The 288,358-nt window shown below is 42.0% G+C and overlaps 1 protein-coding gene across 4 annotated transcripts; it reads left to right on the forward strand.

The window, feature by feature from the left end:
- The first annotated feature begins 6,023 nt into the window (after positions 1-6,023).
- Positions 6,024-153,493, forward strand: Ak9 (adenylate kinase 9). 4 transcript variants are annotated; one of them, XM_063232018.1, is made up of 41 exons: positions 6,024-6,726; positions 8,819-8,846; positions 10,818-10,945; positions 14,901-14,964; positions 20,896-20,948; positions 21,043-21,139; positions 26,230-26,342; positions 28,298-28,483; positions 32,511-32,639; positions 44,069-44,143; positions 47,088-47,186; positions 55,055-55,194; positions 55,276-55,456; positions 61,041-61,185; positions 62,526-62,639; positions 62,727-62,834; positions 77,084-77,232; positions 80,704-80,860; positions 81,453-81,564; positions 82,287-82,363; positions 84,927-85,085; positions 86,986-87,075; positions 87,545-87,745; positions 88,169-88,284; positions 91,433-91,645; positions 104,814-105,074; positions 105,777-105,901; positions 107,233-107,452; positions 108,740-108,805; positions 114,129-114,332; positions 114,689-114,907; positions 116,250-116,463; positions 118,967-119,168; positions 131,487-131,633; positions 131,737-131,957; positions 136,581-136,777; positions 141,390-141,559; positions 142,278-142,376; positions 145,633-145,735; positions 147,327-147,441; positions 148,155-153,493. In XM_063232018.1, the coding sequence occupies exons 2-41, from the start codon at positions 8,831-8,833 to the stop codon at positions 148,355-148,357; spliced, it is 5,688 nt and encodes a 1,895-aa protein (XP_063088088.1). In that variant the 5' UTR covers positions 6,024-6,726; positions 8,819-8,830; the 3' UTR covers positions 148,358-153,493. The 4 variants fall into 4 exon arrangements, with proteins under 4 accessions (XP_063088088.1, XP_063088090.1, XP_063088089.1 ...); XM_063232020.1 differs by lacking the exon at positions 86,986-87,075; XM_063232019.1 differs by lacking the exon at positions 8,819-8,846.
- Positions 153,494-288,358: the final 134,865 nt, after the last annotated feature.

Raw genomic sequence — 288,358 nt, forward strand, 5'->3', positions numbered from 1 at the left:
TTTGTTCTGTTTAATCTTACCCTCTTTAAAATAAAAAAAGACTCACGCATGCATACAACCTATAAAACAGTTTATAAGAACTGATCTTACAGCACATGATGAAATGAACAAATACTTTGAAGAAAAAGAGACACTACAGTACCCAGTGCTTATCCTATAGTGTCATGATGTGAAATCCAGCAATACTATTATTCTTTGTTCAGAGTGATTTTAGTCTACTATGGTTTGTTTAATCTCAATATAAATGAAGATATGGATAACTGCATATATGTTCAAGTGTATAGGATTGACAACCATATTACTAAGTTTTTGTTGGTTAGTCGAACAGAACCATTTGCAATCTCACTGTTTGAATCCCTACTTTGTATGCTTCACTTTTATATCTTGAGCAACTATTTGTAAAAGGATAATATGTAATCATCAACTAGTGATTTCTTGTTTATTTTTTTCTTTGAAAGTATGTATTATTTCTACCCATTTTCTGTTTTGTTTAGTCTTTCTTTAAATAAAATTAAAAAAAGAAAAGATAAATACCAATAAGCCCTTAGCATCTAAACAAAGAGAGGAGATCCATATTAATAAAAAATAGAGATTAAAGAGGGGATATTAAATAGATACCACTGAAATTCACAGGATCATTGGAGAATATTTTGAAAAATTATATACCAAAAAATTAGAAAATGTAGAAAAACTGGAAAATTTCTTAGACACATATTATCAAGCAAAATTGAACCAAGAGGACATTGAACACTGAGCAGGTAAATAAAAAGCAATATTAAAGTAGTAATTCAAGTCTTCCAGTGAAGAAAATTTGAGGACCATACAGGTACTGCTGAATTCTACCAGAACTTTAAAGAATACCAATTCTCCTCAAACTATTCCATAAAATAGAAAGAGAAGGATTTCTTTGAAAGTCAATCTATGAAGCCAGTATTATCCTGTTACATAAAATGTGTAAACCAGTATCTTTGGGAAATACAGATGTAAAAATCTTCAATAAAATATTTGCAAGTTGAATTCAAAAACACATTGAAAAGATATTATACCATGATCAAGTTGGTTTAACACACACATACTTATAAATATAATAAACCATATAAATAGAATCAAGGATAAACAGCATGTGATCATCTAAAAAGTGAAAAGCTTTTAATAAAATTCAAATCCCATTTGTGATAAAATCTCTGAACAAAGTAGGTGTGAATTATCATAGCTCAACATAATAAAGACTGTATATAACAAATTCATATCCAAAATTCTACATAATGGGAAAAACTGAAAGTATTTCTTCTAAAATCAGAAATAAGATAAAGATTTTCACTCTCTTCATTCTTACTCAATGTAGTATTTGAGATTTTAGATAGAAAAATCAGGCAATGAGGGACATAAATAGAAAAAAAGTAGCAAAGTTGCTCTTGTTTATAGATGATATAGTACTTTATTCATAGCTCTAAGGTTTTCATTATAAGATCTTTATGATTGGGGCTGGGGATTTAGCTCAGCCACATAAGCACCTGCCTTGGAAGCACACGGTTGTGAGTTTGACCCCTGGTACAAAAAAAAATCTTTATAACTAATAAGCAAATTTAGCAAAGTATCAGAATATAAAACCAACACACAAAAATCAGTAAATTTTCTGTCTACCAATAATGAACTTACTGAGAAAGAAGTCAGGGAAACAATACATTCCCAGGAGCTATTAGAGGAATTCTGAATATAGACTTTTCTCAGATTTGTTCCTAGCTGCTCTGTTCACGTCTAAACACACTTAGGAAGCTGAGAAATTAGCGGAAAATATCCTTACCTTCAGCTCTGAAGTAGGAACTCTCTGGCCCAGATGACTGAAAATGGATACGCTTTGAAAAAAAGCAAGCATGTGGACCTTGGGCTAGAAAGGACCGGAACAAATCCATCACTAGGGGAGACAGTGAGTTGTTAGCATAACCTTGAGCAAATGTCATGTGAAATGAACTGCATATTTCTGTTATGTGAAGTAGAGAAGCAGAAAGGAATACTTTCCTGTGTTCAGTCCATCAAGGTTGCTTCTGCTGTTTCTGACAGTGGTTACAGCAAATTGAAGGATCGTAGTTTTGCTCTTTTAAAATTAATTTCAGAGTTGCATTGAGCTTTAGAACTGAGGAATTAAATAAACTGGGGTTTTGAGGAAATAATTCTGGAAGAATTTGTTTTTAAATGGACAGCAAATTTCTCAAGACATCTTGGGAACATTTGGCCCATTAATCTCATTCAGAAGAGGGAAATAGCTCTATTGTCCATATTTCTCAAGACTCAGAAGTCAGTCAGAGAGCAGTGTGCTGAAATCAACCCCAAACTTTCGTGTTCTGCCAATTCTCTATCCAAAGGTCCACAAAACAACACCACTGCCAACAGTTCCACTATTCACAGAAGAAGCTTTTAGTTTTGGAGTGCAATGCTGCTTGTTTTCTGTTGTCAGGCCTTGCAGAGAAGGGCATAAGTAAGTCTAAAACCAAGTTGGGATGGCCCAGAGCTCTGGGTGTTTTCTGGGAGTGCTGAGGTGTGGTAGTGCAGGACATAGCAGTTTTTGCTGTCACCATCTGAGTCAGGGGGAGATGATCTAATGAGAGATGTGGGGACAGTGTCTCATGGCAGTTAGGCAGATAATTCCCCCTCCCACTACACATAGGCTTTGGCTGCACTACATGTGAATTTAGGGATCTTGGAAAATGCTACCAAGGTGTTTCTGTCCCTTCAGGCTCAAGGTTTTCAGGAATGGTAATGGGCACACTGATAAAATATCTGAAAGGCCCACTCAGTAGCAGGTTGTCTTTTATTATCTAGAACACAAAGCCTTGTCTACATGTCAGCCAGATCATTTTTATACATTCAAGTATAAAACTGATGTTATACTCATTCCTTTTTGTTCGACTATAACTATTAGCAGTCCTCAATCATTTTGGCACCAGGGACTAGTTGCCTGGAAGACAGTTTTTGCATGGACGGGGAGAGGAGTGGTTTTAGGATGATTCAAGTGCAAAACATGGATGGATTTTTTACACTTTTCTTTTTGTATTTAACTCTGGGTAACCATCACAATATAATAACTTCTGTGTCCTGATTGTAATTGTTCTTCTCACAACCCCTGACTACAACAGCAGGAAAACACTGTAGATAAAAGGAATGGAAAGCAACACAATTTCCTGTAGAACAAGGCACCAAAAAGTTTATTAATTAATCTTCAATGGTGGCTGAATTGATATTAAATTAGATATAAGACTAGACAGACAGATAAGTGCCTCCCTCAGGCATGAGCCAGGAGGAGACCTGATCAGTAGCTTCCAAGATCCGGCCATGGTGGCACCTAGGTGGCTGCACAAGAGGCAATTTGCCTGCCCTCTTGGTAAGTGTCTCCCTCAGGCATGGGCCAAGAGGAGACCCAGTCAGCGGCTCCCATGAACCTACCAGTGCTCAGGCTGGGAATTAAATATCTCAACCTCCCCCTGTTAGCAACTGAGGACAGAGGTCTGAGCACCTCTTAGGAGGATAACTGTATGCAATATAACAAATATGGGGGATTTTCTTCCATCTTCTGTTTGAAAACAAATGTTTACTGTTTTTGTTTCATTACAATTAATCATTTTTATTCTATTCAATATTCTCTTTCAAATGGTTTATAATGCTGTTTTTCATTTGATTTCACTTTACCTAACTGACTGGACAACTATTGTGACTATAACAAGATATACTATGGTACTTATTACTGTTATGCTAATATCCTGCTGTGAAGTTCTGAACCAATTTCACTGCACTGTCTCAATTGGCTGTGTTCTGTCTTGTTCTGTTGTATTTTTACTACCTTCAAAATAAAAAACAAAACAAAACAAAACTAGACTGACAAGTTGAGGGCAAATTAACCTTGAATGCCAAAATAAGTTTGTGGCTACTCTTCTCAGCATGAGGAGGATTTCTGAGCAGAAAAGTCTTATACGATGGTTTGTGCTTTAGGAAAAAACACTATCAGCTCAGCTAGTCCTCAGCTTATTAGTGAATTGTCTGTGCTTTAACTTAGTTTCTAACTAGGGACATTTACTAGCACATTTTACAAGAACAAAGTTCTATTTTAATGTCAAAATACTTTTTGATTGACTCTTTAGAGAACCAAAAATACTTGCAAATATGATATTTTGTATAATTTCATCCTTGTATTGGATTTAATCAAGGAAGGTGTCAGCAAAATTAATTTAGAGTCAATGGTTGACTCTAAATTTGACTTTGAAGCAGACATTTTATTAGGCTGGTATTATTGTAATTAGTGTCAGGGCTGACCTGAAAGAGACTTTCATGCTGTTCTCTGCAAACAGCAGGCATTTAGGGTGCCCTCAGCAAAGAATTAAGGGCCATAAATAAATTTAGGACTTCACCCCTCCAGTGTCCACACACCTGTATTGAAGTCCTTGTAGTTTTGATCTCAAACATTCAATCTTGGTTCTTTAGGATTACAACCACCAACCTCAAACCCTACATAAAATGTAGCCTTCCCTTCAGATCCTTGCTGATACCACTCCAATGTCAGACTGCCTGCATGTAGGTAGAATAAAATCTAGTTTTTACCAGTCTTGGTCTCTAGTTGTCTCCTCAAGCACCATTATTTAACAACTGGTTAGTGAAAAATAGAACTTTAAAAGTTAGGTGTTTTTCTCTCAAAGGTAAACAACTTACTCAAACTTCCTCCAGTTGAGCCCATAGCCAAGTTCCCCTTCTATCTCAGCCCCAAAGGAGAGACAGAATACTGGAAGTTAGCTCCAGGAGTCCAGAGGAGTTGAAAGTGGCTGGAAGTGTATAAACAAGTGTGGAGAACTGCACTGTCTCTCTGTGCTGCCCTCCCTCCTGTTTCTCCCTGTAAAAGACCACTGCCTACTTGTAAATGGGGAAATGGTCAATTTGAGGCAAACTGGCCCCTCCATTTCCCCAGAGCCAGCTTTGAGTAAATCATTTTTCCTTTTTACCCAAATATATGGTCTCCTTTGATTTGGTCAGTGGCTAGCAGATGAACCTGAAAATATGAGCCTAAACACCTGCTTTCAGAACTAACAGTTTTGTATTCCTTTAATGTAGATAACCCAAGTTTCACTAAATGTGCTTTGTAAGACATTTTACACAGCACAGCAGAGCATTGCATCAGTGTTCAGTATATGCAGTACTGCATGAAGTAACAGCACTGTGGTATCCCAATATAGAGAAGCTACCCATATCAACTTTGCTTTCCCACCAAAGTATGGGGGCTGGGGATTTAGCTCAGCGGCATAAGCACCTGCCTTGCAAGCAGGCGGTCCTGAGTTCGATCCCTGGTACCGGTAAAAATGAAAAAGACAAAAAAAAAAAAAAAAAGTTGAGAAAGTATGAAGATCTACAGAGCTCTTTGCTAAACGAGGGAACTAGTATCCTAATCATAATAGCCAATCTACCCATTCATTACTTACGTGGCCATTTAAAGTAATAAGTTAAAAAGTTTTAGTTAACTGCTGTGTTGAAAAGAGAAAAGTGGTATTATCAAGAATAAACTGGCAGACAAAATAAATTTTTCTTTAATTTGAATAAGAGAACCAAAAAAAAAAAATCGTAATTAACATCAGTACTGAGGACGGTATATCATGGACTAGAAAAAAAAAAGTTGCAAGTCATAGGTCAACTTTTTTTCATATCTTCCTCTAATCAACAAACCTTAGAACTTGAACAGCCTTTGTGGAAGCTACAAAGAACCCTTAAGGTGGGTCGCAGGCATCTATGCACAGGTGCTGCGGCCTGGACACAGAGACTAAGGGAACCCCGCGCGAAAAACTGCGTTACCTCGACCCATGGTGGCGCCCTCTCAACCCTGGGCTCGCAGCTATAAGTCCCTATAAAACCAAGTCTGGACCAAGGGGGCCACAGGGCAGCGGTCTTCGACACGTAGAAGCAGGCGGCAGCCGAGAAAAGGAACTGCGAGAAGACTGCCAGAACTAAAATCCTAGAGACATAAGACTTCGCCTCCCCCGGCGCCCCCGCCAAGCCCCGCTGCAGGGCAAGGGGGCGGAGCTGGAGGACTACCAGCGAGAAGGTGTGCAGAAGTTCCGTGCACCTGCGCACTGTTGACACAGGAAGCAAAGAGCGCCATCTTTGGTGAGGGAACCAGGCAAAGTAGCAGAAGTCATCGATTCTGTTGCAGTTCTCGTTCCTTTAGAAAAACAGGAGGGTTCAGTTTGGATTGCTTCTTTTGAAGCAGTTTCTCTAAATTGAAGGCATGATCCATTCCCAAGTTGATGCATTTTTTTTCCCGCTTCCTTTTGTTCGAGACCAAGTGTCGGTATTTCCCCCCCTCTTTTGTTGTGTATTTATCCTTTATGACAGTCAACAAAATCCATGTCGTTCAGTGGCTCTAAGGTCCACAAAAAGATTTTTTTAGATCGGGTAAATGTGGAAATCTTGCGGTTTGCTACATTTCATGCCTAAAACTGAACATTTGTGGATTCGTTCTGGCTTACACAGGCTTCTTCGGTTTGTTGGGGTGGACGTGAACAAAGACGCGCTCTCTCCGACCATACCTTCCTAAGCCTGTGAAAAGGAAGGCACCATAAAGATGAATACAATGTTACACACCAACGCCAACCCGTAGGCCCCGCCCCTACGTTCAGCGCAGCCGCTCGTTGCCCTGGCAACCGCTTGGGCTTTTGGTCTGAGGCAACCTCAGGCGGGGGTCGTGGTGGTCAGGTAGGTGACTTTTCCCGGGCAGCCGTCCAGGGTCCAGAGGCTTTCGGTTGCGGTTTACAGGAGTTTCGCTCCTTAAGGGGACGCCCGAATAAATCTACCTTGTAAGACCAGTTCTTTCAAGAAGGGCGAATGTATTTGTTCCGGAAATACGTACTTATACAAGAATATAAAAAAAAAAATAAAATACTTGTACTTATGTACTTGCACAAGAGTATGCAAGGAATCGGGGTGGAATAGTTTGATACTTGTATACCAGAGTAGCAGAATTTAAATACTTACATACATATACTTAAATACTTCTACCCGTGTTCAAGAGTGTAAGAAGTAATATTTAAGAGTGTAGCAGCTCACCTAACCTAGGAGGAATTTCTGGGTTTCCCAAGAGATGAGACCAATCCAAACCTCAAAATCTATCAATTGAGGGGTTCCCGGGTTGAACATGTAAGTAAACTTAAAAATTTTTTTTTAGTATACACATAAGAAAATGTGCCATTAAAAAAACGTGCCATTGAGGGGCCAGGGATTTAGTTCAGTGACATAAGCACATGCCTGGTGAGCACGAAGTCGTGTGTTTGATCCCCTGTACCAAAAAAAAAAAAAAAAGTGTGCCATTAAAGGTTATGTTTTAAGTTCAAAATTGGTAAATATAAAATTTCTAAAACATATATACTTAAATGTTAATTTTCTTTCATAGTTCGATATTTTATTAAAATCTACAATGATGGCCACACAGTTGTGACATTTTACATTTTTATCTTTTAACTGGTAAAGATACTTAGCAGTATTCCACTTTATAATGGGAAACAGTTATGAATGTGAGTTAAATATTTGCATGATAATTTTAGGAGCAACTTATAAAATATCTGTAGAATTCTAGTTTTCAAATGTTTGTTTTCCAGGTATTATGCTGTAATTAAGCACTTCAATTGAATTTTTTTGAGTACATTGCACCTTCCAGTTTGTGCTAAGCTCAGAGTCTTGCAGCTGCAACAAGCCAGTAAAAGAAGAGTCACACAATGAGTAGACAGAGACACCTTTAAAGTCTGACTGGCTGTAATGAATACCTGTAGTGCATTTGGGCAGGGCACTAGAAGTACCTACTACATTCTACCCTTTGAACTCTTCCCCACCCCCACTTTAAATTCAAACTATCTCATTACTGACTCTTTAAGGTAATGTCCCAATTTCTAAAAGTAGAGACATACAGAAAGCAAATTAGTGGGATAAGCTACAGAATCCACTACTACAATTAATCATTGGTCAGTAGTTAATATCATCTTCCTTTTCTACCACCCAATCTAGATTTTCCTTACCCTTGATCACACTTGATTCAACTTGTTTTCACAGTCAGTTAACTAGCTTTCATTCTTGAGGAGTATAAACCTCTCGTTATTGTGTCCTCGACAAGTTGTGATTGCTGCAATTACTGTTCACTGGGCATGAATGCTTCAAAATGTAGCTCAGATTGTTCCCTGAATACAAGACATACATACCCCAGCAAAGCTATCTCCACCTACAAGTACAGTAACTTCTTTCAGGTATGTGGAGCCAAACATGACCAATTGGCATTGTAATTTTACAGTTAGTGAAGCCTTTACTAAGTGCTCTGATAGAACTTCTACCAACAAAACCACTCCTTCAAAGCATAAAGTTATGTGAAAGGGAGACACAGATTGCTCATATCAGTCCCAGAGTGAGGATGGTAAGAGAGGTCACACCTGCTTTCAACATTTGGCTTAAACTGTATAACTCATCTTGAAATACACTGCTGTAATCCCACACAATCCCAAACTAGTTACCTTAGAAAAATCCATTTGACATTGTCAGATCAGCATCTTCTAGGTAAAGTAGAATGTGGTAGAATCAATGGACCTCATGTTCACATAGTTCTTACTGTGTCTGCATTACTGTATTGGGGTCCTTTGATCAAAGGCAATTATGAGATTTCATGATGGTAAGTGAAACATACAAATTAGTGACACTGTGGTTAGAGAAGAGAAACTCACAGTAAAAATATAGTTTACTTGCCCCTTACAAGGTGAAGGGTCCTGTGTAATCAGTTTGTCAATTCATGGTGTTCTGTCTTCTCCAGGGATTATAGCACATGAGAGTTTCAACAGGTGAGTGGTTAAATAAACTGATACTTCCATACCATGGAATGTGATATAATAAAAATGAATAAATGGTGTTATGGATGCCTCCCCCCTCAAGCCTCATGCAGACATGGAAGCGGCAGAATCTAGTGTTTGTGATTGGTTTGTTGTCCAGCACTGCAATTGCAGTTTGAGTGCTGCACCCACCCATGGGTGGGTAGCTGGCAAACAATATACAGGAGGAAAGAAATCCTGCTCTCCTTTTTTGACCTTTTCACTCTTGTTGTTTGTGGCCACAATGAATGGCTGCCCCTTAGCCAAGCCACTCTGCCTTGGAGCCAGCGAAGTATGGACTGAAACCTTCAAAAACTGTGAGCTAAATAAATGTTTGCTTCTGTCATTTTTGGGCAATTAGGTATTTTGTCTCAACAATGAGAGAAAAGTAACTAAGACAATGATATATATTTTACTTGGATCAATCTCTAGAGAACTTGCAGAAAAATCAGTTCCAAAGGTTTCATATTGTCTGACTTTATATAATAATGTTCTTGACAAAAAATATAGTAATGGAGAGTTCTTCATGAATGGCCAGTAATAGTAAACAACCTATCCTTTATCCATCAATTTGAAGTATCTCCTTTATTATGTTTTAGCTTTGTGTGTATGTGGTAGATCTGAGATACCATGTGTCACCTTTCATGAAGGCGTGCACACTCTCCCTTCAGAGTCAGATCACAATAATAATTTCATTGTTTTTGGAAATAATTGATAGCTTTACAAAGCTAAGTCTTGCCATCCAGAAATATATTGTGCTTCTTCATTTACGTATTTGAATCTTCTTTATTATCTTTTAACAGAATATTATAGTCAATACATGTTTATTACTAAATTTATTTGTATCACTAAGGTTTTGTGCAATTTTGATTTTTTTTAGTATTGCTGGTCTAAAATAAATAATTAATTTAAAAAAGTGTTTTCACTGTATAATACTAAATATATATATTATTTAATAGTTTAATATCATTTTGTTAATATTTTAAAATTTCTACTTTAAATTTTTCTTTGATGTAATAATATTTAAACATACACTGTACTTTATTTCTTTTTAATTTTCAAGAATTAAGAACTTTAAAATGCTTCTAAAATTATTGTAACTATTGTGATCAAGAAAAATATTCTGTTATTTTTACTATTTATATATCACATTTTATGGGTACAGGTATATAATCTATAAAAACTTGAAAACAAGGCATATTTTTATAGAAAACAAACAAATCAAAAAGTTATTAACCTGATTTGTTTCTGACTCACTCTAAAAAAAACAGAATAAGCCTAGTTCATATAGGTTTTAATTTGTGACTCTGCCTAGAAATCTACTTGATAGCTCTAAATTGCAAAAGATTTTTAAAAATAATTTTAAAATGAAGATATAAGACAGTTTACTTATAAGTTTACTTATAAGACAGTTTACTTATAAGACAGTTATAAGTAATGCAAAGTGAAAAAGTATAGAAATCACATTAGTTTTGGAAATATTTTCTACATCACCAAGACTGCCTAAAATATGAAAATGTGAGTATAATAAATTTAGTCAGTGTTACTTTTTCCATTTCTGGTAAAATTTACACTGACATATGTGTATATAACACATTTAATTTGTTATTTAATATAATACATCTTGATATATGTATGTGTTTCACATACATGTGTATATTTTTTCCTTAATTTAGTCTCTTAGAAGTATTTTATTTGAGCTTTTACATAGCCTATGGTTAGAGTTTATTTTGCACTTGAAATTGAGTCTGTGATCACATTAATGGATGAATTTAACTTACTTGGAATTACCAAGAAAATCTGTGGATTTTTGTGGTATAGTACAGCTTTGGGGGTAAGTAAATTCACTATTTGGGGATAAGTAAATTCACTATTTCAGTGCTCCCTCTCTTACCTTTTCAACCAAATTAGACACTGCAACAGTTTTACTTTTTCTTCCTGTAGTGTTTTGTATTATGACTTCTCAAGAGAAAACAGAAGAACATCCCTTTGTGGATATATTTAATGAAGATGAAACTGAACAATGTTTTTTGTTGTCCCGACCTCTTCACTTTGTTGTACTTGGGAAACCAGTAAGTTATCTTTTTAAACTTTCTATTTATTATAACTTTTAAAAATTTTAAAATAATAAGAATAGAAACTACGTAGTGTGGTTAACCTTCTGACTATCAGATTTTCATTGTATCATTTAAAATCTGGATATAATGTTGGTATTAAATTCATAACTTTCAGCTAGGTGTGGTGATGCATGCCTGTAATCCCAACACTTGGGAGGCTGAAGCAGGATGACTACTGTGAACCCAAGGCTAACCTGAGCTACATAGTGAGTTCAAGACCAGCCTGGGCTGCATGGCAAAACCCTATCTTAAAAAGCCAAAACAAAAGAAACTCAACTTTATTTTTACATGTGGTAATTAAAAAGGAATTTAGATTTGTTTTATGTTGAAGTTAACTTATCAAAGCACTGAACCATATGATTGTTAGTATTATGCAGTCTAAAATTGTCTCAGACTTACTTGCATGTAAGGCTTACTTTGAAACTGTTGTGAGACTCCCTGGATCTGTGAAGATCTGAGATGCTGCTGCTGGAACCCGATGGGAGGTTCTCCCATTAGTACAAAAGACACTGAGAGGTGGTGTGCTTTAGCCTTTCTCTTCACTGCGGGAGTGGACCTAAGTACAGTCTTCCAACAAAAATGAAGAAACCCCAAGTGCAACTGTAAGGTTGTTCATCTCTCCAAGTAATTCTTGTGAGGATCTTTAGACAAGAGGTGTTGGAAATTTTCAGCCTCTGAACTGGTTGGTTGTCAGCCATTGAGGACTGAGCTGGTTAGCCAGAGCCTTTCCAGAGCTGCAGAGATGAAGAGCTGAAGTCCATTTACAGCTTAATTTTATAGGAACCCTGAGACAGGTATTTCTAGTAACCTTTGTTATGCTTTTAAAAACAACACACTTTTAAGTCAACACTGACAGAAACAGATGCAAATGACATTTCTTGCAAGTGACCCTTTACATTATATTCCGGAGGGCAGGCTGGCTAGAAGACAGTGGGTTCACACTCTGTGTCCCTCCATTACATCCTGGATGGCAGGGTTGGCTGGAAGACAGTGAGTCTGTGCTCTTGACCTCCTCCATTATCCCACCTCTCCAATGGCGGGGCTGGCTGGAAGAGTGTAAAATCAACAGGAACTCCAAGACTCAGGACAATAGTCTGGTGCACAGATGCACACACCTTTGGAGGGTGAATTAATTGGCAAGGCCAGTAACATGGAAGCATCTGAAGTAGCAGTGAGGAGGTAACAGTTGGGTTCTGGAGAACTCTCTCGACAAAAGACCAGTTCTAGTGCCCACATCCAGAGACCAAGAACAGCTCCCTACCTAGCACATCTCTGGGATGTAACATGAACATTATCATGGAACTGTAAGCACAAGAAGAAGGTTATTGAGATAGCTGTATGTCGCTGCGTGGACGTGAGTCTGTAGGAAGTGGTGCAGAGTCACAGCGGGAATAAATCACACTGGAGACCAGACTGATGGTACCGATCCCCCTTTTAATATGTCTCCTGCCCTCTTATATAGGCAGGGCTGAGACCCTGATGGGGGCAGAGCCGAAATGGCATCCCTGGAAGGAGGAGGGGGTTTTCTGGGGGCGGGACCAGAGTAGGTCAGTGTCTGGCAGGGCGACTCACTCAATCTGCCAAGGACATTCCGGGTCCGGGTCTGCTCAGACCCTCTCCTCTGCCAGGGCCGTCAACCAGACCTCCAGACCTTTACTCCCCATTAGCTGTAAAGAACCAGCTATATCTAGAGGACATCCCTGAGGAAGAGACATCTCCTTTCCTCCTAGAGAGAAGCCTCAGTGCTAGTGGTAGAGCTGTATATCTTGGGAGGTTGGCAGGCATCAACACAGAAGACAAAAGAAAAAAGAGAAAATAGAAAATGATGAGATACAGAAGCAGGATGCAACCCTAGCCCCAGCCCACCTAGGATACTCAGTGAGATGGATAAAGTTGGAAGTCAAACACTGGAACTTTCTGAAATGATAACAACAAGGAAAAAAACAAGTGGGAAAGATTATAGAGAAAATGATCTCTCAGGTACAAAAAGAAATGATGCTACAATCAAAGATATTAGAGAAGACATAAATAAAAGAACAGATGAACTTAGAAAAAGATGGAAACAAAAAATGCCAAACATAGGAGAGAAATGGTGTGAAACAGATCCAGACAAAGATCCAGATTAAAACCTCCATTGAAAGTATGTGCAACAGATTGAATAAAGGAAAGGATAGAATTTCAGATCTTGAAGACAGAATTGCAACCAGTGATCATGAAAAGGAAGAAAAAGTAAAGAGTAGCACAAGATTGATTGGAGTCAATGAGAAAGCTGGAGACAACACAAATGCTGTAACAATCATAAACATACATACACTTAATACAGGAGCACCCCAACTATATCAGACAGTGTTGGTAGACATGAAAAATCAAATGAGCAATAACACAGTTGTACTGAGAGACCTCAATGCCCTATTGTCACAGAGGGACAGATCAACTAGACATAAAATGAGCATAGAAGTATCAGAACTGAACCATACTGTGAACAAATGGTGTCAATAGGAAGAAGCCATTCTCTGAGGCCATATGCCAACAGCCTGGAGAGGTCCAGTGAGCCCAGTGCCAACCTGGAAAATACACTGCGCCTTGGGGCTCAGCCACTACCAAAGGAAGCATTGATGAACCACTGCCCTATGCCTCTCCACCTCTCTAGGAAACCTGGAAACCAGGTAGGTATCTAGTCCAATCCACTACACTGAGGGACTGCCAGACAGTACAGGAAGCACCTGGGATGCAGCAGTGGGCTGATTTGGAGGAACACAGGAAAACGTCAAGATGAAGGAGCAAAATACAATCTCAGACCTCCAGCCCACACAGAACAAGTTCAGGAGACATAGACACAGTATAAATTAAGTTGCACACCTGAAATTTCTGTAAAGATACCAACTGAAGTAAAGAAGCAACTTAGTTCTTATATTGTTTGGTTAATTTTACATGCCTATGTCTGATGGTCTGTACAGTTATTTTTAAGATAATAAGAGGCATTATAGTAGTCATTGTTAATTTCCTATTATCTTGTTTTGAAGTCCTATATTATTTTCATTGTTTCCTTTTGTTTAGTTTTATTCTGCTTTGTTTGGTTTGATTTTATTATGTCTGGTGGTATGGACAGCTATTTTGAAGATAACAAAAAGGTAGTCATTGTTGATTTCCTATTATCTTGTTTTGAAATCCTGTATCATTTTCATTGTTTTGTTTTGATTGGATTTATTCTGTTTCATTTTGTTTGGTTTATTCTGTTTAAAAATAAAACAAAGAAGATCATCTTATATTTTTAAAGTATCTTCCTGATACTTTCAAAAGGATGTTAGTTGGGAAGAAGTCTTTGCTCTTGAAAATAACTAAATGGAAGTCTGTTAAAATTTCATTTTTTTCATCCCTGGTACCAAAAAAATCATTTTTCCATAAGAAGGAAATAGAATACTGGATCTGAATATAATCATATCACAATGATATAATCAAAATTACAAAATTTGATAATCAAAAGAATGCAGTATTTCAATAGGATAGCTTTCTGAATTAAAGTTTATTTTCTTAATTTAAAAATTTTGATTTAAGTTACATCAGGAGATAAGGGATATGAAAAAATTTTAGAGACAAATGAAGCTATAAATATATCAGATGTACTATTCTTTTTTCATGTTGTTTTGTTTTTTGAGATCGTGTCTTGCTCTATAATTCAGACTGGCATTGAACTCACTATGTAGCCTAGGCTGGCCTCTTGGCAGTCTTCCTGCCTCAGCCTCCTGAGTGCTGGGACTATAGATGTGTGCCACTATAACCAGCTTTCTCTTAACTTTTAATGGTAAAATTTAATATAATAGTAGTCATCAATAGAATTATCAAAACTTGGTATATCTTTCTGCTAGCAAATGACTTCTGTTGGGTTTTAAATAACATTTTTTCTTTTCAGGGTGTTGGGAAGACAACATTAGCCAGCAAATTAGCACATGCATGGAAATGTATTTGTGTTGAAGGTATATTTTATCTCTCTACTTCCTCTATTTTATTGTGAAAGCTTTCAAATATGCACAAACACCCATCCACCTACCATCTATATTTCATAATTAACATTTTGTGATATTTTCCTTATCAGGTGTCTGTCCATCTGCCAGATCAGTGGATATTAGCTTTATAAAGGCATCAACCCAATCATGTTTTGCTCTTCTAAGTTCTAACTCTGTTAACAAAATTTAGAAGGGCTTACGAAGTATCCTTGACTCCATTCTTGAAGACTTCAATTCTCTAGTTCCATAATTTAGAGCTATTTGTGTTATGTGTATTTTGAGTGTATCTTCTTGTGAAAGATGAGAAGGAAGGAACTCTAAACTTTTGGGGGGGGGTTGGTCCCTGAGCTGCCGGTGGCAACAAGTTGGAGTTGGCACCTCCCTATGGACTGACCCACTGCAATGCACCCAAAACCTTGCGAGTCAGGGGTGGCCAGGCTGGCTCTGTCCAGCTACTGTTTGCCAGCTTTAACTGGGTTAACACATGCTATGGGTTGAACCCAGGGCCTCAAGCACTCTCCCTTGAGCCCCCACCTCCAGCTACATCCCTAAAGATATTTTTATAAAAAGACTACAGTCTAGGGGGTTCCAGTATCCACCAGTAAAGATGGTGGATAGATAAGCAGCAGAATACAGAGGCTCACTGAGACAGACAACTCAGATGCCAAAATAAAACACCGTGGGAAGGCCCAGACAGAGAGAGATGGATCCTCTCGACCCAGGAAGAAACTAAAGCAAAAAGAACCAGTCAAACATGCAGTTCCAGGACTATTATTGAGGCAGCTAAGATTTCATGCTCTCGTCCACCCGAATTCCTACAGTTTCAACTCACTGGAACCACAGTCACACTGAAGTGCAGTCGCATTTAATTGGAGGTTGGCAAGCTCAATGGAAATCAGAGCCAGCAAGGGATCTGTATTGGCCTGTGGTGAGTGCCAGGAATAAAACCCTTTCACAGGAAAGGGTGACCAATGGGACGAATTTTGGAATCAGGCAGGACTGGCAAGAACAAGGAATAGCAGTGACTTCAGTCAGTTGTTCCCTTCCCAGATGAGATTGGTGGGGAATTCTTGGCCTGGGTTACGCCCCTGGCCGAGACCCAGTAAGTTGTTCCAAACCATTCTCTACACATGGCACACACGAACACAGTGAAGGCCCCTGCAGGTTGACTGACCCAGTGACCCAGCCTGCAGGTTAAGTCCATGGAGACCCTAGAGGGGGAGTGGGGATGAAGAGGAAACAAGAGACACAAAGAGCGGAGACAAGATGAGGAATTCCAATCAAGCCTCCTTTATTCAAGGAATGAGTTTCATATATAGGGTATTGGGGAGGAGGGATTTGGGTTCTGAGACATCAGCAGATAATTTAGCAATAGTGGCAAGCTCGAAGGTTATAGGTCAATTCAGATTTCCCACATGCAGGTTCATAAGCATAATCCCTGAGTAATGGGCCAGGCTATACAAGTTATGCAAGGTGCTGCTTAATTACCAAACTTAACTCCTCGAGGGAATTAAGGTGGTGTGGCCTGCAGATAAAAGGTGGCAGCCAATTACAGGGCTTCCCACAACCCAGAGGGGAGGAGCCAGCATATGCCGCCCCTGTTTGCACCTCAATAACACACTGGGGTAGGCAGAAATACCTAGCCAGTGTGCTTCAGAAGGACCATAACTGACAAGGAAAGGGACTGGGACCTCCTCTACACACCTGTTTGGAAGAAACCAAAAATATGACAAGAGGAAGCAACAAGAAAAAGTCCCCAACCCCCAACCCTGAGAACATTGATCCAGAAGAGGTAAATACAAAAGATATTGAGGACAGCAAACATGCAATACCAGACACAGCATCAGTGGACATAAAGAGATATCTTCAGGACCTCATAGACAAGCTCAAAAGTGTAATATTTAATCAAGTAAAGCAAGATATAAGTAAATTAATAAAAGAAATGTTAAGCGCCTCTCAAGAAGGCACAGACAGAAGAATGGAGCAACACAAAAAAAGGAGAGAAATGTTCAATGAAGAATATAAAGAAAGCATAGAATACATGAAGCAGGTTCAAAGAGATTACCAGGAAATAAAAAACTCCATTGAAAGCTGGCAAAACTGCTTGAAAGAAACTAAGGATAGATTATCCAAACTGGAAGACAGGTTTGCAGTGTGTGATCATGAACGGAAAAATTTCTTAAAAATAACAAGGAAGTGAGCAGTAACAATACAAAGGCTAGAAGATGGCAAGAGGATCTATAACTTAAGAATAAAGAATGTGAATCAATAAGCAGGGGTACAAACAAAGGAACTACAAAGGCTATTCACAGAAATAATTAAGGAAAACTTCCCAAGCGTAGGAAAAGGAAATGATATTCAGATGTATGAGGCATACAGAATTCCAGCCACCTACAACCAAAACAGAGTTACACTCAGGCATATAATAATCAAGATCCCAGAAATTCAGTATAAGAACAGAATATTAAGAGCCATCAGAGAAAAGAAACAGATCACCTATAAAGGAAAACCCATCAAAATCATGGTAGACTTCTCGACACAGACCACCAAATCTAGAAGACCTTTGAGTGAAGTATTCCAAGCTCTGAAACAAAATCACCTCCAGCCCAGATTGATGTACCCAGAAAAACTGTCTCTAGAAATTAATGGAGAAACAAGATGCTTCCAAGACAAAGAGGAACTGGGGGAATTTGTGACCACCAATACAACTCTACAGAGAATACTGAAGGACATTCTAGAGAGAGAAAAAAGTACTAGGGTTCCAGGAACAGAGGCAGAGAGGCCTCAATGAATGGAGCAGAAAGTGGAATGAAGAAGAAAAGCAGAGAACTAATGGCAGAAAAAGAGCACAACAGAAGTGAGGCTGAGAAGGATGGCTATAATCTCTTATATAGATGGCCTTGCTATACTAAAAAAAAAAAGAAAAATGAAAAGAAACACAGGCAGAGTAGATCAGGAGGTACCACCACAGGAGCACCACCAAGATGCTCTTTATAGGAAATATAATTAACCTGAAAAAGTGTTTGTGGGCCGAAAAATCAGTTATGAGAAAACAATCCTCTATGTGACTGAGAACCAGAGAGTAATAGCAACTCAACCAGTATGTAAATAGGTTGGAAACACAGGATTTAGTAGGTAAAGGAATACAACTTGGTATCAAGTCCAGGAGGGAGAAGGTACCGAACCACTTAGGTAAAGTGGTAAACCACTTAGGTTGCCCCCCCCATCTGAAAACTGAGGGTGTTGGTGAGACCCAAAAATGCACAGTGCACCCTGGGAGAGTGAAAGGGGAGGAATATTCTTAAAAAAGAAGGCGGAAGATATTGTTAATAGTGTATCAGGATTTAAAACCCACATTACTTGCATTGCTCTGCTTAGATAGATTTTATTCTGTCCCAGTTTGTCTACTTGCACTAGATCTGAGGGCACAGACAGCTATCCCAAAAATAACAGGATATAATATAGTAATCATCTTTAATTTCCTATTAACTTAATCTGGAGCCCTATATAATTTTTTATATAAAGAAAAAAACAAAACAGTAAAAGCGTACAAGTAATACAGAATTTTTTAAAAAAGTAAGAAATCACTAGTTAATAGATTACATATTGTCATCTTAGAAATAGTTGATCAAGTTAACAAAATTAAGCATATAAAGTGGACATTCAAACAGTGAGACTGCAAACAGTTCTGTCCAATGATCCAACAAAAACTTAATAATATGGAGCCCTGTATAATTTATACTGTTTTATCATGACTGATTTTAGTTCAATCTAGTTTGTCTGATTGCTGTTTGGTATCAACAGATTTTACTCAAAACTGTTATGATTGATAGTATCAAGTCTGAAAGTATAGGCAACTACACTGAAGATGACAAGATTCACTACGATACCCATTCTGGTTTGATTATTACCGGTTTTTGAAGTTTTACACTATCTACAAGGTTTTGTTTTTATTAATATTCTTATATACTGCTATATTCAATTATACTATGTCTGATGATATAGACAATTCTATTGAAGATAACAAGAGACAACACAGTAACCACTGCAGAATTCCTTGTACAGTGGTTTTATATGTCTTTTTCATTTCATGTGTTATAGAAATATGATTTGTTTTGTCTTGCTTTGTTTTGTTTCTCCCTCTAATATAAAAAGGATAGAAATACATGTCAAGACTCATGAATGAGTAGAACCTATAAACAGTTTACAGAACTGATCTTATAACACATGATGAAATGAATAACTACTTTGAAGAAAAAGAGACACTACAATACCCAGTGCTGGTCCTATAGTGTTAAGATGTGAAATCCAGCAATACTATTATTCTTAGTTCAGAGTGATATTAGCCTGCCTTGGTCTGTTTAATCTTAACATAATTGAAGGTATGGCTAACTGCATGTATGTTTAAGTGTATAGGATTGATAACCATATTACTAAGTTTTTGTTGGATAGTTGAACAGAACTGTTTGCAGTTTTGCCATTTGAATCCCCACTTTGTATGTTTCACTTTTGTAACTTGAACAACTATTTGTAAGAGAACAATATGTAATCATCAACTAGTGATTTTTTACTGTTTATTTTTTCCTTGAAAGTAAGTGTTATTTCTACCTGGTTTCTGTTTTGTTTGGTCTTTCTTTAAATAAGATTTTAAAAAAAGCTTTATTTGGGATCATTTTCTAGAACTTAATTATCTTCAATGATAAATTTTATTTTTACTTAGAGTTTTTTTGCATTTTTGCAAGATATAAGACAATTGGTTGATAGATACTAGTGTATATATACATGTGTATTCTTTGAATAAGTATTTATGCCCTAATATAAAAATAAAGAATAATGAATAAAAGATTCATAAAAATTAGAAATAAAAAATAGACAATGTGGAAAAAAGGAATTTATTCACTGTTATTCAAAAAAGGTTAGTTAAAATAACATTGATTCATATTTGCCTATCAAATTGGCAGCAGGTCTTTAAAGTTATTTCACTCACTCTTGACATGGTTATTGCCTAATAGATATTCTACATCAGTCAGTAAAACTAAGATCTATGCCACTTTTTGATCAGTAATTTGGTAATGTAATAGAGATAAGTCTGAAATTTTCCTTCTTTTTAGAATGAATTTCACTTTTAGGGACTCTAAGACAGCCAAAGATTGCACAGATTCTTAACAGTGAGCTGCATAGTTGAGCCTCTGACTTCTCCCCTAAGTCATGGCATTATCTCCATCAAGCGAGGCCATATTTCCTGTAACAGAGGAAACAAAGCCTTGAAACTTAGCCTCAGGTTTCCTCTTTTGAATGAGTGTTGTATCATTTAAACATTTTTTTCTTTTTTTGAGGCAGGTTCTCACTATGTAGTTCAGGCTAGCCCTGAACTTGCTTATATAGCCCAGGCTGGATTTTAACGAATGGTGATCCTCCTGCCTCAGCCTCTCAAGTGCTAGGATTACAGGTGTACACCACCACACCCAGCACTTTTAACATTTCTTGATGTGCTGTTTTCTTTTATACAACGTGGCTTAAATTAAAGGATTCTGAACACGCATGTATATTTACAAAAAGATTTGGACTGATAACACTAGTGTATACTGTTTTTCTGTGTGATATGCTATAATGTGCAGATCACTGTCAAGTACACCCTTGATATCATTTTCACATTCTTTGCTACCAGGCACATACATCCAAGGTGCATGGTTGATCAGGGAGCAGACTAAGTTCTGTATGGAATACCTTTGTTGCCCCTACTTTGACTAGGCTTAAATGACATAGTGTCAAATATTCTTTGTAAATTCTGAAGTGATGTATAAATGTTCATCTTTGCCTTTAGTTATGAGATTCTCAAATGTGTTTCTTATTTTTCATCATGATATCATTTTATGCTAATATTGTGAATTCATGTTTTAGGTTTATCAGTTTTAGAAGAACGGATTGCCACCGGGACAGAATCAGGAAATATGGTAAATCTAAATGTCAAAGTTTGATGATTATCAAAACAGCTCTGAAACATGGGAGTATTATACAGTAATGTATGACAAATGTGCTTCTCCTCAGTTGCAGTCAATACTAATCAGTGGTCACAGCATTCCAGATGAAGTTGTTACAAAGCTGATGATAGAGAAGCTCAGCTCCTCAGAAGTCTCTCATTTTGGTATGTCCATTCCCATGTATGGACAGTGGGACATAAATAGCTTCTTGGGTTGCTCTTCCTTTTGCCTGAGCATAGGAATCTCAGTGTCCATGTTCTGTTGTTTGGCTTAGTTTATTTATTTTTTATTCTCCAGATTCTGCATTAAAAACATTTAAGCTGATGTAAATGAGTGTTGTTTGGCCTTGTATTAACCAACAAAATCATCAAAAATGTGCTCTGGACAGTCTTGCGGTGCTGCTAGCTTGTACTGACTACTTCTTCCTTCACCTCAAGTTTTCTCCAAGGGTTTGTTTTGTCTCCATTACCCAGAAATGCAGAAATGCACTCTGGAATGGCTGTAAAGTTTTTTTTTGAGACAGAGTCTCTCTATGTAGTTTAGCCTGGCCTTGAACTCATTGTATAGCCCAGGCTGGTCTCAAACTCACAGTGATCCTCCTGCCTCAGCCTCCCGAGTGCTGGGATTACAGATGTAATCTGTAATCATGCCTGTCTATGGCTCAAAATGTTGATGTGCTTCCCCTCTTTATCTATTCTTCTCTTTAACTCTGAACCCAAAAGTTTCCCTGTAGTCCTGGGAATCTGTAATTTTTCAAGACCACTGGAGCTCAGAATGACTAAAAAGAAAAGATCAAACTCTAAGTCATCTGTAAAAGAAGAAAAGTATAAAGAATGGGAGAAAATCATTCACCTGAAGTAGATTTATTAAACTGAAGAGGGAAAATTTAGAAACCTGTTTTATATTAGTAAGAGGACATTGGAACTGTTAAGAATAGAGATAAATGCAAAATGCAGTAAAATGAAAACTATGACTGCCAAAGCAAATCAGTAATGAGAGCAGCAAAAACCAACTTGTAAAGGCAAATGACATCTTATGTTTTATATCTGTAGACGAAGTCTTCACATAGATTATATGTATGTGTAGATGATATAAACCATGAACTATAAGTATACATAGGTTACCTGTACATATATTGTATATAGATTTCTTGTAATACCTAGATTATATAATGTAGGTATTATAAATATATTTGTGTTATAAATATAAACTCATTATATTAGAAATACATACAGTTGATATTTACTTATTTATGGAAAAAATTTCAAAACAAAATAATAGAATAATAATAGTTAATACATTGTATATTGTTATCTTCAACTTGTAGAGTACAAAATATAAGCATGAAAAATTGTCTAAATGATATTAGCACATTTTTCTTTTCAATGAACTAAGAAAAACTAGTAGTGTAACTATCTTAACTATTGTGTATTCTTTTTTCCCTTTTCCTTCCTTCCTTTCCTCCTTCCTCCACCCCAGTTCCTCTTTCTTTCTGAGTAGTGTCTTCCCATTTCACAATATCTATTGTACGTTGTAGACCTTATATACTCTTTTAGTTTATCATACTGAGGAGACAATACAGTGTTTATACATGTGAGTCAGGTTTATTTCACTTGTGAGTATGGCCTCAAGTTGCATCCATTTACCTATAAAAGTCTCAAGTTTATCTTTATGGCTGAGTAAATAGAAACAATCTAATAGGTAAACATGCAAAGGATATAATTAGGCAGTTAACAAAGACGGATATCAGAATTCTGAACCTCATTAGGAAAATAAAATGTAAAACAAACCAATTGCATTTTTCAACTTAGTTTGGCAGAAGTGTAAAAGCTAAAATAGACAGTGGTGGCTGGAAGAAACGAACATTCTTATTTATTGTGTATAATGGTTATGTATGTGAGTCTGATTTATTTCACTTATGAGTATGGTCTCTAGTTGCATCCATTTACCTATAAAAGTCTCAAGTTTATCCTTCTTTGTAGCTGAGTAATGCTCTATTGTATAAAAGTGTCACATCTTTTTTATCAATCCCTCAGTTGATTTGGGTTGTTTATAAGATTTAAATATTACAAATTGTGCTGCTATAAACATGGATGCATGTATATCACTGGTGGTACGATGTTTTTAATTCTTCTGAGAAGATACCTAGAAGGGGAATAAGTGGGTTAAATGGGACCTACATTCCTAGTTTTTTCAGGATTCACCGTACTGATTTCCTTAGTCTTTGCCCCAGTCTACACTCCCACCAAAGGTCGAGAAGGGTTCCTTTATTTCCACAGTGCTTCCAACATTTTTTATTGGTTGATTTCTTGATGATAGAAATTTTTTCTGGGGTGAGATATCAGGGTTAACCTGCATCTCTGAAATGACCAATGATAAACATTTTTTCATATGTTTATTTGTATTTCCTCATCTGAGAAGTATATATCCATCTCAGATGCTCATTGTTTGGATTGGGTCTTTACATTTGGGGCATCTTATTTTTTTCAATTCTTTATATATTCTAGATATAAGTCCTTTGTCTGAGGGACAGCTGGCTATATTTTTTTCCACTCTGGGTTGTCTTTTCAACTGTTGATTTTTTTTTTTCGGTACCAGGGATCGAACTCACGACTGCCTGCTTGCAGGGCAGGCACTTATGCCGCTGAGCTAAATCCCCAGCCCTTAACTGTTGATATTTAAACTATGTGTCTGTTTATCTATCTGTTCACCAGTGATGAAGAGGATGAGTTTGGGAAAAAGATTCAGATCATAAGAGGTTAGCCAAGTAAAATGGCAAAAAGAAAAATCACAGAATTCTAATTTTGGTTCATAAATTACCTCAAAAAGTAAAGTAATTGAAACTGAAGGATGTATATAGGTACATAAGTAAATATTTATACTTATTTACAAATTTATAGTGACTTGAAGGCTACAGAAACAGGTATAAATAATAAAAATTGACAAAAGAAGGGAAAATTATGAAAAAAGAAACTTAATTGTACCACTCAAAGTTCATAAACTTTAAGATTCTTCCTAGGGAGGGGTTAAGACAAAATTATCCATCAGGATTAATGTAAAGATCACACACAGACATACACACACATATAGACACACAGACATATACAGATATACACACACAAAGGAATCTTTCACACAACTTTAACAATGACAGCTTTTATCTGATCTTGTATCTATATCTCTAACAACTTTCCTCTCCCAATCTATTTCATTTTGAAGCTAATCCATATCATATTAGTTTATTTGAAAAATTTTTAGTATGTATCTCTTAAAGGTAAGGACACTAAACCTATTGTCACATTACCATTATCACATAAAACTTGTTGTTTCTGGATTCTAGTAAAACTCATTTTCCTTAGTTACAATGGACAGCCCCAGACTTGGCATTCCCACCTCAGATGTAGCAGCATATTGTGGAAGGTCTTGTGACATCAGTCACTGATGTGTCCACCCATGTCAGTTTGGCCTAGGTGGATTGGACACAAAGTTACCTGATTTCTCTAAATCTCTAACCTCAATCTGAAATCAGTAGCCTCTCCCCTTCAGTTTTATGGAAATAGTAAATGCCTCCTCTTTCCCACTGTGCCAAGATTGGCAGTTGATGTTCTCTAGGAAGTGATCTGGAGTGTGTGTCAGTTTTCTGTTTATTGGAATGATGCTTGCTGGATGGTTACCTAAACAAAGTGTCTATTGACCCTCCTGTTGAGAAGTGGTATGGAAGCTGCCATTATTTGCTTTTAGCCTGGGAGGGAAGGGTGCTAGTGTTCGTCTCCAGGAGTTATGGTGGTGCCGGGGAGTTCCTTATCTATGCTTCCTTTTTCCATGTGTCTCTGGGCTTGGAGAAGTTGGCTTATCATCTCTGATAGTTTGCTAAGCACCAGAATTGGACCTAGAGGACCTAGAGATGCCACTCTATATATGCACTGGTAATATAAACCCAAATCTCACACTTCCTGCAACCACATGGTTTTCAGTGAAGTACATGAAGAAATCCATGTTCACTTTGATATGTTTAGTTAGAGGAGAGAGAAGTGTTTTAATAGACTTTAAATAACTGTGAATATTCTTAATTATGCATGAAAATTTAGTAAGTGGAAGGTTTTTTTAAGGTTAGTTGCATTGTACCATTTGAAATCATATCAGCTAACTTTTCAGAATCTGTCAGAAGAAAATCCATTGGCTATCTTGTGCTTGGAATGAGTCTCTTTCACACGCATGTGACACACTGTGTTGCTCATTTAGGAAATACTTGTTCACTGCATTATGCAGCTCCTCAAATTGTAATATTCATTATGCAGTATCAAAAATTACACTTGTTAATACCATCACCAATCATAACAAGAAAAGGTTTAAGAATTTGGAAGCTGTCAAATTTATGGTAATGGATTCAGGTTTTCCAAAATTCAAATTTTCACTTGAATCTACTTGGCAGAATGCATATCAACTATTGTTCTTGAAGTGACAAGCTCATTTCATTTATTTTTTACAAAATTTTTTATAAATTATACAAATATATAACATAGTTTGTCAGTAGTTTCTGTCCCCAAAAATATTCTATAAAAATAGGAGAAAACTAGATGGAATGTTTTTAATTCTTATCAAAGGAACTGAGACTTTATTAATAAAAGTTTCTCAAGAAAGTTAGTGACATGATTAAAGAAATATGTTAAGAAAGTTAATGCAGTGATGATAGGCACAGTGAATTTCAGAAAGAAGATTCAGGAATCTAGATGAAAATATAAACAGTAAATGTTAAGCTCAAATCATATTCTTTTCTGTTTATTAAATGGTGCATGGGCTATATGGGTGTTTTCTTACTCTATAACTTACAAAAGTTTTATGTGCATATATTATATCGTAAAATACTAATTTAAGAAATAAAATGTCACACAACTCTTCCAATACACCTTAGCCATTCATCATATGAGCATTTCTAGCATGAATTAAAGAGTTGCTAGCTTGGAAATTTCCTTACCTATCGATCTTATCTGTCTAAAATTAAACTGACTTGGAATTTCTTAGAGCTGTCCTGAAAGATCTCTTCCAAGATGAGTCTTTTAAATCAGAAAATCATTATTCATAGTTATACATCATGTAACAATAACTGTAATTTGTTAATTTAAACTTTTTACAGGTAAAATTTATGACCTGTGTCAATATTCATTAAAAATTAGATGATATTTTATAAAATAATAAACCCATGTTCTCATGTATTGATATTTCATAAATTTTTAAATTATATTTTACTTGACAGGTTATATTATCACTGAGATACCATCACTTTCACAGGATGCCATGACTACTTTGCAGCAAATAGAATTCATTAGAAATGTAAATTTGAATCCTGATATTATAATCAATATTAAGGTAAAGATATCTTTCTAGCATAGCAAACTTTTCTTTTTATAGTTCTTAAATTCAAAGAATGTGTTCAAGCTTTTAAAGTAGCTATCAAAATATTAATTTATGTATCAAAGAGACTGAGTTATGCTTTCCCATATATCTATGCTTGTGCACCTGAGGCCCCATCCATGGGAAACACTTCTGCTATATTACCAGCTGTGATCCTAGACACCCCAGAAAAGTTAGTTCATCATCCTCTCCTCAGAGTTTTTCCTGCCCTTCCCCCACATTGCTCACCTTAGAAGAGTTAAATACTGTACTTCTGTGATGTCCATTCATACTACTCTACTCTCATATTACTCACCTCCTTATATTACAGTTGTGTACTTTCTTCCTAGGCTCTCTTAATAATTTTGGTTGACTTAAATGTAAATACTACAAGGGCTAATGTCTACCATATTGGACAGTAAAGCCCTAACCTGCCCTAAATGCTCAGTCTTCTCATTTATATCCTTAGTTGACATCACCAATTGACAGAACCCATCTAGGCCTGAAACTAAGTGAACAGTGATCCCAGTGAGGTAGAAATGGTTTCTTACTCATATAAGCATTAGCTAGTTCACTCTGTATAGCTGATGAGTCCTAAGAAGTTTATCAAATAAGATAAAACATATTCTTTGCTTCTTTTTGTTCTCAAAATGAGGGCAGCATAAGTTACTTGAAGTGTCTCAGTCTTTCCTCAATCTTAGTAAATTACAAGGTGAAGCAGAAATCTCTGTTTAGCAAGCTGTCTAGTTGAGTCATGTACGGCCATGCCCTAATGTTTAAGAATCATTGACATAGAATATCATCCAGGTTTTTTTGGTGGTACTGGAGGTTGAACCCCAGACCTTTATATTGAGTTACACCCTTACTCTTTTAAAAATTTTTGTGACAGGATTTTTCCTATGTCTCTGAAGTGCCCAGTCTGGTTTTAAACTTGTTATTCTTTTTCCTTGGCCTCCTGGCATGCTAGGATTACATGCATATATCGCCATGTCCAGCTCTACAAGATTTCTTTTTTTTTGTCTTAGAAAATATTCAGAGCAGGATTTACAGTTCCAAATTATCATTATTATTAATAAAGCATTCACAGAGCGTGGACTATGGGTTAGAAGGCCTCCAAGTGACATTGTAGTCAGAGACAAATCTCATAACCTGCCTACATTTCTACAGTTTGCATGGTGGCTTTAATATTTATGTGGATTTACTTATTTTATGATGTTAGAGAATTTAGTAAGATTGCACACATGGAAGCACCTTGAAACAAGAAAAATCACTTATAGACTTTGGTTTTGGCTGTTATTTCCCATGTGGGACTTGTTTTTCCCAATTACAAAATTTGAAGTTTAAACTAGAATAAATAATCTCCCAAGTCCCACTCATAACTGGCATTTTATTTATTAATGTAGTATTTTGGTACTGGGGATTGAACTCACAACCTCATGTTTGCCAAGCAGGTACTTATGCCACTGAGCTAAATCCCTGGCCCATGACTGGCATTTTATAAACTCCTTTTCCCATAAAGCTGTAAATGATAGTAAATATTGAGAATGTGTAACATTAATGTATTTGTTGCAAGTATGTGAATATTTCCCCCTTTTCCTCCGTTCTTAGCATTTTCAACAATCCAATAGGATCCTGCCTACATTGTTTGCAGGAAAGTGATCTTATATTCCATTTTTCTACTCTTTCTACCATTCTTCTAGTCCTGTTTCTTCATCTTAATGCTGATGATTTTTCATATTTAGTAATTATGGACAAATAAAAATGTTGGCATACCATAAAGCTTATGTTTTATGGTCATGCTTTTTACTCAAGCTTTAAAGAAAGTTTTTGGTTTATGCATTTCATAATATCAGAATGCATAAGAATCAGAATAATACTGGAAGCATATCGAGACTATTTTTGGTGGTTTAATAATATTGTCCCTTACTTAGTGTCCTGACTATGATTTATGCCAACGAGTATCTGGGCAGAGACAGCACAGTACCACGGGGTACATTTACAGTAGAGATCAGTGGGATCCTGAAGTCATTGAGAGTCGTAGGAAGAAGAAGAAAGATGCCCAAAAAGAAAGGAATATTGAAGTGGAAGGAGAAGAGGAAGAAGAGCAAGAAGAAGAGGTAATATCTCAATAGGTCATTACCATACACTGTACTGTTAAATTTTGCTATTAAAACTGAATTATAGTATGAATAATAGAAAACAGCAGATACTAGAAAAATTACATTTCCTTCCTGTTACTGAGTCTGGAGGACATAAACAAAAAGTTTCATATTTTTCAATAATTATTAGATCGTAATCTCAAAGTCAAATTTAACTTTCTATGACATTTAACTTTCCCTTTACATTCTGATGATCAGTTTGCAACCGTTGTTACCTGCATGTGCCAGCCACCCTTCTAGTTTAATTAAGCAGTCAAAAGTATAAAAGGTAAATGGTGGTTGGAGAGCAAAGTAATACAGACATGATTTAACTTATGAAGCTAACATAACTCTTATTTCAAGCTCTGACAAGGAGAGCACCTGAAATCCGTAGCCTAGTTTCACATATACATGTTGTTGTAGCAATCCTAAAGTAAGCACTAGTAAACATAATGCAACAGGATGAGGAACGATTCTCCTAAGACCTAAAGAGGAAAGTTTGGTAGTAAGAAATTTGTTGACAGATGATAGACTGGTTTTGGCCCATGGAGGTGGGATATGACATAGTTTGCCAATTCTTGCTCTAGTGAAATCTGCTTTTTATTTACAATTCCTGTAGACTCTAGACTTTGAAGTCAGATATTAACTTATAGATGGATACATTGAAAATTATTTGTCCAGAAGAAAAGATAGCCCCCAAAAGTCACAGTTTTATGGCCATATAGGATGTTAAACAGTCTTGGGGTCTAACTTTCCAATTTTATTCCAGTAATTATACTTTTGCTTTGTCATCCTGCTGGTTTCCTTACTAATGAGTTAAATAAATCTTTGATATTATTCTTTCATTTAAAAATATTAGCATAATAAAATCCAAATAAAATCATAAAGTAGAGCTGGATATATAACTCAGTGGTACAGCACTTGACTAGCATGTGCATAAGCCTCTGGGTTCCATCTTAGCACTTCAAAAACATGAACAAAAAATCTATAATGTCATCTGTGAAAGTAAGTCATTAAATAATATCTATTCTAGATTTTTTTAAAAAGGAAAACTTCCTACCTAAAAGGAATAACAGTGCTTCATTTTAGTATGAATGAAGCAGTATACACTTGCATGCTGATTTGTAGAGGTTACTACTCACATAGTTGAAGGCCTTGGTATTAACTAGGTGTTTAACTGGGGAGACTGAGGACCTAGGGCAGACTAGGGCTTCACTATCCAGTATGGTAGCCACTAGACTGTTAAGATTTAAATCAAATAAAATGTATAAACTTTAAAATTTATTTCCTTAATAAAGTAGTACTAGCCACATTTCAAATGCCTGGTCAAATATGCCTTTGACTTCCTAATTGAACAGCACAGATATAGATGTTTCCATCACTACAGGGAGCTTCATTGGACAGGAAGTGGCCCTCATCCCCCACAGAAGCCAGCTGTGACTAATCTCTGGTCCAGCCAGCTCTTACCATGAGTGATTACTAGCCCACTTTTCTCAGACATTCCAGTTTTCGCAGAGAGGCAAAAATCAATGTTTTAAAATAAAAGTTGTTGGCAATGAATTCAAAATGTTTCAAATACAGTGTAAGCCAATTACCTTATATAATTGGATAGATTCAGCCTCTTGTGTGATACAACCAAGCCCGGAAGTTAAATGAATCAACCTGCTGCCCACTCAGGTCAGTGGCCAGTAATTGCATGAATTGTTTTCATCCTGAGGTACACACCAATCTGAAAAATCTCCCTGAATGGCTGTGATGGTATTCTCAATTTTACGTTGATTTCTACTCTCTTCATTTCATTCTTTACAGAAACCAGACCCATCAAAAATTATATGACCTCAGTAACTTTCTATTCCCTTTTGGTTAAAACCCAGACACCTTCAGAGGTCTCATGAGGTCATGGCCCAGCCCCTGTAATCTCAACCCTGACTTCTAATCTGCTTACTGTCTGGCCATGTTAACCATTTTGTAGCTCTTCTCCCACGGTGGTGAGCTCATTACAGCTTTAAGCCTTGCACTTGCTGTTTGCTGTTTCCTCTTCCCTCTGCCTACAGCCTTGTTCTCCAGGCCTTCTTCACATGACTGCTCCTTTTCACCCTTATCCCCTCCCTTATCACATGCTCAGAGGCTATCCAGCAAGTGACTCGAGGCACCATGAAATAGAAATACAATGTGAGACATGTGTGATTCTAGGTTTCCTAGAAGCCATGCTTTCCAAAGTAAAAAGAAACAAGGGAAAGTGACTTAGTGACATATTTTATTTAATCCAATATAACCCAAATTTTATTTGAACACATAATCAGTACAAAAATGTTAGGAATGAAACATTTTTGTTTTCAGGCTAGGTTTTAAAAATCTAGTGTGCATTTCCCACTTTGAGCACATTTTGGTTTGCACTTGCCAAATACTCAGTACTAAATAGTAAATGTGACTAATAGCTACCATGCTGGACAGCGGTAATCTAAACTCTTATCTTGCTTTATTTTGCTGACAGCACTTATGGTGAGAATTAGTGTTACTTTCTGAAGTTATACTATGTCCTTGTTTATAAATTGTCAATCTCACTAAATATATTTCTATGCTTTTACACTTCTTGCCAGATAGTACATGCTTAATATGAAGTTATGTGATGACTGAACCAGGGAACTCGAGCGTGTTTGCAATGCCCTCTTCTGGGAAGGGAATGGTAATACTATTGGGAAAAGTTAATTCATATTGAGCCACCTTGAAATGTATAAAATTTGATCTACTAATTCCAATTTTAGGAACTATTCTAGGGAAATGTTACCATTTGAAGATTTGTTTACAAAACTGTTCATTATGGCATTATAATTGTAAAACCTGAAACATTCTTCTTGACTGGCTATATTGATTGATTAATTGTGTCTAGTGTATATTTTAAAATTTTAATTTAATTTAATTTTTTGGTACTGGGGATTGAACTCATGACCTTGCACGTTCCAGGCGGGCATTTATGCCACTGAGCTAAGTCTCCGGCCCAAAAATTTTATTTTAAAGGAAAAGATAAAACAAAATTTCGAAACAAGGTAATGGAAGAGTAACAATAATGCATTGTGTTTTATCTTTAAATTAGGTAGTCAGAGTACAAGATTTAATTATCCAAACAATACTAGCACAAACTTTTCATTTTAAAAAACAAAAAAAATTTCAAAACAAGAAAATAGGAAGGTAATGTAATTATGATATTAAATTTGATACAGAACACTCACTTTTACAGGTGCAGTTTTACAGGTGCACTTTTACAGGTGCAGTGATACCTCAGTTCAAAAAGCTTAGTTCCACATATTGTTGCTACTAGAATTGTGAAAAGGATTAATTTCATGAACCGAGGCACCAGTGTACTATACTCTCTGCTAGTTTGGCTCTGTCCCTTTCTTCTAGGTTGAGCTCAAATGTCACTCCTTCAGAGAGCCCTTTCATGACTACCTGATATAAAGTAGCACCTCCCATCACTCTTGGCTTTATTTCTTAGTACTTATCCCCACTATCTTATATGTTGTATATTTGTATTCTTGTTTATGCTGCCTTTCCCAAATGCAGCATGAGTTCTGTGAGCCCAGAGTATTAAATGGTTCTGTTTACTGTTGTATCTCAAGCTTCCAGAATAGTACTTCAATTATAGAGTGAGTAGTCAGTAAATATTTACTGAATGAAGGAAGAAATGAATGATGACCTATACACTCAGATATTAAGAATAACTCTAGTTTTTCTATTTGGTCTTTGAAAATCTGAATTCTTCCCATACTGTTTCCTACTTATTGGGGCACAGAAAAGATATTAGCATCCAAGTCAATTTAAAATGTTGTTTCATCTAATAAATGCCTTAAGAGTGGTTAGTCTCTCTTCAATAAAATCATAAGACTCTAATCTTTCCTTCCCCCTTTCTCATCCTAAAATGTATCTAGGCAAAGGAGGATGGATGTGGCTTATAAACTGAAAAATCGTTGCTGTAATGATAGTAAAAAATTTATTCTTTTTCATTTAGGCATATATTGCTGAAATGCAGATGATAGCTGAAAGTCTTCAACATCTAGTTCAGAGGCCTGAGGATTATTTGGAAAATGTTCAGAACATTATTAAGCTTTATAAGGAAACAGCTCTTCCTGCTTTAGAAGTAAGCACAAAATATGTTGCTAAAAATGGGGACATTGATGTACATGTTTTGGCTCTGGTTAAATAGTTTTTATATCTTTATCTCCCTTTTGATTCTCCTCTTTAACTTGGTAGAAAGCCATTAGAAATTCTTCCATCCCAAATGGTATGATTGTAGCCATATTCTTACAAAGTGACTCTGTTGCTGAGAAGTGACAAATGGACTACATTTTTCAAGTCACTAGAGGAAATCATTAATGGGGCTAGACCAGCTGTATACCAAAGATGTACTTTTTGTTTTAAAGGGAATTGTTATTTTAGTTAAATTGCAAACTAAGAAATTGGTTTCTTTGGTTACTTCATGCAAAGTTGGCTATGTATAAATATGATAAGACCATTATATATTATAATAGAAATGTTTTAATTAAAAGAGTTAGTATTTTGAAAATATGATTACTGAGCAATTATGTAGAAACATGTTTTATATGTTCAAAATTCAAGGAAGACTCTGCCAAATATAGTCACTTGTATTGGATAGTTAGCATTTCTTGAACTTGGATATTTGAGCAGATATTATGCTAAGCAATAGAACTGTGGAGACAAACAAAAAACAGTCCTAGGATTTTCTCTTTTCATCTGACAGAGAAGCTAAAAGAGTTTGTTTCCTACCTTTTTATAATATTTTAAAGACAAATTGAATAGATCATTTTCATTCTCATGTATCCTCCAAAATGTGAACTAGATTTAATCATCTTCTTAGACATGGCTTTTATTTGTCCCTACTTCTTCTGTTATTGGCCTTTGTATGTGACTTCTTAAGAGTAAATTGAATGACTACCAGTTCTTCTTTTTTATCCTTGATACTGCTTAACTGGCTGGCACTGAATAAGAAATAAAGCACACATGGAATCAGGCTCAGAATATTAGAAAATGGTATTCATAGGTGAAAAAGCAGAGATGGTCTCTTCAAGAACAGCATCCAGGTCTTGCATCCTGACATCACCGATACCAGTGCACAGTGCAATTTGCAAAGTTTGAATGTGGTGTGTACCTAACAGAGGTTCAGCTGGACAAATGAGAAGACCTCTGATGTAGTCAGGGGTTGTGCAGAGAACAATTAAAATCAGGACATGGAATTTAGCTCTTTTATGATTCTCCTGCATGGAAAATGCAAGAAACCTGTCCACAACACCAAAGACATACAATATTCAGCCAAGGCCTGAATCCCACAGCAATGTCCTACATGAGTCCAGATGAAAATCCAGAGCCCATGACAATGCCTTACATGAGTCCAACTGGAGATCTAGAGCCACGAAAAGGACTCACACCAGTCTGTTATATGGATCTGTGCTGGGAAGGCCCAAAGGTCAACAGTGGAAGCTAGAAAATCTATGCCATTGGGGCGAAGGAGCTGTGCTGATGGGTTGAGGGTTCTATTCTGGAGCCAAGAAGTCATGCTCAAAACAAAGACCAGGGCTCCCCTGAAAAGTACCACAGTCATCCTTAGTGACATGGAGGTCCCAAGCTCCTCCAATGATAAGCACAGTTGAGTACATGCCAGGCAGCCCATCCAGGAGATTAAGTGGCACATGCCTTCCTCTCCAGAAGCAATGCTTGATGTGAGGACCAGAGCTTCTCCAAGAGAACCAGTGGCTCAAACAGCAACACAGAGGAGAACCCACAATGCCTCAACGCCTCAATGCCTACCTTCTTCTCCACGTCTCTATTTATGCTGGCAACTTTCCTCAGGTGAAACATCTACACTCAGCACCATGGTGATTTAATTCTGCTGGTGTTAAGTTGACCACTAGTTTTTAATTTATAATGTCGTCTATGGAAAAAGCCTCCATTTCATTAAGTGTAAAACTTCTGAAAGATAAATATATGCAATTAAACCTCTACTGAAAGATTTAAAAGTTTGATATACAAAAATAATGTAAATAATTTTTAAATAAGTTATACCCTCTTGAAATAAATGAACCATAAATATGAGCAGACAATTGACACAAAGGAAAGACAAAAAGGCAGTCAGCCTCTAGAAACATGTTTAGCCTCATTGATAATAAAGACATCCTAATCTAAATAATGAAATACCATTTCCAAAATCAAATTTTCAAAGATTACCAAGTAGTAAGAATTTCTAATGCTAGCAAGTATATGATAAATTACTCTTATACCCCATTAAAAGGAATATAAACTAATATGACCATTGTGTGATAGCTTGTCTACAAAAAGTCCAAAAGTGGAAAACTTCTAGGTGGTGAATCAAAACCTAGATAAAGATTAATTATCCTAACACCAACAGTGAAAGAATTCAAAGCCAAGAATTTAGATACTAAGCCTAGGTGACACCTACAGAGTACATTAGTCAAAGGATTGCCTTGTTTATATTCTGTTCTGTTCTTCAGGGTAAAGTAATGTCAGGCTCCCTGGCCCATCTTGAAATCCCATGTTGATATCTGGCACTTGTATTCATTTCCTTAGGAGGGTCACACCTTTTACTTTAGTAAATCCACTCTTAGTTTGAGGAAAGACTTGTTCTGTCGAAGGCATTATATACAGTTTTGTTCAGATCATGGTTATGTATGGTTAAATAATGTCATTATAATCTGCTATCTGTCTAGAAAAAAACCTCACTGGAGTCCAACCATGAACAATACAGTGAAAACCATAATGGACTGGGGAACTAAGGCAGTGACTTTGTGCAGACAGTTGTAATATGAAGAATATTCTCTGATAAAGAACTTCTAAAGGATAAAGAAGTGGAATGCAGAGAGCAGTTGAAGCTGTAAATTGACCACATCTGTGGGGCTGGCCAGCTGGGTCTGAGAACAAAGACTTCCTGGAGCGAGCCACAGAAACAAATGTCTCCTGACCCCAAAATCATGCCGATTACTAGCCCATGGGGTGTCATGTGACATTAAGTTGCTAAATGTTAAATAAATGCCCCTACAGTGACAGGACAGTTTCTTTCCTCCCATTTGAACCCAGCTTTCATCTTTTCTTTAGTTTTCTCATCCTCTTGCTGTCCTTTACCCTGGGAACCTCAAAAGCTATGCCAGATGTGGTAGTGGACCTGGGATTTATGGAAGTAAGTAAATGAGGGAAGCATCACTGAGTCTCATGGTATCACAAGGAAGGATGGAGACAATTTTTATTTTTATCTGAATCTGTGGAGTTATTTCTTGGTCATCCCTACTTGTGTGAGGAAACACAGAGGTCAGATTGAATTCATCATACTTGTACAAAAATAAAACACAAAACACAGTTGATTTTAGACATTAATATTAAAAAGTAGCAGAAGAAAATTTAAAAGACTGTTGGTGTATTTTTTTTTTTACAGTACTGGGGATCAAACCCAGGGCTTCATACATACTACACAAGTGGTTCCCTGCTGGGCTACATCCCTAACCCCTAGTATAATCTTGAAAGAGAAGAAAATCTAAAGAAGAAAGGAAGTCTAGAAACAACAGAAATGGATATATATTGATAAAAATAATTTAGACTGTAGGAGAAGACATAAAGAAGCCAAAAGATAAAATATAAACAATAAAAATACTTGCAATCCAAGTGACAGATAAAGGTTATGGAATTTCCATGACTATTAGAGAAAATAAACAATCTAATAGGAAAATGCATAAGGGATATGATTAGGCAGTTAACAAAGATGGATATCTGGATTCTGAACCTTAATAGGAAAACAAAATGTAAAACAAATGAATTGCATTTTTCAATTTAGTTTGAGAGAAGTGTAAAAGCTAAAATATCCAGTAGTGATAAGAAGAAATGAACAATCATATATATTGTTGCTGAGAGCTTTGGAGGGTTATCATCTTTTGGAAAATCAATGGGCAGTACCTTTAACTTTAAAGCTTACTTTTATAAACCTAGCCTATATATTCAGTGTATCAGGATATAGGAAATGATGCTTACTCAGTATTATTGAACATATATATGCAGTATTTACATCAATGAGAAGAGTGAGAAGAAACAGTTGGTGAGAGCACAAGGGGCCAGGAAGGGTACTGTTCACTGCTTTTGTGTACTTACTCTCACTCCTTCACTGGATGTTCTTAGTATAAGTTACTTTTGTAACTATTGCAGAACATTAAATAATTTTATGCATGTTTGAGATTATAATATATACATAATTGGCTCTTACTTTTTCACTTAACATTGTAATTAATTTTCCCCTATACTTTTGCAAGGTCACTGTTAATATCACAATTTAATTATTTTACAAATCTATACACAATAGATATAGTATAAGTTTTTTAGTGTTCCTCTGTTCTTTGACAAGTAGGCTAAACTATTTAAATGGTGGTTTTTAACCATTTTTTGTTTCAAAAATATGTTATTAGTCAATAATTATAAAAGTAATTTAGGTCTGAAGGACTGAATATTTCTGCAAGCAGGGAGGGATCGCAGGTTCCTGAGGCACCTTGGCCTGTGGTGAGTGCCCAGCACACTCTGCCCAAATCTCAGACTGTTCCGGACCCCCCAGGCTTCTGGGTGCAGTGAAGTGGAGCAGTGGATTAGAGGCCACTACATCCGCCTCCCCATCCCGGCTACACTTGGAGGTCTGCTGAGCTCCCGACGGGTGGGCAGGCCTACACTATCCCCCAGGCCCAGCCGCGCCTAGCCATCGGTGTGCAGAGGAGGAGCTGGGCAGATCTGGAGTGCCTGCAGAAGTCCCTTCCTTTGTCTGGAGGACTGAATATCTCTGCAAGCAGGGAGGGATTGCAGGTTCCTGAGGCACCTCAGCCTGTGGTGAGTGCCCAGCACACTCTGCCCAAATCTCAGACTGTTCCGGACCCCCCAGGCTTCTGGGTGCAGTGAAGTGGAGCAGTAGGTTAGAGGCCACTATATCCTCCTCCCCATCCCGGCTACAGTTGGAGGTCTGCTGAGCTCCCGATGGGTGGGCGGGCCTACACTATCCCCCAAGCCCAGCCGCGCCTAGCCATCAGTGTGCAGAGGAGGAGCTAGGCGGATCTGGAGTGCCTGCAGAAGCCCCTTCCTTTGTCTGGAGGACGGTGGATATCTCTGCAAGCAGGGAGGGATCACAGGCTCCTGAGGCACTGCGGCCTATGGTGAGTACCCTAACCCGGCTGCGATTGAAGAGCTGTGGAGCTTCCAAGGGGCAGGTGGGCGCACAGTGTCCCTGAGGCCCAGCTTGTCTGCAACTGTGGAGTTCTGAACAAGCAGAGGAGGGCCATTGGTTCTGCAGGCCCAATGGCTTGGGGTAGCATGGTGCCAGAGTCTCAGTAGCTGCAAACATAGAAGGGGATTTTCAACACATCCTGAGGAAGCTTTCAAATAACACTTGAAACACAGAAATATAGGAAAATGACAAAACGAAAGACCAAATTACAACCTCAAACCTCCAGCCCATCTCAGGAAACCCTAGGAGGAATGTATTTAGAAGAAAATATACCCCATCCACCTCATATATCAGACACAATAGCTACTGAAGTTGACAAGCAACTCCAGGAAGCTTTAAAGAAATTCAAACTCGAAATAATTTCCCAGATAAAAGAAGAAATGATAAAAGAAATGAAAGAGATTGTAAATATATCTAAAGAAAACACAGATAAAAAATTGGAGCAACTAAACAAAAAGATAGAATCCCTAGATGAGCAATATAAGAAACAAACAGAATACATAATGCAGATGCACAGAGATATACAGGAAATAAAAAACTCCACTGAAAGTTGTAAAAACCGCCTTAATGAAAGTGAAGATAGAATTTCAGACCTTGAAGACAGGATTGCAGCTAGTGAACAGGAAAGGAAAGATCTTTGGAAAATAACAAGGAATCAGGAAACAACAATTCAACAACTGCAAGATGATGCAAAGAAGAATAACATAAGAATGATAGGGATTAATGAAAAAGAAGGAGACAACATAAAGGATATCAAGAGGATATTTAGAGAAGTAATAGCTGAAAATTTCCCAAGCATGAGATCAGAAACTGACATCAGGATCAGTGAAGCATATAGAACTCCAAATAGTCATAACCAAAATAAAACTACACCCAGACATATAATAATCACCATCCCAGAAATCCAACACAAGAATAGATTATTAAAAGCTGTCAGAGAGAAAAGACAGATCACTTATAAAGGAAAACCTATCAGAATCACAGCAGACTTCTCATCACAAACAATAAAGTCAAGAAGAGCATGGAGTGAAGTATTCCAGATCCTAAAGCAAAACGATTTCCAACCTAGACTGGTATATCCTACAAAACTATCATTCAAAATAGATGGTGAAATACGATACTTCCATGACAAAGAACAGCTGAAGAACTTCATGAACACCAAACCAACCCTGCAAAAAATATTGAAAGACAGTTTAGATACACAAAGGAAAAAACCACTAAGCAAAGCAAATAATTAAACAGAACAGAAAGATAAAGATGCAACAGCAGAGAGATAAGATTCCTTCAATTAACCAACATTTAACAGTAATAACCATTAATGTAAATGGTCTCAATGCACCAATCAAAAGAAACAGACTAGCAGAATGGATCAAGAAACAAAATCCAACCATATGCTGTTTACAGGAAACCCATCTAACCCAGAAGGATACTCACAGACTGAAAGTCAAAGGATGGAAAACAATTCTTCATGCAGCAGGAATCCAAAAAAAGGCAGGAGTGGCCATTCTGTATGCAGACAACGTGAACTTTAAACCAACAATGACCATAAAGGATAAAGAAGGTCACTACATACGCGTAAGGGGAAAACTGCAAGAGGAAGAGATAACTATCTTAAATATATATGCACCAAACTCCAGAGCACCCAGTTATATAAAACAATTATTAACAGAAATGAAAACTCAAATTATCAGTAACACAATTGTAACAGGAGACCTTAATATGCCATTGACACCAAGGGACAGATCAACCAGACAGAAAATGAGCAAAGAAATAACAGAACTGAATCATACCTGTGAACAAATGGATTTGATAGACATATACAGAATGTTCCACCCAACAACATCAGAATACAAATTCTTCTCAGCAGTACATGGATCATTTTCTAAAATACACCATATATTAGCTCACAGAACATATTTAAACAAGTGCAAAAGAGCTGAAATCATCCCTTGCATGTTATCGGATCATAGCGCTCTGAAATAAGAAATTAATGATAAAAGATACTGCAAAAATCCCACAAACACATTGAAACTGAATAACACACTCTTGAGTAATCAGTGGAAGAAATTAAAGAAGAAATTAAAGAAGAAATCAAACAATACCTACAAGAAAATGAAAATGCAGATACAACTTAACGGAATCTGTGGGATGCAATGAAAGCCGTCCTGAGAGGAAAATTTATTGCACTGAGTTCCCACATCAGGAAAACAGAAGGAATACAAATAAATAACTTGATGCTACACCTCAAACAGCTGGAAAAAGAAGAGCAAGTCAAGCCCAAAGCCAAAAGAAGAGAGGAAATTATAAAAATCAGAGCAGAAATCAATGCAATAGAGACTAAGAAAACAATCCAAAGAATCAACGAATCAAAGAGTTGGTTCTTTGAAAGAATAAATAAAATCGATAAGCCCCTAGCCAACCTTTTTTAAAAAGGGAAGAAAAAGCTCAAATTCATGCAATAAGAAATGAAAAAGGAGAAATCACTACAGACCCAATAGAAATACAGAAGATCATCAACACCTATTTCAAAAACCTCTACTCTCAAAAGTTTGATAACACAGAAGAAATAGACAGATTCTTAGAAGCATATGAAGTGCCAAAGCTAGATCAAGAGGATGTAAAACTGTTGAATAACCCAATCTCTGTTACTGAAATTGAAAATGTAATTAAGTCCTTACCCACCAAGAAGAGCAAAGGCCCAGATGGATTCACTGCAGAATTCTACAAGAAATACAAAGAAGACCTAATGCTGACACTCCTCAAACTATTCAATGAAATTGAAAGGGAAGCAATGCTTCCTAAGTCATTCCTGGAAGCAAATATCACTCTAGTACCAAAACCTGAGAAAGACCCAACTAAAAAAGAGAACTATAGACCGATCTCCCTAATGAACACAGATGCAAAAATCCTCAATAAAATATTGGCAAATCGGATCCAGCAAATCATCAAGAACATTATACACCATGACCAAGTGGGATTCATCCCAGGAATGCAAGGATGGTTCAACATACGCAAATCAATAAATGTAATCCACCATATCAATAAAGCCAAAAATAAGAATCACATGATCATTTCTATAGATGCAGAAAAAGCCTTTGATAAGGTCCAACATTTATTCATGATAAAAACTCTACAGAAAATTGGAATAGATGGTCTTTACCTCAATATAATAAAGGCCATTTATGACAAACCAACAGCCACCATCATACTAAATGGCCAAAAATTGAAAGCCTTTACTTTAAAATCGGGCACAAGACAAGGATGTCCTTTATCACCACTCCTATTTAATATAGTACTGGAAGTACTAGCCAGAGCAATTAGGCAAGAAAGAGAAATAAAAGGGGTAAAGATAGGAAAAGAATAAGTTAAGTTGTCATTGTTTGCGGATAACATGATACTCTACATAGAAGACCCCCTAAGCTCCATTGAAAGACTCTTAGATACAATAAATAAATTCAGTAATGTGGCTGGATATAAAATCAATACTCAGAAATCAATAGCATTCCTATACTCAAACAACAAAATCACAGAGAGGGAAATAAGAGAAACTGGACTATTCACATTAGCAAGCAAAAAATGAAATATTTAGGAATTACTCTTATGAAAGAAGTGAAAGACTTATACAGTGAAAACTATAATACACTGAAAAAGGAAATTGAAGATGATCTCAGAAAATGGAAAGACATCCCTTGCTCATGGATAGGAAGAACAAACATTGTGAAGATGGCTATTCTCCCAAAACTCTTATACAGATTCAATGCAATCCCAATAGAAATACCATCAACATACCTTATAGATCTAGAGAAATCACTCCTAAATTTCATCTGGAACCAGAAGAGACCTAGAATCGCAAAGGCAATTCTAAGCATCAAAGACAAAGCAGGAGGCATCACAATCCCTGACTTGAAATTATACTACAAAGCAACAGTAGTAAAATCAACATGGTATTGGAATCAAAACAGAGCTGAAGATCAATGGAATAGATTAGAAGATACAACCACAACTACAAACACACTCAACCACCTTATCTTTGATAAGGAGCCAAGCAGGTTCACTGGAAGAACGACAGTCTCTTTAATAAATGGTGCTAGAAAAACTGGCTCTCCATTTGCCGAAAACTAAAGCTAGACCCATGTCTATCACCATGTACTAAATTAAAATCTAAATGGGTCAAAGATCTGAATATTAAAACAGAAACACTAAATCTATTGGAAGACAAATTGGGTAGAAACCTTGGAGACATAGGAGTAGGTAGAGAATTCATGAACAGGACTCAAACAGCACGGGAAATACTTCCCAGAATCAATAAATGGGACCACTTCTTTTTAAAAAGTTTCTGCATGTCAAAAGAAATCTCCAGCATAGTGAAAAGAAAACCCACAAACTGGGAAAAGATTTTAGTGAACTCTCTCTCAGACAAGGGACTCTTGTCTAAAACATATAAAGAATTAAAAAAACTCAGACCTCCAAAATTCAAAGATCCAATCCAAAAATGGGCATCTGAGATGAACACGCAATTCTCAGGTGAAGAAATGCAAATGGCAAATAAATACATGAAAAAATGCTCATCATCATTGGTCATTAGAGAAATGCAAATTAAAACCACACTGAGATACCATCTCACTCCTGAAAGAATGGCCAGGATCAAGAAAACCAACAACAACAAATGCTGGAGAGGCTGTGGGGAAAAAGGAACTCTCCTGTACTGTTGGTGGGAGTGTAGACTGGTACAGCCTTTGTGGAGGTCTGTCTGGAGGTTTCTCAAAAAGTTGGGATTGGAAATCCCATTTATTCCAGCTATTCCACTTCTAGGCATATTCCCAGAAGAACTGAAAGCATCATACCACAGTGATTTATGTGCACCTATGTTTATAGCAGCACAATTTGTAATCGCCAGATCTTGGAAACAACCCAAGTGTCCATCAACTGAGGAATGGATAAAAAAGTTGTGGTATTTCTATACAATGGAATATTATTCAGCTATAAAGAACGATCACATTGAGATATTTATCAATAAATGGGCGCAGCTTGAGACCATACTCATAAGTGAAATAAATCAATCTCGCATGTATGAATACCGAATAGTTTCCCTAATGTAAGTTATGATTCAAATATATAAACATATGTGGTAATAATGATTCCCCATTATGTGGCCTTGAAGCCTTATGAAATTTTCACTTATTAATTAGAAAGGCTTTATTCTGGGCTTCTTGATATGGAAATATTTGAAGCTATAGTATATGAAGTTTTATCCAAATATTTCAAGGAAAAAGACAGACACTATGGTAACTACTATTCTTTAAAAAAATTATTTAGTTATTTCTTATGTTTATTTTAATTAAGGGAAAAATTAAAAAAATTACGATATATGATAGTAACTCTTTTCGATTTCCTATTAACTTGTTTTGAAGTCCTGTAATACTCCCACGATCTTGTTTTGACTATTAGACTCTGTTCCATTCTGTGCGATAGTATCAAGTCTGAGGGTATAGGCAACTACTTTGAAGGCAATAAGATTCACAAAGATGCCCATTCTGGTTTGACTATTGTCTCCTTTGGAAGTCCTGTAATGTTTACAATGCCTGAGTTTTATTGGTCTTGTTGTCTACTGTTTTGTCCAACTTTATAATATCTAATGAGATAGACAAATCTTTTTAAGGAAACAAGAGACAACGTTGATAACCATTGTTAATAACCTTGAACTCTGTTCTACATCATGTGCTATGTCTATCCTTGGTTTTGACTGACAGCTTTGTTTTGCCATATTTGACTTTATTCTCTCCCCCCCCCAAAAGTAATAAGAACTAAGGAGTAATAAAATCCAAAATGTGTAAATTTTGTTGTAAAAAAGAGAGGGAGGAAAAAAAAAGAGCTCTAACGGACATAACAGCAAGTGTGTTTAGAGGTGTTAAATAGCTGACTATATTAATGGTTTTGGATCATTGAACACAGCTGTTTGCAGTCTCTCTGTTTGAATGTCTACTTTGTATTCTTTGATACTGTGATTTGAGCAACTATCTCCAAGATGATAATATGTAATCTATTAACAGGTGATTTCTTACTGTTATTTTTTTTTTGTAGTTCTGTATTATGTGTAACCTTACACTGCTTTGTTTTGTTTTGTGTTTTTCTCTTTTTCCTCTTAAATAAAAAAAAGTAATTTATACTAAAAGCTAGCCTGAAACTCATTGCAATCTTCCCATCACAGCCTCCCAAGTGCTGGGTTTAGAGGTGTGTGCCCCACGTCCAGCTAATCCTACTAGATGAAGTTTCTTTTCTGTTGTCTGCAGAAAGTAATGGCTGAACATGATCCCCAGTACCTCATTGAGCTGGATGGAAATAAGTCTCCCGAAGAGCTCTTCATGGTGAGTTCAGTGTTTAGTAAGAATATCTTAGCTGTAAAAATTTAAAGCTTTTGATAATATTGTATCTATCTCAATAAACAGTAATATATTTACATTTTAACACCATTAATTTTGAAAAATTTCTTTTGACTTTAAGATTTAATGTTATATTTATTTATCTATTCCTACTTAAACCAAACCTACATTTGAATTTAAAACTCCTGCCTCAAAGAAAAATAAAAGCAAATAGAAACCAGGAAACACATGGTAAGATGCTTAACATCATTAGTCATAAGGGAAATGTAAATCAAAACCAGAATGGGATATCATGTGACACTCACTAAGATGGCTGAAACTAAGACAATAAGAAGTGTTGATAAAGATAGAGAAAAATTGGAGCCTAAAAATATTTTATAAAAATACAGTAAGTCTTCTTTAAGCACCTAAGTATCTGGCATTCAGTATGATAAATTCTTAGGATATAGATGGAAAAGAGGCTATGAGTCCTTATCCTTGTAATACTCAATGTATTAGGGAAAAATCAGTACTTAAATGGAGGTCTAAGCTAAAGTAGACAAGTACAAGGTATTATAGGATCTCATGACAGATGAAGCAGTCTGGCAAGGAGGACCAGATGTCTGAAATTTCACTTAGAGAAATAGTAAGAATTAGGCCTTGAAGTTTAGGGCAGGCATGGGTGAGTCAGAGTTCTGTCCTGAGCACAGAATCCATGCAAAGGCCCAGGATAAAAAAGTGGGAGAAATGGGACTAGAAGAGTGGAATCATGTCAAGACTCTGGACAATGGTTAACAGCTGTGAAAGGTTTTAAACCAGAGTGTGAAAATGATACTCTTTCCCTTTAAAAACAAACTCAGACTTTAATGTTAAAAAAAAGTGAATAAAATTGTGGTGGGAAGATTATTTCTGGCTTTTGCAGTCATCCAGGTAAAAGATGGTGGTCTAACATAGAGTAGGGATCCTAGAAATGGACAGAACAGGTCTGAGAGAGATTTTAAAAGCCAACATGATAAGACTTGGAGAGTAATATAATCTAGAAATTAGGAAGAGAAAAGTCAAAGATAAGATTTCTGGCTGGTGATGAATTGTTAACAGTGTTAATGATGGAGCTACTTTTAAGGAAAACCTCCTCCCTGGAGATGTGCTCTTGCCAAGATTACCAGTGATCACCTTGTGACCAAAGCCACTGCTCAGTTTCAGTCTTCATCTTAATCTAGAAGCAGCATTTTATGTCTTCTTCCTGCTCTCTCCTTCCCTTGGCTTCTGAGACCTGTGCCACAGTAGTTCCATTGTGCCTTAACTAGACATGCTAAGTCTCTAACCTGTACTGTTGGAGGGCCCCAGAGCTCAGTTCTTGTGAGCTCTTCTCTGTTACCCTCATACCTGAGGAGGCATCATCCACTTTGATGGTTTTAAATACCCTCTCAGTGCTGTAATATTACTCTTAGATTCTTTTTACCAGACTTTCCCCTTCAGTTCTGTGGTCATCTTGGATTCAAATGTGCAAGGCAGTACTCTGCCACCACTCACCCCAATTAGTTTCTTTCAGTTTTCTGCTTTTTATAAATATTAGCACCATCCTTGTAACTGCTCTTCTACCTGCTAACCCTCATATTCACATCTAGTCCATCAACATATACCATATGCTACTTCAAAATGTATCCTCTCTTTAACATCTGGAGCACATTTTAAGGCGATGGGGCATACTGAGAGGCTTGACTGAAACTTGTTGAGCTTATGAAGGCTGTATCTTGGAACAGGTACTCATGTAGATACTATTACTGCCACATTGCCACTACTACTGCCACATTTATCAAAGTAAGTTACAGTGAAGCTCAACACTGAGCAGTAAGTAAGTGAGCCAAACTCTAAATAGGAATTAACAAGCCAAGAGAGGGAAGGTTAAACTGTGAACAAATAACATAGTTCCTCTACAGACTACTATACATGGCTAGCATTTGTCCATTTTACCAGCTTTTATTTCAGATCCTGTGCACTAACCTCTTTTTTCCTTTTTCCACCTGCTTCTTATATCTAATGTCTATATTCTTTTCTTAGTGCTGCCATTATATAGTATCACCAATCAGGTAGGTTAAAGTGACAAAACTTTAAGTTTCACAGTTCTGAAGGCTAGAAGTCCAAAGTCAAAATCCATTAAGGACCATGCTCCTTCCAGATACTCCAGAATCCATCCTTGCCTCTTCTTCTTTTGGTAGCCTGATGCATTTCATGGCTAACTGCAGCATAACTCCAGTACCTACCTCCATCTGATCACCTTATTTGATCACCTTACTTTGGCCAAAGAGGTCATATGGACCTACATCTCAAGATGTGAACATTTGGGGCTCAGAGGGGTGACTATTAAAGTTATAAATGTGTCCCTCAAGAATGGTGAGTCAGGAGGATCACAAGTTTGAACTCAGCCTGGACAACTTAGTGAGACCCTGTCAAGAGAGACAGAGAGACAGAGAGATAGATAGATAGATAGATAGATAGATAGATAGATAGATAGATACAGAGACAGAGGAGGGAGACTGAGAAGAAGGAAAGAAGGGAAGAAAGAAGGAATGAAGGAAGGGATGAAGGACTGGGGACGTAGCTCAGTGTCAAAGTCCTGAGTTCAGTCCCTATTTAAAAATGGTAAAGTCCTAAGTTTAATACCTATGAGTGCGACCTTACTTGGAATTAGATAATCAAGTTAAGATGGAGTCATACTTTATCAGGTAGATCCTCATCCAATATGAGAGGAGATGAGACAGCAGAGGCAGAGACAGGAGTGATGTAATCCAAGCCAAGAAGCCAGCAGACCATAGACACCAGGAGGAAGCAAGAAAGGGTTCTAGCCTGATACTTGGAGCATGAGTTTGAGACATGAGCTGATCACATTTTTCAGAATGTTTAGATAGTCAAGTGACAATGTAGTCAAATATTTATTCTTTAAATTTAGATGGTAATGGAACGACTTAGATATCTGAATCTAAAAAGAGCGGCTGTGTTAACCAAACTTCAAACTGCAGAGGAAGAAGTTAATGACATTATGGAAACTGTAAGTTTCATTTAACTGTTTGAAAGTTAAACTGTTCAGTATCTGTTGTGAGCTTATTTTATATCATTTCAAGGTCTAAAAGGAATTTCAGGGATGTCTTTTATAAAAATGGGTTTGTCTTCTGGAAAATATCTATAATGTTAGCGTAGATGTTCTTTTGGACAACAAATACAACAAAACAAATTTCCAAATGGAAAAAACCCAATAAAATCAGAACATTAACCATAGGGACGATGAAAAATAAACAGAAGTTCACTTGGAAAATTTCATAACACTGAAGAAAGGAAAGACATAAAAACCCTCAACTATGTACTCATTTATTCATTCAGTCAACCAAATGTTTGGGTGTTCTCGGCACTATTGGACTGTGGATATGAAAGTAATCAAATTACAACTGCTATGTGCTAGAAAGGCTACAAAGACTTTTAATTGGAGTATGCTGGGAAGTTTAATTTTACTCTAGAAAGAATTTTTGTAGGAATAGAAACTGTTAAAAAATCAAGATCATAAATAGATATCATAATTCAAATAAACTAATTATTGAAGAAAGGTCACTTTTTATCCATTACCATATAATCTTCAGTAGGTCAATGCAGTGGAATATGATCCTCAGTATCATGAACTAGTGCTAAATAAGGAAGATAGGTGGGTACAGAGACTAGGAAAAATAAGTATATGCTGAACTTCCAGTGATTATGGAAGGAAAAATAAAAACCATCTATAAAACCTGTGGGATATTTCCCAGCCAGAAAATTTGCCTTTAGGATTTTCTGTATGTGAATATGTAGTGTGTTATAATTCCCTAAGTGTGTACCACTAATTGTACCTGGCCTTTTTCAGAAAAGGACAGAGATTGCCTTTGTGTTTGCTATGGTTATGTTCATTATTTATCTTTCCCAGGCATTCTTTCTCTCTGGCAGTCCACATGGGCAACATACTGCACATGGTGGAGGCATGTGTAGCAATCCAGAATGTTTAGAACTAAGACCTGTAAATGTCTTTTTATAGGATCCAGACAGATTCCTCTACCCAATTAAATTTAGGAATCTTTAATATTTGTTGCATTATAGGAACCTGGTTGATTAAAGTTGATTGATTTCCAAGTTTGTTCTGACTTGTAACTAGATGTCACCTCAAAACTTCATATGCTCATTAGATAGGCTTTGCAGAAGTGGCTGGATTGAGAGATTGCAATACTGTAATTCAGAGTGTGTGGTAACTAAATTTTTGTAGCATAATTGTGGGTGTGTGTAATGGAAGTTCCACTTTGGATGTAAGTGACTCCAATCAATAGGTGTATAGTGTGGATGGACACAAGGAAGGAAGATTTTTTCATTTGCTGTTGCTGCTGTCTTCTGCCTATCATTCCATCAGCTGTCTGTCCTCTGCAATATTCCTCTGTCAGGCCACCTATCTTGGAAGCAACTGATTTATGGACTGAAACCTCTACAAACTGTGAACCAAAATAAACCTTTTCTCTTTTAACTTTGGGTGTTGAGTATTTCTTTTTTCTCTTTTAAAGAGAAAAAACCCCACAATTTCAAAACATAATAATTAGAGGATAACAATAGTTAATATATTGTGTATTGTTATTTTTAAATTAATTATTTCAGAGTATAGGATATCTTCATTTAATTATCTAAGCAATATTAGCACAAGCCTTTCTTTTCAGTGACCTAAGAGAAATTAGTGAAATAACTATCTTAACTATCTTTTGGATATATATATATAATTTCTTTCAGCTGCTCACACTAGGGAGACAATGTGATGCTTACATATCTTGAGTGTGATTTATTTCACTTAATTTTATATATAAATGGATTATGTAATTTCTTTCAGGCAATTTTGTCAGCTTTCAATGGAGTTTTTAATTTCCTGGTAATCTCTTTGAATCTGTTTCAAGTATTCTAGGTTTTTTTTTTAATATTCTTCATCAAAGGTTTTCCTCCTTTTTAAAATGTTCCTTCATTCTTCCAGATGTGTCTTTTAAAGAAGTGCTTAGCATTTCTTTTATTAATCTTGTATCTTGCTTTAGTTGTATTAATATTTCAGTTTTGAGTTCATCTATAATGTCAGAAAGATATTTCTTTATGTCAGCTAATGCTGTGTCCAATATTGCATGTTTGCCGCCCTTAATCTCTTCTGTATTTACCTCTCCTGGACTGATATTCCCTGGGTTGGGGCTGGAGGCTTTTTCTTATTTCTTTCTTTTGTCATGTTTCTGGTTTCTTCTGCACAGGTTTATGGTGGAGGTTCCAGCCCTTTTCCTTATTGGTTATGGTTCTTCTATTGGATCCCATCCAGGGGCATGACCCAGCCAAAGCATATCCTACCCATCTGCTCTGGGCAGGGAGCAACCATCTGAAGTCACTACCATTCCTTGTTCAGGCCCATCCTGCCCAATACCAATATGTCATCCAGTTGGTCACTCCTCTCCCACAGGAGGACCAAATTCCGAGCACTCACCATGGTTGAGTGCAGGTCTTATGTCGGTGTTGTTCTTTGTTGGGCTCACCAACTCCTGACTTCAGCACAACTGTGGCTCTGGTGGTGAAAGCACCATGATTGTAAGCTCTCACCACCAGAGTCTGACCAGCTCCAGTGAGAGTGCTGTGACCACAAGTCTTACTGGCTCCTTTTTCTTTAGTTTCTTCCTGGTTCAAGAGGATCCATCTCCCTGTGTCTGATCTTCTCCAGGATGTTTTATTCTGGCATCTGAGCTGTTTCAGAGAGGCTCCTTATTTTGCTGTTTACTGATCTGCCATCTTCCAAAACTCCCCTAGTTTTTGATTCTTTGTGATAGTTCCTGTGCAGTTGGGTTTTTTTTTTCTTAAAGTCTTTGCCTACATCAATGTCTTTAAGGGTTTTATTTATTCTATCTTGTAGCAGACTTAATATTTCTTTCCAATATTTAAATCTTTGGTTCATTCCAAATTCAATTTAGTGTATAGTGAAAGATAAATTTTCAGTTTTAATCTTTGGCATGTGTGAGTGTCGGGTATTTTGTCTCAGTGATGGGAAAACCAACTTTTTTATTTTAAGGAGAATAAAACCAACCAAAGTAAAACAAAATAAAGAAATCAAAACAAAACAGTGTAAGTGATACAGGATTTCAAAACAAGATGATAGAAATCAACAATGGCTACCATAATGCCTTTTGTTGTCTTCAAAATAGCTGCCCATATCATCAGACATAGTAAAATCAAACAAAGCAGAATAGAATAGAGTCAATAAAAACAAAACAATGAATGCAATACAGGACTTCAAAACAAGATAATAATAAATCCAAAATAGAATATATCTGTTTATCTTTGAAATAGATGCCCATTCCATCAGATATAGTAAAATAAAAAAGACAAAACAATAAAAGTAAACAAAGCAAAACAATGGACATGATGCAGGACTTTAAAACAAGATAATAGGGAAAATGGCTACCACCTTCAGAATAGATCCTCCATAGATACTATACTGTGTATAGTTACTCTCTGAATAGATGATCAGAATACTGGCTTTAAGTCTGCAAAGTCAGTGAAACACTAAACACTACAAGCATTAAGTAGCTATCATCTCAGCCTGTACTTTTCCAGATCAGCCAATTGGCTCTTCTTGTCTTCCAGCCCACATGCTGGAAGGGGCTGTCCTCTTATTCTACTTCCCATACCCCAGACATGGCACTAGCCCACACGAAGGGACTGGATTCTTGTTCTCCTTCCCACAGCCTGTGAATGGCATTGACTCACAGTAAGGGGGTGGCATCTGGTTCTCCTCTCCACAGCCTTCACATAGTGCCAACTCACAAGAAGGAGTTGGATTCTGCAGCCTGCAAATGGTGCCAGCTGACAGGGAGGGGCTGACATCTGGTTCTCCTCCCCATGGTCTGTGCGTGATGCCAACTCACAGGAAGGGGCTGGATTCTTGTTCTCCTCCACAGCTAGCGCATGGCACTGTTTCACATGAAGGAGCTGGCTCCTTGTTCTTTCCGTGGCCTGCAAATGGAACCAACTCACAAGAAGGGGCTGGTTTTCCTCCCCACAGCCCATGCATGGCACTGACTTACAGGAAGCATCTGACTTCTCCTCTCTGCAGCCCACAAATAGCACCAACTCACAGGAAGGAGCTGGCATCTGGTTCTTCTCCCCGCAGCTCAAGCATGTTTTTGACTCAGAGAGAGGGGCTGGATTCTTGTTTTCCCTGTGGTCTATGCATGGCACCAACTCTGGGAAAAGTAACTGAAACAAAATTTTTCTGTGTTTTGAAGGATCTTAAATGTATGTTCTTCAGCTAAACCCAAGTGATTTTTAGAGACACAGTATAAACAGAATGTTTAAAGCAGTAATTTTTACTACATGGTAGGGTAATCCAGGAAATTTTAAAAAATATATCAATACCAACACCAGTTAAAACAGAATTTCTAGGATTGAGATAACACATTAACTAAAACAAAATAAAATAGTTTATGACATCAAAGGCAAGGTCAACAAAAGAAAAAATAGGTAAATTGAATGTTGAACAAATTAAAAGCTTTGGGCATAAAAGTACATAGTCAATAGAGTCAAAAGATAATCAATAGGATGGAGGAGAATATTTGTACATCATGTAGCTGATAAGTGACCAAGGTTCAGAGTATATAAAGAAGTACTACAGTTCCACCACAATAAAAGTTCTTAATTCATAAATGGACAAAGGACTAGCATAAGCAATTCTCCAAAGAAGATATACATATAAATGGCCAATAAATACATAAAAAGATGTTCAATGTCTCTAATCATAGAGAAATACTAATTATTACTGCAGTGAGAACTACCTCCTATCCATCAGGGTAGTTGTTATCCAAAAATCAGAAAATAAGTGTTGGTGCAGATGGGGAGAAATTGGAGTCTTCTTGCATTGCTGATGGCAGGTACTGTCTAAAATAGTTTAGTAGTTTCTCAAAAACTTAAGCACAGAATGTACTATATGATCCAGGAATTCCACTTTTAAGTCTGTCCCCTGAAGAACTGAAAGCAAGAACAGGAACAGATATTGAACTCCAGTGTCTATAGCAGCCAGCAGTCAGATGGCGGGGAAATCCCAATGTCTGCTAGTGAGTGAGTGGATAAACCAAAAATGATATGTACATATAATGGAATATTATTTGGCCTTAAAAATGAATACATGATATGTATTCTTTAAAAAGGAACACAAGGATACAGGATATAATATGGATGATAATTGAAATAAGCCAGATACACAAGATACTATAATTTCTGTTTTATGAAATATTTAGAAAAAGCAAATTTGTGGGAACAGAAAGTAGGATAGAAGTTACTAGGGGATTAGGGTGGGAAAACTGATTATGGGTAGAGTTTCTGTTTGGGATGATGGAAAAGCTCTAGAATGGGTAACAGTGGTAGTTGGGGGACCTTGTGAATATACTTGATAACACCAAATTGTACACTTAAGATAGTTAAAACAGTAATTTTAATCTATGTATATTTTATGACATTTAATAAACTAGAAAGCCTCCTTAGAACGTTTTGTTACACAGCGAGAGAAAAGACTCACTGATTTAAGGAGGCAAGAGAGGAACAAAGACCTTAGAGATTTTAGTTCTGGTGAGCAGTGTGAAAGCCATACCACTTGTCTAGTAGAGAGAAGGAAGTATGGATGGTGGGGATGGCATGCATGAAACTACAGCATTGGTTTCCAGTCAGACTGGCCTGGGCCTAAATTCTAGCTCCATAGTTACCAGGTCTGAGTGTAACTTGCATTTTGAGACCATAATGCTGAGATAAATCAGACACACAAGCTTAAGTATTGCATGGTTTCTTTTATATAAGAAACCCAAAGTATAAATAATTTAAAGTGCAAAACAAAAGATGACTAGGAAATCAAAAGGTAATCCTTTCTTAGATGTGAAGGGGATCTGGAGTGGAGGGAAAGAGTAGATAGGAGAGGGAAAGAATAACAAGGATTAAAGTGATGTGTATATACACTAGTTCCAAGAGATGAATACAATTATTATGTATCACTTACACTAATAAATAATCTAAGTGCTGTATGATGGGAAGTCCAGAGGTTATTCTGAGAGGCTCAGGTAGGTATGGTACTTGAAGACAGTGGCATCTGTACCAGCTTTCTGTTGCTACACTCAACTCCACCCAGCTGTGGCTGTGCCTAAGACCATCTCAAATGATTCTTTGGTTCAGTATACTTCAGTCTTTTGATGGAGACAGAAATATGGTGGGAGGTGGAGGAGAGGTAATGTGGACCGAGTGATTGGAGTAACCCCAGCCACCAGTACCCCCTTGAGATTTCCAGCTTTCCATTTCTGCTCTGTATTCAGCCCCCTTAGCAGTACTTGACCCCAGGTCTTTTCAGGATTTTTCAGAATGAATCAACTGGCTTCTTTCTGGTTCCACACCTGTCACATACATCTTTGCCATCACAGATACTTAGTTTTCATCTTTCTAAGTCAGGCACCACTCTTAACTGCTGTCTGGCTTGCAAAACTGTATCCATAGCTGGTAAGCTGTGAGCTATGACCAACATCTTTGGTCTCTTCTCCATTCTCTATGTACTTATAAGCTTATTATTTTCTTAAAAAAATTCTTTAATGATCATTTTACCAAAGTTTCAAAAAAGGATAAATACATGTGATCAATCTGTCTTGTTTAACTAGCAGACAGTCCTGCGAACCTTTATGACTATAATTTCAGTGTCATTGAGAAGCTGCTCTTGTCTTCCCCCAGCTATCAGAAATGTGGCTTGAAAGGGTGGGAACTTGAGGGTGGAATGTGGTCTGCTATTTCATCACTTTCTCTGTGTTTGAAGAAGTAGGGAAGAGAATAGAATGATGCCTCCTGACTTCTCTGGGGTGTTTCTGTCCTAGCTTATTGTTTAGGACTCTAGAGAAGACTGATTGCATCCACAGATGAGGTTCTCAGTCTTTTATAGCTGTTCTAGGCTTTGGTGGCTTCCTGACCATTGAGCTCTCCTTCCTGTCCTCTACCCTGTAGGCATCATCCTGCAGCATGTACCTCTGTGATTTCAGATACTGAAAGGGTACAGGCAAGATGATGGTGCCCATCTTATTCGATATACATGACCAACCGTCGAGCCAGCCGATGCATGTTCCACTCACATCTGAAGGGAGTTAGCCTTTCCTCTTGACAGTTTCCTACTGTGCCCTCTCTAGGGTTCTCTCCTCCCTTGCTGGGGTGGCATACGAACATGTGTGTAGTCTGCAGTCTGTAGACAGCAGTCTTTTTTTTTTTGTCTTTTTCTTTTTTATTGGTACCAGGGATCGAACTCATGACCACCTGCTTGCAAGGCAGGTGCTTATGCCGCTGAGCTAAATCCCTAGCCCCTGTAGACAGCAGTCTTTAGGGACAAATTGCTCAACATCTTCTCCAGGTTACTGATATGAAGGATTGTTGAGAGAATCTTCAAATTTTAAGAATGAAAGAAAGACTTATAGAATGAATAAATGCAAAAACTATTTTGTATATAGTATCTCACTATTTAAATGTGTATATATTAACGAATTGACTAAGAATCTGGCACATTTTAAACCTTTTCAATAAGAGTTTTTCAAACTCTTGATTTTTTAAACAGTGATAGAAAATGGTCTATTTTATGCTTTTTCTACCATATGATGGCAAATGGTTAGAAAATTTTAAGTAAGGTTTTCTTACAGAAATAAGTATTAGTCTTACTAAGTCTAGGACTAGTGCAAAATGTGGTACATTAGGAAAAAAGCCAAACATTGCATTGTAAACTATTTCTTAAATAGAAAAGCTCTATCAAATAAGAAATGTAATATTTAATACTCTCATTTCAGCAAAATTTACATAACATTTTTAAGTTTAGCATTTGTGTGTTCACAGGAAGAGCTGTTCCGTACTCTTGCATCTTGTAAACTTATTGCAGCAAGATACAAATGGCAGAGGAGCCGATGGGGGCGTATATGTCCTGTGGCTTTAAAGGAAGGTAACATTATTTCAGGATTACCTGATTTTTCTGTGAGGTAAGTAAGATTTTTCAGAGCTTAATTTTAAAACTTGTCCATATATGTTTTCAGTTGTTTATTATTATGGGATTTTTAAAGTTTTCTAGGTAAAATATACTGTCTGTCATCAGAAGAAGCATTAAAAACATTTTTATTGAACCCACGTCCCTATCTTCTTCCACCTATGCCAGCACCACCATGTAAAGTATTCATATTTGGACCTCAGTATTCAGGGAAAACAACACTCAGCAATTTGATTGCAGAATATTATAAAGGAAAGGTAACTATCATCTCTTCCTATCTAGATTATAATTTGTAGAATTTTATTTGTTCTCAATTTTCTTAATTTTATGCTGCCAGCTGGGTGATTTTTCCAATCGACTTTAGTGTCACTTGCAAATCATCATCTCTTTCTGCTTCCCTCATGTGTTTAATGAATTTTAAATGTGCTGGTTCTAAGAAAAGTCATATTACTACATGCTAAAGAACTGATAACAATCATATTATTGTTAGCAGTTACATAATGATCTTTTAACCATTTTACATTCAAGTATCATAATTTATTGCTTATATTTACAAATTGATTGTATTTTGGTTACATGATAGAATTTGGGTTAATATTTAGAGCATTTATAATTTTCCCATTTAAAGACATGAAAATTTATTTCTGATCTTCAGAAATTATGAAAAAATAAATGTTTATTTTTCTAAGCCACCAGGTTTTGAATTGCTATGTTATGCAGAAATTGGACAATGAATATTTCCAAAACTAAAGGTGAATTATATTTCATTAAAATATAAAATATCTCCCTGATAAAAGGCTTCAATTTTTTAAAAATGATATAATTTGAGAAAAGATTTTTGAAACAAGTATAAATTAAAAGTGTTTCTCGCACTGTGTACAATAGACCTTTGAGTTAAGACTGTCTCACATACAGACAACTTGGGTTATGACCAGAATTTTAGGTTTAACTTATGACCAAAGCTTTGAGTTATGACCCAAATGTTGGCCACTTGTGTAGTTGTAAACAGATTTGCAATGCCACAAAACCCATGCAAGCTTGTGTAAGCATCTGTCTGAGCCCAGATGCACATGTTTGTAGACATGGTTTTGGTTAGTACTTTATATAGTCACTATAATTACTGCTATCAAAAGCTAGAAAAGAAGCTAAAGGAGGAGGGAAGGTAAAGAAAACAGTAACAATCAAAAAGAAGGAAGAAATTGTGGAGAAATATGAGAGTGACATTCATGTGACCAATCTTGCTAACATGTACAGCATGTCAAAACCCACCATCTTGACAATCTTACAGAAAAGACTTAAGGAAGCTAGTATTGCTGAAAATGTTATTCAGATTAGTAAGTCACAATCAACAATAGAGGTAGGCGAGGTAAGCAAGGTAGAAAAGCTATTATTAGTATAGTTAAACAAAAGACAGATGGCAGATTATAGCCTATCTGTCTATGATTTACTTTTAAAAAGCTAAGGCTATAAATGAAAATCTTGTAAAGGATATAATACATCAATGAGTGATAATGGTGAAACATTTTGTGCCAGTAAGGCAGGGGGGTGTAACGAGGCAGTGCTAAGCAGCCAGTGCTAATAAAAGGGCTGCTGAAAATTACACTACTTTGACTTTTGCTCTAAAGTTTTTAAGCTGTGATGAAAATTCCCAAGAGAGTATACATTATCCAGGAAGAGAAGAAAATGCCAGGTGACAAGACTATGAAGGAGAGATTAACCTTACTGCTATGTACCAATCAAATAGTGATTGGATTTATCTCTCTGAGACCCCCAGAGTATTCAGAAAATGTAAAGTCATAATGAATAGGCTAGAGATCATGTGGAGATCTAATGAAAAAGCCTGGGTAACTAGGTACTTTTTCTTGAGTGGATCAGGGAGGCTGTTAAATTTCTAGAGGACAAAAGTTAGTTTACCATTCAAGGCTCTCCTCATCGTGGGTAATATTCCTGCTCACACTCAGGATTTGGAAGAAAAATTGTCTAAATTCCCATGGCTCTCAGTTGAGTGCTTCTCACCTACTACAACTCCTCTACTGCAGCCTATGGACCAACAGGTTATACCTAATTTGGTATATACCAAGGAGCTATAGCCCAAGCTATATACTAAAGAGCTGTTCCTGAAGTGCTTCTGGATAGTCTCAGATACATATTTAACACTTAAAAAATTCTGGAAGGAACATTACAGCATCCTTTCTTGTGTGGAGTTAATTGAGAAATCCTGAGCTAATGTCTAAGGACACTGAGACCTTTCTGGAAGAAAGTGTGGCCTAACATTATACAGGAGAGAGACTTTGAAAGTTGCATAGAGGAGCCTCAGCCTTCAATTGACTCTGTGATGGTTGATTTTGTCACTATAGCAAAGTCTGTAGGCTTAGAGTTAGATAATAGTGATCTGAGGAGCTTGCAGAGGAATTGTCTACAGAGAAACTTAAGCAAATGCTGGTTGAGCAGCAGAGAATGGCAGTTGAGGTGCTTTTCAAAGGGGTGGCGGGGAGTGTCAACAATCAGTGCAACAAATTCTTCTGAAACAAAGGAAATCCTGAAAAAATGAACAGAACTACAAAAAGTTGTAAAGAAGACAAGAAGAAGCCAATGATTGCATTTACTTACTAAATGACAATGCCATGTCATACAACAGAATTCTGATAAAGAAAAGACAGAAACAGTATTTAGTTCTGGAAAGGATGAGACCTAGTGAGCCAGAAGCAGGTCCTAGTGAGTTACAGACTGTCCCAACAGGAGAAAGGATACCAGAGAGCCATATTCTTGATATTCTTATGAAAGGGGACTCTTCTTCCAAACAATAACCAGCTTCCAGTTTATCCTCCCTTCCTGCAGGCCAAAGAATGCGTGCAGTATGAAATCGTTTCTTCTGGTAAACTAGGCACATTTTATAACTTTTTGGTGCATACACTAAGAAAATTATTGGCATTTCTGGTAAATTAGGTGCATTATACAAGCCTTTTTTTATTATGAAAAGATTATGTAAGGGATGCTTTGGGAAGTTTGAAATGCATTATGGGCATTTCCATTACTTATTATGGGAAAAATAGTCTTGATGTACTCTGGTTTCTTTTTAGATTATAAAAACAACTTGAGTTATAACCAGCCCTCATGAATTGAGTTCATAAGTCACGGGTCCACTATACATAGTATTCCTACAAATGACAAAGAAAAAGACAAAAAAATAGGCAACAGATAGCTAGAGAAAATCACAGAAGATAAGTTTCCAGTGGAAAAAGATTATGAGAAGATGCTAACCCTTCTTGGATGATAAGAAAACATGAAATAATAAAAAGATACAATTATTTACCCTTAAAAATGACTTTTGTTGCCAACGAGAGCATGAAAGAATGGCAAGTTTATAAAACTATTAGTAAAACTATAAATTGTTACCATCTTTCCAAAATAATCTTTAAATTCCATCCATGATGTGATCCATTGTGTGATCCTTGAGAGAAGGGAAGTTCAGGAGTTGAGCCCCATGATTAATGCCTACACCAGCAGGGAATGGTGTTTCTTCTGAGCTAAGGAGTCTGAGGCTGGAGTTCTGAAGCAATCGTAATTACGAAGGAGAGCTCTAGAAGAGAGGCAGCTGCTTGGGTCAGGATGGTGAGAAGCCTGCATGTCCAGAGGTTGGGCTGCACATGTGCTTCATAAGGCTTCTCAAGGCTCACTAGAGGATGTATCCTACAGGGTTACAAATGAAGTAGGGATCCTGGGGTTTGAGCAGGGTTAGGTCATGGGACAGTTGTGGTCCAGTGAGAAAGGAGAGAATTTATTAATAGCCAGGACCTCACACTGATGCACAATATTAGGATTAAAGATACCTGCCTAGTCCAAGGAATATTCCATACCCACCCTAATGGAGCCTAAAATGTCCTCAGTAAGATCCAGAGAATGAGTTTGGAGACTGAGTCCTGTCAAACTTAGAAACAGTTTAGGTTTTCCAAAGAACTTTGGATTTAACAAAGCATCAAATGCAACTTCTAATGTGATAAAGCAATAATTGAACTGTCTACTGGAACAAAACTCAATACTGACACTCTTTAAAAGAAAGTAATAGTCCCTAATAGTGAGACTCTAGTACTGTGTCACATTATCCAACAAATAATGAAAAATTATGAGACATGCAAAGAAATAGAAAAATATGACCCATATCAAGAAAAAAGAAAGTAGTAGAAACTGACCCTGAAATGAACCAGATTTTAGAGTTAGCAGAGACAGTCTTTATGGCAGCTTTTTAAATATGTTTGTGATCTTAACAAGAGAACATATTAGGAATATCATGAAATAAATTTAAATTATATTTTAGAAAAGAACAAAATGGAAATCTTGTAACTAGAAATAAAAAAAACTGAACTGAAAATTTACTGAATTAGTTTAATTGCTGATCTGAGTTTGCAGAAGAACTTCAGGAATGATCAAAAAATTTCATTCTGAAGCACAAATGGCCAATCAAGTATATGGAAAAATTAAAGTATATGTTCAAAATCTTTAACTCTTAGGGAAATGCAGATGAAAACAACTTTCAGATTCCATCTTACCTTAGCCAGAATGACTTTCATCAAGAACACAAAAATAAATGCTGGCAAAGGTATGGGAAAAAATGAACCCTCACAGATTATTGGCAGGAACGTTAATTAGTATAACCACTATGGAAATCAGTATGGAGATTCCTCAAAAAACTAAACATAGACATATTTGATCTAGTTAAAGCTCTTCTGGGTAATTTTCAGAAAGAAGTAAAGACATCATACTACTATAGTGTTGCATGCATGCTCATGTTTATAGTGATACAATTCATGAAAGCAAAACTCTGGAAACAGCTTAGATGCCCTGATGGGAAAAATGGATAAAGAGAATGTGGTATATGCACACATCACAATATTATTCAGCCAAAAAGAAGAAGGGATTCATGTAATTTACATTAAAATGGATGAACCTAGAGAACATCATGTTGTGAAATAATTCATAGTCAGATGTCACATACTTTATCTTGCATGAGAACCCTAAAATCTAAATAGATAAAATAATAAAATGAAGGAGAAATGATAGAAAATCGGAAGGTAGATCTCTGGAGATGAAGAAGAGAATTGGGGAAAGAGGAAGAAGGTGAGAGGGCATTAAGGAATTGAAAACGATCAAAATGTGTTATAGGTACGTACCAGTTCCCTCCAGATGAACATCACTAAAAAAAATCATCAGTAAAAAAAATAAAATAAATTCTAGAAGACGATATGGTGACAAAAAAACCCCAAAAACAAACAAACAAAAAAAAAGAAAGCATTTGCAAAGGACCAGGAATTAAAAACTAAAAAAAGAGGAAGAGAAAGTAAGGGATTAACTACAATGGAGCAAAATGGAAAGTTTTTAGGGTAATAAAGAAGTTCAGAATGTTGATTTTGGTTGTGGCTATATGTAAATATTTGTAATAAGTCATCAAGTTGCACATATAAATGCCTACCTTTTTGTTTGTAAAGTTGATTTAATTTGCATAGTTTTAAGTTTTGTGGTTTAAACCAGAAGATCTATATCTATATATAGAGAGATGGAGAGACAGACAGAGACAGAGAGACAGACAAAGACAGAGATATCCTGAATATAAATTTAATTTGTATATGTAGCATCTTACATAAAAAATAGCTGAATTTTTTATTGAAGAAAAAAACTAAACAATTAATGGACTTTGAATATAACTCTAAAGATACTTCAAGTAGTATCAATATATCTGACATATAGAAATATAGATAAGTAGATGACTAGACAGGCCAATAGATGATATATTTAGTATTCATAGTACATTTTGCTTATGTTGATTTTATCACATATTTTTTTCAGGTAGTTGACTATGCCACACTTGTTCAACCACGTTTTGATGAGGCTCGTGAAGCATTAATAAGAAATACTATAGCTCGGGCCACTGAAGCAGCTATTAATGTTGTGGAAGAAAAGCTTCTCACAGAACTACGAGCTAAAAGACAAGGTGAAACAGTTTTAAAAATATGTGTTCTAAATTTTGGTAAACTATTAAGCCTGGCTAGTTAAGGGTACAAACTTTATTTTGCTTATGTGGTAGCCTTGGCACCTTGTAAGTATCCAGTCTCTTAAAATAAATGGTCAAAGGAGTGGATATACATAAATTGATTCATAAGTAAAAGCTTTCAATTGTAGATCTTTAGGGAAAGGAATCAGAAGGAGCTTCTAAATTTGGATTTTTAAAAATTTTTTGAGCCTATGTACTGTACTGGTGATAGTGTTTATACTTTAATAAGAATCTTCCCAAATCTTGGGGAATTTGTTTTAGGTTTATATGTTACTCCTGTTTATAATTAAGTCTTTGCATTTGGGAAATACTAATTTCAAATCCAGAAAGTAATAATGCAATGAAAATGGAAGAAACTTTGTGCATTATCTTTACTGTTCTTGATAAGTTTATTCCTGCATGTTTTGTCTTTTTGTTGCTCTTAAAGGGAATCATTTTCCATAATATGTTCCAAACAGTTATTTCCAGTGCAGTATAAAGTAATTTTTTTATATAATCACATTCACTGAGTGATTTACTTAAATTCCCCTTTATTTTATATGCTATTTTTTAGATTTTCCTAACAGGAAATATGATATTTAGCTTTATACCTAAACTAGGAAGATGAAACTATTTAAATAGCAAGGAAATAACACTTTCCTATGTGGTAATACTGAGGTTTTTTTTTGTTGTTGTGAAAGAACATTATTTGTCTAAAAATTATGCCTGTCTTTTTAGCCTCAAACAGGTAAAAAAACCCAACATGGTGTTCAACAGATGTCAAAATGCAAAACAAAAGACTAGCACTGAAATTGTATGAAGATTAGATGAACTAAAATGAAATTATAGTTTCAGTATAGTATCTTCAAAATGAACATCAAAATTTTAAAAATACAATTTACAAACTGAAGCTGGAGAACTTTTGACCCAGAATACTCAGAGAGCTTTCTAGAACTATTAACCAAATGAAGTCATTAATTAATTCAGCAAATACTTGACCTACTTTGTATTAGACTTGGCTGTGGATACTATGAGACAGAGGTGGACAAGATCCTTGAAGCTCCCATCCTTTGGATACTTCATGTTCAGAGAGGGTATGGGAGTTTAAAAAAAAGCCCCATGAACAGATAGAAAAAGATAATACAGTAACAAAGGGGACAGTGACCAAAGCAGGGATTCTAGAATATTGGAATAAACTCTTCAAAGAGGAGACATTAGACTGAGACCTGGATCCAAAAGAATCATACTTGCCTCCCTATCCCAACTACCTGTTGTTAACACAGCCAATTATTATCTTTCAGCTGAGAAAACTTTAAGAGAACTTCAAAATCAATTTGGAGAGAAGGCATTTGAAGAGTTTCCAGAGTATGTGTCTAAAGGCTTAGGAGAATTGCACTCTTCAGTTGATGAAGGAGGTAAAGAAAAATATTGATGATATTGTTGGCTGAAGCTTTCCTAATACAAGTAGGTTCTTGACAAAGTGTGTTACCTTTTTACTGCAGCACATTCTCAAGAATCTCATAGAGACAGTGCTCTAGAGGACACATTAGAAAGCAGAACAAAGTCAGAAGATGCTCTTGATGATCAAACTGCTAATGCTGATAAAGACGGTAATGAATGCTGATGCCATGAATATGGATGTTATTTTTAAATTATTTTACACTTGATTATGTTTTTATTGAATATTAAAATTACCACAAAATGAAAAATTCAGAAGAAAACTAGCTGTCCTCTTATGTATTTAAGTAGAATAGCTATAGAACAAAAGTAGACTTACTTGAATAAAGAAGAAACCAGAAAATGGGGAGTCAAATACAAGGACAGCCCATAGGAAGAAAGTTTTGAGTGTTTCTAAAGTTATAAAATAGTTATTGTATAATTATAGATATTTTCTTAAAAACTCTCTGTTTCCTTTAATGTATTAGAATAAGAGCATTATAAATCCATCATTGTGATTGGTTTTTATCATTTATCCATTATTTGGTTTACTATTTTAAAATTTTCTTTTCATATTTTAACATAACTGAGAGAACATTGCATTATGTTACTTAAATTATGTAATGATGTATAGTATATCATTACATAATAGGTATAAAGTACTCTGCCTTTTTTACATGCAGCATACCATTTAATTATATTTTTTAATAAGGAAATATTTAACTCATTTTAAATTATTACATAGTTTGCCTATGAATATATAGTAATTTTAACCAGTTCTTTTATGTTAAAAATTTACGTTACTTTTTTTCCATATTTATAAACATTATTTTGGTGAATTTTTGATATAAAATTTTGTTTGCATGTCAATATAAGGTTAGGGTGTGAAGTTACTGACAAATTGCTGCATATAAGGCTGGGGAGTTAGATCTATGGCTCAAGTGTTTGCCTGGTAAGCACAATGTTATGAGTTCGAACCCAATATCAAAAATAAAACAAAAATTGCTTTGCATAAAAGTTGTTTCAATTTATGTCTTTCTAATTAATATACAAAGTACATGTCAGGTTTTCCTAGCATTTCTCTCATGTTAGTTTTTACTTTTTACATTTATTATTTTAATATTTGTTAACCTTTTCTTTTTTAAATTTTATTTAAAGAAAGACTAAACAAAACAGAAAATAGGTAGAAATAATACATACATTCAGAGAAAAAAACAAACAGTAAGAAATCACTAATTGATGTTTACATACTGTTTTACAAGTAGTTGTTCAAGATACAAAAATGGAACATGTAAAGTGGAAATTCAAATAGTGAAACTGCAAACAGTTCTGTTCAACTGTCCAACAAAAACTTAGTAACATGGTTGTCAATCCTATACACTTAAACATACATGGAGTCATCCATACCTTCATTTATGTTTAGATTAAACGAACTAAAGCAGGTTAAAATCATTCTGAACAAAGAATAATAGTATTGCTGGATTTCACATCATGACACTCCATGATCAGCACTGGGTACTGTATCTTTTTTAAAAATTTAATTTAAAGAAAGACTAAACAAAACAGAAAACAGGTAGAAATAATATATAATTTCAAAGAAAAAAATAAACAGTGAGAAATCACTAGTTGATGATTACAGATTGTCATCTTACAACTAGTTATTCAAGATATGAAAGTGGAGCTTATGAAGTGGAGATTCAAACAGTGAGACTGCAACCAGTTCTGTTCAACAATCCAACAAAAACTTAGAAATATGGTTATCAACCCTATACACTTAAACATACATGCAGTTATTAATCTCTTCAATTAATGTTGAGATTTAATAAACCCAAGCAGGCTAATATCACTCTGAACAAAGAATAATACTATTGCTAGGTTTCATTTTATGACACTCCAGGATCAGCCCTGGGTATTTTAGTGTCTCTTTTTCTTCAAAGTATCTGTTCATTTCATCATGTATCATATGTTCAGTTCTCATAAACTGTTTATAGATTCTACACATGCACGCGTCTTAACATGTATTTCTATTCTTTCTATATTAGAGGGAGAAAGAAAACAAAGCAAGGCAAAAGAAAACATATTCCTATAAACACATGAAATGAAATAAACATATAAGACTGCTGTTGCACAAATCATTCTTCCTGTGTTGTCTCTTGTTATCTCCAATAGAATTGGCTATATCATCAGACATAGTATAATTGAATATGTTGGTATATAACAGTATTAATAAAAACACAACTTTGTATATATATAGAACTTCAAGAACTGGCAGTTATCATAGAGTCTTGTCATCTTCAGTGTAGTTGCCTATACTCTCAGACTTGATACTATCAATCATATCAGTTTTGAATAAAATCTTCTCTGCCTCATTTCTGTTATGCTCTTTTTTTGCCATCAGTTGTCTGCTTATCTTCATTCTGTTTTCTGCTCCATTGAGGATTCTCTGCCACTGTTCCTGGAGATCTAGGACTTTTTTCTCTCTCTATAATGCCATGGAGTATTCTCTTTTTTTTTTTTATTTAAGAGGAAAAAGAGAAAAACACAAAACAAACCAAAGCCATGGAGTATTCTCTGTAGAGTTGGATTGGTGGTTGTAAATTTCCCAAATTCCTCTTTGTCTTGGAAGTATCTTGTTTCTCCCTTTATTTCTTTTCTTTAAAATTTTATTTAAAAGGAAAAAGAGAAAAAACAAAACAAAACAAAGCGGTGTAAGGGTACAAGTAATACAGAACTACAAAAAAAAAACCATTAAGAAATCACCAGTTAATAGATTACACATTATCGTCCTAGAGATAGTTGCTCAAGTCACAGTATCAAAGCATACAAAGTGAATATTCAGAGAGAGAGACTGCAAATAGTTGTGTTCAGTGGTCCAACCAAAAACATTAATATGGTCATCTGTTTAACACCCCTAAACACACTTGCAGTTGTAGCCTTTAGAGCACTTTTTTCCCTCTCTTTTTTACAACAAAATTTACACATTTGGGGTTTAATTACTCCTTAGTTCTTATTACTTTTTCTTTGGAAGAGAATAAAGTCAAATATGGCAAAACAAAGCTGTCAGTCAAAACCAAGGATAGACATAGTACATGATGTAAGAACAGAGAACAAGGTTATCAACAATGGTTACCATAAGGTCTCTTGTTTCATTAAAAAGAATTGTCTATCTCATTAGGTATTATAAAGTTGAACAAAACAGTAGAGAACACGACCAATAAAACTTAAACATTGTAAACATTACAGGACTTCCAAAGGAGATAATAGTCAAACCAGAATGGGCATCATAGTGAATCTTATTGCCTCCAAAGTAGTGGCCTATACTCACAAACTATCATACAGAATGGAACAGAGTCTAATCAGTCAAAACAAGATAGTGGGAGTATTACAGGACTTCAAAACAAGTTAATAGGAACTCAAAAAAAGTTACTATAATATATGCTAATTTTTAAAATTTTTCCCCTTAATTAAAAAAACCATAAAAAATAACTAAATAATTTTTTAATGAATAAAGGAGAGATTGAGATAAAAAAGGACATAACAACATAACTATACAGGTCAAAGCATGACTGTTTCAGCAACATAGTGCTTCACCACCAAATAACCCAATTTAATAGTAGTTACCTTAGTGTCTTTTTCCTTGAAATATTTGAATATAACTTCATATACTATAGCTTCAAATATTTCCATATCAAGAAGCCCAGAATAAAGACTTTCCAATTAATAAGTGAAAACTATATAAGGCTTCAGGGCCACATAATGGGGACTCATGATTACCACATACTTTTATATATTTGAATCATTACTTACATTAGGGAAACTACTCGGTATTCACACATGTGAGATTGATTTATTTCACTTATGAGTATGGTCTCAAGCTGCGCCTATTTATGGATAAATATCTCAATGTGGTCCTTCTTTATAGCTGAATAATACTCCATTGTATAGAAATACCACAACTTTTTTATCCATTCCTCAGTTGATGGACACTTGGGTTGTTTCCAAGATCTGGCGATTACAACTTGTGCTGCTATAAACATAGGTGCACATATATCACTGTGGTGTAATGCTTTCAGTTCTTCTGGGAATATGCCTAGAAGTGGAATAGCTGGAATAATTGGGACTTCCAATCCCAGGTTTTTGAGGAATTCTCCAGACTGACCTCCACAAAGGTTGTACCAGTCTACACTCCCACCAACAGTGCAGGAGAGTTCCTTTTTCCCCACAGCCTCTCCAGCATTTGTTGTTGTTGGTTTTCTTTATCCTGGTCATTCATTCAGGAGTGAGATAGTATCTCAGTGTGGTTTTAATTTGCATTTCTCTAATGACCAATCATCATGAACATTTTTTCATGTATTTATTTGCCATTTGTATTTCTTCATCTGAGAAGTGCGTATTCATCTCAGACGCCCATTTTTGGATTGGATCTTTGAATTTTGGGGGTCTGAGTTTTTTTAATTCTTTATATGTTTTAGACAAGAGTCCCTTGTCTGACAGAGAGTTCACTAAAATCTTTTCCCAGTTTGTGGGTTTTCTTTTTACTATGCTGGGGATTTCTTTTGACATGCAGAAACTTTTTAATAAGAAGTGGTCCCAGTTATTGATTCTGGGAAGTATTTCCTGTGCGGTTGGAGTCCTGTTCATGAATTCTTTACCTACTCCTATGTCTCCAAGGCTTCTACCCAATTTGTCTTCCAATAGATTTAGTGTTTCTGTTTTAATATTCAGATCTTTGACCCATTTAGATTTTAATTTAGTACATGGTGATAGACATGGGTCTAGCTTTAGTTTTTGGCAAATGCAGAGGCAGTTTTTCCAGCACCATTTATTAAAGAGACTGTCGTTCTTCCAGTGAACCTGCTTGGCTCCTTATCAAAGATAAGGTGGTTGAGTGTCTTTGTAGTTGTGGTTGTATCTTCTAATCTATTCCACTGATCTTCGGCTCTGTTTTGATTCCAGTACCATGTTGATTTTACTACTGTTGCTTTGTAGTATAACTTCAAGTCAGGGATTGTGATGCCTCCTGCCTTGCCTTTGCTGCTTAGAATTGCCTTTGCTATTCTAGGTCTCTTCTGGTTCCAGATGAATTTTAGGAGTGATTTCTCTAGATCTATAAGGTATGTTGACGGTATTTTTATTGGGATTGCATTGAATCTGTGTAACAGTTTTGGGAGAATGGCCATTTTCACAATGTTTGTTCTTTCTATCCCTGAGCAAGGGATGTCTTTCCAATTTCTGAGACCATCTTCAATTTCTTTTTTCAGTGTATTATAATTTTCCCTGTATAGGTCTTTCACTTTTTTCGTAAGAGTAATTCCTAAATATTTTATTTTTTTGCTTGCTAAATGTGAAGAGTGTGGTTTCTCTTATTTCCCTCTCTGTGATTTTGTTGTTCGTGTATAGGAATGCTATTGATTTCTGAGTATTGATTTTGTATCCAGTTACATTACTTAATTCATGTATTATATCTAAGAGTCTTTCAATGGAGTTTAGGGGGTCTTCTATGTAGAGTATCATGTAATCTGCAAACAATGATAATTTAACTTCTTCTTTTCCTATCTTTACCCCTTTTATTTCTCTCTCTTGCCTAATTGCTCTGGCTAGTACTTCCAGTACTATATTAAATAGGAGTGGTGATAAAGGACATCCTTGTCTTGTGCCTGATTTTAAAGTAAAATTCAATTTTTGGCCATTTAGTGTGATGCTGGCTGTTGGTTTGTTATAAATGGCCTTTATTATATTGAGGTAAAGACCATCTATTCCAATTTTCTGTAAAGTACTTATCATGAATGAATATTGGACCTTATCGAAGGCTTTTTGTGCATCTATAGAAATGATCCTGTGATTCTTCCTTTTGACTTTATTGATATGGTGGATTACATTTATTGATTTACGTATGTTGAACCATCCCTGCATGCCTGGGATGAATCCCACTTGGTCATGGTGGATAATCTTCTTGATTTGCTGGATCATATTTGCCAATATTTTATTGAGGATTTTTGCATGTTTGTTCATTAGGGAGATCAGTCTATAGTTCTCTTTTTTAGTTGGGTCTTTCTCAGGTTTTGGTACTAGAGTAATATTTGCTTCTAGGAATGATTTAGGAAGGATTGCTTCCCTTTCAATTTCACTGAATAGTTTGAGGAGTGTTGACATTAGGTCTTCTTTGTATTTCTTGTACAATTCTGCAGTGAATCCATCTGGGCCTGGGCTCTTCTTTGTAGGTAAGGACTTAATTACATTTTCAAGTTCATTAACAGAGATTGGGTTATTCAACAGTTTTACATCTTCTTGGTCTAGCTTTGGTACTTCATATGTTTCTATAATCTGTCTATTTCTTCTGTGTTATCAAACCTTTGAGAGTAGAGGTTTTCAAAATAGGTGTTGATGATCTTCTGTATTTCTGTGGAGTCTGTAGTGATTTCACCTTTTTCATTTCTTACTGCATGAATTTGAGCTTTTTCTTCCTTTTTTAAAATAAGGTTGGCTAGGGGCTTATCGATTTTATTTATTCTTTCAAAGAACCACCTCTTTGATTCATTGGATTGTTTTCTTGGTCTCTACTGCATTGATTTCTGCTCTGAGTTTTATAATTTTCTCTCTTCTTTCGGCTTTGGGCTTCTCTTGCTCTTCTTTTTCTAGCTATTTGAGGTGTAGCATAAAGTTATTTGTATTCGTTCTGTTTTCCTGATGTGGGAACTCAGTGCAGTGAATTTTCCTCTCAGGACAGCTTTCATTGCATCCCACAGATTCCGGTAAGTTGTATCTGCATTTTCATTTTCTTGTAGGTATTTTTTAATTTCTTCGTTAATTTCTTCTGTGACCCACTGATTACTCAAGAGTGTGTTATTAAGTTTCCTTGTTTTTGTGGAATTTTTGCAGTATCTTTTATCATTAATTTCTAATTTCAGAGCGCTATGATCCGATAACATGCAAGGGATGATTTCAAATCTTTTGCATTTGTTTAAATAAGTTCTTTGAGCTAATATATGGTCTATTTTAGAGAATGATCCATGTACTGCTGAGAAGAATGTGTATTCTGATGTTGTTGGGTGGAACATTCTGTATATGTCTATCAAATCCATTTGTTCGCAGGTGTGATTCAGTTCTGTTATTTCTTTGCTCATTTTCTGTCTGGTTGATCTGTCCCTTGGTGTCAATGGCATATTAAGGTCTCCTGTTATAATTGTGTTACTGATAATTTGAGTTTTCATTTCTGTTAATGGTTGTTTTATATAACTGGGTGCTCTGGAGTTTGGTGCATATATATTTAAGATAGTTATCTCTTCCTCTTGGAGTGTTCCCCTAGTGAGTATGTAGTGACCTTCTTTGTCCTTTATGGTCATTGTTGGTTTTAAGTTCACGTTGTCTGCAAACAGAATGGCTACTCCTCCTTTTCTTTGGATTCCTGCTGCATGAAATATTGTTTTGCATCCTTTGACTTTCAGTCTGTGAGTATCCTTCTGGGTTAGATGGGTTTCCTGTAAACAGCATATGGTTGGATTTTGTTTCTTGATCCATTCTGCTAGTCTGTTTCTTTTGATTGGTGCATTGAGACCATTTACATTAATGGTTATTACTGTTAAATGCTGGTTAACTGTAGGAATGTTATCTCTCTGCTCTTGCATCTTTATCCTTCTGTTCTGTTTAATTATTTGCTTTGCTTAGTGGTTTTTTCCTTTGTGTATCTAAACTGTCTTTCAATATTTCTTGCAGGGTTGGTTTGGTGTTCATGAAGTTCTTCAGCTGTTCTTTGACATGGAAGTATCGTATTTCACCATCTATTTTGAATGATAGTTTTGCAGGATATATCAGTCTTGGTTGGAAATCATTTTGCTTTAGGATCTGGAATACTTCACTCCATGCTCTTCTTGACTTTATCGTTTGTGCTGAGAAGTCTGCTGTGATTCTGGTAGGTTTTCCTTTATAAGTGATCTGTCTTTTCTCTCTGACAGCTTTTAATAATCTATTCTTGTGTTGGATTTCTGGGATGGTGATTATTATATGTCTGGGTGTAGTTTTATTTTGGTTATCACTATTTGGAGTTCTATATGCTTCACTGATCCTGATGTCAGTTTCTGATCTCATGCTTGGGAAATTTTCAGCTATTACTTCTCTAAATATCCTCCTGACATCCTTCATGTTGTCTCCCTCTCTTTCATTAATCCCTATCATTCTTATGTTATTCTTCTTTGCATCGTCTTGCAGTTGTTGAATTGTTGTTTCTTGATTCCTTATTATTTTCCAAAGATCTTTCCTTTCCTGTTCACTAGCTGCAATCCTGTCCTCAAGGTCTGAAATTCTATCTTCACTTTCATTAAGGCGGTTTTTACAACTTTCAGTGGAGTTTTTTTTTTCCTGTATATCTCTGTGCATCTGCATTATGTATTCTGTTTGTTTCTTATATTTCTCGTCTAGGGATTCTATCTTTTTGTTTAGTTGCTCCAATTTTTTATCTGTGTTTTCTTTAGATATATTTACAATCTCTTTCATTTCTTTTATCATTTCTTCTTTTATCTGGGAGATTATGTCGAGTTTGAATTTCTTTAAAGCTTCCTGGAGTTGCTTGTCAATTTCAGTAGCTATTGTGTCTGATATATGAGGTGGATCGGATATATTTTCTTCTATATACATTGCTCCTAGGGTTTCCTGAGATGGGCTGGAGGTTTGAGGTTGCAATTTGGTCTTTTGTTTTGTCATTTTCCTATAATTCTGTGTTTCAAGTGTTATTTGAAAGCTTCCTCAGGATGTGTTGAAAATCCCCTTCTATGTTTGTAGCTACTGAGACTCTGGCACCACGCTACCACAAGCCATTGGGCTGCAGAACCAGTGGCCCTCCTCTGCCTGCTCAGAACTCCGCAGTTCCAAACAAGCTGGGCCTCAGGGACACTGTGCGCCCACCTGTCCCTTGGAAGCTCCACAGCTCTTCCATTGCAGCCCGGTTAGGGTACTCCCCACAGGCCGCGGTGCCTCAGGAACCTGTGATCCCTTCCTGCTTGCAGAGATATCCACAGTCCTCCAGACACACGGAGAGGCCGATGCAGGCACCCCAGATCCACCCAGCTCCTCCTCTGTACACTGATGGCTAGGCGTGGCAGCAAAAAGCCTGGGCTCTGGGGATAGTGTGGGCCCGCCCACCCGTTGGGAGCTCAGCAGTTCTCCATGTGCAACTGGGATGTGGAGGTGGATGTAGAGGCCTCAAACCCACCTCTCCCCTTCACTGCACCTGGAAGCCTGGAGGGACTCCAACAGTCTGGGCGGAGATATCCACAGTCCTCCAGACACACAGAGAGGCTTATGAAGGCACTCCAGTTCTACCCAGCTCCTCCTCTGCACACTGATGGCCAGGGGCGGCAGCAAAACAGGCTGGGTTTGGGTGATAGTGTGGGCCCGCCCACCCGTCGGGAGCTCAGCAGTTCTCCAAGTGCAACTGGGATGGGGAGGCGGATGTAGAGGCCTCAAACCCACCTCTCCCCTTCACTGCACCTGGGATCCTGGAGGGACTCCAACAGTCTGGGCGGAGATATCCACAGTCCTCCAGACACACAAAGAGGCCGATGAAGGCACCCCAGATCTGCCTAGCTCCTCCTCTGCACACCCCCTCTTTCATTTCTTTTATCATTTCCTATTTTACCTGGGAGCTTGTTTCGAGTTTGAATTCCTTTAAAGCTTCCTGGAGTTACTTGTTAATGTCAGTAGCTATTATGTCCAATATTTGAGGTGAATGGCATATATTTTCTTCTATATACATCACTCCTAGGGTTTCTTGAGATGGGCTGGAGGTTTGAGGTTGTAATTTGGTCTTTTGTTTTGTCATTTTCCTATATTTCTGTGTTTCAAGTGTTATTTGAAAGCTTCCTCAGGGTCTGTTGGAAATCCCCTTCTATGTTCGCAGCTCCTGAGATTCTGGCACCCAGTTACACCAAGCCACTGGGCCTGTAGAACCAATGGCCCTCTTCTGCCTGTTTAGAACTCCGTAGTTCCAGATAAGCTGGGCTTCAGGGACACTGTGCGCCCACCTGCTTGTTGGAAGCTCCACAGTTCTCCAAGCACAGCAGGAATGGGGAGGCGGATGTAGATGACTCAAACCCACTTATCCACTTCACTGCACCCGGAAGCCTGGAGGGTCCTGAACAGTCTGCGCTTTGGGCAGAGTGCACTGAGTACTTACCGCAGGCCATCGGGCCTCTGGAACCTGCGATGCTCCCCTGCTTGCTGAGATATCCAAAATCCTCCAGACCCACGGGGAGGCAGATGCAGGCGCCCCTGATCTGCTCAGCCCTTCCTCTGCCCCTTCCCCATTAATTTCTAGAGACAGCTTAGCAGGGTATATCAATGTGGGATGGAGGTTATTTTCTTTTAGGGCTTGGAATATTTCACTCCAGGCTCTTCTTAACTTGATGGTTTGTGTCGAGAAGTCTGCCATTATTCTGATGGTCCTTCCTCTGTATGTTATCTGATTCTTGTCTCTAACAGCTTTTAATATTCTGTCTTATATTGAATTTCTGGGATCTTGATTATTATATGCCTGGGTGTAGCTCCGTTTTGGTTGTAGGTGGCTGGAGTTCTGTATGCCTCATACATCAGAATATCATTTCCTTTTACTATGTTTGGGACGTTTTCCTTAATTATTTCTGTGAATAACCTTTGCAGTTCCTTTGTTTGTATCCCAGCTTCTTCATTCACATTCTTTATTCTCAAGTTATAGATCCTTTTTTTCATCTTCTAGCCTTTGTATTGTTACTGCTTATTTCCTTGTTATTTTTAAACAGTTTCCCCTTTCATACTCCCACATTGCAAAATTGCCCACCAGTTTGGATAATCTTTCCTTAGTTTCTTTCAAGCAGATTTGCCATCTTTCCATAGAGTTTTAAATTTCCTGGTGATCTCTTTGAATCTGCTTCATGTATTGTATATTTTTTTATATTCTTCACCAAATGGTTCTCTCCTGTGTTTGAGTTCCTCCCTTCTTCCATCTGTGTCTGCTTGAGGAGTGCTTAGTATCTCTTTTATTGATCTTCTTATATCTTGCTTTATTTGGCTAAATATTTCACTTTTGAACTCGTCTGTGAGGTCCTGAATATATCTCTTTATGTCCTCTTGTGCTGTGTCTGAAATTGCATGTTTGTTGTTCTCATTTTCCTTTGTATTTACCTGTCCTGGGTCAGTGTTCTCAGAATTGGAGTCTGGGAACTTTTTGTTGTTGCTTCCTCTTCCCATCTTTTTTGCTTCTTCTAGAAAGCCCCAGTTTCTTTGTTTGTTGGTTACAATTCTTCTGCAGTGTGCTGGCTAGATGACCCTTCACACTGCAATGTGCTAGTGAGTGCAGACAGGGACAGCGTATGCCGGCCCCTCCCCTCCAGATCAGTCAAGTTGCTGTGGCCTGCACTACTGTATTACTTTGCACTACCACCCTTCCGGAGCAGCCAAACCTCGGAGGCCCCACTCAGCCAGTGTGATTAGAGTGTGACACTGCTGCAGGGACTTGACCTCAGATAACCTCTTGGGTCTCCAGCCAGGTCATGTGACCCAGGCCTAGCTCACTCCTCCAATCTCATTTGGGAAGGGAACAATTGACTGAAGTCACTGCTGCCCCTTGGACTTGCCAGTCTTGCTCAGTCCCAGAATGTCGTCCACTGGAGCCCCCCTATTTATGGAATGGCTCCACTCCCATCACTCACTACAGGTCAATGTAGGCTCCCCGCCAACTCAGCTTTCCAGCTTGCTGACCCTTGAACTCAATGTAACTGCGCCTCCAGTGAATCCAAGCGGTGGGACCTCGGACGGCTCAACAAATCACAGGGTGACCCTGGCCAGTTGTGGCAGGATTCCAGCAAGGTACAGCGGGACCCCAGTAAGGCGTGGCAGGACTCAGCAAGTCATGGCAGGACCCCAGCAAGTCATGACGGGATCCCAGCAATGTGCGGTGAGACCCTGGCAAGTCATCGCGGGACCCCGGCCAGTCATCACGTGACCCTGGCAAGGCACAGTGGGACCCGGCAAGTCACAGTGGGACCCCAGCAGGGCATGACGGAACTTTGGCAAGTCGCGGCGGGACCCTGGCAAGTCACGGCATCGGCCAGTCATGGCAGGACCTGGGATGGTCGGCAAGCCGCCTTAATTTCTTCTTGGGTCCAGTGAATTCATCTCCCTCTGTTTGGAGCTCCCCACTCTGTATTATGTTGAATTGTAAGTTGACTATCTCAGGGAGCTTCTGTAGCCAGTTGTTATCTACCTGCCATCTTTCGTTAACCTTTTCTGAAGTGACGATATTTCAGTTTGGCCCATCTTTATAAATCATGTCAATCTCTGTATATTAGTCTCCTATTTTTATCAGTTTTCCAACTGAGTAATTTGTCTTCTAAATCACCTTGGTCTTTTTGAATTATGTAGAGGCATTTTTTATAGTTTTTGTGATAAATTTATGGCCTTAATCCAGCATTGATTTCTTTACAGGCTTAAAAACTCTTCCTCTGTATCAGAAATTTGCCATGTGAACTTCTGCATGTGTGTATGTGTGTTCTTACACTTTTTTCTTTAATAGGCCGACCTTTCTGTGTTCAGTGTTTAAAGGCATCTGTAACTTGGTGTGTTACAGAATGTAGAGCCGGTCATTTCATTTGGTTTCTCCTGAATCAGGCACATGTTCTTTTTCTGCTGTGTATTTTAAGCCTAGTGGGAATTTAGCTAGCCAGTGTCAGAAGCTTGTGATTGTCATCCTGCTTCCCCTAACATGCACATGCCAATGCACATGTTCACATGTGCAACCTTCACAGAGTGCAGCCCCATGCATTCACATGCTGGCCTTCAAGTGGCAGCTGAGAGCTGGTCTCTGCTGTTTCTGTAGAATTCCCAGTGTGGCCTACAGAGAGAAGCACTCCCATTAAGTCCATCCCAGCCAGAAGCAGGCACAGTACCCCACCTGCCTAGGACAGTAGGTTGTGGCTAGTAACATCAGACCTGATCTGCCCCTGAGCTCTGAGGTAAATACACATGGTTAGTTACCTCAGAAAGAGAAGCACTTTTGGTTTTTCTTTTAATTTAGATCTACTGGCATTATATTAAACTAGCTTTGTTACAGTTTAGGTTGTTATCTTTATTTTCCCTGCTAGCAGACAAAATACTCATTTGAATTAAAAATTGGGGTTGTGAGTCTTGCATCCCTGAGCCCATCTAACAATCTTCCTTGGAAATCCATCTACATTTTCCTTTGGTTGTTAGCATTAATAAAAAAGTTGTATGCATTAATAAAAAAAGAAATCTGTGAAACATTCACATTTAAAGGGAGTTCTCAAGATCCTGGTTAAGATCTAAAATTGTCTTCAGATAAAGGTAAATTAATATTTGAGCTCTTTGATTCTCTTAAACTGTGACTTTAGAAAACCACGTTTCTCTCTGAGTGTTTAGAAGGAGAAATGTGAGAATTATTTTAAGTCATTATTAACCAACATAGTCCATTGTAAGAATACTGTGTTATGGACCTATAGGAACATAGGTTAAATAACACATCTTGTTTTGGCAGAAAGTGTCTTGAGAAGACAGTTTCTTTCTTTGACCTGCTACCCTTGGTAGGTGGCCACACACTCACAGGGTGGCTGCTATAGCTCTAGGCATCATGTCAGTGTACTTAGTGAGAAGAGAGTTAAAAGCAAGAGACATAACTAACTCAAAGATTTGACAGAAGATTTGTCTTAAAATGGTTTTCCTTTCATCTTATTGACCATCCAAGCTTATAAGGAATGTTGGGAGATGTAATTTTTCAACTGGGAACATTTCTGACCTTGACAAAATCAAGATTCTGTCATAACCAGGAGATAATGGATATTGAGTGAAGATCTAGCAGCTGGTAATTCAGAGTCAAGGCCATGGGGCTACTGAGTTCCCGTCTCACTGGAAGAGTAATAAACCTTCAAGTTACAGCACAGCTGGAGCACCAATTTGACTGTGCAAGAATTCAGAGCGAGAACCAAATGTGCCCACCGCCCTCTAACCTGCCTGCCTCCTGTCCACCTGCCTCCTGCCTTGTCCTGTGCCATCTAGTCTCATGTCCTAGCAGGAAGTACCATTGCTGCCTGACTCACTCCTTGAATGTGTGTGATTCATTTGATCCTGGAATCCTCTGGTCTCTGTGTCGATCTCTCCCCGGCTTCCTTTGTTTTGACTCTGTCTGATGTGACTTTGGTGTTACCTCAAGCACATTCATTCTGATGCACTGGCTTTAGCCACTGCTCTGCTAGTCTGTGACTCTGATTCCTGGCTTTATCTTTCTTGTCCCTAGTCTTACTCTTTGCTTCTTTTAGCATGTGCTTCAGGATCACAAAGATAATGCTTTTTTGGGTCAGGTATCAACAATCATGTTTTATTGCAAATAGCATTACACCTAAATATATTAGTGCTGTTGACTTATTAACTTATTTTACTTTAGCCTCAATAGAAGACTCAATAGAGGAGGTAACTTCAGATCACCCAGAAGTTATTTCCATGCTTGAGGAAACTCTAAAAATGACAAAGGATATGAACTTTGAACAACCTTATGAAAAGCATGCCGAAATCTTAGAGGAAGTCCTCAGAGAGGTAGGAAAAAAAGTACAGCTGGTTAATTTTTGTCCTTTACTTAGCTATAGTTAATACAGTGTTATTCTGGAATATGTATAATTCTTTGAGTCTTATTTTACAGTACTGAAATGCATAGTCTTCAAATTCATGTACATTTTTAGTTCACATTGTTATATATAAAAACATCCCAGTGAAAAGTTGCTGATGCTGTTAAATAAGTTTTAAATGCTAAACAAAACTGTGAGGTAGAATTTCATAGCTTTGAAATACATTCATTCATTGTTCTATGGGAATAAATATTATGTGCACATATAGAACCACTGTGTAATATGTTGGGTGGTTTCCTTGAGTCTCAGCTTTCATAGCCCTGTTTTAGACTCTTTGCTCCTTAGCTCTCTTAGAGCGTCCCATAGACCCTTGATGTATTCTATATCTTTTCAGGTTGTTCTAGCATCAGATATTTCTTTCAGTAGCTTTCTGAGCATCCAGCCTACTATCCATCCCTGTTCTGGGTTAGATACTAAGCAGAGGGAGAAAGGAGAAGGGAAGGAGCCATGGTCCCATGTCCCATTTGAGACAAGAACCCAGTGAATTAAGCACAACTCTGGCCTGTAAGGAGTTACCATCCAGACTCAGTAAACCAGTGACTGAGTTTTCATGGGCTAAGTGGAAAACATGAGCACAAGGTGCAAGAACCCCATCACCGTCAGAATTGCCATGTTTGCTCAGAGCTGAAACAAAATACGGTGGGGGTTGTGGGGCATGTAAGTAGGGACATTGGGATCTGGAAGTACAGTCCTTGCCACTGACTGAAAAATTTCTCCATTCCTCTTAGTTTTTTCTGAGGATGCACATCTCCAGGTAGCGCTACTAAATACTTCCAATATAGGAATATACATAGTATAGTTGGGCAGTAAACTGGGATTTGGGACAATATAAAATACAGCAGACTTTAACATCAAAATGTGTATCACATGGTCATTTCTCAAGAGACCAGGGACCTATGTAGGAAACTTATTTTTCCTTTTCATCTTTTTTTTGGTACCATGGATCGAACTCACGACCTTGCGCTTGCCAGGCAGGTGCTTATGTTGTTGAGATGAATCTCTGGCCCTAGTTTTCCTTTTTTTATTTTAAATATAGAAAAAAGTAAAAACAACAATAAAATGGAGTTTCAAAACACAAGCCTATAGTAATCCCTTTCTGTCTTATTCCATTGTTTTTTAATATGTGACATTTTCCTATCTTCAGCAAAATCACTTGGAACAAATTAAAATCAGGAACATGACCTCTGCATTCAGTCCTGCCACACAAACCTCTCCAAAAAGAAGAAGCTTAGATAACCTGGTTCTTTTCTTAGAATGAGGATGGCAGAAATGCAGCAAGAACAACATAATATCTCAGTGATTATTTCACTGCATCAAAAATAGCAGAACACCTTTATAACACTGTAATGAAGTTTAGCTTAGGACTACAGATTATTTTACATTAAATTCAAGAACAAGTTAATTGTATTCCTACCACATTTATTTTTAATGTTTGATGGAAATTTTAAATATACAAAATGCATTGCAACATATGAGAAATAATGATTAGAGCAGAGGAAAAACAATCATTTTTAAAACTGACAGTTTATTCCAAAAAATCCAAGAGAGTAATCTAAAAAATATTGAGCTAATAATCACATTCACAAACTAGGCAGCCAAATAAGCTAAGAAATTCATATATGAAAGGAACATAAATGTAAAATAACTAATAATAACCCTGAAATAAGAGATTAACATTACCAGAAACACTAAACTTCACATACGTAGATATCAGCACATAGAGATATTACAATTTATTTGTAGAGATAAAATTTTGTTGAAACTTTTTATTTATAAGAAAATAACTCATAACTCATACATCTGTGTCTTCCTCAAGTTAATATACAGATTTGATGCAGTTCTAATAAAAATCTCTAATGTGTTTTGGAAAATGAGAACATGACTCTTAAGTTTATTTGGAAGAACTAATAGTTAAGTCTAGCTAAGAACAGTTTGTCAGAGAGGTACAATAGAGGGAGACTTACTTTAGCAGCTAGTGAAATGGGTCATACAAGGATCAAGGAACTTTAGGAGAGGCACAGGCACAAATCTCAGAACAGGTATAATTTTAGTACCTGCCTAAGATTACATTACACTGTAATATGAAGTAATTATTTAACAATATTGACTGATTAACTATTGAGGGAAAAAAACATTTAGATTCTTACCTTACATCAAGATAAAAATAAATAATTCCATGTAAATTAAAAAGCTAACTGTTACAGTGGTATTTTTCTTTAAATAGACTATAATGTAGTAACATTGGAATAATTTTAGTCAAGGACTACATCACTACAACAAATACTACTGATGATCAACTGATAAAGAACTGCTTTTGGCTCACAGTTTTGGAGGTTCCAGTCCAAAATGTGCTAGGCCTACTGTTCTTGGGCCTGTGGTGAGGTAGTGCAGCCTGGAAGAACAGCTGTGGGAGACTAGGAACACTACTCCACTGGCTGGAAAGCAAAGGGAGAAGGGAAGGAGCCATGGTCCCACGTCCCATTCAAGACCAGGACCCAGTGACCCAAGACCTGCACTAGGCCCACCTCACCTCCCTGTAACACTGAGCTGGCCAAGCTATTAGCATCTGGGCCTGTGGCAGGGATCCCAGTTCCAAAAGACAGCAGGGGTTCTGGGAACAGCTGCAATGGAAAATCTCCTAAGAGAAATTTTAATAGAGAGATGACTTAATAATGACTCTGCAAAAAATTACAGAAGTCAAGATTTTAAGGCAAAGGTCTACCTGGGGAAAGAATTTATAATAAATATAACATTAATTTTTTTTAAATTAGAAGGAAATCTAATACCCAGATATAAAAACAAGCCAGGAATATAAGCATATTTTATCTAAGTAGAAATATGCATGGTTAGTTAAAAGTTTGTAACATTTAAGTTTTCAATAAGAATATGAAATTAAAACAATCCTAAGTACCTGCGAGATTTGCTTTGACCCAAACTCTACCTGCTGCTATAGTACCCATCTTAGTATCGCTCCCTCTCAACTGAATGGTAAGAGCAAAGGCAAGTGGAGGATGTTGGCACTAAAACACAAGCTTGTTTGAACCTTGCTATGCATGAGGTGAACCTGTGGCATCATCCTGGAAGTGAGCCCTGTCCCAGCTTCCTAATCAGGATTTGCATTCAGTGATGCTGAATAATAGGTGGCAAAATGTGTTACTATTTTATTTAACAAAGGCTTCCCTTCCTGTTAACTTTTAAAACAGAATTTTGCCATTTCAAATTCATTTTTCTTTTAAAATTAACTTTTTTTTTTGCTGTTCTCAAGATCCAAAGTCAAAAGATATTTGAGATCTACAAAAATGACATATTAAGGTAAATTGCCTAACTTGTCAAGCTGGGATAGTGTAATCTTGTCAATAACATGATGTAATTTTATTCACAGGTAGTAGAAGAAAACAAGAAGAGATTTGCTGGTGCTCCAAAATTTGGAGGCTGGATTGTGGAAAATTGCCCTGTTATAAAAGAACTGTGGATGGTCTTAACTGAGAAAGGAATTGTACCAGATTTGGTAATCTGTTTATCAGACACAGAAAACAATGGTTGGTAAATACCATGTAAATTTATCAAGTAAATTTGAAACTGAAAAATTTATTGCTGATAATATTTTTAGTTAAAATATAGAGTGGAAAACTCTGTACTATCCTTAGGTACAAATACTACCCTAGCAACTTCTGGTGGGCAGAGGGAGAAGTCTGGAGCTGTGCTGGTTGGCTGAGCATTCTCCCAGGCCCACATATTATTTCCCGGAGCTGAGAATTTTACCCTCCAGAAGCAGTAACTTCTAAAAGAACAATGTGTAAAACAGGAAAATTAAATATATAAAAGTGTAAAACTTTAATTATTCTGTCAGTTTTCCTCTTAAGGAAATTTATTTGACACTAGAGTTTCCTGGGGGAAAATATAATGTACTGTCTCTTCATGTTGTAATTTTACCATATTAATATATACCTTTTAAAAAAAGATTTAAGGAAGTCTATTAAATTTTTAAGTGATTTAGACTCTGTTTTGATAAATCCTTTAATGAGAATATATTTAAATATAGGCAGAAATAATTTTTGTTCTTAATTTCAAAAATATATCTCACTCTATACAACTTTAAAAATAATATTATTCTCTATATCTGTATTTCAGGAAAATGTTTATTTAATAGGATATATTTACAAAATAAGTCTGAAATTGACTCTAAGATTTTAGAAAGATTGTTAAATGAGCTACAAGACAAAAAGGAAGAAGCAGCAGCAAGGTAAAGGTAAAATCTGCCTAGAATGATAAAAGCACATTAATATATATTTTAGAGCTATTAAATATCTTCTAATTATACTTGTGAAATACCTTTATCAAAAGATGATCTGCTGTTTTAAAATTTCATCACTACTCTGTTAAAAGTTAAAAATCAAGTGGTTTTCTAATCAGACAAAAAAATCAAAACTTTTATGTAATCTAAAAAAGTTTTAAATGCAAAACTGCTAAAATTTAAAACACCTATAATATCATGTAGAGACAATTACTGTTTATTAATTTGTTCAGTTAGTTTTCTCCTAGTCTTTTAACATATGCGTTTTAAATACAAATTAAAGTTGTATTACACATAGTTTTATATTCTGCTGTTTTCACTTAACAGATTGTGAATAATTACCATTTAATCAGAGAAAAAAATGTTGCCAATTCTTTTGCCCGTCAACTTAGAGTTAGCTAATTCTTTTACTACTTTTGAAAGATTTTCTAGTTAATAGCTAAGGTTTTTCAAAGTGTAACATTACGATTTTTCTTATCAAAGCCCACAACAATAGCAAATGTAAATTAATTGGCCTTAGCATGATTAGTTTAAAATTGTACATGGTAAAGTAAAAATGGATATATAAGCAATTTACTGTTCTTTTTACTACCATAAACATTTAATACTATAATATTGTGAATGTATCTGATTTTGCAAAGATAATTACATTTTGAGTCATTTCATTTCAGAAAGGCTAAAGAAGAGGCATTGAGAATAGAAGAAGAAAAACAAAGACTACTGGACACTATGCACGAAGGAGCAAAAGGTCAACAAAGATTGATAAGATAAATAATGTGTCATTTATTCTTGTATTCTGCAAACAGCTGCCTTATTTCAAGCAAATTATATGCAGGGTGATCCTATTCCTTAGGAGTCCAGATTTATGCCTATGGTTCCAACTTAACTTATAGTATGCCCTTTAATTCTCAAATATGTCAATTTGGATAATGCATCATATCATCACTGTAGTAATAGATTCATAGGAAAGACATTTCTAATAAAGATCCCTAACTCTGTACTTTCCAGGAAGGATCCACAGCAGAATAGTATGTGCAGCATGTTTGTAAATGACACTGTTGTTGTGGGTGACACATGGCTGATATTATTCCTATTAGAAGGATATTCAGAAAAACATCTAAACTCTGCAGAGATACAAGGTCCTTACATTTAAACATCAATCTCCCTTGTGGAGGAGCTTTTTTGTTAAATTTTAAGTTTCTTTAGATACTAGAGTTCTCAGTCTGGGATAACATTTAGGGATCTGAGAACTTAAATGGGAAAATAATTTCAACTGTATTTTCACTAACATGTAACTGAAATTTAGTAATCTCTTCAACTGTTAATACAGAGTAAACCAAAAGAGTACCTTGTCTTTGAAGTTAAAAGAAATGAAGGTATTTTCTCTTCATTATAGGTTTATATATCTTTCTTGTACAGTTCCAAACTTCTAGTAGTTATTAATACATCTGTTCATTGTCCTTCTTAATACATTAGTAAAGGTGTACAGATTTCCTACAGCAGAGTTCTTTTTATTCTGACAATCATATTTCAATATAATTGGCCTCTTATGTATTTTATTTATTGATTTTGCTAGCATTATTCAGAAAAAAGGTCCATAAGTTTCACCACACTGCCAGAGGAATCCATGGCTGAAAGAGTGAAGGGTAGAGTTCAGTTTTCTACTGCTGTCTGACAGGCTACTCCAAAACTTAGTTGTGTATGAAAACCTTCATTTTTATCACAGAATCCATCCTGTGGGTCATGACTTGAGTAAGGCCCCATTGGTGACATCTTTTCATTACCTGAGCACAGGAGTTCCTGTTTGAGTGGTCTACCTTGGAAGTGGGTGTTCTAGCCTCAGTAATCCTTCAGAACCTCCTAAAACACCCTAAGTCAGAACCCTACAGGTAGGCCACTCCCAATTACTGTCCACAGAAACTATAAGGAAGTATGTAAAGATTGTTATTTTTACCACTAGTTTTGGTGTCATTTATTTTGAACCAATAGATAATATAACACAGATTAACAGTAAAAATCACAAATAATTGAAGGATTTTAGACCACTTTACCTTTCATTTCATCCCTGATTTATGTAGAACACAGATTATTCACTGGGGTTTTAGGAAAAAGGATTTTCACTTTAAAACGTTCTGCAACATTATATAAATTATTTTTATAATTTATCCAATATAGATTAAAAATACAACCTAGAAATAAATTTTTATACACACATTGGGGGTATATATTTTTTACTATTAGAGATATGTAGTTGAAATTTTAAGTTTCTTGGGTAGACTATGTAACTTCATTTCCAGGTGCAGTAGAAGTCACTAAGTACTCTTTTGTACTTGGGTATATTATCATAAAATTTTCCATTTAACAAAAAGATTTGCCGCTTTTCAAGTTACATACTTGAAAGCTACACAAACTATAATCTTAGTTCATACTGAGATATTAGGATACTTTGGAATGCCTTTCGCTGGGGTGTAATCATCTAGCATTAGATAAGATTTGGATGTCAGAGACGTTTCACACCACAAGAATGTGATACTTGAAGAATTCACTGGGGAGTGAATTTCACGTGAGTACAAAAAGCAAGTTCATGTATTTTTTCAAATCATCTTTGTATGAAAAATACCTCATATTCCATTTCATGAGTGTATCATCTTAGTTTCATAAGTATATGAAAGCAAAGTGAGTTTTCTGATACCATATTTTTCCTAAAAAATTTTCATGCATTTAATTTTTTTAGCAGCTACCCCAAACTTGTAATTGTTTTATAAATTTAAAATTAGCATATTAATCAATATATGACTACTCACTGTTTTCAACTTAACTTTAGAGAGGCTATCATTGTATATATATAGTCCAGCCTGGTGCTGCCCAATATAAACTACATATGTAACTAAATTTTCTAGTAGCCACACATTTCGCATTCAGTGTTTCCATTCTAACTCTTTGGATCCTTTTGTATGTTTAATATTTAACATATGCTCCAATTTGGACTGGCCTCATTTTGGGTGCTCAGTAGCCACATGTGACGAGTGGCTACCATACTGGATGATACATATCTAGACAGTCTGTAACTGAATGGGCTTTGTGCTGTCTCTAGTTTTTCACTGTTAGAATATTTTGAATTGCTATAAATACTTCTTCTTTTGAATAAACTGTTGTTCTGGTTCTCTCATAAGACTATGAAAAAATGACTGTCCTTCTTTACCCATTTTAATAGATAAAATTACTCTTTGTTCTGGACTAAGCATTTAGTATCCAATAAATGTTTGTTGACTTAAATGGAGTGCTAATTTTTTCCTCCTCTTGCTTTCTAGAAGCTGAAGAAGCTGATAATGAAGCTGAAGAAGAAATTGATGGTGAGGAGTCTGAATTCAGAGGAGAGTCTGAAGCACCTGAAGTATCTGAAAATCGAGAGTCATTATTACATGAAGAGTCTGAAATGTCTCAAACCCACAAAACAGAGCATGAATCAGGTTTTCCTCTCCTCTGTTCTATTCTGATCAATTACGTGTGTGTGTGTGTGTGTGTGTGTGTGTAAATGGAAACTGGCTAAAAAGATGGAAAGGTGAGTCTTCCCAACTGCCAAGAAGGTCCAGATTGTATAATGTGTAATATGGTAGGAAAGGCAAGGCTGCTTAGTCAGAGCACTAGTGTTAGAAACAAGACAGTTGCCCAGAAAGCAGGACCATTAAAATTACCAAACTGTAAAACCTTTTCTTTTCTTCTGACCTTTTAAATCCTACCTTGTCATTGTGTTTTTCATTTGTTTTTAATACTAAGAGAAGAACTCTTCAAGAGCCTCTATAAAACCCCTCATGTCATGCATCCATGAGCTAGCCCCATCTCAAGACCTACTTTGGTGGACTGGGTCAGATGAGGAGTCTGTGGGTGATGGAAGTCACCCTAAAGAAGGAAAGGCAGCATACTCCATTATGGCAATGAGGTTGGCAGAGCTAGCGCTGGATTAGAAACTAACTTTACAGACGAATCTTGAGATATTTTCAGCTAGATGCCAGACTAGATCATTAAAGGCTGGAAACTTGGTGTTAGTTGGTGAAAGAAAAGGAAAAATGTAGCAACAAGAACCCTCAAGTTCAACATAGATCATTTTACTACATTAGCCCATTGTCTTGGCCCATTTAGGTTGCTGTAATAGAATACTGTAATCTGGAGGCTTAAACAGCCAAAATTAATTTTCTTCCAGTATTAGGGAGTGAAAATCCCAAAATCAAGTTGCCTGATAGATAATTAATTCTGTCTTCCCTCTTTCCTGACCCATTCATACTGCATCTTTATATGAAACATGTCTTATATCATTGAAGAAAAACCCTAAACTTAGTCTTTTCCTTCACAGTAAAGTTAGCTTCTCCTCAGTTTCTCCATGCCTTTACTCAATGCTTGGAGTTGTAATATCATCATCTCTCATTGCCACTTTTGGATCTTGGTGTGTCTTCATCGGTGTTTTAATGAGAAATTAGAAGGAATATCAGGCACTACAAGTATGATGCCATATTAACAGAAGTTTTAAATATATTTAACAGCAGTTTTAAACTAGAGATATGTGTGCCATATGTCAGTTAGTTGGGGAGCCCATGGCGATTTTTTTAAATTTAAATTTTTTTTTATTATTTTGAAGGTAGTAAAATACAACAGAACAAGATAGAACAAAGCCAATTTAGACAGTAGAGTGAAATTTGTACAGAACTTCACAGCAGGTTACCAGGAAAACAGTGATAGGTACCAGAGTATATCTTGTTATCTTCCTAATAGTTATTCTTATAGACAGGCGTAGCAAAATAAAATGAAATACAGAGCATTATAGAACTTATCAAAACGTTATTTAATAGAGCAATACCATTAATCAGTATAAAGCAAAACAGTGGTAAAAATATTTGCCTTCAAAGAGATGGTAGAAGGAAATCCCTTTATTTGCTGTATTGCATGTGGTCAACCTCCAAAGAGATGCTAGGTCTCTGGCTCCCTTTTGCTAACAGGGGTGAGGGGAGGTGGCATGTTTGATTCTCATCCCGTGCGCCAGTAGTCTCACTACTGCTTAGCAGGGAGGTGAGCTGGTTGCTTGGTTTCCTAGTGCCCTAAGTTCCAACATGGCATGGATCTCAGGAGATGCTGGTGGGTCTCCCCCTGGGGGGGCCACAGCTGCCACACCACAGCATCTTAACAGGGAGGCAAACTGGTTGCTTTGCCTCATACTATCATATTTTATGCCATTCTTTACCTAACAAGAACTGTGTTTTTAATTAGATATGTTGTAGACAATTTAAGCCATGTTTTGAAATTTTTCTTGTGCCAACACATTCTTGAACAAATAACCTTTTAAAATCCAAACATTAACTGTTAGTTTTCTTTCTTAAGCCATAGAGCCTAGTGAGGAAACTGCAATGGAAGCAGAAATTCTGAAGGGATCTAAAGAGGGTCTGGAAACTGAAGAATTATTTGAAACAGGTTAGGCTGTAAAATAGAAGTAGTATATAAAAGTGCTTTTCATCTTTCTCATATAGCATAATTCTTTATTTTGGGCATAGTATTTTTGCCTATTTACTTCTGTGTTGTCTGCCACCTATAGTCATTCTATTTGTTCAGCTCATTCAGTTAAAAGTGTGTCTATTCAGTTTATGAGACAGATTTTCATCAAAATTTATTTTATACATTGTATTAACAGTTAAAATTGTCATATGAAACATTAACTGTCCATATAACTTGAGTCTTATTCATAGGTAATAATTCATCTATGGCATATAAAGAAAAAGAACATAAAGTTTGAGTGTATGAAAGTATATTGTTGATTAGAATATTAAGTTTGCTTCTGTCCAATGTTTTAAAAATATTATAAAATGCAACTTATTTTGGCAACATGGCTAGTTAGGATATTTAAAGCTTTTCTTTATTCTTTCTTTTAACCTTTACTCAAAAGTTGTACTACCCAAGTTTCCAGAAGATGCTTATCCTGATACTCCTGAAATGGAGCCTTTTAAAGAGAAGATTGCTTCTTTCAAGAGCACGTGGAAACAGCTGGAACCCCTCATTAGCGAATCTTTCATTCCAATTTTAAAGTTGGAAGTTGCCAACAAAACACCAAAGGAACTACTTCAAAAAGTGGTTGAGACTATGGAAAGTAAGGGCTACAATGATAACATTTATGATGAAGAGCGGGTACTAGTATTAAAACCAGCTTGGCATTTAAGGGCCTTTCTGGATAGTTTATAAAGTACAGCATCCTATGTTTGCAAGGATGACATATGAAATTCTTGACTACAGTCATACTACAGGCTCTGTTTGTTCAGAATGGCCTATGGTGGCACATAGGACTGGCCGTCATGGCCACTAGTCACAGAAAGCATTTGTAAAGGCCAGTTGGTATCCATATTAAAACTGAGAGATTGCTAATAATAATTTTCTTAATCTTTGACCACTGTAATATGCTAGTATTTTTGTTCTAAAATTATTTTCCTAAGTGTCTGCCTGGCAAGCACAAGGTTCTGTGTTCCATTCCCCATACCAAAAAATAAAATAATAAAACTATCTTCTTTTTTAATAGAACCATTTCAATATCGTGCATTTGAGTTAACCGTAGAAGATTATGACGAAGAAGCAGAGGACTATCCAGCTGAAGCAGAAGATGAAGTAATAGAAGAAGAGGAAGAAGAGGAAGAGGCATGATTGTTTTATTACTACTCATTCTTATATGGAAAGCCAATGAAAATGTGTATATTCAAAGTGGTAACTATTCATGTTGGACTACAGTTGAACAAAGAGGCATCCTTGATGTTAGAAATAAATATTTTTGTTCATACTCTCCCCTCCTCATCCCAGGTTCATTTGACTCCCTAAAATGTCAGAGCTACTTAGTAAAAAAATGAGTCATGAAAAGGAAAATCTTTTAAATTTTTTCAAATGGAAAAATTATGTGGTTATTAAGGGTATGTATATTTTATAAATTTGACAGAAGTGGGATTTTTGTGTCAAACTCAGAAGTGGGATCTTTGTTAGGCTGCTTGGATGATACTATACTCCCAAATAAGCACAGCCCATGTACAGACCCAGTCTCTCTTCTTGGCATAAGAACAGTGACAACCATTTTTATTTGATAGCTGCCTAGTGCAGGCATCTAACAATAATAAAACAAGAAATAGTCCTTTTAATTTGTGTCTTTATAATTAAAAAAAATTTATTAAGCCAGATAAACAGACAGTTGTAATTAACTTGTTTCCTAACTGAAATCCAAATATATAGGTGTATGTGTGTGTGTGCACACGTGTGTGTGCGCATGCATGTGTGTAGTAACAAATGACATACAGGGTGATTCCAGTAACAGTTTTCAGTGTTTTATCACTGCGGAGCTGAGGGCCCTGTTACGTGGAGTGCTAACAAATGTAGGCTTCGTTCTGTCTATATTCAATTCTTTTCTCATCAGTCTTCTGCCAGGGCTGCTGCTTTCTTCTGCGTCCCACTCTGGCCTGCAATAGAACAGTCTTTTACTTGTATCTGCAGATAATTTTCAGGCTTTGCATATGGTTCATTAATAATACAGTAGAAAGCTCCATAATTCATAAGTCATTAGATAGGGTACAAAAAAAGTTCTAGCCCTCTGGAGTGGGGAATAATTAAACTTAAGAGTATCAATTTTCCTTGGCCTTGCTTAATGTAAAAGCAAGATATAAGCAAAAATGTCATGTTTCTTTCAAATAACATGTGTAAAAGAACAAAACTCAAGAATATGTATAGGCATACAAGGTAAAATTCTGTCATCCATTCAGATTCCTGGACCTGCAAATAGGAAAATATTACTCATAATAAGAATAGTTAGTCAATTGAAACTGATCCAAAACAGACAGAGCTGTCACAGTTAGCTGATAAAGACTTTAAAAGTTGTTATAATGTGTTGCACAAATTTTGTAAGTTAAGCAGTGATACAATATAAACACATAACTTGAACTTTTTTGCCAAAAAATCCTTTTTAATGCCCATATGATAATTCAAAGAAAAGTTAGAATAAGTTATAAAAATAGACACCTAACAGATCATATTCTCTGACAATAGTACAATAAAACAAACAAAACTAACCACAGGATAGTAATTCCCTCAATGTAAATACTTGAAAAATTTAAATATATGTTTTTCTAAATGCTAAATTAAATAAGAAATAAATAATGAAAATATGTACTAGACATGAATGACCATTTTAATGTTACACATTAAATCTTTGTGGCACAGCAGAAGTAGAAACTTGGAGTCATCAAATGTATCTAATTCACAGTTAATTTGAATTTAACATACATTAATAATTTTATATATGTTATATACTAAAAACTATTGCACTAAAACTTTTTTTGAAATTAGAGTACAATTGAGGAGCCTACTTTTTTATACACTAAGTCTAGTAACTCTACTTTAAGTCTATTTATTGAAAAACTAGAAAGATTTTTTAAAGCATTCAACCCAAGTACATAGAAAAAGTACAACAAAATAAACCAAAAGAAAGTAATAAGGAGGGAAATAAAGGCAAAAACTGATGGAGGAGGAAAATAAAATAGTGATCCATAATGAAAAGTTGATTCACTAACAAAAGCAATACAGTGGATGAACTTACAGCAAGCTGACTTAGATGAAAAGGAGCAATAACACAATTACATTAGAAACAAATGGTCATATAATCTGATCCTATAGGAATTGTTTTAACTTATAGGGATTTTATACTAACAGTTTTGAAAGTCAAAATAAAGAGGGTTAGTAAAAAGAGTCATTTACTAAAATTTGCTTACGAAGATGTATATAGATATATAGATATCCATTAGTGGATACATATGTACTCATATCCCTATGTTCTTTTTTTGTTTCCTATGTTCTTTAAGCTTTTCTACATCATAAAAAATAAAACTAGTACTTCTCATTTTGAAGCTGGAATGCCCAAATAGGAAAATTGAACAACAATGATGCAAGAAGAGTGTCAATTTTTTGCACCTTTATAAATAATGTTCATTTTTTCTTATAAAAAGAAATATGTTGTAGAATAATTATGTTAAGTATTTTATTTGTATTTTTAAAAGTATCATCTTTGTGCCTGAGTATATGTCTATTTGGTATGTGTATTGGTAGCATTACTTAGAAAGCAGACTCTCAACAGAGTCTAGAAAGAACTCAAAACTGTTAAGAGTGTGCGTAGCATTGGAAGAAAAAGGTGAAAGGAGGTTTTCACTATACATTATGATGTGTTTGATATTTCTGGAGTGAGCATTTTATTACAAACATTTTCATGTATTTCTATTCTTTAAATAAGTTTTAAATATTCTTAAAGTACTTTATACATTTGTATCACAAATAAAAAGCATGTGTTTTTCATTTGAACTAAATATTTTCAAATTATTATTTGGTCATATATCTATTTAAAAGGAATAAAAGCAATCCTGAGGTATTGCTTAATTTGCAATAGCTAAGAAGTTGTGAGCCTGACTCAGTTTTTAGTAATAGGAAATAATTTTATTTTAGAAACTGACTTCACATTGACCCTGCCCCAACACAGGCTGGAGTTTCTCATCAGCCTTGTGTTTGCAGAAGGCTGGGCACCTTAATTCTCAGCGTTGCTTAATTTTTTAAATGAAAATAAAACCCTTAGAATGTGAAGTTAGATGAATATGATAAACTGAGTTTCAATTTATTAAAATAGTATAAGGTAATCTTTCATGGGTTGCTTTAAGTTGATTGTTATAGGTTTGATATTAGTCAAGGTGAATTTTAAAAAATTTCTCTATAGCATTGCTGCAAAGTGGTTTTTAATATTCTCTGAACTAAATAATATTTCTAGAATGAAGAAGGAGCTAAAGAGAAACGCAGGCATTTGGGAGACACAAAGCATTTTTGTCCAGTGGTTCTCAAAGAAAACTTCATCCTACAGCCAGGTAACACAGAAGAAGCAGCTAAATATCGAGAAAAAATTTACTACTTTTCAAGTACTGAGGCTAAAGAAAAGTTTTTGGAGCATCCTGAGGATTATGTGGCTCATAAAGAACCATTAAAGGTAAAAACAGCATTGCTATCCTACTGATTGCTCCCAAGTCCTTTGTTTGTTTGTTTTGAGACAGGGTCTCACTAAGTAGCCCAAAATGGCCTTGAATTTGTGGTGATCTCCTGCCTCAGCTTCCCAAATCCTGGAATTACAGGCATGCACCACCATGCTTGGCACCCAGGAACTTCTTAAAAGACTGATTTCCATCATGTACTTTACAGTGAAGTACTCAATCTTATAGGCCAATACGGTAAAAAATATTTTAAGTTCAGGAACAGTTTTTGTAATATAACTTACATAATCATCTATATTGATTTCTACAGTTGTATTTTATTTCAAGTCAGCAGTTAGCATCAGTTTGGTTTTTTAAAAACTGAAGTAAAAAGGCACCACTGAATTTATTGTTTACTGCATTAAGGGTTACCTCAGCTGGTTAGTCACTTCAAGAAGAGCAGGCCAGGGATGTTGGAAAGGACTTAAGGTAAAGCAGTTCAGGGATTGGTGAACAGCACCTATGGCATTGTGATTACTAAAGTGATATTGTTTCTGGTGGTTCTGAACCTATTTTTGGAATAAGCCATCTCCAGTTGGCCAGTTTTTAAGGAGTGAGGACTAAAAGTGATTGGTTAGATTGAAAAACACTTTATTTTCCTTGATGTGAGCTAGTCTTGGTCAATTTAACCAGATTAAAATGGACTGAATAGCTAATGTTACCCCATATAGAATAATCAGTTTTTCTTCATTTATGATAAATTTTAAATTCTTATTTATCATTGTTGAAGTTTTCCACCTTTTTTCTAAAAGATGTAAAAGGCAAATACTATATGACTCCACTAATATGAAGTAACTCAAATAGGCAAATATGTTGAAGGAAGAGAGAATGGAATTTAACTGTTTAAAGAGCATATAAGTAGGTTCCAGTTTGGAGTCATGAAAAAATTGGAAGCCAGGAATAGTGCACATGCTTAGAATCCCAGGTACTTGGGAGACTGAACCAAAAGGACATCCTGGGCAATATATTGAGAACCTGTCTCAATATACAATAAAGAGGACTGGATTGTGACTCAATGCTCTCTGGCTTCAATATCCTGTACTGTAGGGTAAGAAAAAGGTTCTGGAGATGAATAATGGTGCACAACACCATGCGTACACTTAATGTCACTGAATTATACACTTGAAAATGGCACAAGTGGTAAATTTAATTTATATGTGCATATATATGCAGAATTTTAAAAGTACACATTTATGGCAAGTTTTTTCATTTCTTTTTAAAAATTGTATTTAAAGGAGAAAAAAACAGTAAAAGGGCACAAGTAATACAGAATTTCAAAAAAAAAACCAGTAAGAAATCACTAGTTAATAGATTACATATTGTCATCTTAGAAATAGTTGTTCAAGTTACAGGATTAAAGCATACAAAGTGGACATTCAAACAGTGAGACTGCAAACAGTTGTGTTCAATGATCCAGCGAAAACTTAGTAATATGGTCATCTATCTTAACGTACCTAAACATACTTGCAGTTGTATCCTTTAGAGTACTTTTTTTCCTCACTTTTTTTACAAAAACATTTACACATTTTGGGTTTTATTATTCCCATAGTTCTTATTACTTTTTTTGGAAGAGAATAAAACCAAATATAAAAAAAAGAAAGCAGTCAATCAAAACAAAGGATGGACATTGTACATGATGTAAAAACAGTATACAAGGTAATCAACAATGGTTACCACAATGCCTCTTGCTACCTTAAAAAGAATTGCCTATATTATTAGGTATAATAAAATTGAACAAAACAGTACAGAACAAGACCAATGAAACCTAACATTGGAGACATTACAGGACTTCAAAAGAAGATAATAGTTAAACCAGGATGGGCGTCATAGTGAATCTTATTGCCTTCAAAGTAGTTACCTATACCCTCAAACTTGACACTATCAAACAGAACAGAACATAATAAAATCAGTCAAAACCAGATGGTGGGAGCAATACAGAGCTTCAAATCAAGTTAATAGGAAATCAAAAAAGTTACTATCATATATCCTGCTAATTTTTTTCCTTAATTAAAAATAATAATAAACAATAAAATTTTTTAAAAGGGGGGAGATTGAGATAAAAGAGGACATAACAACATAACAGTACAGGTCAAAGCATAACATTTTAAGCAACCTAGTGCTTCATCACAAGATAACCTGACTTAATAGTAGTTACCACAGTGTCTCTTTCTTGAAATATTTGAGTATAACTTCATATACTATGGTATCAAACATAAAAAAGCAATGTGAAACCATTCAAGAGGATGAAAGTATTACAGGATATTTAGAACCAGCTAACGGAAAACGAGCAATGGTTTCCCATATTATCTCTTAGCCTATAAAAAGTTTTGTTTATACAATCACATGTAATAAAATCCAGTAAGATACAACATGATAAAACCAATGGAGACAGAAGAACAACAGTTTGGTGGGACCTCAAAACAAGATGATATTAAATCAGCACTAGTTATTATGTTGTCTTGTTTTCTTCAAAATAGCTGTTCATATCATCACAGGAAATAACATCAAACAGCCCAGAATAAAGCCATTCCAATTAATGAGTGAAAACTTTATAAGGCTTCAAAGCCATATAACGGGGAATCATTATTACTACATGCTTTTATATATTTGAATCATTTCTTACAATAGGGAAACTATTCGATATTCATACATGTGAGTTTGATTTATTTCACTTATGAGTATGGTCTCAAGCTGCATCCATTTATTTATAAATATCTCAATGTGATCATTCTTTATAGCTGAGTAGTACTCCATTGTATAAAAATATCACATCTTTTTTATCCATTCCTCAGTTGATGGACACTTAGGTTGTTTCCAAGATCCGGCAATTACAAATTGTGCTGCTATAGACATGGGTGCACATATGTCACTGTGGTATGATGTTTTCAGTTCTTCTGGGAATATGCCTACAAGTGGGATAGCTGGAGCAAATGGGACTTCCAATTCCAGCTTTTTGAGAAATCTCCAGACGGACCTTCACAATGGTTGCACCAGTCTACACTCCCACCAACAGTTCAGAAGAGTTCCTTTTTCCCCACAGCCTCTCTTAGCATCTTTTGTTGGTGGCTTTCTTGATCCTGGCCATTCTTTCAGGAGTGAGATGGTGTCTCAGTGTGGTTTTAATTTGCATTTCTCTAATGACTAATGATGATGAACATTTTTTCATGTATCTGTTAGCCATTTGTATTTCTTCATGTGAGAAGTGTGTATTCATCTCAGATACCCATTCTTGGATTGCATTTTGGGGGTCTGATATTTTAAAATTCTTTATATGTTTTAGACAGAAGTCCTTTGTCTGAGGGAGAGTTCACTAAGATTTTTTCCCAGTTTGTGGGTTTTCTTTTCACTATGCTGGAGATTTCTTTTGACGTGCAGAAACTTTTTAATAAGAGGTGATCCCAGTTATTGATTCTGGGAAGTATTTCCAGTGTGGTTTGAGTCCTGTTCATGAATTCTTTACTTACCCCTATGTCTTCAAGGTTTATACCCAATTTGTCTTCCAATAGATTTAGTGTTTCTGTTTTAATATTGAGATCTTTGATCCATTTTATTTTGTTTAAAGAGAAAAAAGAAAAAACAAATCAGTAAAAGGGTACAAGTAATACAGAATTTCAAAAAATATATACAGTAAGAAATCACTAGTAAATAGATTACATATTGTCATCTTAGAAACAGTAGTCCAAATTACAAAATTAAAGCATACAAAGTGGACATTCATGCAGTGAGATTGCAGACAGTTCTACTTAATGATCCAACCAAAAATCAGTAATACGGTTTTCTATCCTACACACTTAAATATACATGCAGTTATATCCTTTAGACCACTTTCTTTTCCTCTCTTTTTTACAATAACAATTACACTTTTTTGGTTTTATTACTCCCAGAGTTCTTATTACTTTTTTTTGAAGAGAATAAAACCAAATGTGACAAAACAAAACAGAGTCAGAACACAAGGATGGACATAGTACATGATGCAAAAATAGAATACCAGGTGATCAAAAATGGTTATTATTATGCCTCTTGCTATCTTAAAAAGAGTTGCCTATATCATCAGGTATAATAGAATTGAACAAGACAGTACATTTAGATTTTAATTTAGTACATGGTGATAGGCATGGGTCTAGTTTTAGTTTTTGGCATATGGAGAGCCAGTTTTTCCAACACCATTTATTAAAGAGACTGTCCTTCCAGTGAACCTACCTGTTAGGCTCCTTTATCAAAGATAAGGTGGTTGAGTGTGTTTGTGGTTGTGATTGTATCTTCTAATCTATTCCATTGATCTTCGGCTCTGTTTTGATTCCAGTACCATGTTGATTTTACTACGGTTGCTTTGTAGTATAACTTCAAGTCAGGGATTGTGATGCCTCCTGCCTTGCCTTTGTTGATTAGAAGTATCTTTGCTATTCTAGGTCTCTTCTCGCTCCAGATGAATTTTAGGAGTGATTTCTCTAGATCTATGAGATATGTTGATAGTGTTTTTATTGGGATTGCATTGAATCTGTGTAACAGTTTTGGGAGAATGTCCATTTTCACAATATTCTTCCTATCCATGAGCAAGGGATGTCTTTCCATTTTCTGAGATCGTCTTCAGTTTCTTTTTTCAGTGTATTATAATTTTCCCTGTATAGGTCTTTCACTTCTTTCATACGAGTAATTCCTACATATTTCATTTATTTGGTTGCTAGTGTGAAGGGTGTGGCTTCTCATTTCTCTCCGTAATTTTGTTGTTAGTGTATAGAAATGCTATTGATTTTTGAGTATTGATTTTGTATCCAGCTACATTACTGAATTTATTTATTATATCTAAGAGTTTTTCAATGGAGTTTTGGGGGTCTTCTATGTAGAGTATCATGTCATCTGCAAACAATGATAATTTAACTTCATCTTTTCCTATCTTTACCCCTTTTATTTCTCTCTTGTCTAATTGCGCTAGCCAGTATTTCCAGTACTATATTAAATAGGAGTGGTGATAAAGGACATCCTTGTCTTGTGCCTGATTTTAAAGTAAAGGCCTTCAATTTTTGGCCATTTGGTATGATATGGGCTGTTGGTTTGTCATAGATGACCTTTATTATATTGAGGTAAAGACCATCTATTCCAATTTTCTGTAAAGTTCTTATCATGAATGAATGTTGGACCTTATTAAAACTTTTTCTGCATCTGTAAAATGATGATGTGATTCTTACTTTTGGCTTCATTGATATGGTGGATTACATTTATTGATGTATATATGTTGCACCATCCCTGCATTCCTGGGATGAATCCCACTTGGTCAGGGGGTATAATCTTCTTGCTGATTGGCTTCATCCTATTTGTCAATATTTTATTGAGGATGTTTGCATCTGTATTCATTAGGGAGATTAGTCTATAATTCTCTTTTTTAGTTGGGTCTTTCTCAGGTTTTGGTACTAGAGTAATATTTGCTTCCAGGAATGACTTAGGAAGGATTGCTTCCCTTTCAATTTCATTGAAGAGTTTGATGAGTGTCGACATTAAGTCTTCTTTGTATTTTTTGTAGAATTCTGCAGTGAATCCATCTGGGCCTGGGCTCTTCTTTGTAGGTAAGGACGTAATTACATTTTCAATTCATTAGTAGAAATTGGGTTATTGAGCAGTTTTACATCCTCTTGACCTAGCTTTGGTACTTCATATGTTTCCAGGTATCTGTCTATTTCTTCTGTGTTATCAAACCTTTGAGAGTAGAGATTTTTGAAATAGGTATTGATGATCTTCTGTATTTCTATAGAGTCTGTAGTGATTTCACCTTTTTCATTTCTTATTGCATGAATTTGAGATTTTTCTTCCCTTTCTAAATAAGGTTGGCTAGGGGCTTATCCACTTTATTTATTCTTTCAAAGAACCAACTCTTATTTGGATTGTTTTCTTAGTCTCTATTGCATTGATTTCTGCTCTGATTTTTATAATTTCCTCTCTTCTTTTGGCTTTGAGCTTGACTTGCTCTTCTTTTTCTAGATGTTTGAGGTGTAGAATCATGTTACTTATTTGTATTCGTTCTGTTTTCCTATGTGGGAACTCAGTGCAATAAATTTTCCTCTGAGGAAGGCTTTCATTGCATCCCACAGATTCCGGTAAGTTGTGTTTGTATTTCCGTTTGTTTGTAGGTATTTTCTTATTTCTTCTTTAATTTCCCTGTGACTCACTGATTACTCAAGAGTGTGTTATTCAGTTTCCATGTGTTTGTGGGACTTTTGCAGTATCTTTTATCATTAATTTCTAATTTCAAAGTGCTATGATCCGATAACATCAAAGGGATAGTTTCAACTCTTTTGCATTTATTTAAATATCTTCTGTGAGCTAGTATGTGGTCTATTTTAGAGAATGACCCATATACTGCTGAGAAGAATGTGCATTCTGATGTTGTTGGATGGAACACTCTGTATATGTCTATCAAGTCCGTTTCTTCATATGTGTGATTCAGTTCTGTTATTTCTTTGCTGATTTTATATCTGGTTGATCTGTCCCTTGGTGTCAGTGGTGTGTTAAGGTCTCCTGTTATAATTGTGTTACTGCCAATTTGGTTTTTCACTTCTGTTAATACTTGTTTTATATAACTGAGTGTTCTGGAATGTGGTGCATATATATTTAAGGTAGTTATCTTTTCCTCTTGAAGTTTTCCCCTAAAATGTATATAGTGACCTTCTTTATCTCTTCTGATAGTTATTGATTTAAAGTTCACATTGTTTGCAAATAGAATGGCTACTTCTGCTTTTTTGGGGGTTCCTGTTGCGTGAAGTATTGTTTCCCATCCTTTGACTTTCAGTCTGTGAGTATCCTTTGGGGTTAGATGGGTTTCTTGTAGACAGCCTATGGTTGGATTTTGTTTATTGATCCATTCTGACAATTTGTTTCTCTTAATTGGTGCATTGATAGCATTTACATTAAAGGTTATAACTTTTATATGTTGGTTTATTGTTGACATGTTATCTTTCTGCTGTTGCATCTTTATCTTTCTGTTCTGTTTGTGTGCTTTGCTTAGTGGTTTTTTCCTAAGTGTGTCTAAACTGTCTTTCAATATTTTTTGCAGGGTTGGCTTGGTGATCATGAAGTTCTTCAGATGTTCTTTGTCATGGAAGTATCTTATTTCTCTATCAATTTTTAAGGACAGTTTTGAAGGGTACATCAGTCCAGGTTGGAAATTATTTTCCTTTAGGATCTGGAATACTTCACACCGTGCTCTTCTTGACTTTATTGTTTGTGCTGAGAAGTCTGCTGTGATTTTGATAGGTTTTCCTTTATAAGTGATCTGTCTTTTCTCTCTGACAGCTTTTAATATTCTATTCTTATGTTGGATTTATGGGAGGGTGATTATCATATGTCTGGGTATAGTTTTATTTTGGTTATGACTATTTGGAGTTCTATATGCCTCACTGATCCTGGTGTTGGTTTCCAATCTCATGTTTAGGAATTTTTCAGCTATTACTTCTCTAAATATCCTCTTGACATCCTTTATATTGTCCCCTTGTTTTTCATTAATCCCTATTAATCTTATGTTGTTTTTCTTTGTGTCATATTGCAGTTGTTGAATTGTTATTTCCCAATTCCTTGTTATTTTTAAAAGAGCTTTCCTTTCCTGTTCACTAGCTGCAATCTTGTCTTCGAGGTCTGAAATTCTATCTTCATTTTCGTTGAGGTAGTTTTTACAGCGCTCATTGGAATTTTTGATTTCCTGTATATCTCTATGCATCTGCTTTATGTGTTCTGTTTGTTTCTTATATTGCTCATCCAGGGATTATATCTTTTTGTTTAGTTCCTCCAATTTTTTAACTGTGTCTTCTTTAGATATATTCAGCATCCCTTTCATTTCATTTATCATTTCTTCTTTTACTTGTGAGATTAATTCTAGTTTGAATTCCTTTAAAGCTTCCCAGAGTTGCTTGTTTATTTCAGTTGCTATTATGTCCGATATTTGAGGTGTGTGGCATATATTTTCTTCTATGTACATCACTCCTAAGGTTTCTTTGCATGAGCTGGAGGTGTGAGATTATAGTTTGGTCTTTTGTTTTGTCATTTTGCTATATTTCTGTGTTTCAAGTGTTTCGAGTGTTGCCCTAACCTCAGGGTCTGTTGGAAATCCTCTTCTATGCCTTCAGCTCCTGGGACTCTGGTACCCAGTTCCCTGGATTGAGAGAGGATCACTGGTGGTGGAGCAGGCCGGGTGAAGCCCAGCCTCTGGAACCAATGGTGTCCACCTGCTTGCTTAGTACTCCACAGTCTGCCAAGCCCAGCTGGGAGAGGGGAGGCTGATGTAGGCTCTCCTGACCTGCAGCCCTGCTCCAGTGCACCCAGAAGCCGTGAGGTTCCCTGGTTGGGGAGGGTCCCAAACAAGCTGGACTTGGGGGAAGTGCATAGGGCACTTATGCCAAGCCGCTGGGCCTCTGGAACTGGTGGGGCCCTCCTGCTTGCTTAGAACTCCACAGTTCACCAAGCACAGCTGGGAACGGGGAGGCTGATGCCAGTTCCCTGGACCTGCCAAGCTGCTCCAGTGCACCCAGAAAACGTGAGGATCCCAAACCAAGTTTTTTCATTTCTGAAAATACACAAGTCTAATTTTTATGTTTCCTTCCTTTTCCACATGGATGTATATACTTTCTAATGTATATAATATTTCAGTGTTTCCTCAATAAATTTTATGAATAAAATTTATATTCCTACATAGATCCCCTAATGTTTAATCACTGATATACCATTTTAACATTTAATTCATTGTCAGACACTTCTTCACAGTGTTTTTCAAAAATTATTTTCCATGTGTGTATTAAATGGAACTTAGCATATGCCATTCCTCACTTAAATTTTTTATTATGATAATTCCCTGGAATGGGATAACTAGATCAAGATGCATAAATCACAATGGATTGTACTATTATTTTTGATAACACATTTACCTTTTTTCCTCTTCCTGGGAATTGAACACAAAATCTCTGCACTGAGCCACATCACCAGCCTATTTTTATTTTTTATTTTGAGACATAATCTGGCTTAAATTGTTAAACCACCAAGGCTGGGCTTAAATTTGTCCTCCTGCCTCAGCCTCCCAGAGCTCTAGGATCATAGGCATGTATATCTCCATCTAGATTCCTTTACCTTTCTTTTAGAGATAGTAAAATACAAAAAAAAAACCTAATACAGAACAAAACCACTCAAGACAATGCAGCAAAACTGGTACAGAACTTCAGAGCAGGATACCAGGTAAACAATAACAGTTACCATAGTATATCTTGTTATCTTCACAACAGTTGCCCATTCCATTAGGCATAGCAAATGCAGACCAAAACAAAACACTACAAAACCAATCAAAACAGAATATTGAATACAGTGAAACAATCAGAACAAAACAAAATGATGAAAACAATATTGGACTTCAAAGACAAGATAGAAGGAAATCCCCCATATTTGATCTGTTGCATACTGTCATTCTCCTAAGAGATGCTTAGACCATTGGTCCCAGGTCAGCATAATCAACCAAACAATATAAGCATTTAGTTGTTTTATGTACCATAGTTGTTATCAACTCAGGCTGACCTCGAAACCATCCAGTTGCTAGTGGGGGAGGGGGATAGGAAATTTGATTCTCAGTCCAAAAACCAGGCTCACAAGAGATGCTGATTTTTCTCTCCTTGGCCTGTGATGGGCTTTCACTGCTTACCAGAAAGGCTGGGCTGGTTGTTTTCCTGATTGGACCCCAAGTCCCATCATGGTGGATTCTCCGACTCTTAGGAGATGCTGACTTTTCTCTCCTTGGAGCATGCATGGCTTGTGATGCTTAGTGGGAAGGCTAGCTGATTGCTTTGTTGATTGGTCCCCCAAGTCCCAGCATTGCAGATTCTCAGATTCTCAGGAGACACTGGTTTTTTTCCTCCCTGGTGTGGGCGTGGCTCATGCCACTTGCCAGGAAGGCTGGCTAGTTGTTTTTCTGACTGGTTCCCCAAGTCGCAGCATGGCAGATTCTTGGATTCTCAGGAGACTCTGACTTTTCTCTTCCTGGCACCTGTGTGGCTCACACCACTTACCAGGAAGGCTGGCTGGTTGCTTTCTTGGTTGGTCCTCTATGTCCCAGCATGGCAGATTCTTGGATTCTTGGATTCTTGGGAGACACTGACTTTTTTCTCCCTAGCACGCAAACTGTCTGATGGGTTCTTGGGAGATGCTGACTTTTCTCTCCAACTTTACCTTTTAAAACTGTACATATATTGGGGCACACTGGTAAATGTTGTGGATAATTTGGACCATTTTTGTGAACTTTGATTTATGGTGCCCTTGGGGACTATTGGAGTATGTGGATGGTTCACTAAGAAACCCTAACCTATTGGTGTAGACTTAAGGATTTATTTACACACTGTGGTTATTTGTCCTCTTCTGTTGCTTTCAAAAGTTTGGTTTACTGGTTTGATTTATTCCCTTGCTTTACATAAATACTTGTGGGTAGGTCCTCAGAGTACTAATGGCAATTCCATAATTGTTCTGCACAGCATAACATGCATTGGGCTTAACAGAAACAATGCCTTTGATACTTCAATCACCTTTACATCAGCACCCTACCTCAGTGCACTGTACTTCAGTACCCTCTACCCAATATCCTCTGCTTCAGTTCCATCTACCTCAAATCCTCTACCTTAATACCCCCAGCCACCTACTCTTTGCTTCAACATGGTCTTACTCAACACTATTTTCCTCAGCACCTTCTACTTCAATACCCTTTGAGTGGCAAGCAGCACTAATTGCCAGAGTTGAATCTGTAGGTGAAAAAGGTGTTACTCTAGCAATTTTTTCACTGTGGGATTTATACAAAAGTATTATGAGGCTATAGTTATATAATTTCATATCATTCTCTTTTATGTTTTTTTTTTTATTTTTCTCAAATGGTGCATCAGTGGACCTAAGTCTTGTCAGAACTTCAGTCTTTTAATTCATGATGGAATCAAATCCACTAGAAGTACGTAAGTGATGAAGGATGTCCCCAACTCCAGAGAGTTCAGATTTGGTTAACATAAAATATGTTGCTGAAACACATCTTAACAACTTTATTCATATTTGAAATGTTATTATTTGGTTCTCATATATCTTCTTTTCCTGAAAATGAAACCTAGCTACCGTCACTACTCTCTCACTTGATGGTTACTCTTACTTGATGGTTACTCTTACTCTTACTTGATGGTAAGTCAGGTAAAGCAAGGATAGGCTGAATGGAGCAGGATGTTTGATCTCTAATTTTCAAGACTGGTAATTTTCCATCTTACTTTTTGGGGAAACATGGTATATGAGACAGTTTAGAGGATGCTGCATGCAGCATAGCTCTCAAAATTCCTGGGGTGAAGGACAGCAGAGGATGAAGAAATGAAGATGAGTCAGAATGCAGAAAGCTTAGGTCAGATGGTGCCTCCTCTCTGGATGGGAGAAAAGGAACTGTTCAACAACTGTAGAATGTTTATTTGTGCCTGTTGTTAGTTGAAACCCCTCTGCCTAGCAATTTAATTGCCTAGCTGGCCTTGGGGCACCTTGCATACTCAGAGCTGGAATAGCTTGTTCATGTGACTCACCTTGGGCACTCCACACTTCTGATTCATCTCTAGCTTCAGCTGCTCCCCACAGAAAGACATAGATTTTTGTAGGTTGTGAATCATTTTGCTTTCTGAATATTAAAGGTAGTGCTTGCTTATTTCCTGGCATTCACTGTTACTATGCTGATCATCACTTTTATGTAGATAATCTCTCTCTTTTTTTAATGCCTGGAAGCTCAGAAGGTCTTTCTTCACTCTTGGGATTCTTAAAACTGTCCAGAGTTCTTTATTTATTGTACTGGGCACACAGAACATGTTTACCCTGAAGTCACCCATTTTTTTCACATTTCACAGTACAATTTAACTGTACTTTGGCATGATACTTTTAATCTCTAAGAGTTCTTTCTTTTCTCTGGTATTCCCCCTCCCCCCCATATCATCACATTGTCTTTTGTTATCTTGCTGTCTTCTTAGACTTAAAAAAAATCCTTCCCTATTCCTCGAGACACCTACTCTCTTTCTTATGTGTTTGTCTGGTATACTTTTCCCCTGCATCTCTGAGCTCTTCTTGGATCATTTCCTTCACAAGGACAAAAGATGATGAGGCTGTACACCTTACTGCTTCTGTTGCTTGAAATCCATCTGTTCCCCTAACACTTAAGGTGATGTGAATATTCTAGCTCATTCTACTCAGAGACATCACCTCTTCCCACTTCTTGTTACTGTCATCTACAAGTTTCATAGTCATTTCCCTATATATATATATATATATATATATATATATGGAAGACTACCTGCTACTTCATTTTAGCTCTCACTTGACAACTTCAGCATCTCATGGATGGTCCATATAGCCATCAGTTCTCTGGCTTCAGGCTACCTTATCTCTAGTATGGAGAACAAATAAATTCTCCAAAGTTTTCACTATTAATTTTTTTCTTGGTAGAACAATCTTAGAAAGTGTCTTTCTGCTCTTTATTAATAGTAAAACTTTTTTAAAAGTTAATTTTATTTTAGTAAATGCTTTTGACCTATGATAACAAGATGACCTTATGGTTGTTAATATTCCCCAAGGACCACTGCTGATGCAGTGAGTTACGTTAATTGATACCCTGTGTTGGTTAATCTTGATTTCCTACTTGGTTGGATTAAAAGACAACTGGATTGTGAAGTCACTAGACTCACTGGTGAATTCAGGGCTATTAAGTGGAGCCTAGTTAGAAGTAGTAGATAACTTGGGCCATGACTTTTAAGGTTATACCTTTTCTCAGTCTTTTTTCCTCTCATTTTGCTTCCTGGATGCTATGAAGTAAGCAGCTCTCTTCCATTATGTCCTTCTGCCATGTTGTTTCTGCCTTGGAATCAGCCAATCATAGGCTGAAACCTCTGAGACTGTAAGCCAAAGTACATCTTTCTTCTCTTTATTTATATCAAAAATTTTGTCCTAGCAATAGAAAACTAACATGTATCCTGATATCCAATGCCATAAGTTTGTGAAGCAATCATTCCTATCATTTTAGGACATGCAGTTAATAAGCCTCACTGTTTTATAAATTATTCCATATTTTTCTTCATTCTTCATGTCACCCTGGTCCACCCCCTGTGACAGGCACCTCCACTGAGAATATGTCTTCTGGGACCTCGTGGATCTGGCAAAACAGTATGTGGAAGACAGCTGGCAGAATATTTTGGCATTTTTCATATTCAGTTTGAAGAATTTCTTCAGGAAAAACTATTGCTCAAAACTGGAAAGAAATTTGGACCTGAATTTGTGGAAGAGTCTGAGGAAGAGCAAGCTGTAAAACAAGAACTTGAAGAATTAGCAACTCAGGCTAATATTAAACTTGAGGAAGAAAACACAAAGAAGCAGGTAATCCTATTACTCTCCTTGCAGATAATTATACTTGTTGGAGTTACTTTTGGGAATTAATATTAAACTCTATAAAGTTCCTAAGAAGGGTGAAAAAACTAGCCCATAAAAGTCATTCACAGAACTAGGGATGTGGCACAATAGTAAAGCTCTTGCCTGCATGTACAAGACTCTGGATTTGAGTGCTAGCACCATGAAAAATTTCATTTAAGAGTCACCATGCCCAAGATTAAATACAGATCTTACTGCTCTTCTAGAATATAAAATTCTGAGATTTACTTTGGACTCCAGTAGAAATAGAGAAGCTTGCCTATCACTACTAATTCCTCTTAGCTCCAGTAGATAGTACTTGCTATTTATAATCATATTGAATATTGATACAAATAGAAGTGCTCAAATTTTAGAATGTTGATACACAACAATGTGAAAAGTGAACTCATAGAGGGGGAAAAGATCTATCTTAGTCAGTAATGTAATGCACTATTTATTCATATGGTGATGTTTTGCTTCTGTTTTGTTACTGGTTTTTTTTGGTCTTTTGAGATAGTCTCACTGTGTTTCCCTGGCTGGTCCCCAATTCCTGCCTTAAGTCTCACCTCACTGTCCCATGTCAGCCTCCTGTGTGCTGAAACTACAATTGTGTATATCCCACACCTGGCTAGTGTTTTAGAACTTGTTTTATGTTCTGATTTTTGTCTTTAGCCTTCAGAAGTACAACTTACAGAAGAAGAAGAAACAACAAAATCAAGTCTAATAGATAATGAACCATTGCCTTCTGAAATTCTTGAAGTAATTCTTTCTGAATGGTGGCATAAAGAACCAATATGGTATCTTTGTTTATATAGAACTATATATTTATTGATTTTATATGTATAGTCTTAAATATAGAAATGTAGGGCAACATGCATTTAAGAATTGTCAGGCTGGGGATTTAGCTCAGCAGCATAGCAGGTGCCTGCCTGGCAAGCTTAAGGTCATGAGTTTGAGCCCCGGTACCAAAAAAAATTAATAATTGTCTCCTTTGCATTTATGTAACCTTGTGATTCACTTAAACTGCATATTAAATACATGAGACTAGGACCCAGGCATTAGTATGCTGGAAGAAAGGGAGAGAAGAAGGAAGGAATGAAACTTTAAATTAAAATGAAAAATGTAAATGAGTTCAGATGTAAAAGGAGAGATTTAGACTGGAACAAAGAAGTGGCAGCTGAACACTGGTAATAAAAGTCTACCTTCCGAAGGAGACTAGACTGAAGGTATCTCTGAAGAAGAGAACACACATATTATTATGGCAAGTATATAGAAATTTACCCACTTATAAGAAAGGAAAATTAGCAATTTAGAATTAACAACATTGAAGGCTGAAGCTGTCATGTTCATAAAACTCCTATTAAGAAGAAAATTTATTTAAATGTAAATAGTTAAACCAAATTTTAGTTAAGTAGGATAAACACTCACTCAAAAGGGGACCAATATAGACCCAATTAAGTAAAGGTAAGTCCTTAAAGCCTGATTGTTTTATAAGTATTCCCTAATGAAAATGTGTTAGCATTGTAGGTATTTTCATGATCCTTAAGTTTCATTATACTTGGCAAGTTTGACAACCTCATTTGAATATAATCATCTTACATACATCAAAGACCCAAACTATATATGTCAAGAATTGTTATTGGTTATAGGGAGATCCAGGGAGGAGGGCATGAATTTGTACAAAGAATCACTAGAAGAAAAACTACCAAAAGTGAGAAACCCACTAAGGGTGGCCAGCTAAGTGTGTTCTTCATGCAGAGCATGTAACCTTCACTCCAAGCAGAAAACTTATTTTCTTTTAAAATCTAGTCATTTAACAAGTTTTAGTAAGCTCCTCATTAATAGCAATTATCTGTAAATTGACTTCAATTTTATATATTTAAGCATAAACTATTAAAACTTTAATCTATTTTTATATATTTTTGTAAGAAAAATACTCTGTATATAGCTTTTTTACTAAAAAGAAGTAAAACACACTGCAGTAAACTTTTAATTCATTACACAGCTGATGTATTTATCAAAACATTTAAAAACTAATATAGAAATATAATAATATATAATATAGATGTACATGTCTATAGCATGATATTTTAAGCAAATAAAATAAGTTGTGAAAATTTCCATCCAGTTCCACAGGCTTTATCTTAGATGGTTTCCCACGGTTCCCAGAAGAGGCTCAGTTTCTGGGAGAGCACGGATTTTTCCCGGATGCTGCTGTTTTTATACAAGTTGATGATCAAGATGTTCTTGATCGTCTCCTTCCTTTCCAAATTGAAAAGTGGAAGCTGAAACAACAGAAGAAATCAGAAAGGAAAAAACTCATTAAAGCCCTGAAGGCAAAAATCAAGGTAGGTATCCTATACAAATACATGGGAATAAATCTGTTTAATATCTATTTAAATTATAAATAGTGTAGTTTTCTGATTTTAATACCACACTATGAAAATATTTTTCTTCAGTTATTGAATTCTTATAATGAACATTACTTGAAGCTTTTTATTAATCAGCATATGAACAGAATATGCCCAGGAGTCCCTCTGCCAAACCCTGCCAAACAGAGGAGGAGGAGGCAGCCTCCTCATGGCTGTCCTGAATAGTCTGGGTACCCTGAGCAGCCCAGCAGCTCCCAGGAGCCAGTTCAAAGCATGATGAGTAGCAGTAGCTCTGTCCTGCCTCACATCCTTCTTGGTTCACTACTGGCACTCTTAAGCATTTTTCCTGGCTTCCTCTCTGCATCTCTCAGGCCAGCCTTCCAAATAATTCCAGATTATTTTCCCAAAAATATGTTTTGACCAAGTCACCCCATTAGGGTCCTAACTTCCTAAGAGAGTTTCAAGTTCTCTTGCTCATTGTTTTTTTTCAATAGGAACAAATGTACACCCTGCTTCTGAGAAGCCGCCACACCACAAGCCTCCCTGTCCCTCACCCGGGAGTTTCTTTACCCTCCCAAGCACACTGTGCACTGTGACATGCAGTAAACCCTCTGAGTTTCTGCTAACTCATCTTTGGAGTGGAGTAATATTCACAACTTGAGTAGAATGAAAGCAGATAGATGATATTGTTCACCATGTCTGTCAACATCTCCACACTAAATTTGCTTTCCTCTTATGAATAATTGTATAAATTTTTTAGAAAATTATATTTAATAGTGAAAGATCACCAAACACTTTAAACAAATGTCCAAGTATATCTCTATTTTTCATGTCTGAAATCCACTGATGTGAAGTCCACAAATGCATAGTGAATTTTGAAAAGAAGTTCTGATATTTGTGGAAAGAGTGACTGACCCCAAGTGCTGTTTCAGGGGAAATAACTGGTCCAGAAGAATCAAAATGAAACAATATAAATACCACCAACATGCTCTCCTGGAAAGCTTCTCACCCTTGCATCCAAACATTATTTCTAGAAAAATAGATTAATATATAGAAAGTAATTTTTTGGCCAGGAATGGTAGCACATGCTTGAGTCCCAGCACTCAGGAGGCTGAGGGAGGAGGATCACTATGAGTTCAAGATAGCTTGGTCTACACGGTACATTCAAGACCATCCTGTACTTCATAGCAAGACCCTGTCTCAAAAAAAAACCTAAGCAACTTTTTATCATTTTTATGCAAATTTTAAATATTTCTTTAATAGGAGGATATGATTGCTAAAAGAAGAGCTGAACTTATTTTAGAGAGAGAAAGAAAAAAGAAAGAGATGGTAAGTAAATAAAATTGGTTAAGAAAAAGCAAAGCACTCATTTTTTGTGATCTCAATGGTGTAAAATCAGAAGATACATCTTAAAATCTTAAAGAAACGGCACAGATTTACATAGGATTAGTGAAATTACACATCATTTCTATTTTCTTTATTCTTTTTGACATACCACAGCTATTTACACTGTTTATTGTATTTATCATCAGAAAAAATCAACATTCCTTAAAGAAAAATTCCCACTTTTCATATTTAAATCATGTAATGGAAAATATAACATTACATAGAATGGAACTTTTTTGAGATTTTCATCTTTTATTTTCACATTTCCAGCCAGTGCTGCAGGGAGTAGACCAGACAGAGCCCCTAGAGTTTGAAGGAGATAGACCATTGACTGTCTTAGGACAAGGCCTGGAGTAGGGGAGAGCCTGCAGAGCCTCATATAGACACCTATATAGGATGCTCAGTATAGCTTCATTTATCTACCTGCTATTGTCTTTTAGAGATGAACCTTGAAGATTATTGGCTTCTGTTTATGGAGAGAACAGATATTTCAAATATAAGGGAAAAGTGGTTGAGGACTAACTGGTTTCAAAATTCTCCAAAGAAGATCCAGAATTGAGTATCCATATCCTATAGCTAAGCCTCCTTTGGAGAGAAGAGTACTTGGGTTTCCATCCTCCTCCTGCACCTCTACAAGCCCAAACCCAAGCTCCAGGTGTCTGTTAAAGGAACAAAGGTCTGATCATCTGGTAATATTAGGAAAGAGAACATGAAAAGGCCAACAATGGCAAGGAGCTGGAAAAGAGAGAATGTAGAACATTATTTAGGATTGGAGCCCTTTGATAGGTGGACAAGGAGAGATAGAAAGTGAGATGCCAAGATAACTAAAAATTCAAGGTAACTTCCAAGTTTCTGACCATAGGGCAAGCTCCAGTTGAGACAAAGAATACTATAGAGAGAATAGTGTTGATGCAGGGCAGGAGGAAACAAACAATAAACTTCATTTTTTGTGTGTGCAAAAGGAACAATAGCAGTTAGTCTATGCATATGACTTATTATCAAATTCTTGCCATGTTTTTAATAATCATTCATGAAATAATCTTGTTTCTTGGGACTTCCTGGAAGGTGGTGGAACAGTAAGCAGCAGAGTAAATAGCCTCTCTGAGAGACACAGTCCAGACACAGGAATATAGCATCATGGGAAAGATAAGAAGGAAGCAAGTGGGTCCTTCTGGACTCAGGAAGAATCTAAAGTGAGAATTGAAGCCCACAGAAGGAGTAAAAAGAAAAACTTAAATGAGAGAAGGCAGTATCTGGTAGCACCTTTACCCAGAGCTGGACACACTGCAGAGGAGCTGTTGGAATCTTGGGATGAAAAGTCATGGTGACTATGGTGGTTGGTGGCCCCAGAGCCCTCTGTGAAGAGACAGGGTGGTGGAGGGGAGCAGCAGACACAGAGGACTATGGTGGAGGCTCCCTGCCAGTGACCAGCTAGGAGGCAGCAGCCAGCCCTGCCCCCATGCACACTCCACCAGCCACTGGGGAACCAGCACAGGCTGGCTCTATACTGTGCACCAGTGACCAGCATCAGATACCTGTAGCCAGCACTGGCTAGAAGAACCAAACAATCTCACTTCAGAGAAATTGTAGCCAATGCAGGAAGTGCCGGGAGCCCCACTATCCACCTGTCTGGAAGAACCCATGAATATGTCAAGATGAAAAAGCAAAAGGCACACTCTGGCCTCTAACCCAAACAGAGCAAGTCCAGGAGATATAAACATGGAAGAGACTGGAAGTCACACACCTGAATTTTCTGAAGTGATGGCAACTTAAGTAAAGAAACAATTTCAGGAATCTATAAAAGAAATTAGAACAGAGATGCTATCTCAGGTAAAAGAAGAAATGAAAAATGTAATAAAAGAATTGCTAAGCATCTCTAAGAAGACATAAATTAAAAATAGAGGAGCACAGGAAAATGAGGGAAATCTTGAATGAGTAAGATAAACAAGATTTATACTGCATGAAATAGATTCAAAGAGATCCAGGAAATTAAAAACTCCATTGAAAGCTGAGAAAACCACTTTCAAACCTTGTGATCCTGAAAGGAAAGATCTCTTAAAAATAACAAGGAACCAGGAAGTAACTAGTCAATGACTGCAAGACAACCCAAAGAAATGTAACTTAAGAATAATAGGTGTCAGTGAAAAAGGAGAGGTCAACACAAATGACATTAAAAGTCTATTTACAGAAATAAAGAAAATTCCAAGCATAGGAAAAGGAAATAATATTCAGATATACAAGGCATGCAGAACTCTACCCAGCTATAACCAAAATAGATCTATACTGAGACATATAATAATCAAGATACCAGAAATTTAACACAAGAACAGAATATTAAAATCCATCAGAGAAAAGAAACAGATCACCTATAAAGGAAAACCCATCAAAATCACAGCAGACTTCTCAACACAAACCATCAAATCAAGAAGAGCTTGGACTGAACTATTCCAAGCCAGGAAAGAAAATAACCTCCAACTCAGACTGATATAATTGCAAAACTGTCTCTCAAAATTAATGGAGAAACAAGATACTCCCATGACAAAAAGGAGCAGGGGGAGTTCTTGACCACCAATTCAATCATACAAAAATATTGAAGGACATTCTAGAGAAAGAGGAAAAAGGACCATGGCTTCAGGAACAGTGGAAGAAGGGTCTCACTGAATGGGGCAGGCATTGGAATGAAGGGGAAAAGTAAACAACCAATGACAGAAAAATAGCATGGAAGAGATGAGGCAGAGAAGGTGGGCCAACATTGCTAAACATGGATCACCTCAATACACTAATAAAAAGAAAAGCAGGAGAGTGGATCAGAAGATAGGGTCCATTAAGATGCTCTATATAAGAAATATAGTTAACCTGAAAGAGGGTTTATGGACTGAAAGTCAAAGATGAGAAAATAATTTTCTAGGTGACAGGGAACGAGGAAAAAGTGGGGTAGCGCGCCCTTCAGCTGCAGATTGGTTGGAAAGACATAACACTTATACAATGGAGAATTACTTAGCTATAAGGAAGGAAAACCTTGAGGCTCTTGTAGGTAAATGGATACAACTTGAGATCAAGCTCAGGGATAAAAAGGTTCAGAACTACTTAGGTAAATAGCAGGTTGCCTCCCTAATCTAAAAACTAAAGGAGTTAGTGGATACAAAATGTACAATGTACTCTGTGAAAGTGAAAGGGGAGGAATTGTCTAAAAAGGGAAGGCAGAAGACTTTGTTAATCTTGTATCATAACTTGAAACCCATCTTGTTTTCATCACTGCTTAGTTTGGTTATATTCTGTTCCAGTTTGTCTACTTGTGCTAACTTTGAGGGCATGGACAGCTATTCCAAAGATAGCAGGATATACTATGGTAACCATTTTTAATTTCCTATTAATTTAATCTGAAGTCCATATTGCTTTCACTGTGTTGTTTTGACTGATTTTATTTGAATCTGTTTTTTAGATTTCTGTCTTTTATCTTGACTGATTTTATTCAAACCTGTTATGTTTGATAGTATCAAGTCTGAGAGTATAGGCAACTACTGTGAAGACAAGAAGATTCACAATGATACCCTTTCTGGTTTGACTATTACCCTCTTTTGAAGCCCTATAATGTCTTCAATGTTTCGTTTTTATTGATTTTGCTCTGTACTGCTATGTTTAATTTTATTGTGCCTGATGATATGGGCAATTCTATTGAAGATAACAAGAGACATCATGGTAACCACTGTAGATCACCTTGTATTGTGGTTCTAAAGTCATGTACTATGTCCAACCTTTTGTTTTGAATGACCCCATTTTGTTTTTTTATCATTTGGTTTTAGTCTTTAAAAAAAACTAAAGGAGTTAGTGGAATCCAAAATGCACAATACATATTGTGAAAATCAAAGGGAAGGTGGTATCTAAAAAGGGAAGGCAGTGGCCATTGTTAATCTACTACCATAATTTGAAACCCATATTGTTTTTATTGTTCTGTTTAGTTTGGTTTTATTCTGTTTCAGTTTGTCTAATTTTGTTATATTTGATGGCCTGGACAACTATTTCAAAGATAACAAAACATTATGGTAGCCATTATTGATTTCCTATTATGTTGTTTTGAAGCCCTGTATTGCTTTCATTGTTTTGTTTACATTCATTTTATTCCATTTTGTTTTGTTTGACTATATTCTATCTGATGGCATAGGCAACTACTTTGAAGACAACAAGCGGCATAGTGATAGACACTGTTGTTTTACCATTATCTTTCTTTGAAGTCTTGTGTTGCTTCCATTGTTTTGTTTTTATTGGTTTTATTCTGTACTATTTTGTTTCATTTTTATTATGCCTGATGGTATGGGAAGTTATTTTGAAGATAACAGTAGGCATTATGATAGCCATTATTGATTTCCTTTTATTTTGTCTTGAAGTCATGTACCATGTTAATTATTTTGTTTTGATTGACTCTATTCTGTTTTATTTTGCTTGGCTTTATTATCTTCAAAAAAGAAAAGAAAAGAAAAAAAGAATTTTGTTTCTCTGATGGGTTATAGTCTCCTAAAAGATTAGGGCAGTGACATTATCAGTACAGTGCTTTATACCAAGTGACTGTAGTAGCATAATCATGTACTACAGACTTTTCTAGCAGTTTTCTGTGTGTGAGTATATGTGTGTGTGTGTCTTTTCTGGTACTGTGGATTGAATCCAAGTGCACTCTGCTACTGAGATGCATCCACAGACCTTTTTTACTTCATATTTTGAGATGAGAATCTCACTAAGTCACAAAATTACCCAGGATGGGCTTGAATTTGCAGTCCTCTTGCCTCAGTCTTCCAAGGTCTGGGACTGCAGGCACATGCCATTGTAACTGGCTTGGGTTTATAATTTATTAAATCAATTAATGCTTCCCCAAACCTTGTAAGTTGTCTTGCTTTTGTTACTCCTATTTTACAGATAAAGGAACTTCTCTTACTCTAATTAATATAGCTAATATATTTTCTACAGTCTTTATGCTGCGTTAAGTATTATTTCAGAAGATCATCAAAAATATGTAACATTCTGACAACTATAGACATTTAATAGCAGTTAATACCTTGTCCATTTACTTATGGGGTTGGTATGGTGTCAGAAGCTTGAAAGTCATAAATTTCTGAATGCTAGATACTTAAAATTTTACTGTGTTACCAAATGACTGTTATTGTAGGGTACCAACTAATACCAAGTTATTTCAAAATATTCTTGATGATTTGCTAACAATGTCATTTGGTATATATTCTGTATATATAGTGAAAGGGAATGCTTTCTTCCTTAGGTTGGTGTTAGAGAAGATGATGAAATTAGTGAGGAAGAGCCTGATGAGGATGATGATGATATTGAGAATATCCTTGAAGTGTTTACAAAAGATGAAGAAGAGATGAGTGAGGAAGATGAGCAAGAAATTGATGCAGTTGAGCACCTGAGAAGTGAACTGGGAGAAAAATTTGACACAGATATGACTAATTTACAAATGATACAGGTTATGATTTATCCTTCATTTTCCATAATTCAAAATATAACATTTGAGCATAAAACCAAAGCAATTTGGATGATGCCTATTTCAAGATTATATTTCAAACAATTCTATAAATCAGGGACAGAGTATGGTTAGCTGCCAGCACTTAGCCACTAGTGAGATGAGAATCTCACTAAGTCACCAAATTACCTAGGATGGGCTTGAATTTGCAGTCCTCTTGCCTCAGTCTTCCAAGGTCTGGGACTGCAGACCCAGAAACAGTCTTATTTTTTACACTGAAGTAATCATCAGAAGTTCTGTGTAGTGTGATTGACCTTTTTCCCACCAAATATATTAGGTTTTATGATTTCTTTCATTAGGAAGAATTTGAGAAGTTTTTGATACCAATATTTTCTGTTAATGGAGCTCGAAAAATCCATATTGTACAATATACATTGACTATGAAACTGAAGCCACTGGTGGAAAATCGTGCAAGCATTTTTGAAACATGTAATGCAATATCAGCACACCTTGCCCAGAAAATGGTTGCCTTGACCTACAAATATATAAGCTCATTTGGCTATTGGGACCCTGTAAAGGTAATGTCAGCAAATGTATCTGAATGCCATCTTCTTTCTATATTCCTTTAAAAAATAAAGCTTTATCTGGGAAGAACACTGAATAATTCAAAAAATTGTAAGCCTTCTATTGTATGCTTAAATAAATATAAAAATATTTGGGAATTTCAAGTGGAATCATTCAACTTTCAACTTTTTCTCTTGTTACCAAGTATATAATGTGAAGCAGACACATCACTGCTCTTTGAGTTTCTTCTTAACCCTAGCATATGTGACTGCCTATTAACTTCCCTCCAATTTAAGAATAATGATACTAACAAATTATTCACTAATAGCAACTGTAAAGGGGACAGATGTCAAGGAGAATCAATATGAACAATACTATGTTACACCTATTCTTTTGAGTATAGGGTTATCTGATGCTTGGCCATTTGATGCTATAAAAAGATTCAAACTGAAACATGAATAGTTTAACTTAACATATTGAAGGTGAATTAGTGGTCCCTTATGCACCAAAGTGAAGATTTAGGACCATTGTTTTCTCTTATTCCATTCACAAGCTTAAGCTGCCCTTTGTAGGCATTTTCCCCTGTTGTTACTACTGTTAGTATTTATGTGAGTAGGAGCTGATCTGTACAAACTATAGAAGAGAATCCAGGATAATTTGCCTATCAGGATCCTGCAAAAGACATCTCAAGAACTCATTTGTAGCAGTCTTCTCTGATTACTTTAACAAAGTATGAGAGGCATGAAAATTTAAACAATAAGAATTTATTTGTTGTCATATCTGGAGGCTAGGAGACCAAGATCAGGTGTTAGCAGGAGTAGGTTCCATGAAACTTCCGTCTTTGCCTTGGACTAGCCACCTTCTTATAACATGCATGCATGGAGATTTTTCTAGGTATGCCTCTAGTGTCTCTTCTTCTTAAAAAAACATAGGCTTATGGGATTAGCACTTGATCTGCGTGACCTCGTTTAATTGTAGTTACTTCATTCAAAGCTATATTTCTAAATAAAGTCACTTTGAGAATTAGGACTTGAACATATGAATTGTAGGGGAGAGGAGACAATTCAGCCCCTAACAGTACCTTAGGAAAGGATCTGTTTGTGGGGATAAATTAGCCTGTGAAAACATGCCACAACCTATACTCTTTGATATGTACATTCAATATAGAGAAAGGACATTAATTGTTATAAACAAAACAATTTATGTATTGCTATGAAATATTAACTAATATTAATATTTAATTATAATTTTATCTTTCTGTAATTGGTATTTATCATTTTACAGATTTTCAATGTATTTGGAGGAAATGTACTATGTGTAAATTAAAACTAACTTACAGATTCAATTGTGTTGCAGCTAAGTGAAGGAGAAACATTTCAGCCAATTGGGAATACAGAGAATCCAATTTATCCTGTAATCCACCGCCAGTATATTTATTTTTTATCTAGTAAGGAAACTAAAGAAAAATTCATGAAGAACCCCATAAAATATATCCGCCAACCCAAACCTAAGCCTACTATGCCTGTTAGGATTATAATTGTGGGGCCTCCAAAATCTGGGAAAACTACAGGTGAGTATTTTTGTTTTCTTCCAGCATGCAAAGATCCACTGAACACCAGTGCCACCTCCTTCAGAAATCAGATATCAAAATTAACTCAAAAAGAGATGGAAAACCTAAGTAGACCAATAACCATCAAAGAAACATGTAACCATCTTTTAATTGCTGTAACAAATACCTGAGATATGAACTTATAAGGAAAAAAAGGTCTATTGCACAATTTGGTGATATCAGTTTATGGTTAGTGAGGCAGCACATTGTGATGAGTAGCAAACCACAGAGAAAAGCTGCTGCCTTCCTTCATGGCTGGGCCAAGAGAAAGGAGAGAGAGAGAGAGAGAGAGAGAGAGACAGAGAGAGAGAGAGAGAGAGAGAGAGAGAGAGACAGAGAGAGAGACAGAGAGACAGAGAGACAGAGAGAGACAGAGAGACAGAGAGAGAGACAGAGATGAGTAGAGGCAGAGAGACAGAGACAGACAGAATAAGAAACAAAAGCAAAAGCAGGCAAACAAGCAGGTCTTACAACCTACTTCAGCAGTACTGCCTTGAAGTAGAACTCTCCATAGACTGCTTCTTAACAATGCCAACCTTTATAGAGCACCACAATCTGAAGCCAAGCCTGTAACACAAGTCCCATGGCATTCTAGAACCAAGCAATGGTAGGAAGACAAGAATAAGAAATATGGCCTTATTCAGAACAGCCCAGGATCAGATAGGCTTAAAGAAAAGATACCAATTCTTCATTCAGACAATTAAAAGTCAAAGAACAAATTTACATAGTTTAAAAAACTTTTTCATAAACAAAAGGCAATAAGCTTTCCAATGTATTTTTATTTTCTTTTTTATTGAAGAATACAGTGCATATAATCAAAAAAAGGATATAAAATCAATTTTAAATCTACTGCTCTGATATCAAAACAGAAAAAATATATTTGAGAAGAAGTTAAAATTATTATCATTTATAAATATAGTAAAATATCCTAAATAACATAATATAAAATTTACCATGAACAGTATATTAAAAGATTATATTAGGTTAAAATGTATTAAAATGGTGTATAAATGTATACTCATTAATATAGTGATATACTCAGTGACATTTCTGTCAATGACAGACCATGTACACAGCGGTGGTTATTCTAGAGAATCATATTATCTAATTGAATCATAGCCATCCTATTCTGTGCAAGTGCACTCTATGATATTTGCAAAATGACAGCAGTGCTTAGTGATGGATTTCTCAGAACATACACTACTGTTGAAAGGTATATGACTTCAGTTGAAGAAGTACAAATCAGCTGAATGTGGTGGAATACATTTGTAATCCCAGTGTCTCAAGAGACTGACACAGAAGGATTACAAGTTTGGGACCATCCTAGGCAACTTAGTGAAACCCTGCCTTAAAAATAAAGAAAAAAATGTGGAGTGTTAATCAGTAGTAAAGCACTTCACTAGCATGCACAAGTTCCTGGATTCAATCCTCAGTACTAGTAAAAAATGTTAAAGCACAAATTAGTAATCTTAATCATTTTTGAAAAGACATTTGATAAACTTTACTCCTGTAATGTTTACATTTTGTATATCTTGAACTGTAGTTTTTGTTGTTAAGACAATTTGCCCAAAAATTGGCGGTAGTATTTCAAGATGACAGTAGGAAAACATGAACAGTGGTTTGTCACATCAAAAATAAAGTAAAAAGAAGAGATACAGGCTATATTTCAGAGAAAAATAATAGACTTTAATGACTACATAGAGACTAAAGGAGAAAGACAGAGTCAAAGATTAATTTTTTTCTCACAAATAATAAAGGGTAGTTTTGTATCCCACTCTTCAGATGAAAAATCTGAGAACTTGAATCTTTTAATATAAGAATCATTTTCATGTTGAGAGACGATATTTCTACACAACTCTACAACATTGATAACAAAGAAGTTGTAGACACAATCTGATTTCTCATTTCTTAGTTGAAAATATAAAGTTACAGAAGAAAAATTATCTATAAATTATTGCTACAGTATTAGGTATGCCATTATGATTTTAAAAATTGTTTTCTAAATGATTAATCATATAGGGTATACATCCTGACTGTAATGTGGAATCCATAAAGACAGGTAGGTGTGGTATCCAGTGAAACAGATTATTTCATTGTTATTTTTCATATAGTGCCAAATACACGACACACATATTTGAGAGAACATGTTATATTATTGCAACACTGTAAAAAATTTTGCCACCTTGTGTTAGGAAAGGCAGTTTAACATTGGTTTAGTTATTAAAACACACACACACACACACACACACACACACACACACACACACACACCCCAACCATAAATCCAAAGAAGTAATAAGTGATCTTTGACAACGATTAAGTAAAATGTGGCAATTTTATTTGTAAAATTTCTTCGAAAGTTATGGAGATTAGCTTGCTGTTGATGTATTAACCAGAATCTAAAAGTAAGATTTACTGATGAAAATGTGAAATTAAAACAAATTTAATGTTTTATGTGTTGTAGTTGCTAAAAAGCTTGCAAGTGAATATGGCTTAAAACATTTGTCAGTAGGCGAAGCTTTGAGAACCGTACTGAGCCACCACCCAGAAACACAGCTAGCACTCATGTTGAACTGGCATCTTTATAAGGGAATGACAGTGCCAGATGAGCTAAGTGTTCAAGCCTTGGACCTTTCTCTGATGGACAGTGCATGTAATACTGCAGGGTAAGTGAATGGGGTGAGGGAGATGCATTTTTCAAGAAATGGCTCAGTAGAAATCTAAGATACTTACATTAAACAGGGTTTAAGGCTCTCGTGAAAGGTAAAACTGCTTCTCAAACACTGAGGAGGTTTGGTCTGAGACACAGAATGCCTTGTCCGTGCTCTCTAGTGAAGTCTCTATGTTCCAGTTGAAGTCTCAATGTGGGGATAGGGATGTGGGTAAATAGCTACAGAATGTGAGCCACGTGTGTATAGATACTTACTTTAATTTTTTGCCATTGTGAAACTTGGTTTGAATACCCAAAGCCGCATTAACAGGCAGGCCATGCTTGCAGTGACTGGCTATAGCTCCAGATGTTCCTGGAGGGGGGGAAGGATGGTGAAAAAATAAAGAAGAGACAAAAGCTGGGATCAGGTAGAGCCCTTACTCTCCTGATGGGAAAGAAGAAACTGCTCAACCATTGTGGCATGTTTATTTATACACTCGAAAGAAGAACATCAATTTCAGCCCTACTGCATAGCAACCTGTTGCCTGGCTGGCCTGGGCCCCTTGCCTTCTTGGTGCTGGAACAGCTTGTGTACATGATTTGTTTTGGGCTCTCTGTGTTTTCAGGGCTGGCCTTGCTTTAGCCCACACATGTGATCAATCTCCAGGTTTAACAGCTCCCTACGTATCCCTCTTTTTTGTTTCATTGTAGCACAGGATGGATTGTTGGTTGAAGCTGGAGGAGCTGTGTTTGAAGAACTCTGTGGAAGACCTTTTCCTTCTTGAACTTTTTTCATTTTAAGTGAAGTTCAAGGATTTTAAGTCCCTGAATTCCACAATTGAAACCCTGTGCAGCCCATTAATCCATAACGTAGTTGGCAAATATCAGAAGGTGTTAGTGATTTGCATTTGTTTTATAGCTAACATTTGCTATGGCATTGTATTATACATTGTGTGGTTACACTTTTCTGTTGGATGCCAAAGACCAATTTAAAGTAAGACCTTTATTAATTACACTTAATCTCTTGCTATTTATCAAAGTCAGTTAAGTCTCGTCAGGAATTGGAACCATGCATAGCACCTCTTAGCTCTTCTGTCAGTATCAGCCATCTGGATGAGTCATGGCCATTGCTTGACCAAGTTTCTTTTTGTGAAAGTTTGGGAGACCCTTTCTCCTCGTGACTTTACTTAGGCATATCACACATTGATGATTACGCTCCTCTATGATCTCATAAAATTCTTGATCAGAAGATCAGGGATTTACTGAGTATAGGATGATGCAGCAGAGGTTCTCTTTTATGTCTTGGGTCCTCATTGACCTCAGAGGACTAGGGCAAAAGTATTGGCTATCCCTTTAGCCTATCTTTTTAGTTTTGGTCTCCAACCCTCAGTTGTTGAGCGTTCAGAAGAAATGATTGATAACAGTACAGTATTAGAAGCAGTAAGCTTAATATTACTATCTTATCTAAATATCAAGCATCTTAGAGTATTAAACGAAACCATTGTTTCCTATTAACCATGGTTATTTTAACATTTGAATCCCTATAGAATGTTAACAAAGCTACATATTTTACACAGAAAATTAGAAATCAAAACCATACCAAGTATGACAATCATGTTGGCATTTTGTAATACACTTGAATTTGCATTTTGACATAAGATACTCACTTTTTGGTCAGTCATTCGTATCTAATACATAAGAAACTTTTAACTTGATTACTTTTGTGGGATATACATCTCATAAACATTTGTTGAAGGCAGAGGTCTGAATCTGAATCAAAATTCTGTCACCATAAACAATCCCTGTTTTAAAAACCTGTAATATGCCATGATGTAAATACACTATGAGGTTCATAAATGCTGTGAGGTAAATACACCATGGGGTTCATAACAATCATTTTTGATAGCCATATAAAATCTTTGTATGGGCATCTTTAAATCAAAAACCTCATTGCATTATTTCTTTTGACAATGAGAGTGTGAGCATATTACAATTTTTTTTATAACTTTAGTAGCAGTGTCTCCCATAAGGCTATGGAGATCACTGAAGGCTAACATCAGTGAACAAAAACTGGTTAAATGTTACCAAGCAGCTGCTTTCTTATTCATCAATTGGAGTCCTTTTCAATAATAGTAAGCCAAATAAATTTTTGTTTAATTATCTTAATAATGTTTTGATGACTTATGAAAAACCAATCACAATATTTAATATATTAGTTTTGAATAATGAGAGACTCTCAAGTTAATAATAAACAGAAATATACATTATATTTACACAATCAATTTCAGCAACATTTTGACTAGCTGGCAACACAGATGGAAGCATGCTTTTTAAATCTATAACCCAAATAAACCTTGGTTAAATGTTCCAAAAAAAAAAAAAGAAAAAATTGTTGAGCTCAAATAGAAAAGAACAGCTGTTTACAGAATGGACAAATGGACAAACATGAACAGACAATTTGTACAGATTTGAACAGACATAGATACAAGTACACAGCTTTTTGGTGTCCACAAGAGCTCTCCAAGTTCCTAGGGGCTGTTTTACACCTCTTTGCTGAACTAGCTCACTTCTTACACCCAAACATTCTTGGAGCTAGCGAACTAGTTCACCTCCAGAACTCCATGCCCTCAGGGCATTTTTTTAGGTGCTCTATGCCCCTGGGCACTCCTGTATGGGAACTTGTGCTTTCATCTCTGTATGTGTGAACTATCATTAGCTCAGTGTCTTGGTTACTTTTCTCGCATTGCTGGGATGAAACACCCAACACCCAAAATGAAGGAATGAAAGTTTTATTTAGCCTATAGTTTCTGGAGGTTTTTAGTCCACAATCAGCTGGCTCCAAAGCAGGGAGGTGTGGCACTGGGGCAACACTTCAAGGCAGGAGATAGCAAGCCAGAGCAAAAGGAGGAAACAAGGCTCTTCTCCTCCCTTATACTGTGCACAGGCCACACACCCCCTCCAGGGTGAATATAGTACTCACAAAATCTCTGTGCCCTCCTCTTGCACAGGATGAGGATATTTGCAAATTAAGGATCCTGTCTCTCTGCTGAGTCTCTCAGTTAAACTTCTAAAATTGACACAATGTATCAACCATAACACTCAGTGACTCCCAAGAACAACTTAACAGACTAGACAAACAGACAAATAGATATACAGGCAGACTGACAAACATCTTACATAATCAGAGTACACTCAAGTGTATTTTAGCCAAATTGAATTACACTAACTTTTCATAGTTGTAGAACTTGTAACTATAAATAGACTAGTCAGATTTGTTGTAGATCAATTAGCAGAGACCTCATGTAACAGGATTTGGAAAAGAAAAAAATCTTATTATAATCAACATACATCTTTGTATTTTATCTTAAGAATATTAGTAACTTTTTGTGTCATCTATTTAGACCTTTGCTTTTTTTTGTTACTATCTCCTGGGCATCCTGCATCAACTCCTTTAATTGGCTCTAGGTCTGGTCTAATCTCATCCTTGTCTATTAGTTGTGATGTGGTTTCTGAGACATCACTATCCTAGGCCTGATAATCAGCTTCTTGAGAGGTGGAATCAACTCCTTCTCTGGGTTTGGGTCCATGATACAGCTGGGCAACATGTTTTGGTATCCAGATAGACCATTCAGCATTCTTTGGAAAGACACAACCCAAATTAGCACTGAGCTTCCATTGTCTAGTATGGAAATCTTTCTGAAGGACTCTTCCTAGCTTGTTTCTTTTACTTGATTGAATTGAGATGCTGTTGCTGCTGCTACTGCTGTAGTTCCATCCTTAGCAAAATTTAAAACTTAAACAGTATATATTTCCTGATGAAGTCAAGGTAAAATTCTCCCTTTTTTGAAGGGGAGGTCAGGTGGAGCCCTGATGGGAGAGAAGGAACTGCTTAACCACTATAGCATTTTATTTATACATTTCAAAGAAGAACATCAATTTCAACCCCACTGACTATCAACTTGTTTGCCTGGCTGGCCTTGCTTTAGCCCATCCATGTGATCATTCTCCAGCTTCAATAGCTCCCTACACATGCTACTCACTGTAGCAACATGACTTGTGTGAGAACCTCTAAGCCAGTGGTGGTTAACCTATGACACACATGCCACAGTGGGCATGCAGAGCCCTTTCTGTTGCCATGTGAGTCAAGTTACACCAGCAGTTGAGCATCAGAAAGCAGTTTTTTTCTAAAATTAACACTTCAATATTTAGGTTTAGTTACAGTGTTTGAATTTTGCAATAAATAATTGGGTTTTAGATTGCTGTTTGGGAACTCAGTCTCAAAAATGTTCATCACTGGGGCTGGGGATTTAGCTCAGCGGCATAAGCACCTGCCTTTCAAGCAGGCGGTCGTGAGTTCGATTGCCGGTACCGATAAAAATGAAAAAGACAAAAAAAAAAAAAGATAAAAAAAATGTTCATCACTGCTCTAACCTTTTGCAAAGAGGCACTATAAGTTCCATACCCCATAGCACTTCACCCTGACCAATGGAATTTTGGAAGAGTGACCCTCTCTGCTCACCAGACAGTGTTGGTACCAGGAATATGATCATTCTGGCCCAGATCCCCACACAGGTAGCAGAGACCCTCCTTTAATGCCACAGCTGCTTATATTGCCGCTATAGATTATCCTCCTCTGCTAGATGTTGCCCCAGAGAAGGCCTTTTGGCATAAGAGGATGAATCCATATTGAGTTACCTGCTCTGTGCTGTTAACTTTGTATAGCAGGGACTTCAGTAGAGAGCTTAGTGAGCAGACTGTGTGACCTGGTTGACTCACAAAGGCTTTATTTCACTTTAATTCCAGAATAATGGCTTCTAACCCACCCTGAATTTCCCTAGTGCTGAGAGCCATATAAATGACCCTTTATGGGACAATATTGTTAAGCTACTAAGAATAAAATGAAAACAATGGCAGCTCCATCCATTCTCCTTGGCAGTAATCTAGTAGTATTCAATTGTAGCCCTCTCTGCCATGAGACTGTGCTGGGGGTGTCTACTATGGCTTACATCCTGCTGCTAAAGACTATCAACAAGCTTCCTTTGACTTGCTTGACTTCTTATACACTCCTCCTGGAATTTCTGAGCAGCCTTGTTTCTTAGTGCCTCTCAGACTGATAGTGACCATGTGATTATCTCAGACTGGAGGACTGACTTAAATTCTCTTTACCCTTTCTGCTCAGGGTAGATGGTGAGTCCAGAAGGAATGCTTTCTACCCAGGTATCATCAGGTTTCTCTCACCAGCTTTGCCTCTCCTTTTCTGCATCTCAACCTCCTCACAGAATAGCTGCAACAAAATCTCTCCTCATAGAATACCTATGACTACTTACTGAATATGTATCATATGCCAGGCCTGTTCTAGTGGCCTTATATACAGTTCTTGTTCTCCAGTTCTTCAAACAAGTCTGAGGCTTAGATATCATTTTCCTTATTTTACTAGAAATTGATGCTCAGGGAGTTTAAACTAGATTTTAAGTCTAGGTCTATCTTTATGCTTACTACTGTTCATGCTTATTTAATAGAATCAATAAAATATGTGGTCAAGATATTACATGTTTTCTCCCAAGTTCTGCCAAAACTAAGTTCTGTGATTTTAAAGTATATAAATTCCAGCCTTTCCTACCTTTGCCTTTGGAAATATGCATACTGCTCACCTTAAGGCCCTTGGGGTTGATGAGGTGTAAGATGTAGAAATGAAAAAATGGAAATATGTTCTGGGACTGCTGCCACTGGGCCTGCCCCTCTGTGGGAACACACGGGCTGGCCTGGCAGTCCTGGGTCACCTGAAACTGCCACCACTGGGCCTGCCCCTTGGCCATGAACACCTGAGAATCCCTGGCAAGACCTAGCCACCTGGGACTGCTGCTCCTGGGCCTGCCCCTCCATGGGAAGACATGGGCTGGCCTGGCAGGCCTGGGTGATCTGGAACTGCGACTACAGGCCCATCCCTTGGGGAACCCGCCCACCTTCTGGACCTAGTACTGCAGAGGAGCTTTGGATCCAACCCCTTTTCCCAGAACCTTGGACTACAGTGAATTACAGTACTGGCTCAATGGGAATCTCAGGAACCCCTCACCCAAACAGAAGACCTTTTAGCAGGCTCTAGTCAATGTGGTGAGTATGCCCCTAAAATAGAGGTCTGCAGTGGGTAAATAGGAGTGGAAGTGAACCCCCCCCCAACTATAAGACCTTGAAGAACTTGAAAAGAGCATGGGTAATCCCCTTCTCCATATAGAGAACATCAGAGAGATTGAGGAGTGTGCCAATAAAGCCTCCACCAACTCAGAGAAAATTAAAAGAGCTTATGAGGCCCCCAGTGACACAGTAGGGCCTCAGCTGACACAAAAATAGACAGGAAGAGCTGGTGACCTGCAACAACCTGAAGACATAGCAATAGCAGGAACTACGAGTTGACCTACATCAATACTTCTAGGTTAGTTGTCCCAGAAAGAATATAGGACTTACCCAACAGGCCCTATAGGAGGAATTCAGATGACTGGTTCTCCTTTACATTGTGGTACCCAGCACCTGGACAAACAGCAACCACACAGTAGGATCCTAAAACTTACACTATGGACAGTTGAGACTGTTGGGATTGAAAGACCAAATATTTACCCAAAAGGTGAAAATGACAAAACAAAAAGGCAAAATGCAATCTCAAACATCTAGTCCATCAGGAGCAAGTACGGGTGACATTGAATTAGAGGACTATAAAAACCATACACCAGGAATCTCTGAAAAGATAGCAAATGAAGTAAAGAAACAAATCCATGAGGCTACAGAGAAAATCAAATTAGAAATAATGTCTTATGTAAAAAGAGAAATAACAACCTTAGTAAATAAGTTGCTCAACATAGCTAGAGAAGAGATACTTAAAAAATACAGGAGCATGGGAAATTGATTGAAACTTTGAATGAACAATGCAGAAAACAAGCAGAATCCATGAAATAAATTCAAAGAGGTATGCAAGAAGCAAAAAAATGTATTGAAAGCTGGCAAAACCATTTAAATGAAGCTGAGGATAGAATTTCAGACCTTGAAGACTGGATCATAGATAGTGATCATGAAAGGGTAGAACTTATAAAAACAACAAAGCATCATGAAATGACAATCCAGCAGCTTCAAGATGATGCCAAGAGAAACAATATAAGACACCAGAGAAATAATAATAGGCATCAGTGAAGATGCAGGAGTCAATGTAAACGACATAACTAAAGTATTCACAGAAGTAATAACAGAAAATTTCCTATACAGAGGGAAAAAATCTGATATACAAATGAGGCATACAGAATGCCAAACAGTAACAACCAACATAAATCTACACCCAGACATATAATAATTAAGATCTCAGACATACAGCATAGAAACAGAATACTAAAAGCTGTTAGAGAAAAGACACAGCTCACTTATCAAGGAGAGCCTATTAGAATCATGGCAGACTTTTCAGCACAAACCTTCAAGTTAAGATGAGTTTGGAGTGAGGTATTTCAAGCCCTGAAAGAAAATAACTTTCAATCCAGACTGACATACCCAGAAAAACCATCTTTCAAATTTAATGGAGAAACAAGATACTTCCATGACAAAGAACATCTAAAGGAATTCATCTCCACCAAACCAACCCTAGAAAAAGTACTGAAAAACATGCTAGATACAGATAAAAATGACTGCAATCTCCAGAAGAACAACAGAAAGAAACCACCAGGCTGGACAAGGAAATAAACAAGGGAGAAAATCCAGAAACCAGCAATAGGAACACAACATGGCAAAGTCAAGCCAGTACATATCAGTGATATCTATAAATGTAAATGGGCTCACTTCCCCTATCAAAAGAAACAGGTTGACAGAATGGATCAAGAAACATGATCCCACAATATGCTGTATACAAGAAACACATCTTATCCAAAAGGAAACTCATAGATTAAAAGTCAAAGGATGGAAAACAGTATTCCATGCAACAGGAACCCAGAAAAAAGCTGGGGTAACTATTATATTTGCAGACAATGTGAACTTCAAACCTAAAATGATTAAAAGAGATAAAGAAAGTTACTACATTCTCATTAGTGGAAAAATTCAAGAGAAAGAACTAACAATTATAAATATATATGCACCAAATACAGGAGCACCTAAATATATAAGACAGATAGTAATGGACATGAAAAACCAAATACACAAAAACACAATTATGACAGGTGTCTTGGTTACTTTTTACTCGTCGCTGAGACAAAATACCTGAAGCCCAAGTTGGGAAAGGAAAGGTTTATTTCTTACAGTTTTTGGAGGTTTCAGTCCATACTCAGTTGGCTCCAAGGCAGGGGGGCATGGCTGGGCTGCCTTTCATGGAGGCTGCAAATAGCAAGCTGGAACCGGCAAAGAGCAAGACATACCTTCTTCTGCCATTACATCACATCCCGGCTCCACCCCTATGTGGGTGGAGCACTGACACATCAATCCAAGTACTATACAATGAACCATCACAAATGAACAATGCAAACTCATGAGGTCTGGGGGACACAGACATAAACCATGACAACAGGGGACCTTGACACCCCATTTTTGCAAAAAGATAGATCAACTAGACAAAAAGTTTGCAAAGAAATAATAGAACGTAATCATACCCATGAACAGTTGGACTTAGTAGATGTTTACAGAGTGTTCCATCCAACCACATTAGAATACACATTCTTCTCAGCTGTGCATGGCACATTCTTCAAAATAGACTATATATTATCCCATAAAACATTCTTAAGTAACTGCAAAGGTATTGAAATTATCCCATGTGTAATATCTGATCATAGTGCACAGAAATTGGAAATTGATAGCAAAGGAAATCACAAAACCTGGATAAATACATGGAAATTAAATAACCTTTTGAACAACCAGTGGGCAACAGATGAAATTAAAGAAGAAATAAAGCAATATGTACAATTCAATAAAAATGCAGAAACAACATACTGTAATCTGTGGGATGCAATGAAAGTGGTCTTAAGAGGGAATATATATAGCAATAAATTGTCATATCAAGAAAACAGAATGAGCACAAATAACCTAATGCTTCATCTCAAGCTTCTAGAAAAAGAAAAGCAAGTTAAACCCAAAGCTCATAGAAGAGAGGAAACTGTAAAGATTAGAGCAGAAATCATTGCAATTGAAACTAAAAAAACAATACAAATAAGTAATGAATCAAAAAGCTGGATTTTTGAGAGAATAAACAAAATTGACAAACCTCTAGCTAACCTTATAAAGAAAAAGAAAGAAAAAACCAAAATTCACACAATAAGGATTGAAAAGGAGGAAATTACTACAGATCCCATGGAAATTCAAAAGATCATGAATACCTGTTTTGAAAATCTCTACTCACATTGAGTGGAAAACACAGAGGCAATGGGCAGATTTCTAGAAACATATGAGCTACCAAAGCTCAACTAAGAAGATACAGGAATTTTGAATAACACAATATCAGCTATTGACATTGAAAATGTAATTAAAAACTTTCCTACAAAGAAAAGCCCAGGTCCTGATGGATTCACAGCTGAATTCTACAAGAAATTTAGAGACGATTTCATGCCAATACTCCTTAAACTCTTCAATGAAATTGAAAAGGAAGCAATCCTCCCTAAATCATTCCTGGAGGCAAGTATTACTCATACCAAAACCAGAGAAAGATCCAACCAAAAAGGAGAACTATAGGACAGTATCACTAATGAACATTGATGCAAAGATTCTCAATAAAATACTGGCAAATAGAATGCAGCAAATCATCAGGAAGATTATACAGCATGATCAAGTGGAATTCATCAAAGGAATGCAGAGATGGGTCAACATACACAAATCAATAAATGTAATACACCATACTAAGAGAGTCAAAAACAAAAACCACATGGTCATCTCAATAGATACAGGAAAAGCTATCAATAAAGTCCAACACATGTTCATGATAAAAACCCTTCAGAAACTCGGAATACACAGTGTCTACCTCAATCTTATAAAGGCCATCTATGATAAACCAACAGCCAACATTATACTAAAAACTGAAAAGATTTTCGCTTTAAAATCAGGAACAAGACAAAGACTATCACCACTCCTATTCAATATAGTTCTGGAAACACTAGCCAGAGCAATCAGAGAATAGAGAGAAATAAGAGGAATAAAGATAGGAGAGAAAGAAGTTAAATTATCACTATTTGCAGATGACATGATGCTCTATATAGAAGGCCCAAAAACTCCATTGGAAGATTACTAGAAGTAATAAACAAATTCAGAAGTGTAGCTGGATACAAAGTCAGTGCTCAAAAATCAATAGCATTCCTGTACACAAAAAACTCAGAGAGAAATTATGGAAATATTGCCCTTCATAGTAGCATCTAAAAAATGAAATACTTACAAATCAACCCAATTAAGAATGTAAAAGACCTACATGCTGAAAATTATGCTATGCTAAAAAAGGAGATTGAGGAAGATATTAGAAAATGGAAGAATATTCTTTACTCTTGGCTGGGAAGAACCAACATTGTGAAAATGGCCATACTCCCAAAACTCTTATACAGATTTAATGCAATCCCAATCAAAATACCATTTAAAATACCTCACAGATCTAGAGAAAACACTCCTAAAATTCATTTGGAAGCAGAAGAAACCCAGAATAGCAAAGGCAATTTTGGGCAACACAGGCAAGGCAGGAAGCATCTCAATTCCTGACTTGAAACTATACTACAAAGCCACAGTGAAAAAATCAGCATGGTACTGGCAAATAAATAGACCTGAGGATCAATAGAACAGATTAGAAGATGCAAACACAGCTACAGAGACACTCAGCCACCTGATATTTGACAAAGGGGCTAAACAAGTTCAGTGGAAGAAAGGTAACCTCTTAAATTAAAGGTGTTGGAAAAATTGGCTCTCCACATGCTGAAGACTGAAACTGGATCCATGCCTATCACCATGCACAGAACTAAAGTCTAAATGGATAAATATTAAAACAGAAACACTAAATCTACTGGAAGATTACGTAGGTAGAAGTCTTGGAGACATAGGTGTAGGCAGAGAATTCATGAACAAAATGCAAACTGCACAAGAAACACTTCAAAGAATCAACAACTGGGATCTCATATTATTGAAAAGTTTCTGCACTTCAAAAGAAATCACCAACAGAGTGAAAAGAAAACCCACAGAATGGGAAAGAATTTTCGCTAGAAATCCCTCAGACAGAGGACTTATATCCAGAATATATAAAGAATTGAAAAACATCAAGCCCCCAAATTCAAAGACCCTTTCCAAAAATGGGCATGTGGGATGAACACACAGTTCTCAATGAAATATACAAATGGCAAATAAATACATGAAGAAATATTCACTACCACTGGCCATTCAAGAAATGCAAATTAAAATAGCACTGAGATTTCATCTCATTCCAGAAAAAATAGCTTCCATCAAGAAATCAACTGATAACAAATGTTGGTGAGGCTGTGGGGAAAAAGGAACACTGTTCCACTGTTGGTAGGAGTGTAGATTGGTGCAACCACTTTGGAAATTAGTATGGAAAATTCTCAAAAGAGTAGGATTTGAAGTTCCATTCAAGCCAGCTATTCCCCTACTGGGTATGTTTGCAGAAAAACTGAAAAGGTCATATCACAGTGATATATGTGCACCCATATTCATAGCAGCACTATTTTTAATAGCTAAATCTTGGAAACAACCAAGATGCCCATCAACCACAGAGTGGGTGAAAAGGATGTGGTATTTTTATACAATGGAATATTGCTCAGCTATAAAAAGGATGATCTTGAGGCTTCATAGGGAAATGGAGACAACTTGAGGCTATTGTCATTAGTGAAATAAATAAGAATCATATTTATAAATATCACATTGTGTCTCTAGTGTAAAAAGTAATAAGAAATGTAGGAGTAATAAAACCCAGAATGTGTAATTGCTGTTGTAAAATAAGAGGCAAAGTAAATGCTCTAAAGGATATAACTGCATGTATGTTTAAGTGTGTAGGATTGATAACCGTATTACTAAGTTTTTGTTGGATGGTTGAACAGAACTGTTTGCAGTCTTGCTATTTGAATGTCCACTTTGTATGCTTTACCTTCATAACTTGAACAACTATTTCTAAGAAGACAATTTGTAATTATCAATTAGTGATTTCTTACTGTTTATTTTTTGAAATTATGTATTATCTCTACCCTTTTTCTGTTTCGCTTTTTTTTCTTTAAAAAAAAAACAGAAAAGGGGAAATACAAAGATAATTTGAGTTACATAAGGAAAAACTTGAGACCACTACTATAGACAGGAGTATGAAATAAAAGAAATGAATACTTTTCATTTTTCTCTTTATTAGTGTTGTTATTGATGGATACCCTGTAACCACACACCAAATGGATCTCTTGGAAAAGAGGTCAATCATTCCCATGATTGTCTTTGAGTTGGATATACCTTCTGAGGAGATTTTCAGAAGATTGATACTGGAAAAAAAATATGAATCAAGGTAACATACATGATGAAAACAATGATAAAAAATGAACTTTAATTATCCATGGAAGAAAATATGTTTTAAACAGCTCTTTCCATTCTTCTTGTTTCTCTATTAGTTTGCCTTATCCATTACACAATAGTGCACAGATTATAGCTATCAAGAATGCAGTGTGCCATAAAAATATTGGTGCAATTAAGCAATATTATCAAGAACAGCATCAGAACTGGTATGTGATTGATGGATTTCACAGTAAGTGGTGGGTATGGAATGAAGTCATTAAGACCATTCAAATGGTGAATAAGCATATGCAGAAATACCTGGAAAGAATAAAAGAAGGTAAGAAGATACTTCAAAAAGTAAAATAAAATATGAATTTAAAGCTTTTATATCCTTAATTTATATTACTATAACTCACTAAGTTTGAGCATCTATTTTCACAATCTTAATATATATTTTAATATAGAGTACTATCCAGTTGTTATGGTGCTCTGGCCTGCATGCTTGGCTCCCCCATTCACATGTTGAAGCCTAATCCACAATGTTATAGTAGGAAGAGGTCATGTCTTTAGCAACTGAATAGCTCAGATTTCTGCCCTGGTGAGTGGGGTTAGTTCCATTCATGAAAGAGGCTTGGGGGAGCCTCTTTTCTCTGTGCCACATTTCAGCAAGAAATCTCCATCTCTTAGGAACAGACTCTTCTCAAATTCCAAATTTGCTGGCACCTTGAACTTAGAATTCCCAGCTTCCAGAAGGATGTACAATAAACTCCAGGTCTTTATTAATTACTAGGTGTAACATATTTGGTAGAGCAGTCCAAAAGACTAAGGTATGTGCATTTGTATATTTGTTCTAATAAATGACTGCTGCTACTTAAGCTATCATTTTCTATTAGTACATGTTTGCAGTACACAATGCTTACATTTCTAACATTTTTTCTTTTTAACTGATATAATAATCATACATATATGTGGAATGTAATGTGATATTTCAATACAGGTATGTAAAGGAGGGATGGTGGATATTTAGATGTAGACCTACCTAGGTTACATAGTAAATTCAAGGCCAGTCTGAAATACATAATGAGAACTTTTCTCCAAAAAAGGAAAAAAAGTATTACATGCATATCATGCACAATGATCAAATCAGGATAATCAACATTTTCATTTCATCATATCACTTATGTGTTTTGAGCTTTTGAATTCCTGTCTTTTAGTTTTTCATGAATTATTAAAGTTGCAAACTATATTCACACTATTGTGCTATAGAACAGTAAGATCCACTCTATGTAGCTGAGCTAAATCCCCAGCTACTGCAATCACTATTTTACTGTATTCTTTTTTTTGACAGTTATCTCTGTCCAAATCCTCACCAGCATGTTTTGTTTTCTTGGTTATAGGCATTCTGAGATGAGAGGAGACTTCACTGTTGTTCTGATTTACAGTTCCCTAATAGATAGTGATTTTGATCATTTTCTTATATACTCATTGGCCATATGTAAACCTCCTTTTGATAAAATTGGATCATTTGGGGTGGGTTTTTTCCCACTGTATTTTTACATTACTCTCGTCAGATGGATAGTAGCCAAATATTTTCTGCCAGTCTATAAATTGTCTCTTCCTTCTCTTTGTTGTTTTCTGTGTAAGTATCTTAGTTGTATGTAATCCTACTTCTCACTTTTTCCTTTTATTTCATGTGCTTTTGTGGTCTGCTCCTATAAAAACCATTGCTGCTTATACTAAATATGTTGAAATGCTTCCCCTATATTTCTTCTAAAAGTTTCATAGTTTCAGGTCTTATATTTAGGTCTTTGATTCACTTTGATTTGTAGGTGGTGATTTTGTATGGTTTTAGATACAGTGTGAGAGCCCTCCAGTGCCTCATGTGTTGAAATTTAACCCCACTGTGAGATATTAAAATGATGTAGAAACTTAGTCTATTTATGGCATTCAGAAATGGAACTTTTGGTAGGTGATTAGGGTTAGATAAAGCCAGTAGGGTAGAGTGATTGATGGCTTGTAGAAGGGAGAGAGACCAGAGAGGCATTCAGATATATACATGCTCCCTGTCTTACTACATGACACTTCTCTGTGACCTTGTGACTCTGCCAGCAAGAAGGCCATTAGTGGCCCCTAGACCTTGCACCTCAGAATAATGAACCATTGTAGACTCTTTTGCATTATTGTGTCTGGATTTGCTTTATTATTTGAGTATAACCGTATCTCTGTTTCCTATTTGTCTGCAGACTAGGAATTTATTTTTATTTAAGTAATTATAGGGCATGAACACAAATGTACAAGGGAAGGGAGAACTAAGATTTTTGAAGCCTTTTCCCAGTAAGCACTGGATAGCATTGTACCAGAAAACTCCCTGTGGCAGACTTCAGAAGCAGGAATTGTACCTCTTTCACTTTACTTTTAATGTATTTCACCTTTCCTGTCTTAGGTGTTAGAGTTGGTTCCTTTAAATCAGACGATATGAAAATTCATATGCAAAAGCTTTGTTAGGAAGTACTCTCTGGAGTAGAGTAGGCCAGATTTAGAAAATAAAAATACAGGACAGAACAATTGTGACAGTACAGGCTTGTAATCCCAGCCACTCAAGAGGCTGACACAGGAGGACTGTTTGAAGGCAACCTAGGCAATATAGTGAGACCCTGTCTCAAAGTAAAAAAAAAAAAAGTAATAAGAGATGGATAGTCTTTGAGTTCAATTCCCAGTAACCCCCCCAAACCCAGTTAAATTTTAATTTCACAAAAATACTTAATGACAAAAAAATAGTGAATGACTTACAATATAAGTATGTCTTTTGAGACTAGTTCATGAGATTCTAAATTACTCTGTTACTAAATCTTTCAGGAATTGTGAGGCCAGGGCATCTGCGCTAGAGAGCAGCTGGGAATACACAATATTATAACATGATAGTATTATAGAGTACAACACTGTATCATCATATATTGTATTAGTTGTTAATCACTGGCATAAAATACCTGACAAACTAAACTTAAAGGAGAAATGGTTTATTTTGAAATCTATGATTTCAGAGCTATCAGTGCTTGGTTAGCTGGCTTTTGCTTACTCCACTCTCAGCCTCTGTCATCATGTGTGAGTCTCTGTACTTATCTGTCTCTGCATCTCCATCTGCAGTTCTCCTCTTTGTGCCTACCTGCATATATATATCCATTTCCAAAAAGGTCACATTCACAAGTATTTGTGAAACATCCTTTTTGAGAAGGCACAACTCAGTTCAAACCAGTAAGAAAATTTTGTAATGTCCTATCACTTTTCTGTTTATTAGAAGCAAATTAGTAGATCCAACCCACATACACAAATTCCCAAGTATGTGGACACTAAAATGTAGGAACCCAAGAGGACACTGGAGCCTTGTCAGTTCAATCCACCCAAAGATATCCTTGATACAGTGAAAGCATATGCAATCAGAATTCTGTCCAAATTAATATAGTTGAGAATGTTAGATGGCAAAGATTTCATGTGATGAGATTTAGTGAGTTTCAAAGCTATTTTTTTCTTGAGGCAGTAATACTATCCTAGAAAGCTTCTCCTAATACTTTGAAAAATGTACAGACATTCAGATAATTCTATCCAACTGACACTCTGAACTCTTCAGATCCTAGACATCTGCAGAACATAATATGGCCAGCATTTATGGATGGCACCCTTTCTTGTCCAATTTACCTTTCTCTACTTTGTTGTCATAGATTTTACACTTTGGAAAGTATACTGTACCCCATCAGTTTATATCCTGAATAGCTTGTTGGTAATAGTGCTGAACCACACTGATGATTCATTGCTTTCAGGAGGTGAAACAGCTCCAGAGGTGGCAGATAAAAGAGTTTAGCCTGCATCAGGGTATCTCAGATAAGATCATGTTTATCTTACTAAACGAAGAGATCAGACCATGATTTATGTTTCATACATACAAAGTCAATCTAAAACTTTTCTAGACACAATCCAAAGCAAAAAGGTAGCATTTTCCTTGGTGAAAGGACTCTATAAAATATATTGGCATCAAAATCTAATCATTATAACAGAAGTGTATGGAAAAGTAATTTCGTTTTATATAACATATCATATTGCTTTGGAGTCCCTATGCCAATGTACTCCATGAAAGGAATTTGAGCTCTTATTTCTGAACTAGACTCTTCTGCATAAACACAGTCACTTTTGGACAAATGTTTCTTCCCTTCCTTTGGGTCACATCAGGGTATAGGGAGAAGTTTATGTCAGTAAAATCATATCAATAATTTTTGTATTTCCTGAAGTGTATCCCATAGGAAATTATAAAGTATTAACAATATATATGTTTATGTATATGTGTACAAATTTATACTTACATGCTCATTTACAAACACAAAATTCACATATGTATACATACCCATTCACACATATATATATATATATATATATATATATAAATGATGTATGTAATATTATTTATACTATATAATATATGGTAGTTAAGAATTAAAACTACAAAAATATCCATCAATAGATAAATGGTTAAGTAAATTATATATGTATATTTTTGTACAGTGGAATACTATGCATCAATTTTAAAGAATTAGATAAATCATATAAATATATATGGAAAGATATCAAAGACCATAACTAACTGGTAAAATTCAGCTGCAGAATAATATTTATAATACACTGTCATAAGCACACTATATGCAAAAAGATGTGTGTATGTGCACATGGGTAGAAAAAAGACTGAAGTGGTTATGAACCCAACTTTACCTCTGAGGAGAGTACACTTGGCTAAAAGGATGGAGATATGAAAAGTTTCACTTCTTACTCTATTGTTTAGAATTTTAGACTATGTGGTAGCATTTGTGTAAAATCCATAGTGCTGTGTAATTGAAATTATTTTAAGTTTTATTGTTTCCTGTAATAACAGTTTTATTGTGTTTCCATATAATAACAGTTAATGTGTTAATAATAGGAAAAGCTGCCTGCATTGACAAGTTATGTATCACACCTCAAGAGCTGATTTCTCGCCTGGGAGAATTTGGACAGTTCTGCCCTGTGAGCTTGGCAGAATCATATGAATTATTTGATTGCTCTGAAATCACCTCCTTGGAATTTGCAGCAGAATTTAGGGGGCATTATTATAAAATGAATTCGCAGGAAAAACTAAATGTAAGTTTGTGCCTAATGCAAATCTTCATTCGGGAAGGAAAAAGTTTTATCTTTAAATTTGTCAAATAGCAATGTGGTGCAGGTACCTCTAGAAGACTCAGAAAACTAGGCCTTTAACTGTGAGCCCAGTGAGGAGTTCAAAGGCAGTGGTGAGCCATATCTGAGGACATATTCTTAAACATATCAAAAGTCCATTCAGCAGAACCAGTGGGAGCCTTGTGATGAAGGGGAGGCTGAGCTCTGAGCTCTCAGTTCTCAGGTTGGCATCCAGTATGCTCTGGTCTAAAGGATGAATGAAAGTCAGAGTCAGTAGAAATGAAGCAACAGCTGATGTTGACTTCCTGTGTTTTGACACTTATTGAAAGCACATTAAAAATTCCCCCAGAGACTTAGACAGTTGCCTCTCAATTTCCAAGGAGATTGGCTCTAGGACAACTGTCTTTGTTACTTTTCTCTTATTGCTGAGCCAAAATACCTGACACTCAAAATGAAGTAAAGAAAGGTTTATTTAGCTCACTGTCTGTGAAGGTTTTGGTACATAATTAGCTGGCTCCAAGACAGGGTAGCATGGCACCAGGACAACACTTCAAATGGTGACTGCAAGCAAGAGTGAAAATGGCAAAAGGGGAAAAGCGCACCTTTCTTCCTCCCTTGTATTGTATGCCAGATAGCCACATCTGGGCAGGTGCAGCACTCATGCTGCCAATTCCAGTGCTAGACAGTGAACCAATCAGAAATGCTAGATTCAGTCACCTCCATGATTGTATGAGACTTTGAGGGGACACCCAGACACAAACCATGACAAAAACCTTGCTTCCCCTGACAAGAACACCAAACTCATGGATGGCCAAGTCTCTCATATAAAGCAGCATAGTTTGCATATTACTTCCTTACACTTCAAATCACCTCTTGCTTACTTATGGAGCCTAATACAATATAAATGTCATGTTTGGAAAATAATGAAAAAATCATGCATGATCAGTACAAAATCAGTTTTCCTTTTTTTGTTTTTTTTTTGGTATTTTCACTGTGTGCTTGGTCAAATCTTTAGATGTATACCCACATATTTAGAGAGCCAGCTCATCATGTCTGTTTTAGATTGTTTTCTCATCACTGAGACAAAATACCAAAACTCAAAGTTAAAGGAGAAAAAGTTTATTTGGGTCACACTCTGTAGAGGATTCAAGTTCATAAATCAGCTGGCTCTAAGGTAGGGTGACATGGCAAAAAGGCATTGTAGAAGAGAAGCAGCTCATAGCAGGCAGAAGGTAGAAAAGCAACCAATGCACAGAGTAAGTCTTTTTCTGTCCCTTATATTGTATTTTGGCTACCAGGATTAGGACAGTGCCAAGTCAACCAGTGAACTGCTTTAATAATTACTCACCCTTTATCCTAGCACCCTTAATCCTAGCATTATATATGAATCAGTCATGCACTGTAGATTCAGCTACCTCTGAAAAAGCCCTACATATAACTGCATAATGCTTTGGGAGGACATCTAAACATAAGCTGTAACAATGGCCATGGATATGGAAGACTAATTGCATTTCTGCTTAATGGAAAGAAAAAGTTTCATTTTGTTCATATTTAAGAATATAAAATGGTTAGTATTTGAAGGCAATGAAAACTAATCAGATGCCTCTGAGCATTTTATTTTCCTCCAAAGAATTGAATGTTTTGATTTTTAAAAATTAGAGAGATACATCTTCCTGCTTATTTAATGTTCATTAGAGAATCTTTTTTATTTTTTAAAATTTTATTTAAAGAAAGACTAAACAAAACAGAAAATAGGTAGAAATAATACATATGTTCAGAGGAAAAAATAAACAGTAACAAATCACTAGTTGATGTTTACATATTGTTGTTTTACAAATAGTTGTTCAAGATACAAAAATGGAACATGTAAAGTGGGAATTCAAACAGCAAGACCGCAAACAGTTCTATTCAATTGTCGAAAAAAAATTAGTAGCATGATTGTCAATCCTATACACTTAAACATACATGCAGTTATCCATATCTTCATTTATGTTTAGATTAAACAAACTAAAGCAGGTTAACATCATTCTGAACAAAGAATAATAGTATTGCTGGATTTCACATCATGACACTCCATGATCAGCACTGGGTACTGTAGTGTCTTTATTTTTTTAAATTTAATTTAAAGAAAGACTAAACAAAAACAGAAAATGGGTAGAAATAATACATAATTTCAAAGAAAAATAAAGAGTAAGAAATCACTAGTTGATGATTACAAATTGTCTTCTTACAAATAGTTATTCAGGATACTAAAGTGGAGCACATAAAGTTGGGATTCAAACAGACTGAAACCAGTTCTGTTCAACTATCCAACAAAATCTTAGAAATATAGTTATCAATCCTATACACTTAAACATACATGCAACTGCATGTATCCATCTCTTAATTATGTTGTGATTGAATAAAACCAAGTAGGCTAATACCACTCTGAACAAAGAATAATACTATTGCTGGGTTTCACATTATGACACTCCAGGATCAGCCCTGGGTATTTTAGTGTCTCATTTTCTTCAAAGTATCTGTTCATTTCATCGTGTGTATAAGATCAGTTCTCATAAACTGTTTATAGATTCTACACATGCATGAGTATTAATAGGTATTTCTATCCTTTTATATTAGAGGGAGAAGCAAGACAAAGCAAAACATATCCTATAAACGCATGAAATGAAAAAAACATATAAGACCATTGTACAAAGAGTTCTACCATGGTTCTTGTGTTGTCTCTTGTTATTTCCAATAGAATTGGCTATATCATCAGACATAGTATAATTGAATATATCAGTACATAACAGTATTAATAAAAACACAACTTTGTATATAGTATAGAACTTCAAGAACCAGCAGTTATTAAACCAGAATGTGTATCATAGAGTCTTGTCATCTTCAGTGTAGTTGCCTATACTCTCAGACTTGGTACTATCAATCATATCAGTTTTGAGTAAAATCTTCTCTGCCTCATTTCTGTTATGCTCCTTTTTTTGCAGTTGTCGGCTTATCTCCTTCATTCTGTTTTGTGCTCCATTCATTGAGGCCTCTCTGGCACTGTTCCTGGAATCCTAGTACTTTTCTCTCTGTCTAGAATGCCATGGAGTATTCTCTGTAGAGTTGGATTGGTGGTTGCAAATTTCCCAAGCTCCTCTTTGTCTTGGAAGTATCTTGTTTCTCCATTAATTTCTAGAGACAGTTTAGCAGGCTATATCAATGTGGGATGGAGGTTATTTTCTTTCAGGGCTTGGAATATTTCACTCCAGGCTCTTCTTGACTTGATGGTTTGTGTCGAGAAGTCTGCCATTATTCTGATGGGCCTTCCTCTGTAGGTTATCTGATTCCTGTCTCTAACAGCTTTTAATATTCTGTTCTTATATTGAGTTTCTGGGATCTTGATTATTATATGCCTGGTTGTTGCTCTGTTTTGGTTGTAGGTGGCTGGAGTTCTGTATGCCTCATATATCAGAATATCATTTCCTTTTCCTATGTTTGGGAAGTTTTCCTTAATTATTTCTGTGAATAACTTTTGTAGTTCCTTTGTTAGTACCCCTGCTTATTCATTCACATTCTTTGTTCTCAAGTTATAGATTCTCTTGTCATCTGCTAGCCTTTGTATTGTTACTGCTTGTTTCCTTGTTATTTTTAAAAAGTTTTCCCTTTTGTACTCCCACATTGCAAAACTTTCCTCCAGTTTGCATAATATTTCTTTAGTTTCTTTCAAGCTGATTTGCCATCTTTTCATAGAGTTTTTAATTTCCTGGTAATCTCTTTGAATCAGTTTCATGTATTCTATATTTTTTGTATTCTTCATCAAATTGTTCTCTCCTTTGTTCTCTCTTCTTCCATCTGTGTCTGCTTACGGGATGCTTAGTATCTCTTTTTATTAATCTTCTTATATCTTGCTTTACTTGGCTAAATATTTCACTTTTGAACTCATATATGAGGTCCTGAATATATCTCTTTATGTCCACTAGCACCGTGTCTCAGGCGTACTTGCTGTTCTCATTCTCCTTTGTATTTACCTGTCCTGGGTCAATGTTCTCAGGGTTGGAGTCTGGGGACTTTTTGTTGTTGCTTTCTCTTCCCATCTTTTTTGCTTCTTCCAGGAGGTCCCAGTTTCTTTCTTTGTTAGTTACAATTCTTCTGAAGCACACTGGCTAGATGACCCTTCCCACTCATTAGAGAATCTTAAACTAGGAGTAGCATTAGAGATCATAGATCTGTCCACCCCTTGCATTTCACAGTGTGATAACAGACCCTAGAAAATTGAATCACCTGTCAAAGGGCACTGCTTAACTAGTTAGTTATAGTTTGGTGCAGAAAGACAAGCCAGCAGGTACACCCTAGTGCTGATCACAGAGTAGGAGCTCAACAATTTTTTTGTATCAGTGAATGAGATAAAGAGAGACCTTAGATTACTTAGAAGGATTATCACAGGGACTTCCTGTGAGAGAGCAACTCACATGAATGGAAAGGCAGAGCATTGCTCCTGAAAATGGGAAAAAGATTGAACAGCCTCTGTGGATTTTTAACCTGCATATTATTGCTACTTTAAATGATCTTTCTCCTGAACTCTCTTTTTTAATAGAAATTTTTGGAGAACCCGGAATTGTATGTGCCTCCCTTAGCACCTCACCCACTACCATCTGCTGACATGATCCCCAAAAAGCTAACACTGTCAGAACTGAAGAGTCGATTTCCAAAGTGTGCTGAGCTCCAGGGCTACTGCCCAGTGACCTATGAAGAGGGAGCACACAGGCAAGTCCTTGTCCTTGGGGAAGTGCAGAAATGATGCCCTTCTCAGAACAAGTGGTTCATGTAACAATCTTAACATTTGTATCAGATAAATGGAGACAGAAAATGTGGTGTTTATACATAGTACCTTAAAGAAAGATAAGTTATTTGTAGGAAAATAGATGCTCCTAGAGACCATAAAGTTAGGAGAAATAAATCAAACATGCAAGCTTAACTATCACACAGTTTCTTTTTATATGAGAAATGTGAAGTATAAATAAAGAGCAAAATATAAGATGTCCTAACAGGAAGAAGGGGGAATAAATCTTTCTCAAAGGGAAAGGTGATCAAGAGATATGAGGGTCAAGAAGAGAAGGACAGAGGGTTAAAAAGAATTAAGATTTGTTATGTACTTGTACAGACTCCACACAAAGAATGTAAACAATATGTGTTGCAAAACCACACCAAAAAAAAAAAATCAAGAATGGATGTATGTTGGAGGGAGAAAAGAAAGGGATGAAAAGGAAGGATTAAGATGTATTACTTGTGTATACAAATTCTGCATAAGAAAAGTAAACATTAGGTATTGCATACATGTACAATTTAAAAAGTTCACTTTTTAAACTGAGGAAATGTTCTGTTTCTTAATCAGCATAGGTTAAAAAAGAAAACCATTTTTGACATTTTATTTACACAGAACTGTATATTAATGACATCATAGGCTATTGTTTTTATCTTTCAGATATGAAGCTCTAGTACCTGGTAACAGTAACTTTGCTGTTGAGTATCGTGATCATCTATATATTTGTGAGAATAAAGAAAAACTCCAGAAATTTTTGAGGTGAGACTATTCATTACATCACAAATACTTAGTAGACAGGCCTTTCCTGTCCCCAAACCTGTGGCTCCAGGGTAAAATAGACTTTAAATGCCTGATAACAAGTGGGCACAGTGGGATATCCTGTAATCCTATCACTGATGCAGGAAGATCACTGCTGGTTTGGGGCCTCGATAGGAAACAAAATGTGATGGGACTCTAAGAGTGGTAAAGTTAAATGGACTTCTGGTGAAATGTCTGAATAAGAATGGAGAGTGGGCTGATCAGTGGTGGCAAACATATGACTCATGTGCTACAGTGGGCTGTTTGTTATCATTGAAAATGTTAAAGTCACCATCATTGAACTAGATGAAAGAAGGACTGATTCTAAGGGAAAGAAGGACTGATTCTAAGCAGAGGGGCCTCCAACCTACTTAGTTTTGGGGGTCCTAGAACTGGGAAACTTCAACATGGTTGAGGAAAGAGAGAAAGGTGACCTGGAGGTGGTGAACAGGGCCGAAGTGGAAGAGCAAATAAAACTACCATCAAGAGTCCAACTTAACTCTGAGAGCAGTGCTGAAACACTGCCTGGCTTGAAGCTTTGGGCAAGTGTTAGAATCAGTTTTGCTTTGGAGTGAGATGATCGTGGGTTGGGGCAGGAATGTAGTTTCAGTATGATAGATGGTGGTCAAAATACTGGGGTGTGTTCAAGCTTCATTAACACAGTGGATTTAGGGCCATGCCTTTAGAAGTGCTACGCACCAAGGTCAGAAGTTTCCAATGGAGGCTGAGAAACAAGAACCCAGAGAAGAAGAAGGGGAGCTTGACAGTAAGTGGAAAGCCTGTGGGAGGAGTGCCTGTGGGAGGAGCACCTGTGGGAGTCTGTAGTCAACAGGGCTGAATGCTGCTTCAGGCCAAGCCACTCCAGGGCCAAAATGTGTGTGACATTGACACTGTGCAGGATACTGGTGACTTTGGGCAGCATGTTTAGGAGACTAAGGTGAGCTAGGAGGGATGCATGAGAGATGATGAGATGAAGACTTGGTCTGTAGCCCAGAAATTGAATGCAGCAGCCAGAAGGATGAATAGCTGAGGGAGGCAAGTTGGGTGTGAACCTGAGACCTGGGGACCCCACAACTGGATCCCATACACCTAGATGAAGAAGACAGCAGGTCCTCACCCACTGCAGACATTTCTGATTTCAAAAAAAGTTGAAAACAAAATTTCTTTGTAACTTTTATGATATTTAGCCACTTAGCAATTTACTCTGATCATCACTTGGGTAGTGCATTTGCTTATATGGTGACTGTCTGAAGTGTAGTTTGGACAGGTGTCCATTGTTTCTTGTTTGCACAAGATACACTCATATGTCTGTTTATTTGATGTACATTGACTGTTTTTACATACTTTTTCATTTAGAATATTGTATTTTCCTTTAATGTTTATTTCTGATGAAATCTAATAAATTGTAGTTATTTTCTTTTACTGATTCATTTACTGATTTATTTGTGCAAAATAATATAATCTTGTGCTATAATCTATAAAAACTCTTACCATAAGGACATGGTTTTTATACTTCTCCAAAATTCAGTGATATTCTTTTACAGTACAAAACAGACACTGAGACTGAATAGGAAGGATCAAAAGATCTGCAAAAAAAAACACTGAAAAAAGAAATGTTAGCAGATCAGAGAAAAAGTCTGTGTTATGAAATGGAAATATAAAAAAGACATCTTCTGGTTAACTGTCTATAATACAGAAGTGATAAAGCTTAAAAGAAGAAATGTAAGCTGGGAATATAGCTTTGCAGCATAGTGCCTGCCTGTAAAGCTTGAAGTCATGAGTTCAATTACAGTACAAAAGGGAGAGAGAGAGAGAGAGAGAGAGAGAGAGAGAGAGAGAGAGAGAGAGAGAGAGATTAAAAAATGGAAGAAATGCAACTTAAAAATTTCAATAGTGATCAATGATTATATTTCTATGTGTAGTGTTGACAGAGTTAACCAACATCTAACAAGCTATCTTATAATAAAAAAGCAAGAAAAAATGTTTTATCAGGTATTCATGCACCTTCTGGACCAAGCATTATGGGACTTGTCTGTTATTTATTCAAAACAAGGGAATTCAAAAGGTCATTTATAATTTAGATTAAGTCTAAAAGACCAAATAATTTAAAAATACAGGATAGTGAGACATCAACAAGGACTTCCATCAACAGTATCTTCACTATCATGTTTAGTGGGTTAAACACTTTATCAGAGAGATATCACTCACAGAAAGACCAACTTGAGATGTAAAGTGTGTTATTCAAAGAAAGACAGTAACACAGAAAAAAATTCAGAAAGAGACCAAATAATACTGTCCACATTCTAAGTCTGAATTGTGTATTGGATCTTTTAGGATATACCCTACACAGAAAGATTATTAAATAATTTTATAAAATAACAATTGATAAAATTGTTATTTGTATCTTTCTTGTTATATTAAAAATCAGTGAAAATACTAATTTATGTCATCTTGTATTTAAATAATTGACTAGTAAGTGGTTAAACACTTAAGACTGCTTCAGAATTTCCTATAAGATGCCATGTAGACTGAATCACACTTGCAGAGCAGGTATCTGGGCACTATGACATCTGTAATAAGGCTTGCTGGTTCTAAATGTTTGAGCATAGAGAGAGGAAGATATATGAGTGAAGGAGAAAGAGTAAGTTTTATTTTATTTTTTTCTCCATTTGGACTTTCTTCTTGTTGTGGGGGAAGGTGGTTTCAACATGTTTAAATGCAGATGCATAGGAAGGATCCCAAAAGGAAAGAAAGAACACAGATCCGAGGAGAGAGAGATAGAATGCGGCAGTGACCTACATTATGGTGGGGAGAGAGAGGTAGCTCTGTGGGGAAGGAACACCATGTATATGGTTCTGTGGATAGTGAGCCATTGAGGAAAGAAACTCCAGCCTAACTCTTCCATTCTGGACCTAGTGTGGCATCTGCCTCAGGGATGAAGAGGTACTTGGATAATAGTATTTTGAGGAAAATAAAATTTTATCTGTTGTTTTGAAAAATAAAGAACTATCATAGTAGGTAAGTAGATCTGGGAACTCAAGTAAAGGGATGACAGTAAACTTCCAGGAGCCCCAGACTTCCCATTTCTGTGATTTTATCCTGTGGAAAAAAACAAGCACCAAACTCTACATTTCAAATGCCTCATATAATTTATGTTCCTACATGTGGAGAAAGAGTCTGTTCATTATCATCTGTCTAATGAACTTTGTGTCCCTAGGTCGCCACTGAAGTACTGGGATCAGAGGCTTCCACACAAACTTCCCCCATTAAAGGAACCAATGATACTTACTAGTCTTCCTTTACCTGGATATCTTGAACAGGTTAGTGGAATAAAGAGTATGTTCTTTTTAACAGTTATTTTCATTTTTGTAGCAATAAATTTCAAGAAAGAGTTTTCTAATTTTTTTTGCCTGCTTTTGTTGCTGTTGTTGTTAGTTTGTTGTCTTTGTTTTTGAAACAGAATCTTGATATATAGTTTAGGCTGGCCTTGAACTCACAGTGAAACTCCTGCCTCCGGCTTCCAAATGCTGAGATTATAGGCATGTGCCACCACCACATGCAGCCAAAGTTTTCTGATTTTAAATTGAAAATCTCTTAACCTACTTGTTCATAGGTGGATGTTGAAATGTGTGAACGGTACCCTACTTTCATAGATAATTATTAAGTATCTACACCCAATGGAAGAGAGCAGATGATTTTAAAATTATTTATATTTGACTCAGATGTGTAGCTTGGATCCTATTTTTCTTTTCTTTTCTTTTTTTTTTTTTTTTTGTCTTTTTCCTTTTTACCGGTACCGGGGATTGAACTCACGACTGCCTGCTTGCAAGGCAGGTGCTTATGCCGCTGAGCTAAATCTCCAGCCCCTGGATCCTATTTTTGATTTTGAATGATTGTAACATTTTTTTCATAACTTAAAATGTGCAGATTCAGTATCTAACAGTTTGAAACACTGCCCAAAAAGAGTTGAGTTGCAGGACTAGGACAAGTTCACCTTAAATCTCACATTTTGCCCAAATTCAGCTGAAGCTGTCTATTAAAGTCACATTTTGTTCAAATATGACTATATTAAAATAACAGATCCAAGAGTGCTGGCATATACCTGTAATTCCAGCACTTGGGAGGCTAAGGCAGGAGCCTCACTGAAAGTTCAAGATTAGCTTGGGCTACAAAGTGAGTTCAAGGCCAGTCTGAACTGCACAATAAACTGTCTCAAAAAGAAAAAAAAACAGAACTTATCAATTACTAAATGCTATTTTAAAAGCTGTTCTTAAAATTTGTACAGCACAAATATCTAGGGTACAATGTCATGCTTTTGTTGCAAATTCTTAACCACATTGTGTTTTCAACTTGCCAGAAAGTTAGACTTCAGTCTAGTTCAATATCAGAATGCCAGGTGACATTCACTCAGACAGGAACATTTTTATGAAGGCCAAATTTTATCAGAAGGAATTGTTATTTTCTTCAGAGCTCCAGGAATGGTACTGCAGTGATATTGTGGTCTCTGGATTTCTGTGTCCAGTGGCCAAGGATTTTCATAGTGGAAAGCTCACTGGTCCTTTCTGAGGATGAAAGCAGAGATGAGCCAAGAAAACTCAAAGTCTCTTTTTTTTGTTTTAATTTTTTGTTATATAAAATGTAAAATGTCACACATATGCAAATAGAACTGCATAATGAAGCTGAAGAGAGGGTCCATCACTCAGCTTTCACTAAGCCAATTTGCACTTCATTTTTCCTGATCAAATGTGTATTGTGTTTTTTTCTTGTCTAAATTAGTCATGTAATCATTTTATAAACCATATCACCAACCTCAGGGAGGCTATTTGAGGCAAGGAATGCACCTGTTTATCTAGCCACACTAAGAAACTGACTCCAGTATTCACATGGTTTTAATTTGTTCACTGCATGCAGGGTATTGCAACTTCTCTAATTAAAGCAATGAATGCAGCAGGGTGCATGAAGCCCAAATTTCCCTTCTTAAGTATACGGAGATCTGCACTGCTCTACATAGCATTTCACCTAAAAGGTATGCATGTATTAATGACATACTGCTTAGAATTAATTTACCTAAAATGTAGTATATGTGTTAAAAGTAGGATTGTTACTCTGAGTTGGTTGCTTAGTGTGTGTGTGTGTGTGTGTGTGTGTGTGTGTGTGTGTGTGTTTTCCTGTAAAATGCAATGCAGGCAAATCTTTAAAAATACCAACACTGAAATGCTACTTTTAAGAGTAGAGACTGTAATTAATATTATTCAGCATTCCATAATCCCTGTCATACAGAAGGTGAATATAGGCAATTACGATCTAAATAGAATAACACTCCAAAAAGGAAAAAAGAGAAAAGAAAGATAAAATGGAAACAAAGCTTTGTGAATCAGCAGGGAAAAGGAGGCTGAAGGGGGAGGAGGGGAATGAGAAAAAAGAGATATCAAGATATATCATATACAGTACAAATTCCCTATGGTGAATGTGATCAATATGTGTATCTAAATGGTACCAATAAATTTAATTTAAAAATAGAATAGGGGCTGGAGGTTTAGCTCAGCAGCACAAGCACCTGCCTGGCAAGTTTCAGGTCAAGAATTCAATCCTTGGTGCAAAAAATACATATAACCCTCCACTCTTATCTGGGATTAGCTATCTGCAACTCAGCCACATATTCTAATTCTTCTTCTCTGTTTAATTTAATGATTTACTAACCTTTAAGAAAATATTCAAATTTTATTAAATTTTTGACAGCATTTAATCCCAGAAGTTCTGAATATACAAGAAAGAAGTATAAGAAGAAGATGGAACAGTTTATGGAGAGATGTGAACTCATAACATACCTCAGTGCCAATATGACCAGAAAATACAAGGAACCTCAGTTTAGAGCCATTGACTTTGATCACAAACTATGGACTTTTCTTTCTCTAAGGAATTTAGACCCAATTAGTATATAGTCTGTTTACTACAAACTGAATCTCGTGTTACCTCCAAGTGATAGAGGGAAACTTAAACAATCAGATTGAAGACTGACCTTCTCTGCAACACAGCTCCCCGATAAGTGATGTTCTAGGGTTGTCTGCTTCAGACAGACTTAGCCTGGCCAACCAAGGCAAGGTTCTCTTTTATAAGCATAAATTTTAATGTAGTTTTAAAGTTTATTGCTCTTTGCTTGAATTTTGTTGCTTAAAAATAGACATTCAGAATTCCATTAAGGATATTTAAATAATATCTAATAAATTTATTATTTATTTTCTGTTTTAACACTTTAGTAGAATAATCAACTCTGGTAAGGAAAACTTTTATTCCTTAAATTTCATAGTTTCAAGAAACAAAATTAACATTGATATAAATAAAACAGAAATATTCTTTATACTTTTTACCTAAGAAATTATAAACTTTTTAAACATAAGGCACTATCATTTTCCCAACATAATAAATAGATTTTCTAATACCTATTTTTATTTAAAAATTCACCAAAGCATGTTTTGTACTTTATTTTATGTCTAGAAATTACCTGATGTTTAAAAGTTAAAATTGGAGGAACATTATTGTATGGCATCTATAAAATCTATAAGCTAATGATCAGGTATGGTGGCACACACTTGTAATCCCAGATACTTGGGAGGCTTAGGATCACATGTATGAGATCAGCATGGGTAACTTAGACCTTATCTCAAAATATAATAGAAATGGGTAGGAATGTAACCCAGTGGTAGAGTGTTTGCCTAGGTTTTCTTGGTACTTCAAGAAAAAATGTAAAAATGAAGTTTGCTCTAGAGAAAAACAATTGAATTTGAGATTTTACAAGTAAGATTAAATTTTGCAGCAGCAATGTAAAAAATCCAGACAGCTAAAATATGAAATTGACTCTAAAAAATTAAAATGACCATGAATTGTATAACCTTCTTTGAACCTGTTTTCTTTTTTATTTTAAAGAGGATAAAATGTAATAAAACCAATCAAAACAAACCAATGTAAGGGATACAGGACTTCAAAACATTACAAAATCAATGACAGTTACCATAATGCCTCTTGATGTCTTCAAAACAGCTGCAGATAACTTCAGATATAGTAAAAATCAAACAGAAGAGAACAGAATAGAAACAATAAAAGCAAAACAATGAATGCAATAAAGGATTTCAAAATAAGCCAATAATCTAAAATTTCTACCATAATATATCTTTCTATCTTTGAAATAGCTGCTCCGACCATCAGATTAACATAATCAATCAAAAAAGGATGAAACCCAACCCAACAAAACAATGGAAATGATATAGGACCTCAAAATAAGACCATAATTAATTCACACTGGCCAAAACTCTCAGGAGATCTCCCGGAAGCCATATTGCTTACCACTATCATCTGAACCTAGAGTTAGGGTTAGGGTTAGGGTTTTAAGGTTCAGGGTTGCATTTCAGGACTCCAAGTGAAGGTCAGGCAGGCTGAGACGATGGATGGGCCATGGGCCATCCTTCAAATGTGGGCTGATCTGCCCAGAAATGCCCTGGGAAGGAGGGAGCCAGGCTTTGGGCCTTCTTTGGCTGGGCTCCCTCATTTCATCTCACCTCTCCTCACCTCAAGGCCTCAGGTGAGTGGGAGTGTCCTTCCTTCCATATCTATTCTCTTTCACCAGGCACTTTGCCATTTTCCCTTTTGTTCTCTGCTCTGGTCCTCACCACTGTGACTTGGCCTCACCAATGCCATCTCTCTTGAGCCCCACACTGAACCAACCCCTGTGCCTTATCTGGACCCCACCACGGAGGAGGGAGGGAATAATGGAAAATCACTCTGGATCTGTGTAAGTCCTGTGAGTAAAGCAGCATGAGTTTGATGACCCGCCATACCCCCCAGGAGAGAGAAAAATCAACGCTCACTCGACCAAAGGATCAGAGGGAGAGGGCTGTGGTGTCTGTGTCTCTGTTGACCCAAAGTCAATGTCAGATCCTAACTAAAATCTCATTTCCTATGGGATGTCTTTCTTTTTTGGGTTAGGGTTAGGGTTAGAGGGTTAGGGAGATACACACAGAGAGATGAATAGAGGCAAAGAGACAGAGACAGAATGAGAAACAAAAGCAAAAACAAGCAAACAAGCAGGTCTTACAACCTACTTCAGCAGTACTGCCTTGAAGTAGAACTCTCCATAGATTGCTTCTTAACAATGCCAACCTTTATAGAGCACCACAATCTGAGGCCAAGTCTGTATCACAAGACCCATGACATTCTAGAACCAAGCAATGGTAGGAAGACAAGAATAAAAATATGGCCTTATTCTGAACAGCCCAGGATCAGATGGGCTTAAAGGAATCAAGTCTTTAGTCAGATAAAAGTCGAAGAACAAATTAACATATTTTAAAAAACTTTTTCATAAACAAAAGGCAATAAACTTTCCAATGTATTTTCATTTTCTTTTTTATTGATGAATACAGTGCATATACTCAAAAAATAAAGGATATAAAATCCATTTTAAATCAACTGCTCTGATATCAAAACAACAAATATATTTCAAAAGAAGTTAAAATTATTATCATTTATAAATATAGTAAAATATCCTAAATAACTTAAAATTTACCATGAACAGTGATAGAACTGTGCGTGCAGCGGCTGGAAAGATAAGAAGTATGAAATATAAATGACCTTTAAGAATGCGGGGAGAGACCCCCGATCCCCTTGGGTGCGGCATCTCCCCCCAGGGTCAGCAATCTCTCTGTGGGACATGTGGAGTGAAGACATACATGTAGCTTAGGTTTGGGGTGGAGCCTGAGGGGGCATTAGGGATGCATAGGTAGTCCATTGGCACTTGTTTGGCTCCAGGGGCAAATTCCTAGGGGTGGGGAAGATAGGGCCACAGGTAAATTCCTAGGGGTGGGGGAAATGGAGCCCCTTGGTTTCCCCTGAGGTTTTACCAGCTACAGAGTCTTGTCTGGGCCAAAACTCTTTCAAACAGTATATTAAAAGATTATATTAGGTTAAAATGTATTAAAATAGTGTATAAATGTATACTCATATTAATATAGTGATACACTCAGTGACATTTCTGTCAATGACAGACCATGTACATAGCGGTGGTTATTCCAGATGATCATATTATCTAATTGAGTCATAGTCATCCTATTCTGTGCAAGTGCACTCTATGATATTTGCAAAATGACAGCAGTGCTTAGTGATGGATTTCTAAGAACATACACCACTGTTAAAAGGTACATGACTTTAGTTGGAAAAAGTACAAATCAGCTGAGTGTGGTAGAAGACATTTGTAATCCCAGTGTCTCAAGAGACTGACACAGAAGGATTGCAAGTTTGGAGTAAATGATTTCTCTTGTGTAGTTACAATAAAAAAAAATCTGACAACCATCTACAAATAACACTGATAGTGTTAAGATAATTCTAACTGTATGTATTGCTATTTAAGTAGTATGAGGTTTTGGGAAAAATCACTCATTAATCTAGTGTATTCATTTTACAAGTATACTTTGAATTCCTTATGCCTCTTGTTCAGAGAGTAGTAATATTAATGCATGAGTATAGAATCATTTTGAAGTAAATTAGATGATAATTATGTGACTACAAATAATTGGCTTGTATAAATTCTTTGGACACAAACTATTTCATAAATACTGGCAACTAATGAATGAAAGGATATCCCAGGAAACAAATTAAATACTTGTACATAGTCTCACTAATGAAAATGAATCAAAGGTTTCATTTTCAGTTTTCAGTTGAATTATTCTGAGGGTTTCTGATAAAAGCTGCACTTGATTAGCATAATGACAAAGTATTTCAAAACCAAAAAAGACAATTTCCTTCACATTATCAAAAAAAATATGTCTGAATAATCTAGGAAACATTTCATCAACAGATGAAATTAAACTTCTACCAACAGTTGTTTCTTCCAAAAAAAGCAGTAAACAGTAACAATACAAAGCCTTTATCAGTACATTAAACAGGAGACTGTAGAAACTGTACTGAGCTATTTCTTGGAAACTGGAAAAAGTCTCAGCTAAACTTTGACTTGGTCAGAGTTCCAAGAATGCTGTAGACTAAATTAGCTCTATAAACTTTGATGTTCAATTCATCATTCACACAAAATTGCAAGACTATGTCAAGTTCTTTTAACTGTTACCTGGTACAATTTTCTTCTCTTTTCTTTAACCCATCCATGCAAAATTGCCCTTCCCTCAGAGTGAATCAAAATTAAGCACACACAGATGTGCCACTCAGTACTTTCTACTTGACAATATTTAGAGGAAGGAGAATTTACACCTTTGTTGAATCAGAAAAGAGAAGAATCATCTGGCACTAACTGAAACAAAGTCCACACTACAGAGAAAATAAAGATGAACTTGTCTTTCCTATGCAAGTTCAGTGTTTGCACTTTCATTAGCTAAGACAAACAACTCCTACCTGTGGTGTTTTCTTATTCTATTGAACCCCTTTCTAATTAACAACCATTAAGATTCACCCCTGTGGTGGCTTTAGCCTTTGCCTACTTAAAAGTAGTTGAAATGTTCCCTTTCATTAGAAGCAGCATAGAAAGAGAAAAAGGGCCATGGCCTTTTGGTTACTAATGGCCTTATTACAGACATTCCTTACTTCATAATTGCTGGCACATCAAAATAAATGGGTATACGGCTTTCTAGACTGGGTGGGGAAGAAATAAAGCAAACAAATTGCAACAGCCTGTCTACTTTCTTTGCACATTAAAGAAGATTTAGCCAATCAAACTGAGTGACTTATTTTCCTCTTAGAAAAGTTTGGAAAGTTCTTTGAAGGCATCTAGTGAAAACATTTCAGGGAAGACAAGTTTTTGCTGTGATTAGTTTTCACTGTTATTCCTTTTACCGAAGAAAACAGTTAGCCACAATCTAATTTGGTTAGTATTTGTTCTGTACTCTTGGTTTACTTATGGTTTTGTTATTCCTTGTCTAGAAGAGTAGTGAAAATTATTTCCAAATGCTAGTGTCATTTTAGTTGGAAGCTTTTCTTCATAATCTTTTTTACTAATTTTTAATTTTTATTAGATATGCTTGCAGTAATAGTGATTATCTTCAGTTTGGTGAACGAGTACCTGTATATCATACATCTTAATTATTTTTCTCCCTTTCCATGTGCTTTTATTTTATCAACATTAGGTTTATTTACTTGTTTAAGAAATTATAAAATTAATTATCATATGTTACAGAATAAAACCAAAATAATAAGCCAAAATATGTAAAACATGTCAGACAGTTATACTTAATGAAGGTACAATTTGTCTGGGCTGAAATATTTTTTCCTATTGTATGTCTTTTATTTTGTACTGTATTTTTCTATTGGTATTTTTCACATGGGAGAAATTTTGTGATATTTAAGGTTGTGTCTGATTTCATTTGCTTACCATAATTGGTTCAAGCTACATTCCTTTCCTACGAATGATTCAAATTTGTGTATCTTTATATTGGAGAAGTATGTGATTGTGAAGTATGTGAAGTTTCTGAAAAACATCGCGGGGTGGTGCGCATTGTAAGGGTTTCTAACAGGCCATTCACTAGTAGGAGTGAGAAAAATATCACGTGGTATTGTGAATCGGAGGGTCTGAATTAGGACAGGCACTGAGTGGCAATGTAGGGTGGAGAAAACCACCACGGGGTGGTCGGCATGGCGAGGTCAGGAAACATGCAGTGGCAATGTAGGATTGCTTTCTGAAAAAAAAAACGGGGTGGTGGGCTTTGCGAGGGTCTCTAACAGGCCATTCACATGTAGCAGTGAGAGAAACATCACGGGGTTGTGTGAGCCAGGAGGGTCTGAATTAGGATAGGCAGTGAGTGGCAATGTAGGATGGAGAAAAGCACTACGGGGTGGTGAGCATGGGGAGGTCCGGAAACATGCAGTGGCAATGGAGGATAGGCTTCTGAAAAACATCGCGGGGTGGTGTGCATTTCTAACAGGCCATTCACTAGTAGGAGTGAGAAAAACATCACAGGGGGGTGTGATTCGGAGGGTCTGAAGTAGGATAGGCAATGAGTGGCAATGTAGGATGGAGAAAAGCACCACGGGGTGGTCAGCATGGGGAGGTCAGGAAACATGCAGTGGCAATGTAGGATAGGCTTCTGAAAAACATCGCGGGGTAGTGCGCATTGTAAGGGATTCTAACAGGCCATTCACTAGTAGGAGTGAGAAAAAAATCACGGGGTGGTGTGATTCGGAGAGTCTGAAATAGGATAGGCAGTGAGTGGCAATGTAGGATGGAGAAAAGCCCCACGGGGTGGTCAGCATGGGGAGGTCAGGAAACATGCAGTGGCAATGCAGAACACCTTTCTGAAAAACATCACGTGGTGGTGTGCATTTCTAACAGGCCACTCACTAGAATGAGTGAGAAAAACATCACGGCGTGGTGTGCTTCTGAGGGTCTCAATTAAGAGAGGCAGTGAGTGGCAATGTACCATGGAGAAAAGAAACACTGTTTGATCACCATGGGGAGATCAGGAAACATGCAGTGGCAATGTAGGATCCTTTTCTGAAAAACAAGGCGGGGTGTTGCGCATTGTAAGGGTTTCTTACAGGACATTCACTAGTAGGAGTGAGAGAAACATCACGGAGTGGTGTGAATCGGAGGGTCTAAATTAGGATAGGCAGTGAGTGGCAATGTAGGGTGGAGAAAAGCACCACGGGGTGGTCAGCATGGGCAGGTCAGGAAACATGCAGTGGCAATGTAGGATAGGTTTCTAAAAAACATCCCGGGGTGGTGCACATTGAGAGGGTTTCTAACAGGCCATTCACTACTAGGAGTGAGAAAAATGTCACGGGGTGGTGTGAATCGAAGAGTCTAAAATAGGATAGACAGTGAGTGGCAATGTAGGATGGAGAGAAGTCCCACGGGGTGGGAAGCTTGGGGAGGTCAGGAAACATGCAGTAGCAATGCAGGATACATTTGTGAAAAACATCGTGGTGTGGTGCACATTTCTAACATGCCATTCACTAGTAGGAGTGAGAAAAACATCATGGGGTGGTGTGATTTGGAGGGTCTGAATTAGGATAGGCAGTGAGTGGCAATGTGAGATGGAGAAAAGCCCCACGGGGTGGTCAGCATGGGGAGGTCAGGAAACATGCAGTGGCAATGTAGGATAGGTTTCTGAAAAGCATGGCGGGGTGGTGCGCATCGTAAGGGTTTCTAACAGGCCATTCACTAGTAGCAGTGAGAAAAACATCACGGGGTGGTGTGATTCGGAGAGTCTGAAATAGGATAGGCAGTGAGTGGCAATGTAGGATGGAGACAGGCCCCACGGGGTGGTCAACATGGGGAGGTCAGGAATCATGCAGTGGCAGTGTAGGATAGGTTTCTGAAAATCATCGCGGGGTGGTACACATTGTAAGGGTTTCTAAGAGGCCATTCACTAGTAGGAGTGAGAAAAACATCACAGAGTGGTGATAATCGGAGAGTCTGAAATAGGATAGACAGTGAGTGGCAAGGTAGGATGGTGAGAAGCCCCACGGGGTGGGAAGCATGGGGCGGTGAGGAAACATGCAGTGGCAATGCAGGATAGGTTTCTGAAAAACATTGCGGGTTGGTGTGCATTTCTAACAGGCCATTCACTAGTAGGAGTGAGAAAACATCATGGAGTGGTGTGATTCAGAGGGTCAGAATTAGCATAGGCAGTGAGTGGAAATGTAGGATGGAGAAAAGCACCACGGGGTGGTCAACATGGGGAGGTCAGGAAACATGCAGTGGCAATGTAGGATAGGCTTCTGAAAAACATCGCGCGGTGGTGCGCATTGTAAGGGTTTCTAACAGGCCATTCACTAATAGGAGTGAGAAAAACATCACGGGGTGGTGTGATTCAGAGGGTCTGAATTAGGATCGGCAGTGAGTGGCAGTGTTGGATGGAGAAAAGCCCCACGAGGTGGTCAACATGGGGAGGTCAGGAAACATGCAGTGGCAATGCAGGATAAGTTTCTGAAAAACATCGCAGGGTGGTGCGCATTTCTAACAGGCGATTCACTAGTAGCAGTGAGAAAAACATCACGGGGTGGTGTGATTCGGAGGGTCTGAATTAGGATACGCAGTGAGTGGCAATGTAGGATGGAGAAAAGCACCACGGGGTGGTCAGCATGTGCAGGTCGAGAAACATGCAGTGGCAATGTTGGATCGTTTTCTGAAAAACAAGGCGGGGTCTTGCGCATTGTAAAGGTTTCTTACAGGCCATACACTAGTAGGAGTGAAAGAAACTTCACGGGGTGGTGTGAAATGGAGGGACTGAATTAGGATAGGCAGTGAGTGGCAATGTAGGATGGAGAAAAGCCCCACGGGGTGGTCATCATGGGGAGGTCAGGAAACATGCAGTGGCAACGCAGGAGAGGTTTCTGAAAAGCATGGCGGGGTGGTGCGCATTGTAGTGTTTCTAAAAGGCCATTCACTAGTAGGAGTGAGAAAAACATCATGGGGTGGTGTGAATCGGAGGGCCTGAATTAGGATAGGCAGTGAGTGGCAATGTAGGATGGAGAGAAGCCCCACAGGGTGGTCAGCATGGGGAGGTCAGGAAACATGCAGTGGCAATGTAGGATAGGTTTCTGAAAAGTATCGTGGGGTGGTACACATTGTAATGGTTTCTAACAGTCCATTCACTAGTAGGAGTGAGAAAAACATCACGGAGTGGTGAGAATCGGAGAGTCTGAAATAGGATAGACAGTGAGTGGCAATGTAGGATGGAGAAAAGCCCCACGGGGTGGTCAGCATGGGGAGGTCAGGAAACATGCAGTGTCAATGCAGGATAGGTTTCTGAAAAACATCGCGGGGGGGGGGGGTGCGCATTTCTATCAGGCCATTCACTAGTAGGAGTGAGAAAAACATCACGGGGTGGTGTGATTCTGAGGGTCTGAATTAAGATAGGCAGTGAGTTGCAATGTAGGATGGAGAAAAGAACCACGGGGCGTTCAGCATGGGGAGTTCAGGGAACATGCAGTGGCAATGTAGGATAGGTTTCTGAAAAACATTGAGGGGTGGTGCGCATTTCTAACAGGCCATTCACTAGTAGGAGTGAGAGAAACATCAAGGGGGGGTGTGATTCGGAGGGTCTGAAATAGGATAGGCAGTGAGTGGCAATGTAGGATGGAAAAAGCACCACGTGGTGTTCAGCATGAGAGGTCAGGAAACATGCAGTGGCAATATAGGATACGTTTGAAAAGCATGGCGGGGTGGTGCGCATTGTAAGGGTTTTGAGCAGGCCATTTACGAGTAGGAGTGAGAAAAACATCACGAGGTGGTTTGAATCGGAGGTTCTAAATTAGGATAGGCAATGAGTGGCAATGTAGGATGGAGAAAAGCACCAAGGGCGGTCAGCATGGGGAGGTCAGGAAACATGCAGTGGCAATGTAGGATAGGTTTCTGAAAAGCATCGCGGGGTGGAGCGCATTGTAAGGGTTTCTAACAGGCCATTCACTACTAGGAGGGAGAAACTCATCACGGGGTGGTGTGATTCGGAGAGTCTGAAATAGTATAGGCAGTGAGTGGCAATGTAGGATAGAGAAAAGCCCCACAGGGTGGTCCCCAAGAGGAGGTCAGGAAACATGCAGTGGCAATGCAGGATAAGTTTCTGAAAAACATCGCGTGGTGGTGCGCATTTCTAACAGGCCATTCACTAGAATGAGTGAGAAAAACATCACGGGGTGGTGTGATTCTTAGGGTCTGCATTAGGAGAGGCAGTGAGTGGCAGGGTACGATGGAGAAAAGCACCACTGGGTGGTCACCATGGGGAGGTCAGGAAACATGCAGTGGCAATGTAGGATAGGTTTCTGAAAAGCATTGCGGGGTGGTGCGAATTGTAAGGGTTTCTAACAGGCCATTCACTAGTAGCAGTGAGAAAAACATCACGGGGTGGTGTGAATCAGAGGGTCTAAATTAGGATAGGCAGTGAGTGGCAATGTAGGATGGAGAAAAGCACCACGGGGCGGTCAGCATGGGGAGGTCAGGAAACACGCAGTGACAATGTAGGATTCTTGTCTGAAAAACAAGGTGTGTGGGGCGCATTGTAAGGGTTTCTTACAGGCCATTCACCAGTAGGAGTGAGAAAAAGATCACGGGGTGGTGTGATTCAGAGAGTCTGAAATAGGATAGGCAGAGAGTGGCAATGTAGGATAGAGAAAAGCTCCACGGGGTGGTCAGTATGAGGAGGTCAGGAAACATGCAGTGGCAATGTAGGATCCTTTTCTGAAAAACAAGGCGGGGTGTTGCGCATTGTAAGGGTTTCTTACAGGCCATTCACTAGTAGGACTGAGAGAAACATCACGAGGTGGTGTGAATCAGAGGGTCTAAATTAGGATAGGCAATGAGTGGCAATTTAGGGTGGAGAAAAGCAACACGGGGCGGTCAGCATGGGGAGGTCAGGAAACATGCAGTGGCAATGGAGGATAGGTTTCTGAAAAGCATCGTGGTGTGGTACACATTGTAAGGGTTTCTAACAGTTCATTCACTAGTAGGAGTGAGAAAAACATCACGGAGTGGTGAGAATCGGAGAGTCTGAAATATGATAGACAGTGAGTGGCAATGTAGGATGGAGAGAAGCCCCACAGGGTGGTCAGCATGGGGAGGTCAGGAAACATGCAGTGTCAATGCAGGATACATTTCTGAAAACCATTGCAGGGTGGTGCGCATTTCTATCAGGCCATTCACTAGTAGGAGTGAGAAAAACATCACGGGGTGGTGTAATTCTGAGGGTCTGAATTAAGATAGGCAGTGAGTTGCAATGTAGGATGGAGAAAAGCACCACGGGGCGTTCAGCATGGGGAGTTCAGGAAACATGCAGTGGCAATGTAGGATAGGTTTCTGAAAAACATCGCGGGGTAGTGCGCATTTCGAACAGGGCATTCACTAGTAGGAGTGAGAAAAACCTCACGGGTTGGTGTGAATCTTAGGGTCTAAATTAGGTTAGGCAGTGAGTGGCAATGTAGGATGGAGAAAAGCACCACGGGGTGGTCAGCATGGGGAGGTCAGGCAACATGCAGTGACAATGGAGGATAGGTTTCTGAAAAACATTGGGGGGTGGTGCGCATTTCTAACAGGCCATTCACTAGTAGGAGTGAGAAAAACATCAAGGGGGGGGTGTGATTCAGAGGGTCTGAAATAGGATAGGCAGTGAGTGGCAATGTAGGATGGAAAAAGCACCACGGGGTGTTCAGCAAGGGAGGTCAGGAGACAAGCAATGGCAATGTAGGGTACGTTTCTGAAAAGCATGGCGGGGTAGTGAGCATTGTAAGGGTTTTCAACAGGCCGTTTAGGAGTAGGAGTGAGAAAAACATCATGAGGTGGTGTGAATCAGAGGGTCTAAATTAGGATAGGCAATGAATGGCAATGTAGGATGGAGAAAAGCAACATGGGGCGGTCAGCATGGGGAGGTCCGGAAACATGCAGTGGCAATGTAGGATAGGTTTCTGAAAAGCATCGCGAGGTGGTGTGCATTGTAAGGGTTTCTAACAGGCCATTCACTAGTAGCAGTGAGAAAAACATCATGTGGTGGTGTGAATCAGACGGTCTAAATTAGCATAGGCAGTGAGTGTCAATGTAGGATGGAGAAAAGCACCACGGGGTGGTGAGCATGGGCAGATCAGGATACATGCCATGGCAATGTAGGATAGGTTTCTGAAAAACATTCCGGGGTGGTGCGCATTGAGAGGTTTTCTAACAGGGCATTCACTACTAGGAGTAAGAAAAACATCACGCGGTGGTGTGAATCTGAGAGTCTGAAATAGGATAGACAATGAGTGGGAATGTAGGAGGGAGAGAAGTCCCACGGTGTGGGGAGCCTGGCAAGGTCAGGAAACATGCAGTGGCAATGCAGGATACATTTCTGAAAAACATCGCGGGCTGGTGTGCATTTCTAACATGCCATTCACTAGTAGGAGTGAGAAAAGCATCATGGAGTGGTGTCATTCGGAGGGTCTGAATTAGGATCAGCAGTGAGTGGCAATGTGGGATGGAGAAAAGCCCCACGGAGCGGTCAGCATGGGAGGTCAGGAAACATGAAGTGTCAATACAGGATAGGTTTCTGAAAAGCATCCCGGTGTGGTGCGCATTGAGAGGGTTTCTAATAGGCCTTTCACTAGTAGGAGTGAGAAAACATCACGGGGTTGTGGGAATCCGAGAGTCTGAAATAGGATAGACAGTGAGTGGCAATGTAGGATGGAGAGAAGCCCCACGGGATGGGAAGCATGGGGAGGTCAGGAAACATGCAGTGGCAATTCAGAATATGTTTCTGAAAAACATCGGGGGGTGGTGCGCATTTCTAACAGGCCATTCACTAGTAGGAGTGAGAAAACCATCACGGGGTGGTGTGATTGGAAGGGTCTGAATTAGGATAGGCAGTGAGTTTCAATGTAGGACGGAGAAAAGCCCAATGGGGTGGTCAGCATGGGAAGGTCAGGAAACATGAAGTGGCAATTCAGGATAGGTTTCTGAAAAACATCCCTGTGTGGTGCGCATTGAGAGGGTTTCTAATAGGCCTTTCACTAGTAGGAGGGAGAAAACATCACGGGGTTGTGGGAATCCGAGAGTCTGAAATAGGATAGACAGTGAGTGGCAATGTAGGATGGAGAGAAGCCCCACGGGATGGGAAGCACGGGGAGGTCAGGAAACATGAAGTGGCAATTCAGGATACGTTGCACAAAACGTCGCGGGGTGGTGCACATTTCTAATAGGCCATTCACTTGTAGGAATGAGAAAAACCTCACGGGGTGGTGTGAATCTTAGGGTCTAAATTAGGTTAGGCAGTGAGTGGCAATGTAGGATGGAGAAAAGCACCGCGGGTTGGTCACAATTGTTAGGTCCGGAAACATGCAGTGGCAATGTAGGATAGGTTTCTGAAAATCATCGGGGGTGGTGCGCATTGTAAGGGTGTCTAGCAGGCCATTCACTAGTAGGAGTGAGAAAAATATCACGGGTTGGTGTGATTCGGAGAGTCTCAAATAGGATAGACAGTGAGTGTCAATGTAGGACGGAGAGATGCCCCCACGGGGTGGGAAGCATGGGGAGGTCAGGAAACATGCAGTGACAAAGCAGGATACGTTTCTGAAAAACATTGCAGGATGGTGCGCATTTCTAACAGACCATTGAGTAGTAGTAGTGAGAAAACATCACGGGGTGGTGTGATTCAGAGGGTCTGAATTAGGATAGGCAGTGAGTGGCAATGTAGGATGGAGAAAAGCACCACGGGGTGGTCAGCATGGGGAGGTCAGAAAACATGCAGTGGCAATGTAGGATCCTTTTCTGAAAAACAAGGCGGGGTGGGGCGCCTTGTATGGGTTTCTTACAGGCCATTCACTAGTAGGAGTGAGAAAAACATCAAGGGGTGGTGTGATTCGGAGAGGTTGAAATAGGATAGGCAGTGAGTGTCAATGTAGGATAGAGAAAAGCCCCACGGGGTGGTCAGCATGAGGAGGTCAGGAAACATGCAGTGGCAATGCAGGATACATTTCTGAAAAACATCGCATGGTGGTGCGCATTTCTAACAGGCCATTCACGAGAATGAGTGAGAAAAACATCACGGGGTGGTGTGATTCTGAGGGTCTGAATTAGGATAGGCAGTGAGTGGCAATGTAGGTTGGAGAAAAGCACGACAGTGTGGTCAGCATTGGGAGGTCAGGAAACATGCAGTGATAATGTAGGATTCTTTTCTGAAAAACAAGGCGGGGTGGGGCGCATTGTAAGGGTTTCTTACAGGCCATTCACTAGTAGGAGTGAGAGAAACATCACGAGGTGGTGTGAATCAGAGGGTCTAAATTAGGATAGGCAATAAGTGTCAATGTAGGATGGAGAAAAGCACCGCGGGGTGGTCAGCATGGGCATGTCAGGAAACATGCAGTGGCAATGTAGGATAGGTTTCTGAAAAGCATCACGGGGTGGTGCACATTGAGAGGGTTTCTAAAAGGCCTTTCACTACAAGGAGTGAGAAAATCATCACGGGGTGGTGTTAATCGGAGGGTCTAAATTAGGATAGGCAGTAAGTGGCAATGTAGGATGGAGAGAAATCCCACGGTGTGGGAGGCATGGGGATGTAGGAAACATGCAGTGGCAATGCAGTATACGTTTCTGAAAAACATCCCGGGGTGGTGCTCATGGAGAGGGTTTCTAACAGGCCATTCACTAGTAGGAGTGAGAAAAACATCCCGGGTGGTGTGATTCAGAGTGTCTGAAATAGGATAGACAGTGAGTGGCAATTTAGGTTGGAGAGAAGCCCCACGGGGTGTTCAGCATGAGGAGGTCAGGAAACATGCAGTGGCAATGCAGGATACGTTTCTGAAAATCATCGCATGGTGGTGCACATTTGTAACAGGCCATTCACTAGAATGAGTGAGAAAAACATCACGGGGTGTTGTGATTCTGAGGGGATGAATTAGGAGAGGCAGTGAGTGGCAGTGTACGATGGAGAAAAGCACCACGGGGTGGTCAGCATGGGGAGGTCTGGAAACATGCAGTGGCAATGTAGGATAGGTTTCTGAAAAGCATCGCGTGGTGGTGTGCATTGTAAGGGTTTCTAACAGGCCATTCACTAGTAGCAGTGAGAAAAACATCCCGTGGTGGTGTGAATCAGACGGTCTAAATTAGCATAGGCAGTGAGTGTCAATGTAGGATGGAGAAAAGCACCACGGGGTGGTTAGCATGGGCAGGTCAGGATACATGTCGTGGCAATGTAGGATAGGTTTCTGAAAAACATCCCGGGGTGGTGCGCATTGAGTGGGTTTCTAACAGGCCATTCACTAGTAGGAGTGAGAAAATCATCACGGGGTGGTGTGAGTCGGAGGGTTTAAATTAGATTAGGCAGTGACTGGCAATGTAGGATGGAGAGAAGTCCCACGGGGTGGGAAGCATGGGGAGGTCAGGAAACATGCAGTGGCAATGCAGGATAGGTTTCTGAAAAACATCGCGGGGTTGTGCGCATTTCTAACATGCCATTCACTAGTAGGAGTGAGAAAAACATCACAGGGTGGTGTGATTCGGAGAGTCTGAATTAGGATAGGTAGTGAGTGACAATGTGGGATGGAGAAAAGCCCCACGGGGTGGTCAGCATGGGGAGGTCAGGAAACATGCAGTGGCAATGTAGGATAGGTTTCTAAAAACATCCCGGGGTGGTGCACATTGAGAGGTTTCTAACAGGACATTCACTAGTAGGAGTGAGAAAAACATCACGCGGTGGTGTGAATCTGAGAGTCTGAAATAGGATAGGCAGTGAGTGGGAATGTAGGAGGGAGAGAAGTCCCACGGGGTGGGGAGCTTGGCAAGGTCAGGAAACATGCAGTGACAATGCAGGATACGTTTCTGAAAAACATCGCGGGCTGGTGCGCATTTCTAACGTGCCATTCACTAGTACGAGTGAGAAAAACATCACGGAGTGGTGTCATTCGGAGGGTCTGAATTAGGATCGGCAGTGAGTGGCAATGTGGCATGGAGAAAAGCCCCACGGAGTGGTCAGCATGGGTAAGTCAGAAAACATGCAGTGGTAATGTAATATAGGTTTCTGACAATCATCCCGGTGTGGTGTGCATTGAAAGGGTTTCTAACCAGCCACTCACTAGTACGAGTGAGAAAAATATGACGGGGTGGTGTGATTCGAAGAGTCTGAAATAGGATAGACATTGAGTGGTAATGCAGGATGGAGAAAAGCCCCACGGGGTGCGAAGCATGGGGCGTTCAGGAAACATGCAGGTGCAATGTAGGATAGGTTTCTGAAAAATATTGCGGGGTGGTGCACATTGCTAACAGGCCTTTCACTAGTAGGAGTCAGAAAAACATCACGGGGTGGTGTGATTCGGAGGGTCTGAATTACGATAGGCAGTGAGTGGCAATGTAGGATGAAGGAAAGCACCATGGGTGGTGAACATGGGGAGGTCCGGAAACATGAAGTGGCAATGTAGGATAGGTTTATGTAAAACATGGCGCCATGGTGCGCATTCTAAGGGTTTCTAACAGGCCATTCACACTCGTAGGAGTGAGAAAAACATCACCCGGTGGTGTGAATTGGAGAGTCTGGAGTAGGATAGACAGTGAGTGGCAATGTAGGATGGAGAGAAGCCCCACAGGGTGGGAAGCATTGGGATGTCAGGGAACATGCAGTGGCAATGCAGAATATGTTTCTGAAAAACATCGTGGGGTGGTGCGCATTTCTAACAGGCCATTCACTAGTAGGAGTGAGAAAAACATCACGGGGTGGTGTGATTGGAAGGGTCTGAATTAGGATAGGCAGTGAGTTTCAATGTAGGACGGAGAAAAGCCCAACGGGGTGGTCAGCATGGGGAGGTCAGGAAACATGAAGTGGCAATTCAGGATAGGTTTCTGAAAATCATTCCGGTGTGGTGCGCATTGAGAGGGTTTCTAATAGGCCTTTCACTAGTAGGAGTGAGAAAACATCACGGGGTTGTGGGAATCCGAGAGTCTGAAATAGGATAGACAGTGAGTGGCAATGTAGGATGGAGAGAAGCCCCACGGGATGGGAAGCATGGGGAGGTCAGGAAACATGAAGTGGCAATTCAGGATACGTTGCAAAAAACATCGCGGGGTGGTGCACATTTCTAATAGGCCATTCACTTGTAGGAGTGAGAAAAACCTCACGGGGTGGTGTGAATCTTAGGGTCTAAATTAGGTTAGGCAGTGAGTGGCAATGTAGGATGGAGAAAAGCACCGCGGGTTGGTCACAATTGTTAGGTCCGGAAACATGCAGTGGCAATGTAGGATAGGTTTCTGAAAATCATCGGGGGTGGTGCGCATTGTAAGGGTGTCTAACAGGCCACTCACTAGTAGGAGTGAGAAAAATATCACGGGTTGGTGTGATTCGGAGAGTCTCACATAGGATAGACAGTGAGTGCAATGTAGAACGGAGAGATGCCCCACGGGATGGGAAGCATGGGGAGGTCAGGAAACATGCAGTGACAAAGCAGGATACGTTTCTGAAAAACATCGCAGGATGGTGCGCATTTCTAACAGACCATTGAGTAGTAGTAGTGAGAAAAACATCACGGGGTGGTGTGATTTAGAGGGTCTGAATTAGGTTAGGCAGTGAGTGGCAATGCAGGTTGGAGAAAAGCACCACAGTGTGGTCAGCATGGGGAGGTCAGGAAACATGCAGTGATAATGTAGGATTCTTTTCTGAAAAACAAGGTGTGGTGGGGCGCATTGTAAGGGATTCTTACAGGCCATTCACTAGTAGGAGTGAGAGAAACATCACGAGGTGGTGTGAATCAGAGGGTCTAAATTAGGATAGGCAATAACTGTCAATGTAGGATGGAGAAAAGCAGCGCGGGGTGGTCAGCATGGGCAGGTCAGGAAACATGCAGTGGCAATGTAGGATAGGTTTCTGAAAAGAATCCCGGGGTGGTGCGCATTGAGAGGGTTTCTAACAGGCCTTTCACTACAAGGAGTGAGAAAATCATCACGGGGTGGTGTTAATCGGAGGGTCTAAATTAGGATAGGCAGTAAGTGGCAATGTAGGATGGAGAGAAATCCCACGGTGTGGGAGGCATGGGGAGGTAGGAAACATGCAGTGGCAATGCAGTATACGTTTCTGAAAAACATCGCGGGATGGTGCGTATTTCTAACATGCCATTCACTGGTAGGAGTGAGAAAAACATCACGGGGTGGTGTAATTAGGAGGGTCTGAATTAGGATAGGCAGTGAGTGGCAATGTGGGATGGAGAAAAGCCCCACGGGGTGGTCAGCATGGGGAGGTCAGGTAACATGTAGTGGCAATGTAGGATAGGTTTCTGAAAAACATCCCGGGGTGGTGCTCATGGAGAGGGTTTCTAACAGGCCATTCACTAGTAGGAGTGAGAAAAGCATCACGGGGTGGTGTGATTAGGAGGGTCTGAATTAGGATAGGCAGTGAGTGGCAATGTGGGATGGAGAAAAGCCCGACCGGGTGGTCAGCATGGGGAGGTCAGGAAACATGCAGTGGCAATGTAGGATAGGTTTCTGAAAAATATCCCGGGGTGGTGCACATTGAGAGGCTTTCTAACAGGCCATTCACTAGTAGGAGTGAGAAAAACATCCCGGGTGGTGTGATTCGGAGTGTCTGAAATAGGATAGACAGTGAGTGGCAATTTAGGATGGAGAGAAGCCCCACGGGGTGTTCAGCATGAGGAGGTCATGAAACATGCAGTGGCAATGCAGGATACGTTTCTGAAAAACATCGCATGGTGGTGCGCATTTCTAACAGGCCATTCACTAGAATGAGTGAGAAAAACATCACGGGGTGCTGTGATTCTGAGGGGATGAATTAGGAGAGGCAGTGAGTGGCAGTGTACGATGGAGAAAAGCACCACGGGGTGGTCAGCATGGGGAGGTCTGGAAACATGCAGTGGCAATGTAGGATAGGTTTCTGAAAAGCATCGCGTGGTGGTGTGCATTGTAAGGGTTTCTAACAGGCCATTCACTAGTAGCAGTGAGAAAAACATCCCGTGGTGGTGTGAATCAGACGGTCTAAATTAGCATAGGCAGCGAGTGTCAATGTAGGATGGAGAAAAGCACCACGGGGTGGTCAGCATGGGCAGGTCAGGATACATGTCCTGGCAATGTAGGATAGGTTTCTGAAAAACATCCCGGGGTGCTGCGCATTGAGTGGGTTTCTAACAGGCCATTCACTAGTAGGAGTGAGAAAATCATCACGGGGTGGTGTGAATCGGAGAGTCTGAAGTAGAATAGACAGTGAGTTGCAATGTAGGACGGAGAGAAGTCCCACGGGGTGGGGAGCCTGGCAAGGTCAGGAAACATGCAGTGGCAATGCAGGATACGTTTCTGAAAATCATCGCGGGGTTGTGCGCATTTCTAACATGCCATTCACTAGTAGGAGTGAGAAAAACATCATGGGGTGGTGTGATTCGGATAGTCTGAATTAGGATAGGTAGTGAGTGGCAATGTGGGATGGAGAAAAGCCCCACGGGGTGTTCAGCATGGGGAGGTCAGGAAACATGCAGTGGCAATGTAGGATTGGTTTCTGAAAAACATCCCGGGGTGATGTCATTGAGAGGTTTTCTAACAGGACATTCACTACTAGGAGTGAGAAAAACATCATGCGGTGGTGTGAATCGGAGAGTCTGAAATAGGATAGACAGTGAGTGGGAATGTAGGAGGGAGAGAAGTCCCACAGGGTGGGGAGCCTGGCAAGGTCAGGAAACATGCAGTGGCAATGCAGGATACGTTTCTGAAACACATCGCGGGCTGGTGCGCATTTCTAACATGCCATTCACTAGTAGGAGTGAGAAAAGCATCACGGAGTGGTGTCATTCGGAGGGTCTGAATTAGGATCAGCAGTGAGTGGCAATGTGTGATGGAGAAAAGCCCCACGGAGCGGTCAGCATGGGGAGGTCAGGAAACATGAAGTGGCAATTCAGGATAGGTTTCTGAAAAACATCCCGGTGTGGTGCGCATTGAGAGGGTTTCTAATAGGCCTTTCACTAGTAGGAGTGAGAAAACATCACGGGGTGGTGCGAATCAGAGAGTCTGAAATAGGATAGACATTGAGTGGCAATGTAGGATGGAGAGAAGCCCGACGAGATGGGAAGTATGGGGAGGTCAGGAAACATGAAGTGGCAATTCAGGATATGTTGCAAAAACATCGCGGGGTGGTGCACATTTCTAATAGGCCATTCACTTGTAGGAGTGAGAAAAACCTCACTGGGTGGTGTGAATCCTAGGGTCTAAATTAGGTTAGGCAGTGAGTGGCAATGTAGGACGGAGAAAAGCACCACGGGGTGGTCAGCATGGGGAGGTCAGGAAACATGCAGTGGCAATGTAGGATAGGTTTCTGAAAAACATTGGGGCGTGGTGCGCATTTCTAACAGGCCATTCACCAGTAGGAGTGAGAAAAACATCAAGGGGTGGTGTGATTCGGAGGGTCTCAAATAGGATAGGCAGTGAGTGGCAATGTAGGATGGAAAAAGCACCACGGGGTGTTGAGCAAGTGAGGTCAGGAAACAAGCAATGGCAATGTAGGGTACGTTTCTGAAAAGCATGGCCGGGTGGTGCGCATTGTAAGGGTTTTTAACAGGCCATTTACGAGTAGGAGTGAGAAAAACCTCACGAGGTGGTGTGATTCAGAGGGTCTCAATTAGGATAGGCAATGAGTGGCAATGTAGGATGGAGAAAAGCACCACGGGGCGGTCAGCATGGGGAGGTCTGCAAACATGCAGTGGCAATGTAGAATAGGTTTCTAAAAAGCATTGCGGTGTGGAGCGCATTGTAAGGGTTTCTAAGAGGCCATTCACTACTAGGAGGGAGAAAAACATCACGGGGTGGTGTGATTCAGAGAGTCTGAAATAGGATAGACAGTGAGTGGCAATGTAGGACAGAGAAAAGCCCCACAGGTTGGTCAGCAAGAGGAGGTCAGGAAACATGCAGTGGCAATGCAGGATAAGTTTCTGAAAAACATCGCGTGGTGGTGCGTAATCCTAACAGGCCATTCACTAGAATGAGTGAGAAAAACATCACAGGGTGGTGTCATTCTGAGGGTCTACATTAGGAGAGGCAGTGAGTGGCAGTGTAGGATGGAGAAAAGCACCACTGTGTGGTCACTATGGGGAGGTCAGGAAACATGCAGTGGCAATGTAGGATAGGTTTCTGAAAAGCATCGCGGGGTGGTGTGCATTGTAAGGGTTTCTAACAGGCCATTCACTAGTAGCAGTGAGAAAAACATCACGGGGTGGTGTGAATCAGAGGGTCTAAATTAGGATAGGCAGTGAGTGGCAATGTAGGTTGGAGAAAAGCACCACAGTGTGGTCAGCATGGGGAGGTCAGGAAACATGCAGTGATAATGTAGGATTCTTTTCTGAAAAACAAGGCGGGGTGGGGCGCATTGTAAGGGTTTCTTACACGCCATTCACTAGTAGGAGTGAGAGAAACATCACGAGGTGGTGTGAATCAGAGGGTCTAAATTAGGATAGGCAATAAGTGTCAATGTAGGATGGAGAAAAGCACTGCGGGGTGGGCAGCATGGGCAGGTCAGGAAACATGCAGTGGCAATGTAGGATAGGTTTCTGTAAAACATGGCGCCGTGGTGCGCATTCTAAGGGTTTCTAACAGGCCATTCACTCGTAGGAGTGAGAAAAACATCACCCGGTGGTGTGAATCGGAGAGTCTGAAGTAGGATAGACAGTGAGTGGCAATGTAGGATGGAGAGAAGCCCCACAGGGTGGGAAGCATTGGGATGTCAGGGAACATGCAGTGGCAATGCAGAATATGTTTCTGAAAAACATCGTGGGGTGGTGCGCATTTCTAACAGGCCATTCACTAGTAGGAGTGAGAAAAACATCACGGGGTGGTGTGATTGGAAGGGTCTGAATTAGGATAGGCAGTGAGTTTCAATGTAGGACGGAGAAAAGCTCCACAGTGTGGTCAGCATGGGGAGGTCAGGAAACATGCAGTGATAATGTAGGATTCTTTTCTGAAAAACAAGGCGGGGTGGGGCGCATTGTAAGGGTTTCTTTCAGGCCATTCACTAGTAGGAGTGAGAGAAACATCACGAGGTGGTGTGAATCAGAGGGTCTAAATTAGGATAGGCAATAAGTGTCAATGTAGGATGGAGAAAAGCACCGCGGGGTGGTCAGCATGGGCAGGTCAGGAAACATGCAGTGGCAATGTAGGATAGGTTTCTGAAAAGCATCCCGGGGTGGTGCGCATTGAGAGGGTTTCTAACAGGCCTTTCCCTACAAGGAGTGAGAAAACCATCACGGGGTGGTGTTAATCGGAGGGTCTAAATTAGGATAGGCAGTAAGTGGCAATGTAGGATGGAGAGAAATCCCACGGGGTGGGAGGCATGGGGAGGTAGGAAACATGCAGTCGCAATGCAGTATACGTTTCTGAAAAACATCGCAGGATGGTGCGCATTTCTAACAGACCATTGAGTAGTAGTAGTGAGAAAAACATCACGGGGTGGTGCGATTCAGAGGGTCTGAATTAGGATAGGCAGTGAGTGGCAATGTAGGATGGAGAAAAGCACCACGGGGTGGTCAGCATGGGGAGGTCAGAAAACATGCAGTGGCAATGTAGGATCCTTTTCTGAAAAACAAGGCGGGGTGGGGCGCCTTGTATGGGTTTCTTACAGGCCATTCACTAGTAGGAGTGAGAAAAACATCAAGGGGTGGTGTGATTCGGAGAGGTTGAAATAGGATAGGCAGTGAGTGTCAATGTAGGATAGAGAAAAGCCCCACGGGGTGGTCAGCATGAGGAGGTCAGGAAACATGCAGTGGCAATGCAGGATACATTTCTGAAAAACATCGCATGGTGGTGCGCATTTCTAACAGGCCATTCACTAGAATGAGTGAGAAAAACATCACGGGGTGGTGTGATTCTGAGGGTCTGAATTAGGAGAGGCAGTGAGTGGCAGTGAACAATGGAGAAAAGCACCACTGGGTGGTCAACATGGGGAGGTCCGGAAACATGCAGTGGCAATGTAGGATAGGTTTCTGAAAAGCATCCCGGTGGGGTGCGCATTGAGAGGGTTTCTAATAGGCCTTTCACTAGTAGGAGTGAGAAAACATCACGGGGTGGTGTGATTCGGAGAGTCTGAAATTGGATAGACAGTGAGTGGCAATGTAGGATGGAGAGAAGCCCCATGGGATGGGAAGCATGGGGAGGTCAGGAAACATGAAGTGGCAATTCAGGATAGGTTGCAAATACATGCGGGGTGGTGCACATTTCTAATAGGCCATTCACTTGTAGGAGTGAGAAAAGCCTCACGGGGTGGTGTGAATCTTAGGGTCTAAATTAGGTTAGGCAGTGAGTGGCAATGTAGGATGGAGAAAAGCACCACGGGGTGGTCAGCATGGGGAGGTCAGGAAACATGCAGTGGCAATGGAGGATAGGTTTCTGAAAAACATTGGGGCGTGGTGCGCATTTCAAACAGGCCATTCACCAGTAGGAGTGAGAAAAACATCAAGGGGGGGTGTGATTCGCAGGGTCTCAAATAGGATAGGCAGTGAATGGCAATGTAGGATGGAAAAAGCACCCGGGGTGTTAAGCAAGTGAGGTCAGGAAACAAGCAATGGCAATGTAGGGTACGTTTCTGAAAAGCATGGCGGGGTGGTGCGCATTGTAAGGGTTTTTAACAGGCAGTTTACGAATAGGAGTGAGAAAAAACATCGCGAGGTGGTGTGATTCAGAGGGTCTAAATTAGGATAGGCAATGAGTGGCAATGTAGGATGGAGAAAAGCACCACGGGGCGGTCAGCATGGGGAGGTCTGCAAACATGCAGTGGCAATGTAGAATAGGTTTCTGAAAAGCATCGCGGTGTGGAGCGCATTGTAAGGGTTTCTAAGAGGCCATTCACTACTAGGAGGGAGAAAAACATCACGGGGTGGTGTGATTCAGAGAGTCTGAAATAGGATAGGCAGTGAGTGGCAATGTAGGATAGAGAAAAGCCCCACAGGTTGGTCAGCAAGAGGAGGTCAGGAAACATGCAGTGGCAATGCAGGATAAGTTTCTGAAAAACATCGCGTGGTGGTGCGCATTCCTAACAGGCCATTCACTAGAATGACAGAGAAAAACATCACAGGGTGATGTGATTCTGATGGTCTGCATTAGGAGAGGCAGTGAGGGGCAGTGTACGATGGAGAAAAGCACCACTGGGTGGTCACTATGGGGAGGTCAGGAAACATGCATTGGCAATGTAGGAAAGGTTTCCGAAAAGCATCGCGGGGTCGTGCGCATTGTAAGGGTTTCTAATAGGCCATTCACTAGTAGCAGTGAGAAAAACATCACGGGGTGGTGTGAATCAGAGGGTCTAAATTAGGATAGGCAGTGAGTGGCAATGCAGGTTGGAGAAAAGCTCCACAGTGTGGTCAGCATGGGGAGGTCAGGAAACATGCAGTGATAATGTAGGATTCTTTTCTGAAAAACAAGGCGGGGTGGGGCGCATTGTAAGGGTTTCTTACAGGCCATTCACTAGTAGGAGTGAGAGAAACATCACGAGGTGGTGTGAATCAGAGGGTCTAAATTAGGATAGGCAATAAGTGTCAATGTAGGATGGAGAAAAGCACCGCAGGGTGGTCAGCATGGGCAGGTCAGGAAACATGCAGTGGCAATGTAGGATAGGTTTCTGAAAAGCATCCCGGGGTGGTGCGCATTGAGAGGGTTTCTAACAGGCCTTTCCCTACAAGGAGTGAGAAAACCATCACGGGGTGGTGTTAATCGGAGGGTCTAAATTAGGATAGGCAGTAAGTGGCAATGTAGGATGGAGAGAAATCCCACGGGGTGGGAGGCATGGGGAGGTATTAAACATGCAGTCGCAATGCAGTATACGTTTCTGAAAAACATCGCAGGATGGTGCGCATTTCTAACAGACCATTGAGTAGTAGTAGTGAGAAAAACATCACGGGGTGGTGCGATTCAGAGGGTCTGAATTAGGATAGGCAGTGAGTGGCAATGTAGGATGGAGAAAAGCACCACGGGGTGGTCAGCATGGGGAGGTCAGAAAACATGCAGTGGCAATGTAGGATCCTTTTCTGAAAAACAAGGCGGGGTGGGGCGCCTTGTATGGGTTTCTTACAGGCCATTCACTAGTACGAGTGAGAAAAACATCAAGGGTTGGTGTGATTCGGAGAGGTTGAAATAGGATAGGCAGTGAGTGTCAATGTAGGATAGAGAAAAGCCCCACGGGGTGGTCAGCATGAGGAGGTCAGGAAACATGCAGTGGCAATGCAGGATACATTTCTGAAAAACATCGCATGGTGGTGCGCATTTCTAACAGGCCATTCACTAGAATGAGTGAGAAAAACATCACGGGGTGGTGTGATTCTGAGGGTCTGAATTAGGAGAGGCAGTGAGTGGCACTGAACAATGGAGAAAAGCACCACGGGGTGGTCAACATGGGGAGGTCCGGAAACATGCAGTGGCAATGTAGGATAGGTTTCTGAAAAGCATCCCGGTGGGGTGCGCATTGAGAGGGTTTCTAATAGGCCTTTCACTAGTAGGAGTGAGAAAACATCACGGGGTGGTGTGATTCGGAGAGTCTGAAATTGGATAGACAGTGAGTGGCAATGTAGGATGGAGAGAAGCCCCATGGGATGGGAAGCATGGAGAGGTCAGGAAACATGAAGTGGCAATTCAGGATAGGTTGCAAATACATGCGGAGTGGTGCACATTTCTAATAGGCCATTCACTTGTAGGAGTGAGAAAAGCCTCACGGGGTGGTGTGAATCTTAGGGTCTAAATTAGGTTAGGCAGTGAGTGGCAATGTAGGATGGAGAAAAGCACCACGGGGTGGTCAGCATGGGGAGGTCAGGAAACATGCAGTGGCAATGGAGGATAGGTTTCTGAAAAACATTGGGGCGTGGTGCGCATTTCAAACAGGCCATTCACCAGTAGGAGTGAATAAAACATCAAGGGGGGGGTGTGATTCGGAGGGTCTCAAATAGGATAGGCAGTGAGTGGCAATGTAGGATGGAAAAAGCACCCCGGGGTGTTCAGCAAGTGAGGTCAGGAAACAAGCAATGGCAATGTAGGGTACGTTTCTAAAAAGCATGGCGGGGTGGTGCGCATTGTAAGGGTTTTTAACAGGCAGTTTACGAATAGGAGTGAGAAAAACATCGCGAGGTGGTGTGATTCAGAGGGTCTAAATTAGGATAGGCAATGAGTGGCAATGTAGGATGGAGAAAAGCACCACGGGGCGGTCAGCATGGGGAGGTCTGCAAACATGCAGTGGCAATGTAGAATAGGTTTCTAAAAAGCATTGCGGTGTGGAGCGCATTGTAAGGGTTTCTAACAGGCCATTCACTACTAGGAGGGAGAAAAACATCACGGGGTGGTGTGATTCAGAGAGTCTGAAATAGGATAGGCAGTGAGTGGCAATGTAGGATAGAGAAAAGCCACACAGGTTGGTCAGCAAGAGGAGGTCAGGAAACATGCAGTGGCAATGCAGGATAAGTTTCTGAAAAACATCGCGTGGTGGTGCGCATTCCTAACAGGCCATTCACTAGAATGAGTGAGAAAAACATCACAGGGTGGTGTGATTCTGAGGGTCTGCATTAGGAGAGGCAGTGAGTGGCAGTGTACTATGGAGAAAAGCACCATTGGGTGGTCACTATGGGGAGGTCCGGAAACATGCAATGGCAATGTAGGATAGGTTTCTGAAAAGCATCGCGCGGTGGTGTGCATTGTAAGGGTTTCTAACAGGCCATACACTAGTAGCAGTGAGAAAAACATCACGTGGTGGTGTGAATCAGACGGTCTAAATTAGCATAGGCAGTGAGTGTCAATGTAGGATGGAGAAAAGCACCACGGGGTGGTCAGCATGGGCAGGTCAGGATACATGCCATGGCAATGTAGGATAGGTTTCTGAACAACATCCCAGCGTGGTGCGCATTGAGAGGTTTTCTAACAGGGCATTCACTACTAGGAGTGAGAAAAACATCACGCGGTGGTGTGAATTGGAGAGTCTGAAATAGGATAGACAGTGAGTGGGAATGTAGGAGGGAGAGAAGTCCCACGGGGTGGGGAGCCTGGCAAGGTCATGAAACATGCAGTGGCAATGCAGGATACATTTCTGAAAAACATCGCGGGCTGGTGCGCATTTCTAACATGCCATTCACTAGTAGGAGTGAGAAAAGCATCATGGAGTGGTGTCATTCAGAGGGTCTGAATTAGGATCGGCAGTGAGTGGCAATGTAGGATGGAGAAAAGCCCCACGGAGCGGTCAGCATGGGGAGGTCAGGAAACATGAAGTGTCAATACAGGATAGGTTTCTGAAAAGCATCCCGGTGTGGTGCGCATTGAGAGGGTTTCTAATAGGCCTTTCACTAGTAGGAGTGAGAAAACATCATGGGGTGTTGTGATTCGGACAGTCTGAAATAGGATAGACAGTGAGTGGCAATGTAGGATGGAGAGAAGCCCCATGGGATGGGAAGCATGGGGAGGTCAGGAAACATGAAGTGGCAATTCAGGATAGGTTGCAAAAACATCGCGGGGTGGTGCACATTTCTAATAGGCCATTCACTTGTAGGAGTGAGAAAAACCTCACTGGGTGGTGTGAATCTTAGGGTCTAAATTAGGTTAGGCAGTGAGTGGCAATGTAGGACGGAGAAAAGCACCACGGGGTGGTCAGCATGGGGAGGTCAGGAAACATGCAGTGGCAATGGAGGATAGGTTTCTGAAAAACATTGAGGCGTGGTGCGCATTTCTAACAGGCCATTCACCAGTAGGAGTGAGAAAAACATCAAGGGGTGGTGTGATTGGGAGGGTCTCAAATAGGATAGGCAATGAGTGGCAATGTAGGATGGAAAAAGCACCACGGGGTGTTCAGCAAGTGAGGTCAGTAAACAAGCAATGGCAATGTAGGGTACGTTTCTGAAAAGCATGGCCGGGTGGTGCGCATTGTAAGGGTTTTTAACAGGCCGTTTACGAGTAGGAGTGAGAAAAACATCACGAGGTGGTGTGATTCAGAGGGTCTCAATTAGGATAGGCAATGAGTGGCAATGTAGGATGGAGAAAAGCACCACGGGGCGGTCAGCATGGGGAGGTTTGCAAACATGCAGTGGCAATGTAGAATAGGTTTCTGAAAATCATCGCCGTGTGGAGCGCATTGTAAGGGTTTCTAACAGGCCATTCACTACTAGGAGGGAAAAAAACATCACGGGGTGGTGTGATTCAGAGAGTCTGAAATAGGATAGGCAGTGAGTGGCAATGTAGGATAGAGAAAAGCTCCACAGGTTGGTCAGCAAGAGGAGGTCAGGAAACATGCAGTGGCAATGCAGGATAAGTTTCTGAAAAACATCGCATGGTGGTGCGCATTCCTAACAGGCCATTCACTTGAATGAGTGAGAAAAACATCACAGGGTGGTGTGATTCTGAGGGTCTGCATTAGGAGAGGCAGTGAGTGGCAGTGTACGATGGAGAAAAGCACCACTGTGTGGTCACTATGGGGAGGTCAGGAAACATGCAGTGGCAATGTAGGATAGGTTTCTGAAAAGCATCGCGGGGTGGTGCGCATTGTAAGGGTTTCTAACAGGCCATTCACTAGTAGCAGTGAGAAAAACATCACGGGGTGGTGTGAATCAGAGGGTCTAAATTAGGATAGGCAGTGAGTGGCAATGTAGGTTGGAGAAAAGCACCACAGTGTGGTCAGCATGGGGAGGTCAGGAAACATGCAGTGATAATGTAGGATTATTTTCTGAAAAATAAGGCGGGGTGGGGCGCATTGTGAGGGTTTCTTACAGGCCATTCACTAGTAGGAGTGAGAGAAACATCACGAGGTGGTGTGAATCAGAGGGTCTAAATTAGGATACGCAATAAGTGTCAATGTAGGATGGAGAAAAGCACCGCGGGGTGGTCAGCATGGGCAGGTCAGGAAACATGCAGTGGCAATGTAGGATAGGTTTCTGAAAAACATCCGGGGGTGGTGCGCATTGAGTGGGTTTCTAACAGGCCATTCACTAGTAGGAGTGAGAAAATCATCACGGGGTGGTGTGAATCGGAGTGTATAAATTAGAATAGGCAGTGACTGGCAATGTAGGATGGAGAGAAGTCCCACGGGTTGGGAAGCATGGGGAGCTCAGGAAACATGCAGTGGCAATGCAGGATATGTTTCTGAAAAACATAGTGTGGTGTTGCGCATTTCTAACAGGCCGTTCACTAGTAGGAGTGAGAAAAACATCACGGGGTGGTGGGATTGGAAGGGTCTGAATTAGGATACGCAGTGAGATTCAATGTAGGACGGAGAAAAGCCCAACGGGGTGGTCAGCATGGGGAGGTCAGGAAACATGAAGTGGCAATTCAGGATAGGTTTCTGAAAATCATCCCGGTGTGGTGCGCATTGAGAGGGTTTCTAATAGGCCTTTCACTAGTAGGAGTGAGAAAACATCACGGGGTTGTGGGAATCCGAGAGTCTGAAATAGGATAGACAGTGAGTGGAAATGTAGGATGGAGAGAAGCCCCACGGGATGGGAAGCATGGGGAGGTCAGGAAACATGAAGTGGCAATTCAGGATACGTTGCAAAAAACTTGGCGGGGTGGTGCACATTTCTAATAGGCCATTCACTTGTAGGAGTGAGAAAAACCTCACGGGGTGGTGTGAATCTTAGAGTCTAAATTAGGTTAGGCAGTGAGTGGCAATGTAGGATGGAGAAAAGCACCGCGGGTTGGTTACAATTGTTAGGTCAGGAAACATGAAGTGGCAATGTAGGATAGGTTTCTGAAAATCATCGGTGGTGGTGCGCATTGTAAGGGTGTCTAACAGGCCATTCACTAGTAGGAGTGAGAAAAATATCACGGGTTGGTGTGATTCGGAGAGTCTCAAATAGGATAGACAGTGAGTGTCAACGTAGGACGGAGAGATGCCCCATGGGGTGGGAAGCATGGGGAGGCCAGGAAACATGCAGTGGCAATGTAGGATAGGTTTCTGAAAAACATCCCGGGGTGGTGTGCTTTGAGTGTGTTTCTAACATGCCATTCACAAGTAGGAGTGAGAAAATCATCACGGGGTGGTGTGAATCGGAGGGTTTAAATTAGATTAGGCAGTGACTGGCAATGTAGGATGGAGAGAAGTCCCACGGGGTGGGAAGCATGGGGAGGTTAGGATACATGCAGTGGCAATGTAGGATAGGTTTCTGAAAAACATCCCGGGATGGTGCGCATTGAGAGGTTTTCTAACAGGACATTCACTACCAGGAGTGAGAAAAACATCACGCAGTGGTGTGAATCGGAGAGTCTGAAATAGGATAGGCAGTGAGTGGGAATGTAGGAGGGAGAGAATTCCCACGGGGTGGGGAGCTTGGCAAGGTCAGGAAACATGCAGTGACAATGCAGGATACGTTTCTGAAAAGCATCGCGGGCTGGTGCGCATTTCTAACATGCCATTCACTAGTAGGAGTGAGAAAAACATCACGGAGTGGTGTCATTCGGAGGGTCTGAATTAGGATCGGCAGTGAGTGGCAATGTGGGATGGAGAAAAGCCCCACGGAGTGGTCAGCATGGGTAAGTCAGAAAACATGCAGTGGTAATGTAATATAGGTTTCTGAAAATCATCCCGGTGTGGTGTGCATTGAGAGGGTTTCTAACCAGCCACTCACTAGTACGAGTGAGAAAAATATCACGGGGTGGTGTGATTCGAAGAGTCTGAAATAGGATAGACATTGAGTGGTAATGTAGGATGGAGAAAAGCCCCACGGGGTGTGAAGCATGGGGCGTTCAGGAAACATGCAGGGGCAATGTAGGATAGGTTTCTGAAAAATATTGCGGGGTGGTGCACATTGCTAACAGGCCATTCACTAGTAGGAGTCAGAAAAACATCACGGGGTGGTGTGATTCGGAGGGTCTGAATTACGATAGGCAGTGAGTGGCAATGTAGGATGAAGGAAAGCACCAGGGGTGGTGAACATGGGGAGGTCCGGAAACATGAAGTGGCAATGTAGGATAGGTTTCTGTAAAACATGGCGCCGTGGTGCGCATTCTAAGGGTTTCTAACAGGCCATTCACTCGTAGGAGTGAGAAAAACATCACGGGGTGGTGTGAATCTTAGGGTCTAAATTAGGTTAGGCAGTGAGTGGCAATGTAGGATGGAGAAAAGCACCACGGGGTGGTCAGCATGGGGAGGTCAGGAAACATGCAGTGGCGATGGAGGATAGGTTTCTGAAAAACATTGGGGGGTGGTGCGCATTTCAAACAGGCCATTCACCAGTAGGAGTGAGAAAAACATCAAGGGGGGGTGTGATTCGGAGGGTCTCAAATAGGATAGGCAGTGAGTGGCAATGTAGGATGGAAAAAGCACCCCGGGGTTGTTCAGCAAGTGAGGTCAGGAAACAAGCAATGGCAATGTAGGGTACGTTTCTGAAAAGCATGGCGGGGTGGTGCGCATTGTAAGGGATTTTAACAGGCCGTTTACGAAGAGGAGTGAGAAAAACATCACGAGGTGGTGTGATTCAGAGGGTCTAAATTAGAATAGGCAAGGAGTGGCAATGTAGGATGGAGAAAAGCACCACGGGGCGGTCAGCATGGGGAGGTCTGCAAACATGCAGTGGCAATGTAGAATAGGTTTCTGAAAAGCATCGCGGTGTGGAGCGCATTGTAAGGGTTTCTAACAGGCCATTCACTACTAGGAGGGAGAAAATCATCACGGGGTGGTGTGATTCAGAGAGTCTGAAATAGGATAGGCAGTGAGTGGCAATGTAGGATAGAGAAAAGCCCCACAGGTTGGTCAGCAAGAGGAGGTCAGGAAACATGCAGTGGAAATGCAGGATAAGTTTCTGAAAAACATCGCGTGGTGGTGCGCATTCCTAACAGGCCATTCACTAGAATGACAGAGAAAAACATCACAGGGTGGTTTGATTCTGAGGATCTGCATTAGGAGAGGCAGTGAGTGGCAGTGTACGATGGAGCAAAGCACCATTTGGTGGTCTCTATGGGGAGGTCAGGAAACATGCAATGGCAATGTAGGATAGGTTTCTGAAAAGCTTCGTGGGGTGGTGCGCATTGTAAGGGTTTCTAATAGGCCATTCACTAGTAGCAGTGAGAAAAACATCACGGGGTGGTGTGAATCAGAGGGTCTAAATTAGGATAGGCAGTGAGTGGCAATGTAGGTTGGAGAAAAGCACCACAGTGTGGTCAGCATGGGGAGGTCAGGAAACATGCAGTGACAATGTAGGATTCCTTTCTGAAAAACAAGGCGGGGTGGGGCGCATTGTAAGGGTTTCTTACAGGCCATTAACTTGTAGGAGTGAGAGAAACTTCATGAGGTGGTGTGAATCAGAGGGTCTAAATTAGGATAGGCAATAAGTGTCAATGTAGGATGGAGAAAAGCACCGCGGGGTGGTCAGCATGGGCAGGTCAGGAAACATGCAGTGGCAATGTAGGATAGGTTTCTGAAAAGCTTCCCGGGGTGGTGCGCATTGAGAGGGTTTGTAACAGGCCTTTCACTACAAGGAGTGAGAAAATCATCACGGGGTGGTGTTAATCGGAAGGTCTAAATTAGGATAGGCAGTAAGTGGCAATGTAGGATGGAGAGAAATCCCACGGGGTGGGATGCATGGGGAGGTAGGAAACATGCAGTGGCAATGCAGTATACGTTTCTGAAAAACATCGCGGGATGGTGCGTATTTCTAACATGCCATTCACTGGTAGGAGTGAGAAAAATATCACGGGGTGGTGTGATTAGAAGGGTCTAAATTAGGATAGGGAGTGAGTGGCAATGTGGGATGGAGAAAAGCCCCACGGGGTGGTCAGCATGGGGAGGTCAGGTAACATGTAGTGGCAATGTAGGACAGGTTTCTGAAATACGTCCCGGGGTGGTGCTCATGGAGAGGGTTTCTAACAGGCCATTCACTAGTAGGAGTGAGAAAAGCATCACGGGGTGGTGTGATTAGGAGGGTCTGAAATAGGATAGGCAGTGAGTGGCAATGTGGGATGGAGAAAAGCCCGACCGGATGGTCAGCATGGGGAGGTCAGGAAACATGCAGTGGCAATGTAGGATAGGTTTCTGAAAAATATCCCGGTGTGGTGCGCATTGAGAGGGTTTCTAATAGGCCTTTCACTAGTAGGAGTGAGAAAACATCACGGGGTGGTGTGAATCAGAGAGTCTGAAATAGGATAGACAGTGAGTGGCAATGTAGAATGGAGAGAAGCCCGACGGGATTGGAAGCAAGGGGAGGTCAGGAAACATGTATTGGCAATGTAGGATAGGTTTCTGAAATACATCCCGGGGTGGTGCTCATGGAGAGGGTTTCTAACAGGCCATTCACTAGTAGGAGTGAGAAAAATATCCCGGGGTGGTGTGATTCGGAGTGTCTGAAATAGGATAGACAGTGAGTGGCAATTTAGGATGGAGAGAAGCCCCATGGTGTGTTCAGCATGAGGAGGTCAAGAAACATGTAGTGGCAATGCAGGATACGTTTCTGAAAAATATCGCATGGTGGTGCGCATTTCTAACAGGCCATTCACTAGAATGAGTGAGAAAAACATCACGGGGTGTTGTGATTCTGAGGGGATGAATTAGGAGAGGCAGTGAGTGGCAGTGTACGATGGAGAAAAGCACCACGGGGTGGTCAGCATGGGGAGGTCTGGAAACATGCAGTGGCAATGTAGGATAGGTTTCTGAAAAGCATCCCGCGAGGTGTGCATTGTAAGTGTTTCTAACAGGCCATTCACTAGTAGCAGTGAGAAAAACATCACGTGGTGGTGTGAATCAGACGGTCTAAATTAGCATAGGCAGTGAGTGTCAATGTAGGATGGAGAAAAGCACCACGGGGTGGTCAGCATGGGCAGGTCAGGATACATGTCGTGGCAATGTAGGACAGGTTTCTGAAAAACATCCCGGGGTGGTGCGCATTGAGTGGGTTTCTAACAGGGCATTCACTACTAGGAGTGAGAAAATCATCACGGGGTGGTGTGAATCGGAGAGTCTGAAGAAGGATAGACATTGAGTTGCAATGTAGGACGGAGAGAAGTCCCACGGGTTGGGAAACATGGGGAGGTCAGGAAACATGCAGTGGCAATGCAGGATATGTTTCTGAAAAACATTGCGGGGTTGTGTGCGTTTCTAACATGCCATTCACTAGTAGGAGTGAGAAAAACATCATGGGGTGTTGTGATTCGGAGAGTCTGAATTAGGATAGGTAGTGAGTGGCAATGTGGGATGGAGAAAAGCCCCACGGGGTGTTCAGCATGGGGAGGTCAGGAAACATGCAGTGGCAATGTAGGATAGGTTTCTGAAAAACATCCCGGGGTGGTGCGCATTGAGAGGTTTTCTAACAGGACATTCACTACTAGGAGTTAGAAAAACATCACGCGGTGGTGTGAATCGGAGAGTCTGAAATAGGATAGACAGTGAGTGGGAATGTAGGAGGGAGAGAAGTCCCACGGGGTGGGGAGCTTGGCAAGGTCAGGAAACATGCAGTGACAATGCAGGATACGTTTCTGAAAAACATCGCGGGCTGGTGCGCATTTCTAACATGCCATGCACTAGTAGGTGTGAGAAAAACATCACGGAGTGGTGTCATTCGGAGGGTCTGAATTAGGATCGGCAGTGAGTGGCAATGTGGGATGGAGAAAAGCCCCACGGAGTGGTCAGCATGGGTAAGTCAGAAAACATGCAGTGGTAATGTAATATAGGTTTCTGAAAATCATCCCGGTGTGGTGTGCATTGAGAGGGTTTCTAACCAGCCACTCAGTAGTACGAGTGAGAAAAATATCACGGGGTGGTGTGATTCGAAGAGTCTGAAATAGGATAGACATTGAGTGGTAATGTAGGATGGAGAAAAGCCCCACGGGGTGTGAAGCATGGGGCGTTCAGGAAACATGCAGGGGCAATGTAGGATAGGTTTCTGAAAAATATTGCGGGGTGGTGCACATTGCTAACAGGCCATTCACTAGTAGGAGTCAGAAAAACATCACGGGGTGGTGTGATTCGGAGGGTCTGAATTACGATAGGCAGTGAGTGGCAATGTAGGATGAAGGAAAGCACCAGGGGTGGTGAACATGGGGAGGTCCGGAAACATGAAGTGGCAATGTAGGATAGGTTTCTGTAAAACATGGCGCCGTGGTGCGCATTCTAAGGGTTTCTAACAGGCCATTCACTCGTAGGAGTGAGAAAAACATCACGGGGTGGTGTGAATCTTAGGGTCTAAATTAGGTTAGGCAGTGAGTGGCAATGTAGGATGGAGAAAAGCACCACGGGGTGGTCAGCATGGGGAGGTCAGGAAACATGCAGTGGCGATGGAGGATAGGTTTCTGAAAAACATTGGGGGGTGGTGCGCATTTCAAACAGGCCATTCACCAGTAGGAGTGAGAAAAACATCAAGGGGGGGTGTGATTCGGAGGGTCTCAAATAGGATAGGCAGTGAGTGGCAATGTAGGATGGAAAAAGCACCCCGGGGTGTTCAGCAAGTGAGGTCAGGAAACAAGCAATGGCAATGTAGGGTACGTTTCTGAAAAGCATGGCGGGGTGGTGCGCATTGTAAGGGTTTTTAACAGGCAGTTTACGAATAGGAGTGAGAAAAACATCGCGAGGTGGTGTGATTCTGAGGGTCTGCATTAGGAGAGGCAGTGAGTGGCAGTGTACGATGGAGAAAAGCACCACTGGGTGGTCACTATGGGGAGGTCAGGAAACATGCATTGGCAATTGGGATAGGTTTCTGAAAAGCATCGCGGGGTGGTGCGCATTGTAAGGGTTTCTAATTGGCCATTCACTAGTAGCAGTGAGAAAAACATCACGGGGTGGTGTGAATCAGAGGGTCTAAATTAGGATAGGCAGTGAGTGGCAATGCAGGTTGGAGAAAAGCACCACAGTGTGGTCAGCATGGGGAGGTCAGGAAACATGCAGTGATAATGTAGGATTCTTTTCTGAAAAACAAGGCGGGGTGGGGCGCATTGTAAGGGTTTCTTACAGGCCATTAACTAGTAGGAGTGAGAGAAACATCACGAGGTGGTGTGAATCAGAGGGTCTAAATTAGGGTAGGCAATAAGTGTCAATGTAGGATGGAGAAAAGCACCGCGGGGTGGTCAGCATGGGCAGGTCAGGAAACATGCAGTGGCAATGTAGGATAGGTTTCTGAAAAGCATCCCGGGGTGGTGCGCATTGAGAGGGTTTCTAACAGGCCTTTCCCTACAAGGAGTGAGAAAACCATCACGGGGTGGTGTTAATCGGAGGGTCTAAATTAGGATAGGCAGTAAGTGGCAATGTAGGATGGAGAGAAATCCCACGGGGTGGGAAGCATGGGGAGGTAGGAAACATGCAGTCGCAATGCAGTATACGTTTCTGAAAAACATCGCGGGATGGTGCGTATTTCTAACATGCCATTCACTGGTAGGAGTGAGAAAAACATCACGGGGTGGTGTGATTAGGAGGGTCTTAATTAGGATAGGCAGTGAGTGGCAATGTGGGATGGAGAAAAGCCCCACGGGGTTGTCGGCATGGGGAGGTCAGGTAACATATAGTGGCAATGTAGGATAGGTTTCTGCAAAACATCACGGGGTGGTGCTCATGGAGAGGGTTTCTAACAGGCCATTCACTAGTAGGAGTGAGAAAAGCATCACGGGGTGGTGTGATTAGGAGGGTCTGAATGAGGATAGGCAGTGAGTGGCAATGTGGGATGGAGAAAAGCCCGACCGGGTGGTCAGCATGGGGAGGTCAGGAAACATGCAGTGGCAATGTAGGATAGGTTTCTGAAAATCATCCCGGTGTGGTGCGCATTGAGAGGGTTTCTTATAGGCCTTTCACTAGTAGGAGTGAGAAAACATCACGGGGTTTTGGGAATCCGAGAGTCTAAAATAGGATAGACAGTGAGTGGCAATGTAGGATGGAGAGAAGCCCCACGGGATGGGAAGCATGGGGAGGTCAGGAAACATGAAGTGGCAATTCAGGATACGTTGCAAAAAACTTGGCGGGGTGGTGCACATTTCTAATAGGCCATTCACTTGTAGGAGTGAGAAAAACCTCACGGGGTGGTGTGAATCTTAGGGTCTAAATTAGGTTAGGCAGTGAGTGGCAATGTAGGATGGAGAAAAGCACCGCGGGTTGGTTACAATTGTTAGGTCAGGAAACATGAAGTGGCAATGTAGGATAGGTTTCTGAAAATCATCGGTGGTGGTGCGCATTGTAAGGGTGTCTAACAGGCCATTCACTAGTAGGAGTGAGAAAAATATCACGGGTTGGTGTGATTCGGAGAGTCTCAAATAGGATAGACAGTGAGTGTCAACGTAGGACGGAGAGATGCCCCACGGGGTGGGAAGCATGGGGAGGTCAGGAAACATGCAGTGGCAATGTAGGATAGGTTTCTGAAAAACATCCCGGGGTGGTGCGCTTTGAGTGGGTTTCTAACATGCCATTCACAAGTAGGAGTGAGAAAATCATCACGGGGTGGTGTGAATCGGAGGGTTTAAATTAGATTAGGCAGTGACTGGCAATGTAGGATGGAGAGAAGTCCCACGGGGTGGGAAGCATGGGCAGGTTAGGATACATGCAGTGGCAAAGTAGGATAGGTTTCTGAAAAACATCCCAGGATGGTGCGCATTGAGAGGTTTTCTAACAGGACATTCACTACTAGGAGTGAGAAAAACATCACGCAGTGGTGTGAATCGGAGAGTCTGAAATAGGATAGGCAGTGAGTGGGAATGTAGGAGGGAGAGAATTCCCACGGGGTGGGGAGTTTGGCAAGGTCAGGAAACATGAAGTGACAATGCAGGATACGTTTCTGAAAAGCATTGCGGGCTGGTGCGCATTTCTAACATGCCATTCACTAGTAGGAGTGAGAAAAACATCACGGAGTGGTGTCATTCGGAGGTTCTGAATTAGGATCGGCAGTGAGTGGCAATGTGGGATGGAGAAAAGCCCCACGGAGTGGTCAGCATGGGTAAGTCAGAAAACACGCAGTGGTAATGTAATATAGGTTTCTGACAATCATCCCGGTGTGGTGTGCATTGAAAGGGTTTCTAACCATCCACTCACTAGTACGAGTGAGAAAAATATGACGGGGTGGTGTGATTCGAAGAGTCTGAAATAGGATAGACATTGAGTGGTAATGTAGGATGGAGAAAAGCCCCACGGGGTGTGAAGCATGGGGCGTTCAGGAAACATGCAGGGGCAATGTAGGATAGGTTTCTGAAAAATATTGCGGGGTGGTGCACATTGCTAACAGGCCATTCACTAGTAGGAGTCAGAAAAACATCATGGGGTGGTGTGATTCGGCGGGTCTGAATTACGATAGGCAGTGAGTGGCAATGTAAGATGAAGGAAAGCACCATGGGTGGTGAACATGGGGAGGTCCGGAAACATGAAGTGGCAATGTAGGATAGGTTTCTGTAAAACATTGCGCCGTGGTGCGCATTCTAAGGGTTTCTAACAGGCCATTCACTCGTAGGAGTGAGAAAAACATCACCCGGTGGTGTGAATCGGAGAGTCTGAAGTAGGATAGACAGTGAGTGGCAATGTAGGAGGGAGAGAAGCCCCACAGGGTGGGAAGCATTGGGATGTCAGGGAACATGCAGTGGCAATGCAGAATATGTTTCTGAAAAACATCGTGGGGTGGTGCGCATTTCTCACAGGCCATTCACTAGTAGGAGTGAGAAAAACATCACGGGGTGGTGTGATTGGAAGGGTCTGAATTAGGATAGGCAGTGAGTTTCAATGTAGGACGGAGAAAAGCCCAACGGGGTGGTCAGCATGGGGAGGTCAGGAAACATGAAGTGGCAATTCAGGATAGGTTTCTGAAAAACATCCCGGTGTGGTGCGCATTGAGAGGGTTTCTAATAGGCCTTTCACTAGTAGGAGTGAGAAAACATCACGGGGTGGTGGGAATCCAAGAGTCTGAAATAGGATAGACAGTGAGTGGCAATGTAGGATGGAGAGAAGCCCCACGGAATGGGAAGCATGGGGAGGTCAGGAAACATGAAGTGGCCATTCAGGATACGTTGCAAAAAACATCGCGGGGTGGTGCACATTTCTAATAGGCCATTCACTTGTAGGAGTGAGAAAAACCTCACGGGGTGGTGTGAATCTTAGGGTCTAAATTAGGTTAGGCAGTGAGTGGCAATGTAGGATGGAGAAAAGCACCGCGGGTTGGTTACAATTGTTAGGTCCGGAAACATGCAATGGCAATGTAGGATAGATTTCTGAAAATCATCGGGGGTGGTGCGCATTGTAAGGGTGTCTAACAGGCCATTCACTAGTAGGAGTGAGAAAAATATCACGGGTTGGTGTGATTCTGAGAGTCTCAAATAGGATAGACAGTGAGTGTCAATGTAGGACGGAGAGATGCCCCACGGGGTGGGAAGCATGGGGAGGTCAGGAAACATGCAGTGACAAAGCAGGATACGTTTCTGAAAAACATCGCAGGATGGTGCGCATTTCTAACAGACCATTGAGTAGTAGTAGTGAGAAAAACATCACGGGGTGGTGTGATTCAGAGGGTCTGAATTAGGATAGGCAGTGAGTGGCAATGTAGGATGGAGAAAAGCACCACGGGGTGGTCAGCATGGGGAGGTCAGAAAACATGCAGTGGCAATGTAGGATCCTTTTCTGGAAAACAAGGCGGGGTGGGGTGCCTTGTATGGGTTTCTTACAGGCCATTCACTAGTAGGAGTGAGAAAAACATCAAGGGGTGGTGTGATTCGGAGAGGTTGAAATAGGATAGGCAGTGAGTGTCAATGTAGGATAGAGAAAAGCCCCACGGGGTGGTCAGCATGAGGAGGTCAGGAAACATGCAGTGGCAATGCAGGATACGTTTCTGAAAAACATCGCATGGTGGTGCGCATTTCTAACAGGCCATTCACTAGAATGAGTGAGAAAAACATCACGGGGTGGTGTGATTCTGAGGGTCTGAATTAGGAGAGGCAGTGAGTGGCAGTGTACAATGGAGAAAAGCACCATGGGGTGGTCAACATGGGGAGGTCCGGAAACATGCAATGGCAATGTAGGATAGGTTTCTGAAAAGCATCGCGCAGTGGTGTGCATTGTAAGGGTTTCTAACAGGCCATACACTAGTAGCAGTGAGAAAAACATCACGTGGTGGTGTGAATCAGACGGTCTAAATTAGCATAGGCAGTGAGTGTCAATGTAGGATGGAGAAAAGCACCACGGGGTGGTCAGCATGGGCAGGTCAGGATACATGCCATGGCAATGTAGGATAGGTTTCTGAACAACATCCCAGCGTGGTGCGCATTGAGAGGTTTTCTAACAGGGCATTCACTACTAGGAGTGAGAAAAACATCACGCGGTGGTGTGAATTGGAGAGTCTGAAATAGGATAGACAGTGAGTGGGAATGTAGGAGGGAGAGAAGTCCCACGGGGTGGGGAGCCTGGCAAGGTCAGGAAACATGCAGTGGCAATGCAGGATACATTTCTGAAAAACATCGCGGGCTGGTGCGCATTTCTAACATGCCATTCACTAGTAGGAGTGAGAAAAGCATCATGGAGTGGTGTCATTCAGAGGGTCTGAATTAGGATCGGCAGTGAGTGGCAATGTAGGATGGAGAAAAGCCCCACGGAGCGGTCAGCATGGGGAGGTCAGGAAACATGAAGTGTCAATACAGGATAGGTTTCTGAAAAGCATCCCGGTGTGGTGCGCATTGAGAGGGTTTCTAATAGGCCTTTCACTAGTAGGAGTGAGAAAACATCATGGGGTGGTGTGATTCGGACAGTCTGAAATAGGATAGACAGTGAGTGGCAATGTAGGATGGAGAGAAGCCCCATGGGATGGGAAGCATGGGGAGGTCAGGAAACATGAAGTGGCAATTCAGGATAGGTTGCAAAAACATCGCGGGGTGGTGCACATTTCTAATAGGCCATTCACTTGTAGGAGTGAGAAAAACCTCACGGGGTGGTGTGAATCTTAGGGTCTAAATTAGGTTAGGCAGTGAGTGGCAATGTAGGATGGAGAAAAGCACCACGGGGTGGTCAGCATGGGGAGGTCAGGAAACATGCAGTGGCAATGGAGGATAGGTTTCTGAAAAAGATTGGGGGGTGGTGCGCATTTCTAACAGGCCATTCACAAGTAGGAGTGAGAAAAACATCAAGGGGGGGGGGTGTGATTCTGAGGGTCTCAAATAGGATAGGCAGTGAGTGGCAATGTAGGATGGAAAAAGCACCAGGGGTTGTTCAGCAAGTGAGGTCAGGAAACAAGCAATGGCAATGTAGGGTACGTTTCTGAAAAGCATGGCGGGGTGGTGCGCATTGTAAGGGATTTTAACAGGCCGTTTACGAAGAGGAGTGAGAAAAACATCACGAGGTGGTGTGATTCAGAGGGTCTAAATTAGAATAGGCAAGGAGTGGCAATGTAGGATGGAGAAAAGCACCACGGGGCGGTCAGCATGGGGAGGTCTGCAAACATGCAGTGGCAATGTAGAATAGGTTTCTGAAAAGCATCGCGGTGTGGAGCGCATTGTAAGGGTTTCTAACAGGCCATTCACTACTAGGAGGGAGAAAATCATCACGGGGTGGTGTGATTCAGAGAGTCTGAAATAGGATAGGCAGTGAGTGGCAATGTAGGATAGAGAAAAGCCCCACAGGTTGGTCAGCAAGAGGAGGTCAGGAAACATGCAGTGGCAATGCAGGATAAGTTTCTGAAAAACATCGCGTGGTGGTGCGCATTCCTAACAGGCCATTCACTAGAATGACAGAGAAAAACATCACAGGGTGGTTTGATTCTGAGGATCTGCATTAGGAGAGGCAGTGAGTGGCAGTGTACGATGGAGCAAAGCACCATTGGGTGGTCTCTATGGGGAGGTCAGGAAACATGCAGTGGCAATGTAGGATAGGTTTCTGAAAAGCTTCGTGGGGTGGTGCGCATTGTAAGGGTTTCTAATAGGCTATTCACTAGTAGCAGTGAGAAAAACATCACGGGGTGGTGTGAATCAGAGGGTCTAAATTAGGATAGGCAGTGAGTGGCAATGTAGGTTGGAGAAAAGCACCATAGTGTGGTCAGCATGGGGAGGTCAGGAAACATGCAGTGACAATGTAGGATTCCTTTCTGAAAAACAAGGCGGGGTGGGGCGCATTGTAAGGGTTTCTTACAGGCCATTAACTTGTAGGAGTGAGAGAAACATCATGAGGTGGTGTGAATCAGAGGGTCTAAATTAGGATAGGCAATAAGTGTCAATGTAGGATGGAGAAAAGCACCGCGGGGTGGTCAGCATGGGCAGGTCAGGAAACATGCAGTGGCAATGTAGGATAGGTTTCTGAAAAGCTTCCCGGGGTGGTGCGCATTGAGAGGGTTTGTAACAGGCCTTTCACTACAAGGAGTGAGAAAATCATCACGGGGTGGTGTTAATCGGAGGGTCTAAATTAGGATAGGCAGTAAGTGGCAATGTAGGATGGAGAGAAATCCCACGGGGTGGGATGCATGGGGAGGTAGGAAACATGCAGTGGCAATGCAGTATACGTTTCTGAAAAACATCGCGGGATGGTGCGTATTTCTAACATGCCATTCACTGGTAGGAGTGAGAAAAATATCACGGGTGGTGTGATTAGAAGGGTCTAAATTAGGATAGGGAGTGAGTGGCAATGTGGGATGGAGAAAAGCCCCACGGGGTGGTCAGCATGGGGAGGTCAGGTAACATGTAGTGGCAATGTAGGACAGGTTTCTGAAATACGTCCCGGGGTGGTGCTCATGGAGAGGGTTTCTAACAGGCCATTCACTAGTAGGAGTGAGAAAAGCATCACGGGGTGGTGTGATTAGGAGGGTCTGAAATAGGATAGGCAGTGAGTGGCAATGTGGGATGGAGAAAAGCCCGAACGGATGGTCAGCATGGGGAGGTCAGGAAACATGCAGTGGCAATGTAGGATAGGTTTCTGAAAAATATCCCGGTGTGGTGCGCATTGAGAGGGTTTCTAATAGGCCTTTCACTAGTAGGAGTGAGAAAACATCACGGGGTGGTGTGAATCAGAGAGTCTGAAATAGGATAGACAGTGAGTGGCAATGTAGAATGGAGAGAAGCCCGACGGGATTGGAAGGAAGGGGAGGTCAGGAAACATGTAGTGGCAATGTAGGATAGGTTTCTGAAATACATCCCGGGGTGGTGCTCATGGAGAGGGTTTCTAACAGGCCATTCACTAGTAGGAGTGAGAAAAATATCCCGGGGTGGTGTGATTCGGAGTGTCTGAAATAGGATAGACAGTGAGTGGCAATTTAGGATGGAGAGAAGCCCCATGGGGTGTTCAGCATGAGGAGGTCAAGAAACATGTAGTGGCAATGCAGGATACGTTTCTGAAAAATATCGCATGGTGGTGCGCATTTCTAACAGGCCATTCACTAGAATGAGTGAGAAAAACATCACGGGGTGTTGTGATTCTGAGGGGATGCATTAGGAGAGGCAGTGAGTGGCAGTGTACGATGGAGAAAAGCACCACGGGGTGGTCAGCATGGGGAGGTCTGGAAATATGCAGTGGCAATGTAGGATAGGTTTCTGAAAAGCATCGCGCGAGGTGTGCATTGTAAGGGTTTCTAACAGGCCATTCACTAGTAGCAGTGAGAAAAACATCACGTGGTGGTGTGAATCAGACGGTCTAAATTAGCATAGGCAGTGAGTGTCAATGTAGGATGGAGAAAAGCACCACGGGGTGGTCAGCATGGGCAGGTCAGGATACATGTCGTGGCAATGTAGGATAGGTTTCTGAAAAACATCCCGGGGTGGTGCGCATTGAGTGGGTTTCTAACAGGGCATTCACTACTAGGAGTGAGAAAATCATCACGGGGTGGTGTGAATCGGAGAGTCTGAAGAAGGATAGACATTGAGTTGCAATGTAGGACGGAGAGAAGTCCCACGGGTTGGGAAACATGGGGAGGTCAGGAAACATGCAGTGGCAATGCAGGATATGTTTCTGAAAAACATTGCGGGGTTGTGTGCGTTTCTAACATGCCATTCACTAGTAGGAGTGAGAAAAACATCATGGGGTGTTGTGATTCGGAGAGTCTGAATTAGGATAGGTAGTGAGTGGCAATGTGGGATGGAGAAAAGCCCCACGGGGTGTTCAGCATGGGGAGGTCAGGAAACATGCAGTGGCAATGTAGGATAGGTTTCTGAAAAACATCCCGGGGTGGTGCGCATTGAGAGGTTTTCTAACAGGACATTCACTACTAGGAGTTAGAAAAACATCACGCGGTGGTGTGAATCGGAGAGTCTGAAATAGGATAGACAGTGAGTGGGAATGTAGGAGGGAGAGAAGTCCCACGGGGTGGGGAGCTTGGCAAGGTCAGGAAACATGCAGTGACAATGCAGGATACGTTTCTGAAAAACATCGCGGGCTGGTGCGCATTTCTAACATGCCATGCACTAGTAGGTGTGAGAAAAACATCACGGAGTGGTGTCATTCGGAGGGTCTGAATTAGGATCGGCAGTGAGTGGCAATGTGGGATGGAGAAAAGCCCCACGGAGTGGTCAGCATGGGTAAGTCAGAAAACATGCAGTGGTAATGTAATATAGGTTTCTGAAAATCATCCCGGTGTGGTGTGCATTGAGAGGGTTTCTAACCAGCCACTCACTAGTACGAGTGAGAAAAATATCACGGGTTGGTGTGATTCGAAGAGACTGAAATAGGATAGACATTGAGTGGTAATGTAGGATGGAGAAAAGCCCCACGGGGTGTGAAGCATGGGGCGTTCAGGAAACATGCAGGGGCAATGTAGGATAGGTTTCTGAAAAATATTGCGGGGTGGTGCACATTGCTAACAGGCCATTCAATAGTAGGAGTCAGAAAAACATCACGGGGTGGTGTGATTCGGAGGGTCTGAATTACGATAGGCAGTGAGTGGCAATGTAGGATGAAGGAAAGCACCAGGGGTGGTGAACATGGGGAGGTCCGGAAACATGAAGTGGCAATGTAGGATAGGTTTCTGTAAAACATGGCGCCGTGGTGCGCATTCTAAGGGTTTCTAACAGGCCATTCACTCGTAGGAGTGAGAAAAACATCACGGGGTGGTGTGAATCTTAGGGTCTAAATTAGGTTAGGCAGTGAGTGGCAATGTAGGATGGAGAAAAGCACCACGGGGTGGTCAGCATGGGGAGGTCAGGAAACATGCAGTGGCAATGGAGGATAGGTTTCTGAAAAACATTGGGGGGTGGTGAGCATTTCAAACAGGCCATTCACCAGTAGGAGTGAGAAAAACCTCAAGGGGGGGTGTGATTCGGAGGGTCTCAAATAGGATAGGCAGTGAGTGGCAATGTAGGATGGAAAAAGCACCCTGGGGTGTTCAGCAAGTGAGGTCAGGAAACAAGCAATGGCAATGTAGGGTACGTTTCTGAAAAGCATGGCGGGGTGGTGCGCATTGTAAGGGTTTTTAACAGGCAGTTTACGAATAGGAGTGAGAAAAACATCGCGAGGTGGTGTGATTCAGAGGGTCTAAATTAGGATAGGCAATGAGTGGCAATGTAGGATGGAGAAAAGCACCACGGGGCGGTCAGCATGGGGAGGTCTGCAAACATGCAGTGGCAATGTAGAATAGGTTTCTGAAAAGCATCGCGGTGTGGAGCGCATTGTAAGGGTTTCTAACAGGCCATTCACTACTAGGAGGGAGAAAAACATCACGGGGTGGTGTGATTCAGAGAGTCTGAAATAGGATAGGCAGTGAGTGGCAATGTAGGATAGAGAAAAGCCCCACAGGTTGGTCAGCAAGAGGAGGTCAGGAAACATGCAGTGGCAATGCAGGATAAGTTTCTGAAAAACATCGCGTGGTGGTGCGCATTCCTAACAGGCCATTCACTAGAATGACAGAGAAAAACATCACAGGGTGGTGTGATTCTGAGGGTCTGCATTAGGAGAGGCAGTGAGTGGCAGTGTACGATGGAGAAAAGCACCACTGGGTGGTCACTATGGGGAGGTCAGGAAACATGCATTGGCAATTGGGATAGGTTTCTGAAAAGCATCGCGGGGTGGTGCGCATTGTAAGGGTTTCTAATAGGCCATTCACTAGTAGCAGTGAGAAAAACATCACGGGGTGGTGTGAATCAGAGGGTCTAAATTAGGATAGGCAGTGAGTGGCAATGCAGGTTGGAGAAAAGCACCACAGTGTGGTCAGCATGGGGAGGTCAGGAAACATGCAGTGATAATGTAGGATTCTTTTCTGAAAAACAAGGCGGGGTGGGGCGCATTGTAAGGGTTTCTTACAGGCCATTAACTAGTAGGAGTGAGAGAAACATCACGAGGTGGTGTGAATCAGAGGGTCTAAATTAGGATAGGCAATAAGTGTCAATGTAGGATGGAGAAAAGCACCGCGGGGTGGTCAGCATGGGCAGGTCAGGAAACATGCAGTCGCAATGTAGGATAGGTTTCTGAAAAGCATCCCGGGGTGGTGCGCATTGAGAGGGTTTCTAACAGGCCTTTCCCTACAAGGAGTGAGAAAACCATCACGGGGTGGTGTTAATCGGAGGGTCTAAATTAGGATAGGCAGTAAGTGGCAATGTAGGATGGAGAGAAATCCCACGGGGTGGGATGCATGGGGAGGTAGGAAACATGCAGTGGCAATGCAGTATACGTTTCTGAAAAACATCGCGGGATGGTGCGTATTTCTAACATGCCATTCACTGGTAGGAGTGAGAAAAACATCACGGGGTGGTGTGATTAGGAGTAGGATAGGCAGTGAGTGGCAATGTGGGATGGAGAAAAGCCCCACGGGGTTGTCGGCATGGGGAGGTCAGGTAACATATAGTGGCAATGTAGGATAGGTTTCTGCAAAACATCACGGGGTGGTGCTCATGGAGAGGGTTTCTAACAGGCCATTCACTAGTAGGAGTGAGAAAAGCATCACGGGGTGGTGTGATTAGGAGGGTCTGAATGAGGATAGGCAGTGAGTGGCAATGTGGGATGGAGAAAAGCCCGACCGGGTGGTCAGCATGGGGAGGTCAGGAAAAATGCAGTGGCAATAGGTTTCTGAAAATCATCCCGGTGTGGTGCGCATTGAGAGGGTTTCTAATAGGCCTTTCACTAGTAGGAGTGAGAAAACATCACGGGGTTGTGGGAATCCGAGAGTCTGAAATAGGATAGACAGTGAGTGGCAATGTAGGATGGAGAGAAGCCCCACGGGATGGGAAGCATGGGGAGGTCAGGAAACATGAAGTGGCAATTCAGGATACGTTGCAAAAAACTTCGCGGGGTGGTGCACATTTCTAATAGGCCATTCACTTGTAGGAGTGAGAAAAACCTCCCGGGGTGGTGTGAATCTTAGGGTCTAATTTAGGTTAGGCAGTGAGTGGCAATGTAGGATGGAGAAAAGCACCGCGGGTTGGTTACAATTGTTAGGTCAGGAAACATGAAGTGGCAATGTAGGATAGGTTTCTGAAAATCATCGGTGGTGGTGCCATTGTAAGGGTGTCTAACAGGCCATTCACTAGTAGGAGTCAGAAAAACATCATGGGGTGGTGTGATTCGGCGGGTCTGAATTACGATAGGCAGTGAGTGGCAATGTAAGATGAAGGAAAGCACCATGGGTGGTGAACATGGGGAGGTCCGGAAACATGAAGTGGCAATGTAGGATAGGTTTCTGTAAAACATTGCGCCGTGGTGCGCATTCTAAGGGTTTCTAACAGGCCATTCACTCGTAGGAGTGAGAAAAACATCACCCGGTGGTGTGAATCAGAGAGTCTGTAGTAGGATAGACAGTGAGTGGCAATGTAGGAGGGAGAGAAGCCCCACAGGGTGGGAAGCATTGGGATGTCAGGGAACATGCAGTGGCAATGCAGAATATGTTTCTGAAAAACATCGTGGGGTGGTGCGCATTTCTCACAGGCCATTCACCAGTAGGAGTGAGAAAAACATCACGGGGTGGTGTGATTTGAAGGGTCTGAATTAGGATAGGCAGTGAGTTTCAATGTAGGACGGAGAAAAGCCCAACGGGGTGGTCAGCATGGGGAGGTCAGGAAACATGAAGTGGCAATTCAGGATAGGTTTCTGAAAAACATCCCGGTGTGGTGCGCATTGAGAGGGTTTCTAATAGGCCTTTCACTAGTAGGAGTGAGAAAACATCACGGGGTGGTGGGAATCCAAGAGTCTGAAATAGGATAGACAGTGAGTGGCAATGTAGGATGGAGAGAAGCCCCACGGCATGGGAAGCATGGGGAGGTCAGGAAACATGAAGTGGCCATTCAGGATACGTTGCAAAAAACATCGCGGGGTGGTGCACATTTCTAATAGGCCATTCACTTGTAGGAGTGAGAAAAACCTCACGGGGTGGTGTGAATCTTAGGGTCTAAATTATGTTAGGCAGTGAGTGGCAATGTAGGATGGAGAAAAGCACCGCGGGTTGGTCACAATTGTTAGGTCCGGAAACATGCAGTGGCAATGTAGGATAGATTTCTGAAAATCATCGGGGGTGGTGCACATTGTAAGGGTGTCTAACAGGCCATTCACTAGTAGGAGTGAGAAAAATATCACGGGTTGGTGTGATTCGGAGAGTCTCAAATAGGATAGACAGTGAGTGTCAATGTAGGACGGAGAGATGCCCCACGGGGTGGGAAGCATGTGGAGGTCAGGAAACATGCAGTGACAAAGCAGGATACGTTTCTGAAAAACATCGCAGGATGGTGCGCATTTCTAACAGACCATTGAGTAGTAGTAGTGAGAAAAACATCACGGGGTGGTGTGATTCAGAGGGTCTGAATTAGGATAGGCAGTGAGTGGCAATGTAGGATGGAGAAAAGCACCACGGGTTGGTCAGCATGGGGAGGTCAGAAAACATGCAGTGGCAATGTAGGATCCTTTTCTGGAAAACAAGGCGGGGTGCGGCGCCTTGTATGGGTTTCTTACAGGCCATTCACTAGTAGGAGTGAGAAAAACATCAAGGGGTGGTGTGATTCGGAGAGGTTGAAATAGGATAGGCAGTGAGTGTCAATGTAGGATAGAGAAAAGCCCCACGGGGTGGTCAGCATGAGGAGGTCAGGAAACATGCAGTGGCAATGCAGGATACGTTTCTGAAAAACATCGCATGGTGGTGCGCATTTCTAACAGGCCATTCACTAGAATGAGTGAGAAAAACATCACAGGGTGGTGTGATTCTGAGGGTCTGAATTAGGAGAGGCAGTGAGTGGCAGTGTACAATGGAGAAAAGCACCACGGGGTGGTCAACATGGGGAGGTCCGGAAACATGCAATGGCAATGTAGGATAGGTTTCTGAAAAGCATCGCGCGGTGGTGTGCATTGTAAGGGTTTCTAACAGGCCATACACTAGTAGCAGTGAGAAAAACATCACGTGGTGGTGTGAATCAGACGGTCTAAATTAGCATAGGCAGTGAGTGTCAATGTAGGATGGAGAAAAGCACCACGGGGTGGTCAGCATGGGCAGGTCAGGATACATGCCATGGCAATGTAGGATAGGTTTCTGAACAACATCCCAGCGTGGTGCGCATTGAGAGGTTTTCTAACAGGGCATTCACTACTAGGAGTGAGAAAAACATCACGCGGTGGTGTGAATTGGAGAGTCTGAAATAGGATAGACAGTGAGTGGGAATGTAGGAGGGAGAGAAGTCCCACGGGGTGGGGAGCCTGGCAAGGTCAGGAAACATGCAGTGGCAATGCAGGATACATTTCTGAAAAACATCGCGGGCTGGTGCGCATTTCTAACATGCCATTCACTAGTAGGAGTGAGAAAAGCATCATGGAGTGGTGTCATTCAGAGGGTCTGAATTAGGATCGGCAGTGAGTGGCAATGTAGGATGGAGAAAAGCCCCACGGAGCGGTCAGCATGGGGAGGTCAGGAAACATGAAGTGTCAATACAGGATAGGTTTCTGAAAAGCATCCCGGTGTGGTGCACATTGAGAGGGTTTCTAATAGGCCTTTCACTAGTAGGAGTGAGAAAACATCATGGGGTGGTGTGATTCGGACAGTCTGAAATAGGATAGACAGTGAGTGGCAATGTAGGATGGAGAGAAGCCCCATGGGATGGGAAGCATGGGGAGGTCAGGAAACATGAAGTGGCAATTCAGGATAGGTTGCAAAAACATCGCGGGGTGGTGCACATTTCTAATAGGCCATTCACTTGTAGGAGTGAGAAAAACCTCACGGGGTGGTGTGAATCTTAGGGTCTAAATTAGGTTAGGCAGTGAGTGGCAATGTAGGATGGAGAAAAGCACCACGGGGTGGTCAGCATGGGGAGGTCAGGAAACATGCAGTGGCAATGGAGGATAGGTTTCTGAAAAAGATTGGGGGGTGGTGTGCATTTCTAACAGGCCATTCACAAGTAGGAGTGAGAAAAACATCAAGGGGGGGGGTGTGATTCTGAGGGTCTCAAATAGGATAGGCAGTGAGTGGCAATGTAGGATGGAAAAAGCACCAGGGGTTGTTCAGCAAGTGAGGTCAGGAAACAAGCAATGGCAATGTAGAGTACGTTTCTGAAAAGCATGGCGGGGTGGTGCGCCTTGTAAGGGATTTTAACAGGCCGTTTACGAAGAGGAGTGAGAAAAACATCACGAGGTGGTGTGATTCAGAGGGTCTAAATTAGAATAGGCAAGGAGTGGCAATGTAGGATGGAGAAAAGCACCACGGGGCGGTCAGCATGGGGAGGTCTGCAAACATGCAGTGGCAATGTAGAATAGGTTTCTGAAAAGCATCGCGGTGTGGAGCGCATTGTAAGGGTTTCTAACAGGCCATTCACTACTAGGAGGGAGAAAATCATCACGGGGTGGTGTGATTCAGAGAGTCTGAAATAGGATAGGCAGTGAGTGGCAATGTAGGATAGAGAAAAGCCCCACAGGTTGGTCAGCAAGAGGAGGTCAGGAAACATGCAGTGGAAATGCAGGATAAGTTTCTGAAAAACATCGCGTGGTGGTGCGCATTCCTAACAGGCCATTCACTAGAATGACAGAGAAAAACATCACAGGGTGGTTTGATTCTGAGGATCTGCATTAGGAGAGGCAGTGAGTGGCAGTGTACGATGGAGCAAAGCACCATTGGGTGGTCTCTATGGGGAGGTCAGGAAACATGCAGTGGCAATGTAGGATAGGTTTCTGAAAAGCTTCGTGGGGTGGTGCGCATTGTAAGGGTTTCTAATAGGCTATTCACTAGTAGCAGTGAGAAAAACATCACGGGGTGGTGTGAATCAGAGGGTCTAAATTAGGATAGGCAGTGAGTGGCAATGTAGGTTGGAGAAAAGCACCACAGTGTGGTCAGCATGGGGAGGTCAGGAAACATGCAGTGACAATGTAGGATTCCTTTCTGAAAAACAAGGCGGGGTGGGGCGCATTGTAAGGGTTTCTTACAGGCCATTAACTTGTAGGAGTGAGAGAAACATCATGAGGTGGTGTGAATCAGAGGGTCTAAATTAGGATAGGCAATAAGTGTCAATGTAGGATGGAGAAAAGCACCGCGGGGTGGTCAGCATGGGCAGGTCAGGAAACATGCAGTGGCAATGTAGGATAGGTTTCTGAAAAGCTTCCCGGGGTGGTGCGCATTGAGAGGGTTTGTAACAGGCCTTTCACTACAAGGAGTGAGAAAATCATCACGGGGTGGTGTTAATCGGAAGGTCTAAATTAGGATAGGCAGTAAATGGCAATGTAGGATGGAGAGAAATCCCATGGGGTGGGATGCATGGGGAGGTAGGAAACATGCAGTGGCAATGCAGTATACGTTTCTGAAAAACATCGCGGGATGGTGCGTATTTCTAACATGCCATTCACTGGTAGGAGTGAGAAAAATATCACGGGGTGGTGTGATTAGAAGGGCCTAAATTAGGATAGGGAGTGAGTGGCAATGTGGGATGGAGAAAAGCCCCACGGGGTGGTCAGCATGGGGAGGTCAGGTAACATGTAGTGGCAATGTAGGACAGGTTTCTGAAATACGTCCCGGGGTGGTGCTCATGGAGAGGGTTTCTAACAGGCCATTCACTAGTAGGAGTGAGAAAAGCATCACGGGGTGGTGTGATTAGGAGTGTCTGAAATAGGATAGGCAGTGAGTGGCAATGTGGGATGGAGAAAAGCCCGACCAGATGGTCAGCATGGGGAGGTCAGGAAACATGCAGTGGCAATGTAGGATAGGTTTCTGAAAAATATCCCGGTGTGGTGCGCATTGAGAGGGTTTCTAATAGGCCTTTCACTAGTAGGAGTGAGAAAACATCACGGGGTGGTGTGAATCAGAGAGTCTGAAATAGGATAGACAGTGAGTGGCAATGTAGAATGGAGAGAAGCCCGACGGGATTGGAAGCAAGGGGAGGTCAGGAAACATGTAGTGGCAATGTAGGATAGGTTTCTGAAATACATCCCGGGGTGGTGCTCATGGAGAGGGTTTCTAACAGGCCATTCACTAGTAGGAGTGAGAAAACTATCCCGGGGTGGTGTGATTCGGAGTGTCTGAAATAGGATAGACAGTGAGTGGCAATTTAGGATGGAGAGAAGCCCCATGGGGTGTTCAGCATGAGGAGGTCAAGAAACATGTAGTGGCAATGCAGGATACGTTTCTGAAAAATATCGCATGGTGGTGCGCATTTCTAACAGGCCATTCACTAGAATGAGTGAGAAAAACATCACGGGGTGTTGTGATTCTGAGGGGATGAATTAGGAGAGGCAGTGAGTGGCAGTGTACGATGGAGAAAAGCACCACGGGGTGGTCAGCATGGGGAGGTCTGGAAACATGCAGTGGCAATGTAGGATAGGTTTCTGAAAAGCATCGCGCGAGGTGTGCATTGTAAGGGTTTCTAACAGGCCATTCACTAGTAGCAGTGAGAAAAACATCACGTGGTGTTGTGAATCAGACGGTCTAAATTAGCATAGGCAGTGAGTGTCAATGTAGGATGGAGAAAAGCACCACGGGGTGGTCAGCATGGGCAGGTCAGGATACATGTCGTGGCAATGTAGGATAGGTTTCTGAAAAACATCCTGGGGTGGTGCGCATTGAGTGGGTTTCTAACAGGGCATTCACTACTAGGAGTGAGAAAATCATCACGGGGTGGTGTGAATCGGAGAGTCTGAAGAAGGATAGACATTGAGTTGCAATGTAGGACAGAGAGAAGTCCCACGGGTTGGAAAACATGGGGAGGTCAGGAAACATGCAGTGGCAATGCAGGATATGTTTCTGAAAAACATTGCGGGGTTGTGTGCGTTTCTAACATGCCATTCACTAGTAGGAGTGAGAAAAACATCATGGGGTGTTGTGATTCGGAGAGTCTGAATTAGGATAGGTAGTGAGTGGCAATGTGGGATGGAGAAAAGCCCCACGGGGTGTTCAGCATGGGGAGGTCAGGAAACATGCAGTGGCAATGTAGGATAGGTTTCTGAAAAACATCCAGGGGTGGTGCGCATTGAGAGGTTTTCTAACAGGACATTCACTACTAGGAGTTAGAAAAACATCACGCGGTGGTGTGAATCGGAGAGTGTGAAATAGGATAGGCAGTGAGTGGGAATGTAGGAGGGAGAGAAGTCCCACGGGGTGGGGAGCTTGGCAAGGTCAGGAAACATGCAGTGACAATGCAGGATACGTTTCTGAAAAACATCGCGGGCTGGTGCGCATTTCTAACATGCCATGCACTAGTAGGTGTGAGAAAAACATCACGGAGTGGTGTCATTCGGAGGGTCTGAATTAGGATCGGCAGTGAGTGGCAATGTGGGATGGAGAAAAGCCCCACGGAGTGGTCAGCATGGGTAAGTCAGAAAACATGCAGTGGTAATGTAATATAGGTTTCTGAAAATCATCCCGGTGTGGTGTGCATTGAGAGGGTTTCTAACCAGCCACTCACTAGTACGAGTGAGAAAAATATCACGGGGTGGTGTGATTCGAAGAGTCTGAAATAGGATAGACATTGAGTGGTAATGTAGGATGGAGAAAAGCCCCACGGGGTGTGAAGCATGGGGCGTTCAGGAAACATGCAGGGGCAATGTAGGATAGGTTTCTGAAAAATATTGCGGGGTGGTGCACATTGCTAACAGGCCATTAACTAGTAGGAGTCAGAAGAACATCACGGGGTGGTGTGATTTGGAGGGTCTGAATTACGATAGGCAGTGAGGGGCAATGTAGGATGAAGGAAAGCACCACTGGGTGGTGAACATGGGGAGGTCCGGAAACATGAAGTGGAAATGTAGGATAGGTTTCTGTAAAACATTGCGCCGTGGTGCGCATTCTAAGGGTTTCTAACAGGCCACTCACTCGTAGGAGTGAGAAAAACATCACCCGGTGGTGTGAATCGGAGAGTCTGAAGTAGGATAGACAGTGAGTGGCAATGTAGGATGGAGAAAAGCCCCACGGAGTGGTCAGCATGGGTAAGTCAGAAAACATGCAGTGGTAATTTAATATAGGTTTCTGAAAATCATCCCGGTGTGGTGTGCATTGAGAGGGTTTCTAACCAGCCACTCACTAGTACGAGTGAGAAAAATATCACGGGGTGGTGTGATTCGAAGAGTCTGAAATAGGATAGACATTGAGTGGTAATGTAGGATGGAGAAAAGCCCCACGGGGTGTGAAGCATGGGGCGTTCAGGAAACATGCAGGGGCAATGTAGGATAGGTTTCTGAAAAATATTGCGGGGTGGTGCACATTGCTAACAGGCCATTCAATAGTAGGAGTCAGAAAAACATCACGGGGTGGTGTGATTCGGAGGGTCTGAATTACGATAGGCAGTGAGTGGCAATGTAGGATGAAGGAAAGCACCAGGGGTGGTGAACATGGGGAGGTCCGGAAACATGAAGTGGCAATGTAGGATAGGTTTCTGTAAAACATGGCGCCGTGGTGCGCATTCTAAGGGTTTCTAACAGGCCATTCACTCGTAGGAGTGAGAAAAACATCACGGGGTGGTGTGAATCTTAGGGTCTAAATTAGGTTAGGCAGTGAGTGGCAATGTAGGATGGAGAAAAGCACCACGGGGTGGTCAGCATGGGGAGGTCAGGAAACATGCAGTGGCGATGGAGGATAGGTTTCTGAAAAACATTGGGGGGTGGTGCGCATTTCTAACAGGCCATTCACAAGTAGGAGTGAGAAAAACATCAAGGGGGGGTGTGATTCTGAGGGTCTCAAATAGGATAGGCAGTGAGTGGCAATGTAGGATGGAAAAAGCACCCTGGGGTGTTTAGCAAGTGAGGTCAGGAAACAAGCAATGGCAATGTAGGGTACGTTTCTGAAAAGCATGGCGGGGTGGTGCGCATTGTAAGGGTTTTTAACAGGCAGTTTACGAATAGGCGTGAGAAAAACATCGCGAGGTGGTGTGAATCTTAGGGTCTAAATTAGGATAGGCAATGAGTGGCAATGTAGGATGGAGAAAAGCACCACGGGGCGGTCAGCATGGGGAGGTCTGCAAACATGCAGTGGCAATGTAGAATAGGTTTCTGAAAAGCATCGCGGTGTGGAGCGCATTGTAAGGGTTTCTAACAGGCCATTCACTACTAGGAGGGAGAAAAACATCACGGGGTGGTGTGATTCAGAGAGTCTGAAATAGGATAGGCAGTGAGTGGCAATGTAGGATAGAGAAAAGCCCCACAGGTTGGTCAGCAAGAGGAGGTCAGGAAACATGCAGTGGCAATGCAGGATAAGTTTCTGAAAAACATCGCGTGGTGGTGCGCATTCCTAACAGGCCATTCACTAGAATGACAGAGAAAAACATCACAGGGTGGTGTGATTCTGAGGGTCTGCATTAGGAGAGGCAGTGAGTGGCAGTGTACGATGGAGAAAAGCACCACTGGGTGGTCACTATGGGGAGGTCAGGAAACATGCATTGGCAATTGGGATAGGTTTCTGAAAAGCATCGCGGGGTGGTGCGCATTGTAAGGGTTTCTAATAGGCCATTCACTAGTAGCAGTGAGAAAAACATCACGGGGTGGTGTGAATCAGAGGGTCTAAATTAGGATAGGCAGTGAGTGGCAATGCAGGTTGGAGAAAAGCACCACAGTGTGGTCAGCATGGGGAGGTCAGGAAACATGCAGTGATAATGTAGGATTCTTTTCTGAAAAACAAGGCGGGGTGGGGCGCATTGTAAGGGTTTCTTACAGGCCATTAACTAGTAGGAGTGAGAGAAACATCACGAGGTGGTGTGAATCAGAGGGTCTAAATTAGGATAGGCAATAAGTGTCAATGTAGGATGGAGAAAAGCACCGCGGGGTGGTCAGCATGGGCAGGTCAGGAAACATGCAGTGGCAATGTAGGATAGGTTTCTGAAAAGCATCCCGGGGTGGTGCGCATTGAGAGGGTTTGTAACAGGCCTTTCCCTACAAGGAGTGAGAAAACCATCACGGGGTGGTGTTAATCGGAGGGTCTAAATTAGGATAGGCAGTAAGTGGCAATGTAGGATGGAGAGAAATCCCACGGGGTGGGATGCATGGGGAGGTAGGAAACATGCAGTGGCAATGCAGTATACGTTTCTGAAAAACATCGCGGGATGGTGCGTATTTCTAACATGCCATTCACTGGTAGGAGTGAGAAAAACATCACGGGGTGGTGTGATTAGGAGGGTCTGAATTAGGATAGGCAGTGAGTGGCAATGTGGGATGGAGAAAAGCCCCACGGGGTTGTCGGCATGGGGAGGTCAGGTAACATATAGTGGCAATGTAGGATAGGTTTCTGCAAAACATCACGGGGTGGTGCTCATGGAGAGGATTTCTAACAGGCCATTCACTAGTAGGAGTGAGAAAAGCATCACGGGGTGGTGTGATTAGGAGGGTCTGAATGAGGATAGGCAGTGAGTGGCAATGTGGGATGGAGAAAAGCCCGACCGGGTGGTCAGCATGGGGAGGTCAGGAAACATGCAGTGGCAATGTAGGATAGGTTTCTGAAAATCATCCCGGTGTGGTGCGCATTGAGAGGGTTTCTAATAGGCCTTTCACTAGTAGGAGTGAGAAAACATCACGGGGTTGTGGGAATCCGAGAGTCTGAAATAGGATAGACAGTGAGTGGCAATGTAGGATGGAGAGAAGCCCCACGGGATGGGAAGCATGGGGAGGTCAGGAAACATGAAGTGGCAATTCAGGATACGTTGCAAAAAACTTGGCGGGGTGGTGCACATTTCTAATAGGCCATTCACTTGTAGGAGTGAGAAAAACCTCACGGGGTGGTGTGAATCTTAGGGTCTAAATTAGGTTAGGCAGTGAGTGGCAATGTAGGATGGAGAAAAGCACCGCGGGTTGGTTACAATTGTTAGGTCAGGAAACATGAAGTGGCAATGTAGGATAGGTTTCTGAAAATCATCGGTGGTGGTGCGCATTGTAAGGGTGTCTAACAGGCCATTCACTAGTAGGAGTGAGAAAAATATCACGGGTTGGTGTGATTTGGAGAGTCTCAAATAGGATAGACAGTGAGTGTCAACGTAGGACGGAGAGATGCCCCACGGGGTGGGAAGCATGGGGAGGTCAGGAAACATGCAGTGGCAATGTAGGATAGGTTTCTGAAAAACATCCCGGGGTGGTGCGCTTTGAGTGGGTTTCTAACATGCCATTCACCAGTAGGAGTGAGAAAATCATCACGGGGTGGTGTGAATCGGAGGGTTTAAATTAGATTAGGCAGTGACTGGCAATGTAGGATGGAGAGAAGTCCCACGGGGTGGGAAGCATGGGGAGGTTAGGATACATGCAGTGGCAATGTAGGATAGGTTTCTGAAAAACATCCTGGGATGGTGTGCATTGAGAGGTTTTCTAACAGGACATTCACTACTAGGAGTGAGAAAAACATCACGCAGTGGTGTGAATCGGAGAGTCTGAAATAGGATAGGCAGTGAGTGGGAATGTAGGAGGGAGAGAATTCCCACGGGGTGGGGAGCTTGGCAAGGTCAGGAAACATGCAGTGACAATGCAGGATACGTTTCTGAAAAGCATCGCGGGCTGGTGCGCATTTCTAACATGCCATTCACTAGTAGGAGTGAGAAAAACATCACGGAGTGGTGTCATTCGGAGGGTCTGAATTAGGATCGGCAGTGAGTGGCAATGTGGGATGGAGAAAAGCCCCACGGAGTGGTCAGCATGGGTAAGTCAGAAAACATGCAGTGGTAATGTAATATAGGTTTCTGACAATCATCCCGGTGTGGTGTGCATTGAAAGGGTTTCTAACCATCCACTCACTAGTATGAGTGAGAAAAATATGACGGGGTGGTGTGATTCGAAGAGTCTGAAATAGGATAGACATTGAGTGGTAATGTAGGATGGAGAAAAGCCCCACGGGGTGTGAAGCATGGGGCGTTCAGGAAACATGCAGGGGCAATGTAGGATAGGTTTCTGAAAAATATTGCGGGGTGGTGCACATTGCTAACAGGCCATTCACTAGTAGGAGTCAGAAAAACATCATGGGGTGGTGTGATTCGGCGGGTCTGAATTACGATAGGCAGTGAGTGGCAATGTAAGATGAAGGAAAGCACCATGGGTGGTGAACATGGGGAGGTCCGGAAACATGAAGTGGCAATGTAGGATAGGTTTCTGTAAAACATTGCGCCGTGGTGCGCATTCTAAGGGTTTCTAACAGGCCATTCACTCGTAGGAGTGAGAAAAACATCACCCGGTGGTGTGAATCAGAGAGTCTGAAGTAGGATAGACAGTGAGTGGCAATGTAGGAGGGAGAGAAGCCCCACAGGGTGGGAAGCATTGGGATGTCAGGGAACATGCAGTGGCAATGCAGAATATGTTTCTGAAAAACATCGTGGGGTGGTGCGCATTTCTCACAGGCCATTCACTAGTAGGAGTGAGAAAAACATCACGGGGTGGTGTGATTGGAAGGGTCTGAATTAGGATAGGCAGTGAGTTTCAATGTAGGACGGAGAAAAGCCCAACGGGGTGGTCAGCATGGGGAGGTCAGGAAACATGAAGTGGCAATTCAGGATAGGTTTCTGAAAAACATCCCGGTGTGGTGCGCATTGAGAGGGTTTCTAATAGGCCTTTCACTAGTAGGAGTGAGAAAACATCACGGGGTGGTGTGAATCAGAGAGTCTGAAATAGGATAGACAGTGAGTGGCAATGTAGAATGGAGAGAAGCCCGACGGGATTGGAAGCAAGGGGAGGTCAGGAAACATGTAGTGGCAATGTAGGATAGGTTTCTGAAATACATCCCGGGGTGGTGCTCATGGAGAGGGTTTCTAACAGGCCATTCACTAGTAGGAGTGAGAAAACTATCCCGGGGTGGTGTGATTCGGAGTGTCTGAAATAGGATAGACAGTGAGTGGCAATTTAGGATGGAGAGAAGCCCCATGGGGTGTTCAGCATGAGGAGGTCAAGAAACATGTAGTGGCAATGCAGGATACGTTTCTGAAAAATATCGCATGGTGGTGCGCATTTCTAACAGGCCATTCACTAGAATGAGTGAGAAAAACATCACGGGGTGTTGTGATTCTGAGGGGATGAATTAGGAGAGGCAGTGAGTGGCAGTGTACGATGGAGAAAAGCACCACGGGGTGGTCAGCATGGGGAGGTCTGGAAACATGCAGTGGCAATGTAGGATAGGTTTCTGAAAAGCATCGCGCGAGGTGTGCATTGTAAGGGTTTCTAACAGGCCATTCACTAGTAGCAGTGAGAAAAACATCACGTGGTGTTGTGAATCAGACGGTCTAAATTAGCATAGGCAGTGAGTGTCAATGTAGGATGGAGAAAAGCACCACGGGGTGGTCAGCATGGGCAGGTCAGGATACATGTCGTGGCAATGTAGGATAGGTTTCTGAAAAACATCCTGGGGTGGTGCGCATTGAGTGGGTTTCTAACAGGGCATTCACTACTAGGAGTGAGAAAATCATCACGGGGTGGTGTGAATCGGAGAGTCTGAAGAAGGATAGACATTGAGTTGCAATGTAGGACAGAGAGAAGTCCCACGGGTTGGGAAACATGGGGAGGTCAGGAAACATGCAGTGGCAATGCAGGATATGTTTCTGAAAAACATTGCGGGGTTGTGTGCGTTTCTAACATGCCATTCACTAGTAGGAGTGAGAAAAACATCATGGGGTGTTGTGATTCGGAGAGTCTGAATTAGGATAGGTAGTGAGTGGCAATGTGGGATGGAGAAAACCCCCACGGGGTGTTCAGCATGGGGAGGTCAGGAAACATGCAGTGGCAATGTAGGATAGGTTTCTGAAAAACATCCAGGGGTGGTGCGCATTGAGAGGTTTTCTAACAGGACATTCACTACTAGGAGTTAGAAAAACATCACGCGGTGGTGTGAATCGGAGAGTCTGAAATAGGATAGGCAGTGAGTGGGAATGTAGGAGGGAGAGAAGTCCCACGGGGTGGGGAGCTTGGCAAGGTCAGGAAACATGCAGTGACAATGCAGGATACGTTTCTGAAAAACATCGTGGGCTGGTGCGCATTTCTAACATGCCATGCACTAGTAGGTGTGAGAAAAACATCACGGAGTGGTGTCATTCGGAGGGTCTGAATTAGGATCGGCAGTGAGTGGCAATGTGGGATGGAGAAAAGCCCCACGGAGTGGTCAGCATGGGTAAGTCAGAAAACATGCAGTGGTAATGTAATATAGGTTTCTGAAAATCATCCCGGTGTGGTGTGCATTGAGAGGGTTTCTAACCAGCCACTCAGTAGTACGAGTGAGAAAAATATCACGGGGTGGTGTGATTCGAAGAGTCTGAAATAGGATAGACATTGAGTGGTAATGTAGGATGGAGAAAAGCCCCACGGGGTGTGAAGCATGGGGCGTTCAGGAAACATGCAGGGGCAATGTAGGATAGGTTTCTGAAAAATATTGCGGGGTGGTGCACATTGCTAACAGGCCATTAACTAGTAGGAGTCAGAAGAACATCACGGGGTGGTGTGATTTGGAGGGTCTGAATTACGATAGGCAGTGAGGGGCAATGTAGGATGAAGGAAAGCACCACTGGGTGGTGAACATGGGGAGGTCCGGAAACATGAAGTGGAAATGTAGGATAGGTTTCTGTAAAACATTGCGCCGTGGTGCGCATTCTAAGGGTTTCTAACAGGCCACTCACTCGTAGGAGTGAGAAAAACATCACCCGGTGGTGTGAATCGGAGAGTCTGAAGTAGGATAGACAGTGAGTGGCAATGTAGGATGGAGAAAAGCCCCACGGAGTGGTCAGCATGGGTAAGTCAGAAAACATGCAGTGGTAATGTAATATAGGTTTCTGAAAATCATCCCGGTGTGGTGTGCATTGAGAGGGTTTCTAACCAGCCACTCACTAGTACGAGTGAGAAAAATATCACGGGGTGGTGTGATTCGAAGAGTCTGAAATAGGATAGACATTGAGTGGTAATGTAGGATGGAGAAAAGCCCCACGGGGTGTGAAGCATGGGGCGTTCAGGAAACATGCAGGGGCAATGTAGGATAGGTTTCTGAAAAATATTGCGGGGTGGTGCACATTGCTAACAGGCCATTCAATAGTAGGAGTCAGAAAAACATCACGGGGTGGTGTGATTCGGAGGGTCTGAATTACGATAGGCAGTGAGTGGCAATGTAGGATGAAGGAAAGCACCAGGGGTGGTGAACATGGGGAGGTCCGGAAACATGAAGTGGCAATGTAGGATAGGTTTCTGTAAAACATGGCGCCGTGGTGCGCATTCTAAGGGTTTCTAACAGGCCATTCACTCGTAGGAGTGAGAAAAACATCACGGGGTGGTGTGAATCTTAGGGTCTAAATTAGGTTAGGCAGTGAGTGGCAATGTAGGATGGAGAAAAGCACCACGGGGTGGTCAGCATGGGGAGGTCAGGAAACATGCAGTGGCGATGGAGGATAGGTTTCTGAAAAACATTGGGGGGTGGTGCGCATTTCTAACAGGCCATTCACAAGTAGGAGTGAGAAAAACATCAAGGGGGGGTGTGATTCTGAGGGTCTCAAATAGGATAGGCAGTGAGTGGCAATGTAGGATGGAAAAAGCACCCCGGGGTGTTTAGCAAGTGAGGTCAGGAAACAAGCAATGGCAATGTAGGGTACGTTTCTGAAAAGCATGGCGGGGTGGTGCGCATTGTAAGGGTTTTTAACAGGCAGTTTACGAATAGGAGTGAGAAAAACATCGCGAGGTGGTGTGAATCTTAGGGTCTAAATTAGGATAGGCAATGAGTGGCAATGTAGGATGGAGAAAAGCACCACGGGGCGGTCAGCATGGGGAGGTCTGCAAACATGCAGTGGCAATGTAGAATAGGTTTCTGAAAAGCATCGCGGTGTGGAGCGCATTGTAAGGGTTTCTAACAGGCCATTCACTACTAGGAGGGAGAAAAACATCACGGGGTGGTGTGATTCAGAGAGTCTGAAATAGGATAGGCAGTGAGTGGCAATGTAGGATAGAGAAAAGCCCCACAGGTTGGTCAGCAAGAGGAGGTCAGGAAACATGCAGTGGAAATGCAGGATAAGTTTCTGAAAAACATCGCGTGGTGGTGCGCATTCCTAACAGGCCATTCACTAGAATGACAGAGAAAAACATCACAGGGTGGTGTGATTCTGAGGGTCTGCATTAGGAGAGGCAGTGAGTGGCAGTGTACGATGGAGAAAAGCACCACTGGGTGGTCACTATGGGGAGGTCAGGAAACATGCATTGGCAATTGGGATAGGTTTCTGAAAAGCATCGCGGGGTGGTGCGCATTGTAAGGGTTTCTAATAGGCCATTCACTAGTAGCAGTGAGAAAAACATCACGGGGTGGTGTGAATCAGAGGGTCTAAATTAGGATAGGCAGTGAGTGGCAATGCAGGTTGGAGAAAAGCACCACAGTGTGGTCAGCATGGGGAGGTCAGGAAACATGCAGTGATAATGTAGGATTCTTTTCTGAAAAACAAGGCGGGGTGGGGCGCATTGTAAGGGTTTCTTACAGGCCATTAACTAGTAGGAGTGAGAGAAACATCACGAGGTGGTGTGAATCAGAGGGTCTAAATTAGGATAGGCAATAAGTGTCAATGTAGGATGGAGAAAAGCACCGCGGGGTGGTCAGCATGGGCAGGTCAGGAAACATGCAGTGGCAATGTAGGATAGGTTTCTGAAAAGCATCCCGGGGTGGTGCGCATTGAGAGGGTTTGTAACAGGCCTTTCCCTACAAGGAGTGAGAAAACCATCACGGGGTGGTGTTAATCGGAGGGTCTAAATTAGGATAGGCAGTAAGTGGCAATGTAGGATGGAGAGAAATCCCACGGGGTGGGATGCATGGGGAGGTAGGAAACATGCAGTCGCAATGCAGTATACGTTTCTGAAAAACATCGCGGGATGGTGCGTATTTCTAACATGCCATTCACTGGTAGGAGTGAGAAAAACATCACGGGGTGGTGTGATTAGGAGGGTCTGAATTAGGATAGGCAGTGAGTGGCAATGTGGGATGGAGAAAAGCCCCACGGGGTTGTCGGCATGGGGAGGTCAGGTAACATATAGTGGCAATGTAGGATAGGTTTCTGCAAAACATCACGGGGTGGTGCTCATGGAGAGGGTTTCTAACAGGCCATTCACTAGTAGGAGTGAGAAAAGCATCACGGGGTGGTGTGATTAGGAGGGTCTGAATGAGGATAGGCAGTGAGTGGCAATGTGGGATGGAGAAAAGCCCGACCGGGTGGTCAGCATGGGGAGGTCAGGAAACATGCAGTGGCAATGTAGGATAGGTTTCTGAAAATCATCCCGGTGTGGTGCGCATTGAGAGGGTTTCTAATAGGCCTTTCACTAGTAGGAGTGAGAAAACATCACGGGGTTGTGGGAATCCGAGAGTCTGAAATAGGATAGACAGTGAGTGGCAATGTAGGATGGAGAGAAGCCCCACGGGATGGGAAGCATGGGGAGGTCAGGAAACATGAAGTGGCAATTCAGGATACGTTGCAAAAAACTTGGCGGGGTGGTGCACATTTCTAATAGGCCATTCACTTGTAGGAGTGAGAAAAACCTCACGGGGTGGTGTGAATCTTAGGGTCTAAATTAGGTTAGGCAGTGAGTGGCAATGTAGGATGGAGAAAAGCACCGCGGGTTGGTTACAATTGTTAGGTCAGGAAACATGAAGTGGCAATGTAGGATAGGTTTCTGAAAATCATCGGTGGTGGTGCGCATTGTAAGGGTGTCTAACAGGCCATTCACTAGTAGGAGTGAGAAAAATATCACGGGTTGGTGTGATTTGGAGAGTCTCAAATAGGATAGACAGTGAGTGTCAACGTAGGACGGAGAGATGCCCCACGGGGTGGGAAGCATGGGGAGGTCAGGAAACATGCAGTGGCAATGTAGGATAGGTTTCTGAAAAACATCCCGGGGTGGTGCGCTTTGAGTGGGTTTCTAACATGCCATTCACAAGTAGGAGTGAGAAAATCATCACGGGGTGGTGTGAATCGGAGGGTTTAAATTAGATTAGGCAGTGACTGGCAATGTAGGATGGAGAGAAGTCCCACGGGGTGGGAAGCATGGGGAGGTTAGGATACATGCAGTGGCAATGTAGGATAGGTTTCTGAAAAACATCCTGGGATGGTGCGCATTGAGAGGTTTTCTAACAGGACATTCACTACTAGGAGTGAGAAAAACATCACGCAGTGGTGTGAATCGGAGAGTCTGAAATAGGATAGGCAGTGAGTGGGAATGTAGGAGGGAGAGAATTCCCACGGGGTGGGGAGCTTGGCAAGGTCAGGAAACATGCAGTGACAATGCAGGATACGTTTCTGAAAAGCATCGCGGGCTGGTGCGCATTTCTAACATGCCATTCACTAGTAGGAGTGAGAAAAACATCACGGAGTGGTGTCATTCGGAGGGTCTGAATTAGGATCGGCAGTGAGTGGCAATGTGGGATGGAGAAAAGCCCCACGGAGTGGTCAGCATGGGTAAGTCAGAAAACATGCAGTGGTAATGTAATATAGGTTTCTGACAATCATCCCGGTGTGGTGTGCATTGAAAGGGTTTCTAACCATCCACTCACTAGTATGAGTGAGAAAAATATGACGGGGTGGTGTGATTCGAAGAGTCTGAAATAGGATAGACATTGAGTGGTAATGTAGGATGGAGAAAAGCCCCACGGGGTGTGAAGCATGGGGCGTTCAGGAAACATGCAGGGGCAATGTAGGATAGGTTTCTGAAAAATATTGCGGGGTGGTGCACATTGCTAACAGGCCATTCACTAGTAGGAGTCAGAAAAACATCATGGGGTGGTGTGATTCGGCGGGTCTGAATTACGATAGGCAGTGAGTGGCAATGTAAGATGAAGGAAAGCACCATGGGTGGTGAACATGGGGAGGTCCGGAAACATGAAGTGGCAATGTAGGATAGGTTTCTGTAAAACATTGCGCCGTGGTGCGCATTCTAAGGGTTTCTAACAGGCCATTCACTCGTAGGAGTGAGAAAAACATCACCCGGTGGTGTGAATCAGAGAGTCTGAAGTAGGATAGACAGTGAGTGGCAATGTAGGAGGGAGAGAAGCCCCACAGGGTGGGAAGCATTGGGATGTCAGGGAACATGCAGTGGCAATGCAGAATATGTTTCTGAAAAACATCGTGGGGTGGTGCGCATTTCTCACAGGCCATTCACTAGTAGGAGTGAGAAAAACATCACGGGGTGGTGTGATTGGAAGGGTCTGAATTAGGATAGGTAGTGAGTTTCAATGTAGGACGGAGAAAAGCCCAACGGGGTGGTCAGCATGGGGAGGTCAGGAAACATGAAGTGGCAATTCAGGATAGGTTTCTGAAAAACATCCCGGTGTGGTGCGCATTGAGAGGGTTTCTAATAGGCCTTTCACTAGTAGGAGTGAGAAAACATCACGGGGTGGTGGGAATCCAAGAGTCTGAAATAGGATAGACAGTGAGTGGCAATGTAGGATGGAGAGAAGCCCCACGGAATGGGAAGCATGGGGAGGTCAGGAAACATGAAGTGGCCATTCAGGATACGTTGCAAAAAACATCGCGGGGTGGTGCACATTTCTAATAGGCCATTCACTTGTAGGAGTGAGAAAAACCTCACGGGGTGGTGTGAATCTTAGGGTCTAAATTAGGTTAGGCAGTGAGTGGCAATGTAGGATGGAGAAAAGCACCGCGAGTTGGTCACAATTGTTAGGTCCGGAAACATGCAGTGGCAATGTAGGATAGATTTCTGAAAATCATCGGGGGTGTTGCGCATTGTAAGGGTGTCTAACAGGCCATTCACTAGTAGGAGTGAGAAAAATATCACGGGTTGGTGTGATTCGGAGAGTCTCAAATAGGATAGACAGTGAGTGTCAATGTAGGACGGAGAGATGCCCCACGGGGTGGGAAGCATGGGGAGGTCAGGAAACATGCAGTGACAAAGCAGGATACGTTTCTGAAAAACATCGCAGGATGGTGCGCATTTCTAACAGACCATTGAGTAGTAGTAGTGAGAAAAACATCACGGGGTGGTGTGATTCAGAGGGTCTGAATTAGGATAGGCAGTGAGTGGCAATGTAGGATGGAGAAAAGCACCACGGGGTGGTCAGCATGGGGAGGTCAGAAAACATGCAGTGGCAATGTAGGATCCTTTTCTGGAAAACAAGGCGGGGTGGGGCGCCTTGTATGGGTTTCTTACAGGCCATTCACTAGTAGGAGTGAGAAAAACATCAAGGGGTGGTGTGATTCGGAGAGGTTGAAATAGGATAGGCAGTGAGTGTCAATGTAGGATAGAGAAAAGCCCCACGGGGTGGTCAGCATGAGGAGGTCAGGAAACATGCAGTGGCAATGCAGGATACGTTTCTGAAAAACATCGCATGGTGGTGCGCATTTCTAACAGGCCATTCACTAGAATGAGTGAGAAAAACATCACAGGGTGGTGTGATTCTGAGGGTCTGAATTAGGAGAGGCAGTGAGTGGCAGTGTACAATGGAGAAAAGCACCACGGGGTGGTCAACATGGGGAGGTCCGGAAACATGCAATGGCAATGTAGGATAGGTTTCTGAAAAGCATCGCGCGGTGGTGTGCATTGTAAGGGTTTCTAACAGGCCATACACTAGTAGCAGTGAGAAAAACATCACGTGGTGGTGTGAATCAGACGGTCTAAATTAGCATAGGCAGTGAGTGTCAATGTAGGATGGAGAAAAGCACCACGGGGTGGTCAGCATGGGCAGGTCAGGATACATGCCATGGCAATGTAGGATAGGTTTCTGAACAACATCCCAGCGTGGTGCGCATTGAGAGGTTTTCTAACAGGGCATTCACTACTAGGAGTGAGAAAAACATCACGCGGTGGTGTGAATTGGAGAGTCTGAAATAGGATAGACAGTGAGTGGGAATGTAGGAGGGAGAGAAGTCCCACAGGGTGGGGAGCTTGGCAAGGTCAGGAAACATGCAGTGGCAATGCAGGATACATTTCTGAAAAACATCGCGGGCTGGTGCGCATTTCTAACATGCCATTCACTAGTAGGAGTGAGAAAAGCATCATGGAGTGGTGTCATTCAGAGGGTCTGAATTAGGATCGGCAGTGAGTGGCAATGTAGGATGGAGAAAAGCCCCACGGAGCGGTCAGCATGGGGAGGTCAGGAAACATGAAGTGTCAATACAGGATAGGTTTCTGAAAAGCATCCCGGTGTGGTGCGCATTGAGAGGGTTTCTAATAGGCCTTTCACTAGTAGGAGTGAGAAAACATCATGGGGTGGTGTGATTCGGACAGTCTGAAATAGGATAGACAGTGAGTGGCAATGTAGGATGGAGAGAAGCCCCATGGGATGGGAAGCATGGGGAGGTCAGGAAACATGAAGTGGCAATTCAGGATAGGTTGCAAAAACATCGCGGGGTGGTGCACATTTCTAATAGGCCATTCACTTGTAGGAGTGAGAAAAACCTCACGGGGTGGTGTGAATCTTAGGGTCTAAATTAGGTTAGGCAGTGAGTGGCAATGTAGGATGGAGAAAAGCACCACGGGGTGGTCAGCATGGGGAGGTCAGGAAACATGCAGTGGCAATGGAGGATAGGTTTCTGAAAAAGATTGGGGGGTGGTGTGCATTTCTAACAGGCCATTCACAAGTAGGAGTGAGAAAAACATCAAGGGGGGGGGTGTGATTCTGAGGGTCTCAAATAGGATAGGCAGTGAGTGGCAATGTAGGATGGAAAAAGCACCAGGGGTTGTTCAGCAAGTGAGGTCAGGAAACAAGCAATGGCAATGTAGGGTACGTTTCTGAAAAGCATGGCGGGGTGGTGCGCATTGTAAGGGATTTTAACAGGCCGTTTACGAAGAGGAGTGAGAAAAACATCACGAGGTGGTGTGATTCAGAGGGTCTAAATTAGAATAGGCAAGGAGTGGCAATGTAGGATGGAGAAAAGCACCACGGGGCGGTCAGCATGGGGAGGTCTGCAAACATGCAGTGGCAATGTAGAATAGGTTTCTGAAAAGCATCGCGGTGTGGAGCGCATTGTAAGGGTTTCTAACAGGCCATTCACTACTAGGAGGGAGAAAATCATCACGGGGTGGTGTGATTCAGAGAGTCTGAAATAGGATAGGCAGTGAGTGGCAATGTAGGATAGAGAAAAGCCCCACAGGTTGGTCAGCAAGAGGAGGTCAGGAAACATGCAGTGGAAATGCAGGATAAGTTTCTGAAAAACATCGCGTGGTGGTGCGCATTCCTAACAGGCCATTCACTAGAATGACAGAGAAAAACATCACAGGGTGGTTTGATTCTGAGGATCTGCATTAGGAGAGGCAGTGAGTGGCAGTGTACGATGGAGCAAAGCACCATTGGGTGGTCTCTATGGGGAGGTCAGGAAACATGCAGTGGCAATGTAGGATAGGTTTCTGAAAAGCTTCGTGGGGTGGTGCGCATTGTAAGGGTTTCTAATAGGCTATTCACTAGTAGCAGTGAGAAAAACATCACGGGGTGGTGTGAATCAGAGGGTCTAAATTAGGATAGGCAGTGAGTGGCAATGTAGGTTGGAGAAAAGCACCACAGTGTGGTCAGCATGGGGAGGTCAGGAAACATGCAGTGACAATGTAGGATTCCTTTCTGAAAAACAAGGCGGGGTGGGGCGCATTGTAAGGGTTTCTTACAGGCCATTAACTTGTAGGAGTGAGAGAAACATGAGGTGGTGTGAATCAGAGGGTCTAAATTAGGATAGGCAATAAGTGTCAATGTAGGATGGAGAAAAGCACCGCGGGGTGGTCAGCATGGGCAGGTCAGGAAACATGCAGTGGCAATGTAGGATAGGTTTCTGAAAAGCTTCCCGGGGTGGTGCGCATTGAGAGGGTTTGTAACAGGCCTTTCACTACAAGGAGTGAGAAAATCATCACGAGGTGGTGTTAATCGGAAGGTCTAAATTAGGATAGGCAGTAAGTGGCAATGTAGGATGGAGAGAAATCCCACGGGGTGGGATGCATGGGGAGGTAGGAAACATGCAGTGGCAATGCAGTATACGTTTCTGAAAAACATCGCGGGATGGTGCGTATTTCTAACATGCCATTCACTGGTAGGAGTGAGAAAAATATCACGGGGTGGTGTGATTAGAAGGGTCTAAATTAGGATAGGGAGTGAGTGGCAATGTGGGATGGAGAAAAGCCCCACGGGGTGGTCAGCATGGGGAGGTCAGGTAACATGTAGTGGCAATGTAGGACAGGTTTCTGAAATACGTCCCGGGGTGGTGCTCATGGAGAGGGTTTCTAACAGGCCATTCACTGGTAGGAGTGAGAAAAGCATCACGGGGTGGTGTGATTAGGAGTGTCTGAAATAGGATAGGCAGTGAGTGGCAATGTGGGATGGAGAAAAGCCCGACCGGATGGTCAGCATGGGGAGGTCAGGAAACATGCAGTGGCAATGTAGGATAGGTTTCTGAAAAATATCCCGGTGTGGTGCGCATTGAGAGGGTTTCTAATAGGCCTTTCACTAGTAGGAGTGAGAAAACATCACGGGGTGGTGTGAATCAGAGAGTCTGAAATAGGATAGACAGTGAGTGGCAATGTAGAATGGAGAGAAGCCCGACGGGATTGGAAGCAAGGGGAGGTCAGGAAACATGTAGTGGCAATGTAGGATAGGTTTCTGAAATACATCCCGGGGTGGTGCTCATGGAGAGGGTTTCTAACAGGCCATTCACTAGTAGGAGTGAGAAAACTATCCCGGGGTGGTGTGATTCGGAGTGTCTGAAATAGGATAGACAGTGAGTGGCAATTTAGGATGGAGAGAAGCCCTATGGGGTGTTCAGCATGAGGAGGTCAAGAAACATGTAGTGGCAATGCAGGATACGTTTCTGAAAAATATCGCATGGTGGTGCGCATTTCTAACAGGCCATTCACTAGAATGAGTGAGAAAAACATCACGGGGTGTTGTGATTCTGAGGGGATGAATTAGGAGAGGCAGTGAGTGGCAGTGTACGATGGAGAAAAGCACCACGGGGTGGTCAGCATGGGGAGGTCTGGAAACATGCAGTGGCAATGTAGGATAGGTTTCTGAAAAGCATCGCGCGAGGTGTGCATTGTAAGGGTTTCTAACAGGCCATTCACTAGTAGCAGTGAGAAAAATATCACGTGGTGTTGTGAATCAGACGGTCTAAATTAGCATAGGCAGTGAGTGTCAATGTAGGATGGAGAAAAGCACCACGGGGTGGTCAGCATGGGCAGGTCAGGATACATGTCGTGGCAATGTAAGATAGGTTTCTGAAAAACATCCCGGGGTGGTGCGCATTGAGTGGGTTTCTAACAGGGCATTCACTACTAGGAGTGAGAAAATCATCACGGGGTGGTGTGAATCGGAGAGTCTGAAGAAGGATAGACATTGAGTTGCAATGTAGGACAGAGAGAAGTCCCACGGGTTGGGAAACATGGGGAGGTCAGGAAACATGCAGTGGCAATGCAGGATATGTTTCTGAAAAACATTGCGGGGTTGTGTGCGTTTCTAACATGCCATTCACTAGTAGGAGTGAGAAAAACATCATGGGGTGTTGTGATTCGGAGAGTCTGAATTAGGATAGGTAGTGAGTGGCAATGTGGGATGGAGAAAAGCCCCACGGGGTGTTCAGCATGGGGAGGTCAGGAAACATGCAGTGGCAATGGAGGATAGGTTTCTGAAAAACATCCCGGGGTGGTGCGCATTGAGAGGTTTTCTAACAGGACATTCACTACTAGGAGTTAGAAAAACATCACGCGGTGGTGTGAATCGGAGAGTCTGAAATAGGATAGGCAGTGAGTGGGAATGTAGGAGGGAGAGAAGTCCCACGGGGTGGGGAGCCTGGCAAGGTCAGGAAACATGCAGTGACAATGCAGGATACGTTTCTGAAAAACATCGCGGGCTGGTGCGCATTTCTAACATGCCATGCACTAGTAGGTGTGAGAAAAACATCACGGAGTGGTGTCATTCGGAGGGTCTGAATTAGGATCGGCAGTGAGTGGCAATGTGGGATGGAGAAAAGCCCCACGGAGTGGTCAGCATGGGTAAGTCAGAAAACATGCAGTGGTAATGTAATATAGGTTTCTGAAAATCATCCCGGTGTGGTGTGCATTGAGAGGGTTTCTAACCAGCCACTCACTAGTACGAGTGAGAAAAATATCACGGGCTGGTGTGATTCGAAGAGTCTGAAATAGGATAGACATTGAGTGGTAATGTAGGATGGAGAAAAGCCCCACGGGGTGTGAAGCATGGGGCGTTCAGGAAACATGCAGGGGCAATGTAGGATAGGTTTCTGAAAAATATTGCGGGGTGGTGCACATTGCTAACAGGCCATTAACTAGTAGGAGTCAGAAGAACATCACGGGGTGGTGTGATTCGGAGGGTCTGAATTACGATAGGCAGTGAGGGGCAATGTAGGATGAAGGAAAGCACCACTGGGTGGTGAACATGGGGAGGTCCGGAAACATGAAGTGGCAATGTAGGATAGGTTTCTGTAAAACATTGCGCCGTGGTGCGCATTCTAAGGGTTTCTAACAGGCCACTCACTCGTAGGAGTGAGAAAAACATCACGGGGTGGTGTGAATCGGAGAGTCTGAAGTAGGATAGACAGTGAGTGGCAATGTAGGAGGGAGAGAAGCCCCACAGGGTGGGAAGCATTGGGATGTCAGGGAACATGCAGTGGCAATGCAGAATATGTTTCTGAAAAACATCGTGGCGTGGTACACATTTCTAACAGGCCATTCACTAGTAGGAGTGAGAAAAACCTCACGGGGTGGTGTGAATCTTAGGGTCTAAATTAGGTTAGGCAGTGAGTGGCAATGTAGGATGGAGAAAAGCACCACGGGGTGGTCAGCATGGGGAGGTCAGGAAACATGCAGTGGCAATGGAGGATAGGTTTCTGAAAAACATTGGGGCGTGGTGCGCATTTCTAACAGGCCATTCACCAGTAGGAGTGAGAAAAACATCAAGGGGGGTGTGATTCGGAGGGTCTCAAATAGGATAGGCAGTGAGTGGCAATGTAGGATGGAAAAAGCACCACGGGGTGCTCAGCAAGTGAGGTCAGGAAACATGCAATGGCAATGTAGGGTACGTTTCTGAAAAGCATGGCCGGGTTGTGCGCATTGTAAGGGTTTTTAACAGGCCGTTTACCAGTAGGAGTGAGAAATACATCACGAGGTGGTGTGATTCAGAGGGTCTAAATTAGGATAGGCAATGAGTGGCAATGTAGGATGGAGAAAAGCACCACGGGGCGGTCAGCTTGGGGAGGTCTGCAAACATGCAGTGGCAATGTAGAATAGGTTTCTGAAAAGCATCGCGGTGTGGAGCGCACTGTAAGGGTTTCTAACAGGCCATTCACTAATAGGAGGGAGAAAAACATCACGGGGTGGTGTGATTCAGAGAGTCTGAAATAGGATAGGCAGTGAGTGGCAATGTAGGATAGAGAAAAGCCACACAGGTAGGTCAGCAAGAGGAGGTCAGGAAACATGCAGTGGCAATGCAGGATAAGTTTCTGAAAAACATCGCGTGGTGGTGCGCATTCCTAACAGGCCATTCACTAGAATGAGTGAGAAAAACATCACAGGGTGGTGTGATTCTGAGGGTCTGCATTAGGAGAGGCAGTGAATGGCAGTGTACGATGGAGAAAAGCACCACTGGGTGGTCAGTATGGGGAGGTCAGGAAACATGCAGTGGCAATGTAGGATAGTTTTCCGAAAAGCATCGCGGGGTGGTGCGCGTTGTAAGGGTTTCTAACATGCCATTCACTAGTAGCAGTGAGAAAACATCACGTGGTGGTGTGAATCAGACGGTCTAAATTAGCATAGGCAGTGAGTGTCAATGTAGGATGGAGAAAAGCACCGCGGGGTGGTCAGCATGGGGAGGTCAGGATACATGCAGTGGCAATGTAGGATAGGTTTCTGAAAAGCATCGCGCGGTGGTGTGCATTGTAATGGTTTCTAACAGGCCATTCACTAGTAGCAGTGAGAAAAACATCACGTGGTGGTGTGAATCAGATGGTCTAAATTAGCATAGGCAGTGAGTGTCAATGTAGGATGGAGAAAAGCACCACGGGGTGGTCAGCATGGGGAGGTCAGGAAACATGAAGTGGCAATTCAGGATAGGTTTCTGAAAAACATCCCGGTGTGGTGCGCATTGAGAGGGTTTCTAATAGGCCTTTCACTAGTAGGAGTAAGAAAACATCACGGGGTTGTGTGAATTGGAGAGTCTGAAATAGGATAGACAGTGAGTGGCAATGTAGGATGGAGAGAAGCCCCACGGGATGGGAAGCATAGGGAGGTCAGGAAACATGAAGTGGCAATTCAGGATACGTTGCAAAAAACATCACGGGGTGGTGCACATTTCTAATAGGCCATTCACTTGTAGGAGTGAGAAAAACCTCACGGGGTGGTGTGAATCTTAGGGTCTAAATTAGGTTAGGCAATGAATGGCAATGTAGGATGGAGAAAAGCACCACGGGGCGGTCAGCATGGGGAGGTCAGGAAACATGCAGTGGCAATGTAGGATAGGTTTCTGAAAAGCATCGAGGGGTGGAGCGCATTGGAAGGGTTTCTAACTGGCCATTCACTAGTAGGATTGAGAAAAACATCACCGGGAGGTGTGAATATTATGGTCTAATTTCGGTTAGGCAGTGAGTGGCAATGTAGGATGGAGACAAGCCCCACGGGGTAGTCAACATCGGGAGGTCAGGAAACATGCAGTGGCAATGCAGGATAGGTTTCAGAAAAACATCGCAGGGTGGTGCGCATTTCTAACAGGCCATTCACCAGTAGGAGTGAGAAAAACATCACGAGTTGGCGTGGTTTGGAGGGTCTGAATTAGGATAGGCAGTGAGTGGCCATGTAGGATGGAGAAAAGCACCGTGGGCTGGTCACAATTGTTAGGTCTGGAAACATGCAGTGGCAATGTAGGATAGGTTTCTGAAAATCATCGCATGGTGGTGCGCATTTCTAACAGGCCATTCACTAGTAGGAGTGAGAAAAACACCACGGCAGGTGTGAATCTTAGGGTCTAAATTAGGATAGGCAGCGAGTGGCAATGTAGGTTGGAGAAAAGCCCCACGGGGTGGTCAGCATGGCGAGGTCAGGAAACATGCAGCGGCAATGCAGGATATGTTTCTGAAAAACATCGCTGGGTGTTGCGCATTGTAAGGGTTTCTAACAGGCCATTCACTAGTAGGAGTGAGAAAAGCATCACGGGGTGGTGTGAATCTGAGGGCCTGAATTATAATAGGCAGTGAGTGGCAGTGTAGGATGGAGAAAAGCACCATGCGGTGGTCAGAATGGGGAGGTCAAGACACATGCAGTGGCAATGTAGGATATGTTTCTGAAAAGCATCTTGCGGTGGTGTGCATTATAAGGGTTTCTAACAGGCCATTCAGGAAACATGCAGTGGCAATGTAGGATAGGTTTCTGAAAAACATCACGGGGTGTTGCGCATTGTGAGGGTTTCTTACAGGCCATTCTTTAGTAGGAGTGAGAAAAACATCACGGGGTGGTATGAATGTGAGGGCCTGATTTAGGATAGGCAGTGAGGGTCAATGTAGGATGCACAAAAGCACCACGGGGTGGTCAGCATGGGGAGGTCTGGAAATATGCAGTGGCAATGTAGGATAGCTTTCTGAAAAACATCGCAGCGTGGTGTGCATTGTAAGGGTTTCTAACAGGCCTTTCACTAGTAGGAGTGAGAAAATCATCACGGGGTGGTGTGAATCTGAGGGCCTGAATTAGGATAGACAGTGCGTGGCAATGTAGGATGGAGAGAAGCCCCACGGGGTGGTCAGCATGGGGAGGTCAGGAAACATGCAGTGGCAATACAGGATACATTTCTGAAAAACATCTCGGGGAGGTGCGCATTTCTAACAGGCCATTCACTAGTAGGATTGAGAAAAACATCACGAGGTGGTGTGAATTGGAGGGTCTAAATTAGAATAGGCAGTGATTGGCAATGTAGGATGGGGAAAAGCACCATGGGGTGCTCAGCATGGGGAGGTTAGGAAACATGCAGTGGCAATGTAGGATAGGTTACTGAAAAACATCTCGTGGTGGTGCGCTTTGTACGGGTTTGAAACAGCCCATTCAATGGTAGGATTGAGAACAACATCTCGGGGTGGTGTGATTTGGAGAGTCTGATATAGGATAGGCAGGGAGTGGCAGTGTAGGATGGAGAAAAGCCCCACGGGGTGGTCCGCATGGGGAGGTCAGGAAACATGCAGTGGCAATGCAGGAAACGTTTCTGAAAAGCATGGCGGGGTGGTTCGCATTGTAAAGGTTTCTAACAGGCCATTCACCTATAGGAGTGAGAAAAACATCACGGTGTTGTTTGATTCGGAGTGTCTAAATTAGAATAGGCAGTACATGGCAATGTAGGATGGAGAAAAGCACCATGGGTTGGTCAGCATGGGGAGGTCAGGAAACATGCAGTGGCAATGCAGGATACGTTTCTGAAAAACATCGCAGGGTGGTGCGTATTTCTAACAGGCCATTCACTAGTCGGAGTGAGAAAAACATCACGGGGTGGTGTGATTCTGAGGGTGTGAATTAGGATAGGTAGTGAGTGGCAATGTAGGATATAGTATAGCACCACGCGGTGGTCAGAATGGGGAGGTCAAGAAACATGCAGTGGCAATGTAGGATATGTTCATGAAAAGCATGGTTGGGTGGTGTGCATTGTTAGGGTTTCTAAGAGGCCATTCAGGAAACGTGCAGTGGCAATGTAGGATAGGTTTCTGAAAAAAATCGCGAGGTGGTGCGCACTGTAAGGGTTTCTAACAGGCCATTCACTAGTAGGAGTGAGAAAAACATCATGGGGTGGTGTGAATCTGAGAGCCTGAATTAGGATAGGCAGTGAGTGGCAATGTCAGATGGACAAAAGCACCATGGGGTGGTCAGCATGGGGAGGTCAGGAAACATGCAGTGGCAATATAGGATAGGTTTATGAAAAACATCTTGGGGGGGGGTGCGCATTGTAACGGTTTCTAACAGGCCATTCACTAGTAGGATTGAGAAAAACCTTCCGGAGTTGTGTGAATCAGAGGGCCTGAATTAGGATAGGCAGTGAGTGGCAATGTAGGATGGAGAAAAGCACGACGGGGTGGTCAGCATGGTGAGTTCAGAAAACATGCACTGGCAATGTAGGAGAGGTTTCTTAAAAACATCGCGGGGTGGTGCGCATTGTAAGCGTTTCTAACAGGCCTTTCACTAGTAGGAGTGAGAAAATCATCACGGGGTGGTGTGAATCTGATGCCCTGAATTAGGATAGAAAGTGAGTGTCAACGTAGGATGGAGAGAAGCCCCACGGGGTGGTCATCATGGGGAGGTCAGGAAACATGCAGTGGCAATCCAGGATAGGTTTCTGAAAAACATCCCGGGGTGGTGCACATTGAGAGGGGTTCTAATAGGCCTTTCACTAGTAGGGTACGAAAAACATCACGGGGTGGTATGAATCGGAGAGTATGAAATAGGATTACAGTGAGTGGCAATGTAGGATGGAGAGAAGGCCCACGGGGAGGGAAGCATGGGGAGGCCAGGAAACATGCAGTGGCAATGCAAGATACATTTCTGAAAAACATCGCGGGGTGGTGCGCATTTCTAACAGGCCATACACTAGCAGGAGCGAGAAAAACATCATGGGGTCGTGTGAATCTTAGGGTCTTAATTAGGTTAGGCAGCGAGTGTCATTGTAGGATGGAGAAAAGCCCCACGGGGATGGGGCTGGGGATTTAGCTCAGTGGCATAAGAGCCTGCCTTGCAAGGAGGCATTCGTGAGTTCGATCCCTGGTACCGATAAAACCGAAAAAGACAAAAAAAAAAAAAAAAAAAAAAAAGCCCCACGGGGTGGTCAGCATGGGGAGGTCAGGACACATGCAGTGGCAATGCAGGATATGTTTCTGAAAAACATACCGGGGTGGTGGGCATTGAAAGGGTTTCTAACAGGCCATTCACTAGTAGGAGTGAGAAAAACATCACGAGTGTTGTGATTCGGAAGGTCTGAAATAGGATAGGCAGTGAGTGGCAATGTAGGATGGAGAGAAGCCCCACGGGGTGGTCAGCATGTGGAGGTCAGGAAAAATGCAGTGGCAATGTAGTATAGGCTTCTGAAAAACATCGTGCGGTGGTGCGCATTGTAAGGCTTTGTAACAGGCCATTCACTACTAGGAGTTAGAAAAACATCACGGGGTGGTGTGATTCGGAGAGTCTGAAACAGGATATGCAGTGAGTGGCAATATAGGACGGAGAAAAGTCCCACGGGGTGGTCAGCATGGGGTGGTCAGGAAACATGCAGGGGCAATGCTGGATACATTTCTGAAAAACATCGCAGGGTGGTGCGTATTTCTAACAGGCCATTCACTAGTCAGAGTGAGAAAAACATCACGGGGTGGTGTGATTCTGAGGGTCTGAATTAGGATAGGTAGTGAGTGGCAATGTAGGATGGAGTATAGCACCACACGGTGGAAAGAAGGGGGAGGTCAAGAAACATGCAGTGGCAATGTAGGATATGTTTCTGAAAAGCATCGTGGGTTGGTATGCATTGTAAGGGTTTCTAACCGCCCATTCAGGAAACGTGCAGTGGCAATGTAGGATAGGTTTCTGAAAAACATCGCGAGGTGGTGCGCATTGTAAGGGTTTCTAACAGGCCATTCACTAGTAGGAGTGAGAAAAACATCATGGGGTGGTGTGAATCTGAGGGCCTGAATTAGGATAGGCAGAGAGTGGCAATGTCGAATGGACAATAGCACCATGGGGTGGTCAGCATGGGGAGGTCAGGAAACATGCAGTGGCAATGTAGGATAGGTTTATGAAAAACTTCGCTGGGTGTTGCGCATTGTAGGGGTTTCTAACAGGCCATTTACTAGTAGGAGTGAGAAAAGCATCACCGGGTGGTGTGAATCTAAGGGCCTGCATTATAATAGGCAGTGAGTGGCAGTGTAGGATGGAGAAAAGCACCATGCAGTGGTCAGAATGGGGAGGTCAAGAAACATGCAGTGGCAATGTAGGATATGTTTCTGAAGAGCATCTTGGGGTGGTGTGCATTATAAGGGTTTCTAACAGGCCATTCAGGAAACATGCAGTGGCAATGTAGGATAGGTTTCTGAAAAACATCACGGGGTGTTGCGCATTGTGAGGGTTTCTTACAGGCCATTCATTAGTAGGAGTGAGAAAAACATCATGGGGTGGTATGAACCTGAGGGCCTGCATTAGGATAGGCAGTGAGGGTCAATGTAGGATGGACAAAAGCACCACGGGGTGGTTAGCATGGGGAGGTCAGGAAACATGCAGTGGCAATGTAGGATAGGTTTCTGAAAAACATCGTGGCGTGGTGTGCATTGTAAGGGTTTCTCACAGGCCATTCCCTAGTAGGAGTGAGAAAAACGTCCTGGGGTTGTGTCAATAGAGGGCCAGAGTTAGAATAGGCAGTGAGTGGCAATGTAGGATGGAGAAAAGCACAACGCGGTGGTCAGCATGGGGAGGTCAGAAAACATGCACTGGCAATGTAGGAGAAGTTTCTGAAAAACATCGCGGGGTGGTGCGCATTGTAAGGGTTTCTAACAGGCCTTTCACTAGTAGGAGTGAGAAAATCATCACGGGGTGGTGTGAATCTGAGGACCTGAATTAGGATAGACAGTGCGTGGCAACGCAGGATGGATAGAAGCCCCACGGGGTGGTCAGCATGGGGAGGTCAGGAAACATGCAGTGGCAATGCAGGAAACGTTTCTGAAAAGCATGGCGTGGTGGTTCGCATTGCAAGGGTTTCTAACAGGCCATTCACTAATAGGAGTGAGAAAACCATCACGGGGTTGTATGACTCGGAGTGTCTAAATTAGGATAGGCAGTGCGTGGCAATGTAGGATTGAGAAAAGCACCACGGGGTGGTCAGCATGGGGAGGTCAGGAAACATGCAGTGGCAATGCAGGATAGGTTTCTGAAAAACATCGCAGGGTGGTGCATATTACTAACAAGCCATTCACTAGGCGGAGTGAGAAAAACATCACAAGGTAGTGTGATTCTGAGAGTCTGAATTAGGATAGGTAGTGAGTGGCAATGTAGGGTGGAGTATAGCACCACGCGGTGGTCAGAATGGGGAGGTCAAGAAATATGCAGTGGCAATGTAGTATATGTTTCTGAAAAGCATCGTGGGATGGTGTGCCTTGTAAGGGTTTCTAACAGCCCATTCAGGAAACGTGCAGTGGCAATTTAGCATAGGTTTCAGAAAAAAATGGCGAGGTGGTGCGCACTGTAAGGGTGGATAACAGGCTATTCACTAGTAGGAGTGAGAAAAACATAACGGGGTGGTGTGAATCTGAAGGGCTGAATTAGGATAGGCAGTGAGTAGCAATGTAGGATGGACAAAAGCACCACGGGGTGGTCAGCATGGGGAGGTCAGGAAACATGCAGTGGTAATGTAGGATAGGTTTCAGAAAAACATCACGGGGTGGTGCACATTGTAAGGTTTTCTAACACGCCATTCCCTAGTAGGAGTGAGAAAAACATCACGGAGTGGTGTGAATCTGAGGGCCTGAATTATAATAGGCAGTGAGTGGCAGTGTAGGATGGAGAAAAGCAACACGCTGTGGTCAGAATGGGGAGGTCAAGAAACATGCAGTGGAAATGTAGGGTATTTTTCTGAAGAGCATCGTGGGGTGGTGTGCATTATAAGGGTTTCTAAATGCCCGTTCAGGAAATGTGCAGTGGCAATGTAGGATAGGTTTCCGAAAAACATCGCGAGGTGGTGCGCATTGTATGGGTTTCTAACAGGCCATTCACTACTAGGAGTGAGAAAAACATCATGGGGTGGTGTGAATCTGAGGGCCTGAATTAGGATAGGCAGTGAGTGGCAATGTAGGATGGACAAAAGCACCACGGGGTTGTCAGCATGGGGAGGTCAGGAAATATGCAGTGGCAATGTAGGATAGGTTTCTGAAAAACATCCCGGGTTGGTGCGCATTGAGAGGGTTTCTTACAGGCCATTCTTTAGTAGGAGTGAGAAAAACATCACGGGGTGGTATGAATGTGAGGGCCTGATTTAGGATAGGCAGTGAGGGTCAATGTAGGATGGACAAAAGCACCACGGGGTGGTCAGCATGGGGAGGTCTGGAAACATGCAGTGGCAATGTAGGATAGCTTTCTGAAAAACATTGCGGCGTGGTGTGCATTGTAAGGGTTTCTAACAGGCCTTTCACTAGTAGGAGTGAGAAAATCATCACGGGGTGGTGTGAATCTGAGGGCCTGAATTAGGATAGACAGCGCGTGCCAACGTAGGATGGAGAGAAGCCCCACGGGATGGTCAGCATGAGGAGGTCAGGAAACATGCAGTGGCAATGCAGGATACATTTCTGAAAAACATCTCGGGGTGGTGCGCATTTCTAACAGGCCATTCACTAGTAGGATTGAGAAAAACATCACGAGGTGGTGTGAATTGGAGGGTCTAAATTAGAATAGGCAGTGATTGGCAATGTAGGATGGGAAAAAGCACCACGGGGTGCTCAGCATGGGGAGGTTAGGAAACATGAAGCGGCAATGTAGGATAGGTTACTGAAAAACATCCCGTGGTGGTGCGCTTTGTACGGGTTTGAAACAGCCCATTCACTGGTAGGATTGAGAACAACATCTCGGGGTGGTGTGATTTGGAGAGTCTGATATAGGATAGGCAGGGAGTGGCTGTGGAGGATGGAGAAAAGCACCACGGGGTGGTCAGCATGGGGAGGTCAGGAAACATGCAGTGGCAATGCAGGAAACGTTTCTGAAAAGCATGGCGGGGTGGTTCACATTGTAAAGGTTTCTAACAGGCCATTCACTTATAGGAGTGAGAAAAACATCACGGGGTTGTGTGATTCGGAGTGTCTAAATTAGGATAGGCAGTGCATGGCAATGTAGGATGGAGAAAAACACCACGGGGTGGTCTGCATGGGCAGGTCAGGAAACATGCAATGGCAAGGCAGGATACGTTTCTGAAAAACATCACAGGGTGGTGCGTATTTCTAACAGGCCATTCACTAGTCGGAGTGAGAAAAACATCACGGGGTGGTGTGATTCTGAGGGTGTGAATTAGGATAGGTAGTGAGTGGCAATGTAGGAGTGAGTATAGCACCACGCGGTGGTCAGAATGGGGAGGTCAAGTAACATGCAGTGGCAATGTAGGATATGTTTCTGAAAAGCATTGTGGGGTGGTGTGCATTGTAAGGGTTTCTAACCGCCCATTCAGGAAATGTGCAGTGGCAATGTAGGATAGGTTTCTGAAAAACATCGCGAGGTGGTGCGCATTGTAAGGGTTTCTAACAGGCCATTCCCTAGTAGGAGTGAGAAAAACATCATGGGGTGGTGTGAATCTGAGGGCCTGAAATAGGATAGGCAGTGAGTGGCAATGTCGAATGCACAAAAGCACCACGGGGTGGTCAGGATGGGGAGGTCAGCAAACATGCAGTGGTAATGTAGGATAGGTTTCAGAAAAACATCGCGGGGTGGTGCGCATTGTCAGGTTTTCTAACACGCCATTCCCTAGTAGTAAGTGAGAAAAACATCACGGGGTGGTGTGAATCTGAGGGCCTGAATTATAATAGGCAGTGAGTGGCAGTGTAGGATGGAGAAAAGCAACACGCGGTGGTCAGAATGGGGAGGTCAAGAAACATGCAGTGGCAATGTAGGATATTTTTCTGAAGAGCATCGTGGGGTGGTGTGCATTATAAGGGTTTCTAAAAGCCCATTCAGGAAACATGCTGTGGCAATGCAGGATACGTTTCTGAAAAGCATCGCGGGGTGGTGCGCATTTCTACCAGGCCATTCACTTACAGGTGTCAGAAAAACATCACGGGGTGGTGTGATTCGGAGTGTCTGAATTAGGATAGGCAGTGAGTGGCAATGCAGGATGGAAAAAAGCACCACGGGATGGTCAGCATGGGAGGTCAGGAAACATGCAGTGGCAATGTAGGATACGTTTCGTAAAAGCATGGCGGGGTGGTGCGAATTGTAAGGGTTTTAACAGGCCATTCACTAGTAAGAGTGCGAAAAACTTCACGAGGTGGTGTGAATTGGAGGGTCTAAATTAGGATAGGCAATGAGTGGCAATGTAGGATGGAGAAAAGCACCATGGGGTGGTCAGCATGGGGAGGTCAGGAAACATGCAGTGGCAATGTAGGATAGGTTTCTGAAAAGCATCGAGGGGTGGAGCGCATTGGAAGGGTTTCTAACTGGCCATTCACTAGTAGGATTGAGAAAAACATCACGGGGAGGTGTGAATATTATGGTCTAAATTCGGTTAGGCAGTGAGTGGCAATGTAGGATGGAGACAAGCCCCACGGGGTGGTCAACATCGGGAGGTCAGGAAACATGCAGTGGCAATGCAGGATAGGTTTCAGCAAAACATCGCAGTGTGGTGCGCATTTCTAACAGGCCATTCACCAGTAGGAGTGAGAAAAACATCACGAGGTGGTGTGGTTTGGAGGGTCTGAATTAGGACAGGCAGTGAGTGGCCATGTAGGATGGAGAAAAGCACCGCGGGCTGGTCACAATTGTTAGGTCCGGAAACATGCAGTGGCAGTGTAGGATAGGTTTCTGAAAATCATCGCATGGTGGTGAGCATTTCTAACAGGCCACTCACTAGTAGGAGTGAGAAAAACACCAAGGCAGGTGTGAATCTTAGGGTCTAAATTAGTATAGGCAGCGAGTGGCAATGTAGGATGGAGAAAAGCCCCACGGGGTGGTCAGCATGGGGAGGTCAGGAAACATGCAGTGGCAATGCAGGATATGTTTCTGAAAAACATCACGGGGTGGGGGGCATTTCTATCAGGCCACTCAGTAGTAGGAGTGAGAAAAACATCACAGGGTGGTGTTATTCGGAGTGTCGGAAATAGGATAGGCAGTGAGTGGCAATGTAGGATGGAGAAAAGCACCACGGAGTGGTCAGCATGTGGAGGTCAGGAAACATGCAGTGGCAATGTAGTATAGGCTTCTGAAAAACATCCTGTCGTGGTGCGCATTGTAACGCTTTGTAACAGGCCATTCACTACTAGGAGTTAGAAAAACATCACGGGGTGGTGTGATTCGGAGAGTCTGACACAGGATATGCAGTGAGTGGCAATATAGGACGGAGAAAAGTCCCACGGGGTGGTCAGCATGGGGAGGTCAGGAAACATGCAGGGGCAATGCTGGATACGTTTCTGAAAAACATCGCAGGGTGGTGCGTATTTCTAACAGGCCATTCACTAGTCGGAGTGAGAAAAACATCACGGGGTGGTGTGATTCTGAGGGTCTGAATTAGGATAGGTAGTGAGTGGCAATGTAGGATGGAGTATAGCACCACGCGGTGGTCAGAATGGGGAGGTCAAGAAACATGCAGTGGCAATGTAGGATATGTTTCTGAAAAGCATCCTGGGGTGGTGTGCATTGTAAGGGTTTCTAACCGCCCATTCAGGAAACGTGCAGTGGCAATGTAGGATAGGTTTCCGAAAAACATCGCGAGGTGGTGCGCATTGTAAGGGTTTCTAACAGGCCATTCACTAGTAGGAGTGAGAAAAACATCATGGGGTGGTGTGAATCTGAGGGCCTGAAATAGGATAGGCAGTGAGTGGCAATGTCGAATGGACAAAAGCACCACGGGGTGGTCAGCATGGGGAGGTCAGGAAACATGCAGTGGCAATGTAGGATAGGTTTATGAAAAACATCGCTGGGTGTTGCGCATTGTAAGGGTTTCTAACAGGCCATTCACTAGTAGGAGTGAGAAAAGCATCACGGCATGGTATGAATCTGAGGGCCTGAATTATAATAGGCAGTGAGTGGCAGTGTAGGATGGAGAAAAGCACCACGCGGTGGTCAGAATGGGGAGGTCAAGAAACATGCAGTGGCAATGTAGGATATGTTTCTGAAGAGCACCTTGGGGTGGTGTGCATTATAAGGGTTTCTAACAGGCCATTCAGGAAACATGCAGTGGCAATGTAGGATAGGTTTCTGAAAAACATCACGGGGTGTTGTGCATTGTGAGGGTTTCTTACAGGCCATTCATTAGTAGGAGTGAGAAAAACATCACGGGGTGGTATGAATCTGAGGGCCTGAATTAGGATAGGCAGTGAGGGTCAATGTAGGATGGACAAAAGCACCACGGGGTGGTGAGCATGGGGAGGTCAGGAAACATGCAGTGGCAATGTAGGATAGGTTTCTGAAAAACATCGCGGCGTGGTGTGCATTGTAAGTGTTTCTAACACGCCATTCCCTAGTAGGAGCGAGAAAAACGTCCCGGGGTTGTATGAATAGAGGGCCAGAATTAGAATAGGCAGTGAGTGGCAATGTAGGATGGAGAAAAGCCCAACGCGGTGGTCAGCATGGGGAGGTCAGAAAACATGCACTGGCAATGTAGGAGAGGTTTCTGAAAAACATCACGGGGTGGTGCGCATTGTAAGGGTTTCTAACAGGCCTTTCACTAGTAGGAGTGAGAAAATCATCACGGGGTGGTGTGAATCTGAGGACCTGAATTAGGACAGACAGTGCGTGGCAACGCAGGATGGAGAGAAGCCCCACGGGGTGGTCAGCATGGGGAGGTCAGGAAACATGCAGTGGCAATGCAGGATATGTTTCTGAAAAACATCGCGGGGTGGTGCGCATTTCTAACAGGCCATTCACTAGTAGGATTGAGAAAAACATCACGAGGTGTTGTGAATTGGAGGGTCTAAATTAGAATAGGCAGTGATTGGCAATGTATGATGGAGAAAAGCACCACGGGGTGCTCAGCATGGGGATGTTAGGAAACATGCAGTGGCAATGTAGGATAGGTTACTGAAAAACATCCCGTGGTGGTGCGCTTTGTACGGGTTTGAAAGAGGCCGTTCACTGGTAGGATTGAGAACAACATCTCGGGGTGGTGTGGTTTGGAGAGTCTGAAATAGAATAGGCAGGGAGAGGCAGTGTAGGATGGAGAAAAGCCCCACGGGGTGGTCAGCATGGGGAGGTCAGGAAACATGCAGTGGCAATGCAGGAAACGTTTCTGAAAAGCATGGCGGGGTGGTTCGCATTGCAAGGGTTTCTAACAGGCCATTCAATAATAGGAGTGAGAAAACCATCACGGGGTTGTGTGATTCGGAGTGTATAAATTAGGATAGGCAGTGCGTGGCAATGTAGGATTGAGAAAAGCACCACGGGGTGGTCAGCATGGGAAGGTCAGGAAACATGCAGTGGCAATGCAGGATACGTTTCTGAAAAACATCGCAGGGTGGTGCGTATTTCTAACAGGCCATTGACTAGGCAGAGTGAGAAAAACATCACGGGGTAGTGTGATTCTGAGAGTCTGAATTAGGATAGGTAGTGAGTGGCAATGTAGGGTGGAGTATAGCACCACGCGGTGGTCAGAATGGGGAGGTCAAGAAATATGCAGTGGCAATGTAGGATATGTTTATGAAAAGCATGGTGGGGTGGTGTGCATTGTAAGGGTTTCTAACAGCCCATTCAGAAAACGTGCAGTGGCAATGTAGGATAGGTTTCAGAAAAAAATCGCGAGGTGGTGCGCACTCTAAGGGTGGATAACAGGCTATTCACTAGTAGGAGTGAGAAAAACATCATGGGGTGGTGTGAATCTGAGAGCCTGAATTAGGATAGGCAGTGAGTAGCAATGTAGGATGGACAAAAGCACCACGGGGTGGTCAGAATGGGGAGGTCAGGAAACATGCAGCGGCAATGTAGGATAGGTTTACGAAAAATATCGCTGGGTGTTGCGCATTGTAGGTGTTTCTAACAGGCCATTCACTAGTAGGAGTGAGAAAAACATCACGGGGTGGTGTGAATCTGAGGGCCTGAATTATAATAGGCAGTGAGTGGCAGTGTAGGATGGAGAAAAGGACCACGCGGTGGTCAGAATGCGGAGGTCAAGAAACATGCAGTGGCAATGTAGGATATGTTTCTGAAAAGCATCGTGGGGTGGTGTGCATTGTAAGGGTTTCTAACCGCCCATTCAGGAAACGTGCAGTGGCAATGCAGGATAGGTTTTTCAAAAAAATTGCGAGGTGGTGCGCACTGTAAGGGTTTCTAACAGGCCACTGACTAGCAGGAGTGAGATAAACATCATGGGGTGGTGTGAATCTGAGAGCCTGAATTAGGATAGGCAGTGAGTAGCAATGTAGGATGGACAAAAGCACCACGGGGTGGTCAGCATGGGGAGGTCAGGAAACATGCTGTGGTAATGTAGGATAGGTTTCAGAAAAACATCGCGGGGTGGTGCACATTGTAAGGTTTTCTAACATGCCATTCCCTAGTAGGAGTGAAAAAAACATCACGGGGTGGTGTGAATCTGAGGGCCTGAATTATAATAGGCAGTGAGTGGCATTTTACGATGGAGAAAAGCACCACGCGGTGGTCAGAATGCGGAGGTCAAGAAACATGCAGTGGCAATGTAGGATATGTTTCTGAAAAGCATCGTGGGGTGGTGTTCATTGTAAGGATTTCTAACCGCCCATTCAGGAAATGTGCAGTGGCAATGTAGGATAGGTTTTTCAAAAAAATTGCGAGGTGGTGCGCACTGTAAGGGTCTCTAACAGGCCATTCACTAGTAGGAGTGAGAAAAACATCATGGGGTGGTGTGAATCTGAGAGCCTGAATTAGGATAGGCAGTGAGTAGCAATGTAGGATGGACAAAAGCACCACAGGGTGGTCAGCATGGGGAGGTCAGGAAACATGCAGTGGTAATGTAGGATAGGTTTCAGAAAAGCATCGCGGGGTGGTGCACATTGTAAGGTTTCCTAACACGCCATTCCCTAGTAGGAGTGAGAAAAATATCACGGGGTGGTGTGAATCTGAGGGCCTGAATTATAATACGCAGTGAGTGGCAGTGTAGGATGGAGAAAAGCAACACGTGGTGGTCAGAATGGGGAGGTCAAGACACATGCAGTGGCAATGTAGGATATGTTTCTGAAGAGCATCGTGGGGTGGTGTGCATTATAAGGGTTTCTAACAGCCCATTCAGAAAACGTGCAGTGGCAATGTAGGATAGGTTTCAGAAAAAAATCGCGAGGTGGTGCGCACTGTAACGGTGGATAACAGGCTATTCACTAGTAGGAGTGAGAAAAACATCATGGGGTGGTGTGAATATGAGAGCCTGAATTAGGATAGGTAGTGAGTGGCAATGTAGGATGAACAAAAGCACCACGGGGTGGTCAGCATGGGGAGGTCAGGAAACATGCAGTGGCAATGTAGGATAGGTTTACGAAAAATATCGCTGGGTGTTGCGCATTGTAGGGGTTTCTAACAGGCCATTCACTAGTAGGAGTGAGAAAAACACCAAGGCAGGTGTGAATCTTAGGGTCTAAATTAGGATAGGCAGCGAGTGGCAATGTAGGATGGAGAAAAGCCCCACGGGGTGGTCAGCATGGGGAGGTCAGGAAACATGCAGTGGCAATGCAGGATATGTTTCTGAAAAACATCACGGGGTGGGGGGCATTTCTATCAGGCCACTCAGTAGTAGGAGTGAGAAAAACATCACAGGGTGGTGTTATTCGGAGTGTCCGAAATAGGATAGGCAGTGAGTGGCAATGTAGGATGGAGAAAAGCACCACGGAGTGGTCAGCATGTGGAGGTCAGGAAACATGCAGTGGCAATGTAGTATAGGCTTCTGAAAAACATCCTGTCGTGGTGCGCATTGTAACGCTTTGTAACAGGCCATTCACTACTAGGAGTTAGAAAAACATCACGGGGTGGTGTGATTCGGAGAGTCTGACACAGGATATGCAGTGAGTGGCAATATAGGACGGAGAAAAGTCCCACGGGGTGGTCAGCATGGGGAGGTCAGGAAACATGCAGGGGCAATGCTGGATACGTTTCTGAAAAACATCGCAGGGTGGTGCGTATTTCTAACAGGCCATTCACTAGTCGGAGTGAGAAAAACATCACGGGGTGGTGTGATTCTGAGGGTCTGAATTAGGATAGGTAGTGAGTGGCAATGTAGGATGGAGTATAGCACCACGCGGTGGTCAGAATGGGGAGGTCAAGAAACATGCAGTGGCAATGTAGGATATGTTTCTGAAAAGCATCCTGGGGTGGTGTGCATTGTAAGGGTTTCTAACCGCCCATTCAGGAAACGTGCAGTGGCAATGTAGGATAGGTTTCCGAAAAACATCGCGAGGTGGTGCGCATTGTAAGGGTTTCTAACAGGCCATTCACTAGTAGGAGTGAGAAAAACATCATGGGGTGGTGTGAATCTGAGGGCCTGAAATAGGATAGGCAGTGAGTGGCAATGTCGAATGGACAAAAGCACCACGGGGTGGTCAGCATGGGGAGGTCAGGAAACATGCAGTGGCAATGTAGGATAGGTTTATGAAAAACATCGCTGGGTGTTGCGCATTGTAAGGGTTTCTAACAGGCCATTCACTAGTAGGAGTGAGAAAAGCATCACGGCATGGTGTGAATCTGAGGGCCTGAATTATAATAGGCAGTGAGTGGCAGTGTAGGATGGAGAAAAGCACCACGCGGTGGTCAGAATGGGGAGGTCAAGAAACATGCAGTGGCAATGTAGGATATGTTTCTGAAGAGCACCTTGGGGTGGTGTGCATTATAAGGGTTTCTAACAGGCCATTCAGGAAACATGCAGTGGCAATGTAGGATAGGTTTCTGAAAAACATCACGGGGTGTTGTGCATTGTGAGGGTTTCTTACAGGCCATTCATTAGTAGGAGTGAGAAAAACATCACGGGGTGGTATGAATCTGAGGGCCTGAATTAGGATAGGCAGTGAGGGTCAATGTAGGATGGACAAAAGCACCACGGGGTGGTGAGCATGGGGAGGTCAGGAAACATGCAGTGGCAATGTAGGATAGGTTTCTGAAAAACATCGCGGCGTGGTGTGCATTGTAAGTGTTTCTAACACGCCATTCCCTAGTAGGAGCGAGAAAAACGTCCCCGGGTTGTATGAATAGAGGGCCAGAATTAGAATAGGCAGTGAGTGGCAATGTAGGATGGAGAAAAGCCCAACGCGGTGGTCAGCATGTGGAGGTCAGAAAACATGCACTGGCAATGTAGGAGAGGTTTCTGAAAAACATCACGGGGTGGTGCGCATTGTAAGGGTTTCTAACAGGCCTTTCACTAGTAGGAGTGAGAAAATCATCACGGGGTGGTGTGAATCTGAGGACCTGAATTAGGACAGACAGTGCGTGGCAACGCAGGATGGAGAGAAGCCCCACGGGGTGGTCAGCATGGGGAGGTCAGGAAACATGCAGTGGCAATGCAGGATATGTTTCTGAAAAACATCGCGGGGTGGTGCGCATTTCTAACAGGCCATTCACTAGTAGGATTGAGAAAAACATCACGAGGTGTTGTGAATTGGAGGGTCTAAATTAGAATAGGCAGTGATTGGCAATGTATGATGGGGAAAAGCACCACGGGGTGCTCAGCATGGGGATGTTAGGAAACATGCAGTGGCAATGTAGGATAGGTTACTGAAAAACATCCCGTGGTGGTGCGCTTTGTACGGGTTTGAAAGAGGCCGTTCACTGGTAGGATTGAGAACAACATCTCGGGGTGGTGTGGTTTGGAGAGTCTGAAATAGAATAGGCAGGGAGAGGCAGTGTAGGATGGAGAAAAGCCCCACGGGGTGGTCAGCATGGGGAGGTCAGGAAACATGCAGTGGCAATGCAGGAAACGTTTCTGAAAAGCATGGCGGGGTGGTTCGCATTGCAAGGGTTTCTAACAGGCCATTCAATAATAGGAGTGAGAAAACCATCACGGGGTTGTGTGATTCGGAGTGTATAAATTAGGATAGGCAGTGCGTGGCAATGTAGGATTGAGAAAAGCACCACGGGGTGGTCAGCATGGGAAGGTCAGGAAACATGCAGTGGCAATGCAGGATACGTTTCTGAAAAACATCGCAGGGTGGTGCGTATTTCTAACAGGCCATTGACTAGGCGGAGTGAGAAAAACATCACGGGGTAGTGTGATTCTGAGAGTCTGAATTAGGATAGGTAGTGAGTGGCAATGTAGGGTGGAGTATAGCACCACGCGGTGGTCAGAATGGGGAGGTCAAGAAATATGCAGTGGCAATGTAGGATATGTTTCTGAAAAGCATCGCGGGGTGGTGTGCATTGTAAGGGTTTCTAACAGGCCATTCAGGAAACGTGCAGTGGCAATGTAGGATAGGTTTCTGAAAAACATCGCGAGGTGGTGCGCACTGTAAGGGTTTCTAACAGGCCATTCACTAGTCGGAGTGAGAAAAACATCATGGGGTGGTGTGAATCTGAGAATCTGAATTAGGATAGGCATTGAGTGGCAATGTAGGATGGACAAAAGCCTCACGGGGTGGTCAGCATGTGGAGGTCAGGAAACTTGCAGTGCAATGCAGGATACGTTTCTGAAAAACATCGCAGGGTGGTGCGCAATTCTAACAGGCCATTCACTAGTAGGATTGAGAAAAACATCACGAGTTGGTGCGAATTGGAGTGTCTAAATTAGGATAGGCAGTGAGTAGCAATGTAGGATGGAGAAAAGCACCACGGGGTGCTCCGCATGGGGAGGTCAGGAAATATGCAGTGGCAATGTAGGATAGGTTACTGAAAAACAACGCGTGGTGGTGCGCTTTGTGCGGGTTTCAAACAGGCCATTTACTGGTAGGAGTGAGAAAAACAACACGGGGTGGTGTGATTTGGAGAGTCTGAAATAGGATAGGCAGGGAGTGGCCGTGTAGGATGGAGAAAAGCCCCATGGGGTGGTCAGCATGGGGAGGTCAGGAAACATGCAGTGGCAATGCAGGATACGTTTCTGTAAAGCATGGTGGGGTTCTTTGCATTGTAAGGGTTTCTAACAGGCCATTCACTAATAGGAGTGAGAAAAACATCACGGGGTGGTGTGATTCGGAGTGTCTAAATGAGGATAGGCAGTACGTGGCAATGTAGGATGGAGAAAAGCACCACGGGGTGGTCAGCATGGTGAGGTCAGGAATCATGATGTGGGAATGCAGGATACGTTTCTGAAAAACATTGCGGGGTGGTGCATATTTCTAACAGGCCATTCATTAGTAGGAGTGAGAAAAACATCACGGGGTGGTGTGATTCTGAGGGTCTGAATTAGGATAGGTAGTGATTGGCAATGTAGCATGGAGTAAAGAACCACGCAGTTGTCAGAATGGGGAGGGCAAGAAACATGCAGTGGCAATGTAGGATATGTTTCTGAAAAGCATCGTGAGGTGGTGTGCATTGTCAGGGTTTCTAACAGCCCATTTAGGAAACGTGCAGTGGCAATGTAGGATAGGTTTCTGAAAAATATCGCGAGGTGGTGCGCATTGTAAGTGTTTCTAACAGGCCATTCACTAGTAGGAGTGAGAAAACCATCATGGGGTGGTGTGAATCTGAGGGCCTGAGTTAGGATAGGCTTTGAGTGGCAATGTAGGATGGACAAAAGCACCACGGGGTGGTCAGCGTGGGGATGTTAGGAAACATGCAATGGTAAAGTAGGATAGGTTTCAGGAAAACATCGCGGGGTGGTGCGCATTGTAAGGTTTTCTAATACGCCATTCACTAGTAGGAGTGAGGTAAACATCACGGGGTTTTGTGAATCGGAGGGCCTGAATTATAATAGGCAGTGAGTGATAGCGTAGGATGGAGAAAAGCACCACAGGGTGGTCAGCATGAGAAGGTCAGGAAACGTGCAGTGGCAATGTAGGATAGGTTTCTGAAAAACATCGCGAGGTGGTGCGCATTGTAAGGGTTTCTAACAGGCCATTCACTAGTAGGAGTGAGAAAAACATCACAGGGTGCTGTGAATCTGAGTGCCGGAATTATAATAGGCAGTGAGAGGCAGTGTAGGATGGAGAAATGCACCACGCGGTGGTCCGAATGGGGAGGTCAAGACACATGCAGTGGCAATGTAGGATATGTTTCTGAAAAACATGGCGAGCTGGTGCGCATTGTAAGGTTTTCTAACAGGCCTTTCACTAGTAGGAGTGAGAAAATCATCACGGGGTGGTGTGAATCTGAGGACCTGAATTAGGATAGTCAGTGAGTGGCAATGTGGGATGGAGAGAAGCCCCACAGGGTGGTCAGCATGTGGAGGTCAGGAAACATGCAGTGGCTATGTAGCATACGTTTGTGAAAAACATCGATGGGGTGGTGTGCATTTCTATCTGGCCCTTCGCTAGTAGGATTGAGAAAAACATCACGGAGTGGTGTGAATTGGAGGGTTTAAATTCGAATAGGCAGTGAGTGGCAATGTAGGATGGAGAAAAGCCACACGGGGTGGTCAGCATGGGGAGGTCAGGAAACATGCAGTGCCAACGCAGGATATGTTTCTGAAAAACATCGCGGGGTGGTGCGCATTTCTAACAGGCCATTCACTAGTAGGAGTGAGAAAAACATCACCGGGTGGTGTGATTCGGATGTTTGAATTAGGATAGGCAGTGAGTGGCAATGTAGGATCCAGAAAAGCACCACGGTGTGCTCAGCATGGGGACATCAGGAAACATGCAGTGGCAATGTAGGATAGGTTTCTGAAAAACATTGCATGGTAGTTCGCATTTCTAACAGGCCATTCACTAGTAGCAGTGAGAAAAACATTACGTGGTGGTGTGATTCGGAGCTTTTAATTAGGATACATAGTGAGTGGCCATGTATGATGGAGAAAAGCACCACGGGATGGTCAGCATGGGGAGGTCAGGAAACATGCAGTGGCAATGCAGGATACGTTTCTGAAAATCATCGCGGGGTGGTGCGCATTTCTAACAGGCCATTCACTAGTAGGATAGAGAAAAACATCACGAGGTGGTGTGAATTGCAGGGTCTAAATTAGGATAGGAAGTGAGTAGAAATGTAGGATGGAGAAAAGCACCACGGGGTGCTCAGCATGGGGAGGTCAGGAAACATGCAGTGGCAATGTAGGATAGGTTATTGAAAAACATTGCAGGGTGGTGCGCATTGCAAGGGTTTCTAACAGGCCTTTCACTAGTAGAAGTGAGAAAAACATCATGGGGTGTTGTGAATCGGAGGGCCTGAAATAGGATAGGCAGTGAGTGGCAATGTAGGATGGAGAAAATCACCACGGAGTGGTCAGCAAGGCTAGGCCAGGAAACATGCAGTGGCAATGTGGGATATGTTTCTGAAAAGCATCGTGGGGTGGTGTGCATTGTAAGGGTTTCTAACAGGCCATTCAGGAAACGTGCAGTGGCAATGTAAGATAGGTTTCTGAAAACATATCGGGGTGGTGCGCACTGTTATGTTTTCTAACACGCCATTCTCTAGTAGGAGTGTGGAAAACATCATGGGGTGGTGTGAATTTGAGGGCCTGAATTAGGATACGCAGTGAGTGGCAATGTAAGATGGATAAAAGCACCATGGGGTGGTCATCATGGGGAGGTAAGGAAACATGCAGTGGCAATGAAGGATAGGTTTCTGAAAAACATCGCTGGGTGGTCCGCATTGTAAGGGTTTCTAACAGGCCATTCACTAGTAGGAGTGAGAAAAACATCACGGGGTGGTGTGAATCTGAGGGTCTGAATTAGGATAGGCAGTGAGTGGCAATGTACGATGGAGAAAAGCAGCACGGGTTGGTCAGGGTGCGGAAGTCAAAAACATGCAGTGGCAATGTAGGATAGGTTTCTGCAAAACATCGTGGCGTTGTGCGCATTGTAAGGTTTTCTAACAGGTGATTCACTAGTAGGAGTGAGAAAAACATCACGGCGTGGTGTGAATCAGAGGGCCTGAATTAGGATAGGCAGTGAGTGGCAATGTATGATGGAGAAAAGCACCAAGGAGTGGTCATCATGGGGAGGTCAGGAAACATGCAGTGGTAATGTAGGATAGGTATCTGAAAAACATCGTGGGGTGGTGTGCATTGTAAGGGTTTCTAACAGGCTTTTCACTAGTAGGAGTGAGAAAAACATCACGGGGTGGTGTGAGTCTGAGGGCCTGAACTAGGATAGGCAGTGAGTGGCAATGTAGGATGGAGAAAAGCACCATGGGGTGGTCAGCATAGGGAGGTCAGGAAACATGCAGTGGCAATGTAGGATGGGTTTCTGAAAAACATCGCGGGGTCGTGTGCTTGATAATGGTTTCTAACAGGCCATTCACGAGTAGGAGTGAGAAAAAAATCATGGGGTGTTGTGAATCAGAGGGCCGAAATTAGGATAGGCAGTCAGTGGCAATATAGGATGGAGAAAAGCACCACGGGGTGGTCAGCATGGGGAGTTCAGGAAACATGCAGTGGCAGTGTAGGATAGATTTCTGAAAAACATGGCAGAGTGGTGCTCATGGTAAGGGTTTCTAACAGGCCATTCACTACTTGGAGTGAGAAAAACATCATGGGGTGGTGTGCATCAGAGGGCCTGAATTAGGATAGGCAGTGAGTGTCAATGTAGGATGGCCAAAAGCACCACGGGGTGGTCAGCATGGGGAGGAAAGAAACATGCAGTGGCAATGTCGGATAGGTTTATGAAAAACATCGCGGGATGGTGCGCATTGTAAGGGTGCTTAACAGGCCACTCACCAGTAGGAGTGAGAAAAACATCACCGGATGGTGTGAATCTGAAGGACTGAAGTAGGATAGGCAGTGAGTGGCAATATAGGAAAGAGAAAAGCACCATGGTTTGGTGAGCATGGATAGGTGTGGAAACCTGCAGTGGCAGTGTCTGATATGTTTATGAAAAACAACGCGGGGTGGTGCACATTTTAAGGGTTTCTAATAGGCCATTAACTAGTAGGAGTGAGAAAAACATCACGGGGTGGTGTGAATCTGAGGGCCTGAATAGGATAGGCAGTGAGTGGCAATGTAGGATGGAGAAAAGCACCACGGGGTGGTCAGTATTGGGAGGTCAGGAAACATGCAGTAGCAATGTAGGATAGGTTTCTGAAAAACATCGAGGGGTGGTGCTCATTGTAAGGGTTTTTAACAGGCCATTCACTTGTAGGAGCGAGAAAAACATCACGGGGTGGTGTGAATCTGAGGGCCTTAATTAGGATAGGCAGTGAGTGGCAACATAGGTTGGAGAAAAGCACCACAGGGTGGTCAGGATGGGGAGGTCAGGAAACATGAAGTGGCAATATCGGATAGGTTTCTGAACAACATCTCGGGGTGGTGCGCATTGTAAGGCTTTCTAACAGGCCATTTCTAGTAGGAGTGAGAAAAACATCACGGGGTGGTGTGAATCTGAGGGCCTGAATTAGGGTAGCCAGGGAATGGCAACCTAGGATGGAGAAAAGCACAACAGGGTGTTCAGCATGGGCCGGTCAGGAAACATGCAGTGGCAATGTAGGCTAGGTTTCTGAAAAACATAGCGGTGTGTTTCGCATTGTAAGCGTTTCTAACACGCCATTCACTAGTAGGAGTGAGAAAAACATCACGGGATGATGTGAATCGGAGGGCCTGAATTAGGATAGGCAGTGATTTTCAATGTAGGATGGAGAAAAGCACAACGGGGTGGTCAGCATGGGGAGGTCCGGATGCAGGGGCAATGTAGGATAGATTTCTGAAAAACATCGCTTGGTGGTGTGCATGGTAAGGGTTTCTAACAGGCCATTCACTAGTAGGAGTGAGAAAAACATCACAGGGTGGTGTGTATCGGAAGGCCTGAATTAGGAGAGGCAGTGAGTTTCAAAGTAGAATGGAGAAAAGCATTACGGGGTGGTCAGCATGGGGAGATCAGGAAACATGTTGTGGCAATGTAGGATAGGTTTCTGAAAAACATCGCGGAGTGGTGCGCATATTAAGTGTTTCTAACAGGCCATTCACTAGTAGGAGTCAGAAAAACATCACGGGGTGGTGTGAATCTGAAGGCCTGAATTAGGATAGGCAGTGAGTGGCAATGTAGGATGGAGAAAAGCACCACGGGGTGGTCAACATGGGGGGTTCAGGAAACATGCAGTGGCAATGTAGGATAGGTTTCTGGAAAACATCGCGGGGTGGTGCGAATTGCAAGGGTTTCTAACAGGCCATTCACTAGTAGGAGTGAAAAAAACATCACAGGGTGGTGTGAATCTGAAGGCCTGAATTAGGATAGGCAGTTAGTGGCAATGTAGGATGGAGAAAAGCACCACGGGGTGGTCAGCATGGGGAGGTCAGGAAACATTCAGTAGCAATGCAGGATAGGTTTCTGAAAAACATCGCGGGGTGGTGTGCATGGTAAGGGTTTCTAACAGGCCATTCACTAGTAGAAGGGAGAAAAACATCACGGGGTGGTGTGAATGTGACAGCCTGAATTAGGATATGCAGTGAGTGTCAATGTAGGATGGAGAAAAGCACCACCAGGTGGTCAGCATGCGGAGATCAGGAAACATGCAGTGGCATTGTAGGATAGGTTTCTGAAAAACATAGCGTTGTGGTGCGCATTGTAAGTTTTCTAACACGCCATTCACTAGTAGGACTGAGAAAAACAGCACGGGATGGTGTGAATCTGAGGTCCTAAATTTGGAGAGGCAGTGAGTGGCAATGTATAATGGAGAAAAGCACCACGGTGTGGTCAGCATGGGGAGGTCAGGAAACATGCAATGGCAATGTAGGCTAGGTTTCTGAAAAACATGGCGGGGTGGTGCGCATTGTAAGGGTTTCTAGCAGGCTATTCACTAGTAGGAGTGAGAAAAACAACAAGGGTTGGTGTGAATCTCAGGGCCTGAATTAGGATAGGCAGTGAGTGGCAATGTTGGATGGAGAAAAGCACCACGGGGTGGTCAGCATGGGGAGATCAGGAAAGATGCAGTGGCAATGTAGGATAGGATTCTGAAAAACATACTGTTCTGGTGCGCATTGTAAGGTTTCTAGCACGCCATTCATTCGTAGGACTGAGAAAAACATCATGGGATGGTGTGAATCTGAGGGCCTGAATTAGGATAGGCAGTGAGTGGCAATGTAGGATGGAGAAAATCACCACGGGTTGGTCAGCATGGGGAGGTTAGGAAACATGCAGTGGCAATGTAGTATAGGTTTCTGAAAAACATCTCGGGGTGGTACGCATTGTAAGGGTCTGTAAGAGGCCATTCACTGGTAGGAGTGAGAAAAACATCACGGGATGGTGTCAATCTGAGGGCCTGAATTAGGATAGGCAGTGAGTGCCAATGTAGGATGTAGAAAAGCAACACGGGGTGGTCAGCATGGGGCGGTCAGGAAACATGCAGTGGCAATGTAGTACAGATTTCTGAAAAACATCGCAGGGTGGTGTGCATGGTAAGGGTTTCTAACAGGCCAATTACTAGTAGGAGTGAGAAAAACATCACGGGGTGGTGTGAATCGGAGGGCCTGAATTAGGATAGGGAGTGATTTTCAATGTAGGATGGAGAAAAGCACCACAGGGTTGTCAGCATTGGGAGGTCAGGAAACATGCAGTGGCAATGTAGGATAGGTTTCTGAAAAACATCGCGGGGTGGTGCGCACTGTAAGTATTTCTAACAGGCTATTCACTAGTAGGATTGAGAAAAATATCACGGGGTGGTGTGAATCTGAGGGCCTGAATTAGGAGAGGCAGTGAGTGGCAATGTAGGATGGAGAAAAGCACCACGGGGTGGTCAGCATGGGGAGATCAGGAAACATGCTGTGGCAATGTAGGATAGGTTTCTGAAAAACATCGCGGAGTGGTGCGCATATTAAGTGTTTCTAACAGGCCATTCACTAGTAGGAGTCAGAAAAACATCACGGGGTGGTGTGAATCTGAAGGCCTGAATTAGGATAGGCAGTGAGTGGCAATGTAATATGGAGAAAAGCACCACGGGGTGGTCAGCATGGGGAGGTCAGTAGATATGCAGTGGCAATGTAGCATAGGTTTCTGAAAAACATCGGCGCGTGGTGCGCATTGTAAGGGTTTCTAACAGGCTATTCACTAGTAGTAGTTAGAAAAACAAGGAGGGGTGGTGTGAATCTGAGTGTCGGAATTAGGATAGACAGTGAATGGCAATGTAGGATGGAGAAAAGCACCTCGGGGTGGTCAGCATGGGGGGTTCAGGAAACATGCAGTGGCAATGTAGGATAGGTTTCTGGAAAACATCGTGGGGTGGTGCGAATTGTAAGGGTTTCTAACAAGCCATTCACTAGTAGGAGTGAGAAAAACATCACGGGATGGTGTCAATCTGAGGGCCTGAATTAGGATAGGCAGTGAGTGGCAATGTAGGATGTAGAAAAGCAACACGGGGTGGTCAGCATGGGGCGGTCAGGAAACATGCAGTGGCAATGTAGTACAGATTTCTGAAAAACATCGCAGGGTGGTGTGCATGGTAAGGGTTTCTAACAGGCCAATCACTAGTAGGAGTGAGAAAAACATCACGGGGTGGTGTGAATCGGAAGGCCTGAATTAGGATAGGGAGTGATTTTCAATGTAGGATGGAGAAAAGCACCACAGGGTTGTCAGCATTGGGAGGTCAGGGAACATGCAGTGGCAATGTAGGATAGGTTTCTGAAAAACATCGCGGGGTGGTGCGCACTGTAAGTATTTCTAACAGGCTATTCACTAGTAGGAGTGAGAAAAATATCACGGGGTGGTGTGAATCTGAGGGCCTGAATTAGGAGAGGCAGTGAGTGGCAATGTATGATGGAGAAAAGCACCACGGTGTGGTCAGCATGGGGAGATCAGGAAACATGCTATGGCAATGTAGGATAGGTTTCTGAAAAACATCGCGGGGTGGTGCGCATTGTAAGGGTTTCTAACAGGCCAATCACTAGTAGGAGTGAGAAAAACATCACGGGGTGGTGTGAATCGGAGGGCCTGAATTAGGATAGGGAGTGATTTTCAATGTAGGATGGAGAAAAGCACCACAGGCATGTCAGCATTGGGAGGTCTGGGAACATGCAGTGGCAATGTAGGATAGGTTTCTGAAAAACATCGCGGGGTGGTGCGCACTGTAAGTATTTCTAACAGGCTATTCACTAGTAGGAGTGAGAAAAATATCACGGGGTGGTGTGAATCTGAGGGCCTGAATTAGGAGAGGCATTGAGTGGCAATGTAGGATGGAGAAAAGCCCGACGGGGTGGTCAGCAAGGGGTGGTCAGGAAACATGCAGTGGCAATGTCGTTTAGGTTGCTGAACAACATCTCGGGGTGGTGCGCATTGTAAGGCTTTCTAACAGGCCATTTACTAGTAGGAGTGAGAAAAACATCACGGGGTGGTGTGAATCTGAGGGCCTGAATTAGTGTAGCCAGGGTATTGCAACGTAGGATGGAGAAAAGCACAACGGGGTGGTCAGCATGGGCCGGTAAGGAAACATGCAGTGGCAATGTAGGATAGGTTTCTGAAAAACATCGCGGTGTATTTCGCATTATAAGGGTTTCTAACAGGCCATTCACTAGTAAGAGTGAGAAAAACATCACGGGGTGATGTGAATCGGAAGGCTTGAATTAGGATAGGCAGTGAGTGGCAATGTAGGATGGAGAAAAGCACCACGGGTTGGTCAGCATGGGGAGGTCAGGAAACATGCAGTGGCAATGTAGGCTAGGTTTCTGAAAAACATCGCAGGGTGGTGCGCATTGTAAGCGTTTCTAACACGCCATTCACTAGTAGGAGTGAGAAAAACATCACGGGATGATGTGAATCGGAGGGCCTGAATTAGGATAGCCAGTGAGTGGCAATGTAGGATGGAGAAAAGCACAACGGGGTGGTCAGCATGGGGAGGTCCGGATGCAGGGGCAATGTAGGATAGATTTCTGAAAAACATCTCTTGGTGGTGTGCATGGTAAGGGTTTCTAACAGGCCATTCACTAGTAGGAGTGAGAAAAACATCACGGGGTGGTGTGTATCGGAAGGCCTGAATTAGGATAGGCAGTGAGTTTCAAAGTAGGATGGAGAAAAGCACCACGGGGTGGTCAGCATGGGGAGATCAGGAAACATGCTGTGGCAATGTAGGATAGGTTTCTGAAAAACATCGTGGAGTGGTGTGCATATTAAGTGTTTCTAACAGGCCATTCACTAGTAGGAGTCAGAAAAACATCACGGGGTGGTGTGAATATGAAGGCCTGAATTAGGATAGGCAGTGAGTGGCAATGTAATATGGAGAAAAGCACCACGGGGTGGTCAGCATCGGGAGGTCAGTAGACATGCAGTGGCAATGTAGCATAGGTTTCTGAAAAACATACCGTTCTGGTGCGCATTGTAAGGTTTCTAGCACGCCATTCATTCGTAGGACTGAGAGAAACATCATGGGATGGTGTCAATCTGAGGGCCTGAATTAGGATAGGCAGTGAGTGGCAATGTAGGATGTAGAAAAGCAACACGGGGTGGTCAGCATGGGGCGGTCAGGAAACATGCAGTGGCAATGTAGTACAGATTTCTGAAAAACATCGCAGGGTGGTGTGCATGGTAAGGGTTTCTAACAGGCCAATCACTAGTAGGAGTGAGAAAAACATCACGGGGTGGTGTGAATCGGAGGGCCTGAATTAGGATAGGGAGTGATTTTCAATGTAGGATGGAGAAAAGCACCACAGGGATGTCAGCATTGGGAGGTCTGGGAACATGCAGTGGCAATGTAGGATAGGTTTCTGAAAAACATCGCGGGGTGGTGCGCACTGTAAGTATTTCTAACAGGCTATTCACTAGTAGGAGTGAGAAAAATATCACGGGGTGGTGTGAATCTGAGGGCCTGAATTAGGAGAGGCATTGAGTGGCAATGTAGGATGGAGAAAAGCCCGACGGGGTGGTCAGCATGGGGAGGTCAGTAGACATGCAGTGGCAATGTCGTTTAGGTTGCTGAACAACATCTCGGGGTGGTGCGCATTGTAAGGGTTTCTAACAGGCTATTCACTAGTAGTAGTTAGAAAAACATGGAGGGGTGGTGTGAATCTGAGGGTCGGAATTAGGATAGACAGTGAATCGCAATGTAGGATGGAGAAAAGCACCACGGGGTGGTCAGCATGGGTGGTTCAGGAAACATGTAGTGGCAATGTAGGATAGGTTTCTGGAAAACATCGCGGGGTGGTGCGAATTGTAAGGGTTTCTAACAGGCCATTCACTAGTAGGAGTGAGAAAAACATCACAGGGTGGTGTGAATCTGAAGGCCTGAATTAGGATAGGCAGTTAGTGGCAATGTAGGATGGAGAAAAGCACCACCGGGTGGTCAGCATGGGGAGGTCAGGAAACATTCAGTAGCAATGCAGGATAGGTTTCTGAAAAGCATCGCGGGGTGGTGTGCATGGTAAGGGTTTCTAACAGGCCATTCACTAGTAGAAGTGAGAAAAACATCATGGGGTGGTGTGAATGAGACGGCCTGAATTAGGATATGCAGTGAGTTGCAATGTAGGATGGAGAAATGCACCACCAGGTGGTCAGCATGCGGAGATCAGGAAACATGCAGTGGCATTGTAGGACAGGTTTCTGAAAAACATAGCGTTGTGGTGCGCATTGTAAGTTTTCTAACACGCCATTCACTAGTAGGACTGAGAAAAACAGCACGGGATGGTGTGAATCTGAGGCCCTAAATTTGGAGAGGCAGTGAGTGGCAATGTATAATGGAGAAAAGCACCACGGTGTGGTCAGCATGGGGAGGTCAGGAAACATGCAATGGCAATGTAGGCTAGGTTTCTGAAAAACATGGCGGGGTGGTGTGCATTGTAAGGGTTTCTAGCAGGCTATTCACTAGTAGGAGTGAGAAAAACAACAAGGGTTGGTGTGAATCTCAGGGCCTGAATTAGGATAGGCAGTGAGTGGCAATGTAGGATGGAGAAAAGCACCACGGGGTGGTCAGCATGGGGAGATCAGGAAAGATGCAGTGGCAATGTAGGATAGGATTCTGAAAAACATACCGTTCTGGTGTGCATTGTAAGGTTTCTAGCACGCCATTCATTCGTAGGACTGAGAAAAACATCATGGGATGGTGTGAATCTGAGGGCCTGAATTAGGATAGGCAGTGAGTGGCAATGTAGGATGGAGAAAATCACCACGGGTTGGTCAGCATGGGGAGGTCAGGAAACATGCAGTGGCAATGTAGTATAGGTTTCTGAAAAACATCTCGGTGTGGTGCGCATTGTAACGGTTCCTAACAGGCCATTCCCTAGTCAGAGAGAGAAAAACATCACGGGGTGATGGGAATCGGAGGGCTTGAATTCGGATAGGCAGTGAGTGGCAATGTAGGATGGAGAAAAGCACACCGGGTTGGTCATCATGGCGAGGTCAGGAAACATGCAGTGGCAATGTAGGATATGATTCTGAAAAACATCGCAGGGTTGTGCGCATTGTAAGGGTTTCCAACACGCCATTCACTAGTAGGAGTAAAAAAACATCACGGGGTGGTGTGAATCGGAGGTCTGAATTAGGATAGCCAGTGACTCGCAATGTAAGATGGAGAAAAGCACAATGGGGGGGTCAGCATGGCGACGTCAGGAAACATGCAGTGGCAATGTAGGATTGATATCTGAAAAACATAGCCATGTGGTGCTCATTGTAACGGTTCCTAACAGGCCATTCCCTATTCAGAGAGAGAAAAACATCACGGGGTGATGTGAATCAGAGGGCTTGAATAAGGATAGGCAGTGAGTGGCAATATAGGATAGAGAAAAGCAACCGGATTGGTCATCATGGCGATGTCAGGAAACATGCAGTGGCAATGTAGGATAGGTTTCTGAAAAATATCATGGTGTGGCACGCATTTTAAGTGTTTGTAACAGCCCATTCACTAGTAGGAGTGAGAAAAACATCACGGGGTGGTGTCAATCTGAGGGTCGGAATTAGGATACACAGTGAGTTGCAATGTAGGATGGAGAAAAGCACTACGGGGTGGTCACCATGGGGAGGTCAGTAGACGTGCAGTGGCAATGTAGCATAGATTTCTGAAAAACATCGCCAGGTGGTGCGCATTGTAAGTGTTTCTAACAGGCCATTCACTAGTAGGAGTGAGAAAAACATCACTGGGTGGGGTGAATCAGAGGGCCTGAATTAGGATAGGCAGTGAGTGACAATGTAGGATGGAGAAAAGCACCACGGAGTGGTCAGCATTGGGAGGTCAAGAAACATGCAGTGGCAATGTAGGATAGGTTTCTGGAAAACATTGCCGGCTTTTGCGCATTGTAAGTGTTTCTAACAGGCCATTCACTAGTAGGAGTGAGAAAAACATCACGGGGTGGTGTGAATCGGAGGGCCTGAATTAGGATAGGCAGTGAGTGGCAATCTAGGATGGAGAAAAGCACCACGGGTTGGTCAGCATGGGGAGTTCAGGAAACATGCAGTGGCAATGTCTTTTAGCTTTCTGAACAACATCGCGGTGTGATGCGCATTGCAAGAGTTTCTAACAGGCCATTCACTAGTAGGAGTGAGAAAAACATCATGGGGTGGTGTCAATCTGAGGGCCTGAATTAGGATAGGCAGTGAGTCGCAATGTGGGATGGAGAAAAGCACCATGGGGTGGTCAGCATGGGCCGGTCAGGAAACATGCAGTGGCAATGTAGGATTTGTATCTGAAAAACATCGCGGTGTGGTGCACATTGTAACGGTTCCTAACAGGCCATTCCCTAGTCAGAGAGAGAAAAACATCACGGGGTGATGTGAATCGGAGGGCTTGAATTCGGATAGGCAGTGAGTGGCAATGTAGGATGGAGAAAAGCACCCCGGGTTGGTCATCATGGCGAGGTCAGGAAACATGCAGTGGCAATGTAGGATATGTTTCTGAAAAACATCGCAGGGTTGTGCGCATTGTAAGGGTTTCCAACACGCCATTCACTAGTAGGAGTAAGAAAAACATCACGGGGTGGTGTGAATCGGAGGTCTGAATTAGGATAGCCAGTGACTCGCAATGTAGGATGGAGAAAAGCACAACGGGGGGGTCAGCATGGCGAGGTCTGGAAACATGCAGTGGCAATGTAGGATTGATATCTGAAAAACATCGCCATGTGGTGCTCATTGTAACGGTTCCTAACAGGCCATTCCCTATTCAGAGAGAGAAAAACATCACGGGGTGATGTGAATCAGAGGGCTTGAATTAGGATAGGCAGTGAGTGGCAATATAGGATAGAGAAAAGCACCGCGGATTGGTCATCATGGCGAGGTCAGGAAACATGCAGTGGCAATGTAGGATTGATTTCTGAAAAACATGGCGGGGCGGTGCGCATTGTAAGGGTTTCTAACAGGCCATTCACTAGTAGGAGTGAGAAAAACATCATGGGGTGGTGTGAATAGGAGGGCCTGAATTAGGATAGGCAGTGAGTGTCAGTGTAGGATGGAGAAAAGCACAACGGGGTGGTCAGCATGTTGAAGTAAGGAAACATGCCGTGGCAATGTAGGGTAGGTTTCTGAAAAACATCGCGGCGTAGTGGGCATTGTAAGGGTTTCTAACAGGCCATTCACTAGTAGGAGTGAGAAAAACATCACGGGGTGGTGTAAATCTGAGGGGGTGAATTAGGATAGGCAGTGAATGGCAATGTAGGATGGAGAAAAGCACCGCAGGGTGGTCCGAATGGGGAGGTCCGGAAACATGCGGGGCAATGTAGGATATATTTCTGAAAAACTTTGCTTGGTGGTGTGCATGGTCACGGTTTCTAACAGGCCATTCACTAGTAGGAGTGAGAAAAACATCAAGGGGTGGTGTAAATCTGAGGGGGTGAATTAGGATAGGCAGTGAATGGCAATGTAGGATGGAGAAAAGCACCACGGTGTGGTCAGCTTGGGGAGGTCAGCAAACATGCAGTGGCAATGTAGGATTGGTATCTGAAAAACATCACCGTGTGGTGCTCATTGTAACCGTTCCTAACAGGCCATTCCCTATTCAGAGAGAGAAAACATCACGGGGTGATGTGAATCAGAGGGCTTGAATTAGGATAGGCAGTGAGTGGCAATATAGGATAGAGAAAAGCACCCCGGATTGGTCATCATGGCGAGGTCAGGAAACATGCAGTGGCAATGTAGGATTGATTTCTGAAAAACATGGCGGGGTGGTGCGAATGGTAAGGGTATCTAACAGGCCATTCACTAGTAGGAGTGAGAAAAACATCACGGGGTGGTGTGTATCTGAGTGCCTGAATTAGGATAGGCAGTGAGTGGCAGTGTAATATGTAGAACAGCACCACGAGGTGGTCTGCATGTGGAGGACAGGAAACATGCAGTGGCAATGTAGGATAGGTTTCTGAAAAACATCGCAGGGTGGTGCGCATTGTAAGGGTTTCTAACAGGCTATTCACTAGTAGAAGTGAGAAAAACATCACGGGGTGGTGTGAATCTGAGGGCCACAATTAGGATAGACAGTGAGTGGCAATGTAGGATGGAGAAAAGCACCACCGGGTGGTCCGCTTGTGGGTTCAGGAAACATGCAGTGGCAATGTAGGATAGGTTTCTGAAAAACATCGCGGAGTCGTGCGCAGTTTAAGTGTTTCTAACAGGCCATTCACTAGTAGGAGTGAGAAAAACATCACGGGGTGGAGAGTATCTGAGTGCCTGAATTAGGATAGGCAGTGAGTGGCAATGTAATATGGAGAAAAGCACCACGGGCTGGTCATCATGTGGAGGTCAGGAAACATGCACTGGCAATGTAGGATAGGTTTCTGAAAAACATCGCCGGGTGGTGCGCATTGTAAGGGTTTCTAACAGGCTATTCACTAGTAGAAGTGAGAAAAACATCACGGGGTGGTGTGTATCTGGCCACGGGGTGGCCAGATTAGGATAGATATTGAATGGCAATGTAGGATGGAGAAAAGCACCACCGGGTGGTCCGCATGGGGGCTTCAGGAAACATGCAGTGGCAATGTGGGATAGGTTTCTGAAAAACATCGCGGAGTGGTGCGCATTTTCAGTGTTTCTAAAGGCCATTCACTAGTAGGAGTGAGAAAAACATCACGGGGTGATGTGAATCGGAGGGCTTGAATTAGGATTGGCAGTGAGTGGCAATATAGGATGGAGAATAGCACCCCGGGTTGGTCATCATGGCGAGGTCAGGAAACATGCAGCGGCAATGTAGGATATGTTTCTGAAAAACATCGCAGGGTGGTGCGCATTGTAAGGGTTTCCAACACGCCATTCACTGGTAGGAGTGAGAAAAACATCACTGGGTTGTGTGAACCTCAGGGAAAGAATTAGGATAGGCAGTGAGTGGCAATGTAGGATGGAGAAAAGCACCACGGTGTGGTCAGCTTGGGGAGGTCAGGAAACATGCAGTGGCAATGTAGGATTGGTATCTGAAAAACATCGTCGTGTGGTGCTCATTGTAACGGTTCCTAACAGGTCATTCCCTATTCAGAGAGAGAAAAACATCACGGGGTGATGTGAATCAGAGGGCTTGAATTAGGATAGGCAGTGAGTGGCAATATAGGATAGAGAAAAGCACCCCGGATTGGTCATCATGGCGAGGTCAGGAAACATGCAGTGGCAATGTAGGATAGGTTTCTGAAAAACATCGGAGGGTGGTGCGCATTGTAAGGGTTTCTTACAGGCCATTCACTAGTAGGAGTGAGAAAAACATCACGGGGTGGTGTAAATCTGAGGGGCTGAATTAGGATAGGCAGTGAAGGGCAATGTAGGATGGAGAAAAGCACCGCAGGGTGGTTCAAATGGGGAGGTCCGGAAACATGCGGTGGCAATGTAGGATATATTTCTGAAAAACATCGCTTGGTGGTGTGCATGGTAAGGGTTTCTAACAGGCCATTCACGAGTAGGAGTGAGAAAAACATCACGGGGTGGTGTGAATCGGAAGGCCTGAATTAGGATAGGCAGTGAGTTTCAATGTAGGATGGAGAAAAGCACCACGGGGTGGTCAGCATGGGGAGGTCAGGAAACATGCAGTAGTAATGTAGGATAGGTTTCTGAAAAACATCGCAGGGTGGTGGGCATTGTAAGGGTTTCTAACAGGCCATTCACTAGTACGAGTGAGAAAAACATCACGGGGTGGTGTGTATCTGAGTGCCTGAATTAGGATAGGCAGTGAGTGGCAGTGTAATATGTAGAACAGCACCACGAGGTGGTCAGCATGGGGAGGATAGGAAACATGCAGTGGCAATGTAGGATAGGTTTCTGAAAAATATCGCAGGGTGGTGCGCACTGTAAGGGTTTCTAACAGGCTATTCACTTGCAGAAGTGAGAAAAACATCACGGGGTGGTGTGCATCTGAGTGCCACAATTAGGATAGACAGTGAGTGGCAATGTAGGATGGAGAAAAGCACCACCGGGTGGTCCGCATGGGGGTTCAGGAAACATGCAGTGGCAGTGTAGGATAGGTTTCTGAAAAATATCATGGTGTGGTACGCATTTTAAGTGTTTGTAACAGGCCATTCACTAGTAGGAGTGAGAAAAACATCACGGGGTGGTGTCAATCTGAGGGTCGGAATTAGGATACACAGTGAGTTGCAATGTAGGATGGAGAAAAGCACTACGGGGTGGTCACCATGGGGTGGTCAGTAGACGTGCAGTGGCAATGTAGCATAGATTTCTGAAAAACATCGCCGGGTGGTGCGCATTGTAAGTGTTTCTAACAGGCCATTCACTAGTAGGAGTGAGAAAAACATCACGGGGTGGTGTGAATCGGAGGGCCTGAATTAGGATAGGCAGTGAGTGGCAATCTAGGATGGAGAAAAGCACCAAGGGTTGGTCAGCATGGGGAGGTCAGGAAACATGCAGTGGTAATGTCTTTTAGCTTTCTGAACAACATCGCGGTGTGGTGCACATTGCAAGGGTTTCTAACAGGCCATTCACTAGTAGGAGTGAGAAAAACATCATGGGGTGGTGTCAATCTGAGGGCCTGAATTAGGATAGGCAGTGAGTCGCAATGTGGGATGGAGAAAAGCACCATGGGGTGGTCAGCATGGGCCGGTAAGGAAACATGCAGTGGCAATGTAGGATTTGTATCTGAAAAACATCGTGGTGTGGTGCGCATTGTAAGGTTCCTAACAGGCCATTCCCTAGTCAGAGAGAGAAAAACATCACGGGGTGATGTGAATCGGAGGGCTTGAATTCGGATAGGCAGTGAGTGGAAATGTAGGATGGAGAAAAGCACCCCGGGTTGGTCATCATGGCGAGGTCAGGAAACATGCATTGGAAACGTAGGATATGTTTCTGAAAAACATCGCAGGGTTGTGCGCATTGTAAGGGTTTCCAACACGCCATTCACTAGTAGGAGTAAGAAAAACATCACGGGGTGGTGTGAATCGGAGGTCTGAATTAGGATAGCCAGTGACTCGCAATGTAGGATGGAGAAAAGCACAACGGGGGGGTCAGCATGGCGAGGTCGGGAAACATGCAGTGGCAATGTAGGATTGATATCTGAAAAACATCGCCATGTGGTGCTCATTGTAACGGTTCCTAACAGGCCATTCCCTATTCAGAGAGAGAAAAACATCACGGGGTGATGTGAATCAGAGGGCTTGAATTAGGATAGGCAGTGAGTGGCAATATAGGATAGAGAAAAGCACCCCGGATTGGTCATAATGGCGAGGTCAGGAAACATGCAGTGGCAATGTAGGATTGATTTCTGAAAAACATGGCGGGGTGGTGCGCATTGTAAGGGTTTCTAACAGGCCATTCACTAGTAGGAGTGAGAAAAACATCATGGGGTGGTGTGAATAGGAGGGCCTGAATTAGGATAGGCAGTGAGTGTCAGTGAAGGATGGAGAAAAGCACAACGGGGTGGTCAGCATGTTGAGGTAAGGAAACATGCAGTGGCAATGTAGGATAGGTTTCTGAAAAACATCGCAGGGTGGTGCGCATTGTAAGGGTTTCTAACAGGACATTCACTAGTACGAGTGAGAAAAACATCACGGGGTGGTGTGTATCTGAGTGCCTGAATTAGGATAGGCAGTGAGTGGCAGTGTAATATGTAGAACAGCACCACGAGGTGGTCAGCATGGGGAGGACAGGAAACATGCAGTGGCAATGTAGGATAGGTTTCTGAAAAATATCGCAGGGTGGTGCGCATTGTAAGGGTTTCTAACAGGCTATTCACTTGCAGAAGTGAGAAAAACATCACGGGTTGGTGTGCATCTGAGGGCCACAATTAGGATAGACAGTGAGTGGCAATGTAAGATGGAGAAAAGCACCACCGGGTGGTCCACATGGGGGTTCAGGAAACATGCAGTGGCAGTGTAGGATAGGTTTCTGAAAAATATCATGGTGTGGTACGCATTTTAAGTGTTTGTAACAGGCCATTCACTAGTAGGAGTGATATAAACATCACGGGGTGGTGTCAATCTGAGGGTCGGAATTAGGATACACAGTGAGTTGCAATGTAGGATGGAGAAAAGCACTACGGGGTGGTCACCATGGGGAGGTCAGTAGACGTGCAGTGGCAATGTAGCATAGATTTCTGAAAAACATCGCCGGGTGGTGCGCATTGTAAGTGTTTCTAACAGGCCATTCACTAGTAGGAGTGAGAAAAACATCACTGGGTGGGGTGAATCAGAGGGCCTGAATTAGGATAGGCAGTGAGTGACAATGTAGGATGGAGAAAAGCACCACGGAGTGGTCAGCATTGGGAGGTCAAGAAACATGCAGTGGCAATGTAGGATAGGTTTCTGGAAAACATTGCCGGCTTTTGCGCATTGTAAGTGTTTCTAACAGGCCATTCACTAGTAGGAGTGAGAAAAACATCACGGGGTGGTGTGAATCGGAGGGCCTGAATTAGGATAGGCAGTGAGTGGCAATCTAGGATGGAGAAAAGCACCACGGGTTGGTCAGCATGGGGAGGTCAGGAAACATGCAGTGGCAATGTCTTTTAGCTTTCTGAACAACATCGCGGTGTGGTGCGAATTGCAAGGGTTTCTAACAGGCCATTCACTAGTAGGAGTGAGAAAAACATCATGGGGTGGTGTCAATCTGAGGGCCTGAATTAGGATAGGCAGTGAGTCGCAATGGGGGATGGAGAAAAGCACCATGGGGTGGTCAGCATGGGCCGGTCAGGAAACATGCAGTGGCAATGTAGGATTTGTATCTGAAAAACATCGCGGTGTGGTGCGCATTGTAAGGGTTCCTAACAGGCCATTCCCTAGTCAGAGAGAGAAAAACATCACGGGGTGATGTGAATCGGAGGGCTTGAATTCGGATAGGCAGTGAGTGGCAATGTAGGATGGAGAAAAGCACCCCGGGTTGGTCATCATGGCGAGGTCAGGAAACATGCAGTGGCAATGTAGGATATGTTTCTGAAAAACATCGCAGGGTTGTGCACATTGTAAGGGTTTCCAACACGCCATTCACTAGTAGGAGTAAGAAAAACATCACGGGGTGGTGTGAATCAGAGGTCTGAATTAGGATAGCCAGTGACTCGCAATGTAGGATGGAGAAAAGCACAACGGGGGGGTCAGCATGGCAAGGTTGGGAAACATGCAGTGGCAATGTAGGATTGATATCTGAAAAACATCGCCATGTGGTGCTCATTGTAACGGTTCCTAACAGGCCATTCCCTATTCAGAGAGAGAAAAACATCACGGGGTGATGTGAATCAGAGGGCTTGAATTAGGATAGGCAGTGAGTGGCAATATTGGATAGACAAAAGAACCCCGGATTGGTCATCATGGCGAGGTCAGGAAACATGCAGTTGCAAAGTAGGATTGATTTCTGAAAAACATGGCGGGGTGGTGCGCATTGTAAGGGTTTCTAACAGGCCATTCACTAGTAGGAGTGAGAAAAACATCATGGGGTGGTGTGAATAGGAGGGCCTGAAGTAGGATAGGCAGTGAGTGTCAGTGTAGGATGGAGAAAAGCCCAACGGGGTGGTCAGCATGTTGAGGTAAGGAAACATGCAGTGGCAATGTAGGATAGGTTTCTGAAAAACATCGCGGTGTGGTGCGCATTTTCAGTGTTTCTAAAGGCCATTCACTAGTAGGAGTGAGAAAAACATCACGGGGTGATGTGAATCGGAGGGCTTGAATTAGGATAGGCAGTGAGTGGCAATATAGGATGGAGAATAGCACCCCGGGTTGGTCATCATGGCGAGGTCAGGAAACATGCAGCGGCAATGTAGGATATGTTTCTGAAAAACATCGCAGGGTGGTGCGCATTGTAAGGGTTTCCAACACGCCATTCACTGGTAGGAGTGAGAAAAACATCACTGGGTTGTGTGAACCTCAGGGAAAGAATTAGGATAGGCAGTGAGTGGCAATGTAGGATGGAGAAAAGCACCACGGTGTGGTCAGCTTGGGGAGGTCAGGAAACATGCAGTGGCAATGTAGGATTGGTATCTGAAAAACATCGTCGTGTGGTGCTCATTGTAACGGTTCCTAACAGGCCATTCCCTATTCAGAGAGAGAAAAACATCACGGGGTGATGTGAATCAGAGGGCTTGAATTAGGATAGGCAGTGAGTGGCAATATAGGATAGAGAAAAGCACCCCGGATTGGTCATCATGGCGAGGTCAGGAAACATGCAGTGGCAATGTAGGATATGTTTCTGAAAAACATCACAGGGTGGTGCGCATTGTAAGGGTTTCTAACAGGCCATTCACTAGTAGGAGTGAGAAAAACATCACGGGGTGGTGTAAATCTGAGGGGCTGAATTAGGATAGGCAGTGAAGGGCAATGTAGGATGGAGAAAAGCACCGCAGGGTGGTCCCAATGGGGAGGTCCGGAAACATGCGGTGGCAATGTAGGATATATTTCTGAAAAACATCGCTTGGTGGTGTGCGTGGTAAGGGTTTCTAACAGGCCATTCACTAGTAGGAGTGAGAAAAACATCACGGGGTGGTGTGAATCGGAAGGCCTGAATTAGGATAGGCAGTGAGTTTCAATGTAGGATGGAGAAAAGCACCACGGGGTGGTCAGCATGGGGAGGTCAGGAAACATGCAATAGTAATGTAGGATAGGTTTCTGAAAAACATCGCAGGGTGGTGCGCATTGTAAGGTTTTCTAACAGGCCATTCACTAGTACGAGTGAGAAAAACATCACGGGGTGGTGTGTATCTGAGTGCCTGAATTAGGATAGGCAGTGAGTGGCAGTGTAATATGTAGAACAGCACCACGAGGTGGTCAGCATGGGGAGGATAGGAAACATGCAGTGGCAATGTAGGATAGGTTTCTGAAAAATATCGCAGGGTGGTGCGCACTGTAAGGGTTTCTAACAGGCTATTCACTTGCAGAAGTGAGAAAAACATCACGGGGTGGTGTGCATCTGAGGGCCACAATTAGGATAGACAGTGAGTGGCAATGTAGGATGGAGAAAAGCACCACCGGGTGGTCCGCATGGGGGTTCAGGAAACATGCAGTGGCAGTGTAGGATAGGTTTCTGAAAAATATCATGGTGTGGTACGCATTTTAAGTGTTTGTAACAGGCCATTCACTAGTAGGAGTGAGAAAAACATCACGGGGTGGTGTCAATCTGAGGGTCGGAATTAGGATACACAGTGAGTTGCAATGTAGGATGGAGAAAAGCACTACGGGGTGGTCACCATGGGGAGGTCAGTAGACGTGCAGTGGCAATGTAGCATAGATTTCTGAAAAACATCGCTGGGTGGTGCGCATTGTAAGTGTTTCTAACAGGCCATTCACTAGTAGGAGTGAGAAAAACATCACTGGGTGGGGTGAATCAGAGGGCCTGAATTAGGATAGGCAGTGAGTGACAATGTAGGATGGAGAAAAGCACCACGGAGTGGTCAGCATTGGGAGGTCAAGAAACATGCAGTGGCAATGTAGGATAGGTTTCTGGAAAACATTGCCGGCTTTTGCGCATTGTAAGTGTTTCTAACAGGCCATTCACTAGTAGGAGTGAGAAAAACATCACGGGGTGGTGTGAATCGGAGGGCCTGAATTAGGATAGGCAGTGAGTGGCAATCTAGGATGGAGAAAAGCACCACGGGTTGGTCAGCATGGGGAGGTCAGGAAACATGCAGTGGCAATGTCTTTTAGCTTTCTGAACAACATCGCGGTGTGGTGCACATTGCAAGGGTTTCTAACAGGCCATTCACTAGTAGGAGTGAGAAAAACATCATGGGGTGGTGTCAATCTGAGGGCCTGAATTAGGATAGGCAGTGAGTCGCAATGTGGGATGGAGAAAAGCACCTTGGGGTGGTCAGCATGGGCCGGTCAGGAAACATGCAGTGGCAATGTAGGATTTGTATCTGAAAAACATCGCGGTGTGGTGCCCATTGTAAGGGTTCCTAACAGGCCATTCCCTAGTCAGAGAGAGAAAAACATCACGGGGTGATGTGAATCGGAGGGCTTGAATTCGGATAGGCAGTGAGTGGCAATGTAGGATGGAGAAAAGCACCCCGGGTTGGTCATCATGGCGAGGTCAGGAAACATGCAGTGGCAATGTAGGATATGTTTCTGAAAAACATCGCAGGGTTGTGCGCATTGTAAGGGTTTCCAACACGCCATTCACTAGTAGGAGTAAGAAAAACATCACGGGGTGGTGTGAATCGGAGGTCTGAATTAGGATAGCCAGTGACTCGCAATGTAGGATGGAGAAAAGCACAACGGGGGGGTCAGCATGGCGAGGTCGGGAAACATGCAGTGGCAATGTAGGATTGATATCTGAAAAACATCGCCATGTGGTGCTCATTGTAACGGTTCCTAACAGGCCATTCCCTATTCAGAGAGAGAAAAACATCACGGGGTGATGTGAATCAGAGGGCTTGAATTAGGATAGGCAGTGAGTGGCAATATAGGATAGAGAAAAGCACCCCGGATTGGTCATCATGGCGAGGTCAGGAAACATGCAGTGGCAATGTAGGATTGATTTCTGAAAAACATGGCGGGGTGGTGCGCATTGTAAGGGTTTCTAACAGGCCATTCACTAGTAGGAGTGAGAAAAACATCATGGGGTGGTGTGAATAGGAGGGCCTGAATTAGGATAGGCAGTGAGTGTCAGTGAAGGATGGAGAAAAGCACAACGGGGTGGTCAGCATGTTGAGGTAAGGAAACATGCAGTGGCAATGTAGGATAGGTTTCGGAAAAACATCGCAGGGTGGTGCGCATTGTAAGGGTTTCTAACAGGACATTCACTGGTACGAGTGAGAAAAACATCACGGGGTGGTGTGTATCTGAGTGCCTGAATTAGGATAGGCAGTGAGTGGCAGTGTAATATGTAGAACAGCACCACGAGGTGGTCAGCATGGGGAGGACAGGAAACATGCAGTGGCAATGTAGGATAGGTTTCTGAAAAATATCGCAGGGTGGTGCGCATTGTAAGGGTTTCTAACAGGCTATTCACTTGCAGAAGTGAGAAAAACATCACGGGTTGGTGTGCATCTGAGGGCCACAATTAGGATAGACAGTGAGTGGCAATGTAGGATGGAGAAAAGCACCACCGGGTGGTCCACATGGGGGTTCAGGAAACATGCAGTGGCAGTGTAGGATAGGTTTCTGAAAAATATCATGGTGTGGTACGCATTTTAAGTGTTTGTAACAGGCCATTCACTAGTAGGAGTGATATAAACATCACGGGGTGGTGTCAATCTGAGGGTCGGAATTAGGATACACAGTGAGTTGCAATGTAGGATGGAGAAAAGCACTACGGGGTGGTCACCATGGGGAGGTCAGTAGACGTGCAGTGGCAATGTAGCATAGATTTCTGAAAAACATCGCCGGGTGGTGCGCATTGTAAGTGTTTCTAACAGGCCATTCACTAGTAGGAGTGAGAAAAACATCACTGGGTGGGGTGAATCAGAGGGCCTGAATTAGGATAGGCAGTGAGTGACAATGTAGGATGGAGAAAAGCACCACGGAGTGGTCAGCATTGGGAGGTCAAGAAACATGCAGTGGCAATGTAGGATAGGTTTCTGGAAAACATTGCCGGCTTTTGCGCATTGTAAGTGTTTCTAACAGGCCATTCACTAGTAGGAGTGAGAAAAACATCACGGGGTGGTGTGAATCGGAGGGCCTGAATTAGGATAGGCAGTGAGTGGCAATCTAGGATGGAGAAAAGCACCACGGGTTGGTCAGCATGGGGAGGTCAGGAAACATGCAGTGGCAATGTCTTTTAGCTTTCTGAACAACATCGCGGTGTGGTGCACATTGCAAGGGTTTCTAACAGGCCATTCACTAGTAGGAGTGAGAAAAACATCATGGGGTGGTGTCAATCTGAGGGCCTGAATTAGGATAGGCAGTGAGTCGCAATGTGGGATGGAGAAAAGCACCATGGGGTGGTCAGCATGGGCCGGTCAGGAAACATGCAGTGGCAATGTAGGATTTGTATCTGAAAAACATCGCGGTGTGGTGCCCATTGTAAGGGTTCCTAACAGGCCATTCCCTAGTCAGAGAGAGAAAAACATCACGGGGTGATGTGAATCGGAGGGCTTGAATTCGGATAGGCAGTGAGTGGCAATGTAGGATGGAGAAAAGCACCCCGGGTTGGTCATCATGGCGAGGTCAGGAAACATGCAGTGGCAATGTAGGATATGTTTCTGAAAAACATCGCAGGGTTGTGCGCATTGTAAGGGTTTCCAACACGCCATTCACTAGTAGGAGTAAGAAAAACATCACGGGGTGGTGTGAATCGGAGGTCTGAATTAGGATAGCCAGTGACTCGCAATGTAGGATGGAGAAAAGCACAACGGGGGGGTCAGCATGGCGAGGTCGGGAAACATGCAGTGGCAATGTAGGATTGATATCTGAAAAACATCGCCATGTGGTGCTCATTGTAACGGTTCCTAACAGGCCATTCCCTATTCAGAGAGAGAAAAACATCACGGGGTGATGTGAATCAGAGGGCTTGAATTAGGATAGGCAGTGAGTGGCAATATAGGATAGAGAAAAGCACCCCGGATTGGTCATCATGGCGAGGTCAGGAAACATGCAGTGGCAATGTAGGATTGATTTCTGAAAAACATGGCGGGGTGGTGCGCATTGTAAGGGTTTCTAACAGGCCATTCACTAGTAGGAGTGAGAAAAACATCATGGGGTGGTGTGAATAGGAGGGCCTGAATTAGGATAGGCAGTGAGTGTCAGTGAAGGATGGAGAAAAGCACAACGGGGTGGTCAGCATGTTGAGGTAAGGAAACATGCAGTGGCAATGTAGGATAGGTTTCGGAAAAACATCGCAGGGTGGTGCGCATTGTAAGGGTTTCTAACAGGACATTCACTAGTACGAGTGAGAAAAACATCACGGGGTGGTGTGTATCTGAGTGCCTGAATTAGGATAGGCAGTGAGTGGCAGTGTAATATGTAGAACAGCACCACGAGGTGGTCAGCATGGGGAGGACAGGAAACATGCAGTGGCAATGTAGGATAGGTTTCTGAAAAATATCGCAGGGTGGTGCGCATTGTAAGGGTTTCTAACAGGCTATTCACTTGCAGAAGTGAGAAAAACATCACGGGTTGGTGTGCATCTGAGGGCCACAATTAGGATAGACAGTGAGTGGCAATGTAGGATGGAGAAAAGCACCACCGGGTGGTCCACATGGGGGTTCAGGAAACATGCAGTGGCAGTGTAGGATAGGTTTCTGAAAAATATCATGGTGTGGTACGCATTTTAAGTGTTTGTAACAGGCCATTCACTAGTAGGAGTGATATAAACATCACGGGGTGGTGTCAATCTGAGGGTCGGAATTAGGATACACAGTGAGTTGCAATGTAGGATGGAGAAAAGCACTACGGGGTGGTCACCATGGGGAGGTCAGTAGACGTGCAGTGGCAATGTAGCATAGATTTCTGAAAAACATCGCCGGGTGGTGCGCATTGTAAGTGTTTCTAACAGGCCATTCACTAGTAGGAGTGAGAAAAACATCACTGGGTGGGGTGAATCAGAGGGCCTGAATTAGGATAGGCAGTGAGTGACAATGTAGGATGGAGAAAAGCACCACGGAGTGGTCAGCATTGGGAGGTCAAGAAACATGCAGTGGCAATGTAGGATAGGTTTCTGGAAAACATTGCCGGCTTTTGCGCATTGTAAGTGTTTCTAACAGGCCATTCACTAGTAGGAGTGAGAAAAACATCACGGGGTGGTGTGAATCGGAGGGCCTGAATTAGGATAGGCAGTGAGTGGCAATCTAGGATGGAGAAAAGCACCACGGGTTGGTCAGCATGGGGAGGTCAGGAAACATGCAGTGGCAATGTCTTTTAGCTTTCTGAACAACATCGCGGTGTGGTGCACATTGCAAGGGTTTCTAACAGGCCATTCACTAGTAGGAGTGAGAAAAACATCATGGGGTGGTGTCAATCTGAGGGCCTGAATTAGGATAGGCAGTGAGTCGCAATGTGGGATGGAGAAAAGCACCATGGGGTGGTCAGCATGGGCCGGTCAGGAAACATGCAGTGGCAATGTAGGATTTGTATCTGAAAAACATCGCGGTGTGGTGCCCATTGTAAGGGTTCCTAACAGGCCATTCCCTAGTCAGAGAGAGAAAAACATCACGGGGTGATGTGAATCGGAGGGCTTGAATTCGGATAGGCAGTGAGTGGCAATGTAGGATGGAGAAAAGCACCCCGGGTTGGTCATCATGGCGAGGTCAGGAAACATGCAGTGGCAATGTAGGATATGTTTCTGAAAAACATCGCAGGGTTGTGCGCATTGTAAGGGTTTCCAACACGCCATTCACTAGTAGGAGTAAGAAAAACATCACGGGGTGGTGTGAATCGGAGGTCTGAATTAGGATAGCCAGTGACTCGCAATGTAGGATGGAGAAAAGCACAACGGGGGGGTCAGCATGGCGAGGTCGGGAAACATGCAGTGGCAATGTAGGATTGATATCTGAAAAACATCGCCATGTGGTGCTCATTGTAACGGTTCCTAACAGGCCATTCCCTATTCAGAGAGAGAAAAACATCACGGGGTGATGTGAATCAGAGGGCTTGAATTAGGATAGGCAGTGAGTGGCAATATAGGATAGAGAAAAGCACCCCGGATTGGTCATCATGGCGAGGTCAGGAAACATGCAGTGGCAATGTAGGATTGATTTCTGAAAAACATGGCGGGGTGGTGCGCATTGTAAGGGTTTCTAACAGGCCATTCACTAGTAGGAGTGAGAAAAACATCATGGGGTGGTGTGAATAGGAGGGCCTGAATTAGGATAGGCAGTGAGTGTCAGTGAAGGATGGAGAAAAGCACAACGGGGTGGTCAGCATGTTGAGGTAAGGAAACATGCAGTGGCAATGTAGGATAGGTTTCTGAAAAACATCGCAGGGTGGTGCGCATTGTAAGGGTTTCTAACAGGACATTCACTAGTACGAGTGAGAAAAACATCACGGGGTGGTGTGTATCTGAGTGCCTGAATTAGGATAGGCAGTGAGTGGCAGTGTAATATGTAGAACAGCACCACGAGGTGGTCAGCATGGGGAGGACAGGAAACATGCAGTGGCAATGTAGGATAGGTTTCTGAAAAATATCGCAGGGTGGTGCGCATTGTAAGGGTTTCTAACAGGCTATTCACTTGCAGAAGTGAGAAAAACATCACGGGTTGGTGTGCATCTGAGGGCCACAATTAGGATAGACAGTGAGTGGCAATGTAGGATGGAGAAAAGCACCACCGGGTGGTCCACATGGGGGTTCAGGAAACATGCAGTGGCAGTGTAGGATAGGTTTCTGAAAAATATCATGGTGTGGTACGCATTTTAAGTGTTTGTAACAGGCCATTCACTAGTAGGAGTGATATAAACATCACGGGGTGGTGTCAATCTGAGGGTCAGAATTAGGATACACAGTGAGTTGCAATGTAGGATGGAGAAAAGCACTACGGGGTGGTCACCATGGGGAGGTCAGTAGACGTGCAGTGGCAATGTAGCATAGATTTCTGAAAAACATCGCCGGGTGGTGCGCATTGTAAGTGTTTCTAACAGGCCATTCACTAGTAGGAGTGAGAAAAACATCACTGGGTGGGGTGAATCAGAGGGCCTGAATTAGGATAGGCAGTGAGTGACAATGTAGGATGGAGAAAAGCACCACGGAGTGGTCAGCATTGGGAGGTCAAGAAACATGCAGTGGCAATGTAGGATAGGTTTCTGGAAAACATTGCCGGCTTTTGCGCATTGTAAGTGTTTCTAACAGGCCATTCACTAGTAGGAGTGAGAAAAACATCACGGGGTGGTGTGAATCGGAGGGCCTGAATTAGGATAGGCAGTGAGTGGCAATCTAGGATGGAGAAAAGCACCACGGGTTGGTCAGCATGGGGAGGTCAGGAAACATGCAGTGGCAATGTCTTTTAGCTTTCTGAACAACATCGCGGTGTGGTGCGAATTGCAAGGGTTTCTAACAGGCCATTCACTAGTAGGAGTGAGAAAAACATCATGGGGTGGTGTCAATCTGAGGGCCTGAATTAGGATAGGCAGTGAGTCGCAATGTGGGATGGAGAAAAGCACCATGGGGTGGTCAGCATGGGCCGGTCAGGAAACATGCAGTGGCAATGTAGGATTTGTATCTGAAAAACATCGCGGTGTGGTGCGCATTGTAAGGGTTCCTAACAGGCCATTCCCTAGTCAGAGAGAGAAAAACATCACGGGGTGATGTGAATCGGAGGGCTTGAATTCGGATAGGCAGTGAGTGGCAATGTAGGATGGAGAAAAGCACCCCGGGTTGGTCATCATGGCGAGGTCAGGAAACATGCAGTGGCAATGTAGGATATGTTTCTGAAAAACATCGCAGGGTTGTGCACATTGTAAGGGTTTCCAGCACGCCATTCACTAGTAGGAGTAAGAAAAACATCACGGGGTGGTGTGAATCAGAGGTCTGAATTAGGATAGCCAGTGACTCGCAATGTAGGATGGAGAAAAGCACAACGGGGGGGTCAGCATGGCGAGGTCGGGAAACATGCAGTGGCAATGTAGGATTGATATCTGAAAAACATCGCCATTTGGTGCTCATTGTAACGGTTCCTAACAGGCCATTCCCTATTCAGAGAGAGAAAAACATCACGGGGTGATGTGAATCAGAGGGCTTGAATTAGGATAGGCAGTGAGTGGCAATATAGGATAGAGAAAAGAACCCCGGATTGGTCATCATGGCGAGGTCAGGAAACATGCAGTTGCAAAGTAGGATTGATTTCTGCAAAACATGGCGGGGTGGTGCGCATTGTAAGGGTTTCTAACAGGCCATTCACTAGTAGGAGTGAGAAAAACATCATGGGGTGGTGTGAATAGGAGGGCCTGAATTAGGATAGGCAGTGAGTGTCAGTGTAGGATGGAGAAAAGCCCAACGGGGTGGTCAGCATGTTGAGGTAAGGAAACATGCAGTGGCAATGTAGGATAGGTTTCTGAAAAACATCGCGGTGTGGTGCGCATTTTCAGTGTTTCTAAAGGCCATTCACTAGTAGGAGTGAGAAAAACATCACGGGGTGATGTGAATCGGAGGGCTTGAATTAGGATAGGCAGTGAGTGGCAATATAGGATGGAGAATAGCACCCCGGGTTGGTCATCATGGCGAGGTCAGGAAACATGCAGCGGCAATGTAGGATATGTTTCTGAAAAACATCGCAGGGTGGTGCGCATTGTAAGGGTTTCCAACACGCCATTCACTGGTAGGAGTGAGAAAAACATCACTGGGTTGTGTGAACCTCAGGGAAAGAATTAGGATAGGCAGTGAGTGGCAATGTAGGATGGAGAAAAGCACCACGGTGTGGTCAGCTTGGGGAGGTCAGGAAACATGCAGTGGCAATGTAGGATTGGTATCTGAAAAACATCGTCGTGTGGTGCTCATTGTAACGGTTCCTAACAGGCCATTCCCTATTCAGAGAGAGAAAAACATCACGGGGTGATGTGAATCAGAGGGCTTGAATTAGGATAGGCAGTGAGTGGCAATATAGGATAGAGAAAAGCACCCCGGATTGGTCATCATGGCGAGGTCAGGAAACATGCAGTGGCAATGTAGGATATGTTTCTGAAAAACATCACAGGGTGGTGCGCATTGTAAGGGTTTCTAACAGGCCATTCACTAGTAGGAGTGAGAAAAACATCACGGGGTGGTGTGAATCTGAGGGGCTGAATTAGGATAGGCAGTGAAGGGCAATGTAGGATGGAGAAAAGCACCGCAGGGTGGTCCCAATGGGGAGGTCCGGAAACATGCGGTGGCAATGTAGGATATATTTCTGAAAAACATCGCTTGGTGGTGTGCGTGGTAAGGGTTTCTAACAGGCCATTCACTAGTAGGAGTGAGAAAAACATCACGGGGTGGTGTGAATCGGAAGGCCTGAATTAGGATAGGCAGTGAGTTTCAATGTAGGATGGAGAAAAGCACCGCGGGGTGGTCAGCATGGGGAGGTCAGGAAACATGCAGTAGTAATGTAGGATAGGTTTCTGAAAAACATCGCAGGGTGGTGCGCATTGTAAGGTTTTCTAACAGGCCATTCACTAGTACGAGTGAGAAAAACATCACGGGGTGGTGTGTATCTGAGTGCCTGAATTAGGATAGGCAGTGAGTGGCAGTGTAATATGTAGAACAGCACCACGAGGTGGTCAGCATGGGGAGGACAGGAAACATGCAGTGGCAATGTAGGATAGGTTTATGAAAAATATCGCAGGGTGGTGCGCATTGTAAGGGTTTCTAACAGGCTATTCACTTGCAGAAGTGAGAAAAACATCACGGGGTGGTGTGCATCTGAGGGCCACAATTAGGATAGACAGTGAGTGGCAATGTAGGATGGAGAAAAGCACCACCGGGTGGTCCGCATGGGGGTTCAGGAAACATGCAGTGGCAGTGTAGGATAGGTTTCTGAAAAATATCATGGTGTGGTACGCATTTTAAGTGTTTGTAACAGGCCATTCACTAGTAGGAGTGAGAAAAACATCACGGGGTGGTGTCAATCTGAGGGTCGGAATTAGGATACACAGTGAGTTGCAATGTAGGATGGAGAAAAGCACTACGGGGTGGTCACCATGGGGAGGTCAGTAGACGTGCAGTGGCAATGTAGCATAGATTTCTGAAAAACATCGCCGGGTGGTGCGCATTGTAAGTGTTTCTAACAGGCCATTCACTAGTAGGAGTGAGAAAAACATCACTGGGTGGGGTGAATCAGAGGGCCTGAATTAGGATAGGCAGTGAGTGACAATGTAGGATGGAGAAAAGCACCACGGAGTGGTCAGCATTGGGAGGTCAAGAAACATGCAGTGGCAATGTAGGATAGGTTTCTGGAAAACATTGCCGGCTTTTGCGCATTGTAAGTGTTTCTAACAGGCCATTCACTAGTAGGAGTGAGAAAAACATCACGGGGTGGTGTGAATCGGAGGGCCTGAATTAGGATAGGCAGTGAGTGGCAATCTAGGATGGAGAAAAGCACCACGGGTTGGTCAGCATGGGGAGGTCAGGAAACATGCAGTGGCAATGTCTTTTAGCTTTCTGAACAACATCGCGGTGTGGTGCGCATTGCAAGGGTTTCTAACAGGCCATTCACTAGTAGGAGTGAGAAAAACATCATGGGGTGGTGTCAATCTGAGGGCCTGAATTAGGATAGGCAGTGAGTCGCAATGTGGGATGGAGAAAAGCACCATGGGGTGGTCAGCATGGGCCGGTCAGGAAACATGCAGTGGCAATGTAGGATTTGTATCTGAAAAACATCGCGGTGTGGTGCGCATTGTAAGGGTTCCTAACAGGCCATTCCCTAGTCAGAGAGAGAAAAACATCACGGGGTGATGTGAATCGGAGGGCTTGAATTCGGATAGGCAGTGAGTGGCAATGTAGGATGGAGAAAAGCACCCCGGGTTGGTCATCATGGCGAGGTCAGGAAACATGCAGTGGCAATGTAGGATATGTTTCTGAAAAACATCGCAGGGTTGTGCGCATTGTAAGGGTTTCCAACACGCCATTCACTAGTAGGAGTAAGAAAAACATCACGGGGTGGTGTGAATCAGAGGTCTGAATTAGGATAGCCAGTGACTCGCAATGTAGGATGGAGAAAAGCACAACGGGGGGGTCAGCATGAGGAGGTCGGGAAACATGCAGTGGCAATGTAGGATTGATATCTGAAAAACATCGCCATGTGGTGCTCATTGTAACGGTTCCTAACAGGCCATTCCCTATTCAGAGAGAGAAAAACATCACGGGGTGATGTGAATCAGAGGACTTGAATTAGGATAGGCAGTGAGTGGCAATATAGGATAGAGAAAAGAACCCCGGATTGGTCATCATGGCGAGGTCAGGAAACATGCAGTTGCAAAGTAGGATTGATTTCTGAAAAACATGGCGGGGTGGTGCGCATTGTAAGGGTTTCTAACAGGCCATTCACTAGTAGGAGTGAGAAAAACATCATGGGGTGGTGTGAATAGGAGGGCCTGAATTAGGATAGGCAGTGAGTGTCAGTGTAGGATGGAGAAAAGCCCAACGGGGTGGTCAGCATGTTGAGGTAAGGAAACATGCAGTGGCAATGTAGGATAGGTTTCTGAAAAACATCGCGGTGTGGTGCGCATTTTCAGTGTTTCTAAAGGCCATTCACTAGTAGGAGTGAGAAAAACATCACGGGGTGATGTGAATCGGAGGGCTTGAATTAGGATAGGCAGTGAGTGGCAATATAGGATGGAGAATAGCACCCCGGGTTGGTCATCATGGCGAGGTCAGGAAACATGCAGCGGCAATGTAGGATATGTTTCTGAAAAACATCGCAGGGTGGTGCGCATTGTAAGGGTTTCCAACACGCCATTCACTGGTAGGAGTGAGAAAAACATCACTGGGTTGTGTGAACCTCAGGGAAAGAATTAGGATAGGCAGTGAGTGGCAATGTAGGATGGAGAAAAGCACCACGGTGTGGTCAGCTTGGGGAGGTCAGGAAACATGCAGTGGCAATGTAGGATTGGTATCTGAAAAACATCGTCGTGTGGTGCTCATTGTAACGGTTCCTAACAGGCCATTCCCTATTCAGAGAGAGAAAAACATCACGGGGTGATGTGAATCAGAGGGCTTGAATTAGGATAGGCAGTGAGTGGCAATATAGGATAGAGAAAAGCACCCCGGATTGGTCATCATGGCGAGGTCAGGAAACATGCAGTGGCAATGTAGGATATGTTTCTGAAAAACATCACAGGGTGGTGCGCATTGTAAGGGTTTCTAACAGGCCATTCACTAGTAGGAGTGAGAAAAACATCACGGGGTGGTGTGAATCTGAGGGGCTGAATTAGGATAGGCAGTGAAGGGCAATGTAGGATGGAGAAAAGCACCGCAGGGTGGTCCCAATGGGGAGGTCCGGAAACATGCGGTGGCAATGTAGGATATATTTCTGAAAAACATCGCTTGGTGGTGTGCGTGGTAAGGGTTTCTAACAGGCCATTCACTAGTAGGAGTGAGAAAAACATCACGGGGTGGTGTGAATCGGAAGGCCTGAATTAGGATAGGCAGTGAGTTTCAATGTAGGATGGAGAAAAGCACCGCGGGGTGGTCAGCATGGGGAGGTCAGGAAACATGCAGTAGTAATGTAGGATAGGTTTCTGAAAAACATCGCAGGGTGGTGCGCATTGTAAGGTTTTCTAACAGGCCATTCACTAGTACGAGTGAGAAAAACATCACGGGGTGGTGTGTATCTGAGTGCCTGAATTAGGATAGGCAGTGAGTGGCAGTGTAATATGTAGAACAGCACCACGAGGTGGTCAGCATGGGGAGGACAGGAAACATGCAGTGGCAATGTAGGATAGGTTTATGAAAAATATCGCAGGGTGGTGCGCATTGTAAGGGTTTCTAACAGGCTATTCACTTGCAGAAGTGAGAAAAACATCACGGGGTGGTGTGCATCTGAGGGCCACAATTAGGATAGACAGTGAGTGGCAATGTAGGATGGAGAAAAGCACCACCGGGTGGTCCGCATGGGGGTTCAGGAAACATGCAGTGGCAGTGTAGGATAGGTTTCTGAAAAATATCATGGTGTGGTACGCATTTTAAGTGTTTGTAACAGGCCATTCACTAGTAGGAGTGAGAAAAACATCACGGGGTGGTGTCAATCTGAGGGTCGGAATTAGGATACACAGTGAGTTGCAATGTAGGATGGAGAAAAGCACTACGGGGTGGTCACCATGGGGAGGTCAGTAGACGTGCAGTGGCAATGTAGCATAGATTTCTGAAAAACATCGCCGGGTGGTGCGCATTGTAAGTGTTTCTAACAGGCCATTCACTAGTAGGAGTGAGAAAAACATCACTGGGTGGGGTGAATCAGAGGGCCTGAATTAGGATAGGCAGTGAGTGACAATGTAGGATGGAGAAAAGCACCACGGAGTGGTCAGCATTGGGAGGTCAAGAAACATGCAGTGGCAATGTAGGATAGGTTTCTGGAAAACATTGCCGGCTTTTGCGCATTGTAAGTGTTTCTAACAGGCCATTCACTAGTAGGAGTGAGAAAAACATCACGGGGTGGTGTGAATCGGAGGGCCTGAATTAGGATAGGCAGTGAGTGGCAATCTAGGATGGAGAAAAGCACCACGGGTTGGTCAGCATGGGGAGGTCAGGAAACATGCAGTGGCAATGTCTTTTAGCTTTCTGAACAACATCGCGGTGTGGTGCGCATTGCAAGGGTTTCTAACAGGCCATTCACTAGTAGGAGTGAGAAAAACATCATGGGGTGGTGTCAATCTGAGGGCCTGAATTAGGATAGGCAGTGAGTCGCAATGTGGGATGGAGAAAAGCACCATGGGGTGGTCAGCATGGGCCGGTCAGGAAACATGCAGTGGCAATGTAGGATTTGTATCTGAAAAACATCGCGGTGTGGTGCGCATTGTAAGGGTTCCTAACAGGCCATTCCCTAGTCAGAGAGAGAAAAACATCACGGGGTGATGTGAATCGGAGGGCTTGAATTCGGATAGGCAGTGAGTGGCAATGTAGGATGGAGAAAAGCACCCCGGGTTGGTCATCATGGCGAGGTCAGGAAACATGCAGTGGCAATGTAGGATATGTTTCTGAAAAACATCGCAGGGTTGTGCGCATTGTAAGGGTTTCCAACACGCCATTCACTAGTAGGAGTAAGAAAAACATCACGGGGTGGTGTGAATCAGAGGTCTGAATTAGGATAGCCAGTGACTCGCAATGTAGGATGGAGAAAAGCACAACGGGGGGGTCAGCATGAGGAGGTCGGGAAACATGCAGTGGCAATGTAGGATTGATATCTGAAAAACATCGCCATGTGGTGCTCATTGTAACGGTTCCTAACAGGCCATTCCCTATTCAGAGAGAGAAAAACATCACGGGGTGATGTGAATCAGAGGACTTGAATTAGGATAGGCAGTGAGTGGCAATATAGGATAGAGAAAAGCACCCCGGATTGGTCATCATGGCGAGGTCAGGAAACATGCAGTGGCAATGTAGGATTGATTTCTGAAAAACATGGTGGGGTGGTGCGCATTGTAAGGGTTTCTAACAGGCCATTCACTAGTAGGAGTGAGAAAAACATCATGGGGTGGTGTGAATAGGAGGGCCTGAATTAGGATAGGCAGTGAGTGTCAGTGTAGGATGGAGAAAAGCACAACGGGGTGTTCAGCATGTTGAGGTAAGGAAACATGCAGTGGCAATGTAGGATAGGTTTCTGAAAAACATCGCAGGGTGGTGCGCATTGTAAGGGTTTCTAACAGGCCATTCACTAGTAGGAGTGAGAAAAACATCACGGGGTGGTGTGAATAGGATGGCCTGAATTAGGATAGGCAGTGAGTGTCAGTGTAGGATGGAGAAAAGCACAACGGGGTGGTCAGCATGTTGAGGTAAGGAAACATGCAGTGGCAATGTAGGGTAGGTTTCTGAAAAACATCGCGGCGTAGTGGGCATTGTAAGGGTTTCTAACAGGCCATTCACTAGTAGGAGTGAGAAAAACATCACGGGGTGGTGTAAATCTGAGGGGGTGAATTAGGATAGGCAGTGAATGGCAATGTAGGATGGAGAAAAGCACCGCAGGGTGGTCCGAATGGGGAGGTCCGGAAACATGCGGGGCAATGTAGGATATATTTCTGAAAAACTTCGCTTGGTGGTGTGCATGGTAACGGTTTCTAACAGGCCATTCACTAGTAGGAGTGAGAAAAACATCAAGGGGTGGTGTAAATCTGAGGGGGTGAATTAGGATAGGCAGTGAATGGCAATGTAGGATGGAGAAAAGCACCACGGTGTGGTCAGCTTGGGGAGGTCAGGAAACATGCAGTGGCAATGTAGGATTGGTATCTGAAAAACATCGCCGTGTGGTGCTCATTGTAAAGTTTCCTAACCGGCCATTCCCTATTCAGAGAGAGAAAAACATCAAGGGGTGATGTGAATCAGAGGGCTTGAATTAGGATAGGCAGTGAGTGGCAATATAGGATAGAGAAAAGCACCCCGGATTGGTCATCATGGCGAGGTCAGGAAACATGCAGTGGCAATGTAGGATTGATTTCTGAAAAACATGGCGGGGTGGTGCGCATTGTAAGGGTATCTAACAGGCCATTCACTAGTAGGAGTGAGAAAAACATCACGGGGTGGTGTGTATCTGAGTGCCTGAACTAGGATAGGCAGTGAGTGGCAGTGTAATATGTAGAACAGCACCCCGAGGTGGTCAGCATGTGGAGGACAGGAAACATGCAGTGGCAATGTAGGATAGTTTTCTGAAAAACATCGCCGGGTGGTGCGCATTGTAAGGGTTTCTAACAGGCTATTCACTAGTAGAAGTGAGAAAAACATGACGGGGTGGTGTGAATCTGAGGGCCACAATTAGGATAGACAGTGAGTGGCAATGTAGGATGGAGAAAAGCACCACCGGGTAGTCCGCATGGGGGTTCAGGAAACATGCAGTGGCAATGTAGGATAGGTTTCTGAAAAACATCGCGGAGTCGTGCGCAGTTTAAGTGTTTCTAACAGGCCATTCACTAGTAGGAATGAGAAAAACATCACGGGGTGGAGTGTATCTGAGTGCCTGAATTAGGATAGGCAGTGAGTGGCAATGTAATATGGAGAAAAGCACCACGGGCTGGTCATCATGTGGAGGTCAGGAAACATGCACTGGCAATGTAGGATAGGTTTCTGAAAAACATCGCCGGGTGGTGCGCATTGTAAGGGTTTCTAACAGGCTATTCACTAGTAGAAGTGAGAAAAACATCACGGGGTGGTGTGTATGTGGCCACGGGGTGGCCAGATTTAGGATAGATAGTGAGTGGCAATGTAGGATGGAGAAAAGCACCACCGGGTGGTCCGCATGGGGGGGTTCAGGAAACATGCAGTGGCAATGTGGGATAGGTTTCTGAAAAACATCGCGGAGTGGTGCGCATTTTCAGTGTTTCTAAAGGCCATTCACTAGTAGGAGTGAGAAAAACATCACGGGGTGATGTGAATCGGAGGGCTTGAATTAGGATAGGCAGTGAGTGGCAATATAGGATGGAGAATAGCACCCCGGGTTGGTCATTATGGCGAGGTCAGGAAACATGCAGCGGCAATGTAGGATAGGTTTCTGAAAAACATCGCAGGGTGGTGCGCATTGTAAGGGTTTCTAACAGGCCATTCACTAGTAGGAGTGAGAAAAACATCACGGGGTGGTGTGAATAGGAGGGCCTGAATTAGGATAGGCAGTGAGTGTCAGTGTAGGATGGAGAAAAGCACAACGGGGTGGTCAGCATGTTGAGGTAAGGAAACATGCAGTGGCAACGTAGGGTAGGTTTCTGAAAAACATCGCGGCGTAGTGGGCATTGTAAGGGTTTCTAACAGGCCATTCACTAGTAGGAGTGAGAAAAACATGACGGGGTGGTGTGAATCTGAGGGCCACAATCAGGATAGACAGTGAGTGGCAATGTAGGATGGAGAAAAGCACCGCAGGGTGGTCCGAATGGGGAGGTCCGGAAACATGCGGGGCAATGTAGGATATATTTCTGAAAAACTTCGCTTGGTGGTGTGCATGGTAACGGTTTCTAACAGGCCATTCACTAGTAGGAGTGAGAAAAACATCAAGGGGTGGTGTAAATCTGAGGGGGTGAATTAGGATAGGCAGTGAATGGCAATGTATGATGGAGAAAAGCACTACGGTGTGGTCAGCTTGGGGAGGTCAGGAAACATGCAGTGGCAATGTAGGATTGGTATCTGAAAAACATCGCCGTGTGGTGCTCATTGTAACGGTTCCTAACAGGCCATTCCCTATTCAGAGAGAGAAAAACATCACGGGGTGATGTGAATCAGAGGGCTTGAATTAGGATAGGCAGTGAGTGGCAATATAGGATAGAGAAAAGCACCCCGGATTGGTCATCATGGCGAGGTCAGGAAACATGCAGTGGCAATGTAGGATTGATTTCTGAAAAACATGGCGATATGGTGCGCATTGTAAGGGTATCTAACCGGCCATTCACTAGTAGGAGTGAGAAAAACATCACGGGGTGGTGTGTATCTGAGTGCCTGAACTAGGATAGGCAGTGAGTGGCAGTGTAATATGTAGAACAGCACCCCGAGGTGGTCAGCATGTGGAGGACAGGAAACATGCAGTGGCAATATAGCATAGTTTTCTGAAAAACATCGCCGGGTGGTGCGCATTGTAAGGGTTTCTAACAGGCTATTCACTAGTAGAAGTGAGAAAAACATGACGGGGTGGTGTGAATCTGAGGGCCACAATTAGGATAGACAGTGAGTGGCAATGTAGGATGGAGAAAAGCACCACCGGGTAGTCCGCATGGGGGTTCAGGAAACATGCAGTGGCAATGTAGGATAGGTTTCTGAAAAACATCGCGGAGTCGTGCGCAGTTTAAGTGTTTCTAACAGGCCATTCACTAGTAGGAATGAGAAAAACATCACGGGGTGGAGTGTATCTGAGTGCCTGAATTAGGATAGGCAGTGAGTGGCAATGTAATATGGAGAAAAGCACCACGGGCTGGTCATCATGTGGAGGTCAGGAAACATGCACTGGCAATGTAGGATAGGTTTCTGAAAAACATCGCCTGGTGGTGCGCATTGTAAGGGTTTCTAACAGGCTATTCACTAGTAGAAGTGAGAAAAACATCACGGGGTGGTGTGTATGTGGCCACGGGGTGGCCAGATTTAGGATAGATAGTGAGTGGCAATGTAGGATGGAGAAAAGCACCACCGGGTGGTCCGCATGGGGGGGTTCAGGAAACATGCAGTGGCAATGTGGGATAGGTTTCTGAAAAACATCGCGGAGTGGTGCGCATTTTCAGTGTTTCTAAAGGCCATTCACTAGTAGGAGTGAGAAAAACATCACGGGGTGATGTGAATCGGAGGGCTTGAATTAGGATAGGCAGTGAGTGGCAATATAGGATGGAGAATAGCACCCCGGGTTGGTCATCATGGCGAGGTCAGGAAACATGCAGCGGCAATGTAGGATATGTTTCTGAAAAACATCGCAGGGTGGTGCGCATTGTAAGGGTTTCCAACACGCCATTCACTGGTAGGAGTGAGAAAAACATCACTGGGTTGTGTGAACCTCAGGGAAAGAATTAGGATAGGCAGTGAGTGGCAATGTAGGATGGAGAAAAGCACCACGGTGTGGTCAGCTTGGGGAGGTCAGGAAACATGCAGTGGCAATGTAGGATTGGTATCTGAAAAACATCGTCGTGTGGTGCTCATTGTAACGGTTCCTAACAGGCCATTCCCTATTCAGAGAGAGAAAAACATCACGGGGTGATGTGAATCAGAGGGCTTGAATTAGGATAGGCAGTGAGTGGCAATATAGGATAGAGAAAAGCACCCCGGATTGGTCATCATGGCGAGGTCAGGAAACATGCAGTGGCAATGTAGGATATGTTTCTGAAAAACATCGCAGGGTGGTGCGCATTGTAAGGGTTTCTAACAGGCCATTCACTAGTAGGAGTGAGAAAAACATCACGGGGTGGTGTAAATCTGAGGGGCTGAATTAGGATAGGCAGTGAAGGGCAATGTAGGATGGAGAAAAGCACCGCAGGGTGGTCCCAATGGGGAGGTCCGGAAACATGCGGTGGCAATGTAGGATATATTTCTGAAAAACATCGCTTGGTGGTGTGCATGGTAAGGGTTTCTAACAGGCCATTCACTAGTAGGAGTGAGAAAAACATCACGGGGTGGTGTGAATCGGAAGGCCTGAATTAGGATAGGCAGTGAGTTTCAATGCAGGATGGAGAAAAGCACCACGGGGTGGTCAGCATGGGGAGGTCAGGAAACATGCAGAGGCAATGTAGGATAGGTTTCTGAAAAATATCGCAGGGTGGTGCGCATTGTAAGGGTTTCTAACAGGCTATTCACTTGCAGAAGTGAGAAAAACATCACGGGGTGGTGTGCATCTGAGGGCCACAATTAGGATAGACAGTGAGTGGCAATGTAGGATGGAGAAAAGCACCACCGGGTGGTCCGCATGGGGGTTCAGGAAACATGCAGTGGCAGTGTAGGATAGGTTTGTGAAAAATATCATGGTGTGGTACGCAATTTAAGTGTTTGTAACAGGCCATTCACTAGTAGGAGTGAGAAAAACATCACGGGGTGGTGTCAATCTGAGGGTCGGAATTAGGATACACAGTGAGTTGCAATGTAGGATGGAGAAAAGCACTACGGGGTGGTCACCATGGGGAGGTCAGTAGACGTGCAGTGGCAATGTAGCATAGATTTCTGAAAAACATCGCCGGGTGGTGCGCATTGTAAGTGTTTCTAACAGGCCATTCACTAGTAGGAGTGAGAAAAACATCACTGGGTGGGGTGAATCAGAGGGCCTGAATTAGGATAGGCAGTGAGTGACAATGTAGGATGGAGAAAAGCACCACGGAGTGGTCAGCATTGGGAGGTCAAGAAACATGCAGTGGCAATGTAGGATAGGTTTCTGGAAAACATTGCCGGCTTTTGCGCATTGTAAGTGATTCTAACAGGCCATTCACTAGTAGGAGTGAGAAAAACATCACTGGGTGGGGTGAATCAGAGGGCCTGAATTACGATAGGCAGTGAGTGACAATGTAGGATGGAGAAAAGCACCACGGAGTGGTCAGCATTGGGAGGTCAAGAAACATGCAGTGGCAATGTAGGATAGGTTTCTGGAAAACATTGCCGGCTTTTGCGCATTGTAAGTGTTTCTAACAGGCCATTCACTAGTAGGAGTGAGAAAAACATCACGGGGTGGTGTGAATCGGAGGGCCTGAATTAGGATAGGCAGTGAGTGGCAATCTAGGATGGAGAAAAGCACCACGGGTTGGTCAGCATGGGGAGGTCAGGAAACATGCAGTGGCAATGTCTTTTAGCTTTCTGAACAACATCGCGGTGTGGTGCGCATTGCAAGGGTTTCTAACAGGCCATTCACTAGTAGGAGTGAGAAAAACATCATGGGGTGGTGTCAATCTGAGGGCCTGAATTAGGATAGGCAGTGAGTCGCAATGTGGGATGGAGAAAAGCACCATGGGGTGGTCAGCATGGGCCGGTCAGGAAACATGCAGTGGCAATGTAGGATTTGTATCTGAAAAACATCGCGGTGTGGTGCCCATTGTAAGGGTTCCTAACAGGCCATTCCCTAGTCAGAGAGAGAAAAACATCACGGGGTGATGTGAATCGGAGGGCTTGAATTCGGATAGGCAGTGAGTGGCAATGTAGGATGGAGAAAAGCACCCCGGATTGGTCATCATGGCGAGGTCAGGAAACATGCAGTGGCAATGTAGGATATGTTTCTGAAAAACATCGCAGGGTTGTGCGCATTGTAAGGGTTTCCAACACGCCATTCACTAGTAGGAGTAAGAAAAACATCACGGGGTGGTGTGAATCGGAGGTCTGAATTAGGATAGCCAGTGACTCGCAATGTAGGATGGAGAATAGCACAATGGGGGGGTCAGCATGGCGAGGTCGGGAAACATGCAGTGGCAATGTAGGATTGATATCTGAAAAACATCGCCATGTGGTGCTCATTGTAACGGTTCCTAACAGGCCATTCCCTATTCAGAGAGAGAAAATCATCACGGGGTGATGTGAATCAGAGGGCTTGAATTAGGATAGGCAGTGAGTGGCAATATAGGATAGAGAAAAGCACCCCGGATTGGTCATCATGGCGAGGTCAGGAAACATGCAGTGGCAATGTAGGATTGATTTCTGAAAAGCATCGCAGGGTGGTGCGCATTGTAAGGGTTTCTAACAGGCCATTCACTAGTAGGAGTGAGAAAAACATCATGGGGTGGTGTGAATAGGAGGGCCTGAATTAGGATAGGCAGTGAGTGTCAGTGTAGGTAGGAGAAAAGCACAACGGGGTGGTCAGCATGGGGAGGACAGGAAACATGCAGTGGCAATGTAGGATAGGTTTCTGTAAAATATCCCAGGGTGGTGCGCATTGTAAGGGTTTCTAACAGGCTATTCACTTGCAGAAGTGAGAAAAACATCACGGGGTGGTGTGCATCTGAGGGCCACAATTAGGATAGACAGTGAGTGGCAATGTAGGATGGAGAAAAGCACCACCGGGTGGTCCGCATGGGGGTTCAGGAAACATGCAGTGGCAGTGTAGGATAGGTTTCTGAAAAATATCATGGTGTGGTACGCATTTTAAGTGTTTGTAACAGACCATTCACTAGTAGGAGTGAGAAAAACATCACGGGGTGGTGTCAATCTGAGGGTCGGAATTAGGATACACAGTGAGTTGCAATGTAGGATGGAGAAAAGCACTACGGGGTGGTCACCATGGGGAGGTCAGTAGACGTGCAGTGGCAATGTAGCATAGATTTCTGAAAAACATCGCCGGGTGGTGCGCATTGTAAGTGTTTCTAACAGGCCATTCACTAGTAGGAGTGAGAAAAACATCACTGGGTGGGGTGAATCAGAGGGCCTGAATTAGGATAGGCAGTGAGTGACAATGTAGGATGGAGAAAAGCACCACGGAGTGGTCAGCATTGGGAGGTCAAGAAACATGCAGTGGCAATGTAGGATAGGTTTCTGGAAAACATTGCCGGCTTTTGCGCATTGTAAGTGTTTCTAACAGGCCATTCACTAGTAGGAGTGAGAAAAACATCACGGGGTGGTGTGGATCGGAGGGCCTGAATTAGGATAGGCAGTGAGTGGCAATCTAGGATGGAGAAAAGCACCAAGGGTTGGTCAGCATGGGGAGGTCAGGAAACATGCAGTGGCAATGTCTTTTAGCTTTCTGAACAACATCGCGGTGTGGTGCGCATTGCAAGGGTTTCTAACAGGCCATTCACTAGTAGGAGTGAGAAAAACATCATGGGGTGGTGTCAATCTGAGGGCCTGAATTAGGATAGGCAGTGAGTCGCAATGTGGGATGGAGAAAAGCACCATGGGGTGGTCAGCATGGGCCGGTCAGGAAACATGCAGTGGCAATGTAGGATTTGTATCTGAAAAACATCGCGGTGTGGTGCCCATTGTAAGGGTTCCTCACAGGCCATTCCCTAGTCAGAGAGAGAAAAACATCACGGGGTGATGTGAATCGGAGGGCTTGAATTCGGATAGGCAGTGAGTGGCAATGTAGGATGGAGAAAAGCACCCCGGGTTGGTCATCATGGCGAGGTCAGGAAACATGCAGTGGCAATGTAGGATATGTTTCTGAAAAACATCGCAGGGTTGTGCGCATTGTAAGGGTTTCCAACACGCCATTCACTAGTAGGAGTAAGAAAAACATCACGGGGTGGTGTGAATCGGAGGTCTGAATTAGGATAGCCAGTGACTCGCAATGTAGGATGGAGAAAAGCACAACGGGGGGGTCAGCATGGCGAGGTCGGGAAACATGCAGTGGCAATGTAGGATTGATATCTGAAAAACATCGCCGTGTGGTGCTCATTGTAACGGTTCCTAACAGGCCATTCCCTATTCAGAGAGAGAAAATCATCACGGGGTGATGTGAATCAGAGGGCTTGAATTAGGATAGGCAGTGAGTGGCAATATAGGATAGAGAAAAGCACCCCGGATTGGTCATCATGGCGAGGTCAGGAAACATGCAGTGGCAATGTAGGATTGATTTCTGAAAAACATCGCAGGGTGGTGCACATTGTAAGGGTTTCTAACAGGCCATTCACTAGTAGGAGTGAGAAAAACATCATGGGGTGGTGTGAATAGGAGGGCCTGAATTAGGATAGGCAGTGAGTGTCAGTGTAGGTAGGAGAAAAGCACAACGGGGTGGTCAGCATGGGGAGGACAGGAAACATGCAGTGGCAATGTAGGATAGGTTTCTGTAACATATCGCAGGGTGGTGCGCATTGTAAGGGTTTCTAACAGGCTATTCACTTGCAGAAGTGAGAAAAACATCATGGGGTGGTGTGCATCTGAGGGCCACAATTAGGATAGACAGTGAGTGGCAATGTAGGATGGAGAAAAGCACCACCGGGTGGTCCGCATTGGGGTTCAGGAAACATGCAGTGGCAGTGTAGGATAGGTTTCTGAAAAATATCATGGTGTGGTACGCATTTTAAGTGTTTGTAACAGGCCATTCACTAGTAGGAGTGAGAAAAACATCACGGGGTGGTGTCAATCTGAGGGTCGAAATTAGGATACACAGTGAGTTGCAATGTAGGATGGAGAAAAGCACTACGGGGTGGTCACCATGGGGAGGTCAGTAGACGTGCAGTGGCAATGTAGCATAGATTTCTGAAAAACATCGCCGGGTGGTGCGCATTGTAAGTGTTTCTAACAGGCCATTCACTAGTAGGAGTGAGAAAAACATCACTGGGTGGGGTGAATCAGAGGGCCTGAATTAGGATAGGCAGTGAGTGACAATGTAGGATGGAGAAAAGCACCACGGAGTGGTCAGCATTGGGAGGTCAAGAAACATGCAGTGGCAATGTAGGATAGGTTTCTGGAAAACATTGCCGGCTTTTGCGCATTGTAAGTGTTTCTAACAGGCCATTCACTAGTAGGAGTGAGAAAAACATCACGGGGTGGTGTGAATCGGAGGGCCTGAATTAGGATAGGCAGTGAGTGGCATTCTAGGATGGAGAAAAGCACCACGGGTTGGTCAGCATGGGGAGGTCAGGAAACATGCAGTGGCAATGTCTTTTAGCTTTCTGAACAACATCGCGGTGTGGTGCGCATTGCAAGGGTTTCTAACAGGCCATTCACTAGTAGGAGTGAGAAAAACATCATGGGGTGGTGTCAATCTGAGGGCCTGAATTAGGATAGGCAGTGAGTCGCAATGTGGGATGGAGAAAAGCACCATGGGGTGGTCAGCATGGGCCGGTCAGGAAACATGCAGTGGCAATGTAGGATTTGTATCTGAAAAACATCGCGGTGTGGTGCCCATTGTAAGGGTTCCTAACAGGCCATTCCCTAGTCAGAGAGAGAAAAACATCACGGGGTGATGTGAATCGGAGGGCTTGAATTCGGATAGGCAGTGAGTGGCAATGTAGGATGGAGAAAAGCACCCCGGGTTGGTCATCATGGCGAGGTCAGGAAACATGCAGTGGCAATGTAGAATATGTTTCTGAAAAACATCGCAGGGTTGTGCGCATTGTAAGGGTTTCCAACACGCCATTCACTAGTAGGAGTAAGAAAAACATCACGGGGTGGTGTGAATCGGAGGTCTGAATTAGGATAGCCAGTGACTCGCAATGTAGGATGGAGAAAAGCACAACGGGGGGGTCAGCATGGCGAGGTCGGGAAACATGCAGTGGCAATGTAGGATTGATATCTGAAAAACATCGCCATGTGGTGCTCATTGTAACGGTTCCTAACAGGCCATTCCCTATTCAGAGAGAGAAAAACATCACGCGGTGATGTGAATCAGAGGGCTTGAATTAGGATAGGCAGTGAGTGGCAATATAGGATAGAGAAAAGCACCCCGGATTGGTCATCATGGCGAGGTCAGGAAACATGCAGTGGCAATGTAGGATTGATTTCTGAAAAACATGGCGGGGTGGTGCGCATGGTAAGGGTTTCTAACAGGCTATTCACTTGCAGAAGTGAGAAAAACATCACGGGGTGGTGTGCATCTGAGGGCCACAATTAGGATAGACAGTGAGTGGCAATGTAGGATGGAGAAAAGCACCACGGGGTGGTCCGCATGGCGGTTCAGGAAACATGCAGTGGCAGTGTAGGATAGGTTTCTGAAAAATATCATGGTGTGGTACGCATTTTAAGTGTTTGTAACAGGCCATTCACTAGTAGGAGTGAGAAAAACATCACGGGGTGGTGTCAATCTGAGGGTCGGAATTAGGATACACAGTAAGTTGCAATGTAGGATGGAGAAAAGCACTACGGGGTGGTCACCATGGGGAGGTCAGTAGACGTGCAGTGGCAATGTAGCATAGATTTCTGAAAAACATCGCTGGGTGGTGCGCATTGTAAGTGTTTCTAACAGGCCATTCACTAGTAGGAGTGAGAAAAACATCACTGGGTGGGGTGAATCAGAGGGCCTGAATTAGGATAGGCAGTGAGTGACAATGTAGGATGGAGAAAAGTACCACGGAGTGATCAGCATTGGGAGGTCAAGAAACATGCAGTGGCAATGTAGGATAGGTTTCTGGAAAACATTGCCGGGTTTTGCGCATTGTAAGTGTTTCTAACAGGTCATTCACTAGTAGGAGTGAGAAAAACATCACGGGGTGGTGTGAATCGGAGGGCCTGAATTAGGATAGGCAGTGAGTGTCAGTGTAGGATGGAGAAAAGCACAACGGGGTGGTCAGCATTTTGAGGTAAGGAAACATGCAGTGGCAATGTAGGATAGGTTTCTGAAAAACATCGCAGGGTGGTGCGCATTGTAAGGGTTTCTAACAGGCCATTCACTAGTAGGAGTGAGAAAAACATCATGGGGTGGTGTGAATAGGAGGGCCTGAATTAGGATAGGCAGTGAGTGTCATTGTAGGATGGAGAAAATCACAACGGGGTGGTCAGCATGTTGAGGTAAGGAAACATGCAGTGGCAATGTAGGGTAGGTTTCTGAAAAACATCGCGGCGTAGTGGGCATTGTAAGGGTTTCTAACAGGCCATTCACTAGTAGGAGTGAGAAAAACATCACGGGGTGGTGTAAATCTGAGGGGGTGAATTAGGATAGGCAGTGAATGGCAATGTAGGATGGAGAAAAGCACCGCAGGGTGGTCCGAATGGGAGGTCCGGAAACATGCGGGGCAATGTAGGATATATTTCTGAAAAACTTCGCTTGGTGGTGTGCATGGTAACGGTTTCTAACAGGCCATTCACTAGTAGGAGTGAGAAAAACATCAAGGGGTGGTGTAAATCTGAGGGGGTGAATTAGGATAGGCAGTGAATGGCAATGTAGGATGGAGAAAAGCACCACGGTGTGGTCAGCTTGGGGAGGTCAGGAAACATGCAGTGGCAATGTAGGATTGGTATCTGAAAAACATCGCCGTGTGGTGCTCATTGTAACGGTTCCTAACAGGCCATTCCCTATTCAGAGAGAGAAAAACATCACGGGGTGATGTGAATCAGAGGGCTTGAATTAGGATAGGCAGTGAGTGGCAATATAGGATAGAGAAAAGCACCCCGGATTGGTCATCATGGCGAGGTCAGGAAACATGCAGTGGCAATGTAGGATTGATTTCTGAAAAACATGGCGGGGTGGTGCGCATGGTAAGGGTATCTAACAGGCCATTCACTAGTAGGAGTGAGAAAAACATCACGGGGTGGTGTGTATCTGAGTGCCTGAATTAGGATAGGCAGTGAGTGGCAGTGTAATATGTAGAACAGCAGCACGAGGTGGTCAGCATGTGGAGGACAGGAAACATGCAGTGGCAATGTAGGATAGGTTTCTGAAAAACATCGCCGGGTGGTGCGCATTGTAAGGGTTTCTAACAGGTTATTCACTAGTAGAAGTGAGAAAAACATGACGGGGTGGTGTGAATCTGAGGGCCACAATTAGGATAGACAGTGAGTGGCAATGTAGGATGGAGAAAAGCACCACCGGGTAGTCCGCATGGGGGTTCAGGAAACATGCAGTGGCAATGTAGGATAGGTTTCTGAAAAACATCGCGGAGTCGTGCGCAGTTTAAGTGTTTCTAACAGGCCATTCACTAGTAGGAATGAGAAAAACATCACGGGGTGGAGTGTATCTGAGTGCCTGAATTAGGATAGGCGGTGAGTGGCAATGTAATATGGAGAAAAGCACCACGGGCTGGTCATCATGTGGAGGTCAGGAAACATGCACTGGCAATGTAGGATAGGTTTCTGAAAAACATCGCCGGGTGGTGCGCATTGTAAGGGTTTCTAACAGGCTATTCACTAGTAGAAGTGAGAAAAACATCACGGGGTGGTGTGTATGTGGCCACGGGGTGGCCAGATTTAGGATAGATAGTGAGTGGCAATGTAGGATGGAGAAAAGCACCACCGGGTGGTCTGCATGGGGGGGTTCAGGAAACATGCAGTGGCAATGTGGGATAGGTTTCTGAAAAACATCGCGGAGTGGTGCGCATTTTCAGTGTTTCTAAAGGCCATTCACTAGTAGGAGTGAGAAAAACATCACAGGGCGATGTGAATCGGAGGGCTTGAATTATGATAGGCAGTGAGTGGCAATATAGGATGGAGAATAGCACCCCGGGTTGGTCATCATGGCGAGGTCAGGAAACATGCAGCGGCAATGTAGGATATGTTTCTGAAAAACATCGCAGGGTGGTGCGCATTGTAAGGGTTTCCAACACGCCATTCACTGGTAGGAGTGAGAAAAACATCACTGGGTTGTGTGAACCTCAGGGAAAGAATTAGGATAGGCAGTGAGTGGCAATGTAGGATGGAGAAAAGCACCACGGTGTGGTCAGCTTGGGGAGGTCAGGAAACATGCAGTGGCAATGTAGGATTGGTATCTGAAAAACATCGCCGTGTGGTGCTCATTGTAACGGTTCCTAACAGGCCATTCCATATTCAGAGAGAGAAAAACATCACGGGGTGATGTGAATCAGAGGGCTTGAATTAGGATAGGCAGTGAGTGGCAATATAGGATAGAGAAAAGCACCCCGGATTGGTCATCATGGCGAGGTCAGGAAACATGCAGTGGCAATGTAGGATAGGTTTCTGAAAAACATCGCAGGGTGGTGCGCATTGTAAGGGTTTCTAACAGGCCATTCACTAGTAGGAGTGAGAAAAACATCACGGGGTGGTGTAAATCTGAGGGGCTGAATTAGGATAGGCAGTGAAGGGCAATGTAGGATGGAGAAAAGCACCGCAGGGTGGTCCGAATGGGGAGGTCCGGAAACATGCGGTGGCAATGTAGGATATATTTCTGAAAAACATCGCTTGGTGGTGTGCATGGTAAGGGTTTCTAACAGGCCATTCACTAGTAGGAGTGAGAAAAACATCACGGGATGGTGTGAATCGGAAGGCCTGAATTAGGATAGGCAGTGAGTTTCAATGTAGGATGGAGAAAAGCACAAAGGGGTAGTCAGCATGGGGAGGTCAGGAAACATGCAGTAGTAATGTAGGATAGGTTTCTGAAAAACATCGCAGGGTGGTGCGCATTGTAAGGGTTTCTAACAGTTCATTCACTAGTACGAGTGAGAAAAACATCACGGGGTGGTGTGTATCTGAGTGCCTGAATTAGGATAGGCAGTGAGTGGCAGTGTAATATGTAGAACAGCACCACGAGGTGGTCAGCATGGGGAGGACAGGAAACATGCAGTGGCAATGTAGGATAGGTTTCTGAAAAATATCGCAGGGTGGTGCGCATTGTAAGGGTTTCTAACAGGCTATTCACTTGCAGAAGTGAGAAAAACATCACGGGGTGGTGTGCATCTGAGGGCCACAATTAGGATAGACAGTGAGTGGCAATGTAGGATGGAGAAAAGCACCACGGGGTGGTCCACATGGGGGTTCAGGATACATGCAGTGGCAGTGTAGGATAGGTTTCTGAAAAATATCATGGTGTGGTACGCATTTTAAGTGTTTGTAACAGGCCATTCACTAGTAGGAGTGAGAAAAACATCACGGGGTGGTGTCAATCTGAGGGTCGGAATTAGGATACACA

The sequence above is a fragment of the Cavia porcellus genome, unplaced genomic scaffold, assembly GCF_034190915.1.
Source record: "Cavia porcellus strain 051 isolate PalLab524CR breed Dunkin Hartley unplaced genomic scaffold, mCavPor4.1 scaffold_20, whole genome shotgun sequence".
Taxonomy (NCBI): Eukaryota; Metazoa; Chordata; class Mammalia; order Rodentia; family Caviidae; genus Cavia; species Cavia porcellus.

Coding starts and splice junctions, on each gene's coding strand:
- Ak9 (XM_063232018.1), top strand. Junction 21,140..26,229: donor CTCAGAAGTCTCTCATTTTG/GTATGTCCATTC, acceptor TTTACTTGACAG/GTTATATTATCACTGAGATA. Junction 119,169..131,486: donor AGTGCATGTAATACTGCAGG/GTAAGTGAATGG, acceptor TCTCTTTATTAG/TGTTGTTATTGATGGATACC.